Below are 209,467 nucleotides of genomic sequence, written 5' to 3'. Positions count from 1 at the left end.
CTCCCGCCATCATAGACACTCCTTTTAATGATGCTCCAAAGGTTCTGAATGGGGTAGAGGTCAGGGGAGCATGGGGGTCACACCATAAGTTTGTCCCCTTTTATGCCCATATCAGCCAGAGATGCAGATGTTTTATGTGCAGCATGAGATGGTGCATTATCATGCAGAAAAATGACCTTGCTGTGAAATACACGGTTCTTCTTCTTGAACCATGGCAGTAAGTGCTGTTTGAGAAAATCCACATACATTATGGAGTTCATCTTTAGTGCCTTCAGGGATCCTAAAGGGGCCGACAATCTCTCTCCCCATGATTCCAGCCCAAAACATTACTCCACCTCCTCCTTGTTGGCGCTGTAGCCATGTTTGCGTGGGGTGTCCATCAACCAGCCATCCTCCACTCCATCCATCTGGACCATCGAGCGCTGCACGGCACTCATCCGTGAACAAAACAGTTTTGAAATCAGTCTTCATGTAATGTTTGGCCCACTGGAGCCGTTTCTGCTTGTGTGAAGTGGATAGAGGAGGTCGACAGGATGGCGTATGCACAGCTGCAAACCTCTGAAGGACCCTGCATCTTGATGTTCGGGGGACGTTGGAGGCACAAGCAGCTTCAAAAACTTGTCTGCTGCTATGACAAGGCTTTTTTGCCGCTGTTCTTTCAACCTGACGTAATTGCCTGTAGGAAAGAGTCCTCAATTTGCCCTTATCAGCACGCACACGTGTGTACTGTGAATCAGCTACATACTTCTTGATTGCCAAGACACTTCATCCTGATCATCGCACAATGTTGATTGTAGTCATGCCTTGACCTAAACACTCCACAATTTGTTGCTTCTCAGCAGCCGACACATCCTTTTTCTTTCCCATTTTGGCAGAAAATGTAGGCTGCTTAATAATGTGAGAGAGCCTTCTTAAGTAGTCTTGCCTTTCATTGGACACACCTGCCAAACTAATTAGCACAGGTGTCTGCAATTGCTTACAGTGATATAAAGAGCCCTGACACACATCACCATCAATGAGTTTAACTGACAAACAAACAAATTCTTCCCTTATCACTCCTAAACACTTTTTGCATAATAATTTGGAATGCAGTGTACATGTGCTTTTCCACAAAACACCAGTGGTTCACGTAGTGAATCTTACAGTTCTAACTTGCCAACCGTGGTCTGTATGGAGTTGTTCAATAAAGGGCCCAAAATTAAGATAACATAGATGGGAGAGGTCTCTATGAATAGGAATTCCTAAGTATTTGATACCCTGTGAGGGCCAGGCAAAGGGAAAGTTGGACTGGATGGAATCCTATATGGATTTGGGGAGGGAGACATCGAGGGCCTCAGACTTCGCTGCATTGATTTTAAAATTTGACCATGTAACAAAGTGATCTATTTCAGCCATAACAGCATGGATGGATATATGTGATTGAGTGATATATACTAGGACATCATCAGCAAATAGAGAGCACTTGTACTCGGTGCCTCCCACCTCAATCCACCTAATATTGGGGTTATGGCGAATTGATGAGAGCAGGTGCTCAGTCACTAGGATGTATAAGAGAGGGGACAGAGGACATCCCTGCCTTGTCCCATTGGTGATTGTGAAAGGTGATGAAAATGTTCTGACGCACCCCCTGGGCCTTGGGACACCCGGAGCCGGACCCTTTTTGGTGGATGCTGGTGGTTGTAGTCTTCGTGGCGGCGACCCGGTTCCGTGGCTCAGGGTGGTCAAACCAGTGGCTGAACTATTTATGTGGTTTTGATGTTTAAATGTCCGACTATGCCACCCGTGGATTGCGGTCAGAGTGAACCGCCGCTACAGGGCAGACCGCTGAGGCTGGTGTTGTGGGTGCAGCAGAGCGTAGCATAACTCCCCACGGGAGGAGTATAGCCTCAGGGCAGTGTATGCGGAGGATGGGGGTGATGGTGCAGGGCAGCAGCAGTAATGACACGGAGTCAGTGATGCAGTTCAGGGCCTTTACTCACAGTTCTTATTATCCAGACCACGTCTGCAGGTAACGGCTGCCCACGTCGTACTGTGCTCACCAGGTGAGGGGCTCAGACAACTCCCAGATAACTTTGGAGCGCTTCACAGGACCCCCTTTGTGTGTCCTTTATCTGGCCTTTCTTACCAACACTTCTGTCCGGCTGCCTCGGGCCTCCTCTTGGTAAACTTGGCGCCAGTTTCCCTGACCCTATGTGGTGCCTTCCTAGCGGGTGTAGCGATGGGCTGCGCCACATAAAATGTCAGAGCCTCCGGTTTCTAGCTGAGGGTCGTTTCCTGCCTCCACTAGTTCGGGGACCGGTCTCCCACTTTGGCCTGACCCCTCCACGCAGGTGGATTTGGGCGTGCGGTGGCGACTCGCCCGTCCGCACCCCTGGGATCCCTTCATTCCTCATTCCTGGAGCCTTGTCCGCTCCTCTTCCTTCCTTCTCCTTCTTGCAGGCCTGGGCCTCTGTTACTAGGCCCGCCTCTGGAGCAGAGCTCATGCAGAGCCCCGGCTCCCTGCCACTTCTGCTCAGACTTCTCTGCACTGAACTAAGATGGTGCCCACCTTTTATACTCCCTTCTCAATGCACCCAGGAACTGCTTCCTCCCTGCTCCTGCACTACAGGGTTCCCCTTCCTCAGTGTTCCCTCCCCCCACTCCAGCCAGGGACAGGGACTGTCGTGCCCATCTCAGGGGCATATTGGTCGCCCTGCCCCACGGCAATGTGGTGTAATGCATGCAGGTGTCGGGTCCTGATCCACACTCCATCCTTACCTGAGAGTGAGATATCACACCTCTGGGTGAGGTGCAATACGTCTGTAGCAACCGAGCCCTCAGGGTGCTACAGTTCCATTTATCTTCAGCCTAGGTGACGTATTGTGATACAGGGCCGTGATTTTGGCTATAAAAGGGTCCCCTAGACCCCTACCCCAAGCTTTTTAAGAGAATCATATATGGCGTGCCAGGAGACTCTATGGAATGCTTTCTCAGCATCCAATGAGAGTATCTACTTACAAATTTTTAACTGCATCTAGCCCAGGAAATACTTTGTGCCTAGTAGCAGTGTCTGCTAGTCAGCGGATTATCCCGGCTGTTAAGCAAACTACACCACCTGTAGTTTGGCACTTAATTTTTTCAAAGGAAATGCTTCGGGACCACGGGATACTCAGTGAAGAGCATCAGGAGGCACCCCAAGGCATAGGGGCTGGGACTGGCACTAGGATGCCTTGCGGTGGACAGCCGAGCTCGATCCTTATAAAAGCTTTTTAACTGCAGCAGCTTTAGTGGACGCTACTGGAGCTGGAATTACGCGGCTGCTGGCATGAGACTTGCCCTCCAATAGATCCTTGTAAATGGATTTAAAGTGTATTCATTCAAATTAGAGAGACAATTTAAATTAAAAAACTTAGAGCTGCCTCCACCACAGGGGGGCTCGCTCGACCCACCAGCGGACAGGCACCAATATTGGGAGAGGGGGGCTGGCCGTCAGGGTTCACCGCGGCTCTGGCACAAACCCGGCGACACGGAGGTGGCACGGGCAGGAGCGGACTGAACGTGTCGGCTTCTCACTTTTTGGATTTTAGAAGGGCATGACATGCCTATATCTGTGTCTCCCCCTCCTTTTACTCCTCCACCTCTTTTATTTTCTCATGACTATATGTACTTGTCACTTTTCCATGTGTTAGTTGTGTCTTCTGAGCAGTTTGTCAGCTTTTGGACACCTTTGAAGGTGTTTTCTATGTGTTTCTATGTGTTTTTGTTTGCCTGCCATTGGTTTTAACGGTGTTCGAAGGTGTTCGACGAACAGTTCGACGAACACATGGGTGTTCGACGAACCGAACCGAACTCGAACACTACGGGGGTGGCTCAACACTATTAGACACCCAAAAAAAAACATGCGGGGATCGCTCGTGCATGGCAGGCAATCCACACAAAGTTTTTTTGGCAGCGAAGCATATGGGGCGGAGACTCGAGCATGTCACTCAAATACCCACGATACTCAATGCATACCAGAGCACCCGATGCAAACTCAAGTAGCGAGGACTTGCGCTCAACACTAGTCGCCATATCGTCATCTTTTTTTCTTACTTTTGAAAAAAATCCCAACCCCATCACAACCCTCACCCCAAAACCAACCCTAACCCGAGAGTTTATTTTTTACGCCGTTCCTCATGCGGTATAAGTGATTAGACGACTTTATTCTTCGGGTCGGTGTGATTACAGCAATACCAGAATCATATGGGTTTTTTATGACTGACAGCTGTCACACACTAAAAGACGCATTTTTTGTAAAATCTAGTTTTTGCATCGCCATATTTTGAGAGCTATAACTTTTTTATTTTTTGGCTGATGAAGCTGTATGGCAGCTTGTTTTTTGCGAGACGAGATGACGTTTTCAGTGGTACCATTTTTATTTATATTTGTCTTTTTGATCGCGTGTTATTCCATTTTTTATTTGGTGGTATGGTGATAAAGCATTGTTTTTTGCTTCGTTTTTTTTTTTTTTTTTTTACCGTGTTCACTGAAGGGGTTAGCTAGTGGGACAGTTTTATAGGTCAGGTTGTTATGGATGCGGCAATACCAAATATGTGTACTTTTATTGTTTTTTTTGTTTTTTTTTCATAATAATATTTATTGATGGGTACATTATATTTTTATTTTTGGTGGATTATTTTTTTTATTTTTTTTTTATATTTTTGCAATTGTTTTTTTCTTTTTTCTTTTCACTTTTATACTTTATTACTTTGTCCCACTATGGGACTTTTTTTTCTCTGATTGCCTGCAGGGCACAGGAATGCAGCACCATCCATGTGCGATGCAGGCTGTCAGCGCTGGACAGGGAGAAGACTGTTTGGAGATGCACTGCGCATGTCCAAAATATCTTCCTGCTGTCTGGTGACCCGGATGTTGTCATGACGACATCGGGTCATCATGGCAACATCCTGGAAGCCATGGCAGACAGCGCTGGAAGCCGAAAGAGGTGAGTATCTGCGATCACCTCCCCTTGCCACCGCAATGCTGTGATCGACATCGATCGCAGCATCGCGGGGGTTAATGTGCTGGGAGCAGTGCGTGACCGCTCCCTGCACATAGTACCGGGTGTCAGCTGTGACAATCAGCTGACACCCGGCGACGATTGCGCCCGCACAGCCTGTGTGCGCGATCGCCATGATGTACTAATACGGGTCTGGCTCTTAAGTCCCAGGGCACAGACGCATATTAGTACTTCAAATGTTGTTAAGGTATTCTTGTAAGAAGTGTTCATTAAATAAAAGCAAATCAGTTTGAGCTGAAACAAATTTGTCCTGAATCTTACAGAAAAAAAAATCAGATTTGTTTTAAATCAATTTTTTGTGACTCATTAATTCTACCCAATAAAATGTACGTCTCACATTATATCCTTCAACCACAGAGTATGCATGTGGCCAGGGATAACACATTACATTTTAGAAAATGTGTTAAAGAACCCATATTTAAAAGTCAAAATTAAAAAAGAATTATGAATCACTGACATTAAGGGCTCGTGCAGATGACTGTATTTTTGGTGCGAATGCGATCCAACAAAACATCAGATCGCACTCGGAACAATGTTATTATATCGGACCGTGCACATGTCCAACTTTTTCCTTGGACCGAGTCCGTCTGAGGAAAAATTGCAGCATGCACAACTTGCAGCAGATATTCGGATTGCACTCAGTCATGCAAATCAATGAGTCCGGGAGAAACCATCAGATGTCATCCGTGAGCAGTTCGATTTTCACAGACTGGCAGAATGGAGAAGATGGAGATCTGTATTCTCCATCTTCTCCTCATCCAAGAAAATTAGATCACACTGTGATCACACTCTGATAAACCATTGATCAGAGTGTGAGGCTACAGTGATACATTGAGTATTTGGTCAGTATTTTACATCAGCATTTATAAGCTGAAACCAGGAGTGGAACAATCAGAGGAAAAGTATAAAATAACGTCACCACTTCTGCATTTATCACTCACTCCTGGTTTTGGCTTACAAATACTGATGTAAAATACTGACCAAATACTGACTGTAGCCTAATTAGCATAATCAACCCAATTTTCTCGGATGAGATAAGTACGGTTGTCTGCATGAGCCCTAAGGATAGGTTCACACGAACGTATAAAAAATCATTAGACTTTCATTTTTCTCGCTTGTCATCCATGTGCAATCTGTTTTCACCTTCCTGAGGAGGCCATTTTTTTCAATTCTGACCATTCTCGATTTATGAGGTAATAACTCTGGAACGCTTCAATGGATTCCGGTGATCTTGACAATCATGGTTGCTCCGTGGTTAGCACTGCAGCATTGCAGCACTGGAGTCCTGGGTTCAAATCCCATCAAGGACAACATCTGCAAGGAGTTTGTATGTTCTCCCCATATTTGTGTGGGTTTCCTCCAGGTTCTCCAGTTTCCTCCCACACCCCAAATACTTACTGATAGGGAATGTAGATTGTGAGCACCAATGGGGACAGCAATGATAATGTATGTAAACAGCTGATGAATATGCTGGCACTACATAAAAATAAAGATTATTATGACATATGTACTTCATGATAGTGGTAAAATTTCTTTGATATGACTTACGTTTATTTGTGAAAAAAAAATTTTTCAAAAATGTTGCAATTTGCAAACTTTTCATTTTTATGCCCTTAAATCAGAGAGGCATGTCACACAAAATAGTTAATACATAACATTTCCCCCATGTCTACTTTATATTAGCACAATTTGTGAAACATATTTTTTTGTTAGGACGTTAGAAGGGTTAAAAGTTGACCAGAGATTTCTCATTTTTCCAACAAAATTTACAAAACCATTTTTTTTAGAAACGACATTACATTTGAAGTAACTTTGAGGGGTCTATATGACAGAAAATACCCAAAAGTTACACCATTCTAAAAACTGCACCCCTCAAGGTGCTCAAAACGACTTTCAAGAAGTTTATTAACCCTAAATGTGCTTCACAGGAATTAAAGAAGTTGTCCACTACTATTTAAAATGCCCCAAGTGTATTTTTATGTTGGAAATAAGATTATTTTTAATTACCTTGTGCTGTCATTCTTGCCAGTGAGCGGCGCTATCGCTGGCTGCTCACAGGCATCAAGTGACCCCCAGCTGCAGCCCGCTCTTGCTTCTACTGATGTCATGTCAAGTGAGGCATGACTCAGTGACGTGCTCCTCGCGGTGGATACTGGGCTGTGGGTGCGGTTTCCCCGCGCGTCACTGCCCAGCATCCAGAGCATGGTTTCTCTCTCCTGCATTTATTGGGAAAGTGCGCGGTGAAAGCCGAGCTGTAACACGCGGGAAAACCCCACCCACAGCCCAGAGCGCAGCACTGGGTCACGCCTGCTGCATCCGGAACTTGACGTGACATCAGTGGATGTCAGAGTCGGCTACAGCCAAAGGTCACGTGATGCCTGTGAGCGGCCAGCGATAGAAATAATCTTATTTCCACCATAAAAAATACATTGGGGGCATTATCCATATTGGTGGACAACCCCTTTAATGGAATGTGGAAGGAAAATATAGCAAAAGATAAAAAAGACAGCACACATAGGGCTTTATCTGTATAAAAGTCAATACCAGGTCCCACAATCAGTCTGACTCACCTTCTGAGGTTGTGTGAGTCACAACCAACTGTGAAGCACCTGTCAGTTGGCCACTGCAGGAGACCCCGCTGATCAGTAAACAATGAGAGGAGATAAGAAGCAGGGCTGATCCTCCGCGCTGGTCCAGAGACACACAAGGGTTAATGATAAACCAAACTTTCTTTATTACTTGGCCTACGCGTTTCGTGGCTACACTGCCACTTCCGTAGGGCAGGGCACTTTTATGTATGCCTAAAAAGGCAGACACTGTCGGATCACAGGGCAGACAGTGTCCACAGTGACTCCATTTGCCTAATTATAGGGAACATTTAACTGGGGGTTTGGTCTGAATCACATATTTCAGAGATTTAAACAGAAACCCCAGTGTAAGCGCTCAACGCAGAGCACAAAATAAATGTGAGCCGAGCCGCTCCGCAATCTTTGGGAGGCAAAATGAACAAATCAATAGTAGGTGAAGAATTGGTTTTATATAGCTTTTACACCGTTCCTCATGTGGTATAAGTGATTAGATGACTTTATTCTTCCGGTCGGTGTGATTACAGCGATACCAGATTTTTACCGGGTTTTTATGTTTGGCTGCTGTCACACACTAAAAGACGTTTTTTATTACACATAACTATAATTTTTCCATATTTAGGCTGACAGAGTGATGTGAGGGCATGTTTTTGCAGGATGAGTTGACGTTTCTATTGGTACTATTTTTGGGCACATGATAATTTTTGATGCTTTGTATTCCATTTTTGGGAGACAGAATGAGCAAACACCAGCAAAAATGCACAAAAATGCAATTTAATTATTTAAAAATCATACAATGTGATCTTCTGGTTTTTATTTTTAGATTCTGTCTCTTACAATTGAAGTGTACATGCGATAAAAATTACAGACCTCTCCATTTTTTACAGGTGGGAAAACTTGCAAAATCGTCAGTGTATCAAATACTTATATTCCCCACTGTACATACACGGCAACTCTCCAGGCAGAATTGTAATGAGTAGCAGCGATAATGGTGTTAAATACAATCAGTATACAGAATAGTGAATATAAGAAAAAAAAAAATTATATATAGTACAGTATAATACAATACAGTAAAATATGTCTTATATTCTAGGTTCTTCAAAGTAGCCACATTTTGCTTTGATGACTGCTTTGCACACTCTTGGCATTCTCTTGATGAGCTTCATGAACTAGTCACCGGAAATGGTCTTCCAACAATCTTGAAAGAGCTCCCAGAGATGCTCAGCACTTGATGGCCCTTTTGCCTTCACTCTGAGGTCCAGCTCACCCCAAACCATCTCGATTGGGTTCAGGTCTGGTGACTGTGGAGGCCAGGTCATCTGGTGTAGCACCCCATCACTCTCCTTCTTGGTCAAATAGCCCTTACACAGCCTGGAGGTGTGTTTGGGGTCATTATCCTGTTGAAAAATTAATGATGGTCCAAATAAACGCAAACCGGATGGAATAGCATGCCGCTGCAAGATGCTGTAGTAGCCATGCTGCTTCAGTATGCCTTCAATTTTGAATAAATCCCCAACAATGTCACCAGAAAAGCACCCCCACACTATCACACCTCCTCCTCCATGCTTCACGGTGGGAACCAGGCATGTAGAGTCCATCCGTTCACCTTTTCTGCGTCGCACAAAGACACGGTGGTTGGAACCAAAGATCTCAAATTTGGACTCATCAGACCAAAGCACAGATTTTCACTGGTCTAATGTCCATTCCTTGTGTTACTTAGCCCAAACAAGTCTCTTCTGCTTGTTGCCTATCCTTAGCAGTGGTTTCCTGGCAGCTATTTTACCATGAAGGCCTGCTGCACAAAGTCTCCTCTTAACAGTTGTTGTAAAGATGTGTCTGCTGCTAGAACTCTGTGTGGCATTGACCTGGTCTCTAATCTGAGCTGCTGTTAACCTGCGATTTCTGAGGCTGGTGACTCGGATAAACTTATCCTCAGAAGCAGAGGTGACTCATGGTCTTCCTTTCCTGGGAGTGTCCTCATGTGAGCCAGTTTCTTTGTAGCGCTTGATGGTTTTTGCACCTGCACTTGGGGACACTTTCTTAAAGTAATGATGGCCACTCGTTTTTCTTTACTTAGCTGCTTTTTTCTTGCCATAATACAAATTCTAACAGTCTATTCAGTAGGACTATCAGCTGTGTTTCCACCTGACTTCTGCACAACATAACTGATGGTCCCAACACCTTTTATAAGGCAAGAAATCCCACTTATTAAACCTGACAGGGCACACGTGTGAAGTGAAGATTAAGACCATTTCCGGTGACTACCTCTTGAAGCTCATCAAGAGAATGCCAAGAGTGTGCAAAGCAGTCATCAAAGCAAAAGGTGGCTACTTTGAAGAACCTAGAATATAAGACATATTTTCAGTTGTTTCACACTTTTTTGCTAAGTATATAATTCCACATGTGTTAATTCATAGTTTTGATGCCTTCAGTGTGAATGTATAATTTTCATAGTCATGAAAATGCAAAAAAAATCTTTAAATGAGAAGGTGTGTCCAAACTTTTGGTCTGTACTGTACATACGAAGAAAAAAACAGGACCAATGAACTGCATCAAGGTAGTCCAGATGTTCATCTCAGCCAATGCACGTTTCGCACAGTGTGCATCATCTAGGGTGGGGGGGGTCAAAGCACAATGTATGGAACATGTGTTGGGCAGGGAAACATAAAGACTGCTTTGACTTCACTTGTGCTACGACTGTAATTTAAGATTTTCTTGGTAGAAAAAAACACATATATACATTTTTATTCAGCCCTCCCTATACATGTCCTGATGCTGCTGCCGCTACTCTGAATAGCTCTTCTGTATTCTATCTTCTATCTACTTTCCAGGCCTCTAGCCATTTTCATCTTGGTTCTCTGCTCATTAGGCGCCATAGCTCAACACACGTAAATGAACTGTGTCGCTACCCATGTGATTGCATGGGGCACAACAAAACTTCATTAACTTCAATGACACACATCGCACCCTTTGCAACTTTGTGGACTCCATTGAATTGAATATAAAAATAGAGGTGGCTGGAGTCCAGGAATGAAAATAGAAGATAAAAAGCAGAAGAGACTACAGGAGGACCAGCAGTGACAGGGAAGGGTTAATGAGAGGTGAGTACAAGTGGGGTATTTTTTAAAACCCCTTTCGGCCAGTACAATTCACATTTTATTTATTCAATGTGAATTGAATTCCGAAATGAAAAAAAAAATAAAAAATGTAATTTTCATATATTTGCTTGACTCTTGTGTTCATCTAATCACAGCAGTAGCATACCGCTAGTAGCAGCAGACCACACGTGTGGGGGCCATTACACAGTGTGGAGGGTTAATTGGGACATCTGCTATGGGGCCTCATGATTATTATTTGTGTCTCTGATCCACAGGATAGGTAAAAATGAATGTATCGGTGGATGTCTGACCACTAACAACTCAAGTGATTGCTGAAACATAGAAAGGCAGAGTTGAAAGGGATCTCCAGGATCATCTGGTCCTACCTCCTGCTCAATGCAGGGGACCCCACCTTCCTCGAGTATAGAGCGTGACACTTTGTATTTGATGCACCATATAAAAAGGCATTTATGTAACAAACTATACATTTTATTACATACATTGCATAAGATGATAAAAAGGGGTAGCGGCATATCTCATTGTATCCTTCCGTCCTGGATCTCGTTTCAACCTTGCCATTTGGGCCCTTTTCTCACCACTCATTTTGCAACTTCTTTCTGTTCCTCAAAGGATTTTATCCTTTATCAATATTGGATTTTTTAGGGTTCTGACATCCTCACCCTTTAGGTGTCACTGGGTCTTGTGGTCACAAGATATACACAGCATGTATAGTTGAAAAAACACTGTTCAGTATGCCATCTAGTGGCTGTTCTTGGTTACTGCAGCTTGGAGGAGCTGCAGTGTCTGAGATCGGGCACTACACAGTGTATGGAGCTGCACTGTACATTGAGGGCGTCCAACCACTGTGGGACCTGCTGACAGCCCAGGTAGCTCCATCAAACACAGCCACCATTCTATGGTTGTATGTATGGAGAATTTATGAACGAAGAACAAATAATATTAGCAGGTAGCTGTAGAATGAGACTCCAAAATCAATGTTACTGATGGGCTTTTGGCATCCTTGTCCCTCATTGCAGATTAAGCTTCTTTTTCATCAAGTTCCAAAAATATTATGTAATTCACAGGCAGAAATAGAATCTTATTGCAGGTGGTAAACGTCAATATTTACTAAAGGAAGAGAACTCTTCTCACCTCTCTGTATAATCTGCCTTCCCTCCCACAAAGGAGCTCATCAGACTGGTTCCAGCTCACACCCTGCTGTAAATAGCTCAGTGTCACCGGCTCAGAGAGCACAAATACAGACTGGATGAATTGGTTACGAATTACCTGAATGTTTCAGATTTGAATCTGAAGTTTTTAGGATTTTTTTTCTCACTAAAGGCTCAGCTAAATGGCCCTATAAAATAGACAAGAACAGAACGCAGTGCATGGACTGTCCAGCAATTCTCCCCACCCGAGCGTGACAAATACATGTGTTACGGATCCGGGTGGTGGAACCTCTTTACCGGGGTGCAAGGAGGGACCCAGAGGGGCGTAACTAAGTATCAACTAAGACCGACTCTGGTCGTACGGCGGCTAACAACTCCGTGACCAGGGATGGACCGAGCAGAGGGACCAGGTGCTACTCTGGGGACGACCTTGTAAGAGAGCAGGTGGCTCCCATGGGTCAGCAGACTGGGACTGACCGGTATAGCGGATGGACACAACAAGCAGGCAGAAGTCTCTGGATAGTTGACAGGTGGTCACGGAACGTGACGGCAGAGCAGTTTGAAGTCTCTAGGGTAACAAACAAGTAGTCACGGCAAGTGACAGCAGGAGCCTCCAGGTAGGCTATGGCAAGTGACGGCCAAGCAGGCAGAAGTCTCTAGGTTAGCAGTCGGGTGTTCACGGCAAGTGACGGCAGAGCCTCCAGGTAGGCTAGCAGGTAACAGGCAGGTAACAGGCGAGTGCTCCCAGGTGAGCGGGCCAGCAGGCACGGCAGGTAGCAGGCAGGTAACTGGAAGGGGTTTCCTGGTAAGCAGGCGGACTTGCCCATAGGCAGACTGGCAGTTTGAACGGAAGGCAGACTGTCGGGCTGGAAAGTAGTCAGACTGGGGGACTGGAACAGTAGTCAGGCTGGCAACTGGACCTGAGGGCTGAAGCAGAGGTAAGTATGCTGTGCAACAACTTTTGCTCGGGCACCTCCATTTTGGAGGAGGTGCCTTATATATGGGAGAACCCTCGGCTATTGGCCGGGGACTCCTTAGGACGGCGCGCGTGGCCCCTTTAAGAGAGGGGGAGCGCGCCCTAAGCACAGTGCCCGGGAAGCTGCGCGCGCCGGCAGTAGCAGGAAGAGGAGCGCAGGAGGACGCTGCGCGGGGAGCGGGGAGGTGAGAGGGACGGCGTCTCTGCCTGGCAGGAGGCAGAGATGCCGATGCTACAACATGAACCTGTCAAGTTGCATTGCATTCTGATCTCGGTTAAATTTATATGTCCGTCTGACTGCACCCTAATCCAGCAAAATAACCACCAGGCTAGATGCTTTTGAGGGCTGGGAAGGAGTTAAAAATAATACAAGATTTCACTACCCTGTACTAGTGCAGTCCCAGATCCATCTTGTCATGGCAGTGTGATGCTCAGTCCTCCTTTAGCTTCCTCCAGTCTTCAGGTCTTCCAGCTGTGATCAAGCCTCATGCATACATGTGGACTTGTGGTGAGCGGAGAGCTGCAGTGGCAAGACAAGTGAGGGCAGCCCTAGGACAAGTGAGTGTAATTTTTTAAAATTGTTTTACCGCTTCATTCCCTTCTTTTTGTTATGATTTGGGATCTGGAAGGACCTCAGATCGTAATACCAGCAATCAGGTCAATTTTAATTTGGAACAAATTTTATTTGCAGCAAATCAAATCTGTTTGGCTATTCAAGCACATCTGCCCAAAAAGAATTTCAGAATGATTGCTCATCTCTAAACATGAAATAACATAAAATACTGTAAAAATGATAGCTAGATAATAGATAGATAGATAATATATAGATAGATAATATTTATATATATGGATAGATATATAATAGATAGATATAATAATAGATAATAGATAGATAATAGATAGATAGATGATAGATAATAGATATAATATAGATAGATAATAGATAGATAGATAATAGATAGATAATAGATAGATAGATAATAGATAGATAGATAATAGATAGATGATAGATAGATAGATAGATAAATATAGAATAGATAATAGATAGATAGCTGACATAGATAATATATATACATAGATAGATAATAGATAGATAGATAATAGATAGAAAGATAGATAATAGATAGATAATTAATAGATAGATAATAGATAGATAGATAATAGATAGATAGATAGTAGATAGGTAATATATAGATAGATAATAGATACATGGAAAGATAGATAATAGATAGATAATAGATATATGGAAAGATAGATAATAGATAGATAATAGATAGATAGATATAATACAGATAGATAATAGATAGAAAGATGATAGATAGATAATAGATAGATAATAGCTATATATATATATATATATATATATATATATATATATATATATATATGGATGGATGGATAGATAATAGATACATAATAGATAGATAGATAGATAGATAGATAGATAGATAGATAGATGATAGATATATGGATGGATAGATAGATAGATAGATAGATAGATAGATAGAGAGATAGATAGAGGGATAGATAGAAAGATAGATAATAGATATATGGATAGATGGACCCTGCACATAAGAGCTGACACTCTACAGGAGAGAGGACCCTGAACATAAGAGCTCACACTCTACAGGAGAGAGAACCCTGCACATAAGAGCTGACACTCTACAGGAGAGATAACCCTGCACATAAGAGCTGACACTGTACAGGAGAGAGGACCCTGCACATAAGAGCTGACACTCTACAGGAGAGAGGACCCTGCACATAAGAGCTGACACTGTACAGGAGCGAGGACCCTGCACATAAGAGCTGACACTCTACAGGAGAGATAACCCTGCACATAAGAGCTGACACTGTACAGGAGAGAGGACCCTGCACATAAGAGCTGACACTCTACAGGAGAGATAACCCTGCACATAAGAGCTGACACTGTACAGGAGAGAGGACCCTGCACATAAGAGCTGACACTCTACAGGAGAGAGGACCCTGCACATAAGAGCTGACACTCTACAGGAGAGAGGACCCTGCACATAAGAGCTGACACTCTACAGGAGAGAGGAACCTGCATATAACAGCTGACACTCTACAGGAGAGAGGACCCTGCACATAAGAGCTGACACTATACAGGAGAGAGGACCCTGAACATAAGAGCTCACACTCTACAGGAAAGAGAACCCTGCACATAAGAGCTGACACTCTACAGGAGAGAGGACCCTGCACATAAGAGCTGTCACTATACAGGAGAGAGGACTCGGCACATAAGAGCTGACACTCTACAGGAGAGAGGACCCTGCACATAAGAGCTTACACTCTACAGGAGAGAGAACCCTGCACATAAGAGCTGACACTCTACAGGAGAGAGGACCCTGCACATAAGAGCTGACACTCTACAGGAGAGAGGACTCTGCCCATAAGAGCTGACACTCTACAGGAGAGAGGACCCTGCACATAAGAGCTGACACTCTACAGGAGAGAGGACCCTGCACATAAGAGCTGACACTCTACAGGAGAGGGGACCTTCTAGATAACATAGACTTTCTTGTTCATTAGATCTGACATGCTACATGAGAGACTTCCGGTCCATATTTTCAGGCGTGGGTGGAGCTGCATTTATAGACTCTGGTCAAAGTGCTATTATTACGAGTTATATATTGCCCTGGAGATTACAAGAGCAGGGATTGCAGTCAGTGAGCGGAGACTCATTCAGGTCTTGTGCCTTCTCCACTTTCTGCAGCCAAACAAGTAAGGAGCAAGATTTTAATATTATTAATACACATGCTTAACTTCTATGTAATAATACAACATAATGTGTTAATTATCCATATAATATATGTCAGAGGTGATAGTGAATTGTACATGTACGTTTCATAGCTGCTTCCAAACCCTGTGGAGAAATGCCTGGAATCAGCATACAGCCTGTGACTTATTGTAATATTACCCTTTTCTTTCTTCTTCTGCGTCTCCAGTTTCACCTTGGAGACTCGGTGAATGGGAATGTTTCGGAGGAGGCGTACATAATCACACAAGAGAGTCTCCTTCAGTAGCCCTCTCCTGGCTGCTGCATCGCCTCCGCTACATTCCCCTTGCTTGCTGGTTTATATCATGTACATAATAGTTCTTACATTTAGCTCATTCAAGCATAGCAGAGATCTACTTCCATTATGAGCAGAGTATGTGTGATTATTCTTCCCCTCCCGAAGCTCTGATATGTTAAATATAGTTCATTTAATCCATTCCCTTTGGTCAATAAGTTATACATATACACTATATAGACACAAGTATTTTCTAAGTCCCATTGCCCCCGATGTATATCATCGGTCCCTTCATCCTTAGTGTATAATCTCCAGCCCCCGCAATGCCGTCTGCCGTTACTAACATGTGACAGATCAGCCGGTGGTGCGGAGCTCACTGATACCAGTTCAGTCCTGTAATAGGAGTCACCGGGGTAACAAGTCCATTCCTGACGTTTCTCCTCCTGAATCTTCCCCATCACCTGTGAGTGATAATATTGAGAAGTGGAAGAAACCGCAGCAACTGAGCCATGAAGTGGAGACCCCCCAACGTTACAGAGCGGGGGGGTGAATGCTGAGGAGCAGAGGGCTGAAAAATCACCACCGCTCTGCTGACCCCATAACTGCAGAATCCAGACCTCCTCTGGTATTAACATCAGCACAAACACTGCGCCCCCACCGGCAGCTTCATGGTCAAGCAGAGCAGCTGTATGCAGCTGTACATCACCAAGCACAATTCCAAACGTCAGATGGAGTGATGTAAAGCTGCCACAACTGGACTCTGGAGTAGAGATGTTCTGTGCAGTGACGGATCACACTTCTCTATCTGGAGTCTGATGGATGAGTCTGGATTTGGTGAATGTCAGGAGAATGCAACACACCTGACTACATTGTGTCCGTTGTACAGTATGGTGGAAGAGAGATAATGCTATGTGATGTTTTTCTGGGGTCATCGATACCCCCTTAGTTCCAGTGAAGCAAAATGTTAATTCCTCAACACAAGACATTTTAATAATACCAAAAAATTATTTTATTTCTTTAGCGCCAACCAACATATTCTGCAGCACTCTACAATTAAGAGGGACATGTACAGACAATAAAGATATTACAGAGTAACACATAATTCACCAGTTACAGGATGAGTGTGGGTCCTGCTCGAAAGCTTACAATCTTTAACCCCTTTAGAGCCCATGACGTCTTAGTACGCACATTTGCATACTGCCCGTTCAGTGAGGGCGGCTGCGCTGAGCCCTCACTAAACCGAGCACATGTCAGCTGATTCTTACAGCTGACATGTGCCCGCAACAGCCGCGGGTGGAATCGCGATCCACCCGCGGCTGTTAACCTGTTAAATGCCGCTGTCAATCTCCGACAGCGGCATTTAACGCGCGCTTCCTGGAAGCACGTCCTAAGCCCCGCCCACCGGCGACCCCGTCACGTGATCGTGGGTCGCCGATGGGCGTGCATGACAACCCAGGGTCTGCAGCAGACGCCTGTGGTTGTCATGATCGGCGCTCATAGCACAGGACCATTTCTGCTGCATACAGGGGACCTGCTGGTCCCCTGTATGTAGCAGAGCCGATCAGACAACTGCTGCTTCTAGTCTCCTATGGAGACTATTGAAGCAAGCAAAAAGTGAAAAAAAAAAGTTTAAAAAAATAAATAAATAAATAAAAAATATAAAAGTTTAAATCACCCCCCTTTTGCCCCATTCAAAATAAAATAATAAAAAATAAACCCCACATAAACATATTTGGTATCGCCGCGTTCAGAATCGCCCGATCTATCAATATAAAAAAAAAATTTATCCGATCGGTAAACGATGTAACGAGAAAAAAATTCTAAACGCCAGAATTACGTTTTTTGGTCGCCGCAAAATTGCAATAAAATGCAATAACGGGCGATCAAAACATTGGATCTACCCCAAAATGTTATAAATAAAAACGTCAGCCCGGCACACAAAAAATAAGCCCTCACTCAGCAACAGATCACGAAAAATAGAGACGCTACAGGTCTCGGAAAATGGCACTATTTTTTTTTTTTTTTTACCAAATTTTGGAATTTTTTTTCACCACTTAAATATAAAAGAACCTACACATGTTTGGTGTCTATGAACTCGTAATGACCTATAGAATAAGAATGGCAGGTCAGTTTTAGCATTCAGTGAACGTGGTAAAAAAATAAATAAAAAACAACTGTAGTATTGCAATTTTTTTGCAATTTTACCTCACTTGGAATTTTTTTCCCGTTTTCCTGTACATGATATGGTAAAACTAGTAATGGCGTTGAAAAGTAGAACTAGTACCGCAAAAAATAAGCCCTCACGTGGCCATATTGACCAAGCAATAAAAACGCTATGGCTCTGGGAACAAGGGGAGCAAAAAACGAAAAAGCAAAAACGATAAAAACCCAAGGTTGCGAAAGGGTTAAAGAAGTGAGTGGACACAACATGCTTGTCACGTATGGACTAGCCATAATTATAATAAATACATCTCTTTTACATCCTCTATTAGTTAAAATGAGTCCACCATAACTTACCTGCCAGCAACTTCCACCTGACTCCTAAACCACAAAGCCGTGACAGGTTTTAAATTCCAGGCCACATATGACACTTTTAGCAATTTTTTAAAAATAAATTAAGCACTTATTTTACTTTGGTAAACTTATAAAGTAGATGTAATGTGCCCCCTGGGCCGTGGGGTACTCAGTAGCCGGGCCGGTCGGTGCTGGGGGATGACACGGTAGCAGTGACCCGGTCCGTGACCCTGGGTGGTCAATTAAAGATTAAAGTAAAAGGGCAATAAAGTTTTTAGAGATAATGTTTGTGACCCCACCTGTGGTATGCGGCTATATGGGGCCGCCACTGCGGTGCAGATCCACACTGGAGCTGATGGTGACGCAGCAGAGTTGGTTCAGCTCGACACAGGTAGAGATAAGCTCCAGGGTAGGATATAGTGATTTATGAGGTAGCTGTTGTTGGTTCTGTGTAGTGCAGGGTTGGTGGCGCAGTAATGAGTCAAGGACACAGTGGGGTGCAGTCTTCAGGCTTTACCCACAATTCTAGGCAGTTCCAGTTTACTGCTGCAGTCGATAATGACCACCGACATAGTCCTGTGTCCTCCGGGGTAGAGGTCCAGCAATCTCTCAGGTATCTCAGGAGAACTTAAGCGGGACCCCGTTCTATGTACCTTTCCCAATCATCGCACTGCGCTGGCTCTCGCCCTCTTGCCCTGTGCCTCACAATCAGTTTCCCAAGCCAGTGGCCTCGGTCCTTGTCGGGCGACGTGCTCTCAGTCCCCTGGACCCTATGCGGCCACCTTTTCGGCGATATAATTTTGGATTTTGGCTGCAACACCTTGAAAAGGCTGCAGCCTCCGGTTGGCTAGCTGAGCTTGGCTGTTCTCCACTAGTCTGGGCCAGTCCCCTTCTGCGGCCTGATCCCTCCACGTCAGCGTGAATTCGAGCTCACGGGTGGCCTCTGCACTCGCCGTGCCCCTGGGATCCCCTCTGTCTTACTCTGGAGCCCTTCTGCACTGCTCCCATACTCTCTCTTCACTTTCTTTCTCCTGGGCCTCTCTGACTGGGCCCGACTCCTTTAACTGTCCTTCCTTGCTTTTCTCAGCAGAGCTACTCCTGAGCTCTCACTGACTCCTCTCAACTGATCTCCTTCTCCTGACTGCCACTAAAACCTTCTACCCTCCTTTATATAATCCTACCCTATGTGCTCCACTGATCTACTTCCTCCACCCACACCCACTACATGGTTCCTTCTCTTTTGGTTCCCCCCTTCCAGCTAGAGACAGGGCTCAGCAGTGAATAAGTGCATCTTGCCCCACCTGCTGGTCTGGACTGGTGTAGTGTTGGATGTAGGTGGGTGGGTGCCGGGTAGTACTCCCTCCTTACCTGACAGTGGGGTACCACACTTCTGGGTGAGATGCAGTACCTTTGTGGTGACTGGACCCGCAGGGGCGCCACAGATGCCCCTGCAAAAGCATTAAGGGGACTAAACTTGGCAAACCTGCGACTCACAAAGAGACATCCTACAGCGCTCAAGAGAGGAAAAAAACCCTGTGGAGGAAACCTCTAGTGAGCCATGGCTGTGGGATTGCCCTTCCCTTGGGCTTATAAGTTTAATACTAATGTTAACTCTTGATAGCCATGTTAAAATTGGACATGGTACAAGATATACAATTGCTAATTAAACAAATATAATAAAGCATTCATCATTATACAAGTAATAGTTAAATAACGATTTGCAGGACAGTGATTTTAACAATGTGGGAGGGAGGGTGATGTTTCCTACAGTTCAAATGGTAATAGAAAGAGGGAGAGAGATGGACACAGAGTTACCTCCCCTATTTAAGCCCCACCCTCCTCACAGAAAAACACCAGGCACAGACAATACTGTGATCCTTCCGCTTAAAGCAGAATCAATCTTGCTAAAAGTCTACACAGCTATACAAGCAAAGAAGCAGAAATTAAAGGCCCACCTCTCCCAAAGTTATGTCCCTCTTTGTTTGGTGCCCTGGGGGTTTCTATTTTGAAAGAGTAGCAGAAAGGAGCAAACTGAATTCGATAGGTATTATTCAAAAAAGTTAGATTTGTCAGAAACCAAATTTTTCTGAATTCAATTTGAACAAATCTAGCAAAATGAAGGCTAGGTGGTCGCAATTTTTCTGGATGTTTAATAGAGTCAGGAAAGGTGATAGAAAATAATAAACAATTATACTTTCCTGTTCTGTGTATGTCCCTCGTCTGTCCTGATGCCACAGTTCCAAGCTTAGCCCCTTTCCCACTTTGAATCTTTTGTTTTCTTGTCTTCTGACTTTCATTCTTCTCGTTCTTAGTCTTCTGGCGGAGAGCTTTCGGTACTAACTAGGCCTCACCATGTTGGCATGTGAGGTTCAAACAGCATCAATAACAGGGGATGTGGCAAATGTGACTATGTCCTGAGACCTATTCAGCACCAGAAGATTTCAGAAAAGATAGAAAGTTGGAAGGGTGGAAGATAGATGACGAAAAGAGCAGAAACCTTAAGATGTGAAGATCAAAGAGAAAACTAAGGACCCATAGTGAATTGAGTTCTGAATTTTAGCACCTTACCTTCGGTTCATACTTACCTCAGAGAGTAATAACATATAAGATTTTTGGGGCAGATTTCATTTGTATCGAATTTTATTTGGATAGAATCAAATCTGTCAGTCAATTCAAGCAAATCTGCCTAACATGTATTTTGTAACATTGCTCATTTTTAGAAGCTAAACTTTGAAATAATTTATGAGATAAATATTTTCTCAGTAATTAATGAAAATTTGGCTTCCTCAGACCCTCACTATTTTCTCTAACCAAGGGGCAGAGGCCTTCATCTAGTTATGATCAAGCGTGACAGAGAGGGGTTCACTCTCAATTGAAAGTTTCTGGGTCCGTTCACCTCTCTGCTCTTGTCAGATGATATACAATGATCATCAAACAGGGACTATGACTACCGTACTTATTTTGTTCCTTTATATCTTTTTGTCATTTCTTCTCCAGATTTTAAGAAGACATTACCATGGACACCATCACCATCCTCCTGTCTGTCTTGGTGATCCTATTTGTGTTCTTTGCCTCTAAAAATTGGAATAAAGGAATTTACAAAAATTTCCCCCCTGGACCAAGACCCTTACCAATCATAGGAAATATTCTCAAGATTAATATGTCAAAGCCATTCAAGACATTTGTGGAGGTAATGTGGACCTTCTTGTATAATCCAGAACTGCCAGAAAAATATAAGCTTTCTAGATATTGTACCTATAATATTTAAAGTTCTTGGCTCATATGGATATGCTATAAATGTCTGATAGATGTGGGTCTCAACTCTGAGACCCTAACAATTTTCAAAATGGGGTCCTCTGACCCCTCATTCTGGCAAGTGTTTAGTATCATGCATTTGCTTTCTATATTCATAACTATAGGAGTTCCAAATATAGTCAAGAAAATATTCTTGGCTGTGTTCCTAACTCCCATACCAATGAATTGAGGGAGATGGTACATGTGCTGCCATCTCTCCACTAACTGGTCATCAGACACCTGTGATAACAAGGTATCAGCGGATCCCCATTCTGGTGATATGTGTGGGTACCAAAGCTGAGACCTGCATTTATGAGAAGTTTATGGCATAACTCATAGATATGTCATAACTGTCTTTCATGAGACAAAGCTTTTAAAGGGTTCATTCAAATAGGGGAGTCTAGAGCAATTTTTAGGGATTCGAAGGCCTGCCAACAAGTCGAAACCCTAGCTATCAACAACTTAAATAGGTGATATTAGGGATGATGGGCCAACCCCTTTAAGGGTACAATCTAGGCAAAACTTGTACTGGTTTGAGCATGATGCATGCATTAATCATGGCTTTTCCTGAGGATGGCTAGGGTATTGGGGTGCAGAAGAAATTACATCTGAGCCTTAGAGTCTAAGCCAAGGAGCCTACATGATTATTTGTCTGTTAAAAGGAATGAATATACAGTGACTTGCGAGGTATTCACACCCCTTGACATTTTTTTTCATGTTTTACTACCTCACAACCTGAAATTTTACATTTTTTTTGAAGGTTTACATCAGTTCATATAAATAACATGCCTACAACTGTGAACATTTTGTTTTCTTGTTATTGTGGAGCAAACAACAAATAGGACAAGATAACTGTAAACTTCAGTGTATATAACTATTCACACCCCTAAAGTCAGTACTTTATAGAGCCTCCTTTTGCATCAATTATAGCTTCAAGTTTTGGATAAGTCTCTGTGAGCTTTTCACATCTTGCCACTGTTCCAGCTCCTTCAAGTTAGATGGTTTCCTCTTGTGAACAGCAATCTTCAATTTTGACCACAGATTATCAATTAGATTAAGGTCTAGGCTTTGACTAGGCCACTCCAAAATATTTACACTTTTCCCTTTAAACCACTCAAGTGTTGCAGTATGCTTTGGGTCATTGTCTTGTTGGAAGGTGAACCTCCATCCCAGTTTCAAATCACTGACAGACTGAAACAGGTTTTGCTCAGAAATATCCCTGAATTTTGCACCATCCATCTTCCCCTTCCCCACAGCATGATGCTGCCACCACCTTGTTTCACTGTGGTTATCTTGGGGTGATGAGCTGTGTTGGTTTGGCACCAGACACAGTTTACCTTGATTGCCAAAAAGTTACATTTTGGTCTCATCTGACCACAGCACCTTCCTGCATACATTTGGGGAACCTCCCATATGTCTTTTGACAAATTAAAAACAAGCCTTATCATTTTTGGTGTGTAAGTAAAGACTTTTTTTCTGCCCACTCTTCCATAAAGGCCACCTCTATGAAGTGTATGGTTTATTGTAGTCATAAGGACAGATACTCCAGTCACTGCTTGGGAACTCTGCCACTTCAGAGAGGAAGAGGACTAGAACGCTAGTGCCACCTACTGAAAGTAGCAATCTTAAAAGTCAATACTGACTCTTTAACGAGCCTTGTCATATGATTTAGGATAAAAGCCTAAGTATATCTATTAACCCTTTCATGACATATGACATAAACTTACGTCATATGTCATGCCCATGACTTTGATGTGCGCTCCGGAGCTGAACTCGCATCTTTCCTAACACATAACAGCTGATTTATTAAGCTATCATGCGCACCACCCGCGCCTGTTAACCAATTAAATCCCGCTGTCAATCTCTAACAGTGGGATTTAACATGTGCCGGCCGTAGGTGTGTCATTCCTGCCGCCCATTTACGTAATCACGGGGGGACAATGGTTTGTTACGACAGCCGGGGGTCTGCAGAAGACCCCTCTGCCTGTCATTACAAGCCCCCTGTGAATGGCAACCCATGGCATGGAGATCATGATTTCTGATATACTGTGAATAGCAGTACAGAAGCACTGCTATGATTAGCACAGGCGATCGGACGATTGCAACTTCAAGTCTCAAAAGGGGACTATTAAATAGTAAATTCAGTAAAAAATTAAAAACTGTTTTTAAAAATACAAACAAAATAAAAAAACAGAAGAGTTCAAATCGCCCCCCATTTGTCCCATGCAAAATAATACAATAAAAAAATATACATATTTGGTATTGTTGTGTTCAGAAATGTCTGATCTCTCAAAATATAAAATTAATTAATCAGATCGGTAAATGGCGTAACACGAAAAAAAAATCAAAATACCAGAATTACATTTTTTTTGGTCAACACAACATTGAAGTTAAATACTATAAGAGGTGATCAAAACATTTTATCTACTCCAAAATAGTATAAATAAAAACCTCAACCAAAAAAAAGCCATCATACAGCACCAGATCCTGAAAATGGAAACGCTATAAGTCATGGAAAATGGCGACAAACGCAAAAACTTTTTTTCATACAAATTTCGGAATTTTTTTCTTTTCACTTCTTAAAAAATAAACTATACATGTTTGGTATCTGTGTACTCATACTGACCAGGAGAATCATATTTTCAGGTCAGTTTTACCATATAATGAACATGATAAATAATTTTTTCCCATTTTCCTGTAAACTGTATAGTAATATCAATGGTGTGATTCAAAAGTAACTTGTCCCACAAACAATAAGCCCTCATACGGCAATATTGACAGGCATATAAAAAAAGTTATGGCTCTTGGAAGAAGGGGAGGAAAAAACGGAAAATGGCCATGGCGAGAAGGGGTTAATAATAAGAAAAAAAAAGTGAGACATATTCCCTTTAAGAAGACATCATTGTTATAACAGCACTTCATAGTTTTGCGAGAAGTGTTCCTTATCTGGGTAATACATGATCTTTTTTGATATTGGTTGATCACAAAGCACTTTTCTACTATGAAAGCAGTATTTTAACAACTCTATAAATTAAAATCAGCCCAGACAGAGCCTTAAAGGAGATCCACTATACAAAGGTCCCACCTCTGATCCTCTTCAAGCCTCGGTATCAGTATTTAAAACTATTATAGTATTAACCATTCATTCAAAAATTCATTCATTTTCATATTCACAGTTATCTAAAACGTACGGCAACATCTTCAGCGTCCAGATAGGCTTCTCAAAAATGGTTGTCCTATGTGGTTACGATACCATTAAAGATGCCTTAATCAACCACGGGGAAAAATTTGTCGATAGGCCTGTAGCAAAACTATTTTCTAAAACAACAAAGAATCATGGTAAGTGCAACCTTCCAGTTCCCATAAAAATGTAATTTTTTTATATGGTGTACATACCACTGTTCTCTTGAATCTGGCAATGTTTTTCTTTTCTTCCTACTCTGAACCTGAAATATGGTCTCCTCTAACCTGTAAATATCTACTCTTGTTTGCCAAGGGGGCATGGTCCTGAAAAACACGCCCACAAGGAGCATTTGAGGACCATTTCCCTTTGGCTAATTAAAGTAGATTTTTATACAGGGAAGAAAGAGTCATATCTCAGGAATGGAGAGGCGCAGGAACAAAAGAAAAACATTGGCAAATCCAGGAGAAGAGCAACATTTACAGGTTGTCTTTAAAGAAATTGTATATCACACTGTTCATCTTTACAGATATTTTCACGTACTTTATTTTCAATCTTCAGTTCTATAATCCGTTCATTTATAACATTCTCACCATAAATGCAGATAACTGAGTCCTGATTATAGAGGAGATTAGCATTTTTATTACCAGGGATGTCATATTAGTCAACTGTATGACAGATAGGTAGACTTTAGACCAGGGGTGTCAAAGTCATTTTCACAGAGGGCTTCATCAGCATTATGGTTTCCTTCAAAGGTCCACTGTAATTGTAAGGGCTCATGCAGACGTCCGTGCAACTCAAAGTGACCTAGAGTCTCCCAACCTGAACATAAAAACTTCATATTTTTTATGAGGTAGTAGGGCTGGGTAGTAAGGCTAAAAGAGAGCAGGCCATGGGTAGTAGGGCTATAAAGATCTGTCCCTGGTAGTAGGGCTATAAGAAAGCTGTCCCTGGGTAATAGGGCTAAGAGAGCTGTCCCTGGGTAGTAGGGCTAAGAGAGCTGTCCCTGGATAGTAGGGATATAAGAACTGTCCCTGGGTAGTAGGGCTACAAGAGAGCTGTCCCTGGTTAGTGGGGCTATAAGAACTGCCCCTGGGTAGTAGGGCTACAAGAGAGCTGTCCCTGGGTAGTAGGGCTACAAGAGAGCTGTCCCTGGGTAGTAGGGCTACAAGAGAGCTGTCTATGAGTAGTAGGGCTATAAGAACTGTCCCTGGGTAGTAGGGCTACAAGAGAGCTGTCCCTGGGTAGTAAGCCTATAAGAGCTGCCCCTTCGGTAGTAGGGCGATAAGAGAGCTGTCCATGGGTAGTAGGGCCACACGAGAGCTGTCCCTGGGTAGTAGGGCTATAAGAACTGTCCCTGTGTAGTAGGGCTATAAGAACTGTCCCTGTGTAGTAGGGCTACAAGAGAGCTGTCCCTGAGTAGTAAGCCTATAAGAGCTGCCCCTGGGTAGTAGGGCCACAAGAGAGCTGTCCCTGGGTGATAAGCCTATAAGAGCTGCTCCTGGGTAGTAGGGCTATATGTGCTTTCCCTGGGTAGTAGGGCCACAAGAGAGCTGTCCCTGGGTAGTAGGGCTTTAAGATCTGTCCCTGGGTAGTAGGGCTATAAGAACTGTCCCTGGGTAGTAGCGCTACAAGAGAGCTGTCCCTGGGTAGAAAGCCTATAAGAGCTGCCCCTATGTAGTAGGGCTATGAGAGAGTTGTCCATGGGTAGCAGGGCTATAAGAGATCTTTCCCTGGGTAGTAGGGCTATAAGAGAGGTGTCCCTGTGTAGTAGGGCTATAAGAGTTGTCCCTGGGTAGTAGGGCTAAGAGAGCTGTGCTAGAGTGCAGAGTCCAAGATGGACTGCTCCCTGTGCTTCTGCCGCTCTCCTCTACTAAATACTGGCTGACGTCATCCACTTACATTCCAAGATAGCAGCCATTCCCTGTGCTGGCACTAATGTAGAATGCAGCCAGTACATAGCAAAGGGGGCAGCACCAGAGCAGGGAGCGGGTGCAGTCTTGGATTTTGAGCTCTGGCGCACTCCTTTAAACTGCTCTTTTCAGAAACTCACATGTGGTGGACACAGAAGGACCAGTTCCCCAAATGGGGAAAGTGTAGAAATGGTCCTTCTGTGTTCTGAGTTTGGCACCCATACAGTAAACTCCATACATTCAGCCACTACGAAAAGCAATACAGTTATAGGAGCATTCAATTATATAGTTGTGAGAAACTAAGAAAAAGTAATAGATTGGACCACATGCTTTGAGAAGTCAAGGGGGCACAACAGAAACAAAGGTCAGGAACTTGACCTTTAATCAATATTCATAAGGATGGTGCAGATAGGGTAAATTGCACTAAAGTTATTAAAAGTTACAATAATAGACATATCCTAAGGACAAAAGTGGCACTGTTTTGGGGGAAAAAAAGACCAGCCTTTTTTCCTAAAGGTAATCTTCTCTCAGATTTCACTGCATGAGATAGTAGATGTATTATTAAAGAGTTTTAGAAAATTGGAGAAAATTGGAGATGAGAGAATCAGTACATACAAATCAAATATTTTGCAAGCACACGGAAGATATTCGGTTTCGACTCGAGCATGCTAGGATGACACCTTATCCGACTACGTTCGCACAACACTGCTCAGTTCCTCTCCTGCACAGTGATTGGGCTTGGGGGGGTCATTAGCAATGAAGTAATTTAAGTGATTTCCTTGGACAGTTGAGTATAATATGTTTTGTTATTTTTAAACCCTTCCCTCCCCTCCATTTGTAATGTTATCGGGTCTGGAGAGACCTCAAAACATAGTAAATGTCTTCTCACAGCCATCTTGGTATGTCGACTATTTTTGGAGAGAAACTAATGTGGCGACCAAATTTAGCAAATCTGCCTAAAGAAAATTTTGGGAGGTTCATCGCTAGGGATGTCCCTTGTTAGCGCTATAGGGTTGTCCATACCGGTTGTCTTATCTTATGACACAGTAATGTAACATATCTTTGTTATGTTCAGGCATTGTCCTTGCTAATGGAGAGAACTGGAAAGTAATGAGAAGATTCACTCTGTCGACCTTACGAGATTATGGAATGGGGAAGAAGGGTATAGAGGACAAGATTGCTGAAGAGGCCGAGTCTCTGGTGCAGAAGTTTAGGACATATAAGGGTAAGCTGATAGTCCTCATTTTCTTCAAGCAGTGTCTGGTATAGAGAACTCACTTTAAATAACTTATTAGCAAAATCTGAATTATAAGCTGGGCCAAAGTTCAAGACTCTAATTTTTCATCTATATTAGCAGTGACAGACAGCATGTCTGCATCTGGAGGAGCAGTCCATTGATCTCAATAGGAACTATGTAATGCAACATTTCTCCTTTGATGACGCTGTTTGATTTCATCACAGATTACAATGGGGGATACTGTGGGATTGGTTTATGATTAGTGATTCTAGTAATTTATATAATAGAATTTTATAGAATTATACATAATATAATGATAATACAATTAAGACAATTTCATTAAGATTCACTCCAGACTTTCCACCAATAACTGAATGGCATGAACCAGCATGTCAGCATATGCCCAACTAACAGAGGCCGGAAGGCTGTTCCTGAAATATTGTGAATCCCGGGGTTCATGCCTGAAAGAGTGTGTTCACACTCATGACTGGCATTAGGGGGAAATATTTGGCCAATTGCCCAGGGCCCCAACTCCCTTGGGGGCCCCCAGCATCTTTAGCAGAAGCTACACTCATAATAGTATTATCAGTGTAGCTTCTGATTTGGTGACATCACTATCATATGGAAAAATGCAAGAGCGCAATAGGGTCTTATCCAATTAATAAATGTTACATAAAAGTATTAAAAACTGCTCACCTAGTAGGGTTGTGTGGAACACAACACCTATAAAGCCTGGACTCCAAATGCTGCAGCTTCCTATGGATATGTCAGAGATAGATGCTGGGAAAGGAAGTTGTTTCTGTGCTCTGTGGAGTCACAACAAACCATTAGTATGGATAAAAATGTAGGTTTATTGTCTACTCGTTCCATATTACACCGGCTCCTTCCTCAGGATTAGGGTTTATTGTCTACACGTTTCAGAGTCCACCGACTCCTTCCTCAGGTCAACCATACATTGTAATGTATGGTTGTCCTGAGGAAGGAGTCGGTGGACTCTGAAATGTATAGACAATAAACCTACATTTTTATCCATACTAATGGTCTGTCGTGACTCCAGAGAGTTCAGAAACAACTTCCTTTCCCAGCATCTATCTATCACTATCATATGACCAGTAATGTGACCGTGATGTCACCATAGATCCTGTACTCTTCGAGAGTTGGAAGATCTGAAGAGGAGATGGACTGGTAGTAAGTCCTCTATAGTTTGTGTGTCTGTGTGTGTGTGTCTGTCTGTCTGTCTATCTTTGCATCTATCGGTGTGTGTGTGTTTGTCTCTGTGTTTGTGGTTGAGCCTAGAATGTATGGACTACTGGTAGATACTGTATATATTAGTGACCGCATCAGAATGGATAAGCTCCTGGTGGTATATATTAGTGATGACATCAGAATGTATGGGCTCCTGATGCATATACTGTATTAGTGAACACATCAGAATGTATGAGCTCCTCATAGATATATACTAGTGAGGACATCAGAATGTATAGGTTCCTGGTAGTACATATTAGTGAAGATAAAAGAATGTATGTGCTGCTGGTGGTATATATTAGTGATGACATCAGAAAGTATTGGCTGCTGCTGGTATATATTAGTGATGACATCAGAATGTATGGGCTCCTGTTAAGTATATATTTGTGAAGATATGAGAATATATAGGCTATTTTTTATGTATATTAGTGATGACATCAGAATATATGGGCTCCTGGAAGGTATATATTAGTGATGAAATATGAAAGTATTGGCTGCTGGTGGCACATATTAGTGAAGACATCAGAATGTATGGGCTCCTGGTGGTATATATTAGTGAATACATCAGAATGTATGGATTCCTGGTAATCATATATTTGTGAAGATATCAGAATGTATGGGCTATTTTGGTGTATATTAGTGATGACATCAGCATGTAGGGGCTCCTGGTGGGTTTATATTAGTGACAACATCAGAATGCATTGTATGAGCTCATGGTGGTGTATATTAGTGATGACATCAGAATGTATGGGCTCCTAATGGGGGTACATTAGTGAGGATATCAGAATATTTGGACTCTTGGTATGTCAGTGGGCTGCAACTAACAGAATGTTTTTTAACAAGGAAAAATGCAAAGTACTACATCTGGGCAATAAAAATGAAAAAAGCATACATAGAATGGGAGGAATAGAGTTAAGCAACAGTACATGTGAAAAAAACTTAGGTATACTAATAGATCATAGACTGAACATGAGTCAACAGTGTGATGCAGCAGCAAAAAAGGCAAATACAATTCTGGGATGTATTAACATAAGCATACAGTCTAGATCACATGAAGTCATTATTACACTTTACTCCTCTTTGGTCAGACCTCATCTGGAATACAGTGTCCAGTTTTGGGCAACACATTTTAAAAAATACATTGACAAACTGGAGCAAGTTCAGAAAAGAGTGACCAGAATGGTTACCGGTCTGCAAACCATGTCCTATGAGGAACAGTTAAAGGATTTGGGAATGTTTAGCTTGCAAAAAAGAAGACTGAGAGGAGACTTAATAGCTGTCTACAAATATCTCAAGGGCTGTCACATTGCAGAAGGATCATCTTTATTCTCATTTGCACAAGGAAAGACTAGTAGCAATGGGATGAAACTGAATGGGAGGAGACAAAGATTAAATATTAGAAAAAAGTATTTGACAGTGAGGGTGATCAATGAGTGGAACAGGCTGCCACGAGAGGTGGCGAGTTCCCCTTCAATGGACGTCTTCAAACAGAGGCTGGACAGACATCTGTCTGAGATGATTTAGTGAATCCTGCTTTGAGCAGGGAGTTGGACCAGATGACCCAGGAGGTCCCTTCCAACTCTACCAGTCTATGATCTATGATCTATGATTCTATGATCTATGTCTATATTAGTGAAGACATCAGAATGTATGGGCTCCTGGTGGTAAACATTAGTGAAGATATCACAACGTATAGGCTCCTGGTGGTGTACATTAGTGATGAAATCAGAATGTATGGGCTCCTAGTGGGTATACATTAGTAAGGACATCAGAATATTTGGGCTCTTTGTAGGTATATATTAGTGAAGACATCAGAATGTATGGGATCCTGGTGGTAAATATTAGTGAAGATATCAGAATTTATGGGTTCCTGGTGGTATATATTAGTGAATATATTAGAAATATGGGCTCCTGTTAAGTATATATGTGTCTGTATGTATGTGCTCTTTGTATGCATATGTCTCTATGAAGGTGCTTGCTTTGTGTTTGCATAATATATTATATGCAAGTATGTGCTCTGTGCATGCATGTGTCTGTATGTATGTGCTCTGTATATATATGTGTGTATGTGCTCTGTGTATACATATATGTCTATGTGTGTGCTCAGTATACATGTATATGTATGTGTTCTGTTTGTGCTCTGTGTATACATGAGTACATTTGCTCTGTTTACTTACGTGTGTATGTGCTTAGTGTATACATGTATTTTTGCTATGTGTGTACATACTGTACATATATGTGTGTAACTTGCCATATGTGTTGGGGTAATGCAACCCACTCAGCTGCTTTCAAACGTAGACACAGGAACGTTTTCCCAGTCACGGTGTATATGTATTTGTTATACAGGAGCTTGGGAGCAGAAAAGCACAATAGTGTCTTTCACAGTAAAAAATATAAAATGAATAAAGATTGTGCTAACCTTATTAACTTTTGGATCCACAACATTTTAAAACCATAAATATACAGCTGCTGGAAATAAATTGTGGATTTTTCACACTGCTGATGATTTGGAATTAAGGTCCAGGATGCAAAAACAGTAATGAATGTGGTTTTTATTATTGTTATTGTATAAACTGAATTCATTACAGTTCTTGCATCCTGGATCTTATTACCAACTCATCAGTAGTGTGGAAAATCCACTTTTTTTCATTTATCCATATGTGTGAGTGTGATATACATTGTTTGTGTCACATACTGTGTGTATGTAGCAACCATTTATAACTCTTGGCTGTACAGACAAGAGTTCATAGGTGTAAACATGTCAGCAATCTCCCCATGAACATGCACAATGCTGCCCATTCATTGAGTGATTGGATTGTTTATGACGGAGCAAAAATCATTGCTCCCAGCGGCACATCGCCCGGTAAAAGTTGCAGATGGGCTGCTGATAACATGATACTCTATGGAGACAGATTGATCTACTAGTCATCGTTCTGTGCCAAACCATCTTCGTCGACCTGTGTAATGAGGCCAGGAAACAAGGGCCGAAACACTTAGATATTGTCGATCACGCTCATTTAAATGTGTGATCTTAGTGTTTTTTTATATATTACATGTTAAAGAAGTCCTGTAAAGTGTTCAAAAAATTTAGTTAAACATTTTGTAAAATTCTCCAAGTTCTCCTGATTCTGCCTGCTCCTTTCTATTTTTCGCTGCGTCACGCCATTGAAGAGATATTTACATTTGTTGATTTTGGAGCTCAGTATGTGAAATTCCTGCTTGCAGTCCAAATGGAATCTTCTTCACAGCCTTCTCCTGGGGCATTCACTTTCACCCCTTCCAGATGCTGACAATTAGACATCTGAGACTGTTAGACTGCTAGATCAGCTGTCTAGCTGTGATTTGCAGTGTTTGGGATGGAGGGGTATAAGTGCACGCTACCAGAGGAGACTCCAAAGTACGACCCAGTTTGTCTGCAAGCAGAGATTTCACATTCTGTGCTTCAAAATCATCAAATGTGAATATCTCTGCAAAATGAAAATGTTTGGGAGAATCAGGGGTGCTCAAGGATTTTTATATGACAATAAACAATTTTTTTTGACAGGAGGAGCTCACTACATAGGGAATTCTTTAGCTCTATATGACCTTCAGTGGGTGACCTCTAGTGGTGGCAGAAAGAATTTACCACTTTGACTAGCCATGAATGGCCCCTGTACAGGGGACGTTTCCCACCAACAGTGCAATGGGTGAACTACTGTATTCTCTAGAAGAGATGAGAGAATTGCTTTGGAGCTAATTGAATTTGCTTGAATTTTTCAAAAAAATTGGATTTGCCAGAAGGGTTTTAAAAACATACCATACTTACAAATCCCGCCACACAGTTATTCTCTGGTCTGGTAAGCTTCGTTGGTCTGATCACCAGTGAAGCCTTCACTGGTCCATTATCAGCTTAATTCAGCACCTGGCATCTTTGTAATCTCCTGGTTCCCGGCATCTTTGGCATATCATGAAACGTAATATCATGTCATGAATGTCACAATGTCATGAAGTCACAGCTTAGTCAGCATAAGAGACGACAAAGATGTCAGGTACCAGATACACCAGAGATGGTCCAGTGGAAATCGCACTGGTGACCAGACCAAAGAAGATAACTAGTCTGGAGCAAGGATCCAAAATGGAACTGGTGAGTAGTGTTGAGCCACCCCCGTAGTGTTCGGGTTCGGTTCGGTTCGTCGAACACCGGGATGTTCGAGGAACTGTTCGTCGAACTGTTCGTCAAACACCTTAGAACACCGTCGAACACCGTTAAAACCAATGGCAGGCAAACAAAAACACATAGAAACACATAGAAAACACCTGCAAAGGTGTCCAAAAGCTGACAAACTGCTCAGAAGACACTCTCTTTAAAAAAGCCGGCCGGCAAATTCAGCAGCGGCATACACCGGTACCCGACAATTTAGACAAGAAGGAATAGAGCATCACACATAGATTAGATAGATAGAAACATGTCAGTCACACATATAAGAAGCACAGTGACAGTGTTGGTTACTGCACTTGTCATTTAGTGTAAAGGATTTATTAAAAAAAATATTAGTGTTTTCATGCACCGTCTCTTTAAAAAAGCCGGCCGGCAATTCAGCATCTGTACCCGACAATTTAGAACAGAAAGAATAGAGCTTCACACATAGATTAGATAGATAGAAACATGTCAGTCACATATATAATAAGTACAGTGATAGTGTTGCTTACTGTACTTGTCATTTAGTGTAAAGGATTTATTTAAAAAAAAATAATAGTGTTTTCATGCACTGTCTCTTTAAAAAAGCCGGCCGGCAATTCAGCAGCGGTACCCGACAATTTAGAACAGAAAGATAGAGCATCACACATAGATTAGATAGATAGAAACATGTCAGTCACATATATATGAAGTACAGTGATAGTGTTGGTTACTGTACTTGTCATTTAGTATTAAAATAAAGGATTTATTATTAAAAAAATTGGCGTGGGGTTCCCCTTAATTTTAGGCTCTAGCGGAGGTTAAGCAGACGGCTGGGGCGGATGTTTGAAGCCTGGGAAGGGGGTAATACCCACGGAGCTTCCCAGGCTACTAATATCAGCCCCCAGCTGAATACATAGCGTTTACTAGCTATTAAAATGGGGGACCCCCCAAAAAAAATGACGTGGGGTCCCCCCTAATTTAATAGCTAGCAAAGGCTAGGCAGACAGCTGGGGGCTGATATTAATAGCCCAGGAAGGGAGCCATGAATATTGGCCCCCTCCCAGGCTAGAAACACCAGCCGTCAGCCACCCCAGAAATGGCGCATTCATAGGATGCACCAATTCTGGCACTTAGCCTCGCTCTTCCACGCTGCCCTGGTGCGGTGGCAGGGGGTAATAGGGTTGGGGTTGATGTCAGCTTATAATGCCAGCTGACATCAAGCCCAGGTTAGTAATGGAGAGGCGTCTATAAGACACCCCCATTACTAACCCCATAGTCAAAGTTAAAAAAAACACAAACACCCAGAATAAAGTCCTTTAATTGAAATAAAGACACAATCCTTTATTGTTCTAAATTAAACCATACTTACCATCACGCCCATTCCAGCTGAAGCCAACGATCTCCTGCAATAAAAGAAAAATAATAAAGCAACCTCATCCTTACCTTTCCATGGTTCCCACGACAGCTTCAGCTCTGCTACATCGAGATGACAGGCTGGACCGCAGCAGAACGCTGCCATCCAGCCTGTCATCCCGCAGACACTGAGAAGCGCAGGCTTGCTTGCGCTGCTCAGCGTCTCTCTGTGACGACATCCAGATGAGCCGAGTTCATGTCCAATGAACTCGGCTCACCTCATGCACGTCACTGACAGCGTGGGAAAATTCTCACGCTGAAGCGCTGATTGCAGGAGAATTTTCCCACGCTGTCAGTGACGTGCAGGAGGTGAGCTGAGTTCATTGGACATGAGCTCACCTCATGCACATCACTGACAGCGTGGGAGAATTCTCCTGCACTCAGCACTTCAGCGTGAGAATTTTCCCACGCTGTCAGTGACGTGCATGAGGTGAGCCGAGTTCATTGGACATGACCTCGGCTCATCTGGATGCCGTCACAGCGAGACAGTGAGGAGCGCAAGCATGCCTGCGCTTCTCAGTGTCTGCGGGATGACAGACTGGATGGCAGCGTTCTGCTGCGGTCCAGCCAGTCATCTCGATGTAGCAGAGCTGAAGCTGTCGTGGGAACCATGGAAAGGTAAGGATGAGGTTGGTTTATTATTTTTCTTTTATTGCAGGAGATCGTTGGCTTCAGCTGGAATGGGTGTGATGGTAAGTATGGTTTAATTTAGAACAATAAAGAATTGTGTCTTTATTTCAATTAAAGGACTTTATTCTGGGTGTTGTGTTTTTTTTAAATACTTTACTAGAAATTCATGGCGGTCATGTCTAATACTGGCGTGACCCCATGAATTTTGGGCTTGGGGCCAGCTGATAAAACCAAGCTGGCCCTAACCCCTTTATTACCCAGTGAGCCACCGCACCAGGGCCCTGGATGAGTTGGGTACAGCGCCAGAAGATGGCGCTTCTATGAACGCGCCATTTTCCGGGGTGGCTGCGGACTGCAATTTGTAGCGGGGGGGGGCCCAGAAAGCTGCAGATTCCAGCCCCCAGCTGCCTAGTTGTACCTGGCTGGACACAAAAATAGGGCGAAGCCCCACGTACTTTTTTTTTAATTATTTCATGAAATTCATGAAATAATTAAGAAAAAAAGGCCTTCCCTATATTGTTGTGTCCGGCCAGGTACAAATAGGCAGCTGGTGGTTGGGGGCAGCCCGTTCCTGCCTGCTGTACCTGGCTGGACACAAATATAGTGCGAAGCCCCACTTCAATTTTTTTTAATTATTTCATGAAATTCATGAAATAATTAAGAAAAAAAGGGCTTCCCTATATTGTTGTGTCCGGCCAGGTACAAATAGGCAGCTGGTGGATGGGGGCAGCCCGTTCCTGCCTGCTGTACCTGGCTGGACACAAATATAGTGCGAAGCCCCACTTCAATTTTTTTTAATTATTTCAGGAAATTCATGAAATAATTTTAAAAAAATTGACGTGGGGCTTCGCACTATATTTGTGTCCAGCCAGGTACAGCAGGCAGGAACGGGCTGCCCCCAACCACCAGCTGCCTATTTGTACCTGGCCGGACACAACAATATAGGGAAGCCCTTTTTTTCTTAATTATTTCATGAAATAATTTAAAGAAAATTGACGTGGGGCTTCGCCCTGTTTTTGTGTCCAGCCAGGTACAACTAGGCAGCTGGGGGCTGGAATCCGCAGCGCAGGGAGGCCCAAGCTTTCTGGGCCACCCCCGCTGCAAATTGCAGTCCGCAGCCACCCCGGAAAATGGCGCGTTCATAGAAGCGCCATCTTCTGGCGCTGTACCCAACTCATCCAGGGCCCTGATGCGGTGGCTCACTGGGTAATAAAGGGGTTAGGGCCAGCTTGGCATTATCAGCTGGCCCTAAGCCCGAAATTCATGGGGTCACGCCAATATTAGACATGACCACCATGAATTTCTAGTAAAGTATTTAAAAAAAACACAACACCCAGAAAAAAGTCCTTTAATTGAAATAAACACACAATTCTTTATTGTTCTAAATTAAACCATACTTACCATCACGCCCATTCCAGCTGAAGCCAACGATCTCCTGAAATAAAAGAAAAATAATAAAGCAACATCATCCTTACCTTTCCATGGTTCCCATGACAGCTTCAGCTCTGCTACATCGAGATGACAGGCTGGACCGCAGCAGAACGCTGCCATCCAGCCTGTCATCCCGCAGACACTGAGAAGCGCAGGCTTGCTTGCGCTCCACAGTGTCTCTCTGTGAGGGCATCCAGATGAGCCGAGTTAATGTCCAATGAACTCGGCTCACCTCATGCACGTCACTGACAGCGTGGGAAAATTCTCCTGCACTCAGCGCTTCAGCGTGGGAGAATTCTCACACTGAAGCGCTGAGTGCAGGAGAATTCTCCCACGCTGTCAGTGATGTGCAGGAGGTGAGCTGAGTTCATTGGACATGAGCTCACCTTATGCAAGTCACTGACAGCGTGGGAAAATTCTCCTGCACTCAGCGCTTCAGCGGGAGAATTCTCACGCTGAAGCGCTGAGTGCAGGAGAATTCTCCCACGCTGTCAGTGACGTGCAGGAGGTGAGCTGAGTTCATTGGACATGAGCTCACCTTATGCACGTCACTGACAGCGTGGGAGAATTCTCCTGCACTCACCGCTTCAGCGTGAGAATTTTCCCACGCTGTCAGTGACGTGCATGAGGTGAGCCGAGTTCATTGGACATGAACTCGGCTCATCTGGATGTCGTCACAGAGAGACGCTGAGCAGCGCAAGCAAGCCTGCGCTTCTCAGTGTCTGCGGGATGAGAGGCTGGATGGCAGCGTTCTGGTGCGGTCCAGCCTGTCATCTCGATGTAGCAGAGCTGAAGCTGTCGTGGGAACCATGGAAAGGTAAGGATGAGGTTGCTTTATTATTTTTCTTTTATTGCAGGAGATCGTTGGCTTCAGCTGGAATGGGCGTGACGGTAAGTATGGTTTAATTTAGAACAATAAAGGATTGTGTCTTTATTTCAATTAAAGGACTTTATTCTGGGTGTTTGTGTTTTTTTTAACTTTGACTATGGGGTTAGTAATGGGGGTGTCTTATAGACGCCTCTCCATTACTAACCTGGGCTTGATGTCAGCTGGCATTATAAGCTGACATCAACCCCAACCCTATTACCCCCTGCCACCGCACCAGGGCAGCGTGGAAGAGCGAGGCTAAGTGCCAGAATTGGCGCATCCTATGAATGCGCCATTTCTGGGGCGGCTGACGGCTGGTGTTTCTAGCCTGGGAGGGGGCCAATATTCATGGCTCCCTTCCTGGGCTATAAATATCAGCCCCCAGCTGTCTGCCTAGCCTTTGCTAGCTATTAAATTAGGGGGGACCCCACGTCATTTTTTTTGGGGGGTCCCCCATTTTAATAGCTAGTAAAGGCTATGTATTCAGCTGGGGGCTGATATTAGTAGCCTGGGAAGCTCCGTGATTATTACCCCCTTCCCAGGCTTCAAACATCTGCCCCAGCCGTCTGCTTAACCTCCGCTAGAGCCTAAAATTAAGGGGAACCCCACGCCAATTTTTTTAATAATAAATCCTTTATTTTAATACTAAATGACAAGTACAGTAACCAACACTATCACTGTACTTCATATATATGTGACTGACATGTTTCTATCTATCTAATCTATGTGTGAAGCTCTATTCTGTCTGTTATAAATTGTCGGGTACCGCTGCTGAATTGCCGGCCGGCTTTTTTAAAGAGATGGTGCATGAAAACACTATTATTTTTTTTGATAAATCCTTTACGCTAAATGACAAGTACAGTAAGCAACACTGTCACTGTACTTCGTATATATGTGGCTGACATGTTTCTATCTATCTAATCTATGTATGATGCTCTATTCTGTCTGTTATAAATTGTCGGGTACCGCTGCTGAATTGCCGGCCGGCTTTTTTAAAGAGATGGTGCATGAAAACACTATTATTTTTTTTGATAAATCCTTTACGCTAAATGACTAGTACAGTAAGCAACACTGTCACTGTACTTCATATATATGTGGCTGACATGTTTCTATCTATCTAATCTATGTGTGATTCTCTATTCCTTCTATTCTAAATTGTCGGGTACAGATGCTGAATTGCCAGCCGGCTTTTTTAAAGAGACGGTGCATGAAAACACTATTATTTTTTTTGATAAATCCTTTACGCTAAATGACAAGTACAGTAAGCAGCACTTTCACTGTACTTCGTATATATGTGGCTGACATGTTTATATCTATCTAATCTATGTGTGAAGCTCTATTCTTTCGGTTCTAAATTGTCGGGTACAGGTGTATGCCGCTGCTGAATTGCCGGCTTTTCATGTTTCACTGTTGGCACTGTTCCCATCGATTTGGGCAATCACTGTAATGCCACAACCACCATGGCTGTGGCATTACAGTGAGTGGCAGACAATCCCTGCATGATTGGTGCTCTAAATAGCGCCAGACATGCAGGACACGCTTTTGGTGCACGAACAGTTATCGAACATAACCTCGAACAGCCGAATTTTTTGCAAATCGTTCGGGTTCGTCGAACAACTCGAACACCGCCCAAAACAGCTCGAATTTGAGATTGGCGAACAGTTCTAGTCGAACACCGCTCATCTCTACTGGTGAGTGCGGGTGAGTATTATAATTATTATAGATTTTTGAAAACAAATGTATATTATGTTCAGGGACCTCATAGCATAATAGTCTCAATATAATTTCTGACAACTTTCGAACAAACTACGGAAATCGCATTTTGATAATCATTCGCTTCTCGTTATCTTCTATATATGTTCTTTTTTATCTTGCACTATCTCATCTTTTATTTTCAGGGAAACCTTTCAATAACCTAAAAAATGTGAATTCTGCTGTAGCCAATATTATTGTGTCCATACTGCTCAGTGAAAGATTTGACTATGAGGATCCCACCATTCTGAAGCTTATTGATCTAATTAATGAAAATATGAGACTTTTTGGGAGCCCCATGGTCCGGGTAAGAGACAAGATTAGTATTCGCCAAATTGTGCTAGGAAATTTGATTCACAGTGGAGTTTTTAGATGAAAATTCTTATTCTGCTCTGATGTCATGCATATAACATATAAAATGTTAAAAAATACCTTAATACTCACCTCTTCGCTCACCTGTCCAGTAGTGTTGAGCGAGTATGTTCTATTAACCCTTTCACCGAGTATGCTAGGGCCGAGCTCCGAGTATTTATAGCTGCTCGGTGATATGCTTGAATCGCTCCCGTGTGCATGATTTGCAACTGTTTGACAGTTTTATTACATGGGAGGAATGTCTATTTCTTACACATTCCTCACATGTAATAAAACTGTCAAACAGTTGCCAATCATACACACGGGAGCGATTCAACCATATCACAGAGCAGCTATAAATACTCGGAGCTCGACCCGAGCATAATCGGACAGAACATACTCGCTCAACACTACTGTCCAGCCATCCCCACAGCTAGCCATGAGTTCTTCTGCACCTCTTCTTTTCCTTTATCCCCATCGCACGCATTTTCTTCAGCCTCTTCTCTCCAGGCTATGGCTTCCATCACAGCTAGACTTTAGACATTACTTCACGTCATTCTGTCACTGGGTCAATGCACATCGTCATGTCATGACATCACATCATGTGCCACAAAGGTATGGCATGCAATGATGTCAGAGACCGAGTCAGGCAGGAAGCCATGGCCTTGAGCCAAGAGGCTGAAGAAGATGTATGTGATGGTGAAAGGGAAAAGCAGAGGCACAGAGATCGGGACTGCGAACCGCGAGAAAGGCGAGACAGATAAGACAGATAAGCGTTTAGGTGAGCATTATTATTATTTTTTTAACCGTTTGCCTGGCACTTGAATGTTCAGCAAAATGGCGGTTGCTGAATTCGCACACAGCATATTGTGAAAAATCCATATTCTGGAGAATGCAAATTTTGGTAAAATTTGAGGAGAATTCAAATCCACTAAATTCACTGATCTCTACTCAATGCAATAGATTTGCACTATTGCCATAAAAACAATCATTTTTTATAGGGAATGTGTGCAATTTTTAATGCCATAACGTCTCTAAAATTTAAAATGAAGCAGTAAATCTTGAATAAGAAATTTCCTGTAAAATTAGTGTATACAGCTGCTCTGCAGTCCTATAGGTTGCCATGATTACTTTCTTCTTTCTGTACTTTCTTCTACTGTCAGTAGATACATAAGAATAAAAGGGCAGAGGGGTGGACCAACACTTCACTATGGAATGAGACTACACACGGTTTGCTTTGGTTTGCAATACAGGAGCTGATTTAATACCTATAATGCAATGGTCTCGTCATTTTCTTACTGCTGGATTAGCCCTGCCTGTATTGCAATACTTCTATGGCTTTGCATTCTAGGCCACGGCCCCACTATTAGTATTTGGTCAGTATTTTTCTCAGGAGTGGGAGCCAAAACCAGGTGAGGAACAATCAAAGAAAAGGTATAATAGAAACATGTCACCAATTCTGCATTTTTTACCCACTCCTTGTTTTGGGCACCCACTCCTGTGAAAAAATACTGACCGAATACTGACCAAATACTGATAATGGGACCGTGGCCTTACTCAGATATATGGTTATGTGCAAAATACTAGCAGTCTAACATCATTAATGGGTTTAATTACTGGTTTTGGCAGAAAAGGTCATACAACATGGGAAAAAATCATGACTAGGTGTTGGCGAATAATGGGCAACCAAAAGATTCAACAGTCATTACATGCACGCTGCAAATTGTGTGTAATTGACTCATTTAATGAAAGGGGGCGCTCTAATTAATAGCAGTGCAGAGTTCAATAAGTGAGGTCATTCATTCTTCGCAGAAACACATGGCAGTTGTGGCCTTTATTTAAAGAAGGAGGGCAACAAATGTTGTACCTTCTAGTTTTAACCCTTGCTCAGTGAGTAAAATGGGACGTTCCAGACATTGTACTGAAGGAGAAAGATCTTTGATTAAAATATTGATTAGAAAGGGGAAAACATATAAAGAAGTGCAGAAAATAATTGGCTTCTAAGCTAAAAAGTTTTCTAGTGCTTAAAAATGGCAAACAAAACCTGTAACACGTAGTAGGAAGATAAATACTACCATCCACATAGATCATAGAATCACAAGAATGGCAAAGAAGCAACCAATGATCACATCCAGGGAGATCAAAAAAGATCTTCAGTTACCTGTGAGTCCTGCAACCATCAGAAGACACCTACGTGAAGCCAAACTATTTGCAAGAAACCCTCGCAAAGTACAATTGCTGAAAACGACGTGTTTAAAAGGTTACAGTTTGCTAAAGAACCCATTGACTGGCATAAAGAGAAGTGGAGAATCATTTTATTGACAGATGAGAGCAAGATTTTTCTTATTGGGGCTAAAGGCTGCAGAGTTTTGAGATGAGCCATAAACACTGAAAATAAAGCCACAGTTCACTGTGAAGACTGAAAACATGGAGGTGCAAGAATAATGGTTGGAGGATGTTTCTCATACTATGGAGATTGTCCCATTTATGGCAGTCCAGGTACCATGGACCAGTTTAAATTTAGCAAAATACTGTAAGAGTTCATGTTGCCTTATGCCGAAGAAGAAATGCCTTTGAATTGAGTGTTTCAGCAGGACAATGACCTCAAACACACCAGCTAGTGGCCAACTTCCTGTTTTCAAACCAACAAGATTGATGTCATGAAGTGGTCAGCCCAATCTCTAGACTTCACTCCGATTGAGAGTTTGTGGACTGACATAAAAAATGATACAAAAAAACTTCAAAAGGCTTTAAAAGTCTCCTCACAGTGACATGCTTAACATGTCACTCTCCACAAGGAGAAATGCTACCCCTTAGATACCGATCTGACGCCTCTCACCCAGTCAAACCAGAACTCACACTTTGCACTGACGAGGAGCAGTACCCCGAAATATAGTATCTGCAAATTGAGTTTCTGGTTCTGGCTTATCACGGGATAAGGCTGGTTAAAGGGTCACTATTGACTTTAAGGTTTGCTACTTCCTGTAGGTGGCACTAGAGTTCTGTTCCTCTTCCTCTCTGAAGAGACAATTTGCACAAAAAAACTACTAATGCAAAAGAACTGTGGAATGTAGTGCAGTCAGCTGGAATATCTGCTCTCAGGTGTGAGATGTTAGTTTACTCCATGCCAAACAGATGTAAAGCCGTTATCAGAAATAAAGGTTACACAACTAAATATTAGCTCAGTGATTAACAGAAAAACGAAGTCTGGAAACAAATTTCAGTTTATACTGTAAATATTCGAGTATGTAAATGAAAATGCAGACACTGCTATTTTTTGAGCAGTCTATTATTCCTGTTTCTTAAATTTCAGTTTAAAAATTGATATTTTATTCATATTTTCATTTGGAATTGAATGTGCTGCCCCTAGTGCCTTTATATGGAAATAAATGCTATAGTGAGGATTGAGCTTTTATATTGGTTGTTTTATACACACAGTTATTATTTTGCACATAATTGTAGTAAGGAGGTTACATGTTCTGTTTTGTAGCTTTATATTAATTTCCTTTAATAAAATATTATGTTTTTATGTATGTATTTAATGAATAATTAGTTAATTATTTGGTTTTATTGACATTTGGATTTATTTATTTTTTATTATTTCTTTTTTATCTTACAGCTGTATAACAGTTTTCCTCTGCTGATACACTGGTTACCGGGAGCTCACCACAAAATTTTTGAGAACATCAGAGAGTTTCACGCTTTTTTACAGTCAACATTTACTAAACAGAGAAAGGAACTGGATGTGAATGACCAGCGCAATCTAATCGATTCCTACCTAGCCAAGCAGCAAGAGGTATTTTTATTGATCGACTCAGGATTAAAGAAAATATATATATTTAGGACTGGTAGAGGGAAAGTTAAACTTTTATAGAACGTGTGTATGGTATTTTTTAGTTTTTTTTTTTATAGTGGTCAAAAACAACAAGTTTTCAAGTGAATACCGCCTCAGGCAACACGTCTTCTTTGGGAAGTTTTTGCAGGAAGTTTTAATTTCCTGAAGCAGTTTTAGGCTATGTGCCCACGATGCGGAAATGCTCTGGATTTTTTCCTGAGCGTTTCTGCTCCTCTCTGGCAGAAAAAACGCATGCGGATTGTACATGCGGATTGTACATGCGGATTTTACATGCGTTTTCCTGCCAGGGACATGCGGAAGTGATGCATTCTTCACTTGCATTTCCGCATGCGGGTTGTCAAGCGCTTTCCAGGCGATTTTAGCATCACTTGGAAAGTGCTTGACAATTTGGTCACACTATATAAATCCATGCAAACGGCATGGATTTATATAGTGTGACCGAAAGAATGTTAAAAAATAAAAAATAAATATATGCTTACCTTCTGATGGCTCCCACAGTCCTTGTCTCTGCTTGCCGACAGATCTCGGTAGATTTAAGGACCTGCTGACGTCAGCGGTCGCGTGATCCCTCACATGACTAAATGACGTCAGCGCAGGTCCTTTAGTCTACCGCGAGCTGCCGGCAAGCCGATACAAGGACTCCGGGGGCCATCAGAAGGTAAGTATAATATTTATTTTTTATTTTTTATTTTTTTGACAGATTCTATGGTACCCGGGTCCTGAGGAGAGTCACCTCTTCTCCAAATCCGGGTACCATCCGCACATTGAAACGCTTGGATTCCGCATCTACATATGCAGTGATGCGGATTCCATGCGTTCCAATGCAAGTCAATGGCAGCGAAAACGCCACGCTTCCGCAAAATAATTGGTAGAGCTGGGTTTTTTCCGCAGTGATAATCCGCAGCGGAAATTTCCACAGTATGTACACAGCACATGCGGATTATCATTGGGGAACATAGCAGGCCTTCTACCAAGCGTTTTTTAAGCGTTTCTGCAGCGGAATTGCCGCTGCGGAAACGCTTAAAAAACGCATCGTGGGCACACAGCCTTAAAGAGTTTTTTGAAGCCTTCTGAAAAAAAAAAAATTCCTCGAGTATTGTTGGTGCCTTTTGATCAGACAGTGCTGAGTTTGGCGTAGATTCCATCAGGTACTTCTGCAAAGAATTGTCATGCATTTTTCAAAACCTAAAGAGGAAAAAAAAACACTTTAAAAACATCTCATATGAGCAGAAAAATGTATTAACATTGATATGAAGTGGAGGAGTCTTTCAAGTGTTTTTCAAGTTATTTTTGTGGTGGATTCCGGTGAACATTTCTGCAAAAGTATTTTGGTTTGCACATAGTCTTAGTCTCCTCTCCTGGGTTTAGCTGGCATCAACCATATTAAAAGGTTGGTCTGCTACAATGCATATTGTGCACATCGATTTAAACCTTTCAAATAAGTCTTTTTGCAAATATCTTATGTTGCCATATGTGCCTCTGAGTGGCGGTATCGCTGCTCGCTCTGACCCAATCACATGACCCCCGGACTCTAGAAGTTTTCTCATATATATATATATATATATATATATATATATATATATATATATATATATACCTATACAATATCACAGGTGGCATCTTGAGACTGATGGCTTATACTTTGTATGCTGTTCTTCGATAGCAACTAATGCCGGTAGACACAATTTTCCTAATATAGAAACAACTGGTGCTTTTTATAGGTATGTACTTTCCCAAGAGTCTTTAATTGTGATGTATCCACATATATTGTTGTATCGCACTTTTTTCAGCACTACTTCATTATTATTAGTAATTTTATGTATCAAACAGCCACATCTTCTCTATTACACAGCTATCTTTCTCCTGAAAGACTCTCAAGTCATATGGGAAGTTCCCCAGAGAATTAACAGAGTATAGTAATTAAGTATTTTTGGAAATTTCTTAACCCTATAGCATTCTGCTCTTATGCCCCAAAGGGATTATATTCTTTTTCCTTTCCTTTTCATTTGTCCTCCTATATACCCCTTCCTGCTCCCCCTTTCCACTCCCCCCCCCTCCTTTTTTGTCCCCTTTCTTTTGGTTTCGTCTTATTTATATGCTCCTTATTTTGGAGGATACTGCTCATTGTATGATTATGCATTATATGTCACAGATGGCTTTATTTGTGTTTATGCTCTGGTTTTTAAGCTTCTTTGATGCCCCTGAGGAAAACCCCACTGGGGTTGAAACGTTGGGCAGTTATATCCACTACGATTTGAACCAGCTAATGTTGGAGAAATTAGAGCAACTATACTGACAACCATTTGTACCAGTTTAGAGAAATAAAGCATCTACTTTTATATCACCCATATGAGACTTTTCTACATTATTTGGTGTGCCGGAATCTTATACCTATACGGTTGCTTGTGTTGTATTCCTGGCACCCTTCTTCTTTAGTTGAGCTTGGTCTCTATCATTATTGATTCTAGTTAGTTTGTACCAAGGCTCCTAGGGTACTTCCCCATGTCATTTAACATGTTTGCCTACAATGAGGAAGATACTCTAGCCATTCTATCTAAGATTGATAGGAACACCTTTCTTCACTCTTCCAACGAGGACAACAAAACACGAGACTACGAAAAGGAGAGAAAGAAACTGGTGGCCTTGGACCTCCATCTCTCCACCCTTGCTGAATACCACCGTGTCAAAAGGATCCCCAGGGGACTCAGGGTCAACCTTCAACCCACTTTATTTTCTGATAACGCTGACTTTTGCAACAAATTCTAGAGCATTCTCAACAAATGCTCCATGGACTTGATTTTACTTACCATTGAATCCATACAAAAGGAGATAACGGAACTTGAAGAGAAGATTATTTCTCTAGAAGATCAACTGGCAAATACGATTTCAACTGAACAATTTGAGGGCCTTAAGAAGAAAACGACTGACTTCTTACTTTCTTACAAGAAGACATCACAGGACCGTAAATTACTCAAATTTAAGCGAGACGAGGAAGACTACCAATCCGGCAGGGTATACAAATGGCGATCAGGCCACAATATATATGGCTCCCGTTTCTACTCTTCTTCCGGCAGCGACAGTGAGTATATACCCCAACGTCCCAGGCGTTTTTTTTGGGCACGACAACCCCGACGCACAAAACGCGGCAGGGCCATGGGAGGTCAATCCACAGAGTCCAACAGATTCCTAACCACTATACCACCTCCTGTTCCCCCACAGGTGCAGCCCGAGAGAATGACCCTTCGATCACAGGTAGGCCTGATACCCTCGTATACAACTTCTCCTCACAGGTCCTTACCCCCTCAAAGATTGGATTACTACAGAGGGGATTATCCTTCTGCCCAACCCCATCCTTCGACCCATTTACTCTAGACGTGGAACTTAGACGTTTTTTTTGAAGTCTGAGACTCAGGGTACACTTCTCTACCGACGATGACCCCTCGATACCTTCTTCTACTGCATCACAATACCATGAACAATTATCACTAAAAGAACTAGGACTGAGGTTACCTTCACGCTTTAACCCCCCGAAAATATATCACCCAGTTGAAACTTACATGTCACTTGTCAATAAGGACATTGAAACACTCAGGACAAAAATACAACATAACGAATACCCTCTACACATTAATCTTACTAGGGAGGAAAAACAGAGTCTGAATTCCTTATCTAAGAACAACCTAATTACAATCAAGCCAGCAGACAAAGGGGGTGCAATAGTGGTCATGGACCGCTCTTATTACGTAAGTGAGATTGAGGGACAGCTAAATGACCACGAAGTATACACCCAGGTTGCCACTAACCCTACGTGTCGTATCAGTCGACTTATTCAGAGTAAGGTAGAATCACTAAGGAGCCGTGATATTATTGATCAGAAATTATCCGAGTATCTCATTAATACACATCCCGTCACCCCAGTGTTTTATACACTACCTAAAATCCACAAGAACCTACAACACCCTCCGGGACGCCCCATTGTGGCATCCACAGACTCATTACTATCCCCGTTAGCTAAAACTGTTGAAAAAATCCTGACCCCACTTTTACCAGCCATCCCGTCGTATATTAAAGATTCCTCTGACTTTCTGTCACAACTTCATCACCTGGACACTATTCCCCCAGGATGCATTCTAGTTACACTAGATGTAAATAGCCTATACATATCGATCGATCATACCCTCGGCTTACAGGCATTGCAATGGTTCCTAGACAGATACAGTGGATATCCTCAATCACATATAGATCTTTGTATAGATCTAGCGGACATTATCCTTAACAACAATTTCTTTCTTTTCGGGGACAAATATTACATTCAGAGACGTGGGACAGCTATGGGGTCCAATATGGCCACTCCATATGCCAACATCTTCATGGCACACTTTGAGCATCAATATGTGTCCTTGAACTCCTTCACGGACATCAAAATGTGGAAACGTTACATTGATGATGTCTTCATCATTTGGGGTAACACAGAGACTAAACTTAGGGAATTTGTCAATTACCTGAACAATTGTACCCCTCAAATCTCCTTTACCATGAACTTTGACAAACATCACATCAGTTTCCTAGACATAACCATCATCCAAGAAGAGGGAGGCCATTTCACAACCGATCTTTTTGTCAAACCCACGGATCGCAATAGCCTGCTTCATTACACGAGTTGTCATCCCCGACATATAAAAAATTCTCTACCCATTTCACAACACACAAGAATTAGTAGAATTTTATCGGACCCATCAACACGTACCAAACGACACAGGGAAATAGGACAGAAATTCATCAATAGGGGCTACCCATCTCTAACAGCTTTTCCATCACTCGTTCCCAGACGACAGACACCCAAGACAAATCGCATGATTTTTGTAAACACGTACCACCCATACCAGACTCTGATCCGTGACATCCTTAGGATTCACTGGCCAATCCTAAGCAATTCATATCCCAAGATCACAGACTTTCATGAGCCAGTTATGGTCTGTAACAAAAGACCCTCTAATCTTAGGGATAGACTAGTACGTGCCGACATTGGGAGCTTTTGCCCAAGGATATACCAGACAACACTATCTACGCCACGCTTAGGCAATTTTCCGTGCCTGGGCTGTCGACAATGTTCCAACATGACTCGTGGTAGTTCGTTCACACATCCCCTGACAGGTAACAGATTCCCAGTCAAAGGATATTTTACATGTGAATCCTCATTTGTGGTATATTTGATTAAATGTCCATGCGGTCTAGGGTATGTTGGTGAAACGACACAGCACATTAGAGATAGGATCAGCAAACACAAGTCCACCATCCGATGTAAGTACAATTTATTACCCATTCCCAACCATTTCCTCGCTCACCACCACTCCATTGCACAATTACGCTTCCAGGTGATCGATCATGTTCCGCTGAACAGGAGAGGGTAATAGAATCCAAAGGCTGAAGGAACGAGAGGCCTTCTGGATCTTCAACTTAAAGACATTAGAACCCCATGGCCTCAATCGAGAATATGAGGTTCACGTTTGAGATATCTCTTCATTCATATATGTAACGATTACCTTTTCTGATCTTCCTTAAGTATATATAAATATACAAGGCACCATGTACCTTGTTCTATTGCTTATTGGTTATACAAGAAAATCTTCTTTTTGGTTCTGTATTTCTCACACGATGTTCTCGCTTCTTTTACAGACCCTACACATATAAAATGGATATATCATTTTTTGTAACTTTATATAAGATATGTATTGTTACAATGTACTGCTTATACCATTTGTATGTATATGTTGATATGTATTCCCCCTGCCTTTTGTCCACTTATGTAGTTCTCCCTTTTCCTGTTTTTTTCTCTCTCTCTCCTCTGCGGATAGATTATTCCTCTAAGAGAGTACCCCTTCCCCCTACTTACTATTTAGCTATACTGTTCCGTTTCCTCCTAGCCCCATTGAGGCCATCCCATCCACATACAGCTCCTTTATATGCATCCCGTGCACGCGCGGTGGTGCTTTCTATCCTTCTGCATAACTCCACATAACACAGCCCGCGCACGCGCGGTGACACTTTTCCTTTTTTTACACAGCTTCACATAAAGCGGTCCGCACATGCGCGGTGATGCGTTCCACGCAACCGGATGTTGCGTTCCACTAACCGAAAGTTGCGTCAGTGCACTCCGGTTTCAGGAAGTGGACCACACAACGCTATTTAAACACCGCTACTGCTCCTTACACTGCACCACCACCGGCTTTATACGCTAACCTACAGGCACACAGGTAAGAGCCTTCTTGGCTGTTTACTCCCTCAACCAATGAAACCCATTATACCGCTGTATTTACCCACATTCTTTGGGTCACAGGCAGGCTTGCCACATTCCAGTGGAATATCCCCTCGGTCACGACTACCATAATTGCTCCCAGGCAAGTATGGCTTTTCTCATATCTATATATATACATATACAATATCACAGGTGGCATCTTGAGACTGATGGCTTATACTTTGTATGCTGTTCTTCCATAGCAACTAATGCCGGTAGACATAATTTTCCTAATATAGAAACAACTGGTGCTTTTTATAGGTATGTACTTTCCCAAGAGTCTTTAATTGTGATGTATCCACATATATTGTTGTATCGCACTTTTTTCAGCGCTACTTCATTATTATTAGTAATTTTATGTATCAAACAGCCACATCTTCTCTATTACACAGCTATCTTTCTCCTGAAAGACTCTCAAGTCATATGGGAAGTTCCCCAGAGAATTAACAGAGTATAGTAATTAGGTATTTTTGGAAATTTCTTAACTCTATAGCATTCTGCTCTTATGCCCCAAAGGGATTACACTCTTTTTCCTTTCCTTTTCATTTGTCCTCCTATATACCCCTTCCTGCTCCCCCTTTACCCCCCCCCTCCTTTTTTGTCCCCTTTCTTTTGGTTTCGTCTTATTTATATGCTCCTTATTTTGGAGGATACTGCTCATTGTATGATTATGCATTATTTGTCACTGATGGCTTTATTTGTGTTTATGCTCTGGTTTTTAAGCTCCTTTGATGCCCCTGAGGAAAACCCCGCTGGGGTTGAAACATTGGGCAGTTATATCCACTACGATTTGAACCAGCTAATGTTGGAGAAATTAGAGCAACTATACTGACAACCATTTGTACCAGTTTAGAGAAATAAAGCATCTACTTTTATATCACCCATATGAGACTTTTCTACATTATTTGGTGTGCCGGAATCTTATACCTATACGGTTGCTTGTGTTGTATTCCTGGCACCCTTCTTCTTTAGTTGAGCTTGGTCTCTATCATTACAGACTCTAGAAGTTGACCTTGCATCACCGACCATGACCCAGTCTCATACACTCACGCACTCAGAGGCAAATATATCAACATAAGGTATTTGCAAAAAGACGATGTGCACAATATACTTTGTAGTGGACCACCTCTTTAAGCTTACAGGGTCGGTCTACTTCCAACTCAAGACCTACTTGATCTACTTCATCTGCACTAAGGTAATAACTGTATGACGTGATCATCATTTACAGGGAAAGCCGGAATCCACTCAGTACTACCACAATGAAAACCTGATTGCTCTGGTGGCCGATCTGTTCATTGCAGGAATGGAAACCACATCAACCACATTGAGATGGGGTCTTCTGCTCATGATGAAATATCCAGAGGTTCAAGGTAAGATGAGAGGCTGCGTGAGTCATCAAGTCAAGGGATTTTGGTATAATTTTTCCAATGTGTCGATACCTTCCCGTTACAATCAGTTACGACAACTCATATCAAGATCTGATTTTAGGATCACTATTGTTCTCTTTTCTTGTACGTTTCTAATTCTGTATTTTACACAAAACTGTTAAGAATTTTTGTCAAGTAATGAGAAATAGCCCTTAGTGATAAATGATCGGCTCTAAAATCCTGATATTTTATTTCAGCTTGTGTCCAGGAGGATCTTGTGGTTTCCTTTAATCTGTTTATGTAGGAAGTCCTTCTCATGTACATAGAAGCTTTTTTTTTATCTCTGACAGAAAAAGTCCAAAAAGAAATTGAGCGAGTGATTGGATCGGCTCAACCTCATGTAGAACATAGGAAACAAATGCCGTATACGGACGCTGTCATTCATGAAATTCAGAGATTTGGTGATATTGTGCCGGGTAATGTTCCTCATGTTGCGTCTCAAGATGTTACATTTAGAGGATATTTTATACCAAAGGTAAGGATTGGATAAATTGGCTTTGAAATTGCACTCTTCAATGCCGTATGTGTGCGAATTTTGCCTTTTTTAGGCTCTGTTCACATATGATTTCATTACCACTTCTATAGCTTCTGGCAAGCATTGGGCATCATGTAGTGTTATTCCTGCCATCACAATGATGTTATCTCAATGGATACCATTATGAGCATGACATAATGAGTATTTGGATTCATCTTACTGATACCCATACATTTTCGCTGATACAATACATGATGTTTCTGTCTTACAGGGCACTGTTGTTGTTCCATTGCTGCACTCTGTACTGAAAGATAAAACTTGTTTTAAGAAAGCTGACGAGTTTTATCCAGAACACTTTCTTGACTCCAATGGAAACTTCTTGAAGAACGAGGCCTTCATACCTTTCTCACTAGGTAATAACAATCTGGGGTCTGGATGATAAATACATTTAAATCAATTTAGGGAATTTTTGTGTGTGGCAGCTGCAATGGATGGCAGACAGTCATTAGATAAATGTCATGGACTTTTCTACCATATAATAATGGAGTGAGGCCTCTTTTTCCTGAGACTGGGGGAGCTGTATGCTGATCTTTATCTATATGTAAGGTCCTTCTACAAAGGTCAATCAATAATCAACAAAAATTACTTACTTGACTTATCTGACGGCCTTTTTCATGCAGTCTAAACATCATCATTTTGCCAGCACATTTCCCCATTTAAAGAGGGGATGTGAGTAAATTGCACTAAGGCTGTGTGCCCACAATGTGCTTTTTAAGCATTTCCGCAGTGGCAAAAACGCTGAAGAAACGCTTAAAAAATGCATGGTAGAAGGTCTGCCATGTTCCCCAATGATAATCCGCATGTACTGTTCACATGCTGTGGAAATTTCTGCTGCAGGCTATCATTGCGGAAGAAAACGCCGCCATTGACTTGCATTGGAACGCTTGGATTCTGCATCACTGCATCTGTACATCCGGAATCCATGCGTTTCAATGTGCGGATGGTACCCGGGTCTGGAAAAGAGGAGACTCTCCTCTGGACCTGGGTACCATAGAACCTGTAAAAAAAAAGAATAAAATAAAAAATAAATATTATATTTACCTTCTGATGGCCCCCGGTCTCTTTGTCTTCTCTTGCCGGCAGATCGCGGTAGACTGAAGGACCTGCGCCGACCTCATCTAGTCATGTGACGGGTCACGGGACGCTGATGTCGGCAGGTCCTTCAGTGTACCGCGAGCTGCCGGCAAGCTAGGACGCATCAGATAAAGACTCCGGGGGCCATCAGAAGGTAAGTATAGATTTATTTTTTTATTTTTTACCATTCTTTACAGTCACACTATATAAATCCATGCCGTTTGCATGGATTTATATAGTGTGACCAAGTTGTCAAGCACTTTCCAAGTGATGCTAAAATCACTTGGATAGCGCTTGACAACCCGCATGCGGAAATGCATGTGAAGAACGATTCACATCTGCATGTCCCTGGCAGGAAAAACGCATGTACAATCCGGGAAATCTCAGGAAAAAATCTGGAGCATTTCTGCATCATGGGCACATAGCCTAAGGATTGTTTGGTCTCCATACAGTGTTTATTGTTTGGAGGACCTCAAGTGAGGGCTGGTTGACTTTTTTTCATTATGTCCATGTAAACGTGCCTTAACAATACTGCTGTAACTAGGGCTCAAGCAGTATAATAAATCTGCAATTAACTTGCGTACCCTCTAAGAATAATAATGACTCTGTTCTTCTTGTCCCATTCTTCACAGCAGAGCTGATAATTGAGCTACAGAAAACAGGAAGCGTCAGTTAATTTGAAATGCATTAAACTCTCTTTGAGACAACCACCCAAAATTTAATCGGGAAGTGGTTTTCTCAAAGAAGATGGCCAGTATGCATAATATATAGTGAAACCAGCTTCTGCTATGAGGAAAGATGAGCATTTTAACTCAGGTAGCAGTCTGAGATGTCTCTCAAGGATGCAATTCTGAGAGCGTAATGTGGAAAGTGCTCAGCAGCTGTGCTTTCTCCACATGGTGCCGATGCCAACTTTATTACATAGCTGGCATCTGTCTTTAACAGCAGCAGCTGGAGATGAGAACTGATTGCTCCTGTTAACCATTTAGATGCTACTGTCAATCTCTAACAGCATCACTGAAATGGATCAGGTGCTGGGGCATGCGCATGGTCTTCTATGGGCTCCTCCCAATGCGATCACAGGGTAATAATGGGTTTCCATGGCAATCGGGTGCACATTAAAGGCCGCCATCAGTGCCATTTTGGCTCTCCTGCGGCTGCGCTTCATATGAGACTGTGATTTATCCTATATAATGCAGTACTATAATATTGTTTTATATAGAACAAGTGATTAGGCAATTGCAGGGTTTGCACCAATAAAAAGTGAATTAATTCCTGCATAAACACACGTCAAAATCGACAATAGGCTACCTCAAAAGGCGCAAGCTGAAGGTTTTACAATGGCCCTCACAGTCCCCTAATCTGAACATCATTGAAAATCTGTGGCTAGACTTCAAAATAACAGCGCATGCAAGATGACCCAGGAATCTCACAGAACCGGAAGAATTTTCCATGGAAGAATGGATGAAAATCCCTCAAACAAGAATTGAAAGACTCTTTACAAGCTGTGATGCTTGCAAAAGGGGTGCTACTATGTACTAACTACGTACTAACCATGCAGGCTGCCCAAACTTTTGCATCGGCCCATTTTCCTTTTTTGTAATTTTTAACATGTAAAAGATGAAAATATTTTTTTTGGCCTAAAATACAAAGGAAATGTGTCATCTTTAACTTTAGGCCTTTTAGATATCATTTCATATTCAACTCTCTTAACTATTCACAATAATAGTAAATTTGACCTCGGGTGCCCAATCTTTTACATGCCACTGTATTGGCAAAAATGAATAAATATATGTGTACATTATTTAACCTCTTAAAGAATGAGTCAGAATCTAGGAAAATATAACAACATGTTAAAACAGTATTAGAAATGTTGGGCTCATTGTAAAAACAATGTAAAAATAATAAAAATATTGTGTTAGATTTTGAGCAAGCAACATAGCTTTCCTCCAGGAGGAAAATAATTGTTTCAATAGCAACTCTCATATTCCAAGTTCACAGTCGTTTTTACATCCTATTGTTATTCAGGTCAGGTCAGGAGACTTGAGGCCATTTCAAAAATTGGCTTTAGAACTCAAATGAGTGAAATCAGCCAAAGGCCAGTATCACATGTACATCATTCAAAGCCCAAGTCTGGCCTTTGATGACCAGACCAGCCATGGATCTTCTAGCATGAACTCAACAGCTTCATAACACCTGAGAAGTTTAAGTCAAGAGACCTATGGCTGGCCCACACATCACAGTCCATACAAGGACTGTTATTCTTTTTTTTACCAGCCTAAATAAGTGTCTATCTGCTAGAATTCTACATTTCTTTCCAAAATCTAGATTTTGAGGCCTGCTAAAAACATATTATTTATAAAAAAAAACAGTGTAATTCTCTGTAAACATTTTCTTCTTTTATCTATTTCTAGGAAAGAGAAGTTGTGCTGGGGAAACATTGGCTAAAATGGAGCTCTTCCTGTTCTTCACATCATTATTACAAAACTTTACATTCCAGGCCCCTCCCGGGGCAAAATTAGACCTTACACCTTGGAAGGGGACTACAAATGCTCCGCAAACATATGAAACCTGTGCCATACCTCGCTGATACATCTTCTTTAAAAAATAGTCTATCTCAGTCACCTCAAAATTTAAAAAAAATCTGCATCCTCTGCATCAAAGCCTGAGCAAACAACCTACAGTGATGATCTGTCCTTGAAATAACCAATCACTGTGGCAATGTTGGAGTCTGCCATTTGGGAAATTCACATTTCAGTAGAATGTATCTGACAGATAGTACCAGAGCATTGTTGGTGTTTATTTGCCACACATCTGTACCTGCTGCTGAGCTGTGGTAACAGTGGATGTCTTCTTACCAACCCCACCTTTGTTCCTTTGTTCTTGGAGGAACACTATAGGAGACAATGGAGCACATTTGCCCCTTTGTTCTGCTACGTGACATGGTCCTAACCCTTGTAAACCCACCAACTACAGACGGATGGTTCATCTTAAGAAATTTTCCCAGAAATCTCTTAAATTGTTTAATGGTAATGTAAACATGGTAAATTACATATGAATAAAGCTGATATTTTTCTTATTTTTGCACCTTTCACTTTTATATGTTAGAATTATTTTTAGTATCTATTTCAAAATATGAAGTGGGGTTGGGTTCTTATCTTTAGATCATATGAATATCAACATGTGATGATACTAAATTGGTTTTAAAGGCCCATCCTTAGGATGCCCATTAATGATGAGCGAGCACTAAAATGCTCGGGTACTCATTGCTCGGGTCGAGCAAATTGGAATACTCGAGTGCTCGACCCCAGCAACGAGCCCAATGTAAGTCTATGGGAAACTCGAGCATTTTCCAGGCTGCTCCCCCCGGCGGTCTGCAGAGGGCCTAAAAATTAACCAAATCGATGGGAACAGTGCTCAAATGACATGGGAACAGCATGGGGAAGACGCATGGAAGCATCTCTGACTCCCAGATCACTGCTGTCAGCAACGTCAGAGTATTATGCCACTTTTACGAACAATAAAAGATACAAAAACGAAACCAAAATGGATTTTCCTGGGAAATATGTTAAGGAACATCCTTTCCAGGGTAATGACATGTATATAAGGCAAAATAAATAACCATAAAAAAAATACTCCTTCACACCTTGGGCTATGTTCACACGTAGCATTTTTGATGAGTTTTTGCACTTTTGAATTGCTTTCAACCAAGACAAATGCATTCACCAGGAAATGTAATTTTAACATTTTACAACCTTATCTGGCCATGTGGTGTGTGACACATCATCAGACACATGCATACAGTGCTGAAAAGACATGGGAGCAGCATGGGGAAGACCTCCCAGGTCACTACCTAGAAGTGTGCCCATAATAAGTGATCCTGGGCGCATGAGAAGATGCCCCCCCCATGCACCTGTCGTTGCAGACTTGCAACAATCACCATCCACGTCCTTGTCTGACTGCAGCGTTCAGTTGTCCCTACCCCATTCCTTGGAATTCAAGCGCAAGGATGCAGGCAGCCACACACCCACCCACAGGCTGTAATACTATACTGCCAAATTTTTGACAGCTGCTTGCACTTGAAATGTGGCCTTTTAGGCTCGGGGAGGCGGAAGCTTTTCGCAAAATTATGCCGGCAGCGGCCGGGTGTCCATACTCGGTCCCCAGCCGCCACTATATTTCCCGGTATCGCCTCCACCTTCTACAAGCACGGGTCCCACAACATTACCTGTGCCCTCCCCAGTGCACTTACTGGGAAGGACCGCCTAACCACAAACATGTGGACAGGTGAATGTGGCCAGGGACGGTACGGAGCCAGTCCACAACTTTTGTTGCTAAGAGTTGTATTTAGCTCGATGAAAGGACTGGCATAGAGGGAAACCGTATGTACCCTGCGTGTCATTTCTCCCAGGAAGTCCAGTAATTGAGCTTGTTGCAGAAGCAATGGCAGCCTGTCCAACATCAACTCGCACTTGTCGGTGGTGCTTTGACACACACACATATCTTTCTTTGCGCATTTAATTTCTTGAATACAGAGTTGGACAATTGCCTGATCTGTAATGTATTTTGAGAAATAACATGCATAAGCATGGCCGATCCACATTAAAAAAGCAGCCATAGAGTGTCCGGGAACCTTCCCCCACACTTTTCTTAGCCAGGGTTGCTTTTCAGCAGGGTTGAAAGGGCCCACCAGAGAACCAGAGACTCCTCCGGCTGGCCCTGGCTTCTCTTTCAGGAGAGTTTATAGTGTTGAGGTGAGGCCATGATGATGATAGAGGCCACCATCTGCTTAGTTTTCTAACACTTGCATCCAGCACTACACTACTCCACACCGGCAGGAGGGGCAAGATGCGTCGCTCTCCTGCTGAGCCCTGTCCCTGGCTGGAGTGGGGGGAACCAAAGTAGGACAAACCCTGTAGTGGGTGTGGGTGGAGGAAGTAGTTCAAGGGAGCTCAGTAGAAGTGATATAAAAGAGAGGGTGGAACATTTTAGAGGAGGTCAGAGTGAGTGAGAGGAAGAGTTAGGAGCAGAAGCTCTGCAGGAGCTCTGCTTAGGGGAAGCGTGGGCCTGAGAGAGGAGGTCCAGGAGAAGGAGAGGAGGAAGGAACAGGAGCAGAAAGAAGGCTCCAGGAGTAAAGAAGAAAGGATCCAAGGGGTACAGGCAGTGCTGGAGGCCACCAGTATGCCTGAGTCTACCAGGCGGTGGAGGGATCGGGACGCAGAGGGGACTTCCCCTAACTAGTGAGAATTGCAATGTTCAACTAGGTAACCGGAGGGTGCAGCATTTCAGGTGCTGCAGCCAAAAGCCACATCAAACTTACCGAAAAGGTGACCATAGAGGATCCAGGGGACAGAGAAGACGTCGCCCGACAAGGTCCGCGGTCACTGGATTGGGACACTGGGTGTGAGGTGCAGGGAGACAGATAGAAGGAACACACAGAAGGGGGTCCTGTTATGTACTCCGGAGGTACCGGAGGGTTTGCTGAACCCCTCCCTGAGTAAGCACAGGATGACGTGGGAAGTTATGATCTGCAGTTGTTACCAGGAGCAAAGTAAGAACTGTGAGTAAATCCGGAAGACTGCACCCCACTGTCTCTGTGAATTATTACTGCACCATCATCCCCAGCACTTCACTGCACAGCAACATCTATAACATCAACATCTACACTGCCCTGGAGCTAAGCTCTGCCTGTGGAGAGCTGAACCAACTCTGCTGCACTAACATCAGCTCCAGAGGACCTGCTCTGCAGCAGCGGCTCCCTTTAGCCACATACCACAGGTGGCGTCATGAACTGTATATAAGAACTTTAATTCCCCTGTAAATATCCCCTTTTATTGACCGCCCTGGGTTACGGACCGGGTCACCGCCACTGTGACATCTCCCCTAGCAATGACCGGCCCGGGGCCAAGTACCCCACGGCCCAGGTGCCTGATCATGCTGGTGGTGGTCAGGCTGGTCGTTTTGCCACCCCTGCTGATGCTGGCCTGGCAGGTGGTGCAAATGGCCTTTTTGGGGTTATTGGCAGAATCTTTAAAAGACAACCAGACTCGGGAAGATCTAACAGTTGTACTGGCAATTTCCTTCCTGTTGGTGTTACGGGGAACGGTTACCTGCCTTCAGTCTGCGACCACCACACTGCTGCTTCCAGCCTGTTGGGGTGCTCTGCCTCCCTCCCCCTGTGTGCTGCTGTCCTCGCTCTGCATGTCCTCCTGTCAGGTTGGGCCAGTTACTATATCATCCACCACCTCGTCTTCCACTTCCGCACTCTGGTCCTCCTCCTTACTTTCTGGCAATTGTGTCTCATCATCGTCCACCTCTTGTGACACTTTCTCACTGTCGCCTTCGTGTGACCGTGGCTGCTCAAATATTTGGGCATTGCTACACGCGATCTCCTCTTGCCCCACTTCAAATGGACCGTGCGAGAGGCCCGAATCTATAAATGGAAAGTGAACAGTTCTTCAGAATGTACATGTGTGGGATCAGTTGTCTCTGGGTACTCGGCATGGTGGGAGGAAGGAGGATCAGGGTGAGGAATATGCGGTCCAGACTAACGGCTACTGAGACTTTACGGTGTGGAAGACGGTGGTGGTGGTGGTGGCTAAGTGACTGGAAGCATTATCCGCTATCCAACCAACAACCTTTTGACACTACTCTGGGTTCAATAGTGGTGTGCTGCGGTCCCCTAGAAATTGGGACAGGAAGGTCAGGCGAGAAGATGTGGGTGTTTGTTGTGGCACAATTTCGGCTTGCCCACGGCCTTGTCCTCTGCCTCTGCATGCACCATTACCATCACGTCCCATTTCCCGTCCCTTGCCACGTGCCTTGCCCATTTTAAATGGAGGACAGTTTCTTCCACGCTCACTACAAATGACTGAGTTTGGAGCAAACTTATATGTGATCCGTGTGATAGAGAAAACAGAGTCCACAACTCTTCAGCATTGTGCGGTTTTTCACCTAACTATATTAGCTTACATTTCTGTTTTTTTCAGTCAAGATGGGGTGCAGAGTGTACTTTAAAGAGAAAAAAAATAAACTTTTTAGAATTTACCAAATGGCTGCAGTGAAACAAAGAGTGAAAAATGTAAAGGGGTCTGAATGCTTTCCGTACTCATTGTAGTTTAGATTGATAGGATCCTGTGTGGCTGGGAATTCGACCTTCCAGCAGATCAATCGTTTTTGCTAATAGTGAGGTCCAGACAGAGGCTGCAGGCCACATTTCTGCATAGAACTCTGCTGTGCCCTGCTTATATTGTGCTCCTTGCACAAGTACACCTTTGAAACTCTATTTTTTTCTGTTCCTATCGTGCTACATTAAACAAACCACATCTGACCTTTTAATTCTTCTGCGCTGAGATTCAGCTGTTTCCAGGGCTCCACATATAGCAGGTCACATCTCAGCTTAAATTTTTTAGCTCATTTATTCTGCTGTATCCCGGCCTCGTCCACAGTAAAAAATCTTATTTCTTCTGTTACTAATGTGATACAGCAGGCCACATCTCAGCTTGAAATTTTTTTACACATATATTCTACTGTATACAGGCCTCGTCCATAGTAAAAAATCTATTTTTTTCTGTTACTAACGTGAAACAGCAGGCCACATCTCAGTTTCAAATTTTTTGGCACATATATACTGCTGTATACAGGCCTCGTCCAAAGTAAAAATTCAATTTTCTTCTGTTATTAACATGACACAGCAGGCTACATCTCAGCTTGTAATCTTTTGGTTCATATATTTTACTACATACAGGCCTCATTCACAGTAAAAAACAATCTAATTTCTTCTTTTACTAACGTGATACAGCAGGCCACATCTCAGCTTGTAATTTTTTGGTGCATATATTCTGCTTTTTACAGGCCTCATCCACAGTAAAAAATCTAATTTATTCTGTTATTAACATGATACAGCAGGTCACATCTCAGCTTGTAATTTTATGGTGCATACACACTGCTCAAAAAAAGGGAACACTTAAACAACAGAATATAACTTCTGTGAAATCAATCTGTCCACTTAGGAAGTAACACTGATTGACAATCAATTTCACTGCTGTTGTGCAAATGGAATAGACAATAGATGGAAATTATTGGCAATTAGCAAGACACCCTCAATAAAGTAGTGGTTCTGCAGGTGGGGACCACAGACCACATCTCAGTACCAAAGCTTTCTGGCTGATGTTTTGGTCACTTTTGAATGTTGGTTGTGCGTTCACACTCGTGGTAGCATGAGACGGACTCTACAACCCACAGAAGATGCTCAGGTAGTGCAGCTCATCTAGGATGGCACATCAATGCGAGCTGTGGCAAGAAGGTTTGCTGTGTCTGTCAGCGTAGTGTCCAGAGGCTGGAGACGCTGCCAGGAGACAGGCAAGTACACCAGGAGATTTGTAGGGGGCCGTAGGAGGGCAAGAACCCAGCAGCAGGACCGCTACCTCCGCCTTTGTGCAAGGAGGAACAGGAGGAGCACTGCCAGAGCCCTGCAAAATGACATCCAGCAGGCCACAAATATGCATGTGTCTGCACAAATAGTTAGAAACTAACTCCATGAGGGTGGTATGAGGGCCCGATGTCCACAGATGGGGGTTGTGCTCACAGCCCAACACCGTGCAGGACGCTTGGCATTTGCCACAGAACACCAGGATTGGCAAGGTCGCCACTGGCACCCTGTGCTCTTCACAGATGAAAGCAGGTTCACACTGAGCACATGTGACAGACGTGACAGAGTCTGGAGATGCCATGGAGAGCAATCTGCTGCCTGCAACATCCTTCAGCCTGACCGGTTTGGCAGTTGGTCAGTAATGGTGTGGGGTGGCATTTCTTTGGAGGGCCGCACAGCCCTCCATGTGCTTGCCAGAGGTAGCCTGACTGCCATTAGGTACCGAGATGAGAACCTCAGACTCCTTGTGAGACCATATGCTGTTGCGGTTGTCCTGGGTTCCTCCTAATGCAGGACAATGCCAGACCTCATGTGGCTGGAGTGTGTCAGCAGTTCCTGCAAGATGAAGGCATTGAAGCTATGGATTGGCCCGCCCATTTTCCAGACCTGAATCCGATTGAGCACATCTGGGACATCATGTCTCGCTCCATCCATCAACGTCACGTTGTACCATAGACTGTCCAGGAGTAGGCGGATGCTTTAGTCCAGGTCTGGCAGGAGATCCCACAGGAGAACATCCGCAACCTCATCAGTAGCATGCCCAGGTGTTGTAGGGAGGTCATCCAGGCACATGAAGGCCACACACAATACTGAGCCTCATTTTGACTTGTTTTAAGGACATTACATCAAAGTTGGATCAGCCTGTAGTGTGTTTTCCACTTTAATTTTGGGGGTGACTCCAAATCCAGGCCTCCATTGGTTAATAAATTTGATTTCCATTGATGATTTTTGTGTGATTTTGTTGTCAGCACATTCAACTTTGTACAGAACAAAGTATTCAATGAGAATATTTCATTCATTCAGATCTAAGATGTGTTATTTGAGTGTTCCCTTTATTTTTTTGAGCAGTGTATCTTACTGTATCCAGGCCTCATTCACAGTAAAAAATCTAATTTCTTCTGTTACTAACGTGATACAGCAGGCCACACCTCAGCTTGAAATTTTCTGGTGCATATATTCTACTGTACCGAGGCCTCGTGATACAGCAGGTCACATTTAAGCTTGTAATTTTCTGACGTATATATTCTACTGTATACAGGCCTCGCCCACAGTTAAAAAAAATCTAATTTCTTCTGTTATTAGCAGGCCACATCTGTGGGAATAGGCTTGGTGTTCAAGGTATATGTGGGGTAGGTGGTAATGCTAGTAAAAGCTCTAGTGAACCAACACCGTCACGTCCTATCCAAAGACAACTGACAACTTCTGTTACTGAATGGGCTACTCCACTCCCTTTCTTTGGCAGCTACACAGCAGTATGCCTGGTACATGAGGGCCAGAAAGAGCATCTGCTCTAGTGGATGGCAAACTCTGCATTAAGTGGCCTCTCCTCCTCCACCTAACTTTGCACACAGTACAGTCCTCAGAGGTGGCACCCCAATTACCCTTGTTTCCCCCCCTGTCACAACTCTCCAACAGCCCAATTGACTGCAGCGTACCACAAATAGGCAAGTCTGCAGCGCTTTTCACATATTCCATGCCATGGGCATCAGAGGTCTGCTCCAAAGATTCACAGACTCAAGAGGAAAAAAGAATCTGCACCGATGTCCAAATTTTTTTAGGTTGGATCTGGGACAGGAGGAAGTAGGGTCTGAGCAGAATTCAGACCCTCGTCACCAGACGTTAACCACCGTAGAGGAGTTGATCCTCATGAGACTCAGATTCCTGAGGTGCATGCGGACTGTACTGTGCTGTCAGGGCAGGAAGAGGAAGAGGGTGACTTTCAGAACAAGGAAGGGGAGAATAGAGAGGATGATGATGAAATTGTAGATCCCACTAGGTGTGAAACCAGAGGTATGCAGCTGAGTATCTCATCTGTGGAGGTGGAGGAGGTGAAAGACCAGGAGTTTACGTCACCGTAAAAAATATGAATCTGTCAAAGAATGCATGGACAAAAGCTATCCAGATAAAAACTGTTGAAGAGATGTGCCTATGTGTCCAGAATGAACACTCATTTACAGCAGATGACAGCGATATAACAGAACAAAAAACACGACAAGATGTCCAAAAGCAAGAATTTGACTTGGCCTCTGAAACATTTTGTGATGAATTTTAAAAGATTGTGAAGTGGAATTTAAAAAAATTTTGGCAGATGAGGCCCTGTACCACGACTACCGCGTACACACAAATGAAACAGTAAAACTGCAAACAGAAAATAAAATATAAATTATGCTTGATTTGATAAATTTCTGAAATCAGATAAGCATAAAATATATGAATCTTTCATTGAAGGTAGGGAAAGAAGCTATCATGTTGTGGACTGTAGAAGAGATGTACAGTACAGACCAAAAGTTTGGACACACCTTCTCATTTAAAGATTTTTCTGTATTTTCATGACTATGAAAATTGTACATTCACACTGAAGGCATCAAAACTATGAATTAACACATGTGGAATTATATACTTAACAAAAAAGTGTGAAACAACTGAAAATATGTCTTATATTCTAGGTTCTTCAAAGTAGCCACCTTTTGCTTTGATGACTGCTTTGCACACTCTTGGCATTCTCTTCATGAGCTTCAAGAGGTAGTCACCGTAAATGGTCTTCCAACAATCTTGAATGAGTTCCCAGAGATGCTTAGCACTTGTTGGCCCTTTTGCCTTCACTCTGCGGTCCAGCTCACCCCAAACCATCTCGATTGGGTTCAGGTCTGGTGACTGTGAAGGCCAGATCATCTGGAGTAGCACCCCATCACTCTCCTTCTTGGTCAAATAGCCCTTACACAGCCTGGAGTTGTGCTTGGGGTCATAGTCCTGTTGTAAAATAAATGATTGTTCAACTAAAAGCAAACCGGATGGCATAGCATGCCGCTGCAAGGTGCTGTGGTAGCCATACTGGTTCATTATGCCTTCAATTTTGAATAAATCCCCAACAGTGTCACTAGCAAAGCACCCCCACACCATCACACCTCCTCCTCCATGCTTCACGGTGGGAACCAGGCATGTAGAGTCCATCTGTTCACCTTTTCTGCGTCGCACAAAGACACGGTGGTTGGAACCAAAAACCAAAAATCTTAAATTTGGACTCATCAGATCAAAGCACAGATTTCCACTGGTCTAATGTCCATTCCTTGTGTTCCTTAACCCAAACAAGTCTCTTCTGCTTGTTGCCTGTCCTTAGCAGTGGTTTCCTTGCAGCTATTTTACCATGAAGGCCTGCTGCACAAAGTCTCCTCTTAACAGTTGTTGAAGAGATATGCCTGCTGCTAGAACGCTGTGTGGCATTGACCTGGTCTCTAATCTGAGCTGCTGTTAACCAGCGATTTCTGAGGCTGGTGACTCGGATAAACTTATCCTCAGAAGCAGAGGTGACTCTTGGTCTTCCTTTCCTGGGGCGGTCCTCATGTGAGCCACTTTCTTTGTAGCGCTTGATGGTTTTTGCAACTGCACTTGGGGACACTTTCAAAGTTTTCCATATTTTTCGCACTGACTGACTTTCATTTCTTAAAGTAATGAGGGCCACTCGTTTTTCTTTACTTAGCTGCTTTTTTCTTGCCATAATACAAATTCTAGCAGTCTATTCAGTAGGACTATCAGCTGTGTATCCACCTGACTTCTGCACAACACAACTGCTGGTCCCAACCCCATTTATAAGGCAAGAAATCCCACTTATTGAACCTGACAGGGCAAACCTGTGAAGTGAAAACCATTTCCGGTGACTACCTCTTGAAGCTCATCAAGAGAATGCCAAGAGTGTGCAAAGCAGTCATCAAAGCAAAAGGTGGCTACTTTGAAGAACCTAGAATATAAGACATATTTTCAGTAGTTTCACACTTTTTTGTTAAGTATATAATTCCACATGTGTTAATTCATAGTTTTGATGTCTTCAGTGTGAATGTACAATTTTCAAAGTCATGAAAATACAGAAAAATCTTTAAATGAGAAGGTGTCTCCAAACTTTTGGTCTGTACTGTATGTGACTAAAATGAGCACTCATTTCAAGCAGATGATACCGATATGACTCAACAAGAAACAAAATATCACAAAAAGCAAGAACTTGATGGCCATGTCCATGTCCATTATTTGACGCTCTCCTCATTTTTTGAAGTGATTTTTAGGCAAAGTACTCCCACAGACACGATTGCAGATTAGAAAAATGTGTTTTTACACACAGTACTAACACAAACATGGGTGCATAAGAGTAGAAACATTTGTTTTTATCCACATTACTCTCAGAGACATGGGTGCATAAAAGTAGAAAAAAACTTTTTGATGCACATAACTCACACAGATACAGTTGCAGATTAGAAAAACTTTTGGATACACACAGTAATATCACAGACAAGGGTGCAGAGTACACATAGAAAGTGTTTTTGTAAAACTGCGCACACAGAAAACCTAATACTGTCCCTCACTACAGCTGCATCATGTACCTACACTAAGCAGATTAGAAATAAAAAATAATCTTGAACCAGGAGGAACACTTCCAAGTGGAAGAGGAGGTTGACGTTGCGGTGTAGGTGTAGGTGGAAGAAACAAGGGAAGAGTAATCCAACACTGTTTTGGTTGTTTGTTTGTTTTTTTTTGGGGGGGGGTATTTATTTATAGTGTTTTTCTATTTTTTCAAGTTTTTTGTTTGTTTTATTTTTTTTATAGAACAATCTTCAAAGAACATATATCAAAAACTAGCAATCTAGAACCAAGAGGCATAGGTCCAAGTGAAGGAAGAGGTGGAGGTGTTGATATAGGTGGGAGAGGCAAGAAAGGAGTAATCCAACATTGATTGTGTTTTATGTTTCTTGTTTTTAATTAATTTATTTTTTCTTGTTTTTTTTTTAGGGAACTGGCTTAAAAGAACATAGAATCATCCCTAAATAAACTAATTAAACCAACACGCTACAACCAATGGGCAGAGGTCCAACTGGAGCAGGAGGTGGAGGAGGTAGAAATGGCAGTGTTAGTGGAAGAGGCGGAGGAGGTAGACAACACTGTTTTTGTTTTTTTTTTATTTGGGGATGAAGCACCCAAATGAAACTAATGGCAAATAGAGTTGAATACTGGCTTGGTGCGGCTGGTATAGTTGTCTAGTCATCCAAATATATGGACAAGTCTTGTGGGATCCATGCCTAGTTTATTTTAAGGAATGTTAACTTCTCCACTTTTTCTGTGGACAACCGGATGCACCTGTCTGTCATCACACCCCCTGCCATGCTAAACACATGTCCCGACAGTACACTTGCCCCAAGGCAGACCTGCACCTCCAAGGCATAAAGGGCACGCTTAGGTCATGTGTCCAATTTGAAGACAAATAAATTAAATGGGGCAGACCCATCAGTTACTATCTGGAGACTTGTGGACACGTACTCTTATACCATGTTGTTGTAACGCTGTCTCTTGCTAATACAGACCATTTCCGATGGTGCCGCCAGATGTTGTTGAGTGCTCATAAAGTTTTGCCACATTTCGGCCATGCTAACCCTATCTTCTGAGGTGGTGGTGGTGCCCCAGCTGCTTTGGTGACTTCTTGTGTTCTTCCACTGAGCTCCCGCTCTCAGATAGGAAAGTCATCAGTAGTTTCTCTACCGTCCTGCGCTTGTATTCACGCATTTGTGATCCAGCTCCAGTAACGGAAAGAATGCTAGATTGTTCTTGTAGCGTGGATCCAGAAGGGTGGCCACCCAGTAATCAGAACTGGTAATAATACGGGCAACTCAGTGGTTGTTGCACAGGCACAGCAGCATATATTGGCTCATGTGTGCTAGGCTGCCCAGAGAGACTGACAAGCTGTCCTAGGTGGGAGGTGTATCGTCTGAGTCCTCTGTATCACCCCCAGCCATGTTTCAGTGATGCTGTTAACTGTTTGAGTGCCACTCTGCTGTGAAAATGGTTGTTCCTCCTCCTCATCATCATCTTCCCAAACTGTCCCCTGGCTGTCCAGTTGGATACCTCCTCTTCCTCCTGTGCTACAAACTCATCCATCACAGCCTGAATTGTTTTTTCCAGCAGGCATATAAGTGTTATAGTAAGGCTGATTAAGGCGTCATCACCACTGTCTATATTGGTGGAGTATTTGAAGCAGTGAAACACGGCACACACGTCGCACATGGAAGCACACTCATTGGTGATGAAGTGTTGTTCCGCCGAGCGACTCAGTCATGCGCGCTTCAGCTGAAACTCCACTAACGCGTTCTTTTTCTCACCCAGTCTCTCCAGCATATGCATGGTGGAGTTTCACCTTGTTGGAACGTTTCATATGATTCGGTGAGCGGGAAGACAGAAGTGACGTTGCAGTCCAAAAGGCAAGCAGCAGGATGAGAACGCCAAAGGTGCATACATACTGCATGCACTTTCAGCAGCAGCTCCGATATATGTGGGTAGTTTTTCAAGAAGCTCTGAACCACAAAGTTCAACACATGCACCAGGCAAGGGATGTTCATCAAACTTGCTAGGCTCAGAGCTGCTATGAGATTTTGCCCTTAATCGCACACCACCAGGCTGCTCTTGAGTTTCACCTGCACCAACCACTCATCTGTCTGCTGTTTGATCCCAGTCCACAGCTCCTGTGCATTGTGGGATTTGTTCCCCAAAAAGATAAGTTTGAGAACAGCCTGCTGTTGTTTCCCCCTGGCTGTGCTGAAATTGGTGGAGCAGGTCTTACTGTGAATGGATGAGGAGGCGGTGGAGGAAGCAGAGTAGGAGGGGGAAGCAACCTGGACAGAGAAACATCCAGCAATCCTTGGTGGTGGTAGCTCATAGGCTAGAACGCCTTCTGCCTCTGTCCCAGATGCCACTAAATTTACCCTATGGGCAGTAAGAGAGATGTAGAATCCCTTGCCATGCTTACTGGTCCATGTATCCAGCAAGTGCACACCTGATTTTGTCCTCAACATGTGTGTGCAGGGCTAGAATGGCACACCTGGAAAAGTAGTGGCTGCTGGGAAAAACGTATAGTGGGACAGCCTCCGCCATCAATTTTTTTAAATTATCTGTCTCCAACAGCCGAAATGACAGCATTTCAAAGGCCAGTAATTTGGAAATGGTTTCATTCAGAACCATGGCTCATGGGTGGCTAAGGGGCTATCTACTCTTTCTCTCAAGGGTTTGGTGGATGGAAAGCTGAACACTTCCATGGAACGGTGCTCTCTGACACTTGTGGTGGTGGAGGTGTTGTTGTTACATCCTCTCTTTACGGAAGGCAGGTGGCCCTGTTGATTGTGAGCAGGAGGAAGAGTCAAAGAGCAGCAGAAGAGGGAGCAGGAAGAAGCTCAGATCTGTCATGCTTTATAAGGCGTGTACTCAAGTGCACCTCATGCTTGTAATTCAGTAGCCTTGTCATGCAGATGGTGCTCAGGTTCAGAAGATTTATGCCTCACTTCAGGATCTGACAGCAAAGTGTGCAAATCACCTGTCACTTGTCAACAATTCATTCCCTGAAGAAATGCCATGCCAGGGAGCTCTTTTGAGCTGGCTTTGGTGTGCTGATTTCAATGGTATGGTTGGCAGTAGCAACTGACATACTGGCTAGGGGCCACCTTCTGTGCCTTTGTACCCTGGTCCCTCTTTTGCAGTGCTGCTGTGGCAGTGTTGGTTCCTCTGAACTATGCAAGCCACTAGGATGGCCTTTGCTCCATGTGGGGTCTAGGATCTCATCATCTCCTGCCTTATCTTCCAGTCACTCATCACCCCTGCCCTCCTTGTCGGTCTGCACACAGCCAAAAGATGCAGCAGTTGGCAACTATGTTTCCTCATCCTCTGACATGTGCTGTGGTAGTCCACTGACCGTATGCACTAGCCTTGCCACGTGCTCATCCTCCAACCTTACAAGTGGTTGGGCATCAGTGCACTCAGTCTTTTCTACTTCTGGGACAGGGCCAGGTGGATGGGCTATGGAACCCTAGCGAATGGAGTCATCAAAAAGCAGAAGGGACAGCTTCATGACTGGGGGCTCAAACTGCTTGGCTGATTGGTAAGGGGGTGAGGTGGAAGCCGAATAACCAAGGTCCTCAAGTGCTAGCTCTGCACTTTCTGCAGTGTGTCACGTGAAAGATAATGGAAAGGAACTGGAGGCACTCTCAGCCATCCAATCTAACACATTTTCAACCTCTTGTGGACTCTCCTTTCATGCAGCAGTGCACGGCCTTACGAAATGGTGTAGACCGTCCTCTCACCTGCGTGCATCAGAGGAAGGTGTTTCATTTGGGCATGTAGCAGGCATAGAACAACCACATCATCTCCCTGCAGCAACTACACCACCGCCAGCAGCTACACCATCACCACCACTTCCACATCCCCTATATGCTCTACTCATTTTGGAAATGTTTTTTAGGTACACTACTCACACAGAGATAGCTGCAGTCTAGATTTATTGTTTACTCACACTACTCATATAGACACAGCGGTAGAGTCAAATTACAAATGTCAAAGAGATGGCTGTACAGTAGATTTCTTTTTTGCGCACACTACTTGTATAGACATAGCAGTACAGTCAGAGTACACACAGAGGCTTAAAGGCAGAGTACTCCCTCAGGCTGGGTTGCAGAGTACATACAGAGGCTTAAAGACATAGTACTCCCACAGGCGAAGGTGCAGAGTACATGCAGAGGCTTAAAGGCACAGTACTCCCACAAGTGGGGTTGCAGAGTAGACACAGTGGTTTTACGGCACAGTACTCCCACAGATATGGCTGCAGAGTACACACAGCAACTTTTTGGCACAGTACTCCAACAGGCAGGTGTGCAGAGTACACACAGAGACTTAAAGGCACAGTATACCCACAGGAGTGGGTGCAGAGTACACAAAGCAGCTTTTTGGCACAGTACTCCCACCGATATAGGTGCAGAGTACACACAGCTGCATTTGGCACAGTTCTCCCACTGAGACATGTGCAAAGTACACACAGAGGCTTTCTTGCAGTGTGCACAGTTGAATTCTGTCCCTCACTCCAGCTGAATCGTGTCCCTACACTAATCAGAGCAGAATGGTGGCTGCACGTGTGATGCGGCGTTTATACAGGCCGGGTCACGTGGTGCTCTGGCTAATCACAGCCATGTCAATACTTGGCATGGCTGAGATGGCTCCGGAAGTGACCACAGCCTAAAAGCTTGTTGATTGGCTGTGCTGCAGACTTTTAACAAACTTTACTAGGTATTCAAACACAAACAGAAAACCAGATATCCTGTTAAAAGTTCTTATTCAGGGTGTCTGGTATCAACCCCAAACTTCACAATTCGGGTTCGCTCATCCCTACCTCTGGGCTGTGCACCATTTTATTTTTAGAACACTGTTAATTCCATGGTGTTGAATATTTGAAACGGGGTTACATACAAAATACAGATATAAGTTGCAATGGGCAAACTAACTATGAGAGACTCTACAAGAGGGGGAGAGGGCCCTGCCCTTGTGGGTTTACTGACTGCAGTTTGAGGGTTAGGAGACGGTAGGTTGGGAGGTTGCAGAAGGTTCGGCGGTAGTGAAGTAGTAGTGGGAGTTATTGCAGGCTGAAAACTTCCGAATGTGATAGATAATTGGACGTGTTGCAACTCGGCGCACCATTGGATTTAAGCAAATCTGAGCATTTTGGGATTCAATTTTCACTAATCCAGCAAAATAATGACCGGGCTAGATGCTTTTAATAGCCAGGGAGGAGATAAAGAAAAATAAAAGATCATCCCATTGACTAGAAGCTCCCTTCACCCATCTTCTCGCTGATGCATTCCACTCGGTCCTTCACTCGCTCCCTACAGACTATGGATATTTCAGCTCTGAGTAGGCCTCACACACTTATTTCGAGCGCTATGGATATAACTGAATGAGGTGAGTGAGGAGCTGCAGCTGTATGACAGGGGAAGAGAGCTCTGGGACAGGAAAGTGTAATATTTTAATATTTTTCAAGTCCTTCCTTCCCCTTCATTTATTATGCTTTGGGGTCTGAAAAGACCTCAGAGCAGGCACGTAACAATAAAGTAATTGCTACCATGCACCAAAGAAATAATTGTGCCATTCTTGGCAGTAACTGAAAGTCCTCTCTTGATCCCATGGATCCTCTAAGTTACAAGTTCAAGATCAGCACATGGACTGAGGACATTGGTTCAGTGGCGAGGACTTAGACCAATGGTGGAGAACTTATGGCATGCGTGCCGGGGGGGGGCACTCAGAGCCCTCTCTGTGAGCATGCACACAGTTGCCACAGCACTCCAGCAAGGGCATAACAATCGTGGCCACAGAGGATGCGAGCACTAGCAGGTCCATGTGGATGGGCAGCCCACTGATGCCAACTTAACCCCGGACACACATTTAGCTGAAATGTATTGTGGTGCAGAGACCCACCGGCACCCAGCGCTGCAATACCCTCTGCTGCCCATTTAGAGTCTGTCAGCTTATGGAAGTGACATAATGTGCTGTCCACACCAGCATGCAAACGTCAGCTGTCAACTATACAGGAGGACATCACACGTCATGAGAGCGTGGAATGATGAGAACAATTGTTTATTTATTTTTAAAATATGCTGGAGAAGAATGGAAGGGGATGAGGATGGACAACATAATACCTGAATGGGTAACATTATGCCAGAATGGGGACATTATACCAGTGTGGGAGACATTATATCAGAATGGCAACATTATACCAAAATGGAGACAATATACCAGGATGGAGAACATTATACCAGAATGAGGACATAATACCAGGATGGGGACATTATACCAAGATGAGTGACACTATATCAGAATGGCGATATTATACCAGAATGGGAGACATTATACCAGGATGGTGACACTATATCACAATGGAGACATTATTCCAGGATGGGGGCATTATACCAGAATGGGGACATTATACCAAGATGGAGACATTATACTAATATGGGTGACATTATACCAATATGGATGACATTATACCAGGATAGGGGCACTATACCAGGATTGGGACATTATATAAGGATGGGACACACTATACCAGAATGGGACACACTGTGCCAGAATGGGCTATTATACCAGGATGGGGGACATTATACCAGAATGGGGACACTGTACCCGAAAGGGGAAATTATACAAGGATAGGAGACACTATACCAGAATGGGGACATTATACCAAGATGTATGAAATTATACCAGGATTGGGACATTACACAAGGATGGGAGACACTATACCAGAATAGGACACACTATGCCAGAATGGGTTATTATACCAGGATGGGAGACATTTTACCAGGATGGGGGCATTATTTCTGGATGGTTGACATTATGCCAAATGGGGACATTATACCAAGATGGGGGACATTATACCAAAATGGGGACACTGTACAAGAATGGAGACATTATACAAGAATGGCAGACACTATACCAGGATGGCGGCATTATACCAAGATGGAAGACATTATTCCAGGATACTTGACATTATACCAGAATGGGGACATTATAACGGGAAGGGACCCAATATGGCTGACATTGTTATAGCATGGGGCTCAGCTCAGTATGGGGGATATTATTACTGGAAGCAGCCAGAATGAGGACGTTATTACTGGAAGGGACCAGGATGGTGGAGATTATTACAAGAAGGAGCATTATTACATGAGGAGCCAACACACATGTCTTAGGCTATGTGCCCACGATGCAGAAATGCTCCGGATTTTTTCCTGAGCGTTTCTGCATCTCCCTGGCAGAAAAAACGCTTGCGGATTGTACATGCGGATTGTACATGCGTTTTTCCTGCCAGGGACAACCGGAAGTGAAGCGTTCTTCACATCCATTTCCGCATGTGGGTTGACAAGTGCTTTTCAAGCGATTTTAGCATGACTTGGAAAGTGCTTGACAACTTGGTCAAACTATATAAATCCATGCAAACAGCATGGATTTATTTATTGCGACTGTAGAATGTTAAAAAATAAAAAAACAAATATATACTTACCCTCTTATGGCTCCCGGAGTCTTGCTTCGATGCGTCTTGGCTTGCCGGCAGCTCGCGGTACACTGAAGGACCTGCCGTCACATGACTAGATGACGTCAGCGCAGGTCCTTCAGTCCACCGCGATCTGCCGGCAAGCGAAGGCAAGCACACCGGGGGCCGTCAGAAGTTAAATATAATATTTATTTTTTATTTTATTCTTTTTTTTACAGGTTCTATGGTACTCGGGTCTGGAGGAGAGTCTCCTCTTTTCCAGACCCGGGTACAATCCACACATTGAAATGCATGAAATCCGCATCTACATATGCAGTGATGCGGATTACACGCGTTCAAATGCAAGTTAATGGCGGCAAAAACGCTGCGCTTCCGCAAAATAATTGGTAGTGCTGCGTATTTTTCCACAATGGTAATCCGCAGCGGAAATTCCCGCAGTATGTGCACAGCACATGCGGATTATCATTGGGGAACATGGCAGGCCTTCTACCATGTGTTTTTTAAGCGTTTCTGCAGCAGAACTGCCACTGCGGAAACGCTTAAAAAACGAATTGTGGGCACACAGCCTTAAAGGATATAGAACGCTTCAAGGGCCCATACATCTGACATGCAGGTGGGGGCCCAGGTCCAAATTTTACACTGCACTCTATTTAAGCCACTACCTCAGAGTATAATACTGGCAATTGGAGCCCTCTTAATTTAGACAACATTTTATATGGAAAGATCTGAATCTGCTAGGTTACTAGGTTATTGCAGTTTATTTGCCCATAAAGAATTTCGGAACGTTTGCTTATCTCTAAACATAAAATAAAATAATGTCAAAATGACAGAGAGATAGATAATAGATAGATAATAGATAGATAATAGATAGATAGATAGATAATAGATAGATAGATAATAGATAGATAGATAGATAGATAGATAGATAGATAGATAGATAGATAATAGATAGATAGATATATGATAGATAGATAGATGATAGATAGATAATAGATAGATAGATGATAGATAGATAATAGATAGATAATAGATAGATAGATAATAGATAGATAGATATGAGATAGATAACAGATAGATAGATAGATAATAGATAGATAGATAATAGGTAGATAGATAATAGATAGATAATAGATAGATAATAGATAGATAGATAGATAGATAGATAATAGATAATAGATAGATAGATAATAGATAGATAGATAATAGATAGATAATAGATAGATAATAGATAGATAGATAGATAATAAATAGATAGATAGATAATAGATAGATAGATACTGTAAATAGAGATGAGATCGATACTCACTTTCTATGAGGATGCCATAATGATCCCTCCGCCCTGAGTTCTGCAGTCTCAGCTGTTAGTTAACTCTTTTATAACTGCAATTTAATATTTTACAACAGGAACATTATAAATCATTTACATCAGTTATAATTATAGTGTTGTATATTCTTTAAAAATGAGCTTGTAAACTGATCAAGGGTGTGAATATCATAGAGGTAGTTCATTAACTGTTTAGCTTCCCAGGATTGGTTGATCCCATTACTTTTGAAAGTGTGTAGAGCCATATATTATCTGTGTAGGGCCCCCCTCTCTTAGGACCCTGCACATAAGACCTGACACTCTACAGGTATGAAGACCCTGATAACAGGAGCTAGCACTCTACAGGTGCAAGGTGTTTATCCATAAGAACCGATACTGCTTTGATAATGTGTAAAGACCACTTGGGCAGGACTCCGCTTTCTTGGGATCCCGCGCTTAAGAGCTTTAATCTACAAAACAGATGACCTTCTCTTAAGAGCTGACAATCTAAAAGAGAGACTTTCAGTCCATATTTTCAGACGTGGGTGGAGTGGCATTTAAAGACTGTGTTATCATTACAAGAGTTATATATTGTCCTGGAGATTATAAGCGCAGCGATCGTAGCCAGCAAGCGGAGACTCATTCAGGTCTTGTGCCATCTCCAATTTCTGCAGCCAAACAAGTAAGGAGCAAAATTTTCATATTATTAATGTATGTTAAAAAAAAAATTCTGTGATATGATCCAATACAATGTGCTAATTATCTATATCATCTGTGATGGAGGTTATAGTGAATTGTACATGTACGTTTCATGGCTGCTTCCAAACCCTGTGGAGAAATGCTTGGAATCATCATACAGTCTTTTACTTATTATAATATTACCATTTTCATAGTTCTTGAGTGGCTTTGGTTTCACCAACCAGGACTTGATGAATAGCAGCTATTGTGGGAATGTTTCAGAGGAAGCATACAAGATCCTGCTAGAGAGGCAACTGCATGCAGCCTTACATTACCGAGCACAATGCGGAACGTCGGATGGAGTGGTATAAAGCCACCACCACTGGACTCTGGGTGAAGCGTATTCTGTGCAGTGAGGGGGTTACACTTCTCTACCTGGCATCTGATGGCTTAGTCTGGGTTTGGTGAATGCCAGGAAAACGTTACCCCCTGACTGCATTGTGCCCATATACAGAAGATGGAGGAGGATAATGCTATAGGCTTGTTATCAGGGGTCGGGCTTGGCCTCTTAGTTCCATTGAAGGGAAATCTTAATGCTTCAGCACAAGACATTGTGACAATTGTACCTTCTAGTTTTTTGGGGACAGTTTGGGGTTTGCCCTCTTCTATTCCCCATGACTGTGCCCAGTGCACAAGGTCCATAGAGACATGACGGGGGTTTGATGGAAGAACATGAGCACCCGCACAGAGCCCGGTCCTCAGCCCCATCAAACACCTATAATGGAGATTGTGTTCCTGGCCTCTCCCCGACATCAGTGTCTGACTTCACAAATGCTCTGGATGAAGGGGCAAAAATTCCTGCAGACCCCTCCAAAATGTTGCACAGGGAAAATATATATTTTTGTACCGTGTTAACCAGTAGATGGGAGGTCGGAAACACTCATGTAGGCATGATGAGCAGGGGCACATACCTTTGTCCATATGGTGTATACTGTAAGGGCCCTGCGGCACTAATATGAGTAAGAACTGCTGTGTATTACAAACTGCATGTGTGTGACCACCAACAAAAGCTTCAATGGGTGGACATGCGCAAGCTATGACTCATTAATTAGCAGGGTGTACTGTTTTAAGTCGATATTACAATACTCTCAGTACAGAAGCATTGTTTTTTTTTTTAATTGGACCTGTCACCAGATTTTATAATACAGATTGCATACATTAATAAATAGATCGCTTCTACCTGATAAGACTGGTACACTTATGATGAAAATCCATATTAGAAAGGCTGTATGATTCAGACATTAAAATCATATTTTTAATATCCATAAGAAAAGCTCTTAAAAAGTATTATAGTTATTTTGTCATGGATTTTCAAACTAACTCCACCAACCTCATCTGGACTAATAAACCTGTGCAGTCTGCATTGTGAAATCTGAAGACAGACCCACGTTAAGCGTAATCAATTGTGTATTTTGAAAGAGTAACTAATAGAGAGGAGAAAACTGATTTGTAACTAATTGAATGTGGTAAGTATTTCTCTAAAAAGTTGAATTTGTCAAAAATAAATTTTTCTGGTTTTGATTTGAACAAATCAAGCAAAATGGAGATTAGATGGCCACAGTTTTGCCAGATTGTTTATAGAGTCAGGAAGGTGTTAAAAAATAATAAATGATTATACTCCCCCGTCCTCAGTATGCCCCTCACCTTCCCTGCATCCACTGCTCCCGGCCTGGACCTTTTCTCGCTTCTGGTCCTTGGCTTCTCATCTTCAGACTTCCAGACTTCTCATTTTTGGTCTTCTGTAGTGTTGAGCGATACCTTCAGATATCAGGAAATATCGTATCGGATTGGATCGGGCCGATACCCAAAAAGTATCGGATATCGCCGATTCCGATACCGGAAACCAATGCAAGTCAATGGGACACAAATATCGGAATGAAAATAAACCCTTTCTTTCCTTGTAGGTTAATTCTACATGAAGTAAAACAACTAAGAATAATGTAGAATGTATTACATGAAAAGCCGGCAATTCAGCAGCGGCATTCACCGGTACCCGACAATTTACAACAGAAAGAATAGAGCTTCACACATAGATTAGGTAGATAGAACCATGTCAGTCACATATATATGAAGTACTGTGACAGTGTTGCTTACTGTACTTGTCATTTAGTGTAAAGGATTTATTTTAAAAAATATTAGTGTTTTCGTGCACCGTCTCTTAAAGAAAGCCGGCCGGCAATTCAGCATCTGTACCCGACAATTTATAATAGACAGAATAGAGCTTCACACATAGATTAGATAGATAGAAACATGTCAGTCACATATATATGAAGTACTGTGACAGTGTTGCTTACTGTACTTGTCATTTAGTGTAAAGGATTTATTTAAAAAAATATTAGTGTTTTCATGCACCGTCTCTTTAAGAAAGCCGGCCGGCAATTCAGCAGCGGTACCCGACAATTTATAACAGACAGAATAGAGCTTCACACATAGATTAGATAGATAGAAACATGTCAGTCACATATATATGAAGTACTGTGACAGTGTTGCTTACTGTACTTGTCATTTAGTGTAAAGGATTTATTTAAAAAAATATTAGTGTTTTCGTGCACCGTCTCTTTGAGAAAGCCGGCCAGCAATTCAGCATCTGTACCCGACAATTTATAATAGACAGAATAGAGCTTCACACATAGATTAGATAGATAGAAACATGTCAGTCACATATATATGAAGTACTGTGACAGTGTTGCTTACTGTACTTGTCATTTAGTGTAAAGGATTTATTTAAAAAAATATTAGTGTTTTCGTGCACCGTCTCTTTGAGAAAGCCGGCCAGCAATTCAGCATCTGTACCCGACAATTTATAATAGACAGAATAGAGCTTCACACATAGATTAGATAGATAGAAACATGTCAGTCACATATATATGAAGTACTGTGACAGTGTTGCTTACTGTACTTGTCATTTAGTGTAAAGGATTTATTTAAAAAAATTTTAGTGTTTTCGTGCACCGTCTCTTTAAAAAAGCCGGCCGGCAATTCAGCATCTGTACCCGACAATTTATAACAGACAGAATAGAGCTTCACACATAGATAAGATAGATAGAAACATGTCAGTCACATATATATGAAGTACAGTGACAGTGTTGGTTACTGTACTTGTCATTTAGTGTTAAAATAAAGGATTTATTTAAAAAAAAAATGGCGTGGGGTTCCCCTTAATTTTATGCTCTAGCGGAGGTTAAGCAGACAGCTGGGGAAAATGTTTGAAGCCTGGGAAGGGGGTAATACCCACGGAGCTTCCCAGGCTACTAATATCAGCCCCCAGCTGAATACCTAGCCTTTACTAGCTATTAAAATGGGGGAACCCCCCAAAAAAAATAACGTGGGGTCCCCCCTAATTTAATAGCTAGCACAGGCTAGGCAGACAGCTGGGGGCTGATATTAATAGCCCAGGAAGGGTGCCATGAATATTGGCCCCCTCCCAGGCTAGAAACACCAGCCGTCAGCCGCCCCAGAAATGGCGCATCCATAGGATGCGCCAATTCTGGCACTTAGCCTCGCTCTTCCCACTGCCCTGTAGCGGTGGCAGTGGGGTAATAGGGCTGGGGTTGATGTCAGCTTATAATGCCAGATGACATCAAGCCCAGGTTAGTAATGGAGAGGCGTCTATAAGACACCCCCATTACTAACCCCATAGTCAAAGTTAAAGAAAAACACAAACACCCAGAATAAAGTCCTTTAATTGAAATAAACACACAATTCTTTATTGTTCTAAATTAAACCATACTTACCATCACGCCCATTCCAGCTGAAGCCAACGATCTCCTGCAATAAAAGAAAAATAATAAAGCAACATCATCCTTACCTTTCAATGGTTCCCAGGACAGCTTCAGCTCTGCTACATCGAGATGACAGGCTGGACCGCAGCAGAACGCTGCCATCCAGCCTGTCATCCCGCAGACACTGAGAAGCGCAGGCATGCTTGCGCTCCTCAGTGTCTCTCTGTGACGTCATCCAGATGAGCCGAGTTCATGTCCAATGAACTCAGCTCACCTCATGCACGTCACTGACAGCGTGGGAAAATTCTCCTGCACTCAGCGCTTCAGCGTTAGAATTCTCCCACGCTGTCAGTGACATACATGAGGTGAGGTCATGTCCAATGAACTCAGCTCACCTCATGCACGTCACTGACAGCGTGGGAAAATTCTCACGCTAAAGTGCTGAGTGCAGGAGAATTTTCCCACGCTGTCAGTGACGTACATGAGGTGAGCTGAGTTCATTGGACATGACCTCGGCTCATCTGGATGCCGTCACAGCCAGACACTGAGGAGTGGAAGCATGCCTGCGCTTCTCAGTGTCTGCGGGATGAAAGGCTGGATGGCGGCGTTCTGCTGCGGTCCAGCCTGTCATCTCGATGTAGCAGAGCTGAAGCTGTCGTGGGAGCCATGGAAAGGTAAGGATGAGGTTGCTTTATTATTTTACTTTTATTGCAGGAGATCGTTGGCTTCAGCTGGAATGGGCGTGATGGTAAGTATGGTTTAATTTAGAACAATAAAGAATTGTGTGTTTATTTCAATTAAAGGACTTTATTCTGGGTGTTTGTGTTTTTTTAAATACTTTACTAGAAATTCATGGTGGTCATGTCTAATATTGGCGTGACCCCATGAATTTCGGGCTTAGGGCCAGCTGATAATGCCAAGCTGGCCTTAACCCCTTTATTACCCAGTGAGCCACCGCACCAGGGCCCTGGATGAGTTGGGTACAGCGCCAGAAGATGGCGCTTCTATGAAAGCGCCATTTTCTGGGGCGGCTGCGGACTGCAATTTGCAGCGGGGGTGGCCCAGAAAGCTTGGGTCTCCCTGCGCTGCGGATTCCAGCCCCCAGCTGCCTAGTTGTATCTGGCTGGGCACAAAAATAGGGCGAAGCCCCACGCATTTTTTTTTTAAATTATTTCATGAAATTCATGGAATAATTAAGAAAAAAAGGGCTTCCCTATATTGTTGTGTCCGGCTAGGTACAAATAGGCAGCTGGTGGTTGGGGGCAGCCCGTTCCTGCCTGCTGTACCTGACTGGACACAAATATAGGGCGAAGCCCCACATAATTTTTTTTTAATTATTTCATGAATTTCCTGAAATAATTAAAAAAAAATTGACGTGGGGCTTTGCACTATATTTGTGTCCAGCCAGGTACAGCAGGCAGGAACGGGCTGCTCCCAACCACCAGCTGCCTATTTGTACCTGGTTGGACACAACAATATAGGGAAGCCCTTTTTTTCTTAATTATTCCATGAATTTCATGAAATAATTAAAAAAAACAATACGTGGAGCTTCTCCCTATTTTTGTGTCCAGCCAGGTACAACTAGACAGCTGGGGGATGGAATCTGCAGCGCAGGGAGGCCCAAGCTTTCTGCCCCCCCGCTGAAAATTGCAGTCTGCAACCGCCCCGGAAAATGGCGCGTTCATAGAAGCTGGATGCTGTACCTGGCTGGCATACAAAAATATGGCGAAGCCCACGTCAAAAGTTTTGGGAAAAATTAATTAAAAAATAAATAATAATTTAGGGACTGCATCTTTATTAACTCCTCAAATGTCAGTGTTAAAATAAAGGATTTATTTAAAAAAAAAAATGGCGTGGGATCCCCCATAATTTTAGTCTCTAGCGGAGGTTAAGCAGACGGCTGGGGCAGATGTTTGAAGCCTGGGAAGGGGGTAAAACCCACGGAGCTTCCCAGGCTACTAATATCAGCCCCCAGCTGAATACCTAGCCTTTACTAGCTATTAAAATGGGGGACCCCCCCAAAAAAAATGACGTGGGGTCCCCCCTATTTTAATAGCTAGCAAAGGCTAGGCAGACAGCTGGGGGCTGATATTAATAGCCCAGGAAGGGTGCCATGAATATTGGCCCCCTCCCAGGCTAGAAACACCAGCCGTCAGCCGCCCCAGAAATGGCGCATCCATAGGATGCGCCAATTCTGGTGCTTAGCCTCGCTCTTCCACGCTGCCCTGGTGCGGTGGCAGGGGGTAATAGGGCTGGGGTTCATGTCAGCGCCAGCTGCCATGAAGCCCAGGTTAGTAATGATGGGCGTCTATAAGACACCCCCATTACTAACCTACAAAGTGTTAAAAAGAAAAAACACACACTACACCCAGAAAAAAATAATTTATTTGAAATAAAACACACAATTTTATTTAATTCTTAGTTTACTAAAAATAATAGTTACCTGTCCACGTTCCTGCGCTGATCTCCCATGCACAGCTGTCACATCTGGAGATGGTGACAGCTGTCATGGCTGCTGTAAGCTCACGCTGCCGGGAACACGTCCGCTCCCGGCAGCGGGAGCCACTGACTGAGGTCACCGGAGTGCATTCAGGCAGCGCAGCTCCGGAGACCTCCTTTACGGCATTGCTGTACCGTGGGAATTTCTCACGATACAGCAGGGCCGTAAAGGAGCTAACCGAAGCAGCGCTGCCTGAACTCCGGTGAACCCTTACGGCCCCGTCATTCTAGCGGCGGCAGCGGTTCAGAGCGGTCACATTCTATGTGGCTGCTCTGAACTGGAGATCTTCGTGGGACACTCGTGGACTACTACGGAGGGGTAAGGATAAGGTTGTGGTTTATTATTTTATATTTTATTACAGGAAATCGATGGCTTCGGGGAATTAGGTGTCTAGGTGAGTATAGGTGTAGTTTTTTATTTTTTACTTTATTTTAGGTGGCGATCGGCGGGGACAGGTAATGTATGAACTAATTTCTTTTAGGTAACCACTGGCCACCAATGACATGTATCTAACATTTATTGGGGACACAGTAGGGCAATTTAAATAGCAGGATCAGGCTGATGGGAACTACTGCTCCCATCGAGCTGATCCTGCTGGCAGGAGTGGACGGGGGACAGACATAGGCCGATGGGAGTAGTAGTGTCACATCGGCCTATGTCTGCCTGCATGCACAGACACCGCGCACACCCGCACAAACATCGCACACACACCCCGCACACACACCCCGCACACACACTAATCATGACGGGTCTGGGAGGTGAGGCTGACCTGTGCGGCCGTGGGAAAGTTCATGTGAGTTCATGCAGTCAAGCATGAACTCACATGAACCCTCTGAGGGCACCGCGGCGACTTCAAATGAACAGCTGATCGGCATCACCTGATACCTCAGCTGTTCATTTGAAATAACCGGCCGGAAAGCGCAGCACAGAACGGGAAAGCCGGCGGTGAAGTCTTTTCACTGCCGGCTTCCCCGCCCGGGTCCTTCGCTCCTTGGTGCTGCGCTCCCCGCCCGATCCTAATTTACGATTGGGATTGGAGGTGGCGAGGGGAGCAGAGGATCGGGGTGGGAGGCTGCGGGGAAGCAGTATGGGGCTGTGTGATTGTTTAAAAGCCGGCGGCTTTTTACCGCCCGCCGGCTTTTAAACAATCAGGAGAATTCTCCCCCGCTGGGATGGCATTCTGATGACAGGCTGGATCGCGCTGCCATCCAACTTGTCATCCTTCACAGACACTGCAGAGCGCAGGCATTATGGGAACTTCCGATTCCGGTATCCGATATTGTAAAAGTATCGGAATTAAGTATCGGAATTCCGATACCGCGAATATCGGCCGATACCCGATATTACAGTATAGGAATGCTCAACACTAGTCTTCTGTCAGAGATCTTTCAGTGCTGACTAGGCGTGACCCATGTGACCATGTCATGAGACTTAGCCAGTGCCAGAAGATTCCAGATAAAAGAGAGAAGGGCGGAAGAGAGGAGACAAGAAGAGAGGAAACCTGAAGATGAGAAGACCAAACCGAAGACCAAAGTCCCAAAGCGAGCAGAGCACAAGGCGCAGAGCTTTGCCGGCAGGACAGGTGAGTATAACATTTTATTATTTCTTTGCCCCTTCCCTCCCTTTTCTTTGGGGTTTTTTGAGACCTCAGAGCATTGTAAACATTTTTTCGGGGCCAAATCAAAATTTGTTTGAAGAGAATTAAATCTGTCAGCTAATTCAAGCAAATTTATTGTTGAAAGATTCACTCATCTTTAGTAACTAAACTTTGAAATAATTTTTCATATATATGTGTCACCCTGGCCTGGATGCCACAAGTGTAAATAAAGCTGTGTCTGAGAGCAAGGGGGAGGTTCTCAGGTTAGGGGAAAAATAGCATGCAATGCCTCCTGTCTCAGGCCAGTAGGGGGAGCAGGCTGCCCCTATAAAAACTGGTACTGGGGGCAGGGTTAGAGAGGACTGGATGACCTGTCTCAGCACTGAGACGTGTCCCGGAGCAGAGCAGGGACAGAAAGTTGTATTGCACCTAAGAGGAAGTGTGGCAGGAGGAGAGCCACAAGCCAGAGACAAGAGGCGAAGTGAGCCTGTCTTGGCAGATAGAGGACTTAATCTACCAGACTTTGGTGTCTGAGGCTGGGAGGATTCTACATCCTCCAGCAGAGAACCAGTCCGCAAGGGACTATTTATTCCTTAGCCTAAGAAGCCTGGAGGCCCTGCCACAACAGAAGGGACCAGCAAAGCCGTACAAGGCTGGGCGCAGAAAGGAACCCACGTCGCAGGCCATACAGGCGAGAATACACGGAGATCTCGGAAACGTGGGCTGTTACCCCATAAGGAGGAGATAGCCAGAAGGAGCACAGAAAGCACAGTGGGCCTACACCCTCACCCTGACCAGGGCCAATTTCCCAGTTGCTCTCAGACATCCAGGTCCCCTCCTAGCCGGGACTGCTTGTGGGTGAATTTACCTGTTCTAGTAAAGACCCTGGACTGCAACCTGTTGTCTGTGTGCTCCTTGCTCCTCCAGCACTATCAGCACTGGGACTCTCACTACCATCACTCCCAACATCCACTACACTGCCCTGGGGCCACACTCTTCCCGTGGGGAGTCACACCATCCCAGCTGCATACATCATCAGCCCCAGCGGTCTGCCTTGCAGCGGTGGTTCCTAATGACCGCAAATCCACGGGTGGCGTAGTCGGACATAATCATCAGCACATAACGGACTACCACTGGCCTGACCACCCTGAGCCACGGAATCGGGTTGCCACTACTACTCCCACCGTTTCCCTATTGCCCGGATCCGAGTGCCCCACGGCCCAGGGGGCGAGTCAGCTTTGGCGTAGTCGGCAGGATTGCAACCAACCCGCCACCAACGGGTATTGCGTGCCTAGAAAAGACTTTGCACTTACCTGAAAAGAGGTTTCCCGCCATCCAGAGCCGTTTTCCGCCATTTCCAGCCGTCTCCCGCCATCTTCCATCGGTTCCCGCCATCTTCAGCCGTTTTCCCGCCATCGGACGCCATCTTCAGGATGCCGCGCGGGAAGAAGAGGGGCATGGACGCCCAAATGGCGTGAGATCCGAAGCTCCGCCCCACGCACCGATGCTGCGCAAGGTCGTGGAAGGGAGAGAGAGCGACGCTGACGTCATCAGGACGCGACGCAAGGTCCTTGTCCAGAGCAGCAGCAGTGGAGCCACGGCCTACAGAAGAGGATCATCGAAAGGTAGGCCACGCTTAACTAGGGGGGAGGAAGATGTCGGATACAGAGGCAGCCACTACCACCAACGCAGCTGCAGCAGCGGTGATGCCCTTTTCCTTGCCCTACATCCCTGGAGCGGCCTGGCTGCCCAAGTACTCAGGGGAGCCCCATACCCTAACTTACTTTAAGGAAAGGCTATACAGTGTGTTCCAGGTTTACCCCCTGACAGAGGAACAGAAGGTCAGCATATTAACAGGGCAGTTAACTGGCGCAGGCCAGAGGGAGGTAAAATCATGGCCCACTGAGGAGAAAAGGACTGTGAAGGGTATTCTGGCCCGACTGTGGGGTACCTTTGACACACGTACCTCCGCTGAAATTAAAATGAGGTTCTATGGGTGTAAGCAGCGGGCACAGGACAGCATCAGAGACTATGCCCTAAATTTGCAGGAAGCCCTAAGGGCCATCCAACAAACTGACCATGGCAGTGTGCAGGAAACGGATAAACTACTAACAGAACAATTCATAGAAGGTCTGCTGTCCAGCACCCATAGGGCCCAACTGCGCCTCATGTTCTTTCAGAACCCTAATCTGACCTTTGCCCAATTTAAGGACAGGGCCATAAGGGTGCTCCGTGAACCTGCAAGCAGTGGCGCTATAAACCCCCGGCGCCCTGCTCTCACCTACCACCAGGAGGCGGCGCCCTCTTCTATGGACCCCGTGGGGGCTGATTCACAGGCCCTGAATCAAGCCCCGTCGAAAGACCTGCACCACCAAGTCCAGGAGCTGACCAGGAGCGTCGCGGCATTGACCAGGACCGTCCAGGGGTTGCAAGTGGACCCATCAAGACCCATCGAGTTGGCTTCAAGTCCGGAGGATGTCCCGTGGCGTCGACAGAGGAGGATCCCGTCGTTCCGAGGGAGGCCCACAGACCGCTACGCAGAGGATGGACAGCCCATTTGCCGTCGATGCACCAGCCCGGACACATTTCCAGGTACTGTAATTTAAACGGGTCCAACCTGGGGCAGAGGGCCAACCCCCAGGCATAAAATAACCAGGCCCTTATAATTGGCGTGATAAGTACGTTGGGGGGCACCCGGTTTTACCCGTGGTGCTGGACGGTATCCCCATGAGCGCCTTGCTGGATACTGGGTCGCAAGTAACCACTATCCCTTATGTACTTTTTAAGCAGTATTGGACTGATGCCGATATCACACGGTATCCAGACAGTAACTTGAGCATCATCGCCAGTAATGGCTTACCCGTGCCGCAGATGGGGTTCAAGGAGATGACCATTAAAATTGGTAAAGTTGAACTACCGGCACAGGGAGTAATTATTGTGGACATTGACCGTTGTGAAAGTCACCCTAAAATAACTGTGGGTACTAACGTGATTGAAAATTGTCTTTCAGAAGTAATTGTAATTCTACAACAGGTGGTGGTGAATGCTAGTTCCAGCCAACAGAGAGTCCTCAACAAGGTGATAAAAGCCCTGATGAGACGGCAGCAGGTAGAACTGTCTGGTGGTGAGATCGGTAGCGTAAGACTGAGTGACCCATTCCCCATTTCCATGCCTCCCAAAAGTGAAATGATGATCTGGTGTCGGACTGCAATCGGGTTGAGAGGTAGAGACTACCATGCCATGGTAGAACCCGTGTACTCAGACAGCAGGCCCACCATTTTGACAGCCTGGGGGGTGGTTGATGTCCATCATGGGAGGGTGCCCGTCCGCATCCTCAACATTGGGGAGAGGGAAGTACACTTACCCAGGTATGCTACACTCGCCAAACTGTTTGTTGTCGAACACAAAGCTATCAGGGCCGTGGAACCCTTGCCTCCATCTCCACAGGCGGAGGGTAATGGCTCCCAGAAACAAAAGGAGGACTGGTGCCAGAAACTCCATGTGGGTGCTGACTAGAGATGATCGGTGTTCGACTAGAACTGTTCGCCAATCTCAAATTCGAGCTGTTTTGGGCGGTGTTCGAGTTGTTCGACGAACCTGAACGATTTGAAAAAATTCGGCTGTTCGAGGTAATGTTCGATGCACCAAAAGCGTGTCCTGCATGTCTGGCGCTATTTAGAGCACCAATCATGCAGGGATTGTCTGCCACTCACTGTAATGCCACAGCCATGGTGGTTGTGGCATTACAGTGATTGCCCAAATCGATGGGAACAGTGCTCACAGTGAAACATGAAAAGCCGGCAATTCAGCAGCGGCATACACCGGTACCCGACAATTTAGAACAGAAAGAATAGAGAATCACACATAGATTAGATAGATAGAAACATGTCAGTCACACATATAAGAAGCACAGTGACAGTGTTGCTTACTGTACTTGTCATTTAGTGTAAAGGATTTATCAAAAAAAATAATAGTGTTTTCATGCACCGTCTCTTTAAAAAAGCCGGCCGGCAATTCAGCATCTCTACCCGACAATTTAGAATAGAAGGAATAGAGAATCACACATAGATTAGATAGATAGAAACATGTCAGCCACATATATACGAAGTACAGTGACAGTGTTGGTTACTGTACTTGTCATTTAGTATTAAAATAAAGGATTTATTATTAAAAAAAATTGGCGTGGGGTTCCCCGTAATTTTAGTCCATAGGATGCGCCAATTCTGGCACTTAGCCTCGCTCTTCCACGCTGTCCTGGTGCGGTGGCAGGGGGTAATAGGGTTGGGGTTGATGTCAGCTTATAATGCCAGCTGACATCAAGCCCAGGTTAGTAATGGAGAGGCGTCTATAAGACAACCCCATTACTAACCCCATAGTCAAAGTTAAAAGAAAACACAAACACCCAGAATAAAGTCCTTTAATTGAAATAAAGACACATTCCTTTATTGTTCTAAATTAAACCATACTTACCGTCACGCCCATTCCAGCTGAAGCCAACGATCTCCTGCAATAAAAGAAAAATAATAAAGCAACCTCATCCTTACCTTTCCATGGTTCCCACGACAGCTTCAGCTCTGCTACATCGAGATAACAGGCTGTACCGCAGCAGAACGCTGCCATCCAGCCTGTCATCCCGCAGACACTGAGGAGCGCAGGCATGCTTGCGCTCTGCAGTGTCTGGCTGTGACGGCATAAAGATGAGACGAGTTCAAGTCCAATGAACTCGGCGCACCTCATGCACGTCACTGACAGCGTGGGAGAATTCTCCTGCACTCAGCACTTCAGCGTGAGAATTCTCCCACGCTGTCAGTGACGTGCATGAGGTCAGCTGAGTTCATTGGACATGAATGAGCTCACCTCATGCACGTCACTGACAGCGTGGGAGAATTCTCACGCTGTAGCGCTGAGTGCAGGAGAATTTTCCCACGCTGTCAGTGACGTGCATGAGGTGAGCTGAGATCATTGGACATGAATGAGCTCACCTCATGCACGTCACTGACAGCGTGGGAAAATTCTCCTGCACTCAGCGCTTCAGCGTGAGAATTTTCCCACGCTGTCAGTGACGTGCATGAGGTGAGCTCATTCATGTCCAATGAACTCAGCTGACCTCATGTACGTCACTGACAGCGTGGGAGAATTTTCACGCTGAAGTGCTGAGTGCAGGAGAATTCTCCCACGCTGTCAGTGACGTGCATGAGGTGCGCCGAGTTCATTGGACATGAGCTTGTCTCATCTTTATGCCGTCACAGCGAGACACTGAGGAGCGCAAGTATGCCTGCGCTTCTGAGTGTCCGCGGGATGACAGGCTGGATGGCAGCGTTCTGCTGCGGTCCAGCCTGTCATCTCGATGTAGCAGAGCTGAAGCTGTCGTGGGAACCATGGAAAGGTAAGGATGAGGTTGCTTTATTATTTTACTTTTATTGCAGAAGACATTGGCTTCAGCTGGAATGGGCGTGACGGTAAGTATGGTTTAATTTAGAACAATAAAGAATTGTGTGTTTATTTCAATTAAAGGACTTTATTCTGGGTGTTGTGTTTTTTTAAATACTTTACTAGAAATTCATGGTGGTCATGTCTAATATTGGCGTGACCCCATGAATTTCGGGCTTAGGGCCAGCTGATAATGCCAAGCTGGCCTTAACCCTTGATTACCCAGTGAGCCACCGCACCAGGGCCCTGGATGAGTTGGGTACAGCGCCAGAAGATGGCGCTTCTATGAAAGCGCCATTTTCCGGGGCGGCTGCGGACTGCAATATGCAGCGGGTGGGGTCCAGAAAGCTTGGGCCTCCCTGCGCTGCAGATTCCAGCCTCCAGCTGCCTAGTTGTACCTGGCTGGGCACAAAAATAGGGCGAAGCCCCACGCATTTTTTTTTTAAATTATTTCATGAAATTCATGGAATAATTAAGAAAAAAATGGCTTCCCTATATTGTTGTGTCCAACCAGGTACAAATAGGCAGCTGGTGGTTGGGGGCAGCCCGTCCCTGCCTGCTGTACCTGGCTGGACACAAATATAGTGCGAAGCCCCACGTCAATTTTTTTTTAATTATTTCATGAAATAATTTTTTTAAAAAAGGGCTTCCCTATATTGTTGTGTCTGGCCAGGTACAAATAGGCAGCTGGTGGTTGGGGGCAGCCCGTTCCTGCCTCCTGTACCTGACTGGACACAAATATAGGGCGAAGCCCCACGTCAATTTTTTTTAAATTATTTCAGGAAATTCATGAAATAATGAAAAAAAAATTGATGTGGGGCTTCGCCCTATATTTGTGTCCAGTCAGGTGCAGCAGGCAGGAACGGGCTGCTCCCAACCACCAGCTGCCTATTTGTACCTAGCCGGACACAACAATATAGGGAAGCCCTTTTTTTCTTAATTATTCCATGAATTTCATGAATTTAAAAAAAAAATACGTGGAGCTTCGCCCTATTTTTGTGTCCAGCCAGGTACAACTAGGCAGCTGGGGGCTGGAATCTGCAGCGCAGGGAGGCCCAAGCTTTCTGGGCCCCACCCGCTGCAAATTGCAGTCCGCAGCCGCCCCGGAAAATGGCGCGTTCATAGAAGCGCCATCTTCTGGCGCTGTACCCAACTCATCCAGGGCCCTGGTGCGGTGGCTCACTGGGTAATAAAGGGGTTAAGGCCAGCTTGGCATTATCAGCTGGCCCTAAGCCCGAAATTCATGGGGTCACGCCAATATTAGACATGACCACCATGAATTTCTAGTAAAGTATTTAAAAAAAACACAAACACCCAGAAAAAAGTCCTTTAATTGAAATAAACACACAATTCTTTATTGTTCTAAATTAAACCATACTTACCGCCACGCCCATTCCAGCTGAAGCCAATGATCTCCTGCAATAAAAGTAAAATAATAAAGCAACATCATCCTTACCTTTCCATGGCTCCCACGACAGCTTCAGCTCTGCTACATCGAGATGACAGGCTGGACCGCAGCAGAACGCTGCCATCCATACTGTCATCCCGCAGACACTGAGAAGCGCAGGCATGCTTGCGCTACTCAGTGTCTGGTTGTGACGGCATCCAGATGAGCCGAGGTCATGTCCAATGAACTCGGCTCACCTCATGCACGTCACTGACAGCGTGGGAAAATTCTCACGCTGAAGCGCTGAGTGCAGGAGAATTTTCCCACGCTGTCAGTGACGTACATGAGGTGAGCCGAGTTCATTGTCGGCTCATCTGGATGCCGTCACAGTCAGACACTGAGGAGCGCAAGCATGCCTGCGCTTCTCAGTGTGTGCGGCATGGCAAGCTGGATGGCAGCGTTCTGCTGCGGTCCAGCCTGTCATCTCGATGTAGCAGAGCTGGAGCTGTCCTGGGAACCATGGAAAGGTAAGGATGAGGTTGCTTTATTATTTTTCTTTTATTGCAGGAGATCGTTGGCTTCAGCTGGAATGGGCGTGATGGTAAGTATGGTTTAATTTAGAACAATAAAGAATTGTGTCTTTATTTCAATTAAAGGACTTTATTCTGGGTGTTTGTGTTTTTTTTTTAACTTTGACTATGGGGTTAGTAATGGGGGTGTCTTATAGACGCCTCTCCATTACTAACCTGGGCTTGATGTCAGCTGGCATTATAAGCTGACATCAACCCCAACCCTATTACCCCCTGCCACCGCACCAGGGCAGCGTGGAAGAGCGAGGCTAAGTGCCAGAATTGGCGCATCCTATGGATGCGCCATTTCTGGGGCGGCTGAGGGCTGGTGTTTCTAGCCTGGGAGGGGGCCAATATTCATGGCTCCCTTCCTGGGCTATTAATATCAGCCCCCAGCTGTCTGCCTACCCTTTGCTAGCTATTAAATTAGGGGGGACCCCACGTCATTTTTTTTGGGGGGTCCTCCATTTTAATAGCTAGTAAAGGCTAGGTATTCAGCTGGGGGCTGATATTAGTAGCCTGGGAAGCTCCGTGGGTATTACCCCCTTCCCAGGCTTCAAACATCTGCCCCAGCTGTCTGCTTAACCTCCGCTAGAGACTAAAATTACTGGGAACCCCACGCCAATTTTTTTTAATAATAAATCCTTTATTTTAATACTAAATGACAAGTACAGTAACCAACACTGTCACTGTACTTATTATATATGTGACTGACATGTTTCTATCTATCTAATCTATGTGTGAAGCTCTATTCTGTCTGTTATAAATTGTCGGGTATAGATGCTGAATTGCCGGCCGGCTTTTTTAAAGAGACGGTGCATGAAAACACTATTATTTTTTTTAATAAATCCTTTGCAGTAAATGACAAGTACAGTAATCAACACTGTCACAGTACTTCATATATATGTGACTGACATATTTCTATCTATCTAATCTATGTGTGAAGCTCTATTCTGTCTGTTATAAATTGTCGGGTACCGCTGCTGAATTGCCGGCCGGCTTTTTTAAAGAGACGGTGCACGAAAACACTATTATATTTTTTAATAAATCCTTTGCACTAAATGACAAGTACAGTAAGCAACACTGTCACTGTACTTCGTATATATGTGGCTGACATGTTTCTATCTATCTAATCTATGTGTGATTCTCTATTCCTTCTATTCTAAATTGTCGGATACAGATGCTGAATTGCCAGCCGGCTTTTTTAAAGAGACAGTGCATGAAAACACTATTATTTTTTTAAATAAATTCTTTGCAGTAAATGACAAGTACAGTAAGCAACACTGTCACAGTACTTCATATATATGTGACTGACATGTTTCTATCTATCTAATCTATGTGTGAAGCTCTATTCTGTCTGTTATAAATTGTCGGGTACCGCTGCTGAATTGCCGGCCGGCTTTTTTAAAGAGACGGTGCACGAAAACACTATTATATTTTTTAATAAATCCTTTACACTAAATGACAAGTACAGTAAGCAACACTGTCACTGTACTTCATATATATGTGACTGACATGTTTCTATCTATCTAATCTATGTGTGATGCTCTATTCCTTCATGTCTAAATTGTCGGGTACCGGTGTATGCCGCTGCTGAATTGCCGGCCGGCTTTTTTAAAGAAAGCGTCTTCTGAGCAGTTTGTCAGCTTTTGGACACCTTTGAAGGTGTTTTCTATGTGTTCCTATGTGTTTTTGTTTGCCTGCCATTGGTTTTAACGGTGTTCGACGGTGTTCTAAGGTGTTCGACGAACAGTTCCTCGAACATCCTGGTGTTCGACGAACCGAACCGAACCCGAACACTACGGGGGTGGCTCAACACTAGTGCTGACTCCATTCCCCTGCACCAAAAACAAGGAGCCTACCGGGTGGTACAGGAGTATGAGAGAGTCTTTAGTAAGCACCCGCTAGACTTCAGCAGAGTAAAAGGGATAGAACACCACATCCCCACAGGGAGTCACCCACCAATAAAAGAGAGGCACAGACCTGTACCCCCTCCACATTATCAGAACGCAAAGGGCATGCTAAGAGAAATGAAAGAAGCTGGGGTCATTAGAGACAGCTGTACCCCTGGGCAGCCCCCTTGGTTCTGGTGAAAAAGAAAGACGGCACCATGAGAATGTACGTAGACTATAGACAAATCAACCGTATCACCCATAAAGACGCATACCCGCTGCCTAGAATAGAGGAGTCTTTAGCCGCACTAAAATCAGCTAACTTCTTTTCTACTTTGGACCTTACTAGCGGGTACTGGCAGATTCCTGTGGCAGAGGCTGACAAGGAGAAGACCGCCTTCACCACCCCGATGGGACTGAGCGAGTTCAACTGTATGCTTTTCGAGCTCTGCAACGCACCAGGGACCTTCCAGTGGCTGATGGAATGCTGTCTAGGGCACCGAAACTTCGAGTCGGTCCTCCTTTACCTGGACGACGTAATCGTCAAATCGAAGACCTACGAGGACCATCTGAAGCACCTGGCCGAGGTGTTCGAAGCCCTGGCAGGCTATGGCCTGAAGGTGAAACCATCGAACTGTCACCTGCTGAAACCAAAGGTCCAGTACCTAGGGCACGTGGTGAGCGCGGAAGGAGTGGCCCCCGACCCTGACAAGGTCACGGCAATCAAGAGCTGGCCAAGCCCCTCGAACATCAAAGAGGTGAGACAGTTTCTCGGATTGGTAGGCTACTACCGAAGGTTCATCCCTGGGTTCACTAAGATGGCAGCTCCTATGCAGGACCTCCTAATCGGACAGTCTAAGTCCAGGAGCCAAAAGCCGCCCTTCAAGTGGGATAAACCGGAAGAGGAGTCCTTCCGCCAGTTGAAGATGGCCCTCACGGGGGATGAGATCCTGGCCTACCCTGATTATGGTCAGCCTTTTATCCTCCACACAGACGCCAGTAATGTGGGACTGGGAGCCGTGCTGTACCAAAACCAACAGGGCAGAGAAAGGGTGATTGCATACGCCAGCCGGAAGCTGAGGCCCACCGAGAGGAACCCGGAGAATTACAGCTCCTTCAAGCTAGAATTCTTGGCGGTGGTGTGGGCCGTGACGGAACGCTTCAAGCATTACCTGGCCTCCGCAAAGTTCACCGTGTACACGGACAACAACCCGTTGACACACCTGGACATTGCAAGACTGGGTGCCCTAGAACAGCGGTGGATGGCCCGTCTCTCCAACTACGACTTCGTGATCAAGTACCGGGCAGGAAAAACCAATGCCAACGCTGACGCCCTTTCAAGAATGCCTCACTTACCTGAAGGTGACGAAGACCCAGAAGAGCTGGAGGACGTAGAACTCCCCGCGTTTCACCGGTATGGAGCCGCTCAATACTCCCACCGCGTGAAGGAGGAGGATCTAACCACCGTGATGATCAATCCCCTACCTCACCACAGCTGGGCCGAGACCCAAGATAGTGACCCTGCCATCCACCTAGTGGAAGATCTGCTGACCCAGGAAGACGCCCGCATGGATCCGGATGCTCCAGAGGAAGCCAAGCAGCTGTGGAAGGAGAAGAGCAAGCTGTTCCTTTACGAACGCAAGTTGTGCAGAAGGATTGTCAACCACCGGACGCACGATCTGACCTGGCAAGTCGTGGTCCCAAGGCGGGATGCAGCTATGGTCCTGGGGGCTTGCAATGACAGAGCGGGACACTTCGATTGGAAGAAACTGGAGTTCCTGCTAAGAGGAAGGTTCTTTTGGGTCGGCATGAGAGGAGCTGTAGAAAAGTGGTACAGAGACTGTGGCCCTTGTCACCTGAGGAGGAAGGACCGCACCAGCCAGAAGACACCCTTGAGGCCCATCGTCACCACGCAGCCTCTTGAGCTGGTAGCTCTGGACCACGTCAAATTGGCTCCAAGCCGGTCTGGATACATCTATGCCCTGACAATCGTGGACCACTATTCCCGTTTTCTAGTGGTGGTCCCGGTAAAGGACTTGACAGCCCAAACAGTGGCCAGAGCCTTCCAGCAATACTTCTGCCGTCCACACGGGTATCCGGAACAGGTCCTGACAGACCAGGGTCCAGCGTTCGAAGCTGAAATCTTCCAGGAGTTCTTCAACCTTTACGGCTGTAAGAAGATTCGTACAACGCCTTACCACCCACAAACCAATGGGATGTGTGAGAAAATGAACAATATAGTCATTGACCTCCTGAAGACGTTGCCCCTGGAGGAACGCAGCCTGTGACCAGAAAAACTGCCGGACCTGATAGACCTATACAACAATATCCCTGTGAATGCTACAAACTGCACCCCTGCTTACCTGATGCGAGCCAGACCAGGTAAGCTGCCCGTAGACCTGGAGATGGGAGTCCTAATGCCTGAGGACACCTCCCCAGATGCGGACTGGGATACGGAAAGGCAACTGCAGTACAAGAAGGTACAGGAGAGTGTGGAGAGGAGCCTGGTTTCAGGTGAGAGAAAGGCAAGAAGGACTCTTCAACCAACACGCCCCTGCTAGTCCCCTAGAACCTGATGAGCAGGTTCTGAAGCGGAAGAGAAGGCTACATAAGTTGGACGACCAGTGGGAAAGGGAACCCTACACCGTACTGCAGTCTGACCACGACAACCCAAAGGTGTGCGTAATCACCAAGGATGGAGGAGAAACCACTAGTGTTGTCTCCAGAGACCACCTCAAAAGGTGCCCTGAGCAACTCCGTAGTGCAGAAGAGGATCAAAGTGACCTTGAACCCACAGAGGACAAGGAAGAAATGATCAGCACCGTTCTCGGAGAGTTCCCTCAGTCCTGGACTCGCATAAATGATGCCATAGTGGTACCCGTCCTGCATTTCCTGCAACCGGCACAGCAACAACCAACACCAGAGCCGGAAGGTGAAGAGGAGCGAGCGGTTCCAGAGGCAGAAGAGCCTGTACCAGCAGCCCAGGAGAGTCAACCCTCTGCTGACAGTGAGCCTGCCATACCTGCGGTAAGCCAAAGGACCCTGGTAGCTGTACCCCTAACGCTAGTGGGGAAAGCCAAGTCGGTCCACCACCAGACAGTGGGCTACGTAGATCAACCAGGAGCACAAAGGGGCAGATACCCGCTCGCTGGAGAATATAGAGTGTACTAAAATTGTAAATAACCCTGTTGCCAAATGTTGAATTGTTTGCAAAGTTGCATGCATGTTTGGTAATTCTATGTTTCAGTTTCTTGCAGCTCTACCGTAAGAACTCAAAGGTTATGGACTTTTTATAACCGGGACCTTGTATGCACTGCGTTCGGAGCCTAACCCAGGAATGAACTAAGACTGTGAAGGACTTGGGGTAGGACAGATCCTCACCTGGTTAAGGCTCCCCGTTGTGCTGGTGATATGGACACCCGGTCACAGGCCACACTGTGACCTTAAGAACTCAATCTGTGCGTCGTCTGTCTGTTAATGTTTTATGATTATGCATATTGTCTTTGTTTATTGTTTAGTCCCGGAGTACTAAATTTCACTAGGGGGGAATGTGTCACCCTGGCCTGGATGCCACAAGTGTAAATAAAGCTGTGTCTGAGAGCAAGGGGGAGGTTCTCTGGTTAGAGGAACATTAGCATGCAATGCCTCTTGTCTCAGGCCAGTAGGGGGAGCTGGCTGCCCCTATAAAAGCTGGTACTGGGGGCAGGGTTAGAGAGGACTGGATGACCTGTCTCAGCACTGAGACGTGTCCCGGAGCAGAGCAGGGACAGAAAGTTGTATTGCACCTAAGAGGAAGTGTGGCAGGAGGAGAGCCACAAGCCAGAGACAAGAGGCGAAGTGAGCCTGTCTTGGCAGATAGAGGACTTAATCTACCAGACTTTGGTGTCTGAGGCTGGGAGGATTCCACATCCCCCAGCAGATAACCAGTCCACAGGGGACTGTATATTCCTTGGCCTAAGAAGCCTGGAGGCAATGCCACAACAGAAGGTACCAGCAAAGCCGTACTAGGCTGGGCGCAGAAAGGAACCCACATCGCAGGCCATACAGACGAGAATACACGGAGAGCTCGGAAACGTGGGCTGTTACCCCATAAGGAGGAGATAGCCAGAAGGAGCACGGTAGGCCTACACCCTCACCCTGACCAGGGCCAATTTGCCCGTTGTTCTCAGACATCCAGGTCCCCTCCTAGCCAGGACTGTTTGTGGGTCAATTTACCTGTTCTAGTAAAGACCCTGAACTGAAACCTGTTGTCTGTGCGCTCCTTGCTCCTCCAGCACTATCAGCACTGGGACTCTCACTACCATCACTCCCAACATCCACTACACTGCCCTGAGGCCGCACTCTTCCCATGGGGAGTCACACCATCCCAGCTGCATACATCATCAGCCCCAGCGGTCTGCCTTGCAGCGGTGGTTCCTAATGACCGCAAATCCACGGGTGGCATAGTCAGACATAATCATCAGCACATAACGGACTACCACTGGCCTGACCACCCTGAGCCACGGAACCGGGTTGCCACTACTACTCCCACCGTTTCGCTATTTCCCGGATCCGAGTGCCCCACGGCCCAGGGGGCGAGTCATATATATACAGTAAGTTCTTCTCAGAACTGCTAATCGTTGGAAATTTGAGGTCTTCAGACCTCTCCCCAATTGCTCAAACCAAGGGGCAGAGACCCTCACCTAAATATGCTCAAGTCCGAGCCGAGAAATGTTCAAGTTCTATAGAAACTCTCTGGGCCTGTGTATCACTCTGATCTCACTGGACTCTTACTGTCCCTTACTGGACCAAACGGGTTATAACTGCTTTGTCATTTCATTTTGTCTTTTAAATATTTATTTTTCCAGATTTTAAGAAAACATTGACCATGGAACTCATCACCATCCTCCTGTCTGTCTTGGACATCCTATTTGTGCTCTTTGTTTCTAAAAATTGGAATAAAGTAATTTACGAAAATTTTCCCCCTGGACCAAGACCCTTACCAATCATAGGGAATATACTCAAGATTAACATGTCAAAGCCCTACAAGACATTTGTAGAGGTAATGTCTGCTGGATGTGGAACCGACCACTTGGTCAAAAAATCTTCATGGGAGGGCTTCTTTAAGAAACTTTTCTAACAAGTAGAAAATGATGAAAGCAGAGCCGAAAGCCCCTTTAAGTCTCGATTCACATTATTGACCTCCGGTCAGTAAGTTTATCACAAAGTATTTTTCTAATATGAGCTCAGTCTTTTAACATATGTATAGAAAAAACGTAAAATTCATTGAAAAATTCATTTATTTTTGTATTCACAGTTATCTAAAACATACGGCACAATCTTCAGCATCCAGATAGGCTCATTAAAAATGGTTGTCCTATGTGGTTACGATACCATTAAAGATGCCTTAATCAACCATGAGGAAAAGTTTATGGGCAGGCCTAAAACAAATATTTTTTCTGATAGCACACTGAATCATGGTAGGTGCTTTTTCTACTGAAACAAAACGTGTCATTTGCCATAAATGTGTAATTTTTTTAACTGGTGTAAATGCTTCTGTTCTCTTAAATCCAGCGATGTTTTTCTTTTCTTTCAACTCTCCTCTGTTCCTGAGATATGGCCTCCTGTCACCTGTATATTTCTAGTCTTGTTGACCACTGGGGTGTGGTCCTCAAAAACACACCTATAAAGAGCAGTTGAGGTCCAAGTCTTTTTGACTGATTACAGATAACCAGTCATCAGTATTACACATATTAAACTAAAGGCATTGCCATAATGGTGCTGGTATACTGATTTTATACATACTTTCAGTGAAAAAATCCACAGCCTGGTTTTTATAAAATCATCATTAGAAGTTTTGGTCTCCATGCATTGGGGCGGACCTGTGTACTGGGACTGTGGATAGGGTCTTTGGCTCTGCTATGGCCCATCCGCTGCCCCATTGTCTGTCTTCTTCCTAATTGATCTTCTTGCAGTTTTCGGGAAAATGGAGCAAAGTTCTCAATCTGCGCATGTGCAGCCACCAACACAATTTTCCCGAAGACTGCCAGAAGATCAATCTGTACTTGTGAAGTTACCAGCCCCATTTTATTGAAGCCCATAGAGATATCAATCTGCACAAGCGCCGCCCACGGCTAGGACAGCGCCGGCGTGAAATTTAAATAAGGAAGAAAATAGACAGCAGAGGGGCCAGGGCAGATATGAAGACCCTACCCATGGTTTATATGGTGGTTTATCACAATAATTCATTCATTATAGCGCATCCTAGAGTTTACTAGGAGCAGTCGTCAAGGAGCGAGGGGCGCCACTGTTGTTATTTTTGTAGGGTGCCAACCTTCGCGGTTAGGCAGGTATTCACTAAGGCTTATTATAGAGGGACATTTAGCTCTCTGGTGATCGACCTATATATGTTGAAGGGATCGTCTGATTTATGCACTGTGCCACTTTATGTTTGTATGGGGTCATTCCCCCATTTGGCTATTTGTGTTGTTTATGTTTATTTGGTTTTTTTTCTCTAATGCATAGCAAGTAAACATAGATTTTAAGGGGATTTCTTAGTTAATATTTGATTGTTCCCTGAGCAATAGGCTTTTATGTTATATGTTTAAACCCTTCCTTCTCCTCCATTTATAATGCTTTGGGATTTAGGGTTACTTCCAGCTTGGCATTTTTGAACTTGGAAGGATTTTATTTGGATAGAAAATAATGTGCAGACCTGCCTAAAACAAATTTTGGGATGTTCACTCCTCTCTAGAGATGATCCTTGTTAGTGCTGGTGAGGTGTCGATACTGGTTGTCTTATCATATGTCACAGTAATGTCTCACTTGTTTATGTTCAGGCATTGCCTTTTCTAATGGAGAGAACTGGAAAGTGATGAGAAGATTCACTCTGTCCACGTTACGAGATTTTGGAATGGGGAAGAAGACCATAGAGAACAGGATTACTGAAGAGGCCGAGTCTCTGGTACAGAAGTTTAGGACATATAAGGGTAAGCCGATATTCATCATTATTTTAAAGCGGCGTCTGGTATAGAGAACTCATTTTCAAGTACCTTATTAGGAAAATTTGATGTATAAGAGGGGGTCCAACATTCAGGAACCTAATTTTTCATCTATATGAGCAGTGACAGAGAGCATATTTGACTTTGGAGGAGCAGTCCATTGATTTCAATACCAACTATGTAATGCTGCATTTCTCCTGTGAGGGTGCAGTCTGATTACAATAAGAATACCTTGTAATCAGTTTATGATTAGCAACTGTACTATTGTAAATATAGAATTATACATAATATTGTGATCACAAGATTGTGCTAATTTCATTAAGATCCACCCCAGACTCTCCACCAGCAACCTAAGGTCATCAACCAGTATGTCAGCCCAACTAACAGAGGCAGGTAGGCTGACCCCAAAACATTATGTGTCCCAAGGTTCATGCCTGTCAGGGTATATTTACAGTTTTTTGGCTGAGTTTTCAGAACAGTAACTCTCCAAAAAACACAAGAAGTTTAAAAATCATGAGTTTTAGTCTGGAGAGTTTCTGCTTTGAAAATTCAGCAAAAAAACTCCACATGAACATAACCGAAGACATTGCTTTTATTTGATTTTGTTCTTTTAGGCCAAGACAAATCATTTTGGCCCCTACCCAATAACACTTTCTTAACATTCATATGGAGCTGGTTGTGTTATACAGTCAACACCTGTTTCTAATAGCAGAAACTGGAGCTGGCTCTTTTCTCTGCAGTTTAATCAGCTATATGCAACTCTCAATCTCTGACAGCCGCATTTAAGTGATATGATCCCTCTTCTTTCACATCGCACTGCTCATAATACAATTATGGGGTGACAATGAGTTCCCACGGCAGCTGGGTTATGAAGAAGGTCCCGTTTGTACTCATCGGAGAGTGTTGATTTCACTATATATTGCAATACTGATGGATTTTAGCATATAGTACAAATGATTAAACTTGTTGAAGTTATTAACAATATTATCAATACCTTGTAGGACCACCTTTTGCTTCAGTTACTGCTGCAAGTCTTTTGGGGTCTGCCTCTACCGGCTTTGCACTTCTAGAGGTGACATTTTTGCCCCTTGTTCTTTGCACACTCAATCTCGCTCTGGGAGCTTTGGTGGTGAGTGTCTGTGAACAGCAATTTTAAAGACGTGCCACAGATTCTCAATGGGATTTAAGTCTGAACTGTGACTTGGTCATTCACACACACAAACAAGCTTTGATCTATACCATTTGTTGTAGCTCTGGCAGTATGTTTAGGGTCATTGTACTTCTGGAAGGAGAACCTACGCCCCAGCCTCAAATCTCTTGCAGCCTCTAACTGGTTTTCCTCAAGGATTTCCCTGATTTCCCTCCTTCCATCTTCGCATCAACTCTGACCAGCTTCCTTGTTCCTTTTGAAGGCATAATGATGCTGCCATCACCATGTTTAATAGTGGGGATGTTGTTTATAGGGTGATGTGCAGTACTGATTTTCCACCATATATAGCGTTTTGCATTTAATCCACAAAGTTCTACTTTAGTTGCATTTAACCAGAGCCCCTTCTTCTAGATGCTAGCTGTGTTCCCTACATAGCTTTTTGCAAATTGCAAATGGGACTTCTTATGGCTTACTTTTAAAAATGACTTTCTTCTTGGCACTGTTCCATAAAAGCCAGATGTTTGGAGTATATAACTAATAGTTGTCCTGTAGACAGATTCTCCCACCTAAACTGTGGATCTCTGCAGCTCCTCCAAAGTGACCATGGGCCTCATGGCTGTTTTTGTAAATAGAGCTCCTTTGCTTGGGATATCAGTTTAGGTGGCCGGTGATGTCTTGGTAAATTTGTAGTTATGCCATACTGTTTCCATTTTTGGATGATGGATTGAACAGTGATCTGTAAGATGTTCAGAGCTTGGGATATTTTTTTTATAATCTAACCCTGCTTTACTTTTCTTCAAAACTTTATCCATGACCTGTATGGTGTGTTCCTTGGTTTTCATGATGCTGTTTGATTCCTAATATTTTCTGACAAACCTCTGAGGTATTCACAGAACAGCTGTAGTTATGCCGAGAATATACTACACACATTTGCACTCAATTTGCTAATTATGTGACTTCTGGAGGCAATGGGTCACTCAGAATTTAATTTCAGGGCACCAGACCATAGGCGAGCTGAATACTAATGCACATCACAATTTTCAGATTTATATTTTTAAAATAATTAGAAAACTATGTATCATTTTAATTTCCCTTACTCTTCAAACACAAAAAAAGTGAACAAAAAAGAAAAAACAATGACGTAATTGTTTTCTTTTCACCATTTTACCACACCAATTTTTTTTCTGTTTTTTTTTAAGTGCATTTTAAAATGCATGGTGCCATTCAAAACTACATCTTGGCAGGCAAAAATAAAGCCCTCACATGGCTATATCAATGTAAAAATAAAAAGTAATGGCTCTTGGAAAAGGGGAGTAAGAAGACAAAAGCATAAATGTCAAAATTTGCCCCCAAAAGAAAGGTTTAAAAAGCCTCATGTCAAATCTCACTAGAACCATGAGCTATGGCCATGGCTTAGTGCACCACATGTAACCAATAAATCATGCATTTCAGTTGCAAAACACTGAACCTAAAGTGTACACAGATTTAAAGGAACTGTAAGTAACATTAAGCCATTAATACAACCTGTATAATATCTAATATATACATAAATTACATATATATCACCAGTGACTCTGTCACAATAGTTATACATATATATATATATATATATATATGTAAATATATATATATATATGTATATATATACAGTACAGACCAAAAGTTTGGACACACCTTCTCATTTAAAGTTTTTTCTGTATTTTCATGACTATGAAAATTGTACATTCACACTGAAGGCATCAAAACTATGAATTAACACATGTGGAATTATATACTTAACAAAAAAGTGTGAAACAACTGAAAATATGTCTTATATTCTAGGTTCTTCAAAGTAGCCACCTTTTGCTTTGATGACTGCTTTGCACACCCTTGGCATTCTCTTGATGAGCTTCAAGAGGTAGTCACCGGAAATGGTTTTCACTTCACAGGTGTGCATTGTCAGGTTTAATGAGTGTGATTTCTTGCCTTATAAATGGAGTTGGGACCATCAGTTGTGTTGTGCAGAAGTCAGGTGGATACACAGCTGATAGTCCTACTGAATAGACTGTTAGAATTTGTATTATGGCAAGAAAAAAGCAGCTAAGTAAAGAAAAACGAGTGGCCATCATTACTTAAAGAAATGAAGGTCAGTCAGTCCGAAAAATTGGGCAAACTTTGAATGTGTCCCAAAGTGCAGTTGCAAAAACCATCAAGCGCTACAAAGAAACTGGCTCACATAAGGACCACCCCAGGAAAGGAAGACCAAGAGTCACCTCTGCTTCTGAGGATAAGTTTATCCGAGTCACCAGCCTCAGAAATCGCAGGTTAACAGTAGCTCAGATTAGAGACCAGGTCAATGCCACACAGAGTTCTAGCAGCAGACACATCTCTACAACAACTGTTAAGAGGAGACTTTGTGCAGCAGGCCTTCATGGTAAAATTGCTGCTAGGAAACCACTGCTAAGGACAGGCAACAAGCAGAAGAGACTTGTTTGGGCTAAAGAACACAAGGAATGGACATTAGTCCAGTGGAAATCTGTGCTTTTGTCTGATAAGTCCAAATTTGAGATCTTTGGTTCCAACCACTGTGTCTTTGTGCGACGCAGAAAAAGTGAACGGATGGACTCTACATGCCTGGTTCCTACCGTGAAGCATGGAGGAGGAGGTGTGATGGTGTGGGGGTGCTTTGCTGGTGACACTTTTGGGGATTTACTCAAATTTGAAGGCATACTGAACCAGCATGGCTATCACAGCATCTTGGAGCGGCATGCTATTCCATCCGGTTTGCGTTTAATTGGACTGTCATTTATTTTTCAACAGGACAATGACCCCAAACACACCTCCAGGCTGTTTAAGGGCTATTTGACCAAGAAGGAGAGTGATGGGGTGCTACGCCAGATGACCTGGCCTCCACAGTCACCAGACCTGAACCTAATCAAGATGGTTTGGGTTCAGCTGGACCGCAGAGTGAAGGCAAAAGGGCCAACAAGTGCTAAGCATCTCTGGGAACTCCTTCAAGATTCTTGGAAGACCATTTCTGGTGACTACCTCTTGAAGCTAATCAAGAGAATGCCAAGAGTATGCAAAGCAGTCATTAAAGCAAAAGGTGGCTACTTTGAAGAACCTAGAATATAAGACATATTTTCAGTTGCTTCACACTTTTTTGTTAAGTATATAATTCCACATGTGTTAATTCATAGTTTTGATGCATTCAGTGTGAATGTACAATTTTCAAAGTCATGAAAAGACTGAAAAATCTTTAAATGAGAAGGTGTGTCCAAACTTTTGGTCTGTACTGTATATATACAGTATTGTGACATGCTGAAGTAGTGCTGTTGCTTCAAAAGCATCCGGCTTCTGTTACAAATAACACAAGCACAGGGGCCAGGAAGTGTTGTGCTTCAGAAGCATCCAGCAACTAGAGGGGTTAAGATAGTCTGGCTGAAGCCAAAGAGAAAGGTGGTGTGTATCTGACAGAAGGTAACTGAACAGGATTCAGATCAGGAGAGAAACTATACACAGGTCAGAAAAACTCCCTGAACTAACAGTGCAGAATTTTATCGGGCAGGAAGATAAGGACTGGAAGGAATTGTGTCACAGGGATCATCTCCCTCATCAAACCCTCTCCCCCTCCATCTCCATGCAGGATAAAGAATGCTGTGTACTATTGTGTCCCTGTGAAGGAAAAGCCTGTGGTTGTGTATGCATAGAAGTGTGCTGATAAGAGATCTAATCTCTGTTGAATCATGCTACTGAAGAGACTGTAATACTGTGCCTTGTGAAGAAACTACTGTATTGTTACTGGAGCTGGTTGCTCAAGAAACTTAGACTGTACTGTAATGAACATTGTTGCTGTAATATCCCTGAATTGCACTGGCCATGTTTCAGATTAAATTCCACTCTTAAACTTGAAAAAGACTCTTGTCAAGATGTGTCTGGTCAGCAATTGAATCTATTGTGTGCCTGAGAGAGGCTACAGCCTATGGTCGCCCTAAATTAGGGTTCCCCCATGATTCCAAATAATTCGTGAAACCCGTCTCGCCCGGTCTGAACCTAGCAGCGTGCGTGCAACAGTATGCCTAGTGAGTCCTGTGTCAATTTGTAACCGTACATACAACGTAAATACAGCCACCATGAGGTTGGATGAACACATGACACATTTTGACATTTGTACAGTTGAAACCAGAAGTTTACTTACACTATATAAAAAGACAAATATGTATGATTTCTCAATATCTGACATGAAATCAGAATAAACTTTTAGGCCAATTAGTATTGCCATAATTTTAATATTTGCCAAATGCCAGAATAATGAGAGAGAGAGAATGTTTTAAGGCATTTTTATTACTTACTGGAAAGTCAAAAGTTTATATACACTAAGATTACTATTCATTTAAACAATTCTGGACTGCCCATGTGATGATTTCATGTGTTTGTAAGCTTCTGATAGGTTTTTGGCAACATCTGAGTTAAATAGAGACACACCTGTGGATGTATTTTAATGCACACCTGAAACACACTGCTTCTTTGTTTAGCATCATGGGAAAGTTTAAAGAAATCAGCAAAGATATCAGGAAGAGATTTTTGTACATGTCTGGCTCATCCTTGGGTACAATTTCAAGATACCTGAATGTGCCTCGTTAATGTGTACAAACAATTATATGCAAGTACAAACAAAAGGGGAATGTCCAGCCATCATACCGCTCAGGACGGAGATGAACATGCTTTGGTCTGACATGTGCATATCAACCCAAGGACAAAAGCAAAAGACCTTGTGAAGATGAGATGATGGCGGAAGCTGACAAGATTGTGTCAATATCCACAGTGAAAAGAGTACTGTATCAACATGGATTGAAACTTGGCCACTCTGCCAAGAACAAGCCATTACTTCAAAAGAAACATAAAAAACCATATTAATGTTTGCAAATGCACACAGGAACAAAGGCCTTAATTTTTGGAGACCAGATATGTATTAGTACTCATTCCGCACAGGCTGTGCAGGCAGAATCACCACCGTGTGTCAGCTGATTGTCACAGCTGACATCCGGTGCTATGTGCTGGGAGCGGTCCCGCACCGCTCCCAGCACATTAACCCACAAAATGCTGCGATCGATGACAAGATGAGGTAAGCGCCGTTACTTACCTCCTCACTGGGGTCCCGCGCTGTCTGTCTGGTTGTTATGTGACCCGGAGGTCATCATGACGACATCCGGGTCACCAGACAGCAGGAAGATACTTTATTCATGCGCAGTGCACGATCACAGTATCTTCTGCCTGTGCAGCGCTGACAGGCTGTATAGCACAGGGATGGTGCTGCATCCACATGCTATATAGGCGATCAGCCTGCAAAAAGTGAAAGTCCAATAGTGTGAAAACGTGTAAAAGTTAAAAAAGAATCAGAAAGTGAAAAAAAAAAAATTGTAAAAATATAAAAATAAAAATAAAAAAAATATTCCCCAAAAATTAAAATATATTGTACCCATCAATAAATATTATTATGAAAAAAAAAAACAATAAAAGGACATATATTTGGTATCACCACATCCGGAACGACCTGACCTATAAAACTGTCCCACTAGTTAGCCCGTTTAGTGAACATGGTAAAAAAAAAAAAAACAAAGCAAAAAACGATCCTTTATCATCATACTGCCAAACAAAAAATGGAAAAAACGCGTTCAAAAAGATGAATGCAATAAAAATGGTACCGCTGAAAACGTCATCTTGTCCCGTAAAAAACAAGCTGCTATACAGCGCCATCAGCTGAAAAATAAAAAAGTTCTAGCACTCAGAATAAAGCGATGCAAAAAATATTCTTTTTTCTCTAAAATAGTTTTTATTGTGTAAAAGCGCCAAAACATAAAAAAATATATAAATGTGATACCGCTGTAAACGTACTGACCTGAATAATAAAGCTACCTTATCAATTTTACTACATGCGGAATGGCATTAAAAAACAAAACAAAAAAAACAACTATTCCTGAATTGTTGGTTTTGGTTTATTCTGTCTCCCAAAAAGCAATAAAAAAATGCCACGTGCTTGAAAATGGTACTATTAAAAACGGCAACTCGTCCCGCAAAAAACAAGCCATCACATTACTCTGTTGGCTGAAATGTGGAAAAATTATAGTTCTCAAAATATGGCTATGCAAAAACTAGTATTAGCAAAAAAAATGAGTCTTTTAGTGTGTGACAGCTGTCAGTAATAAAAAATCTGGTATCGCTGTAATCGCACCAACCCAAAGAATATAGTCGTCTAATCACTTATACGGCATGAGGAAAGGCGTACAAAATAAACTCTAGGGTTAGGATTGCGCTAGGGTTAGGATTGTGTTAGGGTTGGTCTAGAGTTAGGGTTGTGCTAGGGTTAGGATTGGGATAGAGTTAGGGATGTGCTAGAGTTAGGGTTGTGCTAGGGTTAGGGATGGGTTACGGTTAGGGTTGTGCCATGTTAAGGGTTGTGCTAAGGTTAGGGTTGTGCTAGGGTTATGGATGGGTTAGGGTTAGGGTTGTGCCATGTTAAGGATTGTGCTAGGGTTAGGGTTGTTCTAGGGTTAGGGTTAAAGTTGTGCTAGGGTTATGGTTAGGGTTGTGCTAGGGTTAGAGTTAGGGTTGTTGTAGGGTTAGGGTTAGGGTTGGTTGTACTAGGGTTAGGGTTGTTTTGGGGTTGGGATTTTTTCAAAAGTAAAGAAAAAAAGTGCCGATATGGTGACTAGTTCAAGTGTTCGCTACTTGAGTTTGCATTGGGTGCTTGAATATGCACCGAGTATGGGGGTGCTCGATTGAAATGCTTGAGTCTCCGCCCCATATGCTTCGCGGCCAAAAAAACTGGCGGGGATTGCCTGCCATGCACGAGTGATCCCTGCATGGTTTTTTTGGGTGACTAACAACCGTAAAACATGCGGGGAGGGGACACGAACATGTCACTCAAGCACCCGCGATACCTGGTGCATTCTTGAGTACCCAATGCAAACTCAAATAGTGAGCACTTGCGCCCAAGACTAATGACAGTTTATTGAATATGATCACCTAATGTTATCAATTTCTGTGTCGTACCTCTGGGTTCAAATTGTTTACTATACCCCTTGATAAAATCCTTGAGGGTTCTAGTTTACAAAATGGGGTCACTTGTGGGGGGTTTCCACTATTTAGACGCATCAGGGGCTCTCCAAACGTGACATGGTATCCGCTAATTATTCAAGCAAATTTTACATTCAAAATGAAAATTTGGCGCTCCTTCCCTTCAGAACCCTGCCGTGCGAACAAACAGTGGTTTGCCCCCACATATGGGATATTGGCGTGCTCAGGAGAAATTACACAATTTTTGGGTCAATTTTTTCTTGTTACCCTTGCAAAAATAAAAAAATTGGGGTCTAAATAACATTTTTGTGAAAAAAAGTTTATTGTTGATTTTTTTCTTCCACTTTCCAAAAATTCCTGTGAAGCACCTGAAGGGTTAATAAACTTCTTGAATGTGGTTTTGAGCATAGTAAGGGGTGCAGTTTTTAGAATGGTGTCACTTTTGGGTATTTTCTGTCATAAAGGCCCCTCAAAGTCACTTCAAATGTGATGTGGTCCCTAAAAAAATGGTTTTGTAAATTTTGTTGGAAAAATGAGAAATCGTTGGTCAACTTTTAACCCTTGCCAAAAAAAATTGGGTTCCAAAATTGTGCTGATGTAAAGTAGACATGTGGGAAATGTTATTTATTAACTATTTTGTGTGACATATCTCTCTGATTTAAGGGCATGAAAATTCAAAGTTTGAAAATTGTGAAATTTTCTAAATTTTCTCCAAATTTCTGACTTTTTCACAAATAAATGCTAGTCAGATCGAAGAAATTTTACTACTGTCATGAACTACAATATGTCACGAAAAAACATTCTCAGAATCATTGGGATCCGTTGAAGCATTCCAGAGTTATTACCTCATAAAGTGACAGTTGTCAGAATTGTAAAAATTGGCCTGGTCATTAACGTGCAAACCACCCTTGGGGGTAAAGGGGTTAAAGTTGGGTGGAAATAGGTCTTCCAAATGGACAATGACCCGAAGCATACTGCCAAAATGGTAACAAAGTGGCTTAAGGATAACAAAGTCAATGTTTTGGAGTGGCCATCACAAAGCCATGATCTCAATCCTATTGAAAATTTATGGGTAAAGCTGAAAAAGCATGTGAAAGCAAGGTGACCTACAAACCTGGATCAGTTACACCAGTTTTGTCAGGAGGAATGGGCCCAAATTCCGACCAACCATTGTGAGAAGCTTGTGGAAGGATATCCCAAACGTTTGACCCAAGTCATTTTGTTTAAGCGCAATGGTACCAAATGCTAATGAAATATTTGTAAACTTTTGACTTTGCAGTAAGTAATAAAAATGCCTTAAAACATTCTCTCTCTCTCTCATTATTCTGGCATTTGGCAAATATAAAAAATTGTGGTAATCCAAATTGACCTAAAACAGGAAAGGTTTATTCTAATTTCAAGTCAGATATTGAGAAAAGCATGCATATGTGTCTTTTTATATAGTGTATGTAAACTTCTGGTTTCAACTGTATATGTGGTCCAAAAGAGGGGGACTTTACATCTAATTGATAATACTGTAGAGGATATGTTAAGGGGATTGTTGCAACAAATTATTAAAATGGAACCCTGGGTCCGCGATGCAGCCTAGAAGGCTGCGGCCGAACACCCACATGGAAAGAATGTAAAACAACTAACTAATGTATAATTCCCCCTAGTGGTACTAAGCACCGGGACAGGAAAGGATTCGCAATATCTCTGCTAACTGCACGAGAGATGTGCGACAAATAATGTAGCCGTAGCTCTGTTGACTGCACAGAGACTACGCAGCAGGCGCTAGGAAGTTTGTGACTCACGCCGGAGTGTACATGCTCCCAGCCAGTGTGTGATCAGCGTGCGGAGTAACTCTCCAAATGGCTAGCAGGCGGTGCCAGGGATACAGAACCCGCAGTCTTCTCGGGGTGTATAGCAACCCCCTTGCCGGAGCCAGACTGCCAAACGGGAACTACCTGACTAAGCACATCTAAGCCTGCCTGAGCGACCTGTGCTAATCAGCTGAGCGAACTCTGGCATCGGCAGGTCACAGAGAGAGCAGCTAGGAGCACGTGGAGCCCAAACAGGCAAGCGTCCACACAAGAACACAACCTAAACAGAATGATCAGAGCACACCACCATGCTTGTGGTCAGGCTATTTAAAGAATTAGCCCTGCCCACAGTCGCATTATTGGTCGCACTACTGATGACTTCACCCGCGGCCAATCAGGCGGTACCGGGTCACCGGATCAGCTGACACCAAACCACCAATCACGGTCCGCCATGTCACGGGCATGCTCAGTGCAGTGCACACTGGACTTAGGCTGTAGCAGCCCTGTTCCTCTCCACAACCTATGCTTAACACTACTAGGAACAAAGACCCGAGAGACATCTCGTGCACTAGCTAGACGTTGGGACTGATGGTGATGCTGAGCAGCATCTGCCCTGGCTGGACCAGAATGGGAGACCACAGAATCCACTTTTGATTCTGACCCAATTTCAGATCCAGCCAACGCCCCACACCTAACAGGACATTGTGGCCTGCACTCACCAGCTGTGTGGTAACGGTTGAGACAGAGTAATTCCGTACCACCAACTCACCAGTGTAGAAGAGAGTGGTTCCTACTACATTCGTAGTAAGCGCCCAAATCAAAGAACTTTACAGGAATGTACCATGTGATTTGGGCAGTACCAAGTGCGCAGGGAACTAAAGGGAGTCAGTGCACATCGACTTCTAGTGATTCAGCACCCTCATCGAAGTGGTGTACAGGAATGTGGAGCATGATGAGGGAGGTAGTAAACCACAAATATGTCCATGCGTAGTGGTTCCTGTGCAAAATGATTCTTGTGCCAAACAGTTTCTGCTGCCCAAGCCTATAGGGCGTTGAATGTAGAGGACGCTCATATGTCAGACCACTGGCTCCTCTGTCCAGCAGATCCTGCTGCATTCAGTTCATGCATTGAAGCGTTGATGAGAAAAGCTGGAGAAGAAGGTCTGCATCATCCAATCGCCCTGCACTGTGTCCTGCAATCAGCAGCGTGGCAAAGAGCGGCTCCTGCTACACTGAACTATGGTTTGACTGAGCTGCTCTAAATGCACTCAGCGTCCTGAATATTTTGTGTATTGGAAATCACTGATAACTTTGCATTACAACTTTTATTCCTAATTCGACTAAGTCATTTTTGTGAGTATGGATATTTAAGTGGATGCATTTTCTATTACAGTCATTGTCCAGGGACAGGTTGTGTACTATTATATTATACTGTACGTGTGATCTCCTGTAAAAGAACACCTGGAAATGCACAGCAGACAACAGTCCTTCTTATAAAGAAGGAGTTGATTCCACATCTTATCCTTAAAACAGCAAACTTGGAAATAAAAGATTTAACTGGATTGTTTGAGCTATTATGACATCAAGCGGTGGAAAACAATAACCACACTGAGATATTTTAGGGCACAAAAAATGTGCCTTTATCTTATTTCTATATACTGGAATTTTTTTTTCTGTTTCAGAGTTCTTAATGGCTGTTAGGGAGTCACAAAGTTGCATTATAAAATGCCGAAAGCCACCACTAGGAGGAGCCCAGTACATAGAGGATTCTTTAGCTCAAGTTAAACATCTATGAGCGACCACTAGTGGTGGAAAAAATAATTTACCAACTTAATATCCCTTGAGTGGCTCAGGTATAAGGGACCCTCCCACTAACAACGCATTTGGTGAACTACTCTCCAGTAAAGATTCGCTTTGAAGCTAATTGAATTTGCTTTGAATTTCACAAAAATATTTGACTAAGCCAGAATTCTTTTTGCTTTGTTATATCATTGACACAAATCCAGCAATCCCATTTTACTTAATTCAAAACGGCCAGGAAGAGAATAGAAAACAAAAATCATCACTCGGTCCGCCGTCCAATCCCTCTCCAGTACGGTTGGTTTCTTCAGTCTGGTCACCAGTGAAGTCTTCCCTAGGCCATCTTCAGAGTATTCCAACTTCTCGCATTTTTGCCATGTTCTCGTGCCCACCATCTTAGCCATACCATGACACATAATGACACGACATACATCTCATGAAGTCATGCCTTAGTCAGCTTATGAAACGACAAATATGTCAGATGTTGGAATACACCGAAGATGGCCCAGTGAAGATCACACTGGTGACCGGACCAAAAGAATGTGATAAGACCAGACAGTATTGAGGCTTCCCAGTGGGACTGGTGAGTGTTTTTTTTCTATATTTATTCATTACGTGAATCAGATTTTTTAGCCAAATTCGAACAAACTGCTGAGTTTGAATCACTATTCTGTGTATTCATCTTATGTTATCACAATAGCTCATCTTCTGTTTTTCAGGAAAACCTTTCAATAACCTTAGAAATGTGAATTCTGCTGTAGCCAATATAATTGTGTCCATACTGCTCAATGAGAGATATGACTATGAGGATCCCACCATACTGAAGCTTGTGGACCTAATTAATGAAAATACAAGACTCTTTGGGAGCCCCCTGGTCCGGATAAGTCCATCTTATATGTTTGATTCGTAAAATATTATACTCAATTTAATACAATTAGGGCTTTATCATAAAATCAATCACTATTTTAAAGGGTATGTCCACTTTTGTTGTTTTTAATGTCATAATGCATCTAAAATTAAAAATTAAGCAGCAAATAGTGAATTATAAATATGAAAATTCCTGTATGCAGAAGATCTGCTGCACATTGTGTTTTCATGGTTACAGACAAGAAACAAACCTATTATTACACACCTGTGCCGGTTCTGTGCGCTTCTCGCTTCACCCTGATCCGCTTGACTCTGCTGTGCTCTATATCAGGCTTTTCTAGTGGCCTGGTGTGCTCCCATGTGATCATCTGCCTAATGCCTATGTAGGGCTTGTCAAGACACACAACCGTATCTGGGTATTAAGACTGTTAGTTTCATGGTGTCTTGTCTGCCTGAAGTGTCCAGTGTATCTAGTACCTGCTCCATAACTGCTCTCCAGTGTATTGTTTGCCTGCAGCCTTCAGTACTTATAGTACCTGCTCCATAACTTCTTTCCGGTGTCTGGTCAACCTGCGGCCTCCAGTGCTTATAGTCCTTTTCTCCCATGTGCCTTACTTTCCTGCTGCACTGACGCTCGCGGCCCAGGTGCCCACTTGGACTTAGGGCTTGAAGGATCCATCTTATCAGGTGAGCTGAAACAGAATACCAAGACCATGGATCCCAAAGTTGCAGCAACAACAACACTATTGCCATGGGAAATGGACTCAGAACTTGTCCAGGCTGTGGAAAATCTCACAGCCCATATGGATGCAGTGACTCAGACTCCAGTAGTGTCTCCACCAGCTCCTCAACACATGCCACACCCAAATCAAAAATATTCTGTTGGGAAACAGCTCCACATTTGTCTATGCCTGCACAATTTAATGGAGATCCTAAATCCTACCAGGGTTTTGAGAATCAATGCACTATACACTTTGAATTGTGCCCTCAGCGTTTGCCTTTTGGCATATATTTTTCTTTATTGCCTGGAGATGCTTTACCGTGGGCTGAGCCATTGTGGAAGTGAGACAACCATATGAAGCATTCTCTACCTTCCTTTCTGACTGCATTTCATCGAATGTTTGATGAACCAGGTCGTGTTCACTAAACTGCTGATTCTATACTACGGCTATGGCCACGGATCCACTATCAGTATTTTATCAGTATTCGGTCAGTATTCTTTCTCATGAGTGGCTGCCAAAACCAAGAGTTGATGATAAATGCAGAATTGGTACACTTGTACCTTTTGGTGCATTATACTTTTTCTCTGATTGTTCCTCAACTGGTCTTGGCTCCCACTCCTGAGAAAAAATACTGACCAAATACTTGGCTCCCACTCCTGAGAAAAAATACTGACCAAATACTGATAGTGGGCCATGGCCTAAGACAGGGGATTAACTCAGGGGGGAGTTATGATATCCAGTTTCATACCCTGCCTCCTAAATTGGCCTGGAACAATGACCCTGTCCTGGCTGTGTTTTACTCTGACCTGTCCAATCGTATCAAAGATGAACTTGCGAGTGTAACATATCTGGTGACGGGCTTGCATAGTGCACCATCTCCCACTATGCAAGATCGCAAACTTGATCTCCAGTCCAGTCTGCTAGCCTGGCTTCTATTCATGCTGTCTGCTTGTCTCTGTTCTGACTGCTTAGGGCGGCGGCCCGGTTACTTCCTGTTTCTTGTAGCTGCTGTGGGCACACCCCTAATGTGTCCCCAGCCTCTTGCTGTCTGTCACTTGATATTTAAACCAGCTCTACCTTGGAGCTGATGCCTGAGCAACTCTTATCCTCAGAGGGCTTCTTGCCTCTGATGTGCCAGGTCCTGTTCTGTTTTTCCTGCCTGTCCGCCTTCCTGGAGGCTGTATTCACTGGCCTGTCTGAACACGCTCCTAGCCTGTTTGTCCTGCCTTCTGGGGGCCGCATACCCAGACCTGTTATCTGAGTCTTCCAGCCTGTTTGTCCGCCATTCTGGGGGCCGCATACCCAGACTCGCTCCTGTATCTCGCTGCAGTGTCAGTTCCTGTCTGAACACTCAGTTCCTGTCTGAACACTCTCCTAGCCTGTTATCTGGTTTTCTCTATGTCCGTACCTTCCCTTTTTATGCAGAGTCTGAACCTGCACCTAACTCCTACTCATTGTCGCTGTACTTCCGTTTGTGAGTTTAGAGTCCACTCGCTACTTCATTGCAAGTACCTTGAGTGTATCTGGTTCTGCTTTTCCCTTCCAGTCTGTTCAGTGTGAACAGAGCCCTGTCCTCTCTGCCTTGCTCACCACTCCGGCGGTTCCTGCCTGCTCTGCGTTGCTCACCGCTCCGGCGGTTCCTGCCTGCTCTGCCTTGTTCACCGCTTCGGCGGTTCCTGCCTGCTCTGCCTTGCTCACTGCTCCGGCGGTTCCTTCCTGCTCTGCCTTGCTCACCGCTCCGGCGGTTCCTGCCTGCTCTGCCTTGCTCACCGCTCCGGCGGTTCCTGCCCGCTCTGCCTTGCTCATCGCTCTGGCGGTTCCTGCCTGCTCTGCCTTGCTCACCACTCTGGTGGTTCCTGCCTGCTCTGCCTTGCTCACCGCTCCGGCGGTTTCTCCCTACTCTGCTTGCTCACCGCTCCGGCGGTACCTCTCTGCTCCGCCTTGCCCACCGCTCCAGCGGTTCCTCTCTGCTCTGCTTGTCTACCGCATCTGCGGTTCTGTTCCTGAATCCCAGTCTGTACTGGATCCTATCCAGCCTGTGCTCCAACCTGCTAGTACCTCCCCGTCTGCACGCCAGCTGTACTTGTCAGTACCCTCCTGTCTGCATACCAGCCATGCCCGCCAGTATCCTCTTGTCTGCACTCCAGCCGTGCCTGTCAGTGCCCACCTGTCTGCATGAGAGCCGTGCCTGCCAATACCCACCTGTCTGTGTACCAGCCTAACCTGCCTGTTCCTGTATTCCCCAGTGTGGGTCAACAGCCGTATCCGGGGTCTGGCCTGGAGTAGCACCTGGTCCCTATGCCCGGTTCCTCCCTGGTGCACGGCGTCGTTAGCCGTCGTGCAACCTTGGTCGGATCGGGTAGATACTTAGTTACGCCCTTCCAGGCACTCTCCGGTTCATGGCACAGTGGAATCACTAAATCACGCACACGCCAGTCAGCACGGGCGTGTGCATAACAGCGAGTAGAGATTTGCCTCACTTGACAATTTAATTTCCCTTGCTACTCACGTGGACATGTGTTTTCATGTGTTTTAAAGAACTATCTAGGGAAAAAAAAACTTTGATACTAGTGTCTCTCCTCAAAGAGAATCTTCAAAATCCCCACCCTAGACTAGCCGCATTTGAACCTATGCAACTCCGTCAGAAGAGACAGGCTGAAAGATCCCATCAACTTTCACAAGGACTCTGTTTATATTGTGGTATACTGTGGTAAATGGGATCACTCTCACACAGACTGTTCCAAAATGAAGGCCAAGCAGGGAAACTTCAGCCCCTAGGAGAAAAAGGAGGTATTGCCCTGGGAGTAATTCTGTCCTCCACTAAATAAATTACTCATGTCTAGGTCTGTTTCCTTTGTTTCCTCTGTGTTCACAGGACAAGCACTCATTGACTCTGGAGAAGCAGAGAATTTCATGGACTTTTCTTTGGCAAAAAAAATCTGAATATTCCTTTTGCTTCCCTGCAGATGCATCTAATGTTAACCTCTGCTAATGACTGCAATTCCTGGGGGTCATATCCAATTCCAGATAGACAAGGTAACTCTTCCGATTGGTGCACTACAGGTTGAAGACATTTATTTTTTAATTTTGTCACTCTCTGATGCACAAGTACTTTTGGGAGTTCTGTGACTGTGGCTCAAGTCATCGACTGGTTCACTGACCATATCTTCCAGTGGGGTCCATATTGTTTTCGCAGTTGTCTCAAAACTGTATCCCAGCTTTCTCCTGTGAAACTCTGCTCTGTATCTACTGCCTCCAATTTGCCTGCACTGTATCAGAACTTCACAGATGTCTTCTCCAATCAGGGGGCTGAGACACTAATGACTCATCAGCCATATGAATGTGCCATTCACTTTTTTCTGGGTATGGAGCTGCCCAGAAGAATAGTTTACTGTTAGAACTCTCCTGTTAGGTTTTTTTTAGTTTGCTGGTCACATGACCATTTTTTGCCTATTTAATCCGGCTCCGCCCTCCTGGCCTTGCTGGACTTCATTGCATTTACTACTCTTGAGCTAGCTTGGTGCTCTGTTGCCGTTCTCTGTTAGTTTTGCTAGGTCTTCTGACCTCTATGCTTTTTGTTGTGTGTTTGTCTTTGACTGCTACCATTTCTGCTAGGAGGTGTCCAACTTATCCCAGTCCCTAGTTCTTGTAGGGATCCCTCCCTCACATCTATAGGTCTTCGTACAGACTAGCCGAGGACTTTAGCGTGTCTGATCGCAGGATCAGGTTCCCCGTTACATCGTAGGGATCTAGTTTAGTTCTATTGTAGGGACAGATCTCCTGTCTTTCCTTAGTCTCTGTAGCAGATCATAACAGTAAGTCCAGCCCTAAAAGAAAAAAAAAATAAATAAAATTTTCTCCAAGGAAAGACCTCCAGTTTTCCATCATGGTCTCGGTGCAAGATTTGGCTCAACGCTTGCAGGGACTCTCTCTGGAAGTGGCCAAGCTCCAACAACACGTGAGTAGCTGTTCTGGAGTACATTTTGTTGACCCAAAGGTACTTCTGCCTGATCTATTTTTTGGCGAACAACAAGATTTTTTTTCTTTTAAAAATGCTTGTTTATTGTATTTTCGTTTGAGACCCGGATCCTCTGGTGATGAATCACAGCGCATAGGGTTCATGTCACTTTTGCGCAAAGATCCTCAGGGATGGGCCTTCTCTCTCCAACCTAGTGATCCGTGCTTTAGATCAGTGGATAGTTTTTTTTCTGCTTTGGGTTTGTTGTACAATGATCCTGATCATGTCTCATCTGCTGAGTCTGAATTAAGACGTTTGAGGCAGGGATCAGGTAATGTGGAAAAATATTGTTCTCACTTCCGTCGGTGGTCTGCCCAGGTGGGGTGGAACGATTCAGCTTTGAAAAGCTTGTTTCTTGCAGGGCTAGGTGAAAGGGTTAAGGATTTACTGATTGCTTATCCCACACCTGGAAACTTGCAGGAGGCAATGCAATTAGCTATACGGGTGGACAGGAGACTGCGTGCAAGGGTTAATGAGAGCAAATCCTCTGCTATGTCAGCTCCGAGTCCTGAGAGGGTCTGTGCTGACAATGGAGAGCCGATGGAGATTGGGGCGATGGCACCCCGCTCTCAGGAAAAAGACCGCAGGCTTTCTGAAGGCTTGTGCTTCTATTGCGGAAATTCTGGTCATTTTATTAAGAACTGTGTGCTTCGTATGAAGAAAGAAAAAAAAATGGTCAGTCATGCCCGTATTGCCTGTTTAAATTCTAAGGGAGTATTCCTATCTGCCACTACTGCTGCTCAGGATGAATTAATTGAATTTCGGGTATTTGTGGATTGTGGTTCTACTCTGAATGTGATTGATGGGGGATTCTTGGAAAAACTTAGATTAGAACCTAAAACTTTGTCATCCCCTATTGCTGTGGTTTCTGTTGATGGCTCTCCCTTGAAGAGTGTTACTCACAAGGTCTGTGAATTTCCCCTCACTATTAATGGTATTCATCAAGAGAATTTGGATTTGGTGGTATTGGATAATTTGCCTTCTCCGGTAATATTGGGGTTACCCTGGTTAAAATTGCACAATCCTGTACTGGATTGGTCTACCAATGAAATTAAGTCCTGGAGCCCTAAGTGTTATGACAAGTGTTGTAACGGGCGCATTGCTGCTGTGGAAAAAGGGGAATTACCTGTACCTATTCAGGATTTTTGGAGAGTTTTTTCTGAGGAGGAGTCACAAATTTTGCCTCCCCATAGAGACTATGATTGTACCATTGAATTTGTCCCTGGAGCGACTCTTCCTAAAAGTCGTTTATTTAATCTTACTATTCCTGAGAGAAAGGCTTTGGAGGAATACATACAGACAAGCTTGGCCGCCGGTCACATTAGGCCTTCCAAGTCTCCTGTGGCTGTTGGATTTTTTTTTGTAAAAAAAAGAAGATGGCGGTTTACGTCCTTGTCTGGACTTTCGTGAGATTAATAAAATTACTGTACGCAATCCTTACCCACTGCCATTGATTCCTGATTTATTTAACCAGTTAGTGGGGGCCAAGTGGTTCACTAAAATTGATCTCCGGGGGGCATACAATTTGTTGCGCATGAAGGAGGGTGATGAATGGAAGACTGCTTTTAACACTCCTGTGGGTCATTTTGAGAACCTGGTTATGCCTTTTGGTCTCACCAATGCTCCAGCATTTTTTCAGAATCTTATTAATGACATCCTTAGACCTTTAATCGGCAAAAATGTGGTTGTGTATTTGGATGACATTCTGATTTATTCGCCTGATCTGGAGTCTCATTGGCGGAGCGTGCGTGAGGTATTACAGTTATTAATGGACAATTCGCTTTTTGCTAAGCTGGAGAAATGTGAGTTCGCTGTACAGAGAATTAGTTTTTTGGGCTACATTATTTCCAGTGAAGGTTTTGAGATGGACCCGGTTAAAGTTCAAGCTGTGCAGGAATGGCCTAGGCCTATTGGTTTGAAATCGATACAGAGGTTTTTGGGTTTCGCCAATTATTACAGAAAATTCATAAAAAATTTTTCTATTATTGTCAAACCGCTGACCGATCTCACCAGGAAAGGTGCTAATGCGGTTCAGTGGACTTCTGAGGCCATTGAAGCTTTTGTGTTTCTAAAGGAGAGGTTCACCTCTGCTCCCATCCTTATGCAGCCTGATGTGACTAAGCCGTTTTTGGTTGAGGTTGATGCTTCTTCTGTGGGGGTCGGTGCGGTGTTGTCTCAGGAAAGCAAGGATGGAGTACATCCCTGTGCCTTTTTTTCAAAAAAATTTTCTGAAACTGAACTTAATTACGATATTGGTAATCGGGAATTGCTGGCGATTAAACTCGCATTTGAACACTGGCGTCACCTCTTGGAAGGTGCTGAATTTCCCATTCAGGTTTTCACTGATCATAAAAATCTGATCTATCTTGATGCTGCCAAGCGCTTGAATGCCCGTCAGGCTAGGTGGGCACTTTTTTTCTCGCGGTTTAATTTTTCCGTTACTTACATCCCGGGTACCAAGAATGTTAAAGCGGATGCTTTGTCTCGCAGCTTTTCTCCCATGGTTGGTGTTGAGGAGGAAGAGGAGACCATTTTACAAGAAGGTGTTGTGATTGCTGCTTTGGACTCCGTTTTGGAGGATGAGATTCTTAAAGCTCAGGAGAATGCCCCATCTAACACTCCCTCTGGGAGGTTGTTTGTGCCTAGGACCTTTAGGAGAGATTTGTTTGTTGAGTGTCATGAGTCTCGGTTGGCAGGTCATCCAGGAATTTCTGAGACCAAGAGACTTGTGGGTCGCAGTTTTTGGTGGCCTGGATGGCAGAAGGAAGTCATTAAGTGGGTGCGCCAATGTACTGTGTGTGCAAGATCAAAGTCTTCGCATGCTCCTGCTGCGGGGTTGCTTTGCCCTCTGGAGGTTCCTAGTGCACCTTGGACACATCTGGCTATGGACTTTATTACTGACCTTCCCCCCTCTGAAGGTTTCACGGTCATCTGGGTGGTTGTGGACCGTTTTAGCAAGATGTGTCACTTGGTTCCCTTCATCAAACTGCCTTGCGCTAAGACACTCGCTAAGGCCTTTGTCAAGGAAATTGTCAGACTACATGGTGTTCCTACTGACATTGTTTCTGATAGGGGACCTCAGTTCGTGGCTCATTTTTGGAGTGCCTTTTGTGACAGGTTGGGAGTTCATTTGTCGTTTTCATCCTGAGTCTAATGGCCAGACAGAAAGGAAGAACCAGGATGTTGAGCAGTTCTTGCGTTGTTTTGTGGCAGACAATCAAGAGGGGTGGTCTGAGTTTCTGCCACTTGCTGAATTTGCTCTTAACAACCATACATCCTCTTTTGCTGGGTGTTCGCCTTTTTTTTGTTGTTCTGGGAGACATCCATCTTTTGGGTCATTCTCCAAATTGGTTTCGGCTGTGCCTGAGGAGGAGAGTTTTTCCGGTGATTTGGAGAGAGTTTGGATGGATGTGCGTGGTAATCTTCAGAAGGCTAACAAAAAATCTAAGAGGTACTTTGATAGGAAACGGCAAGAGGTTTTGTTTGCTGTTGATGACATGGTTTGGTTGTCCTCTAAGAATCTACGATTGAGGATTCCTTCTAAAAAATTGGGTCCCAAGTTCATAGGGCCCTTTAAGGTGCTTCAGATAGTTAACCAGTCTGCGGTTAGGTTGGAGGTTCCTACGTCCTGGAAGATTAACCCAGTGTTTCATGTTTCTCTGTTGAAAAAAGCTGATGTGTCGGATGGTGACGCCTCTGCCACTGTTCCTCCGGTGGTGGAGTACGGGGAATATGAAATTTCCCGCATCCTAAATTCTAGACGGTATAGAGGGAGTTTGCAGTATCTCGTCGCTTGGAAGGGTTTCGGACCTGAGGATAACTCATGGGTGAGGGCGGATGATGTTTCTGCTTCCAGACTTGTCAGAGCGTTTCACAGGAGGTTTCCTGGTAAGCCTGGGCCTAGGGGATCCGGAGGATCCTCTTAGAAGAGGGGGTACTGTTAGAACTCTCCTGTTAGGTTTTTTTTAGTTTGCTGGTCACATGACCATTTTTTGCCTATTTAATCTGGCTCCGCCCTCCTGGCCTTGCTGGACTTCATTGTATTTACTACTCTTGAGCTACCTTGGTGCTCTGTTGCCATTCTCTGTTAGTTTTGCTAGGTCTTCTGACCTCTATGCTTTTTGTTGTGTGTTTGTCTTTGACTGCTACTATTTCTGCTAGGAGGTGTCCAACTTATCCCAGTCCTTAGTTCTTGTAGGGATCCCTCCCTCACATCTATAGGTCTTCGTACAGACTAGCCGAGGACTTTAGCGGGTCTGATCGCAGGATCAGGTTCCCCGTTACATCGTAGGGATCTAGTTTAGTTCTATTGTAGGGACAGATCTCCTGTCTTTCCTTAGTCTCTGTAGCAGATCATAACATTTACCCTATATCTCTCCCAGAGACTAAGGCAATGTTTGCCTACAATAAAGATAACCCAGAGAAGGGATTTGTCCACGCCCGGTCCCCAGCCACCAGGTGGCGGCCGGGTGTCCATACTCGGTCCCCAGTCGCCCAGTGGCCGGGTGTCCACACACAGTCCCCAGCAGCCTGGGGGCGGTCGGGTGTCCATAAACGGTCCCCAGCCGCCCCTATTTCTCCTTGGAAGTTCCCCCCAGACTTTTCTTAGCCAGGCCTGCTTTAGGGCAGCATTGGACGAGCCCACCAGAGAACCAGACTCCTCCAGTGGGCCATGGCTTCTCCATCAGGGGAGTTTAGAGTGCCAAGGTGAGGAGCATGATGATGATGATAGAAGTTAGCATCTGCTTTGTTTTCTTGGAATGCAAGCGTAAGTGTGCAACCTGCCACCCACCCATCCCCAGGCTGCAATACCATACTGCTAGATTGCACTTGAAATGGGGCCTTTTAGTTTGGAGGAGGTCGAAGCTGGCCACTAACTCAGGGCTGCTTTGGCAGCGAGGTATCCATACTCAGTCCCCAGCCGCCTGGCGGCCGGGTGTCCATGCTTGGCCCCCAGCTGCCAGGGTGCGACCTGGTGTCCATGCTCGGTCCCCATCCGCCCCGCAGCCGGGTGTCCTCACACGGTCCCCAGCCGCCTGGGGGTGGCCGGGTGTCCATAAACGGTCCCCAGCTGCCCCTATTTCTCCTTGGAAGTTCCCCTCACACTTTTTTAAGCCCGGCCTGATATAGGGCAGCATTGGACGAGCCCACGAGAGAACCAGACTCCTCCAGTGGGCCCTGACTTCTCCATCAGAGGAGTTGAGAGTGCCAAGGTGAGGAGCATGATGATGATGATAGAAGTTAGCATCTGCTTTGTTTTCTTGGAATGCAAGCGTAAGTGTGCAACCTGCCACCCACCCACCCCAAGGCTGCAATACCATACTGCTAGCTTGCACTCGAAGTGGGGCCTTTTAGTTTGGAGGAGGTCGAAGCTGGCCACTACCTCATGGCTGCATTGGCAGCAAGGTATCCATACTCAGTCCCCAGCCGCCCGGCGGCCTTGTGTCCACGCTCGGTCCCCAGCTGCCCCTATTTCTCCTTGGAAGTTCCCCCCACACTTTTCTTAGCCCGGCCTGCTTTAGGGCAGCATTGGACGAGCCCACCAGAGAACCAGACTCCTCCAGTGGGCCCTGGCTTCTCCATCAGGGGAGTTGAGAGTGCCAAGGTGAGGAGTAGTGTTGAGCCACCCCCGTAGTGTTCGGGTTCGGTTCGGTTCGTCGAACACCGGGATGTTCGAGGAACTGTTCGTCGAACTGTTCGTCGAACACCTTAGAACACCGTGGAACACCGTTAAAACCAATGGCAGGCAAACAAAAACACATAGAAACACATAGAAAACACCTTCAAATGTGTCCAAAAGCTGACAAACTGCTCAGAAGACGCTCTCTTTAAAAAAGCCGGCCGGCAATTCAGCAGCGGCATACACCGGTACCCGACAATTTAGACAAGAAGGAATAGAGCATCACACATAGATTAGATAGATAGAAACATGTCAGTCACACATATAAGAAGCACAGTGACAGTGTTGCTTACTGTACTTGTCATTTAGTGTAAAGGATTTATTAAAAAAAATAATAGTGTTTTCGTGCACCGTCTCTTTAAAAAAGCCGGCCAGCAATTTAGCAACGGTACCTGACAATTTATAACAGAAAGAATAGAGCATCACACATAGATAGATATAAACATGCCAATCACATATATAATAAGTACAGTGACAGTGTTGGTTACTGTACTTGTCATTTAGTGTAAAGGATTTATTTAAAAAAATAATAGTGTTTTCATGCACCGTCTCTTTAAAAAAGCCGGCCGGCAATTCAGCCTCGGTACCCGACAAGTTAGAATGGAAGGAATAGAGAATCACACATAGATTAGATAGATAGAAACATGTCAGTCACATATATAAGAAGTACAGTGATAGTGTTGATCACTGTACTTGTCATTTAGTGTTAAAATAAAGGATTTATTAAAAAAAAAATTGGCGTGGGGTTCCCCGTAATTTTAGTCTCTAGCGGAGGTTAAGCAGACGGCTGGGGCAGATGTTTGAAGCCTGGGAAGGGGGTAATACCCACGGAGCTTCCCAGGCTACTAATATCAGCCCCCAGCTGAATACCTAGCCTTTACTAGCTATTAAAATGGGGGACCCCCCAAAAATATGACGTGGGGTCCCCCTATTTAAATAGCTAGCAAAGGCTAAGCAGACAGCTGGGGGCTGATATTAATAGCCCAGGAAGGGTGCCATGAATATTGGCCCCCTCCCAGGCTAGAAACACCAGCCGTCAGCTTTCCCAGAAATGGCGCATCCGTAGGATGCGCCAAATCTGGCACTTAGCCTCGCTCTTCCCACTGCCCTGTAGCGGTGGCAGTGGGGTAATAGGGCTGGGGTTGATGTCAGCTTATAATGCCAGCTGACATCAAGCCCAGGTTAGTAATGGAGAGGCGTCTATAAGACACCCCCATTACTAACCCCATAGTCAAAGTTAAAAGAAAACACAAACACCCAGAATAAAGTCCTTTAATTGAAATGAAGACACATTCCTTTATTGTTCTAAATTAAACCATACTTACCACCACGCCAATTCCAGCTGAAGCCAACGATCTCCTGCAATAAAAGTAAAATAATAAAGCAACCTCATCCTTACCTTTCCATGGTTCCCACGACAGCTTCAGCTCTGCTACATCGAGATGACAGGCTGGACCGCAGCGTTCTGCTGCGGTCCAGCCTGTCATCTCGATGTAGCAGAGCTGAAGCTGTCGTGGGAACCATGGAAAGGTAAGGATGAGGTTGCTTTATTATTTTACTTTTATTGCAGGAGATCGTTGGCTTCAGCTGGAATGGGCGTGGTGGTAAGTATGGTTTAATTTAGAACAATAAAGGAATGTGTCTTCATTTCAATTAAAAGACTTTATTCTGGGTGTTTGTGTTTTCTTTTAACTTTGACTATGGGGTTAGTAATGGGGGTGTCTTATAGACGCCTCTCCATTACTAACCTGGGCTTGATGTCAGCTGGCATTATAAGCTGACATGAACCCCAGCCCTATTACCCCCTGCCACCGCTACAGGGCAGTGGGAAGAGCGAGGTTAAGTGCCAGAATTAGCGCATCCTATGGATGCGCCATTTCTGGGGCGGCTGATGGCTGGTGTTTCTAGCCTGGGAGGGGGCCAATATTCATGGCACCCTTCCTGGGCTATTAATATCAGCCCCCAGCTGTCTGCCTAGCCTTTGCTAGCTATTAAAATAGGGGGACCCCACGTCATTTTTTTTGGGGGGGGTCCCCCATTTTAATAGCTAGTAAAGGCTAGGTATTCAGCTGGGGGCTCATATTAGTAACCTGGGAAGCTCCGTGGGTATTACCCCCTTCCCAGGCTTTAAATAAATCCTTTATTTTAACACTAAATGACAAGTACATTAAGCAACACTGTCACTGTACTTCATATATGTGTCTGACATGTTTCTATCTATCTAATCTATGTGTGATGCTCTATTCTTTCTATTATAAATTGTCGGGTACCACTGCTGAATTGCCGGCCGGCTTTTTTAAAGAGACGGTGCATGAAAACACTATTATTTTTTTTGATAAATCCTTTACACTAAATGACAAGTACAGTAAGCAACACTGTCACTGTACTTCGTATATATGTGGCTGACTTGTTTCTATCTATCTAATCTATGTGTGATGCTCTATTCTTTCTGTTCTAAATTGTCGGGTACCGGTGTATGCAGCTGATGAATTGCCGGCTTTTCATGTTTCACTGTTGGCACTGTTCCCATCGATTTGGGCAATCACTGTAATGCCACAACCACCATGGCTGTGGCATTACAGTGAGTGGCAGGCAATCCCTGCATGATTGGTGCTCAAAATAGCGCCAGACATGCAGGACACGCTTTTGGTGCACGAACAGTTATCGAACATAACCTCGAACAGCCGAATGTTTTGCAAATCGTTCGGGTTCGTCGAACAACTCGAACACCGCCCAAAACAGCTCGAATTTGAGATTGGCGAACAGTTCTAGTCGAACACCGCTCATCTCTAGTGAGGAGCATGATGATGATGATAGAAGTTAGCATCTGCTTTGTTTTCTTGGAATGCAAGCGTTTGTGTGCAACCTGCCACCCACCCACCCCCAAGATGCAATACCATACTGCTAACTTGCACTTGAAATGGGGCCTTTCAGTTTGGAGGAGGCCGAAGCTGGCCACTATCTCATGGCTGCTTTGGCAGCGAGGTATCCACACTCAGTCCCCAGCCGCCCAGTGGCCGGATGTTCATACTCAGTCCCCAGCCGCCCCGCGGCCGGGTGTCCACACATGGTCTTCAGCCACCTGGGGGCGGCCGGGTGTCCATAAACGGTCCCCAGCTACCCGTATTTCTCCTTGGAAGTTCCCCCACACTTTTCTTAGCCCGGCCTGCTTTAAAGTAGCATTGGACGAGCCCACCAGAGAACCAGACTCCTCCGGTGGGCCTTGGCTTCTCCATCAGGGGAGTTGAGACTGCCAAGGTGAGGAGCATGATGATGATGATACAAGTTAGCGTCTGCTTTGTTTTCTTGGAATGGAAGCGCATGTATGTAGTAGCTGCTAGGCCTGAGGTGGTCAGCGTTTTGGCACATATCCTACCTCCTCCGTGGATTACTGTATGTTTTCCTGCTACTCTCCCAGTTCTATGACTCCCGTTAAAACAAAGCTTCTGGTGATGAATGATGGATGAGTTGGTGGCAAATGAGAAAAAGCAGGAGGAACAGGGACCATTCACATCAATATCAGGCCAGTCAACTACACATTTCTTGTAGGATATGTTTCTGTACCAAATGGAGCGTTTTGGCTACATGCAGTGGGTGCAATGCCTACGAAAAATTTCGAGGCACTCCAATGCCCCTTGGAAGTGACATGGAGGTCAGAGGGCCTTAACTAAACCTTTATTTCCATTTATAGCAACTGGGTCTCCTGTGCACTGTTGGCCTAAGCAGTGAATGGAAGGCTTTACAAAAATTATGAGGAACTTCAATGCCCCTTGAAACAGACGTGGATTACAGCATGCTAAAAACCTTCTACCCATTAATGGGGAGTGGGTCTCCCTTAGTGTCCGCCTCTGCATTGAAAAGCAAAAGCAGACTAAAATTATTAGGAAATGCAATGCCCGTTGGAAGAATGGTGGAGGTCGCAGTGAAATAAAAAGACAATATCAATGCCCCTTGAAAAAGTGGTGGAGGTCACAGTAGCTTAACAAGACAGTTTTAATGCCCTTGGGAGAAGTGGTGGAGGTCGCAGTAGCTTTACATGACGGTTTTAATGCCCCATGGAAGAATGGTGGCGGTCACAGTGGAATAAAAAGACACTATCAATGCCCCTTGAAAAAGTGGTCGAGGTCGCAGTAGCTTAACAAGACGGTTTTAATGCCCCTTGGAAGAGACGTTGAGGTCGCAGTAGCTTAACAAGGCAGTTTTAATGCCTCTTGGAAGAGACGTGGAGGTTGCAGTGGAATAAAAAGACAATATCAATGCCACTGGGAAAAGTGGTGGAGGTAGCAGTAGCTTAACGAGACAGTTTTAATGCCCCTTGGAAGAATGGTGGAGTTCGCAGTAGCTTAACAAGACAGTTTTAATGGCCCAGGGAAAAGTGGTGGAGGTCGCAGTAGCTTAACAAGACGGTTTTAATGACCCTGGGAAAAGTGGTTGAGGTCGCAGTAGCTTAACAAGACGGTTTTAATGCCCCTTGGAAGAGACGTGGAGGTCGCAGTAGCTTAACAAGACGGTTTTAATGCCCCTTGGAAGAGACGTGGAGGTCGCAGTGGAATAAAAAAACTATATCAATGCCCCTGGGAAATGTGGTGGAGGTCGCAGTAGCTTAAGAAGACAGTTTTAATGCCCCTGGGAAAAGTGGTGGAGGCCGCAGTAGCTTAACAAGACGGTTTTAATGCCCATTGGAAGAGACGTGGAGGTCGCAGTGGAATAAAAAGACAATATCAATGCCCCTGGGAAAAGTGGTGTAGGTCGCAGTAGCTTAACGAGACGGTCTTCATGCCCCTTACAAGAGCAATGCAGTACAGCATATTAAAAACATTATTCCCGTTATTGGGGAGTGCGTCTCCCATAGTCTTTGCCTATGCCTTCCAAGCAAAAGCGGCCAAACATTAGGACGGAGGAACTTGCAATGCTGGCAACATGGACCACGGTGACCCTGGTGTTATAGTGGTGGTGGAGGATGAGGATAAGGAGAAGAGCAAAATACAGCCGAAATGAGGAAGCACATACCCATGTGTGGGTGTGAAGTGGTGCATGGGAATACACCTCCCGAAATAACACAGTGGATTTGACTTTATGTTACTCTGCTGCCATTTGGTGGTGATGAGAAGTCTGGCCCAATCCAGCCCTTGTTCATTTTGATAAGGATCAGTTTGTCAGCATTGTCAGTTGACAGGCGAGTGCGCTTATCAGTTATAATTCCCCCAGCGGCACTAAAAACACGCTCCGATAACACGCTAGTGGCAGGGCCGGCCAGGACCTCCAAGGCGTACAGAGCGAGTTCATTCCAAGTGTCCAGCTTGGATACCCAATAATTAAAAGGCACAGAGGAATCACAGAGGACGCTGGTACGGTCGGCAAGGTAATCCCTCATCATCTTTTGAAACTTACCACTCCTTGTAAGAGTATCCCGCGCCTCAGGGCCTGTAAGCTGGGCGGGTCTCAGAAAACTGTCACAGAATGTTGACAGTGTTCCCCTGCCTCTGCTGTATTGGAGTTGCATCTCTCTTGCCTGTACACCTTGGTTGGTCAACGAACTGTGATCTCTGCCGCTAGCGTGTTCAGATGGGAAATTTTTAATAGTTCTGCAGCAAGGGCCTTCTGGTACTACCCCATTTTTGTAGACCTCTCCACCTCAGGAATAAGAGAGTGAAAGTTCTCCTTGTAGCGGGGGTCTAAAAGTGTCACCAACCAGTAATGACTGTCACCCAACATTTTGATAATGCAAGTGTCATTGTTAAGGCAGCGTAACATAAAGTCAGCCATGCGTGCCAAGATGACAACTGACCATGCTCTCCTTCTCCTCCTCCTCCTCCCCCCTGTCCTCAGGCCACCCACGCTGAACCGACGGTATGACAGTTGTACAGGTACTTCCGTCTACAGCGCATTATACCAGGTCCTGTTCTTCCTCCTTCTCCTCCTCCTCCTCTCCCTCATTGTCCCCCAATGCACGTTGGGATGAGATGATGCTGGGCTGTGTGTAATCGCCCATTACGGGTTCTTGATCCATCTCATCATACTCTGGCTGCAATGCCTTCTCTTTAAATCTCTGCAGAGAGCATTGCAAAAGACCGGCAAGTGGGATGCTGACGCTAATGTTGGTGTCATCGCCACTCACCATCTTGGTGGACTCCTCAAAGTTTGTCAGGATGGTTCATATGTCAGACATCCAGGTCCACTCCTGAAGTCTTTTGTGTGGAGTCTGACCTTTGCAACATGTGGAGGGTAGAGTTCCAACGTGTGGGGACATCACACACCAGTCGGTGTGCCGGTAGCTGCAAACGCTGCTGCAACACAGCAAGGGCGGCGGAAGCTGTAGCCGACTTGCAAAAATGAGCTGACAGGCCGCGTACGTTGACGAGCAGATCTGGCAACTTGGGGTACGATTTAATAAACTGCTGAACCACGAGGTTAAGCACATGAGCCAGGCATGGTACGTGTGTGATCTCGCCTCGCCTCAGAGCCGCCACCAGGTTACGGCCATTGTCACACACGACTATGCCTGGACGTAGGTTCAGCGGTCTCAGTCACAGATCTGCCTGCTCTTTCACAGCTCTTCACAACTCACAAGCAGTGTTAGGTTTATCACCTAAGCTTATGAGTTTCAGCACAGCCTGTTGCCGCTTGGCCGAGGCAGTACTGAAGTGCTTTCAGCTAGTAACTGATGTGGTGATATCTGAGATGGAGGCTGAGCATGAGGAGGAGGAGGACGATGATGCGCAGGAGCTGTACACTGTGGGGACAACTCTGACTGACATAGGGCCCGCAATCCTCAGTGTTGGGAGGATGTGTTCCTTCCCAAGATCCGACTGTGTCCCGGCTTCCACTATGTTTAGCCAGTGTGCCGTCAGGGAGATGTACCGTCCCTGGCCACAAGCACTTGTCCACGTGTCCGTTGTCAGGTAGACTCTCCCAGCAACTGCGTTGTTGAGGGCACAGCAGATGTTTTGGGACACATGCTTGTGCAGAGCGGGGATGGCACACCGGGCAAAATAGTGTCGGCTGGGGACCGAGTACCGAGGGATGGCCACCGCCATAAGGTTCTGGAAGGATTCCATCTCCACCAGCCTAAAAGGCAGCATTTCCAACGCAAGCAGTCGTGAAATGTGCGAATTTACGACTGTGGCCTGTAGGGCGTTGGCTGTGAATTTGCGCTTTCGTTCAAAGCTCTGGGATATGGACAATTGAACGCTGCGGTGGGGCATGGACGTGGACATTGATGCTGTTTCTTGAGAAACTGCCATAACAAGTGAAGACTGAGAGGAGGGGGCATCTTTGCATGCAATATGGACAGGGGATTGCCTTGCACACACAACAGGGGGTTCTATTACACGCACAACAGCGGAAGAAGCAGTGGTGACACCCACTGACACTGGTCGTGGACCCTTGGGCTCACCCCACAAAATCGGGTGCTTTGCTGACATGTGCCAGATCATGCTGGCGGTGGTCAGGCTGGTAGTTTTGTTACCCCTGCTGATGCTGGCATGGCAGGTGGTACAAATGGCCTTTTTGGGGTTATCAGCAGAGTCTTTAAAAAAATTCCAGACTCTGGAAGACCTACCGGTTGTACTGGCAACGTACCTCGTGTTGGTGTTACGGGGAACTGTTGCCCGCCTTCTGTGTGCGGCTACCACACTGCTTCTTCCTGCCTGTTGGGGTACTCTGCCTCCCTCCCCCTGTGTGCTGCTGGCCTCACTCTGCGTGTCCTCCTGCCACGTTGGGTCAGTTACTAGATCATCCACCACCTCCTCCTCTTCCACTTGCACACCACTATCCTCCTCCTCACTTCGTGGCAATTGTGTCTCGTCATCGTCCACCTCTTGTGACAAATTGCCAGCGTCGACTTCCTGTGACCTTGGCTGTTCAAATATTTGGGCATCGCTACATGGGATCTCCTCTTCCACCACTTCAAGCGGAGCAAGCGAGGGGCACAAATCTGGAAATGGACCAGTGAACAGCTCTTCAGAGTGTCCAACTGTGGGATCAGTTGCTGTCTGACGACACTCGGCATGGTGGGATCAGGGTGAGGAGGAGTATGCGGTCGAGACTCACGGCTACTAAAACTTGTCCGTGTTTAAGACAGACCGGAGGTGGTGGTGCCCATGTAACTGGAAGTATTATCTGCTATCCAATTAATAACCTGTTCACACTGATCAGTTGCAATACTGGTGTTGTAGTGTGCTTCCCTAGTAATTCAGTCAAGAAGTGGGAGCGAGAAGATGTGGCTGTTGGTTGTGGCACATTTTCACTTTGGCCACGGTCCAGTCCTCTACATGCACCATCACCAGAACGTCCCGTTCCATGTCCCTTGCCACGTGCCTTGCCCATTGTAAATGAAGCAAAATAGCTTACACTCACACTATCAATGGAAAAAGGGTAATAGAAAGGAGATTTGAACCGTGGAAGAGGAAAACCACAGTTCTATTTGTCTGGCCTACATCAGAATCTTTTAAACAGATATATTTGTGACTGAACAGACAGGGAGGCACTACTACTGCTTTTTCTTACGTAAAACAGGCCAAAAGCAGGATATTACCAGGATTTGACCAGTGGAACTGCAAAACCACAGTACAATTTATCTGGCCTACACCAGACCCATTTAAGCAGATATATTGGTGCCTGACCAGTCAGGGAGACACTATTACAGTTTTTTTTTACGGCCAAAAATGCCAAAAGCAGGATAATACAGAGATTTGACTCGTGGAACTGCAAAACCACAGTTCTATTTCTCTGGCCTTCACCAGACTCTTTTAAACAGATATAGTCAGGGATACACTATTACAGTTTGTTTTTACGGCAAAATATGCCAAAAGCAGGATAATACAGAGATTTGACCCGTGGAACTGAAAAACCACAGTTCTATTTCTCTGGCTTTAACCAGACTCTTTTAAACAGATATATTGGTGTCTGACCAGTCAGGGAGACACTATTACAGTTTTTTTTACGGCAATAAATGCCAAAAGCAAGATAATAAAGAGATTTGATCCGCGGAACAGCAAAACCACAGTTATAGTTATGTGGCATACACCAGAATCTTTTAAACAGATATATTGGTGTCTGACCAGTCAGGGAGACACTATTACAGTTTTTTTTTGTACGGCAAAACATGCCAAAAGCAGGATAATACAGAGATTTGACCCGTGGAACTGCAAAACCACAGTTATAGTTATGTGGCGTACACCAGAATCTTTTAAACAGATAAATTGGTGTCTGACCAGTCAGGGAGACACTATTACTGTTTTTTTTATGGAAAAAATTGCCAAAAGCAGGAAAATACAGAGATTTGTCCCATGGAACTGCAAAACCACAGATATAGTTATGTGGCATACACCAGAATCTTTTAAACAGATATAATGGTGTCTGACCAGTCAGGGAGACACTATTACTGTTTTTTTACGGCAAAAAATGCCAAATGCAGGATAATACAGAGATTTGACCCATGGAACTGCAAAACCACAGTTATAGTTATGTTGCCTACACCAGACTCTTTTAAACAGATATATTGGTGTCTGACCAGTCAGGGAGACACTATTACAGGTTTTTTTTTACGGCAAAAAATAACAAAAGCAGGATAATACAGACATTTGACCCATGGAACTGCAAAACTACAGTTCTATTTCTCTCGCCTACACCAGACTCTTTTAAACAGATATATTGGTGTCTGACCAGTCAGGGAGACACTATTACAGTTTTTTTTACGGCAAAAAATGCCAAAAACAGGATAATACAGAGATTTGACCCATGGAACTGAAAAACTACAGTTCTATTTCTCTCGCCTACACCAGACTCTTTTAAACAGATATATTGGTGTCTGAACAGTCACAGACACACTCAATTTTTTTTTTGGGGGGGGGGTACACCAAAAGGTTAATAAGATGTGTATTTGTACAGTCTGACTGAGAAAAAAAAAGGATTTAAATGAAAAAAAAAAGGATTTTTCCTGGCCCCTGAGACCGGGGTGATAAGTCTAGCAATTTGACCAACAGGAGCACACAGAACTGTAATGCAGCGTTTGCTGGTATAAACACTGCGTCTCCTATACAGCCTGCCTGCCTGTCTGATATTTGGGATGGATATTAGTCCTGAGAAGGACTGTTTGTTTGATTTGGCAGGCTTTAGAGACCCTACACTAACTATTTCGGAGTATGAATCTCTCCCTAGCTCAGCAGCACTGACTCTACACTGGCTGATCCGGAGCGACTGTGTCCAAGATGGCGGCACCCGGTTTTAAGTACTCGAGGTGATGCTGTGCGGCCAGCCAATCACTATAATGCCAAAAAACAACATGGCTGCGGCATTACAGTGACTGTCTGGCAATCCCTGCATGTTCATTGGCTCTGTAAAGAGCGCCAAACGTGCAGGGCGGAGACCCGAGCTCCCGCCCGAGTAACCCGGAAAAGCTCGGTGCTCGCCGAACATCCCGAGTCGTGAGATGCTCGGGTGAGTAACGAGCAGTATCGAGCATGCTCGCTCAACACTAGTGATGATAAATAATAAATAATGTAATCACTCTTACCTATGCTGAGTGGTAGTGGTAGCCTGGATGCCAGTTTGTGCTGGGAGAAGATAACAGCTACAGTGCCAGAGTTCCTGAGTTCTGAACTACGTCCTCTGGTCTTCATCAGATTCTCTCCTACAGTTAGGACTGTCACGCTTCTGCTTCTGATCCAACAATGAGTATGAGGCCAACAAAATTCTGGACTGAAAGAGGATTCTTAGTAATCTCTCCTAGTTGATAGTCTGGAGGGAATATGGTACTGATTAAAGATATTGAGTGTCAAAAAAGGACATAAATGCTACAATCTTACTGAAACAATTTCATGCCATACATCCTCTTTCTACTGTTACTTATTTGGGAGGGCCCTAAGAAGGGAGCTATTGTTACACACCTGTCCAAGGTCCGAGCTCTGCTCCCATGACCCTGATCTTCTGAACTCTTTTGTGCTCCATGTCAGACTTTGCAAGTGGCCTAGGCCTTTTTAAGGCCTGTGTCTTAGTATTAAAACTCTTAGTTTTCCTGAATCTGACTGCGGCCTCCACAGGAAAACTAAGACACAGGAGTGGACCAACACTTGACTACAGAATCAGACTACACACAGTTTGTCTGTAGTCTCTAACCATGGAAATACACAGGTCTACAAAGCAGCTGCATGCACAAGGTAATATGAGGTAATTAATTAAGACAATTTACAATGTTGCTTCACTTTTTATTTTAGATGCATTGGATCAGTTATGTTTCTCACTAGAGATGTGGATTATCTAAGCCCCAATCTATATGGCATCAGACAGGCTAGGGTGGAATTTCTATATAGTTCCCCCTTTATTAACTTTCCAAAGGCCATCATAAGGAGTGTGGACAGGTCATGAAGCAGTATCTTGGTAAAGACTGAAGCTACGGGTCATCACGAAAATAGTAGTCTAGATGTAATAGATGGGGACATAGTCAAGAGGATTAAAATGGGTCTGACCCAGGAGTAAAACAAATAGATTGGGGGGCAGAATGGTTGCTCAGTGGTTAGCACTGAAGCCTTGCAGCGCTGGGGTCCTGGGTTCAAATCTCACCAAGGACAACATCTGCAAGGAGTTTGTATGTTCTCCCTGTGTTTGCGTGGGTTTCCACCTCAGTAAAAAAGGAGCCATAGAGTGTCCGGGAACCTTCCCACACACTTTTCTTAGCCAGGACTGCTTCTCGGCAAGTTTGAACGGTCCCATCAGAGAATCCTCGGGTGGGCCCTGGCTAGATTGTAGATTGTGAGTCCCAATGAGGACAGTGCCAATATTGGCTGTGAAGTGCTGTGGAATTAATGGCGCTATATACGTGAGTAAAATAACTAAAAAAATACCAGGCAGCCTATCCCAAGAGCAAGATAGGAGCGATATCCATGAGCAAGGACATTGAGGTCGTGTTTAGATTGAACAAAAACAAGAGATAGGCAAAAGTTACAAAATTAATCTGCAGACTAGGAGTGACATGGCTCCAATGTTAAAAAATGGTCAGTGGCCCTAGCAAGAGCTGTGGTAGGGAGAAGAACCACAGCCACATCCAAAACATCCATGACTGACAATAGTGTTAATATCTACACTGACCTTCAGTGCCAAAAAAGTTTAACTTTGTGATTTCTGGCCCAAAATATTTACCTATAATACTTTGGTCATGGCCATTTCTTTACTGTTGGATTAGCCATGTTGGCTTTTTATTTCATTCCTTGACTCAAATAGGGTTGGAAGATTAAATGATCCGTCTTGTAGAATGTGTTTTTTTTTTTGCTTCTTATAATAAAATATTATAATATATTATGTATGTATTTAATAAATAATTAAATATGTTATTTATTAAATGTTTTATTTATTCATTCATTATTTTTCATTTTAAAGCTGTACAAAAGTTTTCCCCTACTGATACCCTGCATACCGGGAGCTCACCACAAAATTTTTGCCAACATCAGAGAGTTTAACTCTTTTTTAGAGTCAACATTTACTAAACAGAGGAAGGAACTGGATGTGAATGACCAGCGCAATCTAATCGATGCATACCTAGCCAAGCAGAAAGAGGTATTTCATTGATCGACTAAAGATTAAGATAAAAAAATTACTCAGGATCGGTAGTGGTGTACTCAATACATACCTGTATTCAAGCTTAAACCAATAGTATATGTGCACTCAGTGTCTTTTTCAGGATGATTTTGCCAGAAATCTGCCTGAAAAAGCATCACATAAAATAAGCCTAGTGTACAGCAATGTAAAAATGATCTTGCTGTGCACATGTTCCATCTTATGTGACTTTTCTTTACCTGATTCAGAGTTTGGACAACCTGAAGTGCTTACAATAATAAACATTCTTCAGACGGCTCCGCACTTCACAGCTGCCACAACAACCAGCAAAACTGCCTCAGGAAAATAATAGCTGGCTGCTGCACCGATGTCTTAGTGATGCTGTTTGCACATACCTTTAGATTATTTCCATATGGTGTTTTTTTGTGGCGGTCAAAAAAAAAAATTCCAGTGGAAACCATTTTATGAATCACAACTTCTTTGGGGACTTTTTGCAGAAGGTTTTCATTCCCTGTAGCAGTTTTAAAAATTGTTTTGATGCTTTCCAGAAGACATTTTTTTCCTGAAGTATTGTTTTTCCCAGCCATTTGATTGGACAGTGCTGAGATTGACGCAGATTTCATCAGTAGCTGTTGTATGGAATTGACATACACTTTATATTTTCCCACCAAGCATTTTTCAAAACCTGAAGTGGGAAGAAAACACTCAAAGAAACCTCATATAAACTGCAAAGTGGATTAGCATTGAAATGAAGAGGAGGAGTCTTTCCTGCTGTTTTAAAGTTGTTATTGTGGTGTTTTTGGGAGAATATCGGTGTAATGTTAGTGGATACTCTGGCCTAGGGTTCCTTCCCGTGTACCCGGACATTACAGGAAAATGGGGTTCCTGGCTGGGTCTGTGCTGCTATTATCCTAGGGATACACTTGCAGACTGCATGCTGCTTGATATGGCAGTCCAGGACCCGACAAAGTAGAGATGAATGAGGAAAACCAGAATGCATAAATAAACTTTTCTTTTCTGAACGAAAATATTAAATGTTTATACATTAGATAGAAGGTATGACACTTAAATAATACATCTTCTGCACGATCCAGAGGTAGGAAGTTCATGGTTGCATGTGGTGGTGCATTTCTTCCATTACATGTTACACTAAACAACCAGATCACAATGGGAAAATCTATCTTCCCTTGAGTAGGCTGCTCACCATTAGATATGTCCCTATGACGCTTCACAAGTTTTCTCAACTTTCAATTGATTTCTGCCACATGGCCATTAGTGTGCCACTGCATCTTCAATTTCTCTTAGGATAACATGTGTTCCAGCCTGGCCAGTCTTCTCTATGACCTTCAGGTCTGCCTACACTTCCACTTCTTATCTTTTATAGATAACACTTGCTATAGGCTCCCATTTGCCTAAGTTAAAGGATCCTTCTGCCACTTGATACTTGTTTACTGTAGAACTTGCTATCTGACAATGGTCTCCCTTCTTCACACACAACACCCTTTTCGGTACAGGTCCTCTGGACCATAGTTCCTTCCCTTTTCACCACTTTTCACTAACTAACAGTAACTTAACTCCTCCCACCATGAGATGTCTCCAATAGTTAATCTTGTCCACTTGTTCGGTAAGTGCTTCAGGACTCAAAATAGATAAAACAATATATAGAACATGACAATGCATTATATCACTATAAGATCTTCAAGGGGATTGTCGACTGCTTGTCCACGCTTTTTAGATTAGCTCAAAATATCTTTGTCTGCTAATAGCCTTAGACTCCTCTCATTGGTTTAGCTAGCACAAATTACAGGGTCAGTTTACTTCCACTTCAAGACCTACTTTTTATACATCATCTGCACTAAAGTAATAACTGTATGGCATGATCATCCTTTACAGGAAAAGCAGGAATCCATTCAATATTACAGCAAAGGGAATCTGCTTGCTTTGGTGACAGATCTGTTCATCGCGGGAATTGAATCAACATCAACCACATTGAGATGGGGTCTTTTACTGATGATGAAATATCCAGAAATACAAAGTAAGATGTGAGGCTGCAGAAGTCATCAAGTCAAAGGTTTTTTACAGAACTTTTCCAATTTGTGGAAACCATCCCATTGCAGTCATTTACGACAACATATCAATGTTTGAATTAAGGGTCATTATTAGTATGCTCTCATTTTTGTGTGTTTTGAATTCAATACTTTGAAAAAAACCTGTTAAATACTTTCGTCAAGTAGCTAGAATCGCAAAATAAAGGGGTCTCACTACTGTTAGACTGGGGTTTAGAGATGAGCAAATTTTCTGAAAATGATTTGGACCGATTTGCTGGAATTTGACCAGCAAATTTGATTTGGTTTGGTCCAAATTATTTGCCATGGGGGGTAGTAGGGAGTTAAAAAAAACAGCTTTGTATTCACCTTTCTTTATGAGTAGCTGCCACCACATCACTGGTCCTTTGCTAGTCTTCTTTTTTACCATCACTCCCACCTGTGTGATTGGTCTTGGACAGTCACTAAGGGATACAATGTGATTGGCCTCACACAGTTGCTTGGGCTGAGGAGCCACTTTATGACTTGACTTGGATCAATCACTGATCTAAAATTTGCCTAATCAATGGAATGGAGTGACTTAAAATCAGAAAACCAACAAGGAGGACCAGAGGTGGCTTTGCTGTAGAAGCAGCAAAACTGGGAAGTAAAAGTGAGCATAAAGATTTTATTTTTAAATTATAATATGGCCCTCAAAAGAATCTATGAAAATGGCGAGAGGATGGCTCCCATTTTGCTGGATTTGTGTAAATTGTATCTAAAAAAGTTTGTAAAATCCTAACTTACTGGGATATTCGTAAAAAATGTGAATAGCTATAAATCAATATGCTCACGTCTATGGTTTCTTGAATGTATCCAAGGAAATTGTTTTGAGGTCCTTCATACACTTGTAAAGAACATATGATGATGCTACCATAGTACACATTGAATATATTATCAGTAAGCTCTGATAGGGTATTTGTGCATAATTTCATAAAAAATTAGACCCTAGTGATAAGTAGTGTTGAGCCACCCCCGTAGTGTTCGAGTTCGGTTCGGTTCGTCGAACACCCGTGTGTTCGCCGAACTGTTCGTCGAACTGTTCGTCGAACACCGTTAAAACCAATGGCAGCCAAACAAAAACACATAGAAACACATAGAAATCACCTTCAAAGGTGTCCAAAAGCTGACAAACTGCTCAGAAGACATAACTAACACATGGAAAAGTGACAAGTACATAGAGTCATGCGAAAAGAAAAGAGGTGGAGGAGTAAAAGGAGGGGGAGACACAGATATAGGCATGTCATGCCCTTCTAAAATCCATAAAGTGAGAAGCCGACACGGCCAGTCCGTTCCTGCCCGTGCCACCTCCGTGTCGCCGGGTTTGTGCCAGAGCCGCGGTGGACCCTGACGGCCAGCCACCCTCTCCCAATACTGGTGCCTGTCCGCTTGGGGGTCGAGCCCCCCCGCGGTGGGGGGGACTAACATCTGCAGAAGAAAGACCATCTTCCAGCCAAACTAACATGTCGACTTCTTTTCGTGGACAATGTGATACGATCCCTTTGTTACGGACACGCCCATCGCTACAAATTCCAGATGAGGCACAAAAACAGCAGGTGCTTCAGCGCATATCAAGTGCTCCTTCAAGTGGGCTCTCCTCCACCTCAATTTCAACATCACAAATACTCCTGTCCTCAGAGGTGTCACCCCAATCGCACTTGCTTCCTGACAGCTCCCAAATCTCCAGCTGCCCGTCTGAGTATGGGGTAACACAGATGGTTGAGTCTGCAGAGCTGTTTACTCATACTATAGCCTGGGAAACGGAGGTCTGCTCCAGAGCTTCTGTTAATCCAGATGAGGAAATGATCTGCACTGATGCCCAGAATCTTTATAAGTCGGATCCTGGACCAGATGAAGAAGGTTCTGAGCATAATGTAGACCCTCGTTCCCAAACTGTAACTCCTGTTGGTGGAGACAATGATGAAGACGATGATGAGACTCAAATACCTGATTGGAGCAACAACTTGACTTTTCGGTCAGGGCAGGAAGAGGTTGGCTTTGAGGACGACGGGTGTGATAACACACAGGGTGATGATGACAAGGTTGGAGATCCCACTTACTGTCAACCCACAGTCAGCCAGTCGATGAGGTCACCCGGGCCTTTGCCTGGCCTTGGGGATGTCGCGGTGGTCGGCTCCCTGGCCCGTACCCTGGGGTCACTCTTTAAAAGGGTGGATAATTGTTCATTTTATAAGAGTTCGTGACGCCACCTGTGGTATCTGGTGAGAAGCACCAGCGCTGCAGCAGTCCACTGAGGCTCGTGATAAGGCAGCTCGATGGTATAGCTCCCCACAGGTGGAGCTAGGTCTCAGGGCAGCGTATGCAGGGGGAATGCAGGACTGGCGAGACCCAGCTGGGTCAGAGCAAGAACGGGAATGGACACGGTAGTCACTTCAGTACCTTTTACTGGAGGAAATTCAGGCACATCCCGGAGCACTGTAGGGTGAAGGGTGCATATCAGGATCCTCCCCAATGAGCGGGTGTAGGGCCTCCTGTTTCTTGCCTCTGCGTAGTAAGTTTCTGACCTGCCTGGAGCTAGGCCTAACTTTGTCTCTGTCCTGCGCTGGCTGACCTTGTGGTAGGGCCTTCTCTTGGAGTTCACGTTCCCAGTATGTGGGGCCTAAGCGTCTCCTGGCTCTGTTACGTATCAGCACCTTAGCGATCCTGGGACTTGTAGTTCTCCAGGGATTCCGGTTATGCCTTACTGGGTCATAGAGATCCCGGTAAGCTCGGATCCGGTGTCCGGAAAATGCTTCGTGGTGAGCTGGTTAAGCTCCTCTGCCCCTTATGTACCAACTCGCCACTCGCCTTCGGCTTACTCGGGCCCTCACTAGGCTATACACACTAACGGCAGCTTGCCGCGCTTCACCGATCTTATGGCGCCGGCACACCTTAAGCTCTATCTGGGCTCCCTGAATCTAGCTAGCAGGAGTCTCGTGCTCCACTGCTGAACTATTAACTGAGTTCTCTAGACTAGACTGAGCTCCACTGCAGACTGACCTCTCTTAGGCTTCTCTACTGCAGGAACTCTTCAGAGGAACTGAACTGCCTAGCTCCACCTTCCCTATTTATATCCCTAACGAGCTCCCTCTGCTGGTCTGAGGTGGAAGGTGGAGATGTGTGAATGTTTATGGGGGCCTCTTGTGGAGGATTCCATCAATACACTCTTCTAGGATCTGTGATACCAAGCGCAGCGGGGCGTCACAGATGCTATTGACGACGAGGTTAGGTTGCGCCTTCCTGGACAGAGACGGAGTACTGGAAGCACGTCAATAACTGCATCCTCAACCACAACTCTCCCTCTGACCACAAGTCGTAGTGGCTCTTCAGGTCGCATGGGCTCTAAGCCTTGCATAGCCTGGGCATTTATTCAGATCGATAAGGATGACCCAACTCATGTTATCTGTAATATTTGTCACCAAAAGCTAAGTAGAGGCCAAAAAATCCATAGTTTGAGTACTTCATGCATGTACCGTCACATGGATATGAAGCATAAGTTGCAGTGGGAAGCTCACTGTGCTATAATGCGGCCTAGCAGGCTGGGCCAACCACCGTCTGCCCCATCTTGTGCATCCGCGGCCTCTTCATCCTCTGTGACTGGGGGGACAGCAGTCACACATATTTTTGGACGCAGACCTGCCACCTCTTTACCTGCAACAGCCAGTGTGATTGGCAGGTCGTCAGTTCATTGGGAAGTGGACACACCTGCTGGTGTTGAGCGCTCTCTGACATCGAGAGCACCACCTTTGGATCAAGGCAACCTAACATGTCCGCCTGCATCTTCCTCACAGACCGGCAGTTTGCCGGGGACACCCTACTCAACCCCGTCAAAGCACAACAGCCAGCCCTCGTTCCCTCAGATGTGGACAAGTAAAAGACCATTTCCTCCTAGCCATGAGAAAGCTAAGAGGTTGAATTTCACCATCTGCAAGCTGTTGGCTACAGAAATGCTGCCTTTCCGCCTGGAGGACACAGTGGATTTTCGAGACCTTATGTCCGTCGCAGTGCCCCAGTACCAGATGCCCAGTCGGCACTACTTCTCAAAGAAAGGTGTGCCTGCGCTCCACCAGCATGTCGCACACAACATGACCGCTTCTTTGAGAAACTCTGTGTGTGACAGGGTGCATTTCACCACAGACACTTGGACGAGTAGGCATGGACAGGGGTGTTACATGTCGCTGACTGGGCACTGGGTAACTATGGTGAGAGCAGGACAAGAGGCTGCTGTCCAAGTCTTACCGTCCCCACGAGTTTTGCATCAATCCTCTTTATCTCGAAGTTCCTCCACTGCTTCTGCCTCCTCAACCTCCTCTCGGTCCTCCACCTGCACCCAAAGCCTGTCTGGTAATGCCACCTGCTTTCTAACTGCGCAGAAGGAATCCTGCACACCTCCTTACTATGCTGGCAGCAGGGCTCAACGGCATCAGTGTTTACATTGAAATGTCTGGGAAATGTGAGTCACACAGCTGAGGACTTGTGGTCAGCTCTGGAGACCCAGTTTCATGAATGGTTGTCTCCACTGGACCTGCAACCAGGGAAGGCCATGTGCGACAATGCTGCAAACCTGGGTGCGGCCCTACACCGTGGCAATGTCACACATGTGCCTTGTATGGCTCACGTGTTGAACCTGGCTGTCCATAAATTTTTAGCCCACTATCACGGACTAGATGGCCTTATGCAGAGGGCACGGTCGCTGTGTGCTCACTTCCGCCGTTCGCATCCCGCAGCTCAACGACTTACATCTCTACAGAAGTCGTTGGGCCTGCCAGTTCACCGGCTGAAATGCGATGTGCCGACACGGTGGAATTCAACTCTGCACATGTTGCAGCGACTGTGGCAGCACCGACAAGCCCTGGTGCAATACGTTCTGACGTATAGCCTGGGCCAACGAGATCCAGAGGTGGGGCAAATCACACAGCAGGAGTTGTCTCAGATCAGGGACCTATGAAGTTGACGCGCCCCCTGGGCCGTGGGGTACCCGGAGCCGGGCCGGTAGACGCTGGGGGTTGTAGTCACTGTGGCGGTGACCCGGTCCGTGATCCAGGGCGGTTAATCCAACGGTAATTTGTATATATGGATTTTATAATGTCCGACTACGCCACCTGTGGAGTGCGGCCAAAGGGGCCGCCACTGCGGAACAGTCCTCTGAAGCTGGTGGTTTTGCAGCAATGGTATTATTACTCACCACTGGAAGAGACGGCTTGTATACTTTTTTTGATCAAAAATAGTTCACTAAGTACCCTATATTTATTATGCAACTTTGCTTTACATTTATATATAATTATGGTAGGGTATGAGATATATTTTTGTCTTGCTTCTTTTTTGCTAGTGTGAACATGCCTCTGTTTCTTGTATGTCTGCCATCTTAGACCTCAGTTCACATTGTCTGGTTTTTTGACTTGTTTGCATTCTGTGCAATTTAAGGGTGTGGCATGCCCTTTGTTGAGCTGATTGGTATATATGTAGCTTACCACGGGCCTAGGTGGTCTGGAGTTGGGACCCGGTCCTATTTGTCTACCCTTTTATATGCATTACTTCAACTTTGATATACAGTAAGGTTTTTAATATAGGCAGTATAGGTACCGTCCCAATTTAGGGTCACCTTGCCGCTGGTGGGACGGCTTGTATACTTTTTTTGATCAAAAATAGTTCACTAAGTACCCTATATTTATTATGCAACTTTGCTTTACATTTATATATAATTATGGTAGGGTATGAGATATATTTTTGTCTTGCTTCTTTTTTGCTAGTGTGAACATGCCTCTGTTTCTTGTATGTCTGCCATCTTAGACCTCAGTTCACATTGTCTGGTTTTTTGACTTGTTTGCATTCTGTGCAATTTAAGGGTGTGGCATGCCCTTTGTTGAGCTGATTGGTATATATGTAGCTTACCACGGGCCTAGGTGGTCTGGAGTTGGGACCCGGTCCTATTTGTCTACCCTTTTATATGCATTACTTCAACTTTGATATACAGTAAGGTTTTTAATATAGGCAGTATAGGTACCGTCCCAATTTAGGGTCACCTTGCCGCTGGTGGGACGGCTTGTATACTTTTTTTGATCAAAAATAGTTCACTAAGTACCCTATATTTATTATGCAACTTTGCTTTACATTTATATATAATTATGGTAGGGTATAAGATATATTTTTGTCTTGCTTCTTTTTTGCTAGTGTGAACATGCCTCTGTTTCTTGTATGTCTGCCATCTTAGAACTCAGTTCACATTGTCTGGTTTTTTGACTTGTTTGCATTCTGTGCAATTTAAGGGTGTGGCATGCCCTTTGTTGAGCTGATTGGTATATATGTAGCTTACCACGGGCCTAGGTGGTCTGGAGTTGGGACCCGGTCCTATTTGTCTACCCTTTTATATGCATTACTTCAACTTTGATATACAGTAAGGTTTTTAATATAGGCAGTATAGGTACCGTCCCAATTTAGGGTCACCTTGCCGCTGGTGGGACGGCTTGTATACTTTTTTTGATCAAAAATAGTTCACTAAGTACCCTATATTTATTATGCAACTTTGCTTTACATTTATATATAATTATGGTAGGGTATGAGATATATTTTTGTCTTGCTTCTTTTTTGCTAGTGTGAATGACGCGCCCCTGGGCCTGTGTCGCGCTGCGTTGCGCACGCGGGAGCTTACCCGGAGCCGGATCTGTTTAGGGTTGTAGTCTCGTGGCGGTGACCCGGTCCGTGCCCAGGGAGTCAAACTGGACGGCAGTCTGTTAGCGGTAGAAAATGGTTGATGACTACGCCACCCGTTGAATGCAGCCAGGGGGCTGCTGCTGCAGGGCAGACCGCTGAGGCCGGTGGAAGGATGGTGCAGCGTGATAGTATAACCCCCAACGGGAGGGGTATGGCCTCAGGGCAGCCGACGTGGATGATGGGGGTAGCAGGAACCACTCAGAGACGGTATGGTAGCGTTCAGGGTCTTTACTGGTAACAACGATAGACCCTCCCGGAGTACTTGCTAGCGAACGGGGCCTGGTCAGTCCTTGAGCAGATGGGATCTCCCCTGGCCAGGCGTAGTTGTAGGCCTCCCAAGCTGACTGTACTCTTCTGGCTACCTTGCTAGAAGCTGATGTAAGTAGCCCACGTCCCTGAGTGTACCGTGTGGTGCTCACCCGTATGGCCGGTGACTCGGGGCCTTCTAATGGCTTCCGCTCCACGATGGCGGTGCTGGTCCCACGCATGTGACCGGGCCTTCGGGCTTCTGGGCCAGGGGACCTGAAATCCCCTGCCTGACGGATTCTGCTGCTGGGTAGAAGTTAGTCCCCACAGCCTCGGACTCCGGGTCCGGTAAAGAATCTTCTTAGTCAGGGCGAGCTCTTTAGCTGTCAGCCCCTGACTCCTTGTGACTCTGCTGCTTCCTATGCTGCTCTTGTCTCCACTCTCCTTGTCTGACTCACCCTGCCTCAGCCCCGGGTTTATACAGGGGAAGTTCTTCCCCTCCCAAGACTGGGCAGGAGGTGTGGCATGCACAGGATCCCTGACCAAAGGACCTCCCACCTGCTCTCAGACATAACATTACATTACTGTGGAAAACCAGACCCCTGGGGTGCCACATTCCCCCCTAGTGAAATTTAGTACTCCGGGACTAAACACATTTAGAAAAACATAACAAGGCAAAAACATTAATAATACAATAAGAAAACATATAAAGATGGTTACGGCGTGTCCGCAACCGGGTGCAGTCTCTGAAGAAAGCAAGGTGTCCATTTCACCAACACAGGGAGACGTAACCAGGTAGGGGTCTGTCCTACCCCGAGTCCTTAACAGTCTCTAGTCCATCCTGGGTTACGCTCCAACTATATACAAGGATTCCCGGTAAATCCACCGAAGACTCCTAAAAACAACTAGAAACACAAAATTACACACAAGCAACAATAAACAGGTAAACATTGTAAAACAACTTAAACATTTAGATCCTCCAACGTGCGGGTAACTGGCCTCTAGTGGCCCTAGTGGACCTACGGAGCTGACTGTCTGGCCCTGAACTACAGGGTGTAGGAGCTGTCAAGGGTAAACTGGGCAGCTGTCTACCGGCTCTTTGTCTCACTAGGGGTACGGCAGGCTCACTATAAGCAGAGGGTGGATTCTCCTGTTCCGCTTGGGTGGAGTCTTCTGCCTCCTGGACCGGCTGCTCTTCCAGCTCTACCCGTTGCTCCGTAGGTTCTTGGGATGATGGTTGGAGGAAGGTGAGTACGGGTACCACAACTGCACCATTGACTTGAGTCCAAGACCGAGGGAAGTCCCCGAGCACGGTACTAACCATATCTTCCCTTTCTTCCACGGGTCGATGGTCTTCCTGTTCCTCCTCAGGGTTCCTCAGTTGTTCGGGGCACTTCTTCAGGTGGTCCCGGGATACAATGGCTGTGGTTTCCCCTCCGTCTTTACTGATGGTACAGACCTTCGGGTTCTCGTGGCTTGAGGGCAGTACGGTGTACGGGTCCTTCTCCCACTGGTCGTCCAACTTGTGGAGCCGTCTCTTCCTCTTCAAGACCTGCTCTCCGGGTACCAGGGGAACAGCGGGAGCATACTGGTTGTAAGTCTTCTCTTGTCTTTCCCTAGCCTGACAGAGACTTCGCTCCACGCTCTCCTGTACTTTCCGGTACTGCTGCTGCCTCTCTGTGTCCCAGTCCGTTTCTGGTGAAGTGTCCTCGGGCGTCAGGACTCCCATTTCCAGGTCAACAGGTAACTTACCAGGTCTTGCCCTCATTAGGTAAGCCGGGGTACAGTTGGTGGAACCTACCGGGATGTGGTTGTATAGGTCCACCAGATCGGGCAACTTCTCAGGCCACAGACTGCGTTCTTCCAGGGGCAACGTTTTTAGAAGATCCATTACCACCTGGTTCATTTTCTCACAAAGTCCATTAGTTTGCGGATGGTAGGGTGTCGTCCTTATCTTCCGGCAGCCATACAGATTGCAGAATTCCTGGAAGACCTCCGCTTCAAAGGCAGGTCCCTGGTCCGTCAGCACTTGGTCCGGGTACCCGTGTGGACGGCAAAAGTGCTGCTGGAAGGCTCTAGCTGCTGTTCGAGCCGTTAAGTCCTTGACGGGGACGACAACCAGAAACCGGGAGTAATGATCCACGATGGTTAACGCGTAGACGTAGCCACTTCTGCTGGGGGTCAGTTTTACATGATCCAAGGCTACCAGTTCCAACGGTTGCCGGGTGACGATGGACTGCAGGGGAGTCTTCTGGCTGGCCCGGTCCTTCCTTCTCAGATTGCACGGGCCACAGTCTCTGCACCACTTCTCGATGGTTCCCCTCATGCCTACCCAGTGGAACCGCTCGCGCAGCAGGAACTCCAGCTTTTTCCACCCGAAGTGTCCAGCTCCGTCGTGGTATGCCTCCATCACCATGGCTGCGTCTCTTCGTGGCACCACTACTTGCCAGAGTAGTTCATGCGTCCTGGAGTTAACCATTCTGCGGCACAACTTCCCCTTGTAAAGGAACAGTCGACTCTTCTCTGCCCATAGTTGTTTGGCTTCCTCTGGAGCGTCTGATTCCAGGCTAGCCTCCGGGCGAGTCAGCATCTCCTTCACCAGTCGGACGGCAGGGTCGCTGTCTTGCGTTTCCGCCCAGTTGTAGTGAGGTAAGGGGTTCAACGTAGCAGCCTGCTTACTCCTTACCCGGTGGGAATACTGGATAGTCCCATGACGGTGGAACGCAGGGAGTTCAACTTCTTCCAGTCCCTCCGGATCTTCTCCTCCGTCCGGCAGGTTGGGCATCCTGGACAGGGCGTCCGCGTTGGTATTGGAGCGCCCTGCCCGGTATTTAATTGTGAACTCGTAGTTGGACAGACGGGCCATCCACCTCTGCTCCAGGGCACCGAGTCTTGCCGTGTCCAGGTGTGTCAGCGGGTTGTTATCCGTGTATACGGTGAACCGGGAAGAAGCGAGGTAATGCCTAAAGCGCTCGGTGACTGCCCATACCACGGCCAGGAACTCCAGCTTAAATGAGCTGTAATTTTCGGGGTTCCTTTCGGTGGGTCGCAGTTTTCGGCTGGCATAGGAGATTACTCGTTCTCTCCCCTGCTGAATCTGGGACAGTACGGCTCCTAGCCCGATGTTACTGGCGTCGGTGTAGAGGATGAAGGGCTGGCTATAGTCCGGGTACGCCAAGATTTCATCCCCCGTGAGGGCCATCTTCAGCTGGCGGAAGGACTCTTCTTCTAGCTTTTCCCATTTGAAGGGCGGCTTCTGGTTCTTGGCCTTCCGGGACTGGCCTATCAGGAGGTCCTGCATAGGTGCTGCCTTTTTGGTGAAACCGGGAATAAACCTTCGGTAGTAGCCTACCAACCCTAGGAACTGCCGCACTTCTTTTACGCTGGAGGGGCTTGGCCATCCCTTAATTGCGGTGATCTTATCGGGGTCGGGAGCCACTCCGTCAGCGCTCACCACGTGTCCCAGGTATTGCACCTTTGGTTTCAGGAGGTGACACTTGGAGGGTTTCACCTTTAGGCCGTAACTCGCCAGAGCTTCGAACACCTCCGCCAGGTGTTTCAGGTGGTCCTCATAAGTTTTGGAGTATACGATGACATCGTCCAGGTACAACAGGACCGTCTCGAAGTTTCTGTGGCCCAGACAGCACTCCATTAATCGTTGGAAGGTTCCTGGGGCGTTGCAGAGTCCGAACGGCATGCAGGTGAACTCGCTAAGTCCCATCGGGGTGGTGAATGCGGTCTTCTCCCGGTCCGCCTCTGCTACAGGAACCTGCCAGTACCCGCTAGTGAGATCCAAGGTAGAGAAGAAGTTAGCAGATCTTAAAGCAGCCAATGACTCCTCTATCCTTGGTAAGGGGTACGCATCCTTGTGTGTGATACGGTTGATTTTCCGGTAATCTACACACATCCTCATGGTGTTGTCTTTCTTTTTGACTAAAACTAGTGGGGCTGCCCAGGGGCTACAGCTATCCCGGATTACCCCAGCCTCCTTCATGTCTCTAAGCATCCCCTTGGCGTGTTGGTAATGTGCAGGGGGTACGGGTCGATACCTCTCTTTTATGGGAGGATGATCTCCCGTGGGGATGCGGTGTTCTACCCCCTTGACTCGCCCGAAGTCTAACGGGTGTTTACTAAACACTCTCTCATACTCTTGAACCACCCGATAGACTCCTTGTTTCTGGTGTGAGGGAGTGGAGTCAGTACCCAGATGTAGTTGCTGACACCAGTCCTCCATGTCTTTCTTAGAGCCGTTACCTTCCTCCGGGTGAGATGGAGGCAAGGGTTCCACAGATTGTATAGAATTTTGATTAGTGGTATATAATTTGGCTAGCGTGGCATACCGGGGCAGGTACACTTCCCTCTCCCCGATATTTATTATGCGAACGGGCACCCTCCCATGGCGTACATTGACCACCCCCCGTGCTGTCAAAATGGTGGGCCTACTGTCTGAGTAAACTGGTTCTACCATTGCCTGGTAATCTCTACCTCTCAGACCAATAGCTGCCCGGCACCAAATCATCATTTCACTTTTTGGGGGCATGGCAATAGGAAAAGGGTCACACATTCTTACGCTACCAATCTCACCGCCGGAGAGTTCCACTTGTTGCCGTTGCATCAGTGCCCGGATCTCTTTCTGGAGCACCCGCTGCTCGCCGGAGCTGGCATTCTTGGCAACCTGCTGTAAAAGGAAAATCACCTCTGCAAGACAATTTTCAATTACATTAGTTCCTAGAGTTATTTTTGGGTGACTCTCATGTTTGTCAATATCTACAATGATCAGTCCCTGTGCGGCCAGTTCGACTCTACCAATTTTGATGGTCACCTCTTTAAATCCGATCTGTGGCACGGGCTGACCATTGCTGGCGATGATACTCAAGTCGTCGTCAGGGTAGCGGGTAATATCCGAGTCATTCCAGTACTGCTTGAAGAGCACGTACGGGATGGTGGTGACCTGTGACCCGGTGTCCAGTAGGGCACTCATGGGAATGCCATCCAGTACCACAGGCAAGACTGGACGTCCTCCCACATATCTGTCGCGCCAGTTCGATGGGCCTGGTGATCTTTTTCCTGGGGGTTGGCCCTCTACCCCAGGTTGTGCCCGTTTAAAGAACAGTACCTTTCCATATGTCCGGGTTGATTGCAGCGGCGGCAGATGGGTCGTCCGTCCTCGCTGTATCGGTCACTGGGTCTTCCTCTGGCCGGTGGGGTCCTCCTTGGTCGACGCCACGGGATGTCCTCCGGTCCGGATGCCAGCTGGATCTTCCCTGGAGTGGAAACCTGTAAAGACTGCACAGTTCGGGTTAGCGCAGCAACGCTTTTAGCTAGCTCTTGGACCTGATGGTGTAGGTCTGGAGCCGGGTCATTGTCCAAAGCCTGCGCATCAGCTCCCACAGGCCCTGCTGACAAGGGCGCCGCCTCCTGGTAGTAAGTGGTAGTGGGGCGTCTGTGGGTCACAACGCCACCTGGTGCCGGTTCTCGGAGCACCCGGATGGCTCTGTCCTTGAACTGTGCAAATTCTAGATGAGGGTCCTGTAAGGCCATTGCCCGCAACTGGGTGCGGTGGGCATTGCAATATAAACCCTCTATAAATTGTTCGGTCAACAGCCTGTCCTCGTTTCCCACTCCATTAGGGTCGGTCTGCTTAATGGCCCTCAGGGCCTCTTGTAGGTTGAGTGCATAGTCCCTTATACTCTCATGCGCTCGCTGCTTGCACCCGTAGAATCTAAGTTTAATCTCGGCTGAGGTGCGGGTATCAAAGGTGTCCTTCAGCCGGGTTAGTATCCCTGCGACAGTCTTCCTCCCAGGTGGCCAGGATTTTACTTCCCTTTTGGCTGCCCCAGTTAGTTGGGCCACCAGGATGCTCACTTTTTGCTCTTCTGTGAGGGGGTACACCTGGAAGAGGCTATCCAGCTTTTCTCTAAAGTCATGCAGGGTATGTGACTCCCCTGAGTACTGGGGTAGCCAAGCTGCTCCCGGGATATAGGGCATGGTGAAGGGCATAACTGCAACAGCGGTAGCGCTGGCGGGGGTTGAGGCAGTGGAGCTCTCCTCCGTATCCGACATCTTCCTCCCCCCTAGTGGACCGTGGCCTACCTTGCGATGATCCTGTTCCGTAGGCCGCGGCTCCGCAGTGGATCGTCAGGGTTGAGGACCTTCCGTCGCGCTCCTGTGACGTCGGCGTCTGCTGGGCTCCTTCCAGGACCTTACGCAACGTCCGGACGTGAGGCGGGGCTTCAGTTCTCGCGCGCTTTCGGAGTCCACGCCCCTCTTCTTCCCGCGCGGCGTCCTCAAGATGGCGTCCAATGGCGGGAAAACTCCACGGATGGCGGGAAGAAGGCTGAAGATGGCGCCGGATGGCGGGAAACTTCACCGATGGCGGGAAGAAGGCTGAAGATGGCGCCGGATGGCGGGAATCTTCACCGATGGCGGGAATCTTCACCACTGGTAAGTTTGAACAGTCTTTGCTTTTCAGGCACGCAGTACCCGGTGGTTGCGGGCACGTGATCCTGCCGACTACGCCAAAGTTGACGCGCCCCTGGGCCTGTGTCGCGCTGCGTTGCGCACGCGGGAGCTTACCCGGAGCCGGATCTGTTTAGGGTTGTAGTCTCGTGGCGGTGACCCGGTCCGTGCCCAGGGAGTCAAACTGGACGGCAGTCTGTTAGCGGTAGAAAATGGTTGATGACTACGCCACCCGTTGAATGCAGCCAGGGGGCTGCTGCTGCAGGGCAGACCGCTGAGGCCGGTGGAAGGATGGTGCAGCGTGATAGTATAACCCCCAACGGGAGGGGTATGGCCTCAGGGCAGCCGACGTGGATGATGGGGGTAGCAGGAACCACTCAGAGACGGTATGGTAGCGTTCAGGGTCTTTACTGGTAACAACGATAGACCCTCCCGGAGTACTTGCTAGCGAACGGGGCCTGGTCAGTCCTTGAGCAGATGGGATCTCCCCTGGCCAGGCGTAGTTGTAGGCCTCCCAAGCTGACTGTACTCTTCTGGCTACCTTGCTAGAAGCTGATGTAAGTAGCCCACGTCCCTGAGTGTACCGTGTGGTGCTCACCCGTATGGCCGGTGACTCGGGGCCTTCTAATGGCTTCCGCTCCACGATGGCGGTGCTGGTCCCACGCATGTGACCGGGCCTTCGGGCTTCTGGGCCAGGGGACCTGAAATCCCCTGCCTGACGGATTCTGCTGCTGGGTAGAAGTTAGTCCCCACAGCCTCGGACTCCGGGTCCGGTAAAGAATCTTCTTAGTCAGGGCGAGCTCTTTAGCTGTCAGCCCCTGACTCCTTGTGACTCTGCTGCTTCCTATGCTGCTCTTGTCTCCACTCTCCTTGTCTGACTCACCCTGCCTCAGCCCCGGGTTTATACAGGGGAAGTTCTTCCCCTCCCAAGACTGGGCAGGAGGTGTGGCATGCACAGGATCCCTGACCAAAGGACCTCCCACCTGCTCTCAGACATAACATTACATTACTGTGGAAAACCAGACCCCTGGGGTGCCACATGAACATGCCTCTGTTTCTTGTATGTCTGCCATCTTAGACCTCAGTTCACATTGTCTGTTTTTTTGACTTGTTTGCATTCTGTGCAATTTAAGGGTGTGGCATGCCCTTTGTTGAGCTGATTGGTATATATGTAGCTTACCACGGGCCTAGGTGGTCTGGAGTTGGGACCCGGTCCTATTTGTCTACCCTTTTATATGCATTACTTCAACTTTGATATACAGTAAGGTTTTTAATATAGGCAGTATAGGTACCGTCCCAATTTAGGGTCACCTTGCCGCTGGTGGGACGGCTTGTATACTTTTTTTGATCAAAAATAGTTCACTAAGTACCCTATATTTATTATGCAACTTTGCTTTACATTTCTATATAATTATGGTAGGGTATGAGATATATTTTTGTCTTGCTTCTTTTTTACCCCTGGAAGAGTGTAGCATCAGGGCAATGTGGGTGGATGATGGTGGTTGTAGTGCAGGGAGTCAGTAATGAACACAGAGTCCGTGTGATGCAGTCCCAAGATCTTTACTCACAGTTGTTGCAGTCCAGATTACAGGTACCAGAGCAATCTCACCCGTCTTGCTGTGCATACTCAGTGAGGGGCTCAGTCCACCCCCAGATAGCTCCGGAGTACTTAGCAGGACCCCCTTCTGTGTGTCCTTTCTCTGGCCTTCTCCTTGCATCTCACACCCAGTGACACTTCTATCCGGTATGCTCGGGCCTTTGCGGGCGACTTGTGTTCCGTCCCCTGGGTCCTATGTGGCTACCTTCTTAGTGAGACTGGTGTGGACTTTTGCCTGCAGTACATGAAATGCTGCAGCCTCCGGTTTCTAGTTGAGCCTTGCTGTATCTCCTCTAGTTGAGGGACCGGTTCCCCTTATCTGGCCTGACCCCTCTACCTCCTGGTAGCAGCGGGAGTACAGGTGGCCTTCTGCACGGCCCGTAGCCCTAGGGTTCCTTCGGTTCCTGGAGCCTTCCTGCTCCCACTCCTCTCTTCTCTCCTTCAGTCCTGGGCCTCCCAAGCTAGGCCCGCCTCCGGAGCAGAGCTCATGCAGAGCCTCTGCTCCTGTCACTTTTCCTCCTCTGACTGGCTTGCTCTTTCTAAGATGGCTTCCTATTTATACTCTCCCTGTCATGTGCTCCCCTAAGCTGCTCCCCTAAGCACCCACTACATAGGACCCTCCCACCAGCTAGGGACCTGGGACTGTGCTCTCCCTTAGGAGCAATCTCGCCTTACCCCCACAGCCGGTATGTGTTGGATGCAGGTGTTAGGGTCCTGAGCCATATGCCTTCCTTACCTGAGGGTGAGATACCACACCTCTGGGTGAGATGCAGTAACTCTGTGGCGACTGAACCCTCAGGGGCGTCACACACCCTTCTGCACAGTTTTGAAATGGCGACGAAGATGTTTAGTGCTGACGACGATGCCATTATCAGCATGACTATTCCGGTGATTTACATGCTGGAGCACACATTAAACAGAATTCAGAGTCAGGTGGTGGGACAAGAGGAGGTGGAGGAAGTACAGGAGGAGTCATATGCGGACGGGATAACATCTCCAAGGTCCAGACGGTTGGCAGCACCAAGGCGGCAGGCATGGGAGGGTGGGGGAGAGGGATTAACCAGGGCGCATGGTAGCAGCCAAACTGTTGAGGAAGGTGCAGGAGCCAAGGAAGAAGTGGAGGATGAACTGGCGATGGGCATGGAAGACTCTTCAGATGAGGGAGACCTTGATCACATTTCTGTTGTGCGAGGTTGGGGGGAGAGGGCAGAGGAAGGAAGCATGATTATTACCTCGCTACCAACACAACAAGGACTTGGTCCTCCTGGATGCGCAAGACACATGAGTGCCTTCTTGCTGCACTACCTGCAACATGACCCTCAGATTGCAGAATTCGAAGTAATCCCAACTACTGGGTTGCCAAACTCTTAGATCCCCAGTACAAAAGTAAATTTGCCGAAATAATTCCTGCCATAAAAAGGGATTGACGCATGCAGGAGTATCTGCAGACGCTGTTGCAGAATCTTACATGTGCTTTTCCACAAAACACCAGTGGTGCACGTAGTGAATCTCACAGTTCTAACTTGCCAACCGTGGGACTGTCGAGTCTTCATCACTCAAACCGTAACAGTAACACAGTATCTGCTGGTAACAGCAATTTTGTGGAATCGTTTCACCACTTTTTTAGACCATCCTTTGCAAGGCCACAGGAGACAAGAAGTCTGACACATAGTCAATGCCTAGAGAGGATGGTGCAGGAGTATCTCCAAGTGAACATCGAAGCCATGACTGTGTCACTGGACCCTTGCTCATTTTGGTATTCCAATCTGGAAAAATGGCCGGAGCTCGCCACTCATGCCTTGGAGATCTTGTCATGCCCTGCAGCCAGTGTTCTCTCTGAACGTGTGTTCAGCGCTGCTGATGGTGTGATGACAGATAAGCGCACGCGGCTGTCCACTGAGAATGTAGACAGACTCACGTTCATAAAGATGAACAAATCATGGATTCGCAAGGACTTTTCTAACCCTGTGTTATCCTTGGGAGACTAAAAGCTTGAGGATTTGGTAATATCACCTCACCAACCGTTTTAAGCAACTGTGGGGCAATTGATGCCACTTAACACTAGAACGCATGACCATAAAAATCTACACTTTCATATACCTGGGGCCTTTTAGGCCCGTGTGCAAATAACATGGAATAACTCAAACTCAAATGACAAACAACTATATACATGAAGAATACCTAGAGTTTCAAAATTCTAACTAAAGTAATCTTGCTGAAAATAGAAAACAATTAAAAGGGCGGGACAGCGAGGCGCCAGGTATGCGTTCTAGGGTTAAGTGGTGTCTGTGCCACAATTTTGGGAAAAAATGGAGACTCTTTTTGGAGTCCCCTTGCTGTGTCTTACGTGACGTTGGCATTGTCAATTCCAGGTGGGTTGGGTCGCTCCCCCCCCCTTTTAACTGTAAGAAACTACATACACTGTGGCTTGGGGTAACACAGATGGTTGAGTCTGAAGAGCTGTTTACTCAGAGGTCTGCTCCAAATCTTCAGTGTCTGCTAGTCAGCATAGAATTTTTAACTGCATCTAGCCTAGGCAATACTTTGGGCGTAGTAGCCCAGCTGCAAAGCAAGCTGCACCGCCTGTGTATCTAATAAGAATTTTTAAATGTATCTAGCCTAGGCAGACTGTGGGGACCCCCAACCAAACCCAGACGCTCAGCCCCCCTACCGCCCCCCTTTCCTTGACAATACAATAATGTAACTCTTACAACTGGATGGGTGAGGATCGGTCACAGCTTTATTAACTCTTTATACTCATTCCATTAGAAAGGCATTTTATTTCTAAAATAATTCAGCTTGTTGCAGCATGCCCTGGGTCTCCACTCCGGCAACTTGGCCAACAAGTGTAACTCTCCAACATGTCCTTTCTATTTCCAGGCCACGGAGGATCCTGCGTACTCGTATGCAGGACTCTGACCCCCACCCATCACTCTTAACGCTTGTTCCTCTCCGTCCTGGAGTCCTGACAGGAATATGTCCAGTCCAATATCCATTAAGTGAACACCGTCGGGCCGTATGAGGCCTGCTTTATCTCCTTCCAGTTGTCGGTGTCGTACCACTACACCGCCTCTGTCTCTTCTAAATTTTGCCATCCGAATATTTATTACCCGCCTTGTCCGTTCGATGGCCGTGATGTCTCGTGCACCTTGCCATACCGCTATCGGCACAATCTCTGACCATACTATAGCTAGTTTTGTGAAAAATTCTCTGAAGCGCTCAGTGTCTAGTTTCATTATTGCCATTAGTTATGCGCTCTTGTGATGACCTAGGTTGTTTCCCCCAGCCTGTATAACTAAGATGACCGGACATCTTGCGTCTCTCCCTACCTTGATTACCTCCATTAGTACCTGTGGCCATAGCAGGCCTCTAATACCTCTCCAGTTGAAATATGTGTTATGAAACTCTAATTTCCTCCCGCCTGGGCGGACTTTCGCCCGTTAATCTGACCATTATATATACGAGTGGCCTATCACCTACACTGTTGGCTTAGCGTCACCTGTAAAAGAAACAAACCACGTTAGGATAACAAGTCTGGTCTTATGTATCTTGCCAAACACGTGGATCGCCATCTCCATATCCTCTGAACTTCCGTTTCTGACAGTCCTGCTCTTGCTGCTTCCGTGGCCGCGCCTAAGCGGAATGAGTGTGTCCCGTAATCTTTGGGGTGGTTCCCTGCCGATGTTATGCATTTATTAAATATATCTTGGAACTGGTATCTTGATAATGGCGTCCCATCAATGTGTGATAGGAAGAAATTACTTTGTGATCTGATGGTTAGATATGTTTTTACTATTGTTACCCGACTCAGTGTACCGTTTGTGGGTTGTAGAAGTACCCAAGTGCCCCTGCCCGCTGGAACCATTTTTGATTTGTGTATGCGTAGACGTATTGCATTATTGGCTATGACTACGTCCTGGTGTAATAAGCCTCCACTGGTGCTAATTTTGGATTGAGGGACTAATTCGCTTATGCATAGCGCCCCGAAGAAGGCGATCACAAATGCAGTAGACAGTAGTGTTGCTTCAAATTGTGAGTGTCATGTTAATGGTGTTAGGGATATGATGTGAGAAATCAGTTTTAGTGACACGGGACGGGACGTCTACACTCCTGACTTGGCTGACCCCTTTTCCACCCTTTTATGGATTGTCTGATGATGAATCTTTGTCACATCTCCCCAATTCAGTAGTTGGAAGTGAAATGCTACTCCGGTTAGACACCGCTGCGCTGACACCCCTGACATGCCCCTCATCATTAGCTGGTGGAGAAATTCTATGATGACTTGTGATCTGGCTTGTTCACATTTGTCAACCCGTCTGCCTGCTACTAGTCGTGTCCACTCTTCCCATGCCTTACCGTATGCTTGCCAAGTCGATGGGGCAACTGACGCTCTGATTAATGGCATCAACTATTCGCCACTAGATCCCATAGGGAAGGTGGGCAACTGTTGTCCCGATGGGTGGGCGTTGTGGAAGAGCTCTGTGAAAATCTGCCAATTGAATTGTTATAAAGCATTAGCAGCAGCTTTAGACCCCTCAGCATAGTGGCTAGCGCGGACCCATACATTGTGTTTTAGGCACAGGAATGCTAGCCTGGGTAGTAGGTCTAGCACTGGGAGAGACAATGATGTCATCTTATTAATTCAGTGCGCTAGGCTGGTGTTTTTTGTTATGAAGCGTATATTTTTGTAAGCCAGGAGCGCGCCCCATATTTCTGTTGCTACCACTATTGGGAAGAAAAATTATTTTCAGGGCTAGATGCAGCTAAAAATTATTATTAATTGAAAAGCTGGTGGAGCTTGGTATAGATGGCCTAATACAATGAGACCCACACACTGCTAGAAGGCCAAATATTTTTCAGAGTTAGATGCAGAAAAAAATAATATTCAGTTTGCAACCTGATGGAGGTCAGTATAGATGGACTAATAGAACAAGTCCCACACACTGCTAGAAGGCCAAATATTTTTTCATAGCTAGATGCAGACAAAAAATTATTTTGAATTTGCAACCTGATGGAGGTCAGTATAGATGGACTAATAGAACAAGTCCCACACACTGCTAGAAATCCAAATATTTTTTCAGAGCTAGATGCAGAAAAATATTATATTCAATTTGCAACCTGATGGAGGTCAGTATAGATGGACTAATAGAACAAGGCCCACACACAGCTAGAAGCCCAAATATTTTTTCAGAGGTAGATGCAGAAAAAAATTATTTTGAATTTGCAACCTGATGGAGGTCAGTATAGATGGACTAATAGAACAAGTCCTACACACTGCTAGATGGCCAAATATTTTTTCAGAGCTAGATGCAGAAAAATATTATATTCAATTTGCAACCTGATGGAGGTCAGTATAGATGGACTAATAGAACATGTCCCACACACAGCTAGAAGCCCAAATATTTTTTCAGAGAAAAAATATTATTTTATTAATATTATTATTATAATATGCAGAAAAAAATTATATTCAGTTTGCAACCTGATGGAGGTCAGTATAAATGGACTAATAGAACAAGTCCCACACACTGCTAGAAGGCCAAATATTTTTTCAGAGCTAGATGCAGATAAAAATTATTTTTAATTTGCAACCTGATGGAGGTCAGTATAGATGGACTAATAGAACAAGTCCCACACACTGCTAGAAGGCCAAATATTTTTTCAGAGCTAGATGCAGATAAAAATTATTTTTAATTTGCAACCTGATGGAGGTCAGTATAGATGGACTAATAGAACAAGTCCCACACACTGCTAGAAGGCCAAATATTTTTTCAGAGCTACATGCAGACAAAAAATTATTTTGAATTTGCAACCTGATGGAGGTCAGTATAGATGGACTAATAGAACAATCCCACACACAGCTAGAAGCCCAAATATATTTTCAGAGGTAGATGCAGAAAAAAATTATATTCAGTTTGCAACCTGATGGAGGTCAGTATAGATGGACTAAAAGAACAAGTCCCACACACAGCTAGAAGCCCAAATATTTTTTCAGAGCTAGATGCAGAAAAAAATGATATTCAATTTGCAACCTTATGGAGGTCAGTATAGATGGACTAATAGAACAAGTCCCACACACTGCTAGAAGGCCAAATATTTTTTCAGAGCTAGATGCAGAAAAATATTATATTCAACTTGCAACCTGATGGAGGTCAGTATAGATGGACTAATAGAACAAGTCCCACACACAGCTAGAAGGCCAAATATTTTTTCAGAGCTAGATGCAGACAAACAATTATTTTGAATTTGCAACCTGATGGAGGTCAGTATAGATGGACTAATAGAACAAGTCCCACACACTGCTAGAAGGCCAAATATTTTTTCAGAGCTAGATGCAGAAAAATATTATATTAAATTTTCAACCTGATGGAGGTCAGTATAGATGCACTAATAGAACAAGTCCCACACACAGCTAGAAGCCCAAATATTTTTTCAGAGGTAGATGCAGAAAAAAATTATATTCAGTTTGCAACCTGATGGAGGTCAGTATAAATGGACTAATAGAACAAGTCCCACACACTGCTAGAAGGCCAAATATTTTTTCAGAGCTAGATGAAGATAAAAATTATTTTTAATTTGCAACCTCATGGAGGTCAGTATGGATGGACTAATAGAACAAGTCCCACACACTGCTAGAAAGCCAAATATTTTTTCAGAGCTAGATGCCGAAAAATATTATATTCAATTTGCAATCTGATGGAGGTCAGTATAGATGGACTAATAGAACAAGTCCCACACACTGCTAGAAGGCCAAATATTTTTTCATAATTAGATGCAGACAAAAAATTATTTAGAATTTGCAACCTGATGGAGGTCAGTATAGATGGACTAATAGAACAAGTCCCACACACTGCTAGAAGGCCAAATATTTTTTCAGAGCTAGATGCAGACAAACAATTATTTTGAATTTGCAACCTGATGGAGGTCAGTATAGATGGACTAATAGAACAAGTCCCACACACTGCTAGAAGGCCAAATATTTTTTCAGAGCTAGATGCAGAAAAATATTATATTAAATTTGCAACCTGATGGAGGTCAGTATAGATGCACTAATAGAACAAGTCCCACACACAGCTAGAAGCCCAAATATTTTTTCAGAGGTAGATGCAGAAAAAAATTATATTCAGTTTGCAACCTGATGGAGGTCAGTATAAATGGACTAATAGAACAAGTCCCAAACACTGCTAGAAGGCCAAATATTTTTTCAGAGCTAGATGCAGATAAAAATTATTTTTAATTTGCAACCTGATGGACGTCAGTATAGATGGACTAATAGAACAAGTCCCACACACTGCTAGAAGGCCAAATATTTTTTCAGAGATAGATGCAGAAAAATATTATATTCAATTTGCAACCTGATGGAGGTCAGTATAGATGGACTAATAGAACAAGTCCCACACACAGCTAGAAGCCCAAATATTTTTTCAGAGGTAGATGCAGAAAAAAATTATATTCAGTTTGCAACCTGATGGAGGTCAGTATAGATGGACTAATAGAACAAGTCCCACACACAGCTAGAAGGCCAAATATTTTTTCAGAGCTAGATGCAGATAAAAATTATTTTGAATTTGCAATCTGATGGAGGTCAGTATAGATGGACTAATAGAACAAGTCCCACACACTGCTAGAAGGCCAAATATTTTTTCAGATCTAGATGCAGAAAAAAATTATATTCAATTTGCAACCTGATGGAGGTCAGTATATATGGACTAATATAACAAGTCCCACACACAGCTAGAAGCCCAGATATTGTTTCAGAGGTAGATGCAGAAAAAAATTATATTCAGTTTGCAAGCTGATGGAGGTCAGTATAGATGGACTAATAGAACAAGTCCCACACACAGCTAGAAGGCCAAATATTTTTTCAGAGCTAGATGCAGAAAAAAATTATATTCAATTTGCAACCTTATGGAGGTCAGTATAGATGGACTAATAGAATGATGCTATGCCCAAAAGGTTTTACTTCACTAGGTGCAGTAAAAATATTGGTATTCTATACACAGGTGGTGTAGCTTGCAACACAGATAGGCTACTCCACGGACTAACACACTCTGCAATAGGCCAAAAAGGATTAGCTTTGCTAGATTTAGCCAAATGCTGTGAAAAAAACTTGCACAGCACTGGCACAGACCTGCCTGGCAAAAACTGATAGGAACTGATGTAACTTAGTCCTGAAAAGGACTGCAATTACAATTAGTCTTTACTCCCACAACCTATCTATTTAAGAGCACAGACCTGCCTGATAAAAGTCGTAGGAAATGCTGTAACCTAGTCCTTAAAAGGACTGCAATCACAACTCTTCCCTACTCCCAAGCTATCTGTAGATTTGTGCAAAAATTGGCTTGAAATTAACAAGGTATAGCGCACACAGCAACAGCGGTGCCGTCTAACACATAGCTGCAGCAGTGAGAAAATGGTGGCGACGGGGAAAATGGCTGGGTCTTATAGGGCAAGGACATGTGACATACACTGCCAGTGACACATGCCCTTGCTTGTGTGAAAAAAGCACTTTTCTCCGTGTGTGCGCTGCTGATAGGCTGACAGATTGCACCTCCCCACTGTAAATGCGGGAAAGAGAAAAAAAAATGGAGATCTTCATTATTCCTTCAGAGATCCATCCCCTGCCCCTCCCCCCACCCCGCTGTACACTCAAACTGCTTATTAACATTAATTTTCATCATTACTGAGAAAAAATCCAGTTATGATTTTGGTGCACGAACAGTTATCGAACATAACCTCGAACAGCCGAATTTTTTTCAAATCGTTCGTGTTCGCCGAACGGCTCGAACACCGCCCAAAACAGCTCGAATTTGAGATTGGCGAACAGTTTGAGTCGAACAACGCTCATCTCTAGTGATAAGTGATTGGCTCTAACGTCCTGATATGTTATCTGAGCTTGGATCCACCTTGGACTCTTGTGGTATTCTTCAGTTTGCTTATGTACAAAGTCTCTCACGGGTGCATAAAAGCTTTCTTTTTGGTCATCTGAACTATCTCTTCTCTGTCAGAAAAAGTCCAAAAAGAAATTGAGCAAGTGATCGGATCGGCTCAACCTCATGTAGAACATAGGAAACAAATGCCGTATACGGACGCCGTCATTCATGAGATTCAGAGATTTGGTGATATTGTTCCTAGTAACCTCCCTCATGTCACTTCTGAAGATGTCACATTTAGAGGGTATTTTATACCAGAGGTAAAGTAACCTATGTCCATTGTGGTTATCGTATGTGTGTGTGAGTTTGGCAATTTTAAGGCTCTGTTCACACATGATTTCATAGTCACTGGTAAAGTTTCTGGCAAGTACTGTGCATCATATAGTGCTATTATTGCCATGACTTTGAAATGCGTGACTATAGGCCCACTTTGACCATTTGTAACCCATCCCCTTATCTAGTAAATAAAAACACAACACAAACTGCGTGACGTTGGAATGTAAAGGCCACAGCAGCCTCGTTTATTCAATAAACTACAGTAACAAACAGTCTTAAAATAACCAGCAAAAGGAGGGGGGGGGATTGAAGGTTCAACACCATTCAAATGTGCTACAACAACAGCTACTTCACATCACCCCCAGCCGCACCGCACCGGCTCTGGGGCACCCAGCTCTATGCTGCCCAAACCAAGTTGTCCAGCTGGGACCTAGCCCAGTAGGGACCCGCTTCCACTTTTGTAATAACCTTCAAAACATCTATAGAGTCAATCCCGGCACTGGACTCCCCCCGTCCTTCAGTGCAACCACCACCTTCAAAACCCTCCTCCTTTTACGCCAAATGCTGTGACATTTATAAACAAAATAAAATTACAAGAAAAATAAAATACAATAGGGCAGGCGGGATATTCCAGATAGTAGCTCCAAACGAGGAATTGACATCCCACTGCAGCACCCCCCTTTTATCTGGCTCCTAACGGAACCTCCCATAAGCCTATCTGGTTTAAAACATTTGCTCCCATACTCCTCCGATAAAAACTCCCCCTCAATCTCACACTTCTGCAACTTAACCCCTACCTCCAAACTATTGAGGCCTAGTAGACATACTAAGCCATGCGGCCCTCCCTTTTACTCCCCTTGTTAAGGGGGTGCAGTCCGGGCCATTACTTTACAAAGATGCTACATCAATTGACACCATCAAAGTCAATGAATGGTGTTCGTGACTGTTGGAATCCATATTACTGATCCCTGCTGGTCTCGAGAACCAGACTTGGATTTCCATAGTGTTATATTTGTTTTAAACTAAATGGAAAGTTGTTGTGGCCAAAAGTGACATGCAAGCCTTTGGCCATCCACATAATATAATAGGAAATATGATTTTTTCGGTCGGGCCACCTTCTTGCATCTGACCATGATCTAGGTAGGCACTTTTGTTGCTGGACGAGGGGTCCACATGGACACTCTGACTGGTCTACGCGTACCCTATGTCTTTTGATAAATGTCTATTATCACTTTGTGCTACAGTAGCTCTTCTGTAGGTTTTGAATCGATAGGCTAGCCTTGACTCCCTCATGTTCATCATTGAGACTTAAACATGACCCTGTTGCTGGTTCAATTGTGGTCCAGCTTTAAACTTCTTTTGGTATAAATCACAAAATACCTGAAACACATTACAACACCTTACATTTCAGTGATGCAATGACGCAGATATCTAAAGGTCACGACTTTATCATTGTCAAAATCATATCCTCACACTCATCCATTGATGTCCAATACATCAACTTCAAAAACTATAAAGTTGCTGTCTGTTGGCTGCACAGCCAGCATATGGCTTTTGCAGGTGAGGCTCCTTGAAATCAGAGGTGCGATTTACCAAAGCTTTTATGCCAGAAAACTGGCATAAAATAGTTTGAAAAGTCACAAAGTTTTTGTACAACTTGGCATGGTTCAAAAATGTTGTGACTTTTGGCGTTTTCTCGCTAGTTTGAAGCATCTGAGCCAAAATAGCCAGAGTTGAGAGGGAGCCGCGTGTTGGCTACACCCATCCATCAAATTCATCAAACATACCGGCATTTCTCTAGCAGGGCGCATGGAGACGCATGTCACTGAAAAGACACACCAAATTCATTAAGTGCCAAGAACCTGCTAATGAATTTGGTCATCATAATCCAGCAACACCAATCTCAATGAATTGGCCCTCATTTTCTTCATCTGCACAATCAGCAGTACCAAAAACCACACTGGAAAATCAAAACCACTGGTGTACAGTTTTGATGTATTTAGCTCTGCACACACTATTGCCTCACTATTTCATCAATGTTATGACTGGTGACTGATGTATATTTTACAATAATACATTTTTCCTGATACATTACATGACGTTTCTTCTTTAAAGGGCACTATTGTTATCCCATTGCTGCACTCTGTACTGAAAGATAAAGCTTGCTTTAAGAAAGCTGATGAGTTTTATCCAGAACACTTTCTTGACTCCAATGGAAACTTCTTGAAGAACGAGGCCTTCATACCTTTCTCATTAGGTAATAACAATCTTGGGTCTGGATGATAAATACGTTTAAATCAATTTAGGGAATTTTTGTGTGGCAGCTGCAATAGATTGTAGACAGTCATCAGATAAATGTCATGCACTAGGTAATAATGGAGTGCAGTCTCTTCTTCCTGAGACTGGGACGGCTCAGCTTTATGTGTGCTTAAGGTCTATCTATACAGGGCAATAATCAACAAATATAAAATACATTTGACTGCCGATCTCTTCTTTCATGCAGCCTAAAAATAATCATTTTCAGCAATACATCTGCCCATTTAAATAGGGGACATGCTGCTAGCACATAGTCATAGTCAAGAGTATTAGGATTGAAAAGATTGTATTAAAGAAGTTGTCCAGTATTTTATATTACCTCCCCCCCCCCCTCCAATGTATCCCCCCGGGACCCCTAAGAATTTTTCTAAATACCTTTCGTTGCTCTTTCTGCCTGTGGCTGCTCACAGGCATCACGTGACCCCGTGCTGACGTCACAACAAGTGAGGCGTGACTCAGCACTGGGTTCCCCGTGGTGGCTGCTGGGTTGTGGGCAGGGTTATTCCCCGCGTCACACCTAGCATCCACCACGTGCTTTTCCAATGAATGGGGAGAGGCAGAGCGCGTGGTGGATGCAGGGTGTGACGCTGGGGGTAACCCCGCCCACAGCCTGGCATCCACCATGGAACACAGAAGACAGAGACCCCCGGCTGCTGTCAGCACTTGTCGTGATGTCGGCGGATGTCAGAGCCGGCTGCAGCCGGGGATCACGTGATACCTGTGAGCGGACACCGACAGCGCCGCTCACAGGCAGTATCTGCAACGTAAGGTAATTACATAAATCCTTAGGGACCCCGGGGGATACATTGGGGGGGGGAGTAATATAAAGTACTGGACAACCCCTTTAAGGATTGATGGTCCCTATACAATGCTTATTGGACTGTGGATCTTAAATAAGCGATGATTGAGTTATTTTATTTTCGTGTAAACCTGCCTTTGCTATTCTGATGAATCTAGGTCTCCAGCAGTATAATAGATCTTTAATTAACTTGCATACGCTCTAGCGTTAATAATGACTCTGCTCATCTTGTCCCATTGTAAACAGCAAAGCTGATAAGCAAATTACAGAAAACAGGGAGCATCAGTCAATTTGAAATTCAGTGAGCTTCATTGCACAGTAAATGCATACTCATTATTAAAACTCAGACTAAGCCCAACATAAAGATTATTCCTTGTAGCTTTCTTCATATTTTTTATCTCTATTTACCCCTCTTTGCTTCCACCTTCACACGGCTTTATAGGTAGTCTGTAACGGGTCTGGGAGGCGGAACCTCTGAGCAACTATACAAGGGGGCGGTCCTTGTAAGGAAGCGGGTGGCTCCCAGGGAAGACGGGCAGGTAGTCACGGCAAGTGACAGGGACAGTCTCTGGGTAAAAGGGCAGGTAGTCACGGCAAGTGACAGGGACAGTCTCTGGGTAGAAGGGCAGGCAGTCACGGCAAGTGACAGGGACAGTCTCTGGGTAGAAGGACGGGTACTCACGGCAAGTGACAGGGACAGTCTCTGGGTAGAAGGACAGCAGGCAGGTGACTGGTGAGCGCTCCCAGGTGAGCGGGCGAGAGTCTCTGGACAGGCAGGTGGTCACGGCAAGTGACGGCAGAGCCTCCAGGTAGGCTAGCAGGCAGGTAGCAGGTGAGCGCTCCCAGGTGAGCAGGCAAGAGTCTCTGGACAGGCAGGTGGTCACGGCAAGTGACGGCGGAGCCTCCAGGTAGGCTAACAGGCAGGTAGCAGATGAGCGCTCCCAGGTGAGCAGACAAGAGTCTCTGGACAGGCAGGTGGTCACGGCAAGTGACGGCGGAGCCTCCAGGCAGGCTAGCAGGCAGGTAGCAGATGAGCATTCCCAGGTGAGCGGGCAGGCTGGTCCATAGACAGACTGACAGGTGTCGGAAGGCAGACCGTCGGACTGCAGGCTTGAAAGCAGGTAAACGGATATCAGGCAGGTATCAAGCAGGAATCTGACAGGTGACTGGCAGGTAACTGGTAACGGGACCTAAGGGCTGAAGCAGAGTGAAGGCTTTGCAACAACATTGCTTGGGCACCTCCATTTTGGAGGAGGTGCCATATATATGGTGAGGTCCTCCGGCCATTGGCCGGGGACTCCTTAGGACGGCGCGCGCGGCCCCTTTAAGAGAGGGGGAGCGCGTGCGCGCCCTAAGCACAGTGGCAGGGAAGCAGCGCGCGCTGCCAGCAGAGCGGGAGGAGGACGCCGGGCACGGAATGGAGAGGTGAGGCGAACAGCGTCCCTGCCTAGCAGGAGGCAGGGACGTCGACGCTACAGTACCCCCCCCCCTTTAGGCCCCCCTTTTTTAGGCCAGACAGGAATTTATCAAGGATGAGAGGGGCATGGATGTTCTCCCGGGGCTCCCACGTTCTCTCTTCAGGACCAAACCCCTTCCAATCTACCAGAAAAAAGGTTTTTCCTCTTACCCTTTTGGTGGCCAGAATGTTCTCTACCTCAAACTCGTTTTCAGCGGAAACCGGAGCAGGAGGCGTACCTGTAGACTTGGAAAAAGAGTTAAGTACCACGGGTTTGAGGAGAGATACATGGAAGGAGTTAGGGATTAGAGATGAGCGGTGTTCGACTAGAACTGTTCGCCAATCTCAAATTCGAGCTGTTTTGGGCGGTGTTCGAGTTGTTCTACGAACCCGAACGATTTGCAAAAAATTCGGCTGTTCGAGGTTATGTTCGATAACTGTTCGTGCACCAAAAGCGTGTCCTGCATGTCTGGCGCTATTTAGAGCACCAACCATGCAGGGATTGTCTGCCACTCACTGTAATGCCACAGCCATGGTGGTTGTGGCATTACAGTGATTGCCCAAATCGATGGGAACAGTGCCAACAGTGAAACATGAAAAGCCGGCAATTCAGCAGCGGCATACACCGGTACCCGACAATTTAGAACCGAAAGAATAGAGCTTCACACATAGATTAGATAGATATAAACATGTCAGCCACATATATACGAAGTACAGTGAAAGTGCTGCTTACTGTACTTGTCATTTAGCGTAAAGGATTTATCAAAAAAAATAATAGTGTTTTCATGCACCGTCTCTTTAAAAAAGCCGGCCGGCAATTCAGCAGCGGTACCCGACAATTTATAACAGACAGAATAGAGCTTCACACATAGATTAGATAGATAGAAACATGTCAGCCACATATATACGAAGTACAGTGACAGTGTTGCTTACTGTACTTGTCATTTAGCGTAAAGGATTTATCAAAAAAAATAATAGTGTTTTCATGCACCGTCTCTTTAAAAAAGCCGGCCGGCAATTCAGCAGCGGTACCCGACAATTTAGAACAGACAGAATAGAGCTTCACACATAGATTAGATAGATAGAAACATGTCAGTCACATATATATGAAGTACTGTGACAGTGCTGGTTACTGTACTTGTCATTTAGTATTAAAATAAAGGATTTATTATTAAAAAAATTGGCGTGGGGTTCCCCTTAATTTTAGGCTCTAGCGGAGGTTAAACAGACGGCTGGGGCAGATGTTTGAAGCCTGGGAAGGGGGTAATACCCACGGAGCTTCCCAGGCTACTAATATCAGCCCCCAGCTGAATACATAGCCTTTACTAGCTATTAAAATGGGGGACCCCCCCAAAAAAATGACGTGGGGTCCCCCCTAATTTAATAGCTAGCAAAGGCTAGGCAGACAGCTGGGGGCTGATATTAATAGCCCAGGAAGGGAGCCATGAATATTGGCCCCCTCCCAGGCTAGAAACACCAGCCGTCAGCCGCCCCAGAAATGGCGCATTCATAGGATGCGCCAATTCTGGCACTTAGCCTCGCTCTTCCATGCTGCCCTGGTGCGGTGGCAGGGGGTAATAGGGTTGGGGTTGATGTCAGCTTATAATGCCAGCTGACATCAAGCCCAGGTTAGTAATGGAGAGGCGTCTATAAGACACCCCCATTACTAACCCCATAGTCAAAGTTAAAAAAAACACAAACACCCAGAATAAAGTCCTTTAATTGAAATAAAGACACAATCCTTTATTGTTCTAAATTAAACCATACTTACCGTCACGCCCATTGCAGCTGAAGCCAACGATCTCCTGCAATAAAAGAAAAATAACAAAGCAACCTCATCCTTACCTTTCCATGGTTCCCACGACAGCTTCAGCTCTGCTACATCGAGATGACAGGCTGGACCGCAGCAGAACGCTGCCATCCAGCCTCTCATCCCGCAGACACTGAGAAGCGCAGGCTTGCTTGCGCTGCTCAGCGTCTCTCTGTGACGACATCCAGATGAGCCGAGTTCATGTCCAATGAACTCGGCTCACCTCATGCACGTCACTGACAGCGTGGGAAAATTCTCACGCTGAAGCGGTGAGTGCAGGAGAATTCTCCCACGCTGTCAGTGACGTGCATAAGGTGAGCTCATGTCCAATGAACTCAGCTCACCTCCTGCACGTCACTGACAGCGTGGGAGAATTCTCCTGCACTCAGCGCTTCAGCGTGAGAATTCTCCCACGCTGAAGCGCTGAGTGCAGGAGAATTTTCCCACGCTGTCAGTGACGTGCATAAGGTGAGCTCATGTCCAATGAACTCAGCTCACCTCCTGCACGTCACTGACAGCGTGGGAGAATTCTCCTGCACTCAGCGCTTCAGTGTGAGAATTCTCCCACGCTGAAGCGCTGAGTGCAGGAGAATTTTCCCACGCTGTCAGTGACGTGCATGAGGTGAGCCGAGTTCATTGGACATTAACTCGGCTCATCTGGATGCCCTCACAGAGAGACACTGTGGAGCGCAAGCAAGCCTGCGCTTCTCAGTGTCTGCGGGATGACAGGCTGGATGGCAGCGTTCTGCTGCGGTCCAGCCTGTCATCTCGATGTAGCAGAGCTGAAGCTGTCATGGGAACCATGGAAAGGTAAGGATGATGTTGCTTTATTATTTTTCTTTTATTTCAGGAGATCGTTGGCTTCAGCTGGAATGGGCGTGATGGTAAGTATGGTTTAATTTAGAACAATAAAGAATTGTGTGTTTATTTCAATTAAAGGACTTTTTTCTGGGTGTTGTGTTTTTTTTAAATACTTTACTAGAAATTCATGGTGGTCATGTCTAATATTGGCGTGACCCCATGAATTTCGGGCTTAGGGCCAGCTGATAATACCAAGCTGGCCCTAACCCCTTTATTACCCAGTGAGCCACCGCATCAGGGCCCTGGATGAGTTGGGTACAGCGCCAGAAGATGGCGCTTCTATGAACGCGCCATTTTCCGGGGTGGCTGCGGACTGCAATTTGCAGCGGGGGTGGCCCAGAAAGCTTGGGCCTCCCTGCTCTGCGGATTCCAGCCCCCAGCTGCCTAGTTGTACCTGGCTGGACACAAAAACAGGGCGAAGCCCCACGTCAATTTTCTTTAAATTATTTCATGAAATAATTAAGAAAAAAAGGGCTTCCCTATATTGTTGTGTCCGGCCAGGTACAAATAGGCAGCTGGTGGTTGGGGGCAGCCCGTTCCTGCCTGCTGTACCTGGCTGGACACAAATATAGTGTGAAGCCCCACGTCAATTTTTTTTAAATTATTTCATGAATTTCCTGAAATAATTTAAAAAAATTGAAGTGGGGCTTCGCACTATATTTGTGTCCAGCCAGGTACAGCAGGCAGGAACGGGCTGCCCCCATCCACCAGCTGCCTATTTGTACCTGGCCGGACACAACAATATAGGGAAGCCCTTTTTTTCTTAATTATTTCATGAATTTCATGAAATAATTAAAAAAAATTGAAGTGGGGCTTCGCACTATATTTGTTTCCAGCCAGGTACAGCAGGCAGGAACGGGCTTCCCCCTTCCACCAGCTGCCTATTTGTACCTGGCCGGACACAACAATATAGGGAAGCCCTTTTTTTCTTAATTATTTCATGAATTTCATGAAATAATTAAAAAAAAAGTACGTGGGGCTTCGCCCTATTTTTGTGTCTAGCCAGGTACAACTAGGCAGCTGGGGGCTGGAATCTGCAGCGCAGGGAGGCCCAAGCTTTCTGGGCCCCCCCCCCGCTACAAATTGCAGTCCGCAGCCACCCCGGAAAATGGCGCGTTCATAGAAGCGCCATCTTCTGGCGCTGTACCCAACTCATCCAGGGCCCTGGTGCGGTGGCTCACTGGGTAATAAAGGGGTTAGGGCCAGCTTGGTATTATCAGCTGGCCCCAAGCCCAAAATTCATGGGGTCACGCCAGTATTAGACATGACCGCCATGAATTTCTAGTAAAGTATTTAAAAAAAACACAACACCCAGAATAAAGTCCTTTAATTGAAATAAAGACACAATTCTTTATTGTTCTAAATTAAACCATACTTACCATCACACCCATTCCAGCTGAAGCCAACGATCTCCTGCAATAAAAGAAAAATAATAAACCAACCTCATCCTTACCTTTCCATGGTTCCCACGACAGCTTCAGCTCTGCTACATCGAGATGACTGGCTGGACCGCAGCAGAACGCTGCCATCCAGTCTGTCATCCCGCAGACACTGAGAAGCGCAGGCATGCTTGCGCTCCTCACTGTCTCGCTGTGACGGCATCCAGATGAGCCGAGGTCATGTCCAATGAACTCGGCTCACCTCATGCACGTCACTGACAGCGTGGGAAAATTCTCACGCTGAAGTGCTGAGTGCAGGAGAATTCTCCCACGCTGTCAGTGATGTGCATGAGGTGAGCTCATGTCCAATGAACTCAGCTCACCTCCTGCACGTCACTGACAGCGTGGGAAAATTCTCCTGCAATCAGCGCTTCAGCGTGACAATTTTCCCACGCTGTCAGTGACGTGCATGAGGTGAGCCGAGTTCATTGGACATGAACTCGGCTCATCTGGATGTCGTCACAGAGAGACGCTGAGCAGCGCAAGCAAGCCTGCGCTTCTCAGTGTCTGCGGGATGACAGGCTGGATGGCAGTGTTCTGCTGCGGTCCAGCCTGTCATCTCGATGTAGCAGAGCTGAAGCTGTCGTGGGAACCATGGAAAGGTAAGGATGAGGTTGCTTTATTATTTTTCTTTTATTGCAGGAGATCGTTGGCTTCAGCTGGAATGGGCGTGATGGTAAGTATGGTTTAATTTAGAACAATAAAGGATTGTGTCTTTATTTCAATTAAAGGACTTTATTCTGGGTGTTTGTGTTTTTTTTAACTTTGACTATGGGGTTAGTAATGGGGGTGTCTTATAGACGCCTCTCCATTACTAACCTGGGCTTGATGTCAGCTGGCATTATAAGCTGACATCAACCCCAACCCTATTACCCCCTGCCACCGCACCAGGGCAGCGTGGAAGAGTGAGGCTAAGTGCCAGAATTGGCGCATCCTATGAATGCGCCATTTCTGGGGCGGCTGACGGCTGGTGTTTCTAGCCTGGGAGGGGGCCAATATTCATGGCTCCCTTCCTGGGCTATTAATATCAGCCCCCAGCTGTCTGCCTAGCCTTTGCTAGCTATTAAATTAGGGGGGACCCCACGTCATTTTTTTTGGGGGGTCCCCCATTTTAATAGCTAGTAAAGGCTATGTATTCAGCTGGGGGCTGATATTAGTAGCCTGGGAAGCTCCGTGGGTATTACCCCCTTCCCAGGCTTCAAACATCTGCCCCAGCCGTCTGCTTAACCTCCGCTAGAGCCTAAAATTAAGGGGAACCCCACGCCAATTTTTTTAATAATAAATCCTTTATTTTAATACTAAATGACAAGTACAGTAACCAACACTATCACTGTACTTCATATATATGTGACTGACATGTTTCTATCTATCTAATCTATGTGTGATGCTCTATCTTTCTGTTCTAAATTGTCGGGTACCGCTGCTGAATTGCCGGCCGGCTTTTTTAAAGAGACGGTGCATGAAAACACTATTATTTTTTTAAATAAATCCTTTACACTAAATGACAAGTACAGTAAGCAACACTGTCACTGTACTTATTATATATGTGACTGACATGTTTCTATCTATCTAATCTATGTGTGAAGCTCTATTCTTTCTGTTCTAAATTGTCGGCTACAGATGCTGAATTGCCGGCCAGCTTTTTTAAAGAGACGGTGCATGAAAACACTAATATTTTTTTTAATAAATCCTTTACACTAAATGACAAGTGCAGTAACCAACACTGTCACTGTGCTTCTTATATGTGTGACTGACATGTTTCTATCTATCTAATCTATGTGTGAAGCTCTATTCCTTCTTGTCTAAATTGTCGGGTACCGGTGTATGCCGCTGCTGAATTTGCCGGCCGGCTTTTTTAAAGAGAGTGTCTTCTGAGCAGTTTGTCAGCTTTTGGACACCTTTGCAGGTGTTTTCTATGTGTTTCTATGTGTTTTTGTTTGCCTGCCATTGGTTTTAACGGTGTTCGACGGTGTTCTAAGGTGTTCGACGAACAGTTCGACGAACAGTTCCTCGAACATCCCGGTGTTCGACGAACCGAACCGAACCCGAACACTACGGGGGTGGCTCAACACTATTAGGGATCCGCAAGTTGGCCGGGAGTTTCAATTTATAGGCCACTGGGTTGACTTGTTTGATAACTTCTAGTGGGCCGATTAACCGAGGTCCTAACTTGTAGGAAGGAATCTTGAGCCGGACATACTTGGACGAGAGCCAGACTTTATCTCCAGGACTGAATTGTGAAGAATCCAGGCGTTTTTTGTCAGCGTATTTCCTCATCCGCTCGGACGACTGAAGGAGTGCGGATCGGGTACTCTCCCAAATGGAGGAAGATTTGCTAACGAGAGATTCTGCAGCCGGATTGTCCACCGAGGTGGAGACGGGAAATGGGATCCGAGGATGCTGACCGAAGACTACAAAAAACGGGGATCTGGAGGAAGATTCGCTCTCGTGATTATTGTAAGAGAATTCGGCCCATGGCAGGAGATCCACCCAGTCTGAATGGTGGGCATTAACGAAGTGCCGGAGGTAACTGGTCAGGATCTGATTGATCCGCTCCACCTGACCATTGGACTCTGGGTGGTATGCGGAGGAGAAGTCCAGGGTGACGTCTAGCAGCTTACTTGTGGCTCTCCAGAAGCGTGAGGTGAACTGAACCTCACGATCCGACACGATGTGGAGGGGCAGGCCATTGAGACGGAAGATGTGGCGGATAAAGTCTTTAGCCAGCTCGGGTGCAGACGGGAGGCCTGGCAGGGGAATGAAATGAGCCATTTTGGAAAAGCGGTCTGCGACCACCCAAATGACCGTACAACCGGCAGAGACAGGGAGATCTGTTATGAAGTCCATAGCTATATGCTGCCAGGGGGCAGCAGGTACTGGAAGAGGAAGGAGGCGACCGGCTGGCAGTTGTCTCGGAACCTTGTTGCGGGCGCAGGACACACAGGCAGAAAAAAAGTCTATTACGTCCTTGTGCAGGGTAGGCCACCAGTAGTGCCGGGTGATAAGCTGGAGGGTCTTCTTCTGACCGGCATGGCCAGCAAGCTTAGTCGAGTGACCCCAGTGTAGGATCTTCTCCCAATCAGGTACCGTTACGAACGTCTTACCGGGAGGGAGATGATTTAGACTCACGGGGGCCACCTGCATTACTCTGGCGGGATCGATGATGTGTTTAGGTTCCTCCTCAAGATCAGACACCAGGAAGGATCGGGACAAGGCTTCAGCTTTGATGTTTTTGTCAGCCGGGAAAAATGAAGAACAAAATCAAAGCGAGCAAAAAACAAGGACCACCGGGCTTGGCGCGGGTTAAGTCTCTGGGCACTCTGGAGGTAAGCCAAGTTCTTGTGGTCCGTGTAAATTATTACCAGGTGAAGAGCCCCCTCAAGCAGGTAACGCCACTCCTCCAATGCCAGCTTAATGGCCAATAATTCTCGGTCTCCTATAGAATAGTTGCGCTCGGAAGAGGAGAAGAGTTTGGAGAAGAAGCCGCAAGTTACCATTCTCCCGGAAGACGATTTTTGGGTAAGTACCGCTCCGTCTCCAGAGGAGGAGGCGTCAACTTCCAGGAAGAATTGCTTGTTGCCGTCCAGGCGATGCAGCACCGGGGCGGAAGAGAAAGCCTGTTTTAAGGAAAGAAAGGCTTCCTCAGCTTCGGGCGGCCATTCTCTGGAATTAGTGCCCTTAAGGGTGAGCGCAGAGATTGGGGCAGTCCAGGAAGAGAAGTGCGGTATGAAGAGGCGGTAGTAGTTGGCGAAGCCCAGGCACCGCTGAATAGCCTTCAACCCCTCTGGTCGAGGCCACTTCTCGATGGCAGACAGTTTCTCAGGATCCATTCGTAGGCCGGTCTGAGAAATTATGTAGCCCAAAAACGGAAGCGAGGTCTGCTCAAAGAGGCACTTCTCATATTTAGCGTAAAGGTGGTTCTGCCTGAGCCTGAGCAGAACCTGACGAACATCCCTCCGGTGTGTGGGGAGATCCGGAGAGAAGACCAAGATGTCGTCCAGGTACACCACTACGCAGGAGTAAAGAAGGTCCCGGAAGATGTCATTGACCAACTCTTGAAAGACGGCGGGAGCGTTACAGAGACCGAAGGGCATTACCAGGTATTCATAGTGGCCGTCCCGGGTGTTGAATGCCGTCTTCCATTCATCCCCCTGACGGATACGGACCAGGTTATACGCCCCACGGAGGTCCAGCTTGGTGAAGATTCTAGCCCCCCTCAGACGGTCAAATAATTCCGGAATGAGCGGAAGGGGGTATTTATTCTTCACCATGATCTGGTTAACGCCTCTATAGTCTATACAGGGACGGAGTGAGCCATCCTTCTTTTTGACGAAGAAGAAGCCTGCTCCCGCCGGGGAAGTAGATTTCCGGGTGAATCCCTGGGACAGATTCTCCTCAATATATTCTGACATGGATCGGGTCTCAGCAGCGGACAAAGGGTAAATGCGCCCACGGGGAGGAGTAGTGCCGGGCATCAGGTCGATTGGGCAGTCGTATGGTCTATGAGGGGGTAATGTCTCTGCCTCCTTTTTATTAAAGACGTCCGCATATGACCAATAAGGAACCGGAAGACCAAGTAGATTGGCTGGAGTAGGATAAGGACGGACAGGATGGACGGGAACTAAACAAGTCTTATGGCAGTCTTGTCCCCAGCGAAGGACTTCTCCGGTCTGCCAATCAAGCACGGGTGCATGTTTCTGAAGCCAAGGTAGGCCTAGCAATAGAGCGTGAGAGAGTCCAGGCAGAACATGAAAGAAGATGCTCTCAGAGTGCAGCATTCCCACCTGCAGGGTTATGGATTCGGTGATGAGTTGGATGGGATGTGGTAAGAGGCCCCCATCCACGGCAGCGACAGATAAGGGTACGGCTAGAGGTTTGGTGGGAATGCGGTATTTCTCTACCAGAGAATGAGAAATGAGATTTCCGGCAGCTCCAGAGTCAAGTTGGGCTAGTTCAAAATAACGTTTCTCCCCGCAGATGATAGAGACCGACAGCAACAGGGATGGAGAGGGTTTACTCTTGTCTAGTACGACCTCTCTGAGCGATCCTAGACACAGGCGTTTCCCGACCTCTCCGGACAGGAACGGATCCGGTGCTCCTTACTGCCACAGTAGAAGCAGCTCCCCTCGGCACGGCGTAACTCTTGACTTGTTTTGACCATCTTGGTCTGGTCGACCTGCATAGGCTCGCTTGAGTGCGCCTGGGGAGTAGCAGGAGAAGGGACAGGTTTCTGAAAGGTAGGGGCTAGACGTGGAAACCTCCTCTCATGGGTGACCTCTTTGGCGCGTTCCGGGAACCGGATGTCAATCCGGGTGGCAAGAGTTATTAAGTCGTCGAGAGTGGTAGGTATGTCCCGACCGGCGAGTTCATCTTTAATACGGCCGGACAGACCCTCCCAAAAGACAGACACCAGGGCGTCGTTATCCCAGGCCAGCTCCGAAGCAAAGGTACGGAACCGTATGGCATATTGGCCCATGGTGAGATTTCCTTGATGGAGACGTAGCAGAGATGATGCGGATGAGGTCTTCCGTCCGGGTTCGTCGAAGACTTTCCGGAAAGCCGTGAGAAAGGCTGGTAGGTTGGACACCAGGGGGTCTCCTCTCTCCCATAGAGGATTTAGCCAAGCTAGTGCCTCCCCCGTGAGATGGGACATGATGAAGGCTACTTTGGCCCGGTCGGAGATAAACTGGTGGGACAGGAGTTCAAAATGCAGGGTGCATTGGTTTATGAAGCCCCGAGCTTGAGCGGGGTCGCATCCGAAGCAAGGAGGTGCAGAAAGCCGGGGTCCGGGGCAGGATGCCATGGTATTGGTGGGCAGCGGCGCTGCCGGGCTGCGAGTCATGACACTAGCAATGGTTGCTGGTGGAGCAGTCAGAGTGTTCTGGCGAGAGTTGACATTCCGCAGATGACTCAGGATGGACTCCTGTTGGGACCTCTGACGGGACAGTACATGACATAGGTCTGGGAGCGAGGGAGCTTGGGTGCCACCGGGTTCCATGGCCCGAGCAAACTGTAACGGGTCTGGGAGGCGGAACCTCTGAGCAACTATACAAGGGGGTGGTCCTTGTAAGGAAGCGGGTGGCTCCCAGGGAAGACGGGCAGGTAGTCACAGCAAGTGACAGGGACAGTCTCTGGGAAAAAGGGCAGGTAGTCACGGCAAGTGACAGGGACAATCTCTGGGTAGAAGGGCAGGCAGTCACGGCAAGTGACAGGGACAGTCTCTGGGTAGAAGGACGGGTACTCACGGCAAGTGACAGAGACAGTCTCTGGGTAGAAGGACAGAAGGCAGGTGACTGGTGAGCGCTCCCAGGTGAGCGGGCGAGAGTCTCTGGACAGGCAGGTGGTCACGGCAAGTGACGGCAGAGCCTCCAGGTAGGCTAGCAGGCAGGTAGCAGGTGAGTGCTCCCAGGTGAGCAGGCAAGAGTCTCTGGACAGGCAGGTGGTCACGGCAAGTGACGGCGGAGCCTCCAGGTAGGCTAGCAGGCAGGTAGCAGGTGAGCGCTCCCAGGTGAGCAGACAAGAGTCTCTGGACAGGCAGGTGGTCACGGCAAGTGACGGCGGAGCCTCCAGGCAGGCTAGCAGGCAGGTAGCAGATGAGCGCTCCCAGGTGAGCGGGCAGGCTGGTCCATGGACAGAATGACAGGTGTCGGAAGGCAGACCGTCGGACCGCAGGCTTGAAAGCAGGTAAACGGATATCAGGCAGGTATCAAGCAGGAATCTGACGGGTGACTGGCAGGTAACTGGTAACGGGACCTGAGGGCTGAAGCAGAGTGAAGGCTTTGCAACAACATTGCTCGGGCACCTCCATTTTGGAGGAGGTGCCTTATATATGGTGAGGTCCTCCGGCCATTGGCCGGGGACTCCTTAGGACGGCGCGCGCGGCCCCTTTAAGAGAGGGGGAGCGGGCGCGCCCTAAGCACAGTGGCAGGGAAGCAGCGCGCGCTGCCAGCAGAGCGTGAGGAGGACGCCGGGCACGGAATGGAGAGGTGAGGGGAACAGCGTCCCTGCCTAGCAGGAGGCAGGGACGCCGACGCTACATAGTCCTATTCTTATCTGCTAAAACTACATTTCTCAGCATCATTTTTTCTCCTCAGTGCTGCAGATACCTCTCCTTTATCCCATGTGCTCCTGACTAGCCTCACCTCTCTGAGTTATTATCCAGCTAATCTAAGTGTAAAACCCACCATATGCTTCTATGCACTCTCTGCTCCTGTATAGTACTTTATCCGATTTTATTTTCTCTCATCTACAGTACAGACCAAAAGTTTGGACACACCTTCTCATTTAAAGATTTTTCTGTATTTTCATTACTATGAAAATTTTAGATTCACACTGAAGGCAACAAAACTATGAATTAACACATGTGGAATTATATACTTAACAAAAAAGTGTGAAACAACTGAAAATATGTCTTGAATTCTAGGTTCTTCAAAGTAGCCACGTCTTGCTTTGATGACTGCTTTGCACACTCTTGGCATTTTCTTGATGAGCTTCAAGAGGTAGTCAACGGAAATGGTCTTCCAACAATCTTGAAGGATTTCCCAGAGATGCTTAGCACTTGTTGGCCCTTTTGCCTTCACTCTGCGGTCCAGCTCACCCCAAACCATCTCGATTGGGTTCAGGTCTGGTGATTCAGGAGGCCAGGTCATCTGGCGTAGCAATCTATCACTCTCCTTCTTGGTCAAATAGCCCTTACACAGCCTGGAGGTGTGTTTGAGGTCATTGTCCTGTTGAAAAATAAATGATGGTGCAAATAAACGCAAACCGGATGGAATAGCATGTCACTGGAAGATGCTGTGGTAGCCTTGCTGGTTCAGTATGCCTTCAATTTTGATTAAATCCCCAACAGTGTCACCAGCAAAGCACTCCCACACCATCACACCTCCTCCTCCATGCTTCACGGTGGGAACCAGGCATGTAGAGTCCATCTGTTCACCTTTTCTGCGTCGCACAAAGACATGGTGGTTGGAACCAAAGATCTCAAATTTGGACTCATCAGACCAAAGCACAGATTTCCACTGGTCTAATGTCCATTCCTTGTGTTCTTTAGCCAAAACATGTCTCTTCTGCTTGTTGCATGTCCTTAGCAGTGGTTTCCTAGCAGCTATTTTACCATGAAGGCCTGCTGCAAAAAGTCTCCTCTTAACAGTTGTTGAAGAGATGTGTCTGCTGCTAGAACTCTGTGTGGCATTGACCTGGTCTCTAATCTGAGCTGCTGTTAACCTGCGATTTCTGAGGCTGGTGACTCGGATAAACTTATCCTCAGAAGCAGAGGTGACTCTTGGTCTTCCTTTCCTGGGGTGGTCCTCATGTGAACCAGTTTCTTTGTAGCGCATGATGGTTTTTGCAACTGCACTTGGGGACACTTTCAAAGTTTGCCCAATTTTTTGAACTGACTGACCTTCATTTCTTAAAGTAATGATGGCCACTCATTTTTCTTTACTTAGCTGCTTTTTTTCTTGCCATAATACAAATTCTAACAGTCTATTCAGTAGGACTATCAGCTGTGTATCCACCTGACTTCTGCACAACACAACTGATGGTCCCAACCCCATTTATAAGGCAAGAAATCCCACTTATAAAACCTGACAGGGTATACCTGTGAAGTGAAAACCATTTCCGGTGACTACATCTTTAAGCTCATCAAGAGAATGCCAAGATTGTACAAAGCAGTCATCAAAGCAAAAGGTGGCTACTTTGAAGAACCTAGAATATAAGACATATTTTCAGTTGTTTCACACTTTTTGGTTAAGTATATAATTCCACATGTGTTAATTCATAGTTTTGATGCCTTCAGTGTGAATGTACAATTTTCATAGTAATGAAAATGCAGAAAAATCTTGAAATGAGAAAGTGTGTCCAAACTTTTGGTCTGTACTGTACATCAGTATATTTGCTTTGAGATGCTACATCATTAGCTAGTTCTAGCAGAGATCAACTCTCCTATACTCTTCCACAATGACAATGTAGAGCTGTGTTTGTTACATAATGTTCATAACAATTTTGTGAAGCTGAAAATGCCGCTCTATTGACGCTTATGTTAGTATATAATACTCTGTCATATGAATCCATGGAATGGCATTTGCAGTTTCAAATTACTGATCTCTCAGCACCAGGAAACAAATACTGTTCATCTAGTTTCAACCCTTCTATACAGCCCATCTTGCAGTATACCTCTCCACTCAGTTCCATGTATACAGAGCCCCATCCTGTATTATATCTCTCCTTTCAGCTGTTGTATATATCTAATCCTGTATAAAATTTCAGCCCCCTGCAAAGAAGCCTCATTCTGAAGTATCGCTCTTCTTTCAGCCCCTCTATGCAGAGTGCTATCTTGCAGTATATGTCTTCTTCCAGCCTCCTATAAGCAGAGCCCTATCTTGCAGCATATTTATCCCCCCTGTATTCAGAACACCATCCTCCAATATATCTCTCCACTCATCTCCCTGTCTACAGAGCCCCCATCCTACAATATTTCTCCTTTCAGCCCCCTGTATACAGAGGCCTATCCTGCAGTATATCACTCCTCTCAGCCTCCTGTGTACAGCTCCTTCATACAGTATAATACTCCTTTCAGTTACCAGCACACCCACACCCTGCTGCTTCCTGATATGAGCTGTCTGTACTGAGATGAAGGAGGCACAATTCCTTTCCATGACATCATCCCTCAAAGTATAATTTCCATTCTAGACACATCCCAAAGGAGAGCTATGCTGATAGAAAGCCAGCCTAGAAAGATTGCACTGCGCGTTATCAACCAGGTTCATGGGAAAATGTTTACAATTTCAACTGTTGGCTAATTAGAGCCTCAAGTGTCATCGTTAGATGTATGAAAGGTGCAAAGAGGGACAGATTTAAATATGGGTTATATTGGCACAAATGAATAAATATATGTGTACATTGTTATAACCCTATGAGTAAGAATCAAGAAAAATATAAAAACATTATAAAACAGTAATATAAATGATGGGCCCATAATAAAAACAATGTAGAAGTACAAACAAATTATGTTAGATTTTGAGCATGTAACATACCTTTCACCATAAAAGGAAGAAAATAGTTTCAGGTAAAAACTCTCACACATTCAAGTACATAATCCATTTACAGACTATGAGGTTATTCAGTTTACCTGCAGCCATTCCAAAAATTGCTGTCCATGCATAGATGTAATGTCTTGCCTAAAGCCAGTTTCACATGTCCATTCAAGGTCCAGGACAACCTTGTGTCTTCTAACTTGAACTCAACATACAATGATGCTAATGACACTCTTAAATTTAGGTCAAGAAACCCATGATGGTCAAGGCATCATGATCCATATATGGACTGTATATTTTTTTATTGTGTGAAACCAGCTTCAGTCTGTGTATGACAGTTTTTTCCCAGTTTTTGTTGCCCAAAGACTCCTTACCTGTAGGAACTCCACAAGAAGAGTAATTTCTTTCCAAGGTCTCGATTCAGAAAGAATCCTAAAAACGTAGTATTAATTTCAAAAACTTTGCAATTCTCTTTTAACATTTTTTTCTTATTCTTAGGAAAGAGAAGTTGTGCTGGGGAAACATTGGCTAAAATGGAGCTATTCCTGTTCTTCACTTCATTATTACAAAATTTTACATTCCAGGCCCCTCCCGGGGCAAAATTGGACCTTACACCTGGACAGGGGTCTAATAATGCTCCCCAAACACATGAAATCTGTGCCATACCTCACTGATAGACTTTTCTTGGGTAAACAATGACGAAAGTCCATTATTCCACTGATTATTTGATTAACACAAATTCCAGCCACTAAGGGTTAGAAAGAGTTTAAAAAAATATTATACACATCTCTCCTCAGCCCTCCCCACACCTGTTCCGCTGCCACCAGTTAACCAAGCGGCTCCTCCATCTTCACTTTTTTGTCTTTTCCTGTTTTCGTGCCTCCAGCAATGTCATCTTTACAAGACCCCACACCACCATGCATGGCACTGCAATTAACGACATGCATTTTGGCACATGTAACCATGGGTAAGTGATCATGTCATTAATGTTAATGGCATATGTATCAACCCACGTGACGACATGCAACCTAGTCAAGAACGGCAGCATTGGAGATCAGGAAACAGAACAAGTGAGAAGACAATATAGAGTAGACAAAGGAGACAAATAGAGGACCTTTTGTGAGAAAACTATGGGGATGGCCAAGGAGTGGTGAGTATCAGAGTTTTTTGGTGTCGATAACAACCCATTCAATCTACACAGGCAAAGAAATCAATCCATGGATGTGCATAAATTAAGTTATGTGTAATAAAGAGAAATGAAACAGGGAAAAGTATTGAACACTAGTGATGATCAAGCATGCTCGCCACTGCTCGGTACTTGCCCCAGCATCTCAGTACTCGAGATGCTCGGAGCTGGCCGAGTACTTGCGCAATGCTCGGGTGAGAGCTCGGGTCCCCGTCCTGCATGTTTGGCGCTATTTAGAGCACCAATCATGCAGGGATTGTCTGCCACTCACTGCAATGTCACAGCCAAGGTGGTTGTGGCATTACAGTGATTGCCAAAATCGATGGGAACAGTGCTCAGTGAAACATGAAAAGCCAGCAATTCATCAGCGGCATACATCGGTACCCGACAATTTAGAACAGAAAGAATAGAGAATCACACATATATTAGATAGATAGAAACATGACAATCATATACATAATAAGTACAGTGACAGTGTTGGTTACTGTACTTGTCATTTAGTGTTTAAATTAAAGGATTTATTTTAAAAAAAATTGGTGTGTGGTTCCCCGTAATTTTAGTCTCTAGCGGAGGTTAAGCAGATGGCTGGGGCAGATGGCTGGGGCTACTAATATCAGCCCCCAGCTGAATACCTAACCTTTACTAGCTATTAAAATGGGATGGAAGGAGAAGAAGATCTGCTACCCACCAATGAGAGTTACAGACAAGCAGTGGGGGCGCTTCTGTATATAGCAACCCCAACTCGTCAAGATATTACAGCCACAGTTGGAATTCTCTGCTGTCGTCTAAGCAAGCCACGCCAAAGAGACTGGAATGCAACTAAGAGAATTCTACAATATCTTAAGGAAACTCAAAGGCTAAATCTTTAGATATCTGCATCAGGAGATCTCACTCTCAGAGGTCATGTGGATGCAGATTGGGCTGGAGATGCAAGTGATCGGAAATCAAGTGGTTACTTGTTCAAGTTAGGAGAAAATTCAATTTCTTGGTCCAGCAGAATACAAGTGTCAGTCGCATTGTCTTCTACAGAAGCAGAATATGTGTCAGGTGCTTATGCAAGTCAAGAGGTTATGTGGTTGAAACAACTTTTGGAAGATTTCGACAAGCCAGTAGCTCAGCCAACAGTTATCTATGAGGACAACCAAGGATGTATTAAACTTGCCAGCAGTGAGAAGATTAGTGAAAGGACTAAACTAGTGATGAGCGAGCACTAAAATGCTCGGGTGCTCGAAGCTCGGGTCGAGCACATTGGAATACTCGGATGCTCGACCCGAGCAACGAGCCCGATGTAAGTCTATGGGAAACTCGAGAATTTTTCTGGCGGTCCCCCCCGGGAGTCTGCAGAAGGTCAAAAATTGCCCAAATCGATGGGAACAGTGCTCAATTAAACGTCAGGCAGGCAGAATATATAGGCAGACAAGCAGGCAGGTTATATAGGAGGGTGCATGAAAAACATAACAAGGCACTTGGAACAAACCAGTGCCCTCCGATTTTCATGCACCCTTCTCTTTAAAAAAGCCGGCTGGAAATTCAGCAGCGGCCTACACCGGTACCCAACAATTTAGAACAGAAAGAATAGAGCATCACACATAGGTTAGATAGATAGAAACATGTCAGTCACATATATAAGAAGTATAGTGACAGTGTTGGTTACTGTACTTTTCATTAAGTGTTAAAATAAAGGATTAATTTAAAAAAAAAATTGGTGTGTGATTCCCCATAATTTTAGTCTCTAGCGGAGATTAAGCAGATGGCTGGGGCAGATGTTTGAAGCCTAGGAAGGGGGTAATGCCCACGGAGCTTCCCAGGCTACTAATATCAGCCCCCAGCTGAATACCTAGCCTTTACTAGCTATTAAAATGGGGGACCCCAAAAACAATGACATGGGGTCCCCCTATTTTAATAGCTAGCAAAGGCTAGGCAGACAGCTGGGGGCTTATATTAATAGCCCAGGAAGGGTGCCATGAATATTGGCCCCCTCCCAGGCTAGAAACACCAGCCGTCAGCTGCCCCAGAAATGGCGCATCCGTAGAATGCGCCAATTCTGGCACTTAGCCTGGCTCTTCCCACTGCCCTGTAGCGGTGGCAGTGGCAGTGGAGTAATAGGGCTAGGGTTGATGTCAGCTTATAATGCCAGCTGACATCAAGCCCAGGTTAGTAATGGAGAGGCATCTATAAGACACCCCCATTACTAACCCCATAGTGAAAGTTAAAAAAAACACAAACACCCAGAATAAAGTCCTTTAATTGAAGTAAAGACACAATACTTTAATGTTCTAAATTAAACTCTACTTACCGCATCGCCCATTCCAGCTGAAGCCAACGATCTCCTGCAATAAAAGTAAAATAATAAACCAACCTTATCCTTACCTTTCCATGGTTCCCAGTATGGCTTCAGGTCTGCTACATTGACATGACAGGCTGGATCGCAACAGAACGCTGCCATCCAGCTTGCCGTGCCGCAGACACTGAAAAGCTCCTCAGTGAAGCTCCTCGGTGTCTTGCTGTGACGGCATCCAGATGAGCCGAGTTCATGTCCAATGAACTCAGCTCACCTCATGCACGTCACTGACAGCGTGGGAGAATTCTCCTGCGCTCAACGCTTGAGCAGGAGAATTCTCCCACGCTGGGATGGCTTATGAAAATACAGAAAAATCTTTAAATGATAAGGTGTGTCCAAACTTTTTGTCTGTACTGTATATATATATATATATATATATATATATATATATATATATATAAAAGCAAGTCCATATAATATATTAAATCATCCAGGGAGGCCTGGGTAGGAAGTCTCAGATAGTCCAGGACAAGATACGGAGTCCAGAAGTCCCGAACAGTCTCATGCTCTGAATCTATTTAATCATAGGAAGTGACTGAGCAGCAACAGCTTACGTGTTTAGCAAATGCTGGTGGGGTCAGAGGCACAGAGGGAGCAGCACAAGCCGCCAGAAGCAGAAGGAAAGCTGGTTACAGGTGTATACAGCAGAATCTCCAAAAACAGCAATCAAGAGATACACACAGGTTTGCAGGAGCAGGCAGAAATCAAGGAAGCCACCAGGAACAAGACACAGGCAGAATACTCTAGCACTGACTAGAGGCTGTGGTGGAATTATAAAGGCAGGAAGACAAAGTGCACATGAGACAAAAGGAGTCATCTTGGAAAAGGGCAGAAATGCCCAAAAGGTAATCAAAATATTCAGAGTCCTGACACTCGACTACTACAAGTTCCTGCTCTGTGGCCTCCCTTCTACCACTCTCGCACCCATTCAATCCTAAACTGTGCTGGCCGATTACTCCACCTGTCACCCGCTATTTCCAGGCTTCTCCACTCTGCCAATCCCTGCGCTGGCTCCCTGTTGCCAAGAGACTCCAGTTGAAAAGCTCTAACTTTGACATACCAAGCCAAAACCTGTGTCTTCCATACATGTGTGACCTCATCTCCCTATTCTAGTTACTTGCACGCAACCTCCCATCCTTCCAAGATCTCCTTCTCTAGTTCCCTCTTATCTCTTCTTGTCACGATCACATACAAGATTTGTCCCGTGCATCTCCTCTACTGTGTAGCTGTTTACCCCAACACATCAGACTCTTGCCTACCATGCAAACCATGAAAAGGAAGCGGAAGACCACTTCTTGTGACAAGCGTACATTCTGCGGTAACCCTCGCTCCAGCATACCACTGCATGACTTGCTGTACCCTGACCTACTATATCCTCACCCATTCCTTGTTGTTTGTTTGTGCCCCCTCACAGGCAGGGTCCTCTCTCCTCTTGTATTAGTCGGTGACCCCTTTTGACATGCAAATCGCCATGGAATAAATGTTGCTGTAATAGTAATAATAGTTATAGTACTTGTACTCTGGGTCAATTGATGGAACTTTCTAGGTGTCTATCCCTTATTTGATGTGTTTTGTCAGCTTTTGGGCCCATTTGAAGATGTTGTGCATGCGTTTTTCTTTGCCACCAAAGGAATCCTATGGCGTTCGGTAACGTTCAGCGAACATTTGACAAATAAATCGTCGAAAATTGCAAATTCGGCGATCGTAATCCGAGCCGAGTATTGAAACATTTGCTCATCTCTAGTCCCTCTTACTGTATGCATGGCCCCCAGTAACCTTCCCTACACTGTATGCATGGCCTCTAGTAGCCCTTTACATTGTATTCATGGCTCCACAGTAGCCCATTCACATTGTATGCATGGCCCCTTTAGGCCCCCCCACACTATATGCATAGCCCCCAAAAGCCTCCACACATTGTATGTAGTAGTCCCCACAATTTTATGCATGGACCCCACTATAACCCCCCACACTTTATGCATGGCTTTCCCTATTCCAGTAGGCCCCCCACACTGTATGCATGGCAGCCAGAAGTCCCCTCACAACCACTATTAAAATAAAACAAAATAAAACATCTTATACTCACCTAACCATGGATCCTGAGGGGTCCATCGGCAGACAAAGGCGTGGGCCAAGCAACAAGGTGATGTCATCACACAGGGGCATGCAGCATCCCGGCATGATAATGTCATCATGCCACCTCCCATCTCGTCTGTGTATCTCCCTGCTTTTCTGCACACCGCAGGCTTAAATTGACCTGGGGACCACAGATAGTGGAAGCTGAGCGGCAGTGTAGGGAGATCATTTCTCCCTGCTCTACCACAGAGTTTAACTGTATCGACACGCCAATACAGTTTAGAGCAGCTGTAGCACAAGAGAACCCCTGTGAGCGCGGGGTAACCGCACCCTCTGCCTGACCTGCTCTTTACTGGTCTATATGAGCCATTATGAATTGTGAAATCTGTTAATAGCACACTCAGTGAGTCCTCATATATTTCCCCAAGGAACATTTTATTCAGTAGGACGGGACACAGATCTAACGAAACATGAAATTTTAAATAGGTAAATCTACTACTTCTGAGTCAAGTCCATCAGTTAAACACCCTAAGGTAAAGATCTACTGTTCCTCAGTCTAAATACTCCAGATAAATCCAGGTCTACTAGTTGGCCACAATTTATGTTACATAGAAGCCAGATTTATTTCTTATGTATGAAGAACATGACTTTGCTTACTACCAGTCTTATGCATCTTTTTTGGCTTCATACCTAGAAAATGTTGGATTTCAAAATGCTTGACTGCCCCCCTATTTTCAAACATTTACCAGATCAATATAAAAATAAGGGTGATGGGGCGCATTTGCTGCCATTTCTCCAAAAGTGAAACTGATGGATGAACAGAGCATGCTGGTACTATGGTATCAAACATATTACGTATAAGGCATTCACTTTGATGGTTTTATTTCCAAATTTTTTTCATAGGAACAAAAAAATGAAAATAATGGCAGTGAAGGGACCCACATGTAAACGCACCTAACAGACTTCATTAACAAGGGCCATACTCTAAAATAAAATCAAACCTAAACTATAACCTACCCATAAATGTCAAAATTAGAGTTGACGGAATCTCACAAAATTTAATTGTGTCAGATTTGCTCAACTTAAGTGGCCAGATTTAATTCTCTAGGAGAAAATTACCATAGGTGCAAGTTGAATCTGATGGGAGAGGGTTATAAAGCAATTGATTTTTATACTCACCTATTCTGGGCCCTTCTTTTGTCTGACCTGCCACCACAGTCTCATTCACGGCCCTCGACTTGCTACTCTTCAGTGTTATTTTCTATGCCTGAGTAGGATCCAAATGGTTACATAGGGATGGTGCACATCACATCCTCCAAGTGTGTTTTTTCCCACATGAGGATCTAGTTAGGGGTCTAGTTAGTTGGGGAAGGTTCAGACTGAAGAGAGAACCAAAAAAGGAGCAAATGGTAGAGCAAGTGGGGAACTGTGGCGGCGGGAGAGGCAAGACGAGGACCTCAAATTTCATAACTGTCGTGATTTGTATCCCTAAAAATTTGGAACATTCAGAGTCCTAATTTTGAAGGAAATTTACAAGAGAAAATTATATTTTTTTAGAACTAATTCTCTTGCTCAATTCTAGTCCAAATCAAGGAGGAAAGTGAAGAACTCTAAATGAATTCACATCACAGAACTCAGAAACTTTTGGAAAGAGCTTCAAGAAAATGTTATAAATGTTCCAATATATTAAAGTTGACAATATATACTTATTTTAATACTTCTTGTAAATAAATATAATGCGATTGAGGAAGGGCTGGGCTTTAGCTATGTTGTCTAAAAAAAAAAACAACTAGTGTTGAACGAGCACTAAAATGCTCGGGTGCTCGAAGCTCGGGCCGAGCTCGCCGTGATACTCGGGTGCTCGACCCGAGCAACGAGCCCAATGTTAGTCTATGGGATACCCGAGCATTTTTGCGGCGGCACCCCCGGCAGTCTTTTAAAAGCCTGACAAGTGCCTAAAACGATAGTGACAGTGCTCAAATGACATGGGGACAGCATGGGGATCGCCCCTGGAAGCATTTCTGACCCCCAGGTCACTGCTGTCAACAAAGTGGTCAGAGGTATTAAGCCACTTTTAAGGGCTCACAATAAAACATTCAAAAATGAAACTGAAACTGCTTTCCTGTGAAATATGTTAAGGAAGTTCCTTTCCAGGGTAAAGACTTGTGTATATGGTAAAATAAATAACCCCCCAAAAAAATACTCCTCCACACCTTGGGCTATGTTCACAAGTTGCATTTTTTTTGTGTTCTTGCACTTTTGTATTGCTTTAAGCCGTGACAAATGCATTCACTAGGAAATGTCATTTTAACATTTTACAACCTTCTCTGGCCATGTGCTGTGTGACACATGCATACAGTGCTGAAAAGACATGGGAACAGCATGGGGAAGACCCCTGGAAGCATCTCTGACACCCAGGTCACTGCCTAAAAGTGTGCCCATCAGAAGTGATCCTTGCCGCATCAGAAGATGCAGACTTGCAACTATCCCCGTGCAAGTCTTTGTCCCAGGGCAGTGTTCAATTGTACCTCCCCCATTCCTTGCAATGCAAGTGCAAATATGCAGCCAACCACCCACCCACCCGCTGGCTGCAATACTATGCTGCTAGCTTGCACTTGAAATGGGGCCTTTTAGTTTGGAGGAGGCCGAAGCTGGCCACTACCTCATGGCTGCTTCGGCAGCGAGGTTTCCATACTCAGTCTCCAGCTGCCCAGCAGCCAGGTGTCCACGCTCGGTCCCCAGCCGACAGGGGTCGGCCGGGTGTCCATACTCGGTCCCCAGCCGCCTGGGGGCGGCCGGGTGTCCATAAACGGTCCCCAGCCGCCCCTATTTCTCCTTTCACCTTCCCACACCCTTTTCTTAGCCTGGCCTGCTTTAGGGCAGCATTGGACGAGCCCACCAGAGAACCAGACTACTCCGGTGGGCCCTGGCTTCACCATCAGTGGAGTTGAAAGTGCCAAGGTGAGGAGCATGATGATGATGATAGAAGTTAGCATCTGCTTTGTTTTCTTTTAATGCAAGCATAAGTGTACAGCCTGCCACCCACCCACCCCCAGGCTTCAATGCCATACTGCTAGCTTGCACTTGAAATGGGGCCTTTTAGTTTGGAGGAGGTCGAAGCTGGCCACTACCTCATGGCTGCTTCGGCAGCGAGGTATAATAATAATAATAACGTTTATTTTTTTATAGCGCCAACATATTCCGCAGCACTTTACAAATTTTAGGAGGGACTTATACAGACAATACAAAATAAGCATATCTCATATCGAAAAGGTTGAGGGCCCTGCTCGCAAGCTTACAGTCTATGAGGAAATGGGGGAGACACAAAAGGTAGAATGTACAATATATTGTATAATGCAGCCTTAATATACTAAATAGGATAAATAATACATGGACTGGTCGCCTGCCAGTATGTGTGCAGTCCTGACCGAGGCTTTTATGTGCATGATTGGTATGAACCTGAAATTAAAGAAGATTTTAATATGGGGGAAAACTGGGACGGACAACTGGGATGGACAAGTAGTGTGTGGAGGCGATACGCCAGTCTAAAGAAATGGGTTTTTAGGGTCCGCTTGAAACAGTGGGTATTGGAAATTAATCGAATTTTTCTGGGTAGTGCATTCCAAAGAATTGGCGCAGCATGCGAGAAATCTTGGAGACGGGAGTGGGAAGTTCAGATTATGGAGGATTTTAGTTTTAAGTCACTGGCAGAACGGAGGGCACGAGTAGGGTGGTAGACTGAGACAAGGGAGGAGATGTATGGGGGTACTGAAGCATGGAGTGCTTTGTGGGTAAGCGTGATAAGTTTAAATTGAATTCTATATTGGATGGGTAACCAATGCAATGACTGGCACAGGGAAGAGGCATCGGTGAAGCGGTTGGCGAGGAATATGATCCTGGCTGCTGCATTAAGGACGGATTGGAGAGGGGAGAGTTTAGTAAGAGGGAGCCCGATAAGTAGAGAGTTGCAGTAGTCCAGACGGGAATGAATAAGAGCTACGGTAAGAGTTTTTGCCGAGTCAAAGGTGAGAAAAGTCCTGATTCTTGAGATGTTTTTGAGGTGTAGATGACATGAACGAGCGAGTGATTTGATGTGAGGAGTGAAGGAAAGATCTGAGTCAAAAATGACCCCAACACAGCGGGTTTGTTGCTGGGGAGTAATGGTTGAGCCACAAACGGAAATGGCAATATCAGGCACAGGAAGGTTAGTGGAGGGAGGAAATACGAGTAGTTCAGTTTTTGACAGATTCAGTTTTAGGCAGAGGGAGGACATAATGTTAGACACAGCAGAAAGACAATCACTGGTCTTTTGTAGTAATGCAGGAGTGATGTCCGGAGCAGAGGTGTATAATTGGATGTCATCAGCATAGAGATGGTACTGGAAACCGAATCTGCTGATTGTTTGTCCAATGGGAGCAGTGTATAAGGAGAAAAGAAGGGGGCCAAGGACTGATCATTGAGGAACCCCGACAGTAGGGGGAAGGAGAGAGGAGGAGGAGCTGGCGAAAGACACAGAGAAGGAGCGGTCAGAGAGATAGGAGGAGAACCAGGAGAGAACAGGGTCCTTGAGGCCAATAGTGCAGTGCATAGTGAGGAGGAGCTGGTGATCCACAGTGTCGAATGCTGCAGAGAGATCCAGGAGAATCAGCAGGGAATAGTGACCATTAGATTTAGCTGTTAGTAGATCATTAGAGACTTTAGTGAGGGCAGTTTCAGTAGAATGTAAAGAGCGGAAGCCAGATTGTAAAGCATCAAGAAGAGAGTTGTCTGAAACATAGCCGATTAGACGGAAATGGACCAGGCGTTCCAGGAGTTTAGAGATAAAGGGAAGATTGGAAACAAGGTCTGTAGTTGGCCGCGCAGTTCTGGTCAAGGGATGTTTTTTAAGTAATGGATGTATGCTGGCATGTTTAAAAGAAGAGGGAAAGATACCAGATGAGAGGGAGAGGTTGAAAATTTTAGTTAGGTGAGTGGTGACAGCTGGAGCAAGGGACTGAAGGAGATGTGAGGGAATAGGGTCACTGGTGCAGGTGGTAGGGTGAGAAGATGCAAGGAGCCTGATCACTTCATCTTCCGTGACTGGTTCGAAGTCAGAAAGTGAGCAAGATACAATGTGGCGGGGGAGAGCATGCATAACGTTTGGGGATTGGGAGAAAATTTCCTGTCGGATATGGTCAATTTTTTCTTTGAAATAATTGGCCAGATCGTCAGCGCTGAGGTCGATGGTCGGGGCCTGTGTTGTTTGATTGAGGAGAGAATGAAACGTGTCAAAGAGTCGTTTAGGATTATTGGAAAGTGAGATTATGAGGTTGTTAATGTAGGTTTGTTTGGAGAGGTGAAGCGCAGAGTTATATGTTTTCAGCATAAATTTATAATGGAGGAAATCTTCGGGCAGATTAGATTTTCTCCACAGCCTTTCAGCACACCTGGAACACCGCTGGAGAAGACGTATTTGAGGTGTATGCCAGGGTTGTCGCCGTCTATGCCGAATTGTTCTTTGTGTAGGAGGTGCAGCTTCATCCAGGGCGCATAGCATTATTTCATTATAATGCTTCAATGCAGAGTCGGGACATGAGAGGGAGGAGATTGGGGCCAATGATGAGTGCAACTTTTTCATCAATTTCTGGGTGTTAATGGCGCGTAAAGTGGGGGGGTCTAGAGTAGAGTCACAGTTCTTGACAGAGAATGAAAGAAGATTATGGTCAGACAGTGGAAGGGGAGAGTTAGTAAAGTCATGTACTGAGCAAAGCCGGGAGAAGATCAGGTTCAATGTGTTCCCGTCCTCATGTGTAGGAGAATTAGCAAGTTGTGAATGGCCGAAGGAGGAGGTTAGTGATAAAAGGTGAGCAGCAGATGGGGAAAGAGGATCGCCAATTGGGATGTTAAAATCTCCCATGATTATCGTGGGGATTTCGCAGGATAGAAAATTTGGAAGCCAGGCAGAAAAGTGATCCAAGAACTGACGGGAGGGTCCTGGAGGGTGATAGACAACCGCCACTCGCAGGGAGAAGGGCAGGTAGAGTCTGACTGTGTGAGCCTCAAAAGAAGGGAAGATAAGGGAGGGTACTGGCGGGATCACCTGAAAAGTACATTTTGTTGAAAGAAGCAGACCAACACCTCCACCTGATCTGTTGTCAGGTCTCAGAGTATGAGAGAAGTGTAGGCCACCATAGGAGAGAGCTGCAGCGGCGGTGGTGTCCGACTGCTGGATCCAGGTTTCAGTGACAGCCAGAAGGTTGAGGGAATTAGAGAGGAAAAAGTCATGGCTATAAGACAGTTTATTACATGCTGAGCGCGCATTCCAAAGGGCACAGTTGAATGAGACAGAAGATATGCAGGGAATATTAATGAGATTAGCAGGGTTTCTGAATGTAACAGGGAAAGAGTTAGTGTTATTATTACTGGAGGGTCCTGGATTAGGAGAAATATCACCTGCGACTAAGAGAAGGAAGATACAGAGAGTGAGCAGGTGGTTGAGTGATTTGTGAGAGCGTTTCCTGTGTTGTATGGTGGGAATGAATGGATCTGTGTGGTATAACATTGTGAAGAGAGCATGACAGCTGTACATAGGAGAAGAGAGGAGTGAGGGGTTAATATGGATGAAGTCTGATGAATTTGTGGGAGAATGGTGAATGTGGATGATTGTAGCAGCCAGAATATAATTGGCACAGATACAAATGGTGAGTACTGTTTGCAAAACAGATGGACTGGAAGCAAGTTTGTTTAATTGTCTTGCATGTCTTACCTGTCTCCTGTCCAACTGCCATATCTAACTGCCAGGACACTTTGATAAATTATGGCACTTTGATAAAGTATGCATAAATGCTATATGAATAAATTCCCCCGCATAAATGCTGCCCCTTGACTATGTCTCAATATATAGGGAAGTATCTGCTTAGATCTACACAGATTTAATTCGTTAGCAATCAATCAGCTAGTTTAAGACAACAGGAGACCATGAACTGCAGAAAAAAAAAAAAACAGACTGGCAACTCTACATGGATCATAAACTGTGAAAGTAAGTGTGATGACCTTAAAGTATAATGGGTTAAACAACGTAGATGAATGACAAAGATATACCAATAATAAGCTGCAGAGCATTGCAAGAAGCATGGAGGTACAATTCAGTTTTCAGAATAGATAACACGTAGTAGATGAATGACAAAGATATACCAATGATAAGCTGCAGAGCATTGCAAGAAGCATGGAGGTACAATTCAGTTTTCAGAATAGATAACACTTAGTAGATGAATGACAAAGATATACCAATGATAAGCTGCAGAGCATTGCAAGAAGCATGGAGGTACAACTCAGTTTTCAGAATAGATAACACGTAGTAGATGAATGACAAAGATATACCTGTAAGAAGAGAAGAAAGATGAATATTAGGAGTGCCATATCTAACTGCCAAGACACTTTGATAAATTATGGCACTTCGATAAATTATGCATAAATGCTATATGCATAAATGCCCCCGCATAAATGCGGGTACCCGATCCACCTGTTAAACGATCGGTGGTGGCAGTATACCAGTATTTATGTGATATTGTGGTTTGAGGGTGGCTGGTCGGAGGTATATATACTTTCCTGGAAGGAACTGGTGGTATATATACGTCCTGTCACATCACGTGCCACAATAGTCGACATAAATTAGAGCAGCTGCGCCCGTGCTTATACTCGATCAATACCGTGTTTGACCAGCAGGATAAGGGGGCGCCAGAGGGCTGCAAGGTCTGACCAAGTGTTTTCCCTGACATTCCCTGAGGTATCCATACTCAGTCCCCAGCCGCCCGGTGGCCGGGTGTCTACGCTCGGTCCCCAGCCGCCAGGGGGCGGCCGGGTGTCCATACTCGGTCCCCAGCTGCCCCGCGGCCGGGTGTCCACACACGGTTCCCAGCTGCCTGGGGGCGGCCGGGTGTCCATAAATGGTCCCCAGCCGCCCCTATTTCTCCTGTCACCTTCCCACACACTTTTCTTAGCCTGGCCTGCTTTAGGGCAGCATTGAACGAGCCCACCAGAGAACCAGACTCCTCCGGTGGGCCCTGGCTTCTCCATCAGGGGAGTTGAGAGTGCCAAGGTGAGGAGCATGATGATGATAGAAGTTAGCATCTGCTTTGTTTTCTTGGAATGCAAGCGCATGTATGTAGTAGCAGCTAGGCCTGAGGTGGTCAGCGTTTTGGCGCATATCCTACCTCCTCCGAGGATTGCTGGATGTTTTCCTGCTACTAGCCCAGTTCTATGACTCCCGTTAAAACAAAGCTTCAGGTAATAAATGATGGATGAGGTGGTGGCAAAGGAGAAAGAGCAGGAGGAACAAGGACCATTCACATCAATATTAGGCCAGTCAACCACATATGTCTTGTAGGATATGTTTCTGTAACAAAAGGAGCAGTTTGGCTACACAGTTATAGGGCATACATTGAGTGCAATGCCTACCAAAAATTTCGAGGCACTCCAATGCCCCTTGGAAATGACATGGAGGTCAGAGGGCCTTAACTAAACCGTTTTTTCCATTTATAGCAACTGGGTCTCCTGTACACTGTTGGCATAAGCAGTGAATGGAAGGCTTTCCAAAAATTATGAGGAACTGCAATGCCCCTTGAAACAGACGTGGATTACAGCGTACTAAAAGCCTTCTACCCATTATTGGGGAGTGGTTCTCCCTTAGTTTTCGCCTTTGCATTGAAAAGCAAAAGCTGACTAAAATTAGGAGGAAATGCAATGCCCGTTGGAAGAGTCGTGGAGGTTAGAGGTAATTAAAAACAACATTTCAATGCCCCTTGGAAGAGCTGTGAAGTTCAGAGTGGTTTAAGAAGATGCTTTTAATGCCCCTTTGAAGAGACGTGGAGGTCACAGTAGCTTAACAAGATGGTTTTAATACCCCTCGGAAGAGACGTGGATGTCCCAGTAGTTTAACAAGACGGTATGAATGCCCCTCGTAAGAGACGTGGAGGTCACAGTAGCTTAACAATACTGTTTTAATTCCCCTTGGAAAAGTGGTGGAGGTCACAGTAGCTTAACAAGACGGATTTAATGCCCCTCAAAAGAGACGTGGAGGTCACAGTAGCTTAACAAGATGGTTTTAATGCCCCTTACAAAAGCCATACAGTACAGCATCTTAAAAATATTATTCCCATTATTGGGGAGTGGGTCTCCCACAGTCTTTGCTTATGCCTTCCAATCAAAAGCTGACAAAAAAGATGACGGAGGAACTTTCAATAAAGGCAACACAGACCACGGTCACACTCGTGGTATAGTGGTGGTGGAGGCTGAGGATAAGGAGAAGAAGATTAAACAGCCGAAAAGAGGAAGCGTATACCCATGTGTGGGTGTGAAGCGGTGCATGTGAATACACCTCCCGAAATAACACAGAGGATTTGACTTTATGTTACGCTGCTGTCATTTGGTGTTGATGAGAAGTCTGGCCCAATCCAGCCCTAATTTATTTTGATAAGGGTCAGCTTGTCAGCATTGTCAGTTGACAGGCGAGTGCGCTTATCAGTTATAAATCCCCCAGCGGCACTAAAAACACGCTCCGATAACACGCTAGCAGCAGGGCAGGCCAGGACCTCCAAGGCGTATAGAGCGAGTTCATTCCAAGTGTCCAGCTTGGATACCCAATAATTAAAAGGCACAGAGGAATCACGGAGTATGCTGGTACGGTCGGCAAGGTAATCCCTCATCATCTTTTGAAACTTACCACTCCTTGTAAGAGTATCCCGCGCCTCAGGGCCTGTAAGCTGGGCGGGTCTCAGAAAACTGTCACAGAATGTTGAGTGTTCCCCTGCCACTGCTGGATTGGAGTTGCATCTCTCTTGCCTGTATGCCTAGGTTGGGCAACGAACTGTGACCTCTGCCGCTAGCGTGTTCAGATGGGAATTTTTTTATCAGTTCTGCAGCAAGGCCCTTCTTGTACTGCCCCATTTTTGTAGACCTCTCCACCTCAGGAATAAGAGAGTGAAAGTTCTCCTAGTAGCGGGGGTCTAAAAGTGTCACCAATCAGTAATGAATGTCACCCAACATTTTGACAACGCGAGGGTCACGGTTAAGGCAGCGTAACATAAAGTCAGCCATGCGTGCCTGACTGGTAACGGGCAAGGCTTCCGTGTCCTCACCAAGATGACGACTGACCATGCTCTCCTCCTCCTCCTCCTCCCCTTTGTCCTCAGGCCACCCACGCTGAACCGACGGTATGACAGTTGTACAGGTGCTACCATCTACAGCGCATTATACAAGCTCCTGTTCTTCTTCCTCCTCCTCCTCCTCCTCTCCCTCATTGTCCCCCAATGCACGTTGGGATGAGATAAGGCTGGGCTGTGTGTAATCGACCGCTCCTGCTACTTGATCCATCTCATCATACTCTGGCTGCAAAGCCTCCTCTTTAATTCTTTGCAACATGTGGAGGGTAGAGTTCCAACGTGTGGGGACATCACACACCAGTCAGTGTGACGGAAGCTGCAAACGCTGCTGCAACACAGCAAAGGCGGCGGAAGCTGTAGCCGACTTGCGAAAATGAGCTGACAGGCGGCGTACTTTGACGAGCAGATCTGGCAACTCGTGGTACGATTTAAGAGACCGCTGAACCACGAGGTTAAGCACATGAACCAGGCATGGTACGTGTGTGATCTCGCCTCGCCTCAGAGCCGCCATTGTCACACACGACCATGCCTGGATGTAGATACAGCGGTCTCAGCCACAGATCTGCCTGCTCTTTCACAGCTGTCCACAACTCACAAGCAGTGTGTGGTTTCTCACCTAAGCTTATGAGTTTCAGCACAGCCTGTTGCCGCTTGGCTGAGGCAGTACTGCAGTGTTTCCAGCTTGTAACTGATGTGGTGCTATCTGAGATGGAGGCAGGTTGAGGAGGATGACGCGCAGGAGCTGTACACTGTGGGGGCAACTCTGACTGACATATAGCCCGCAATCCTCGGTGTGGGGAGGATGTGTTCCGTCCCAAGGTCTGACTGGGTCCCAGCTTCCACTATGTTTACCCAGTGTGCCATCAGGGAGATGTACCGTCCCTGGCCACAAGCACTTGTCCACGTGTCCATTGTCAGGTGGACTCTAAACAGTAACTGCGTTGTTGAGGGCACGGCAGATGTTTTGGGACACGTGCTTGTGTACTGTGGGGATGGCACACCAGGCAAAATAGTGTCGGCTGGGGACCGAGTACCGAGTGACGGCCACAAGGTTGCGGAAGGATTCCGTCTCCACCAGCCTAAAAAGCAGCATTTCCAAAGCAAGCAGTCGTGAAATGTGCGAATTTAGGACTGTGGCCTGTGGGGGGTTAGCTGCGAATTTCCGCTTTCGTTCAAAGGTCTGGGATATGGAGAATTTAATGCTGCGGTGGGATGTGGACGTGGACGTTGATGCTGTTTCTTGAGAAACTGCCATAACAAGTGAAGACTGAGAGTAGGGGGCATCTTTGCATGCAGTATAGACAGGGGATTGCCTTGAACACACAACACGGGGTTCTATTGCACGCACAACAGCGGAAGAAGCAGTGGTGACACCCGCTGACACTGGTCGTGGACCCTGTGGTTTGCCCCACAAAGTCGGGTGCTTTGCTGCCATGTGCCTGATCATTCTGGTGGTGGTCAGGCTTGTAGTTTTGTCACCCCTGCTGATGCTGGCATGGCAGGTGGTACAAATGGCCTTTTTGGGGTTATCAGCAGAGTCTTTAAAAAAATTCCAGACTCTGGAAGACCTACAGGTTGTACTGGCAATGTCAGTCGTGTTGGTGTTATCGGGAACTGTTGCCTGCCTTCTGTGTGCGGCCACCACACTGCTTCTTCCGGCCTGTTGGGGTACTCAGCCTCCCTCACTCTGTGTGCTGCTGGCCTCACTCTGCATGTCCTCCTGCCACGTTGGGTCAGTTACTAGATCATCCACCACCTCCTCCTCTTCCACTTGCGCACCACGATCCTCCTCCTCACTTCCTGGCAATTGTGTCTCGTCATCGTCCACCTCTTGTGACAAATTGCCAGTGTCAACTTCCTGTAGCCGCGGCTGTTCAAATATTTGGGCATCGCTACATGGGATAACCTCTTCCACCCCTTCAAGCGGAGCAGGTGAGGGGCATAAATCTGGAAATGGACCAGTGAACAGCTCTTCAGAGTGTCCAAGTGTGGGATCAGTTGCTGTCTGACGACACTCGGCATGGTGGGAGGAAGGAGCATCAGGTTGAGGAGGAGTATGCGGTCGAGACTCACGGCTACTAAGATTTGACCGTGTGGAAGACAGACCGGAGGTGGTGGTGCCCAGGTAACTGGAAGTATTATCTGCTATCCAATTAATAACCTGCTCACACTGATCAGTTGCAATACTGGTGTTCTGTGCTCCCCTAGTAATTCGGTCAAGAAGTGGGAGCGAGAAGATGTGGCTGTTGGTTGTGGCACATTTTCACCTTGGCCACGGCCCCATCCTCTGCATGCACCATCACCAGAAAGTCCAGTTCCACGTCCCTTGCCACGCGCCTTGCCCATTGTAAATGAAGTAAAATAGCTTGCACTCACACTATTAATGGAAAAAGGGTAATAAAAAGTAGATTAGAACCGTGGAAGAGGAAAACTACAGTTCTAGTTCTCTGGCCTACACCCTACTCTTTTAAACAATCTGAACAATCAGGGAGAAACTATTACTGTTTTTTTTTACGGAAAAAATAACAAAAGCAGGATAATAGAGTTTTTTACAGTGCAACGGCAAAACCACAGTTATAATTTACTGGTGTATACCAGACTTTTTTAAATATATATTTTTGCGGCTTAACAGTGAGCGACACACTCAAACTGTTTTTTTTTAGATACAAATGGCCCAAAAGTGGATAATACAGAGATTTGAACCGTGGAACTGCAAAACCACACTTCTGTTTCTCTGGCCTACACCAGACTATTTTCAACAGATATATTTGTGTCTGAAAAATCAGGGAGACACTATTAGTTTTTTTTTTACGGCAAAAAATGCCAAAAGCGGGATAATAGAGATATTTTACCCTGGAACGGCAAAACCACAGTTATAATTTACTGGTGTATACCAGACTTTTTAAAATATATATATTTGTGGCTGAACAGTGAGCGACACACTCAAACTGTTTTTTTTTAGATATAAATGGCCCAATAGTGGATAATACAGAGGTTTGAACCGTGGAACTGCAAAACCACACTTCTGTTTCTCTAGCCTACACCAGACTATTTTCAACAGATATATTTTTGTCTGAAAAATCAGGGAGACACTATTAGTTTTTTTTTACGGCAAAAAATGGCAAAAGCAGGATAATAGAGAATTTTTACCATGGAACAGCAAAACCACAGTTATAATTTACTGGTATAAACCAGACTTTTTTAATTATATATATTTGCGGATGAACAGTGAGCGACACACTCAAACTGTTTTCTTTTAGATACAAATGGCCCAAAAGTGGATAATACAGAGGTTTGAACTGTGGAACTGCAAATCCACACTTCTGTTTCTCTGGCCTACACCAGACTATTTTCAAATAGATATATTTGTGTCTGAACTGTCACAGACACACTTTTTGGGGGGACACCAAAAGGTTAATAAGATGGGTATTTGTACAGTGTGAAGGAGGAAAAAAAAAAGCGGATTTAGATGAAAAAAAAAGGATTTTTCTTGGCCCCCGAGACCTGGAGCTAAGTCCAGCAATTTCAGCAACAGGAGCACACAGGCCTGTAATGCAGCATTTGCTAGTATAAACACTGCATCTCCTATACAGCCTGCCTGCCTGATATCTGGGATGGATATTAGTCCTGAGAAGGACTGTTTGTTTGATCTGGCAGCCTTTACATACCTTACACTAACTATTTTGCAGTATATATCTCTCCCTAAATCAGCAGCGCTGTCCCTACATTGTCTGATCCTAGCCGTCTGTGTCCAAGATGGCGGTGCCCGGTTTTAAATACTCGAGGTGACGCTGCTCAAGTGGTGAAGTGTTTTGCTGGCACCGCATGCACAGGAGAATTCTCACACGCTGTCAGTGACGTGCATGAGGTGAGCTGAGTTCATTGGACATGAACTCGGCTCATCCGGATGCCATCACAACCAGACACTGAGGAGGCGCCTGCGGCACTCATAATCGGACATTATCGTCGCGCTATTTTCCATAGAAAACTTTTATGCTCAAAAGGTTAGTCTGGACCTGAAACACCCTCCGGCGCACTTTTTTTTTTTTCGGACGTCGGGTCGGATGTCCAAAACTAGAACCTGTTGAGCTTCACTGAGGACCTTCTCAGTGTCTGCGGCATGGCAAGCTGGATGGCAGCGTTCTGCTATGATCCAGCCTGTCATGTCAATGTAGCGGAGCTGAAGCTGTCCTGGGAACCATGGAAAGGTAAGGATGAGGTTGGTGTATTATTTTACTTTTATTGCAGAAGACATTGGCTTCAGCTGGAATTGGCAATACGGTAAGTAGGGTTTAATTTAGAACATTAAAGGAATGTGTCTTTATTTCAATTAAAGGACTTTACTCTGGGTGTTTGTGTTTTTTTTAACTTTGACTATGGGGTTAGTAATGGGAGTGTTTTATAGATGCCTCTACATTAATAACCTGGGCTTGATGTCAGCTGGCATTATAAGCTGACATCAACCCCAACCCTATTACCCCACTGCCACCGCTACAGAGCAGTGGGAAGAGCGAGGCTAATTGCCAGAATTGGCGCATCCTATGGATGCGCCATTTCTGGGGCGGCTGACTGCTGGTCTTTCTAGCCTGCGAGGGGGCCAATATTCATGGCACCCTTCCTGGGCTATTAATATCAGCCCCCAGCTGTCTGCCTAGCCTTTGCTAGCTACTAAAATAGGGGGGACCCCAGGTGATTTTTTTTTCGGGTCCCCCATTTTAATAGCTAGTAAAGCCTAGGTATTCAGCTGGGGGCTGATATTAGTAGCCTGGGAAGCTCCGTGGGTATTACCCCCTCCCAGGCTTCAAACATCTGCCCCAGCCATCTACTTAACCTCCGCTAGAGACTAAAATTACGGGGTACCCCACGCCAATTTTTTTTTTAATAAATCCTTTATTTTAACTCTAAATGACAAGTACAGTAACCAACGCTGTCACTGTACTTATTATATATGTGGCTGACATGTTTCTATCTATCTAATCTATTTGTGATGCTCTATTCTTTCTGTTCTAAACTGTCAGGTACCGATGTTTGCCGATAATGAATAGCCGGCCGGCTTTTTTAAAGAGACAAAAACACTATTATTTTTTTTTTTTAATAAATCCTTTATTTTAACACTAAATAACAAGTACAGTAACCAACACTGTCACTGTACTTAGAAACATGTCAGTCACATATATAATATCTATCTAATTTATGTGTGATGCTCTATTCTTTCTGTTCTAAATTGTCGGGTACCGGTGTATGCTGCTGATGAATTGCCGGCCGGCTTTTTTAAAGAGATGGGTGCATGAAAATCGGAGGGCACTAGTGTGTTCCAAGTGCCCTGCTATGTTTTTCATGCACCCTCCTATATACCGGCCTGCCTATATATTCTGCCTGCCTGACTTTTAATTGAGCACTGTTTCAATCGATTTGAGCAATTTTTGACCTTTTTGCAGACCGCCGGGGGGGACCGCCAGAAAAATGTTCAAGTTTCCCATAGACTTACATTCGGGTCGTTGCTCGGGTCGAGCACCCGAGCATTTTAGTGCTCACTCATCACTTTCAAGAGGTAGTCAGCGGAAATGGTTTTCACTTCACAGGTGTGCCCTGTCAGGTTTAATAAGTAGGATGTCTTGCCTTATAAATGGGGCTGGGACCATCAGTTGTGTTGTGGAGAAGTCAGGTGGATACACAGCTGATAGTCCTATAGAATAGACTGTCAGCTGCTTTTTTCTTTCCTTAATACTAATTCTAAGTAAAGAAAAATGAGTGGCCATCATTACTTTAAGAAATGAAGGTCAGTCAGTCCGAAAAATTGGGCAAACTTTGAAAGTGTCCCCAAGTGCAGCTGCAAAAACCATCAAGCGCTACAAAGAAACTGGCTCACATGAGGACCGCCCCAGGAAAGGAAGACCAAGAGTCACCTCTACTTCTGCGGATAAGTTTATCCGAGTCACCAGCCTCAGAAATCGCAGGTTAACAGCAGCTCAGATTAGAGACCAGGTCAATGCCTTACAGAGTTCTAACAGCAGACACATCTCTACAACAACTGTTAAGAGGAGACTTTGTGCAGCAGGCCTTCATGATAAAATAGCTGCTAGGAAACCACTGCTAAGGACAGGCAAAAAGCATAAGAGACTTGTTTGTGCAAAAGAACACAAGGAATGGACATTAGACCAGTGGAAATCTGTGCTTTTGTCTGATGAGTCCAAATTTGAGATCTTTGGTTCCAACCACCATGTCTTTGTGCGACGCAGAAAAGGTGAACCGATGGACTCTACATGCCAGGTTCCCACCGCAAAGCATGGAGGAGGAGGTGTGATGGTGTGGGGGTGCTTTGCTGGTGACACTGTTGGGGATTTATTCAAAATTGAAGGCATACTGAACCAGCATGGATACCACAGCATCTTGCAGCGGCATGCTATTCCATCCGGTTTGCGTTTAGTTGGACCATCATTTATTTTTCAACAGAACAATGACCACAAACACACCTCCAGGCTGTGTAAGAGCTATTTGACCAAGAAGGAGAGTGATGGGGTGCTACGCCAGATGATCTGGCCTCCACAGTCACCAAACCTGAACCCAATCAAGATGGTTTGGGGTGAGCTGGACCGCAGAGTGAAGGCAAAAGGGCCAACAAGTGCTAAGCATCTCTGGGAACTCCTTCAAGATTGTTGGAAGACCATTTCCGGTGACTACCTCTTGAATCTCATCAAGAGAATGCCAAGAGTGTGCAAAGCAGTCATCAAAGCAAAATGTGGCTACTTTGAAGAACCTAGAATATAAGACATATTTTCAGTTGTTTCACACGTTTTTGTTAAGTATATAATTCCACATGTGTAAATTCATAGTTTTGATGCCTTCAGTGTGAATGTATAATTTTCATAGTCATGGAAATACAGAAAAATCTTTAAATGAGAAGGTGTGTCCAAAGTTTTGGTCTGTACTGTATATATCACTGTTATCTCAATGCCATCCCAGCATGGGAGAATTTTCCTGCTCAAGCGCAGGAGAATTCTTCCACGCTGTCAGTGACATGCATGAGGTGAGCTGAGTTCATTGGTCATGAACTCGGCTCATCTGGATGCCGTCACAGCCCGACACTGAGGAGCTTCACTGAGGAGCTTCTCAGTGTCTGTGGCATTGCAAGCTGGATGGCAGCGTTCTGCTGCGATCCAGCCTGTCATGTCAATGTAGCAGAGCTGAAGCCGTCCTGGGAACAATGGAAAGGTAAGGATGAGGTTGGTTTATTATTTTACTTTTATTGCAGGAGATCATTGGCTTCAGCTGGAATGGGCGTAACGGTAAGTACAGTTTAATTTAGAACATTAAAGTATTGTGTCAATTAAAGCACTTTATTCTGGGTGTTTGTGGGTTTTTTTAACTTTCACTATGGGGTTAGTAATGGGGGTGTTTTATAGACGCCTCTCCATTACTAACCTGGGCTTGATGTCAGCTGGCATTATAAGCTGACATCAACCCCAACCCTATTACCCCACTGCTACCGCTACAGGGCAGTGGGAAGAGCTAGGCTAAGTGCCAGAATTGGTGCATCCTATGGATGAGCCATTTCTGGGGCGGCTGACGGCTGGTGTTTCTAGCCTGGGAGGGGGACAATATTCATGGCACCCTACCTGGGCTATTAATATCAGCCCCCAGCTGTCTGCCTAGCCTTTGCTAGCTATTAAAATAGGGGGGACCCCCGTCATTTTTTTTTGGGTCCCCCAATTTAATAGCTAGTAAAAACTAGGTATTCAGCTGGGGCCTGATATTAGTAGCCTGGGCAGCTCCGTGGGTATTACCCCCTTCCCAGGCTTAAAACATCTGCCCCAGCCATCTGCTTAACCTCCGCTAGAGACTAAAATTACGGGGAATCCCACGCCAATTTTTTTTTAATAAATCCTTTATTTTAACACTAAATGACAAGCACAGTAACCAACACTGTCACTGTACTTATTATATATGTGACTGACATGTTTCTATCTATCTTGTCTATGTGTGATGCTCTATTCTTTCTGTTCTAAATTGTCGGGTACCGTGGTATGCCGCTGACGAATTGCCGGCTTTTCATGTTTCACTGTGAGCACTGTTCCAATCGATTTGGGCAATCACTGTAATGCCACAACCACCATGGCTGTGACATTACAGTGAGTGGAAGACAATCCCTGCATGATTGGTGCTCTGAAAAACGCCAAACATGCAGGACGGGGACCCGAGCTCTGGCCCGAGCATCTCGAAAGTACTCGGCGAGCTCCGAGCATCTCGAGTACTGAGATGCTTGGGCGAGTACCGAGCAGTGGCGAGCATGTTCGCTCATCACTAATATATATATATACAGTTAGGTCCATATATATTTGGACAGAGACAACATTTTTTGAATTTTGGTTCTAGACATTACCACAATGAATTTTAAACAAAACAATTCAGATGCAGTTGAAGTTCAGACTTTGAGCTTTCATTTGAGGGTATTCACATTAAAATTAGATGAAGGGTTTAGGAGTTTCAGCTCCTTATCATGTGCCACCCTGTTTCTAAAGGGACCAAAAGTTATTGGACAATTGACTCCAAGGCTATTTCATGGACAGGTGTGGGCGAGCCCTTCGTTATGTCATTCTCAATTTAGCAGATAAAAGGCCTTTAGTTGATTTGAGGTGTGGTGCTTGCATTTGGAAGGTTTTGCTGTGATGTAAACATGCGGTCAAAGGAGCTCTCCATGCAGGTCAAACAAGCCATTCTTAAGCTGCAAAAACAGAAAAAACCCATCCGAGAAATTGCTACAATATTAGGAGTGGCAAAATCTACAGTTTGGTACATCCTGAGAAAGAAAGCACTGCTGAACTCATCAATGCAAAAAGACGTGGGCACCCACGGAAGACAACAGTGGTAGATGATTGCAGAATAATGTCCATGGTGAAGAGAAAACCCTTCACATCAGCCAACCAAGTGAACAACACTCTCCAGGAGGTAGGGGTATCAATATCCAAATCTACCATAAAGAGAAGACTGCATGAAAGTAAATACAGAGGGTTCACTGCACGGTACAAGCCACTCATAAGCATCAAGAATAAAAAGGCTAGACTGGACTTTGCTAAAAAACATCAAAAAAAGCCAGCACAGTTCTGGAAGAACATTCTTTGGACAGATGAAACCAAGAGCAACCTCTACCAGAATGATGGAAAGAGAAAAGTATGGCGAAGGCGTGGTACAGCTCATGATCCAAAGCATACCACATCATCTGTAAAACACGGCGGAGGCAGTGTGATGGCTTGGGCATGCATGACTGCTAGTGGCACTGGGTCACTAGTGTTTATTGATGATGTGACACAGGACAGAAGCAGCCGAATGAATTCTGATGTATTCAGAGACATACTGTGTGCTCAGATCCAGCCAAATGCAGCCAAACTGATTGGTCGTCGTTTTATACTACAGATGGTCAATGACCCAAAACATAAAGCCAAAGCAACCCAGGAGTTTATTAAAGCAAAGACATGGAATATTCTTGAATGGCCAAGTCAGTCACCTGATCTCAACCCAATTGAGCATGCATTTCACTTGTTAAAGACTAAACTTCAGACAGAAAGGCCCACAAACAAACAACAACTGAAAACCACCGCAGTGAAGGCCTGGCAGAGCATCAAAAAGGAGGAAACACAGCGTCTGGTGATGTCCATAAGTTCAAGACTTCAGGCAGTCATTGCCAACAAAGGGTTTTCAACCAAGTGCTAGAAATGAACATTTTATTTACAATTATTTAATCTGTCCAATTACTTTTGTTCCCTTTAGAAACAGGGTGGCACATGTTAAGGAGTTGAAACTCCTAAACCCTTCATCCAATTTTAATGTGGATACCCTCAACTGATAGCTGAAAGTCTGAACTTCAACTGCATCTGAATTGTTTTGTTTAAAATTCATTGTGGTAATGTCTAGAACCAAAATTTGAAAAATGTTGACTCTGTCCAAATATATATGGACCTAACTGTATATATCTGTGTTTGGAACTGACTGAGACTTTCTTGTTTCAAGCATCTTCAAGTGTAACTGTGCTATATAGACTGCTCTGCTGATTGCATTTTACGCTGAAGTTTCCAACAGACTTTTGTTAAGTTTCCATTCAATATCTACACAGTGTGTTTATGGACTTTGAGGTTTCCTTGCACTTGTTTTGAATCTCCGTGTGTTTATAATATAGGCTTTTTCACCTATAAACTGTGTTCTGTTATGTCTTTGCTCCACGCAAAAAAGACTCCTGAGTTATCCGTAATAATTATTATATTGAGGTGGGAGATACTTTGGAGTTAGAGTCATCAGTAAGTGGAAAGGGCTTGGATCTGATGTTTGAAGGACAGATCAAAGTCAAGCTTGCAGGATTGGGGAGAGTGGGCAGCCATTCACTTTGATGGATATCAGTTGGGGGCGTGAATGAGATCGTGGAAAGATGATGCATTCTGTTTTATCCATGTTAATTTTTACAAATCTAGCAGAGAAGAAAGATGAAATATAGGACACACATTGTGGGATTCTGGTTAGTAAGGAAGTGATATCAGGCCCAGAGAGGTAGATCTGTGTGTCATCAGCATAGAGGTGATACTGAAAACCGTGAGACCATGAGCTGTCCCAGGCTGAAGGTGTAGATAGAAAAGAGCCTGGGTCCTACAACTGAACCTTAAGGGACACTGACACATAGGGGGTGAGATGAGGAGATGGTCTGTGAGTGAAAGACACTGAATGTCATGCCGGTTAGAAATGAAAAGATTCAAGAGAGAGCCAAGTCTGTGATGCCAAGAAATGAGAGTCTGTAGTAAGAGGGAATGGTCTACTGTGTTGAAGGCAGATGACACGTCTAGTAGGAAGAAGACAGAGTAGTCTGGCTTGTATTTGGCAGTTGGTCATTGGTGACTTTAGTCAAGGCAGTTTCAGTCGAATGGCGAGGTCGGAAGCCTGATTTTCAAAGAGGGAGCAGGAGGAGAGGTGGGAGGACCGTCCAAAATAGACGTGTTGATCCAGTAGTTTGGAGGCATAGGGGAGAAGTGATATGGGGCGATAGCTAAACATGGGATGGGTCAAGGGAGGGCTTTTGGAGGATGGGTGTGATCGAGGTATGTTTGAATCATGAGGGGAAGACACCAGTTGCTAGTGACAGGTAGAAGAGGGGGGTTAAGCTTGGGATGAAGACTGTGGTACGGTTTGGAATGAGGTGGGATGGTGTTAGGTCAAGTTCACAGGTGGTAAGATGTGATTTGGAGAGTAAAGATGATCTTCCGTGATGGCGTAGAAGCTGGTTTTGGAGGAGGAGAGTTGAGTCATTGTGAGAAGGGGCTGTTGAGACTTTAAGCAAAAACTTTGCCCTATGTTGTCAATATGCTGCTTGAAGAATGAGACTAAGTCTTCAGCTGAGATGAGAGGAGAGGGAGGGGGAGCTGGTGGACAGAGGAGAGACTTGAAAGTACTGAATAGCTTTTTAGTGGTGTGAGACACATATGATATGAGAAATGAGAAGTAGGTTTGTTTTGCTGCAGTGAGCAATTGTGCAGCATTTTGAAAACTTCTGTTGCTGGAATCCACTCCCTTTTGTTTGGCAGTCACACAGCAGTACGCCTTATAGATGAGGGCCAGTAAAAACATGTGCTCCAGTAGATGACAAGCGCTGTATCAAGTGGCCTCTGCTCCTCTTCCTCCACCTTAACATCACACACAGTACAGTCCTCAGAGGTGGCACACAAATTACCCTTGTTTTCATGCATGTCAATACTCTCCAACCGGTCAACTGACTATGGGGAAGAACAGATGGGCGAGTCTGCACAGCTGTTCACACATTCTATTCTGGGGCATCAGAGGTCTGATCCAAAGCTTCACAGACTCAAGAGAGGGGAAAGCATGTGTAGCAATGGCCCAAATTTTTTTCAGTTTATCTGGGCCCGGACGAAGTAGGGTCTGAGAAGAATCCAAACCCTCATAACCACATGTTAACCTCTGGGGGTGGGCATGGATGGGTTGGAGAAAGAAATAAATGCACACCAGAACATGGAGAACTAAACTAATGTACAACAGGGGTTGGAGAACTAACCTACTAAACAGCTAGTGTTGGAGAACTAAACCACTACACACCAGGGGGTTGAGAAATAAACAACTAGACACCAAAGTGTCACTAGACAGCAAGTGTTGGAATCCCCAAGGCTTGCGGGACAAACCTTTGTATCTAACACTTCCTCCAATGCTTCTGCATCCTCCACCTCCTCTAGGGCCTCTACCTGCACCCTCAACCTCTGCCTTACAGAGACACATGTTCCAACAGTGCAGAGAGAATCCCCCCACCTACGTACTGCACAGCCAGATCTCACCGCAATCAGGCAATGTTAAAATTAATATGCCTTGGAGATCGCAGTCATACAGCTGAAGAGATGTGGACAGCTCTCCAGGCCAAGTTTGAACAATGGCTGTCTTCACTGAACCTGGATCAAGGGAAGGCCATGTGCAATAACGGTGCAAAACCCGGTGGCGACCCTACGCTGGGGCAACCTCAGACACGTGCCTTACATGGTTCGCATTCTCAACCTGATGATACAGCAATTTCTCCGCCAATATTCCGGCCTGGATGCGCTTGTGCAGAAACCACGGTCTCTGCATGCTCACTTAAAACTATAAAAATAACATATAAAATCTAAACATATAAAATATAAAAGATAACATCTGCTTGACAGCGTGGCAAATCAGGGATGATAATGGGCGGAGCCGATTTTTTGGCTTGAACAAGCCGGAACCCCGAACACGAATTTGAAATGCCGAACAAATTCGCTCAACATTAGTCATCATTAATATATCAGAATATTTACAACTTTTTATTGAAGCTGTTTCCAAAAGTTTCTGTGATCTGTGGTGTAAATTCATTTAGAGGTCTTCACTTTCCTCTATCATTTGGACTAGAATTGAGCAAATTAATCAGGTCTGAAAGTATAATTTTCTCTTGAAAATTTCCTTCAAATTTCGGACTCTGAAATATCCAAATTTTTAGGAATTCATTTATGAAAATCATGCAATTTTAAAGCTCATGAAGGGGTGCAAAAACATTGTGCTCAACTTTCCTATACCCTCCTCCTCTTACTTAAGTCACTGTCACAGTTCCCCGTTTGCACTTATATTTGCTCCTTTTTGGTTCCCTCTTCAGTCCAGCATCTTGCCAAGTTGACTGGACCCCACGTGGTCATGTGGGGCATAGCACACTTGGAGAACTTGATGTGCATTACAGACTACTTGATCGTTTGAGGCATATTCAGCCATGGAAATATTAAAGATAAGACTAAAGAGTAGCAAACCTTGGACCCGTCAGGAGGCTGTGGTGGCAGTACACGCAAGAAGAGGGCTCAGGAGAGGTAAACATAAAAATGAATTATTTTTTTAACCTTCTCCCATCAA

The 209,467-nt window shown here is 45.0% G+C and overlaps 2 protein-coding genes and 1 long non-coding RNA gene across 4 annotated transcripts; 2 read left to right on the top strand and 1 right to left on the bottom strand.

Moving 5' to 3' along the window:
• Positions 1-11,061: 11,061 nt before the first annotated feature.
• Positions 11,062-164,445, bottom strand: LOC141258830 (uncharacterized). 2 transcript variants are annotated; one of them, XR_012318340.1, is made up of 3 exons: positions 164,313-164,445; positions 74,860-74,933; positions 11,062-12,817 (listed from the first exon to the last, which is right to left on the bottom strand). It is a non-coding gene; the product is annotated as an uncharacterized lncRNA (long non-coding RNA). The 2 variants fall into 2 exon arrangements; XR_012318339.1 differs by lacking the exon at positions 11,062-12,817 and adding an exon at positions 13,145-13,415.
• LOC141258827 (cytochrome P450 2K1-like) lies at positions 15,455-56,149 on the top strand. The gene is made up of 10 exons (XM_073673993.1): positions 15,455-15,605; positions 21,407-21,599; positions 24,880-25,042; positions 27,873-28,022; positions 39,679-39,839; positions 43,503-43,679; positions 51,263-51,404; positions 51,752-51,936; positions 52,208-52,349; positions 55,485-56,149. Exons 2-10 carry the CDS (start codon positions 21,426-21,428, stop codon positions 55,658-55,660), a joined length of 1,470 nt encoding a protein of 489 aa, XP_073530094.1. The 5' UTR covers positions 15,455-15,605; positions 21,407-21,425; the 3' UTR covers positions 55,661-56,149.
• Positions 97,559-181,010, top strand: LOC141258828 (cytochrome P450 2B11-like). The gene is made up of 9 exons (XM_073673994.1): positions 97,559-97,732; positions 97,988-98,150; positions 99,510-99,659; positions 112,199-112,353; positions 135,142-135,318; positions 137,212-137,353; positions 161,421-161,605; positions 163,737-163,878; positions 180,835-181,010. The coding sequence occupies exons 1-9, from the start codon at positions 97,559-97,561 to the stop codon at positions 181,008-181,010; spliced, it is 1,464 nt and encodes a 487-aa protein (XP_073530095.1).
• Positions 181,011-209,467: the final 28,457 nt, after the last annotated feature.

Source organism: Phyllobates terribilis, unplaced genomic scaffold (genome assembly GCF_046119375.1).
Source record: "Phyllobates terribilis strain yellow unplaced genomic scaffold, ASM4611937v1 Scaffold_3__8_contigs__length_932513732, whole genome shotgun sequence".
NCBI classification, from domain to species: domain Eukaryota; kingdom Metazoa; phylum Chordata; class Amphibia; order Anura; family Dendrobatidae; genus Phyllobates; species Phyllobates terribilis.
This window is presented reverse-complemented; position numbering and strand designations above follow the sequence as displayed.

Coding starts and splice junctions, on each gene's coding strand:
- LOC141258827 (XM_073673993.1), top strand. CDS start 21,426: ATGGACACCATCACCATCCTCCTGTCTGTCTTGGTGATCCTATTTGTG. Junction 39,840..43,502: donor TTGGGAGCCCCATGGTCCGG/GTAAGAGACAAG, acceptor TTTATCTTACAG/CTGTATAACAGTTTTCCTCT. Junction 52,350..55,484: donor CTTCATACCTTTCTCACTAG/GTAATAACAATC, acceptor ATCTATTTCTAG/GAAAGAGAAGTTGTGCTGGG.
- LOC141258828 (XM_073673994.1), top strand. CDS start 97,559: ATGGAACTCATCACCATCCTCCTGTCTGTCTTGGACATCCTATTTGTG. Junction 112,354..135,141: donor GACTCTTTGGGAGCCCCCTG/GTCCGGATAAGT, acceptor TTCATTTTAAAG/CTGTACAAAAGTTTTCCCCT. Junction 163,879..180,834: donor CTTCATACCTTTCTCATTAG/GTAATAACAATC, acceptor TCTTATTCTTAG/GAAAGAGAAGTTGTGCTGGG.